The sequence below is a fragment of the Panthera pardus genome, unplaced genomic scaffold (genome assembly GCF_024362965.1).
Source record: "Panthera pardus isolate Hobbes unplaced genomic scaffold, ASM2436296v1 HiC_scaffold_18, whole genome shotgun sequence".
In the NCBI taxonomy this organism is placed as follows: Eukaryota; Metazoa; Chordata; class Mammalia; order Carnivora; family Felidae; genus Panthera; species Panthera pardus.
In genome coordinates this window covers 11,747,733-12,013,176 of record NW_026526743.1, presented here as the reverse complement: position 1 = coordinate 12,013,176, position 265,444 = coordinate 11,747,733, and the positions used below count along the sequence as shown (strand labels likewise).

The 265,444-nt window shown below is 43.7% G+C and overlaps 4 protein-coding genes, 3 long non-coding RNA genes and 2 pseudogenes across 20 annotated transcripts; 5 read left to right on the top strand and 4 right to left on the bottom strand.

The window, feature by feature from the left end:
* Positions 1 to 21,162: 21,162 nt before the first annotated feature.
* Positions 21,163 to 24,484, bottom strand: LOC109260455 (zinc finger protein 256-like; annotated as a pseudogene).
* Positions 24,485 to 31,614: 7,130 nt separating this feature from the next.
* On the top strand, positions 31,615 to 257,991 carry LOC109260430 (zinc finger protein 671). 10 transcript variants are annotated; one of them, XM_053906193.1, is made up of 4 exons: positions 31,615 to 31,941; positions 42,723 to 42,849; positions 43,339 to 43,461; positions 44,107 to 45,985. In XM_053906193.1, the coding sequence occupies exons 1-4, from the start codon at positions 31,630 to 31,632 to the stop codon at positions 45,264 to 45,266; spliced, it is 1,722 nt and encodes a 573-aa protein (XP_053762168.1). In that variant the 5' UTR covers positions 31,615 to 31,629; the 3' UTR covers positions 45,267 to 45,985. The 10 variants fall into 10 exon arrangements, with proteins under 10 accessions (XP_053762168.1, XP_019294194.2, XP_053762169.1 ...); XM_019438649.2 differs by having other exon boundaries at positions 44,059 to 45,985; XM_053906195.1 differs by having other exon boundaries at positions 31,800 to 31,954; positions 44,059 to 45,985.
* On the bottom strand, positions 34,080 to 53,298 carry LOC128778062 (uncharacterized). Its single transcript, XR_008423446.1, has 3 exons — positions 53,107 to 53,298; positions 39,681 to 39,800; positions 34,080 to 34,381 (listed from the first exon to the last, which is right to left on the bottom strand). It is a non-coding gene; the product is annotated as an uncharacterized LOC128778062 (long non-coding RNA).
* LOC128778049 (zinc finger protein 345-like) lies at positions 70,474 to 101,956 on the top strand. Of its 3 annotated transcripts, XM_053906200.1 has the most exons (4): positions 71,164 to 71,464; positions 71,761 to 73,071; positions 73,178 to 73,304; positions 77,292 to 80,979. In XM_053906200.1, exons 2-4 carry the CDS (start codon positions 73,042 to 73,044, stop codon positions 79,706 to 79,708), a joined length of 2,574 nt encoding a protein of 857 aa, XP_053762175.1. In that variant the 5' UTR covers positions 71,164 to 71,464; positions 71,761 to 73,041; the 3' UTR covers positions 79,709 to 80,979. The 3 variants fall into 3 exon arrangements, with proteins under 3 accessions (XP_053762176.1, XP_053762174.1, XP_053762175.1); XM_053906201.1 differs by lacking the exons at positions 71,164 to 71,464; positions 71,761 to 73,071; positions 77,292 to 80,979 and adding exons at positions 70,474 to 70,744; positions 101,464 to 101,956; XM_053906199.1 differs by lacking the exons at positions 71,164 to 71,464; positions 71,761 to 73,071 and adding an exon at positions 70,474 to 70,744.
* On the top strand, positions 102,940 to 113,644 carry LOC109260983 (zinc finger protein 814-like). Of its 2 annotated transcripts, XM_019439480.2 has the most exons (4): positions 103,630 to 103,928; positions 104,225 to 105,535; positions 105,642 to 105,768; positions 109,756 to 113,644. In XM_019439480.2, exons 2-4 carry the CDS (start codon positions 105,506 to 105,508, stop codon positions 112,329 to 112,331), a joined length of 2,733 nt encoding a protein of 910 aa, XP_019295025.2. In that variant the 5' UTR covers positions 103,630 to 103,928; positions 104,225 to 105,505; the 3' UTR covers positions 112,332 to 113,644. The 2 variants fall into 2 exon arrangements, with proteins under 2 accessions (XP_053762171.1, XP_019295025.2); XM_053906196.1 differs by lacking the exons at positions 103,630 to 103,928; positions 104,225 to 105,535 and adding an exon at positions 102,940 to 103,196.
* On the top strand, positions 135,946 to 147,095 carry LOC109260984 (zinc finger protein 345-like). Its single transcript, XM_053906204.1, has 3 exons — positions 135,946 to 136,171; positions 138,605 to 138,731; positions 141,748 to 147,095. The coding sequence occupies exons 1-3, from the start codon at positions 136,139 to 136,141 to the stop codon at positions 143,982 to 143,984; spliced, it is 2,397 nt and encodes a 798-aa protein (XP_053762179.1). The 5' UTR covers positions 135,946 to 136,138; the 3' UTR covers positions 143,985 to 147,095.
* LOC109260987 (uncharacterized) lies at positions 197,814 to 208,801 on the top strand. 2 transcript variants are annotated; one of them, XR_002077219.2, is made up of 3 exons: positions 197,814 to 198,196; positions 198,996 to 199,114; positions 207,813 to 208,801. It is a non-coding gene; the product is annotated as an uncharacterized LOC109260987 (long non-coding RNA). The 2 variants fall into 2 exon arrangements; XR_008423450.1 differs by lacking the exon at positions 197,814 to 198,196 and having other exon boundaries at positions 198,607 to 199,114.
* Positions 217,355 to 218,782, bottom strand: LOC109260979 (60S ribosomal protein L10a-like; annotated as a pseudogene).
* LOC128778066 (uncharacterized) lies at positions 232,275 to 264,775 on the bottom strand. The gene is made up of 2 exons (XR_008423453.1): positions 264,504 to 264,775; positions 232,275 to 232,494 (listed from the first exon to the last, which is right to left on the bottom strand). It is a non-coding gene; the product is annotated as an uncharacterized LOC128778066 (long non-coding RNA).
* Between the last annotated feature and the right edge of the window lie 669 nt (positions 264,776 to 265,444).

Genomic DNA, 265,444 nt, shown 5'->3' with positions numbered 1-265,444 from the left:
ATCTGATGCAGTTTAATTTGGTTACCCTTTCCCTAAATTTCTCATAAACTAGATATCAATGAGATGGATCAGAGAGCTGTAGTCCCAGATGAGTGTGTTGGTGATATTCCTGGAAGCTCATACGGTGTTTGCGAGGACATGTCCTCTCTGCCTGGAAACCCAAACATTTCAGATACCATATGCCCCAGTATATGACAAATATGCACCTGTTACACTGCAGCATAGTCTAGAGAAATATACATCCCAGCAGCTCTCTGTGACAGGTGTGTGGTACTGACAAACCTGTGGAGGCCCCACTTCCAGCCTGAGGACAGGTGTGGGATGCTGATGCTCCTCAAGACAGCCTGGACCCACACACACATATACCACCCTGTCCACAAAACAAGTTTGACAAGCATGAGACGGAACCTGCATTTGTAAAAGGCCATAGGCCCGTGGTGAAAAGGAAGGTGCTGACACACAACAGCAGGTGTGGCCATAGGAAAACACACATACTGGGGCGCCTGGGTGGCTCAGTCAGTTAAGTGTCCGACTTCGGCTCAGGTCACGATCTCGCGGTCCGTGAGTTCGAGCCCCGTGTTGGGCTCTGTGCTGACTGGTCAGAGCCTGGAGCCTGCTTCCGATTCTGTGTCTCCCTCTGTCTCTGACCCTCCCCCGTTCATGCTCTGTCTCTCTCTGTCTCAAAAATAAATAAACGTTAAAAAAAATTTAAAAAAAAAAGAAAACACACATACTACATAGAGACGTGTGAGATGGGCATGCGACAGGGTTATGCCAAAGCTGGTGTTTGAGACACACGTGCAGTCATGCAGTGTCCGTGGATCGGGTGTGACAAGGCAGACACAGCCTGGCTTGGAGACAACCACCTTCTCCATCATCCCTGCAAGTTTGTTGATTGTGGAAATGAGAACAAACACACACTGGTGCAACCATTTTCACGAACAAAATGATGAACTTATCCTTCCTTCCCAATATTACCTCCTGCCCCTTGACAATTTCTCTCTTGCTGTCTTCCATGGTTTTCCTTTCCCGACAACTGTTTACTTCAGTATAGATTAGTTTGCCTTTTCTAGAATTTTATATCAATTGAATCTTTATTTTTTGGTGTGTGGTCTGTTTCCTACTGCATAATTATTTTGAGATTCATCCTTGTGCATATGGTGTATAAGTAGCTTTGGGATTTTTTGCTTGGTTGTGTGTGTGTGTGTTTCCCTAAATATTCTATTGTACGTATAGAACACAATCTATTTATATATTCATCTGCTAATTGACATGTGGTTGTTTCTGGTGTTTTGGCTGTTAGAGAAAATGTTGCCACAGACATTTATATTTTATATTAAGTCTTTATGTGGGAATTTGTTTCATTTCCTTGAAGTTAAGACCTAAGAGTATAATCACTCATACAGATGATAGGTGAGTGTATCTATTGTTAAGGAACTGTCAGACTGTTTTTAAAGTGGTTAGACAATTTTACAGTCTCACCAGCACCAGTATTGTTTGAGAATTTTAGCTTATCCAGATCCTCACCAACAATTGGCTTAATCAGTCCTTTTAATTTTCGTCATTCTCCAAAGTGTTTCTTGAATCTTCTTGAAAGAAAAAAAAAGGAAGCGCAGTACCTGGTAACTTCCTTTAACTTTAAAAGACAACTTTTTGTCAACTAGAAATAGAGCTGATAAAACAGGGGACATGGAAGATGGTCAGCATTGAGGGGATCCTAGAGTAGGAAGGGACTCCAGAATGTCCTGGTTGTGGTGAGCAGTCCTGCCACTCAGGCCACATGACCTAACAGACCCCTTGGAACTGAAGGCATTGGTGGTGGGAAGATGTCCAGTGCTTGGTTTCGGGCAGTCCCTAGCCAGAGAATCACCATGCATGCTCCTGCCTCTCTGGAGGATGTCCATGCCACCTGAAGTCCAGATTTCTACATCATTTTGAAACAATTCCTGTTGTGTCACTGTCCTCACATAAGAACAGAATGGTTAAATATGAGGCATCAAATCACGCACCCAGAACAGCCTTGCTATATTCCATTATTATGGAAACGTATACGTTTATACACGTATAATGTACACCCCCTGGTTATAACCAAGATTTAGCTGGATCAGATCCAGAGAACACAAGTGGTCTGTGCAAGTAGGTGGTTGAGGAGCCCCCCACGGTAGTTGACAGTTCTGGCCAATGGCGATTCTTGGTGTTCTGCACAGCCAGATGGAGGGGAAGAAAGCCTGAACTTTGCTTCTGCATTTGTCATTACCACCGCCTGGATGATGTTCCTTCACCCTAAATTCATATGTTGAAGCCCTGTTCCTCAGTGTGATGGGATTTGAAGGTGGGGCCTTTGGGAAATAGAGTTGAAATGAGGTTGAGAGTATATGAAGCCCTCATGATGGGATTAATGTTGTTATAAGAGACCTCACAGAACTTACTCTCTGCTCTCTTCTTTCTTGTCTTCTCTCTCCCTTCTTCCCTCCTTCCCTTATTTTAACTAGGCCATACATGTACATTGCTTAGCATATTTGCTTCTCTGAATCACCTGGTGTATAACAGACTGAGAGCACTCTTTTTAATTCGTGTATTTCTCCAGAAATATTTTCTCTCCTATTCAAATGTGCTGGGAAATCTCCTTATACTCATTTGCTCATTTTCTTTTCTTTAAAAAACTTTTTTTTAAACAATTTATTTATTATTGAGAGACAGAGAGACCCAGAGTGTGAGCAGGAGAGGGGCAGAGAGATAGGGAGACACAGAATCCGAAGCAGGCTCCAGGCTCTGAGCTGTCAGCACAGAGCCCGACGCGGGGCTCGAACTCAAAAACTGCGAGATCATGACCTGAGCCAAAGTCAGTCACCCAACCAACTGAGCCACCCAGGTGCCTCATTTGCTCATTTTCTATGTAACTTAACTCCTGAATTCATTCTCCTCAAACCATCTTTAACTGAATCTGATTTATGATCATGAAATACGAATTGACCAATGCCATTAGGATGTTCCATACACCTGATTTTCTTTTCCATGGTTAAATTTTTGGTTTATTAAGACTTACTATTTTCTTCCCCTCCAAATTTAATGTGTTTTACTTTTAAAATTTTTAATTATTTATTTAATGTAATGTAAACAACCAAGAACTGTTTCAAAAAACTTCTCGTTTTAATGAATCTCATGAGAATAGTAATAATGATTTTTCTAGTTGGATTTAGAATTACACAATTTTAATTATTTGATCTTATATTTGCATTTTTTTCTCTTGGGATGAAAACTTTGGTTCTCAATAACATTCATACTTGAAATTAGCAATGCCATGGGTGCCTGGATGGCTCAGTCAGTTAAGCATCAAACTTCAGCTTAGGTCATGATCTTACAGGTCATGGATTAGGACCCCGCATTGGGCTCTGTGCTGACAGCTCAGAGCCTGGAAGCTGTTTCAGATTCTGTGCCTTTCTCTCTGTCCCTCCCCCACTTGCATTCTGTGTCTCTTTCTCTTTCAAAAATAAATAAACATTTTGTTTTAAAAAATGTCAATGCCATTAATTTACTAATAATATAATGGAAAACAGTTTGAATATTTTCAGGTATTTTTCTTTAAGATATAATCGACTAATGATGTAGAGTCTGTAGTTTATCTTTTTAAATCTAATAAACAAATCTCTCTTGATGTGAAAATGTCACTAATTTTCCAAGTATTCAGAATATTTTTAAAAAGATTGCTTTTGTTTTAATGTTTTTGATTACTGTTTTATAATTAGGTAAAATGTTTACATTTGTTGAAATGTCAAAATAATAACATAAAATTCAGGTAATTGTTGCTTCCTGATGATTGATGTCTCCTCCCTATATGAAGATATGTCAACAACTTTTTACTTATTTCCTGCCTTGTTTATAAAAAATAGATACATGTTTATTATTATTATTTTAAAATATTTATTTATTTTTGGGAGAGTGCAAGTGGGGGAGGGGCTGGAAGAGGGGGACCAAGGATCCCAAGCAGGCTCTTCACTGACAAGCTGACAGCAGCTAACCCGATATGAGGCCTGAACTCACAAACCACAAGATCATGACCTGAGCTGAAGTTGGAAGCTCAACCAACTGAGCCACCCAGGTGGCCCCAAAAGTAGATACATGTTTAAATTCCTCTGCATTTTAAGTTTACTTATTTGTGTGTGTGTGTGTGTGTGTGTGTGTGTGTGTGTGTGTGTGTGTGTGAGAGAGAGAGAGAGAGAGAGAGAGAGAGAGAAGGGCAGAGAGAGAGGGGGAGAGAGAGGATCCCAAGCAGGCTCCACACTGTCAGTGCAGAGCCCGATGTGGGGCTCAAACTCATGAAATGCGAGATCATTCACAACTTGAGCCAAAATCAAGAGTCTGATGCTCAACCGACTGAGCCACCCAGGCGCCCACAAAATCCCTCTGCATTTTAAAAATAGACTTTCTTTTTTGGAGCAGTTTAGGTTCACAGCAAAATTAAGCAGAAAGTACTGAGATTTTTCCCTATATCTCTTCACCTACACATGCATAGTCTCCTCCATTATCAATATCTACCATCAGAATGGTACATTGTTACAAGTAGCAAACGTACATCACACTCATCACCCGATCCTCAGCTTCAGTTTATTTTTTGATGATTCTGGCTGCTGTAAATGTCCTCTTTGGTTCTCCCTACATGCTGGTATTGTTCAACGTTCTCAAGAATGAAAAAGATTCGCATTTTGGAGAATGAAACATTAAGAACGACCATTTTATTCATGTGCTCAGCTTAACTCTTATCTGTTCTCAGACATCGCTGCAACTTCTCTGAGGTATTACCTTTTTTCACCATCTATGATATTACACCCATGCTTTTTAAAGTAGGCTTCACACTCAGTGCAGAGCCCAACACAGGGCTTGAACTCATGACCCTGAGATCAAGACCTGAGCTGATATCAAGAGTTGGACACTCAACCTACTGAGCCACCCAGGTGCCCTTTTGCCACCACTTTTGAATAACTACATAGATACTGTTATTAGCTGTTTGTAAGTTGCATTTTACAACTTTTTTTCTGAGATAATATCAATTCCCATGGATATCAGCCTCTGCAACCACAAAAGAAATGATGGTAATTTCCTAGCAAAGAGATGAAATCATGGATTTAAGATATTCCCAATATCTCAGTTTTCAGAACAACCTTTGCGTTTGTGCTCTGCCTTTGAACACTGCAGTCACTGATCTGTATCAAACAGCATGAGATTGGTATCGGATTCCTAAAGGAATATATGTCAGAATATAAAATGAGAGAGGGGCACCTGGCTGGGTCAGTAGTGCATGAGAGTCTTGATGTTGAGGTCCTGTCTTTGAGCCCCATGTTGGGGGAGTAGAGTTTATTTAAAAAGAATATAAAGAGAGAGAGATTCAACAGATATGTGTTGCTCAATAAATTGTATATGATTAAAGGCAGGAGAAATGTTTTCTGTGGGAACTATGAAGGTCCATTTTTATACTCCTGCTTCAGCATGGCCCAACATGCCCCTTCCCCCATCTTCCTTGCCATGTCATTATGAGGATTATTTTTTCTCTTATTGCTGACCAAATATACACAAAGATGACTGAAAAAAAAAATGATTTTAAAGCTTCAGAGTGATGCAATTGAGCTACAGTGGGTACTGTTCATTGGTATTAAAAACCAAAATTCAACTGAGTAAATTTTAAAGATCTTACTGCCTTTACTTGGCAATTCATGAATTGGGCAGCATCCAATCTAGCAGATAGGAAGTAGCTCTGAGATCTGTACCAATGAATGTATAGACAGAAGGGAGCAGGAACAGACAAATCATACAAGGCATTTTTGCTGATTGGTTAAGGCAGAGTTACATTCCTTAAATGGAGCAAAGAAAAGTCTTGGAGCCCAGTCAGGTGACATGTGGGTCAGGCAAGTACTAATTGGTTGACCTAAGCATTCCTTCTCTAGGAAAGCTGAACAAAGAAATTCAATTATATTTTGGTGTGCTGACATGGGGCTTACCATGTGTGACCATATTTTGAGTGTGGTTAGATTACTTTAGATTCAGCTTCCAGTGAATGTATTTTGTGTTTGAATGACTCTATGGGATAATATAAGCATTTGGATTTGTGCCTTTTTTTTTTTTTTTTTTAAATTTTAGAGCGCTAGCAGGAGACAGGGGTAGAGGACGAGACAGAATCGTAAGTAGGCTCCATGCTCAGCGCGGAGCCCCCCCTCCCTCCCCACCGCAGGGCTGGATCCCATGACCCTGGGATTATGACCTCATCTGAAATCAAGAGTCAGATCGGATGCTCAACCAACTGAGCCACCCCAGGGCGCCCCTGGATTTGTGAACTTGTAAAGCATCTAGAAATATTTTTAGTCACTAGGAACATGCTGAGCTTCTAGAATCCAAGATCCTGTCTCCAAACACTTGGTTGATTAGCTGCAGACAGTACTCCCTGGAAATCTCACCTAGCCCTTTTAGTAAGGTGCGAAGCCTCTCTGCTCTCGGACCGGTAGTCACCCTCTCCAAGTGCCTGAGGATTTCCTCCTTTCCACCAGAATTCAGTTAGGAACCAACCCAGCCCCTGCCTGTGGATCCAGGGCACTAGAACACCCTGAAAGCTCAGCGCAGAGCTGCAGTGTAGGTAACTAACGAAGTCCCAGAAAAATAGGCGTTTCCTGTGAGGCGCGAGGACTTCCGCGTTCTCCGCTTGGCGGTCGTTTGGCTCCTCTGGGAATGGGCCTTCCTGCTGAGGGCCCTCAGAGCCGGCCGGGGACCGAGGTGACGGGACCCAGAAGGGACGGGAGGAGGAAGCGCTGTCTCCGCCGAGCAGACAGGGATCCGTGGCTCAGCGACGCCGCCGCCCGGGACGGGACCGCCCGCCCGGGTGTCCGCCCCGCCCACAGAGTCCGATGGCGGCGGCCGCGCGCAGGGACCCGGCTGAGGTAAACGCGCGACCCCCGCACCCTCCCCGCCCCGCCCCGCCGACCCTCCAGGCGAGCAGCGCCCGGCACCTGCTCGCGTCCCTGCGGCCCAGGTCCCTGTGGCCCAGGTCCCTGCGGCCCAGGTCCCTGCGGCCCAGGTCCGGTGTCCCGGCTGGGCAGGCGCTCGCGGGTGGGGACCCCGTATCTGAGCGCCGGCGTGACGGGGTGCGGGAGTGGGCTGCTGGGGCGGGGCCGGCTGGTGCAGGGCTGCAGGGGGCGTTCAAGGGGGTCCAATCGGGGATGTGGGGTTCGCCTTCTGCCCTCGAGGGTCACAGGGGCACTGGCGGGTTGTCCCTTCATGTGAGGACTCTAGACGCCAAGGAGAATTCTGGCCAAAGGAGGGATACAATCTCCGTTTGGGATTTAAAAATTTCCCAAAGGTTGGGGTGCCTGGGTGGCTCAGTCGATTAAGTGCCCGACTTTGGCTCAGGTCATGATCTCGCGGTGAGTTCCAGTCCCGCGTCTGGCTCCGTGCTGACAGCTCGTAGCCTGGAACCTGCTTTGGATTCTGTGTCTCCGCCCCCTCCCCCTCCCCCGCCCTTCTGCCCCTACCCCACTCCTGCTGAGTCTCGTTCTGTCTCTCAAAAGTAAATGTTAAAAAAAAATTTTTTTTTAACTCCCCCAAGGAGTTCAAAGGAAGAGCAGATTGGAGGAGGGTGTGGAGTTCCTTGAGGTCACTCATGTGGAAATGTTGGGGTGGGTTCAGAGCCAATGTTCAGGAAAATTCCTGAGAAGGCTTTGGTGCAAATAGATGGTTTTACTAAAGTACAGCGACAGGACCTGTGGGCAGGAAGAGCTGCACTTGGGTTGTGGTGGGTGACTGATTATATACTTTCAAGTTGGGAGGGGGTCAGGGATAGCGGAAGTCTGTAAGGAATTTGGAAGCCAGGTTTCCAGGACCATTTATTGCTGCCTCATAAAACCGTAGTCGTGAGGGGCGCCTGGGTGGCTCAGTCGTTTAAGAGTAGAACTTCAGCTCAGGTCATGATCTCATGGCTCTTGCGTTCTAGCTCCGTTTTGGGCTTTGCACTGACAGCTCAGAGCCTGCTTCAGATTCTGTCTCCCTCTCTCTCTCCCTAGCTCTCTCTCTCAGAAAGAAGTAAACTTGAAAAACAAACAAACAAACACCTTAGTCATTAGGCCCTTCACGGATATATCAGAGGACCTCATGCTTGGAAAATGATTGCTAACATGTATCTTGGGAAGGTACAGACAAAGGAAGTTTCCAAAGGAATTTTTTATGTTAAAGGAGACTTACAGGATCATGGACGTTCAGGATGATGTTAAGCTAAGATTGCTTTTTACCTCTAGTAAAGTATTAACATCAAGGCAGTTGAGTTTGTAGAGGAAGGTTTCACTGCCTCTCTCAGGGACTTGTCAGTGGGCTCTGAGTTGTAAGGAAATTTAATTTTTTTCTTTTGCCTTTGTTCCCCATATCAGTCACTGCTGGTGAGAGGCAACATTGAGCATTGAGTGAGAAGTGAGACAGCCTAAAATCAGCTGGCTCTGGGGTTAGGGAAGGGAACAGAGAGACAGGAACTCCTCGAACCCTGCCATGGACCCATTTCTCAAAGTCTTGCCTCTTCACACATGTTCCCATGACTGAAGCAGCTCTTACGGAATTCACAGAGATCAGTGGAGGCTGTCCCAGGCCCTCGATATTGGTAGCTTCCCACCCCGGTATTTTCTGGGACTCTTAATGCTATTCCTCCAGTCCTCGAGTCTGGGGACACTGGAGAAGCCCCCAGCCCAGGGTTCTAAGTCCATTGCAGGCTGTACATAGTGGTATTCCCATGACTGGGGACCAATGTAAACCAGTGTAGAAAGTTAACCTAGGAGCTCTACCAGGATGTGTATATGCTTAGAGGTAAAACTGATCAGAATGAGGAAGTGATATGAAGATGTTATAACAGACTCCATCTGGGTGCAGAGCAGAGAACAGTCTGTGGACTTGAGAGAGGAGGAAGGAAGATCAGGGTTAAGGCTACTACCATTGTCCAGGTGCAAGTTAATGACAGAGTTGTGACTTAGGAGTTGTGGTTGGAATCTGGCTGCCTATTTTTTTTTTTTTTTACTGTTTATTTTTTTTTTAATTTTTTTTTCAACGTTTTTTATTTATTTTTGGGACAGAGAGAGACAGAACATGAACGGGGGAGGGGCAGAGAGAGAGGGAGACACAGAATCAGAAACAGGCTCCAGGCTCCGAGCCATCAGCCCAGAGCCTGACGCGGGGCTCGAACTCACGGACCACGAGATCGTGACCTGGCTGAAGTCGGACGCTTAACCGACTGTGCCACCCAGGCGCCCCTACTGTTTATTTATTTTTAAGAGACAGAGTGTAAGCAGGGGAGGGGCATGGGGGGGGGGGGACACAGGATCTGAAGCAGGCTCTGAGCTGACAGTAGAGAGCCTGACGTGGGGTTCTATCTCACAAATTGTGAGACCATGACCTGAGCCAAAGTCAGACACTCAATTGACTGAGCCACCCAGGCATCCCTCTGGCTCCCTATTTAAAATAAAAAAAAAAAGTTTTTAAAATGCTTATTTATTTTTCAGGGGGAGGGTAGAGAGAGGGGGAGACACAGAATCCAAAGCAGACCCCAGGCTCTGAGCTGTCAGGACAGAGCCCAATACGGGACTCGAACACACAAACCGCAAGATCATGACATGAGCCAAAGTTGGACACTCAACCGACTGAACCACCCAGGCACCCCACTGGTTGCCTACTTTAAAGGGCAAGTAGATTTTCTAATGTGGAGGGCAAGGGAATGAAACAGAGTAATCAATGATGACCCCAGGGTACACAAGGGTCTTAACAGCAGTTGGGATGAAAGTTGTATCATTTGAGACGAGCTACTTGGTAACTGGTTTAATATTTACCGGGGGTATAAGGAGGTCTGTGTTGACCTTGTTAAGAGTCTAAGCTATATCAGAGACCATGAAATGGAGCCCTAAAATGGGCAGATGGACACACAGGTTGAGAAATCTGGGGAGGAATTCAGATTGGATACATCTAAAATGTACGAGATACTGTGAAGACCAAGGTGAGTGTGCTATGGTCACATTTAAGAAAGGCAACTTCGGGTTATGGTGGCAACGCTATTAGGAGGTGAAGAAGGGAAGGGTGGGGGCCCAAGGACTGAGTCTTTTGCTTGCGTACCGGGGTGATGGTGTTGGGTTTCATATCCACAGATAAGGGAGACAAGTGACCATGAAGGCATCAGACAGGATAGTCTGGCAGATGGTCAAGGCTTCCAAGGGAAGAGTGGACATGAGATGGATGCGGAGGCAAGGGGTAACTGAGGCAAATAACACTCAGGCTGGAATGGGTGCTTATTCTCCACTTTACGGACTCACCAAGATTTTGTTTTGATTTTGATGGAACCTGGGATGTTTTCCTTCAGCCTGGTGTATGGTGAGGGGCAAATCTGGTCATCTGTGAGAATCACTAGGCCTGAGGTGGGTAGTCAGTGGGGCTGGCTCGGAATGAGGACTGGATGGACAGAGGAAAGTTGTAATTGCTGAGGGCACAGCAAGTGCGGCAAAAGCAGTGTAGGACCTTGAGTGTCTGAGACCCACACGTGGTTCTGAGTGGCTAAATCTGAGGCAAGGTATGTAGCTGGACCATCATAGAATGATTTGAGGCTACCATTGCTAATGGGAGCCACGGGAAGTCTGACTTATTATTGGATGCTGTTTGAATTTGTCCAGCATACTCTGGGTTAGAGGTCAGCCTATGGAGGGAACAGTTGTTAGGCCAACCTTTAGTGTTTTCAGAGCCACATGAAGTTCTTCTCTTGCTCACGAGGTATTGCATCTTGCTTAGTACTGGCGAGGGGAGCCTGTTCCCAAGTCCACAGTGGAACCACAGGCCCCGATGTCCTGAATTCCTCGGGCCAGTGTCACTGGTTGTAAGATTATAGGAGCAATCATACATGTTACACAAACACTGGATTTCTATGAAGCGGAGGAAGGAGACTGCAACAAATTGGTTGAAATGTACCTCTTTTAAAGGGTGTGCACAGTATTTAGTCTCTGTGGCTGTGAAGGATGAGCAGGTGCACAAATTCTCAGGACCTCCAGAACTGTGCATCTTGGGTGTCTGACGGCTTGTCAGAGAAAATAATCTAAAGGTTTTGTTGTTTCCTGTAGCCTATCTGGGCTTTTCACTTCAAGCCCACTGCTGTACAGGTAGATGATGAGCACGAGGAGGAGGGAGATCTTGTAGTTTAGCTCTGTGGCCTTTGTGACCAGCCTGCATTCCTATTGAATCAGGTGGAAATGGCCTTCACTGCTCACCAGTATTTGTCACCACTGAGGCAAGTCGTCCCTCCCAGGGCGTGCAGAGTCCAATGGTGGAGTCAGTATAGTGTTGTTAAGCTTGATTCTCCAAAAATGGAAGAAATTACAGATTTTTATTTTGAATCGTAGTTTAAAGCTTTGAGAAGGTACAAATGATGTGCAATAAAATACAATATTTAAATTGTAAAACTTAGTAAGATTTGATATTCGTTTCAACTCCTGAAGCCTTTATCACAATCATGATAATGAACCTATTCATCACCCCATAATTACCTCCTTACCTTTTATAATCTCCTTTCCTCTGCTCTCCAGTCAGCTGTTGATTTAGTGTCCTTTATAATAGAGAAGTTTATTTTTTTTCTAAAATTTTATATGACTGAAGTCATAAAGTGTTTACTCTTTTCCCCCTGGGAACCCTCGTTGCAGTGTATTCATTTTGAGGCTCATTAATGATGCTTGTATGAGTAGTTCATGCTTTTTATGTTGCTGAAAAAATATGTTCTGTGGATATGCCATTATTTTGTTAATTTGCTTATGAATATTTGTTTCCAGTTTTTGACTACTGCAAATAATACTGCTACACAGATTTTAATACAATTCTTCATATGCATGTTTCATTTAGCTGTGATAATATCTTGGGTTCCAATGCTGGAAAATATATAACTTTTTAGGAAGCATCAAACTGTGATCTAAAATGGTTATTCTTAGGGCACCTGGGTGGCTCAGTCAGTTAAACATCTGACCTTTGGTTTTGGTTTGGGTCATGATCTTACGATTTGTGAGATTGAGCCCTGTGTTGGGCTCCAGGCTGACACCACGGAGGCTGCTTTGTATTCTCTCTCTCACTCCCTCTCTTTCCCTAGTCCTGCTCACACTCTTCTTTTGCTCAAAATAAGTAAATAAACTTTTAAATAAAATTGTTGTTCTGTTTTATATTCCTATCAGCACTGTATGAGAATTTAAGTTTCTCCATATCGTTGCCAATAGTGGGGATGGTTAGTCTTTTGAAATTTTCACCCATTTAAATAAATGTGTAGCAGTATCTCACTGTGGTTTTAGTTGCATTTCTCTGATGTTCCATGATGTTGAGCATTTTTTCCCCATTTATTTGCAACCTGTATGTCTTCCTTGGTAAAATATCTATTCATTTCTTTTGCTTATTTTTTATTTTTTAAATTTTATTTTGTTTTAAGTATTCTCTTCCCCCAATGTGGGGCTTGAACTCACAACCCTGAGATCAAGAGTCGCATGCTCTACTGACTGAGCCAGCCAGCCACCCCAAATTTTGCTTATTTTTAAAAGTGAATTTTGGCTATTTCTCTTTTTGTTAACAGATAAGAGTGAAACAACAAAAACTTATGTTAAGAACCTCATTCATTTTTCATTGATGTGACTTGTTTGCTGTCAGCCATACTGTCTTTGAATACCAGGAGAATATTTTCAAAATGTTGTGCTGTACACAGTGCAGTGACCACATATAGCATATACTTTTAAGTTTTATCTCCTTATTAATATATTCTCCATCATATTTTTAGGTGTAGATATTCAGCAGTACAATAAATCAAGCCATGATTTGTAGTGTTCATTTTGTCAATTTTCCTGGTGTAAATACTGTCAGCATGACCAATTTAAAAACATCAGTGGAAAAGGCAGTTGGGAAAATGGAACTGGGAAGAATTGCCAGTAGCCTACTGTTGTATTCTATTTCTACCATACTGATAGAATGCTGCAATTAACCCAAGAACGTAAAAATAATAAAATGTAGTATAATGACTAGGAAATCAGTAGTTTTTATATTTGATTTTTAAAACAGCGGAGGTGTATTGACTTAAACTGTGCATAACTTTTTTTGTTTTGTTTTTGTTTTAGAGAGAGAAAGAGAATGAGAACGGGGGAGTAGGGCAGAGGGAGAGAGAGAGAAAGAGAAAGAATCCCAAGCAGGCTCCACACAGAGCGCGGACCCGCATGCAGGGCTTGATCCCACAACCCTGGGATCATGACCTGAGCTGAAATCACGAGTCAGACACCAACCGATTGAGCCACCCAGGTACCCAAACTACACATACTTAACATGTAGGTTTTGATGTTCTGATTCATGCTTACACCCTGAAACCAAAAATATCCTCCTTCCTTTTAAAATTCATCCTTCTCGCGGGGCCTGGGTGGCTCAGTCGGTTAAGTGTCTTCGGCTCGGGTCGTGATCTCTCAATCTGTGAGTTCCAGACCTGCGTGGCTCTGTGCTGACAGCTCAGAGCCTGGAGACTGCTTCAGATTCTCTCTCTGGCTCTCTCTACCCCTCCCCTGCTTGCGCTCTATCCTCTCTCAAATATAAACATAAAAAAAATAATAAAATAAAATAAAATTCATCCTTGTCAACACATAAAATTACTGATACAGCGACACCGTCTATCTTTGGTTATGGTTATTTTCAAATATTTACAAGGGGCTCCTGGCTGATTCAGTTGTTAGAGCATGTGACTCTTCATCTCAGGGTTGTGAGCCTCACATTGAGCATAGAGCTTACATTAAAAAAATATATAAGTGTACACACACTCACGAAGGAAATGACAATATTAGAAGCCAGGTGAACCCTTCTCCAATTTTCCACCATTATTTATCATTTCATGGCTGTTCTTGCTTTGTCTATCCCTGTGTATACAAGTGGGTTAGTTTACATATTTTTCCAGACATTGTTATCATTTAATGCATAATCTCTTCAGAATGCATTTTTAAAATGTAAGGTCTCCTTTATAAGCCAGTAGTTACCACAAAAATATGTTTTATCAATGTTCAGTCATCTCAAAATGTGTTCTTTTTTAATTTTTAATGTTTTTATTTTTGAGAGAGAGAGAGAGAGACAGAGCATGAGTGGGAAGGGGCAGAGAGAGAGGGAGACACAGAATCCGAAGCCGGCTCCAGGCTCTGAGCTGTCAGCACACAGCCTGATGTGGGGCTTGAACTCATGAACCACAAGATAATGACCTGAGCCAAAATCAGATGCTTAACTGACTGAGCCACCCGGGTGCCCCAAAATGTGTTTGTTTCTAAGTCAGATTAATTGCAATCAGAATCCAATATACATCCTTACAGTTTTCAGTAGCTGTGTCTCAGAAGTCTTTTAACATTCAGGGTCTGCTTACCTTTTTAAATTCTTATTTGTTGATGTTGCTGGGGCATTTTCATTAAAATTTGGTATGTTCTAGGTGTGGCTTATGGAGTCTCTGACACTGTCCAGCTGATCCCCCTCACCCATGATGTGTACACTAAATAGTGATGAGACAGACGATGAGGTTTGTTGCTGCAGACTTGTGTGATGGTAATTGTTGGGGACACAAAACAATCTTCTTCCACCCACAGATCCTCTCCACAGAGACAGTAGAGACAGAAAACACTGTTAGTCAATGGCGCAATGTGCCATGAATTGCCATCATTCACCATGAAACTGCAAAGACAGGGGAAATAAATCTCACTTCCTTCTAGAGCCAACAGATACAACCCAGTAGGTACATATATTTCAGATACACAATAACTAGTCCTCAAGTAAGACAGCTTGACAGCAGTATTTGTCATAGAGTTTGTTCTAACTTGGTCATTGAGGTGACTATCTGTGTTAGCTTATTGGAAAAGGAATTGAGGAAAGACAAACCTCATCCTAGTAACGGGAGGTAGCTTTGTGGGTTGGAGCAAGGTGTCCACGAAGAGGAGGCTCCCACCCTCCGGGGCAGGGGACTGTCAGGAACTAATAGAGGAGCTGTCTCCCTTGATGCTTTTGCATCTTGAAGGGACAGCTCCTGGGTTCTTGAGAAAGACATTTCTGGTTCCCAGAGCTAGGGAAGAGGGGGTAAAGGCCTATGTAGTCTTGAAAGGCATGTATTTTATCTTAAAGCTCAAACATATCACAAAGCACAAATAACTGTGGATAAAGGGGGCAAACATATTTAAATTCATTCAAGATTATCAAAATATCTGTAATAGATTTTTTGGATTCTTCTCTTGCCCTTCTAATTCTGTACCTACTCCCCATTGGTTGCTTCAAATATTATTGATTGGATTTTTGTTATGATTTCTGTATTTATGCTATAAATATTATTAAAAATGTAAAGAGAAAAACCACAAAGCACACATAGAGTGTTTGCACAACAATTGGATCCTCACTGAACAAATGATAATAATATACCCTATTGAAGGCTGCACTGTTGACACCTCCATGTAGACTCCTAAGTAACCTAAATTGGCCTAGAATGGAGGCACATGTTGGATCTAGGGCAAATGAGTAGCCACCTTGGCATTGAGGGACAAAATAATCAGCAATGTTTTCTGTTGAAAGAATATGATCAAAAGGGAGAAATGATGAGAGAAAAATTCTAAAAGCCCGATATATAAGGGAAGCCATTTTATTTTATTTATTTTTTAACTTTTTCAATGTTTATTTTTGAGAGAGAGAGAGAAAGGACGAGCAGAGACAGACAGAGACAGAGAATTCGAAGCAGGCTCCAGGCTCTGAGCTATCAGCACAGAGCCTGATGTGGGGCTCGAACTCAAGAGCCAGAGATCATGACCTGAGCTGGTCAGAAGCTTAACTGACTGAGCCACCCAGGCACCCCTAAGGGAAGCCATTTTAGATTTCTTTCTAAGTCAGTACGATTATACTTAAAGTTTGTTTGAACTGAAAGCCTGACTCATGGCCCATCAAGCATAAATTGTATGTCTGCTTTGTAAACGAATAGCCTTAAATGTACACCCTTACAATTTTTTTCCCCACCCTTACAGTATTGATCAGTGCTCCTACTCCTTGCATTCCTGGACATTGAAACTTGTTATTCCTGCCTACGTGTTAATCTATGATCTTTTTAAAAAAATTTTTTTTAACGTTTATTTTTGAGACAGAGAGAGACAGAGCATGAACAGGGGAGGGCCAGAGAGAGGGAGACACAGAATCTGAAACAGGCTCCAGGCTCTGAGCTGTCAGCACAGAGCCCGACGCGGGGCCAAACTCACGGACCGCAAGATCATGACCTGAGCTGAAGTCGGCTGCCCAACCGACTGAGCCACCCAGGCGCCCCGATCTATGATCTTTTTAAACTTTTACAAGAACATACCTCTGATACACTGATTTGTGGCTCTTTATGTAAAAAGTATATAATCCTATAAAAACTGTTCATTCTCTGGAGCACTTTTTTCCCCATGAAGATCACGTTTCCTAGGCAGCTATACTAATGTGGCTCAAATAAAACAATTCTTTTCCTGTATTAAAGTTCTTTCTGATCTGTTTCTGTTGACCCAGGCTAGACCTGGATCTAGGCTCTCCTAAAGCCTACATCTGTCACACAGGGTGCCCAGTCCACTTTGGTCTCCAGGCTGTGCTTTGGTATCATCACCACATACTCGTCACATTCGATATCTGAAATGTTTGATTCCAGGCTGTGGAACAATGTGCTAGGGAAACACAGTTACGCTTTTTGTGTTTCCAGGTGATGAAGTTTTAGAGTGATGGGGGGTTCATGAGGTCTGGAGAAAGAATTCTTGAAGATGTCTTTTGTACAAAAAGGTGATTTTATTAAAGCACGAGGACAGGACCGTGGGCAGGAAGAGCTGCACTGGGGTTGTGGGGGTGAGTGTTTTATGAGTCAGGGGAGATAAAGTCCAGAGGGTAGATAATCTCTCTCAACAAAAAAAACAAAACAACCGCTAACACACCAACACACGACCGACCTAGCTCTTGTCAAGCTGAGGTTGTTTTTCTCTCTAGCAAGGCATTAACATTAAGACAGTAGGAAGTTCCTGGACTTTAGGCTACGATGGGATTGCCTTTTTCTGGTAAAATGGTGGAGACTCTTATCAGTTTATCCATGTTTTTGTTTGTTTGTTTGGTTTGTTTGTTTTGTCCTTTCCTGTTTTGGGGCAGCTGGGAGTGTCCAAGGAATATCATTCATGTCCCACCTGGGGAGGGTGTGTGTGCTAACTTGTACTTTGCCCTCAGCTTGCTTCATGCTCCTTCACAGGTATGTCATGTAAAGACAAATATAAATTAAAAATAAGAGGCTTAATTCTCTTTTGAAAATGAGGTGTTTGGGGCACCTGATGGACTTAGTTAGTTAAGCATCTGACTTCAGCTCAGGTCATGATTTCACAGTTGATGAGTTTGAACCCCACATCGGGCTCTGTGCTGACAGCTCAGAGCCTGGAGCCTGCTTACTTCAGATTCTGTGTCTTCCTCTCTCTCTCTGCTCCTCCCTAACTCGTGCTCTGTCTCTCTCTTGCTCGCTCTCAAAAATAAACATTAAAAAAAAAGAAAGAAAGACAATGGGGTGTTTCTAATCCCCTCCCTTTCCTCATTTACCTTAGAAAACTTGTTAATTCTGCATCTCTTTAAGGTATATCCCTTTGAAAGATAGGTCTCTCCCTTTTATTCCACCTTTATGAACAGAAATGTCTTTCTCAAATATCTGTGGCCACCTCTTTAAAATAAAAACAGGGGGAAATGAGGGGTGGTAATAGGAAGCTTTTGGTTTAAGTTGTAACCAAGTACATGAACACATACGTTTGAAATATGTGCAGCTTATTTTATGCAATTGTACCAAAACGAAACTGCTTAAAAATATATAAAAACTTGTACCTTTCTAGTCACTCCACTACATTTATTTTCTGTGTTCTTGAGGTTATGTGTGGCCACTGGATTGCTATGGTGGAAAAAAAGATAGATTAGCATACTCCTGGCACCTTGGAACTCCAGCTACAGTGATATCACACTGGCGGTTTTCACTTGGCCACGGTGGGAATATTTACACTGGGGAAACTGCACACACTACAAATGATGGCTTGATTTATTTTATTGTTAGGTATTTAGTCTTATGTGATGGAGAACATGTTAATGCATGTTAAACTCTAAAGTATATGCTGTGTGTGGTCACTGTATTGTGTATAGCAGAAGATGATTTAGGAAATATTCTTCTGGTATTTAAAAGCAATTCTTTTTATTGCAAAAATGTCACATAACTAAAGAGTGAATAAAGTTCTGAATAAGTCTTTGTTGTTTCATTCTTTTATATATATCTTAAAAACTTGGCGAAAGTATAAAAAAGACATTTTGCCAAAAGGGACGTACAGCTGGCAAATCAACAAATGAAAAAATGCTCAACATCATAAAATATCTGAGAAATACAGTTTAAAACCACAGTAGGACACTGCTACACAATTATTAAAAGGGTTAAAGGTTTTAAAAAGATTAACCATACCCACTACTGCCAAGGATATGGAAGAATTAGAAGTTCCAAACACTCCTGTTAGGAATACGAAAGGAAACAACTATTTTAGATCACAGTATGGAGTTCGTTAAAAAGTTATATATCCACTAACCCTGTAACTCAGACATGTACTCCAAAGTATTAACAAAAGAAAAATGAAACCTATCCATATGAAAATTTGTATTCAAACCTCTGTAGTTTTACCTGCAACAGTCAAAAACTGAAGACAACTCGTATTCATACAGATGAATGCATAAACTAATAGTGGCAAATCCACAGAACAAACACTTAATGACTTTAATAATAAAGTTTCAGACAACGCAGATGAATATATTGTAATGGAAGGTAAATCAATATTTGACTACAGAGCACCGTGACATCATTAAAGATAAGTGTGGGGGTGAGGGATAGGTTAATTACAAACATGATGGTTTCATTTATTTATATATAAATGTCAAAATTTATCAAATTGCATTTTGAAGATATATTTTATCATTTATGCCTCATTAACATTTTAAAAATATAATTCGAAAGAAATTTGAATGTCCTATTTTAAGAATCCCTTACATTGACTTCATCATCTCTCTCCTCATGCCCTGGCAAGGGCTTCTTGCCTCAGTGGCCAAAAATTAAGTGAATAATGAAGACTTAGCACCAGATTCAGTAGGAATCCTGGCTGGGTCCCAAGGTTCCCATAACTTGAAGAAGAGCTATCCCTTCTCTCTGTACTCATATTTTTCTTTGCACGGAAATGGCCTGGAGGACATCCCAGAGAGGCTACAAGAATCCACAAAACTTTTAGATTATTTTATCCCACTGTGCCTTATGCTATAGAAGATTCACAGTTCAGGTCAGAGAAGTTCTGTATCTACCAATACTTCACAGCTATAGTGATTGGAACATTGTGGAAACCCCTTTAAAAAACACATTCTAAGCACTTTGTTAGTATCCTCCTCTTACTATTAATGTGTGTGTGTGTGTGTTTTAAGTTTCTTTTATGTTTTTTCTTTTGTTTTAGTAATCTCCACACCCATCGTGGGGCTGAAACTCAGAACCTGGAGATCAAGAGTCACACACTCTTGTGACTGAGCCAGCTAGGCGTCCTTAATCTAGTGTTTCTGTGACAATTGTAGTTACCCTTCTAGTCTTACAATGATGCTACCCTACAGAATTTTGAACATCAAAATTTGGCCCACGACTCCACTGCAAGACCTGGGAGGTTTTCCTCACCAGTGCTGAGCCCAAGGCAACATTCCCTGTGAATAATTTCATGGTGCTCTCAGAAGCAGCACAGGAGTCGTGAGAACTGCCCCCTCCTCAGGTACCTCTGAACCCAGAAAATATTATGGCATTTAGTCTACAAACTAGGCCCAGAGATCTTGAAGGTTTTCATTGGAGGCCTTGGGCAGCAATGCAAACAAGGGCAAACCTGGAGAACAACTCTCTGCCATCATACTGTCGCCTCTGAGGCACACGAAGCTTGGGATCCCAACAACAGGTTATTCTTTGTGTTTGTAAAACCCAGCTGTTTTTCAAATCATCCCATAGAGTGAACAGAACTCCAAGATTAAAGGTAGCTTAACCAATAAAGGCTCTATTATCATAACCAGAGCATTGGGAGTCAAGTTACTCCTGTATCGGTGACTTGATGGCTGGGAACCTCCATCACGGAAGTCACATGAAACCAATAATATCCCCAGAAAAGGCAGTCAGTCTATGTTGTCAAGTTAAGAACAGAGTCCACTAGGCCAAAAATGGGTCAGGTACAAGGCACAGCTTATCAAAGAGAGAAAAAAAGAGTGAGTGCTGAGACTTCTCAGTAATCCCTGCTGTGAATGGAAACACCAAGGTTCCCTTCCCTGAACACACTGGATTGGGCGAAAGATGCATACTATAGGCACCTGCCAGGTAGTAGAGGTGAAATGGCTTTTTCCGCAGAAACCACCCGTGGCATAAATCTGGAAAGGCCATGGGCAGGTTAAAAAGTGCAATGCAGCTCCAACATACCTGGGATTTTTGTGTTTGGATGAGGTTCGATTCAGGCGGCACCGTCATTAGGGATCACCCCAAGTTTTGATATATGGAACAAAAAATTGTACTTGCTTGCACATTAAAGGTGTTTTCACCCATGTGAAATTTGTGGTATGCAGAGAGTAAAGGCCTTGGGCTTCTGGCTTTCTCACATTCATTGCATTTGTAAGACCTTGATGTGGTGTGAACTCCCCTATGTTTCATGAGGCTGGAATTTTTATTTTTTGTGTATTTTATTTATTTATTTTTAATGTTTATTTATTTTTTTTTTTTAAATTTTTTTTTCAACGTTTTTTATTTATTTTTGGGACAGAGAGAGACAGAGCATGAACGGGGGAGGGGCAGAGAGAGAGGGAGGCACAGAATCGGAAACAGGCTCCAGGCTCCGAGCCATCAGCCCAGAGCCTGACGCGGGGCTCGAACTCACGGACCGCGAGATCGTGACCTGGCTGAAGTCGGACGCTTAACCGACTGCGCCACCCAGGCGCCCCATTAATGTTTATTTTTGAGAGAGAGAGAGAGAGAGAGAGAGAGAGACAGAGCACAAGTGGGGGAGGGGCAGAGAGCGAGGGAGACACAGAATCCAAAGCAGCTCCAGGCTCTGAGCTGTCAGCTCAGGCTCAAACCCACAAACTGGGAGATCATGAGGAGCCAAAGTCAGATGCTTAACCAACTGAGCCACCCAGGTGCCCCGAGGCTGGCGTTTTTAGTAGGGGATTTCCCACATACAATGCACTCATAAAGTCTTTCTCCAGTGTATGCATTTTGGTATTTTAGGAGCTTGAAACTGTAGGTATAGAATTGCACACAATCCTCAGACTATAAGGTTATTTTCCAGTGTGAATTTTCTGATGTGTGGTGAGGGTAGAGCTTTGACTAAAGGATTTCTCACATTCACTGCACTGATAAGGCTTTTCTCCAGTGTGAATCCTCTGATGTTGAAGGAGCACAAAATTTTGATGAAATGATTTCCCACATTCGCTGCATTCGTAAGGCCTTTTCCCAGTGTGAACTCTCAGATGGTAAAGGAAAAAGAGCTTTTCTCAAAAGATTTCCCACACTCGCTGCACTCATAGGGCCTTTCTCCAGTCAACTTTCTGATGTGTAATGAGGCTGGGTATATGTCTAAATGATTTCTCATATTCATTGCACCAGTAAGGTTTTTCTGTAGTGTGAACCCTCTGGTGTTGATGGAGCACAACGTTTTGGCAAAATGGTTTCCCACATTTGCTGCATTCTTAAGGCCTCTCTCCACTGTGAACTCTCTAATGTTGAAGGAGTGCAGAGCTTTTCTTAAAGGATTTCCCACTTTCACTGCACTCATAAGGCCTTTCTCCAGTGTGAACTCTCTGATGTGTAATGAGGCTGGACATATATCTAAAGGATTTCCCACATTCACTACATTCATAAGGCCTTTCGGCAGTATGAACTCTTCTGTGTTGAAGGAGTGCAGAGCCTTGGTGAAAAGATTTCCTGCATTCATAGCACTCATAATGTCTTACTTCAGTGTGAATTCTCTGATGTTGAATGAGATTAGAGTTTTGGCTAAAAGATCTCCCACATTCACTACACTCATAAGACCTTTCTCCAGTGTGAACTCTCTGATGTCTAATGAGATAGGAGACTTGGCTAAAGGATTTCACGCATTCATTGCAAATATAACATCTTTCTCCAGGGCGGCTGTCTGGCACTAAACAAATGTGCATTTGCAGCTTAAAGTTTTTGTGGTCTTCCCTGTTGTAATGAGTATTTTCCTTTGAGAGGCATCCTCACACTTGATTCCACTATTTGACTTCTCCCTGGTGTGTGTGGCCTGTTGATAAAATCCTGAGTCATCCAGGAAGTCCTTCCCAGCCTCCCTGAAGGTGAAGGGCTTCCCTGACACACAGAATTTGCAGTTGTTCACAAATAAGGCTCTCCTTACATTGCTTCTCAATAGTTTCTCTCCAATATCTGCTTTTCGTGCTGATAAAGGTTTGCTCTGAAATAAAATAGTTCCTCACATGCTGTATATATGCATAATGTCTGCCTGTGATGTGTTCCCTGGTACTCAGCCAAGTGAAAAATGTCATTCAAGATCAAGCCACATATCTCACAAGGGTTGGCCTTCTGAGGAGACAGACCTGCCTTGACAGGCCTGATCTGTGAACCCCCTTGATCTGAAACATGCTGCTCAGAAGGTCCTTCCTCATCCTCTGCTCCATGCCAACCACCTGAAAGCAGAGAAACGCTGGTGAAGTACATGTTGACCTTATGCAGGGAGATGGCATTATTACAAATGTATGTCTGACAAACCCAAGAATGAGTCCATAGGATTAACAGTAGGAGAAAGTGGTTGAGTTCAGGTTGAGGATGAGGCTGATTAGCAGTACTGGCCAACTGAAGATGACAGAATGCGGGAGGCCTTACAAAGTGAAGGACAAAATCACGGGGTGACACAAAGAGAACAGGCAATGTCTATAGCCTATTCCTCTACAAACAACTTTCAGCAGGACCTTGCCTGCTGGTGACACATGAGTGCTACATGGAATGTGGTGTCCAGGCCCGTGAAAATCCAACTGCAACAGAACTGCTATTGTTCAAAGACTGAGAATGTGCATAGCTTGTGACACAGAGGCCAATGTTGTACAAGACTGCAGATGGACCATGGTGAAAAAGCGTTGAGATGTGGAGTCCAGACAGGTGAGGATTATCCCCGAGAGGTGAGGAGTAAGAGCAGAAGTGACAAGTAGTAGAGTTGACAAGGTGGCCAAGTGTGAAGAATGGGTAAAGACAGGCCAAAATGAGGTATGGGTGCTTCTGCCCAAAGCAAGCAAACAGGTCTCTGGTATGCTTTGTACACAGCTCTGATGCCATGCTTTCCCCTCCCCCAGGTGCCCTTTCTTTGGACCAGGCTGTGTTCGAGTTCATCTTGCAGCAGTTAGATTCCTTTCCATCCTGTGAACCTTTTCCCCACACCTCCTTGATGAGCAACTACACAGAACCTAGATGATTCAAATACTCAAAGTCAGGCCAGATAAGCAGCCCTCACTGGCCAAAAATAATGCAGTACATTGTAGAGCACAAGTAGCAAAACTAAATATTACAAAAAGAACTTGCAAGAATAGCCCATGGTCCACATAAGTAATTACCAAGTCAGTGATGGCAATTTCTGGCACAAGAATGAAGAAATGTTAACTAGAGGAACGAAGTAGAACCTAGGGTGGCTTGGATCTGGAAAATTCACCTGGTGATGGGAGAGGCAAGCAAGATGGAATTGATGACTGCAAGTTTCCTGATTCTGGATCATCCCTGTGAGACTAGAAGGAAGAGGTGTTGGGTCTACTCAAGGAAGGAGAGGACAGTGTTCATATCCCAGCCCTACCAACCACAGCACCTATTCAGGGAACTAGGAAAGGAGGCAGTGCCCAGGGTCCTGATGTGAAAAGGGCTGACTTGCCAACGGATAAAGGGTAAGGGGTATGTTTAGGGACCTTACCAAGTGAGATCACAAGTGCCACGTTCTCCAGCATCACATCATGGTACAGGCGTCTCTGAGCCTTAGCAAGGAGACCCGATTCTTCCCAGGAGAAGTACACGGCCACATCCTGGAAGGTCACACTGACCTGTCATGATTGGGAAAACTGAAACCACAAATACCAACTTTCTTGAAGACCTGCAGTCCATTCTCCCGTATGTCTATCCTATGCCCACCCTCCTCCCAATTTCCCCAACTCAGAGAAGAAACTAGGCCCTTGGCACTGCTGGTGCTGTTGTCTACTTATGGGAAGACTGATTACTAGGCCCAGCCATCAGCAACAAGAAGCAGGTGGACAAATATACCTAAACCGTGAACCTGGCATAGAGGCATTCAACACCCCCTGCCAGGCGATTTTCGGGTAATGCACAAGCCGGCCCCTCACCTGCAGCACACTCCCGCACCCCGTCACGCCGGCGCTCAGACATGGGGTCCCCGCCGACGAGCGCCTCCCCGGCCCGGACCCATGGGATTGGGGACAGGGACGCGACCAGACGCCCCGCGCTCGGGCCTTCAGAGTCTGGCTGGGAGGAGGGCCCGAGGGCCGCGCGTTTACCTGAGCCGGGTACCTGGGCGGGCCGCCGCCATCGGACTCTGTGGGTGGACTGGACACCCGGGTGGAAGACCACTATCCCTCCCCGGCGCTGAGCGCCTCCTCCAGCGACTCCTCGGTTCCATCACCGTCTCGACCCTGCGTAGACGCAACTGGAACAGGAGCAACCAAAATAACCGCCACGCCCCTTTGTGATCAAAAGGAAACTCCTGTTACCTTCACAGGCTCAGCGACGCCATCGTCGACGCGTGGCTTTCTGGGAAATGTATTTTGCCCTGTCCATGGCTGAGATTAGGAATTCACCAGATTCCAGGAGAAAAGTCTTACATCCATGGCGAGAGGCACTGGGCAATGGCGGGCCCCTGTCCAAGGGACATTATGAAAATGGCTAGAGAAAGAGAAGATATCAGGCACTTTTCTCGCTTTGATATATAGACTGCACTTAAGGGTAAAAAAGTCGAAAATGAAGAAAATGTCTTTATAGATGATTCCTAGGTCATAAATGTATAAGTCCTGATAAAATTAGGTAGAATACAGACATGCCTTGACAGGTCATGAAATAATGGATTTAACCAAGATCATCAGGCAATTACTTTTGCCAAAAAACTTCTAACAACAACTGGCACAATAGATAACAGTCCAGTAAGCAAACCTGATAGTGGATGAAGAAACCTAGTAACAGTTGCACTCACCGTGCAAAGTTGACATCGCAAAACAGAGACACTCAGACTTCAGAGCATCCGTTCGTGATTAAAATCAGAAGTCCCAGCCCTGCCTATGGAGCCCTGCCTGTGGCCAAAGTTAATCTGGGTTTGATTTATGCCTGTGGTTCTAATTGTACATTAGTTGGAAGCAATGTGATGATGAGACAGGGAAACTGAAGGGACCCCATAAAGGACTGCTTTTTGCTCCTTTTCCTGCTTCTGTTCTTGCTAGGACTTGCACCCCCACCCTACACATGCCTTATAGTACTTATAATGTATGTCCTCCTCAGACAAGGACAAGAAGTTCATGATTGCTTTTGAGTTCCAAAGAAGTGACTAGGTCGGGTCATTATGTGTTTTCCAAGACCACTGACTCCAGATACCGTGACACGGAGATCCCAGGCTCCAGGGCATAAGTGATTTATGATCACTTCCTGGATGCTGTTTTGACGAATTCCTGGATGCCTGAGAGGACACATACACCAGGCCACTGTCCTCAAAAAAATCCTCATTCCCACAAAAAACAAGACTCCCTCTCCTCTTCTGAATCTCCCAGATGCTCTGTATCTGCATTCTATGTCTTTAATAAACTCTGCTCTCATTTCATCCTGGCTAGTGATTAATTTCTATTCTACAGGAAGCCAAGGAGTCTCTTGACTGCTCCTGTAGGATATCTTCTGGGTCCTTGGGCCCACCCAGCCTGCATCAAGGACATTAAAGAGATGCAGTTACATTAGAGAACGTGGGAACTTAATGCCAGACAAATGACCTAGTTATACCATCATACATATACCAAATATAACACAAGAATGTAGTACAAACTTTTGAAGTAAAAGAGAAGATTCTAATATAAACATAAAATGTGAGTATATTGTTTATGATTTTAAAAATATCAATTATAAAAAACAACTTTTTGAAAAAGTGGGAAAATTGAATCATGACTATAAGTTACTGGCATTTTTTTTTTTTTAGTGTGAAAATGCTACTGTAATTATAATGAAAGAGGACTTGTACTTTACAGACATTGGAAAGACTTATAAATGAAATGATCTATCTGGCATTTTTGATGGTATAAGATTAGGAACATATTAGGAATTATATTACAGTAATTGAGGAAGTACATATTCACACTGAAAGTTGACATATGAAAGCTGAGAATCCTTTTAAAATCACATGAAAAGTTATAATTAACAAGAAATTATAGGTATTCCTACATATAATGAAAGTTAAAAATCAATAGCAGTCCTGTCAGAAGCTTTCTCCTATTTAAAAATTTAAAACAAACATCTTACTGAAATACAAAAAGTTGAAGAACATCAACAACTCTCACCTGGATTAAAAACATTTTTTTTTAAGTAGTCTCCACACCCAACATGGGGCTTGAACTCACCACCCTGAGATAAAGAGTTTCATGCTCTACCAACTGAGCCAGCCATGGGCCCCTAAATTCCCCTTTTTGTTCTAATTTCACCATTAAAGAATGTGCCCATAAAACTCTAGGTCCCCATCTTCCAATTCAATAAAAACAGAACCCCAGGCCCATTCTCTCTGCTCCCCCTCTTTGCCTCCCCCTGCCCCCCCCCCCACCACCATTTCTCTCTCCCTACAGCAAACTTGCTCTGTGGCCCCAAGTGTGCCATGTGCTTTTCAGGGCCTGTAAGTAATCTTGTCTCTTTCAAAGTTTCCTGATGGTTATCACTGAGGGTGTTTTACAATCATAATAAGAATCACAAGGGTCATTCCAGACATTATATTGGTTATTGACAGGCTGAGACTGGCATAAAACACATGGCTACTATCACCATTTTTGCCATGTTTTCAGGTGTATGTAAACACATATCTGTCATTACGTATATTCAAAGACTTGTTTTTCACAAGTTGCAAAGTGTTAAGTATATTTCTTTATGCCAGATTCTTCTCCAAAATGATTTTACCATACCATTCACCCAATAGTAGTTTATAAGATTCACTCATTTCTACCATATTATGGCACTTGGCAATGTCAGCTTACTGGTTTTGCCATGCTAATAAGTTTCGTTTCAGTTTGCATTTAAAAAAAAATTTTTTTAACATTTATTCATTTTTGAGAGACAGAGAGTGAGCAGGGGAGGGACAGAGAGAGAGGGAGACACAGAATCCAAAGCAGCTCCAGGCTCTGAGCTGTCAGCAGAGCCCAACGCGGGGCTCCAACTCATGGACCGTGAGATCATGACCTGAGCCAAAGTTGGAAGCTTAACCGACTGAGCCACCCAGGCACCCCATCAGTTTGCATTTTCTTGATTACAGAGAAAGTTTTGTAGGACTAAAAAAGAAAAAAAAAATTTAATGTTTATTCACTTTTGAGAGGGAGACAGAGCATGAGCAGGGGAGGAGCAGAGAGAGGGAGACACAGAATCCAAAGCAGGCTCTAGACTCTGAGCTGTCAGCTCAGAGCCCGACGTGGGGCTCGAACTCAAACTGTGATATCATTACCTGAGCTGAAGTCGGGCATTCAACTAACTGAGCCACCCAGGGGCCTCTTGTAGGACTTTTAAGTTTATTATTACTTGCTAGAGACAGTGACAGAAGAGTGAGACAGGGAGGGACAGGGAGAGAGGGAGAGGCAGAGAGAGAAGGAAAGAGAGAGAGAATCCCAAGCAGGCTCTGCCCTGTCAGCAAGGAGCCAGACATGGGGCTTGAACACACAAACCATGAGATTATGACCTGAGCCAAAACAGAGTCGGATACTCAACCGCCTGAGCCAACTAGGCGCCCCTATTTTGTAGGACTTTCAAAACATTTTAAGTGAGTTTTTAAAAAATTTGAGATATTACTGACATTAAATCTTGATACTACATGATAAACAATTATAGAACTTTTAAATATCTTCTGAGTGGTGCATTTCATTTCCATTTTATAATATTTTATAATTAACAGAAGCCTTTCATTTTAATGTAGTTTATTTTGATGTATCTTTATGATGATGCTTTTTATATCTCCTTTGACAAAATCTGCTTTGTATGTTTCACAAAGGGAATTTCTTCCATGACCTTTTAAGAGCTGTGATTCTTCTTGTACTATAAAACCTTATCCACCTGAAATTAATATTGTACCCATTGCATATCCCATTGCACAGACAATATATTTATCAGCTACTATTAGGACTACTGTAGCCACAAGTGTAAATGCAAGTTGAACCTTTGGAAGTTTTACACAGTTTCAACTAATAGTGAATTTGATATCTGTGGTAGGTTGAATAAGGCTCCCATATATGGCAAAAGAAATTTTGCAGATGTGATTTTTTTTTTTCCAGATGTGACTAAGATAAGAGTTTTGGGATTGGGCGATTGTCTGGGATGGATTAATGTGGATGAGCGCTAAACATACTGACAAAGGTGGGGACAGAGGGAGATTTGACTACAGAAGAAGAGAAGGCAATGTGATGAGGAAGGTAGTTTACTCCACTGCAAGGAAGGTGGACAGCCAGCAGAAACTAGGAAAGGCAAAGAAAAGCATCTCCCCTGGAACCACTGTGCTCACACTTTGATTTAGGTTCAGAAGATTCATTTCAGACTCCTGGCTTCCAGAACTGTAAGATAATAAATTTCTGGTGTTTTAAACCACTAAATTTGCTACAGCAGCAATAAGAAATATCTTAATGCAAAAAAGGGTAAACTTCCTATTTGCTTGTAACAGGAAGCTGTATTTATTTTTTATTCTTATCTTTTTAAATGTTTTTATTTATTTTTGAGAGAGAGAGAGAGAGAGAGAATAAGTCAGTGGGGGGCAGAGACAGAGGGAGACACAGAATCTGAAACAGGCTCCAGGCTCTGAGCCGTCAGCACAGAGCCCAATGCAGGGCTCGAACCCACGGACTGTGAGATCATGACCTGAGCCAAAGTCAGACACTTAACTGACTGAGCCACCCAGGTGCCAGGAAGCTGTATTTATAAGGCACGGTCTCCACAAGAAAAGTTGGGGCTTTATAGTTTTATATAGGGTATTAGGACGTTTGGTATTTAGTACATGCTGGGCTTTCAGAAATGGGAGTGTTTAGGGTTGGACAGACTTTTGGCTCTGTTATCACAGGCACTGGAGTACCTCTACTGTTCAGAAGGTTATTGTCAGAAACATGGCCATTGGAGTAAGGTACTTGCTGATTGGCTGTTGGGTAGGGGCCTGGGACTGTCCCAGTGTTGGCTGTCTTTCCAGACTGGAATTTATCACTGATTGATTGATTTTCAGAAGTTTAATAATGATGCTGTCCAGCTTTTAGAAGTGTAGTACTGGAACAAGACTGACTCCAATGGGCTGATTTTCAGAACCACGTGTATTGAGGGACAGTTAACTCAAATGAACCGTGGTTAGTTGTTCAGGATTTTGTTAAAAGGACACTCTTTTTTTTTCTTGAATTTGAAAAATAAAATTCAAAACAATTTTTTTTTTTTTTTTTTTTTTATTTTTGGGACAGAGAGAGACAGAGCATGAACGGGGGAGGGGCAGAGAGAGAGGGAGACACAGAATCGGAAACAGGCTCCAGGCTCCGAGCCATCAGCCCAGAGCCTGACGCGGGGCTCGAACTCACGGGCCGCGAGATCGTGACCTGGCTGAAGTCGGACGCTCAACCGACTGCGCCACCCAGGCGCCCCTCAAAACAATTTTTAAAGTTTATTTATTTCTTTTGGGAAAGAGAGAGAGAAAGAGAGAGAGAGCGCGCACAAGTTGGGGAAGGGCAGAGAGAAGGAGAGACAGATTCCCAAGCAGGCTCCGCGCTATCAGAGCAGAGCCTAATGTGAGGCTCAAACTCACAAACTGTTAGTTCATGACCTGAGCTGAGATCAAGAGTCAGACGCTTAACCCACTCTGCCACCCAAGTGACCTGAAAAATAACATTTTAAATTCCAAATGCCATCTGTTGATCTTCCCGTAGCCTATCCTGCAGGACAAAAATAAAAAAATTGTCTCATTGTTTTCTGTTTTTTAAGTAAGCTCTACATCCAACATAGGGCTTGAATGCACAACCTGAAATCAAGAGTCACATGCTCTATGGACTGAGCCAGCCAGGAGCCCCAGGAATTGTCTTGATCTTTATTTTTAGAGATAAGATTTTCAACTAGTGTTGTCATTTAAATGAGTCAAGTGTCTATTACTGTGGTGGGAAAATAGCCCTAACTGCTGATTTTTGGTGGTGTATTGAAAACAGCTGACCATAAAACACTTTAGGCATCCTGACAGTGTCAATGAACAATGCAGGACAAAGATCTCTGGAGGTAGGATATTTCCTATATATACACAACTCCTTGAAACCCCACTAATTAAGACAGGGCAGTTGTTCATTGAGAATATACGCGAGAAGAATGAATTACCATGACAACATAGTTTTGCTATTGATTTTTACCATTCTAACGTCCTCTAAATATCCTCTTTCTCTCTCCCTCCAACTGTTCCATGTTTCCAGGAGAGAAAAAAAGAATCAAAACTTGTAGACAAAGCTTGGACTGTGGTCAGGATTTCAATACAGACATGTGCTCAGCTTCATTCCTTTGTTTCTCATACTTCAGTACTCAGAAATTTTTTCAGCCATAATCTCAACTCCCTGTTCAGAAACCTACCCCAAAATATCACGTGAAAGAGTGATTACTTCACAGGAGGCTATGTGAGACACCTCATGGTGTCTCAAACATTTGACAATGACAGACCCTGTCCAAGCAGGAAATGACCTTGAAATGGTTGCATTCCTTTTCGACAGGTCTCAGATCTTAAAAGCAATTCTATGTATCTTAGGATATAGAGTAAAAAATATTATCTGGAAAAAAATGTCCCTTGCTGGGCTGGTACAATCACCAATTGATTATACAAGCTGGAGAAAACTTTCCTGAGGAAATCTGTCCACTGGCTTCACAGCTGCTCAACATCCCTTTTTTCCCTTCCACTCAGTGGCCCTGTCTGGTCTTTTCTCTCTTGTCCCTGACCAGAACTGAAGTTCACAAAACTGATCCTAAAGCTTCGCTGTGTATGTATTTAAAAAGCAGCCGGGTGATACTTATTAGCTCCCACATATGAGTGGACAGAGAGACACGGTGTGGTGTTGTGTCCTTTTGGCTTTGTGGCTTTGGGGAACATCTGAAATAACGTCTACAAACATTTCTGTAATCGGTCCGGAGTACACTCCACGGAATCCGGGTCCCGCCCCTTCTTCGAAGAGAGCGGGTACCATTTACCACGCCCTTCGCTGTGGCCCTTTGCTTTTGCCAGGAACCTCAGCCCAGGACCATTTGTCTGGACCTAAGGCTCATGGGAAACTACATTACCCAGAAGCCTACTCGCCGCACGTCCAATGAAGGCCCAGGAGAGCTGCGTTTTCGTGCGTGAGAAAGGCGACTGGGCGGGCCTGGCATCCTCCTTGCAATCGGCATTTTCTCACTTTTTGTTAGGATCTACACAAGCCGGGGCCTTTGAATGCTTGGTTAGGCCGGAGGCGGAGGCGTTGTCCTCGTTTCGTGGAGACAAATCCGAGGCTCGGCGTTGGCGACGCCCACCGGGGCCCTGCCGCTGGGGTGAGACTTGGGACAGCTGTGGTTGCGTCCCCGACCTAGAGCCGGCGTCTCCCGCCCCGCCCACAGAGTCCGATGGCTGCGGCTGCGCCCAGGTACCCGCCTCAGGTAAACGCGCGACACCCGGGCCCTCCCCGCCCTCCCCCACCCAGACCCTCCAGGCCCGAGCGCGGGGCGCCTGGTCGCGTCCCTGCGGCCCGGGTCCCGGTGTCCGGGCCGGGGAGGCTCTCGCGGGCTGGGGCCCAGTGTCTGAGCGCCGGCGTGACGGGGTGCGGGAACTGGCAGTAGGGGAGGGGCCGTTTGGTGCAGGGCCTGGGCGGGACTGAGACCGAGTAAAACCGGAGTCTGGGGTCTTGCGTCTGCAGTATGCAGAGTGTGAGGGCTCACGCCTTGGGTGAGAAGTTGCACTCATTGTGAGGACTCTGGGAGCCATCAGATTTTGAGTAGAAGGACTTGGTGTGTGTGTGTTGGGGGGGGGGGGGGGCGGGCTTCAAAAGTAGCCACATTTTTTGCGCTCAGCAAAAATTAGATTAGATTAGGGCGGGCGGGGAATATGAATTCCTGGAGACCAGTAAGTACGTAGTGTACCGGGCTCCCAAAAGTGTTTTAACGATGGGTGAACCAGAGTAGTGCCAGAGGAAAGGGAAGAAGTGGTCGGATTCTGGATAGATTTTAAGGTTAGAACCAACACTATTTACTGCTGCAACATTAGTGGCAGTGATTGAGAGTAAGGAGTGAAAAACTAACTTTTTAATTTTTGCTGTTCTATTGTTTTTCACGGACGTCTTGAAAATGGAAATCAATAAGTCAAAGTAGGAAGGTTTCAAGGGGATCAGAAGTTGAATTTTGGACGTGGTTGATTGTGAGATGTCTCAGTTTGGAGGTGTCACATGGGGTTTGGGGATGGAAGCTTTGGGGTTGTGGGAGAATGGGCTGGGTTGGAGATGGCCACAGGGTGACGATGGTGATCTGGGCTAGGTCAAGGCCTGGAGATCAGAATTAGGGGTAGAATTCTTAAGTATGTTATTGTATTGTATTGTATTGTATTGTATTGTATTGTATTGTATTTTTTAAGATTTTAAAGTTATCTCTACACCCAACGTAGGTCTTGAATTTACAACCCCGAGATCAAAAGTTGTGCGCTTCACTGAAGGAGCCAGCCAGGCACCCCTTAAGTGTGTTTAGTTTCAAAAGTTTTGTTTTGTTTTGTTTTTTTCAGGTGCACCTGGGTGGCTCAGTCAGTTAAGCCTCCGACTTCGGCTCAGGTCATGATCTTGTGGTTCACAAGTTCAAGCCCCACATCATGCTCTCTGCTAACAGCTCAGATCCTGGAGCCTGTTTCAGATTTTGAGTCTCCCTTTCTCTCTGCCCCTTCCCCACTTGGCGCTGTCTCTCTCTCTCTCTCTCTCTCTCTCTCTCTCTCTCTCTGTCTGAAAAATAAATAAAAAACATTTTTTTAAAAAGTGTGTTGGGGCGCCTGGGTGGCGCAGTCGGTTAAGCGTCCGACTTCAGCCAGGTCACGATCTCGCGGTCCGTGAGTTCGAGCCCCGCGTCAGGCTCTGGGCTGATGGCTCGGAGCCTGGAGCCTGCTTCCGATTCTGTGTCTCCCTCTCTCTCTGCCCCTCCCCCGTTCATGCTCTGTCTCTCTCTGTCCCAAAAATAAATAAAAAACGTTGAAAAAAAAAATTAAAAAGTGTGTTTTTTCTTTAAGTTCATTTTATTTATTTTGAGACAGAGAGAGAAAGCACAAGTTGGGGAGGGGCAAAGAGAGAGAAAGAGAGAATCCCAAGCAGGCTCTATGCTGTCAGGGAGGAGCCTGATGCAGGCTCAAACTCACCAACCGTGAGATCATGACCTAAGCAGAAGTCAGACGCTCAACCAACTGAGCCACTCAGGTGCCTCATGTCAGACTGTATTAAATGCATGGGAAAACTCCATACAGTCTGTTATAAAAGATCCCTCATTACTGAAATAGAGATAAGCTAAAGGAATGGAGTGGAATAAGATATGAATACTAATAAGAAGGTTGGAGTGATTAATATAAGAAATGGTGAAGTTCAAAAAATATTAAAAATTTAAAAAAATGGTAAACTTCTGGGAAAGTAATATTACCAAAGATAACATAGGGATATTTTACAGTATCAAACAAGTAATTTAATCAAGAAAATACAAGAATGGTAACGTACATAAGAACAGACCTTCAAAAATTCTTTTAAAATATTTTTATTTATTTTATTTTTTAAAGTAATCTCTGCACCCAACATGAGGCTTGAACTCATGATCCCAAGATCAGGGGTCTACCAACTGAGCTAGACACGTCTTCCTCAAAATTATTTTAATAATTAATAGAATACACACAAAAACTGTAAGGATATGGAAAACACAACATCTCGGCTAACTTGATTCAATAAATATGTATAAAAGATTGCTCCAGGGGCACTTTGGTGGCCCAGTTAGGTGTCCAACTCTTGATTCGGCTCAGGTCATGATCTCATAGTTGTAGGATTGAGCCGCACATCGGGCTCTGTGCTGGAGCTAGAAAAAGAAGAACAAACAACCCCAAACCAGTAGAAGGAAAGAAATAATAAAGTTAGAGCAGAAATAAAATAGAAACTTAAAACATAATAGAACAGATCAATGAAACTAAAAGGTGGTTCTTTGGAAAGATCAACAATACTGATAAACCTTTAGCCACACTCATCAAAAATTAATAAAAATTAAAAATAGAGGGGTGCCTGGGTGGCTCAGAGTGCAAGCCGTGTGTCGATCTCTGTGCTGACAGCCCAGAGCCTAGAGCCTGCTTCAGATTCTGTGTCTCCCTCTCTGCTCCTGTCCTGCTCATGCTGTGACTCTCTCTGTGTCTCTCAAAAATAAATAAGCATTAAAAAATTTTTTTAATTAAAAATAGAAGACTCCAACAGAAGCAGAAATGAAAGAGGAGAAATAACCAACACCACAAATACAAAGGATTGTAGGAATATTATGAAACATTATATGCCAACAAATAGAACAACCTAGAGGAAATAGATAAATTACTACTAGGATCTTATAACCTCCTAAAACTAAATCAGGAAGAAGTAGAACATTTAAACAGACTTATTACTAGCAATGCAATTGAATGAGTAATCAAAAATCTCCCAACAAAGGAAAGGCCAGGACCAGATGGCTTCACAGGTGAATCCTACCAAACATTGAAAGAAGAGTTAATACTTATTCTTCTCAAACTATTCCAAAAAATAGAGGAAGGAAAACTTCCAAATTCATTTTACAAGGCTAGTATTATCCTGGCACCAAAACCAGATGAAGACACTACCAAAAAAAAAAAAAAAAAAGAGAGAGAGAGAGAGAGAGAGAGAACTACAGGCCAATATCTGATGAACATAGATGTAAAAATTTTCAACAAAATACTAGCAAATGGAATCAAACCAAACATTACAAAAATAATTCACTACAATCAAGTGGGATTTATTCCTGGAATACAAGGGTGAGTTCAGTATTCACAAATCAATCAATGTGGTACATTACCTCAACAAGAGAAAGAATAAAAACCACATGATCACTTGAGTAGATATAGAGAAAGCTTTTGTCAAAATACAACATCCATTCATTTTTTAAAAGTTTTTCTAATTTATTTAAGTGATCTCTACACCAAATGTGGGACTTGAACTCATGACCCCAAGATCAAGAGTCACATGTTCTTCCAACTGAGCCAGTCATGTGGCCCATACAACATCCATTTATGATAAAACTCTCAACAAAGTAGGTTTAGAGGAAATATACTTCACCTTGATAAAGGCCATATATGAAGAACCACAGCTACCCTCATGCTCAATGGTGAAAAACAGCTTTCTCCCTAAGATCAGGAGATAGACAAGGACATCACTGTCACCACTTTTATTCAACATAGTACTGGAAGTCCTAACCATAAAATCAGACAACAAAAGGAAATGAAAGGAATCCAAATTGGTAAGGAAGAAGAAGTAAAACTTTCACTATTTGCAGATGACATAATACTTTACATAGAAAACCTGAAATACTCCACCAGAAAATTCTAAAATTGATAAATGAATTCGGTAAGGTCACAGGATACAAATTAGTTGCATTTTGGTGAGTCTAGGTGGTACAGTTAGTTAGGCATCCAACTCTTGGTTTCTGCTCAGGTCATGATGTCTTGTTTTCATGGGTTTGAGCCCCACATTGGGGTCGTACGCACAGTGCGGAGCCTGCTTGGAATTCTCTGTCTCCCTTGCTCTCTGCCCCTCCCCCACTTGCACTGTCTCTGACTCTCTCAGAATAAATAAACATTTAAAAAAGTCAGTTACACTTTTATTTACTTTTTTTAAAGTTTATTTATTTATTTTGAGAGTGTGAGTGCAAGAGAGGAAGAAACAGAGAGAAGGAGAAACAGAATCCCACGTAGGTTCCACACTGTCAGTGCATAGCCTGACGGACTTGAACTCGCAAACCATGAGATCATGACCTGAGCAAAGATCAGGAATCTGGTGCTTAACCAACTGGGCCACCCAAGGGCCCCTCAGTTACATTTTTATTCACTAATAATGAATTAGCAGAAAGAGAAAGTAAGAAAACAATCCCATTTATAATTGCACCAAAAATAATAAAATGCCTAGGGATAAACTTAACCAAAGAGGTGAAAGACTGTACTATGAAAACTATAAAACATTGATGAAAGAAAGTGAAGATAACTGAAACAAATGGAAAGATATTCCATGCTCATGAATTGGGAGAGCAAATATTGTTAAAATGTCCATATTATCTAAGCAAACTACACATTTAATGCAATCCCTATTAAAATACCAACAGCATTTTTCACAGAACTAGAACAAATAATCCTAAAATATGTATGGAACTACAAAAGACTCCAAATAGCCAAAGCTATCCTGAGAAAGAACAAAACTGGAGGTATTACAATCCAATTTTCAAGATACACTACAAAGCTCTAGTAATCAAAACAATATAGTAATGGCAGAAAACAGACACATAGATCAGTGGAACAGAACAGAGAGCTCAGAAGTAAACCCACCATTATATGGTCAATTGATCTTCAACAAAAGAAGCAAAAATATCCAGTGAGAAAGATAGTCTCTTTAATAAGTGGTGTTGGGAAAACTGGGCAGCTACATGCAAAACCATGAAACTGGATCACTTTCTTACATCATACACAAAAATAAAATGGATGAAAAACCTTAATGGAAGACCTGAAACTATAAAAATCCTAGAAGAGAGCAGAGACAGTAATTTCTGTCTATGGCCATAGCAACATTTTTCTAGATATGTCTCCTAATCAAGGGAAACAAAAGCAAAAATAAAATATTGTGACTACATCCAAAGAAAAGTTTCTGCAGAGCAAATGAAATGATAAAACAAAAAGACCACCCCTACTGAATGGGAGAAAGTATTTGCAAATGATATATCTGATAAAGTGTTAGTATCTAAAATATATACAGAACTTCTACAACTCAACACCAAAAATACCCAAAGAATTTAGTTCAAAAATGGGCAGAAGACGTGAACAGATAATTCTCCAAAGGCGGCATCCCAATGGCCAACAGACCTGTCAAAAGATGCTCAATATCACTTATTATCAGGGAAATGAAAATCAAAACCACAATGAGGGGTGCCTTGGTGGCTCATCTGGTTGAGCGTCTGAGTCTTGATTTTGGCTCAGGTCATGATCTCACAGTTCGTTGAGTTCGAGCCCGACATGGCAGTGCAGAGCCTGCTTGGGATTCTCTCTTTCACTGTCTCTGCCCCTCCATTGCTTGCTCTCCTGCTTTCTTAAAAATAAGTAAATTAGACACACACACACACACACACACACACACACACAATGAACCTTACACCTGTTGGAATGGCTAAAATAAAAAACACAAGAAACAACAAGTATTGGTGAGGATATGGAAAAAAAGGATCCCTTGTGCACTTTTGGTAGGAATGCAAGCTGGCAAGATGGTATGTATATCCAAAGCAATATTTTTCAGCGATAAAAAAAGATGAAATCTTGCCACATGCAATAGTGTGGATGGACCTAGAGGGTGTAATGCTAAGTGAAAATTGGTCAGAGAAAGACAAATATCCTATGATTTCACTTGTATGTGAAATTTAAGAAAGAAAGTAGATGAACAAGGAAAAAAAATGAAACAAAACAAGATTTTTATTTACTTTATTATTATTATTTTTTTAATGTTTATTTTTTTGACAGAGAGAGAGACAGAGCATGAGCGGGGGAGTGGCAGAGAGAGAGGAAGACACAGAATCTGAAACAGGCTCTAGGCCCTGAGCTGTCAGCACAGAGCCTGACTCAGGGCTCGAACTCACACACTGCAAGATCACGACCTGAGCCGAAGTCGGACGCTCAACCGACTGAGCCACCCAGGCGCCCCAACAAGATTTTTAAATATAGAGAACAAACTGGTGGTTACCAGAGGGGAGGTGGGTCGGAGATGAGTGGAAAAGATGAAGGGGAATAAGAGTACACTTATCATGATGAGCACTGAATAACACGTAGAATTGTTGAATCAATATATTGTCCACCTGAAATTAATATAACACTGTATGTTAATTATACCGGAAACAAGAAAATCAAGAGAGGATATCTCCAATGTCTAAAATTGTGAAGGGATCAATGCATAGTCCATACAAAGAAATAGCATTAATCAGAGCAAGAAATAAGACTCCAGTCTAAATGCCCAAATTATGAGCGGTCAGAAGTGGGTACCCAAGTGGCTATCAGGCATGTGAAAAGTATACAAACACATTTTAGTTTAGAAATTAATACCAAATACAACTGTCTTCCAGAACACATATTAGAATATAAAGAGAATTCTAAGTCATCTGAAAAGTATACTAGAACTAACCTCATGAATATTGATACAAATAACATTAAGACTATATTAACAAAGTTCAGCAATGTATAAAATGTACTGTACACCATAACCAAGAGAGATGTATTCCAGTGATGCCAGGCTGCTTTAATATTAGCAAAACATTATGTTATCTAACATATTAAACAGGTTAAGGAAAAATTATCGTATCAATTGGTACAAAAAATTCACTGGCATAAGTAAATGTAAAGTGCTGTGTACAGGTTCTCTCCCTTTACATGTATGTATGAATACACATATGAAGCGTAGACAGACAGATGTAAGTGAACTATAGTCTATATGTCAACAATGCATGGAACACAAAAATTGAATGATGAAATTGTTACAGGTCAATTCTATAGCATCAAATAATAAAATTCTTAGGAATCAGAATAATATGTTTAAGTTACTTCATTACATTCATTAACAAAATTTTTTTTAATGTTTATTTATTTTGGGGAGAGGGAGAGACAGAGTGTGAGCAGGGGAGGGGCAGAGAGAGTGGGAGACACAGAATCCAAAGCAGGCTCCAGGCTCTGAACTGTCAGCACAGAGGCCGATGTGGGGCTGAACCCACAAATAGCGAGATCATGACCTGAGCCCATGTTGGATCCTTAACCCTGACTGAGCTATCCAGGCGCCCCACATTACATTCATTTTTAAATATTTTTTGAAAGCTACAAAGTTATTTGAATATTACTGAAAACTTGGTTGTTGAAACCTACACAACTCTTCTGCTGAGAGAAATTAAAGGTGTCCTAAATAAACGGTGTGACATTTTCCATAGAATTCATTGGCTTTACTTTTTCTCCCCAGAAGTGTACAGTACCCCGTTTGGTCTTCAGTATCAAGGGACGTTGTCCTGTTGGGACACTGAACCTGGTGGTGTGAGTCAGGAATTCAGTGTGAGCTTCCACTGACTACACAGATCCATGTGAGACCCAGTTTACCTGAGGGTGGCTGGGGACAGGAGATGAGCACCTGGAACCCTCTGAATCAAGGGTGCAGGTTAAGAAGATGTGGATGGTCAGGAGTCACTTTCTTTCCTCCGGTGGGAAGGGTCTGAAGTGCTGTTGGGAGAATGACCAGAGGATAGCATGTATTTCCCCAGGTAATAAATAGTTCCAATCACCATATGTTTTGGATACTAGTATTTCCCCACGTCAGAAATGAGGAAGTGGAGGCTTGGAGAGGTGAGGCCATGCTCAAGGAATCATAATCAGTAGTGGAGTTACTTACTGCAAACCCAGGTTAGCTTTCCTCTAGAGCTGAGGCCCTGAAGTTAGATGCCATCTGGCAGATTCCATTGCCAATTGGAACCTAAACACTGTGTGATTGGTTGTAATTCAAGTTCAAAGTTTGTGAATTTGAACAGAAGATACAGAAGAAATGTGCTACAAAATTTGAAATGATGTCCACCCTAAGCTACAATTCAGTCCTGAGGAAAAACATTTTTTTAATTTTTTTTTTTAATGTTTATTTGTTTTTGAGAGAGACAGAGACAGGCTGCGAGTGGGGGAGGGGCAGAGAGAGAGGGAGACACAGAATCTGAAGCAGCCTCCAGGCTTTGAGCCGTCAGCACAGAGCCCTATGTGGGGCACGAACTCATGAATTCACGAACCGTGAGATCATGACCTGAGCGAAGTCGGATGCTTAACCGACTGAGCCACCCAGGCGCCCCGAAAAATATTTTTTAAATTGTAAATCTTGAATCATCTTGCTTAGAAAAACATCACCTTAGTGCAACAGGCTACCCAAAACACGCAGAAACGTATAGCATTCTGTATGTTTGATTGTTTTTTCTTAGAATAGTTTTGAATGTCACAGGCTGTACACACTGTTCCATCCTTTAAAAATTTTAATCATTTCTATTAAGGCTACTTGTTGGTCTGGGGTATGTGTATTTGAATTTTGATAGATACGGTCTTTAAGTCTGCAAATGGGCAGCACGGACTCCTCTTCGGCCACATGGGTATATGAGAGCCCAGATTGGTGGTGATGAGGATTGTATCCAGCACTAAATGTGCACCTTGCACCATTTTAAGTGCTTTATACATAACTTCACCAATATATACAGACTGTTTTTTCCTGCCATTTTAATGAATGGAGCATTATGTGTGAGAAACATTTAAACAACTGCACAGAGGTCTACCAGGGAGGTTTTGTCTTCATTTTTCATTTCACACCCTGGAGGTGAAACTGTTCCCCTTGTGTCCCAAATTAGGAGGGGTGAGGCTGGGATTTACAAATCCTGAACCTCCAGAATAGCCAGGGCCAGTTCATTCATGCTTAGGACATGGGACACCTGCTGTGGCTTGGGAGCAACTGGCAGACTTAGCACACAGTAGGCTCTCAATAAATGATTTCTTTGCCTTCCACCTCTGACCACCCTGGCTTCCTGTCTGACCCCCGTGGGGTGGTAGTCACTACAATACCCAGAAGGCTCTGCATCATGAGGTGGCAGATCCCAGCCAATGATGGGCCAGGAGAGGAGGTCTTTTCCTGCCAGTGGTTCTGGTCACAGCAGAACTTCCAGAGTCATCCTCCTGGTGGCTAGTTTGTTTTTTTTTAAGGGAGGTCTGTGTGTGTGTGTGTGTGTGTGTGTGTGTGTGTGTGTGTTTCTTAATGTTTATTTTCAAGAGAGAGAGATTGACAGAGCAGGAGTGGGGGAGGGGCAGAGAGAGAGGGAGACGCAGAATCCGGAGTGGTCTCCAGGCTCCAAGCTGTCAGCACAGCACCCGACACGGGGCTCAAACTCACGAACCATGAGATCATGACCTGAGCTGAAGTCAGATGCTTAACTGACTGAGCCACCCAGGTGCCCCAGATTGTATTTTCTGTTTGTTACTTTACTAGGGCCTGTTTTGTTTGAAGTGGATTGTGAGAAGAAAGTTAGGGAGTTAGAGGTGACTCAAAATTGTGAACATGCTGCACTATGAACTGAACTGGGGAAGTCAGTCGTAAAACTAATGTTCAGAGGATTGGGTGGAGATAAGGAAGTTGTGGCTACTGAGGATAAAGCATGTGTATAATTGATGAAATAATGCCTCCCAAAGATGTCCATGTTCTAATCCCTTGAACTTCTGGATATGTTACCTCACGTATCACAAGGGACTTCGTGTATATGATTGAATTAAGTATATTAAAATGGAGAGATTATCCATTGGGCCCAGTGTAATCACGGAAGAATAGAGTCAAAGAAGATTTGAGGAAACAAACAGAGGTCAGAGTGATAACATATGTTGGCTTTGAAGACAGAGGATAGGGCAAGGAGTCAAGGATTACATGAGTTCTTGAGAAACTGGGAAAGTTAAGGAAACAGATTCTTCTGTAGAACTGCCCAAAGGAACACAGTCCTGATTTTATCCTAGTGAGTGTTATTTTGGATTTATAGTCTCTAGAGTGGTAAGGAGATGAATTTGTGTTAAGCCACAATGTGGTAATGGTTTGTTACAGCAGCTATAGGAAACTAATACAACGTGCAGCAGAGAATTGGAAGAAGGCTGCAGGTACCTGAAATACGCATGGAGTTCTGGGTGCCTGAAATTGAAGGAAAGGTCCAGACTGAGAGGCCTTCAAAGCAGGAATGGGGGCTTTCCTTTGGCAATTGGGGCCACTTGAGGTTTGTTGCAAGATGGGATCCCGAATGTACTGCCAAGCGTTCTCTCTGTGCTCGTTGCAGGGCAACATGTGAGGAGTCTGGTGTGGGCAAGAAGAGTGGTGCTAGGTGACTGAAGGTGTGTGTGGGGGTGTGGTCTGAGAAGTGACGTGCACGAGAGGGGAGAGTGTCCACTGATGGTCCTGCAGCCCTGCTACTGGGGGCTTCCGTGAGAGCAGTGAGTCTAGGTTTATGTCCAGGAGGCATGATTTAGGGCACCCCAGAGGAACTGGCAGGCACATGGGGATGTGGCTGAGCCTGACATTGTTGTGGGTAGAGTGGGGATACTCAGTCAAGAGACTTTTCCTGGACCCCGCTGGCCATGTCATTGCAGGGCTGTGTGATCTCTGAGGACGTGTTTGTGTACTTCTCGTGGGAAGAATGGATGCTCCTTGATGATTCTCAGAGACTTTTATATCAGGATGTGATGCTCGAGAACTTTGCACTTTTAGCCTCACTGGGTAAGGTCCGCACACCAATCCCATCTTCTTTCTCTTTTTCGCCACGGACCGCTGTGTCCTTCCCTGGTCAGATCACAGGCACTGCTTCCCTGCCAGGCTTCCTGGAGTAGGCGCTGTGGGTGCCAGGTCTGAGCCGTATGGAGTGTTCTCGCCTCTTAGTGACCCCATCCCGAAGCCACACAGCTAAGGCTTTGGGAGTCACAGCGCGTGGTTTGCCCCATGGATGCCTTTGTCTTGGGCATTTTCTGGGCTGGTGAATCTCTCCAGAACTATGGTACCTCTGTGCCTAAAGTTCCTCTCCCTTTTTCTAGGTGACATTTTCTGGGGCTTACTTATACCAGGAGTTTGCAGGACCTTTGTGCCTGCAAAACCTTCCTTCAAGGTTTTTGTTTTGGTGATAATTTTTTTTTTTTTTTGAACTTGTGGAGCATCGTGGGATGAGTTGCTCTGGCCGGTAGTGGCCACTCACCTGTCCTGTGTCTCCCTCAGGAATTGCACCCTCCACATCACGCTTAGTCGCACAACCAAAGCAAAGGGAAGATCCCTGGGTGCCTGACCGGGTGGATGTGACCCCAGCCACAGAAAGAGAGGCTCAGAAGGGACCTGGACCTGGTGAGTGCATGTGGGGGAGGGCCATGATATCAAGGCGGGGTTCAAAACCAGCAGAATTAACTTTGCACACCAGTGCTTGGTTTCAAGGCTGGTGGCCACAGAGTATTCCCATCCTTCCCCGTTCTTGACGTCGTGGCTTATTTCCCGTCTGACTTGCCGTCTCTCATTTGCCCTGCACCCGGTCTTCTCCACTGCTCAGTCCGCGTTGCTCTGCAGCTTTGACACTTCACGTGTCAGGAGATGGGCCCATACCCTTAAATAATCCTCGAGCACCGGCTATACACTTGTAAGTGGATCTTCCTGGGCCCGCGCGTGCCCTTCTGCCTAGCACTCCCCTGTCTCGGCAGCCAGATTCCTCCCGGAAGCCGTTTGCCGTACTCTGTGCACATATCCTTGTCTTCGGGGGGCTTCCGCCGTTCTGTGACCTTCAGAGACCCAGTTCTGTGTTTTCAGCCCATTTCTTAACCTGTCCCAACCTCCCTTGTCCCGTAAACGGTCCTGCCGATGTGTTCCTGTATGCGTCACACGCTCATTTGTGACGAGGTTGTGCGTCCGCAGAGTCCAGCATGCGTGTCAGCAACGCTTCTCTGGTTTCAGGTTGTTGGTGTGCAGTGGGGGATAATGATACATCCTCTGTCTCCTCAGAAGGAGTGTCCCGGGTCAGGACTCCTGAGGCAGGTGCGAAGACCCGCCCACGTGACAGCTCTGGCTCAGCGTTGAAAGAAATCTTATACCTGACTGAACGCCAGCAGGGAGAGGCCAGGCCGAAGCCGCCCGCACGGGGGGCGCGCTGGAAGCAATGGTGGCTCAGTGCCAGCCTCCGTCAGCACCAGAAGCAGCCCGCTGGAGAGAGGCCCTTCCGAAGAGGTGAGGGCAGGGCCTCCCTGAAAAGCTGCAGACCCTACGTGTCAGAGAAGACCTCCATGTGCACGGAGGGTAGGATGGACTTGCCAGCCCCCTCTGGCCTTCCTCAGCACCAAGTCCCCTGCATGCCTTTGAAGCCCTACAAGAGCACCGGGCTTGGCGGAGCCCTTCACACCGGACAGAGGCATCACAGGTGCACTGAATGTGGGAAAGCGTTCACCCGCAAAGACACGCTTACGCGGCACCAGAGAATCCATACTGGAGAAAGGCCTTATGAGTGCAGCCAGTGTGGGAAACTCTTTAGCCAAAGCTGTGACCTTTTCAAACACGAGACCATACACACTGGAGAAAGGCCGTATGAGTGCCGCGAATGTGGGAAATTTTTTAGACAAATCTCTGGCCTCGTTGAACATAGGCGAGTTCACACTGGCGAAAGACTCTATCAGTGCGGCAATTGTGGAAAATTCTTCAGTAGTAAGTCTAACCTCATTAGACACCAAGAAGTTCACACAGGAGCAAGGCCTTATGTATGCAGCACGTGCGGGAAAGAGTTCAGCCGCAAACACACGCTCCTTCTGCACCAGAGAACTCACACTGGAGAGAGACCTTACGAGTGCAGTGAGTGTGGGAAGGCCTTTAGCCAGAGCTCTCACCTTAACGTGCACTGGAGAATTCACGGCAGTGATTATGAGTGCAGCAGATGTGGGAAAGCCTTCAGCTGCATCTCTAAACTCGTTCAGCACCAGAAAGTTCACTCTGGAGAAAATCCTTACGAGTGCAGCAGGTGTGGGAAAGCCTTCACCCAGAGGCCGAATCTGATCCGGCACTGGAAAGTTCACAGTGGAGAGCGGCCTTATGTGTGCGGCAGATGTGGGAAAGAGTTTAACCGCAAACACACACTTGTTCTCCATCAGAAGATTCACACAGGAGAGAAGCCTTAATACTGCAGCAAATGTGGGAGATCCTTTAGTCAATGCCCCAACTTATAGTTCATTTGAGAATTCCCAGCAGGGATCGTGTGTGCATCGGACATAGGACAGCCTTCACCCAAAGACTAAACCGTTTTCAGCACGGGAAAGTCTACCCTGGACAAAGGCCTCAGCTGTACAGCGAATGTGCTGTCTCCTCATTCAGCCTGTTTCCCCAGAGTGAAGCTCTGAGAGTAGGCTTTGTGAGGGAGCCATCATTCACAAGTCGTAGCTCACACTTGTGCACGTGTACGCTGGGGAGATTCCTTGGGAGCGCCTGGTATGTGAGGTGCGTTCGGGAGCTGTGTTGCACGTTGTAAACTGCTGAGCCCCTTTGCCAGTGGCAAAGCCGCCCTACCGTTACCATCTGGCAAAGCTCCACCGTGTGTGTCTGTCGCTTCAGCATGCTCAGGCAGGCGGACCTCTGTGCTGTCTCCACAGTCCCTTGCAGTTGTGTTTGGCCTCCACGGACCATCAGGGGCCTCATTTCCTTCCTTTTGTCTGGGTTAGGTGTGGCAAGAGTTGGCTCACGAGATGGGTTTTCCAGGAAGCTTGCAAAGGTTTGTCTTCATGGACTTTTTGATCTCGTGTCATGCTCTCTGTGGATGCCTACGGTCTCACGTCATCCAGCCCCGGAACTGCATGCCTCTCGTTGCTCGTGTTTGTACAATAATAAAATGCTTATTCTTTCAGCCATTTTTAATCTTGAGGGTTCTGTTCATTGTGTGGGGGTGTGTTGAGGACATAGTTGTGTTCTACCAACATGAAAGGATCAAGTTTATGGGAGCCCCCAGTTTTCCATGTCTCAGAGAGGACAGTGTGATGGCAGAGAAAAGCTCTCATTCCAGGTTTGGCCTAATTTGTGCTGCTGCCCGAGGTCTTCTGGGAAAGACTTACGGGCTTTGTGGGACCTGTCATGTGGCCCGGGTCCATAAGTAACTGTGGAGAGGTAGTTGTGACAACCTCCAGTGCATCTGGAAGCAGAATGAGTTTGGTCCCTGGTTCCTATGGAATGTCTCATGTCCCCAGGCACTATGAAGAGGAAACTGGCCTCTGGTACCTGGCAAGGAGCCTGAGTCAGAATTTGGTAGGTAGATGTCACTGGCTGGAAGAGCTACAGGAGCCAGGCAGGAACTATAATGGATACAGGAACAAAGTGTAATTAATTTGGGGCTAGAGAGATTGCAGCACGCTAGAAGGGATGCCCCGCAAGAGGTACCTGCTTGGATATTCCCCGACTATGGCTGAACAGAATGAGAAGGTGCAGACATTTTCAGGACCTCCAGAGCTGCCTCCTGTGGCCAAGACCACTTGCAGGACAAATAATCTAAGTATTTTGTGGATTTTCTTAGACTCTGGGTGGCTCAAGTCAGAGCTCTTGCTGTGCAGGCAGGAAAACGGGTTGAGAGAAGGGAGATCTGGGATTCCAGGGATGTGGCTTTTGTGACTTACCCAGTGTTCTTGGTGACTTATATAGAAACAGTTTTCATTGGTTGCCAATTGACACTGCCCCTGTGGCAGGACTGCTCCCAAGGTGTGAGAAGAGAGACGATGAAGTAAACAGGGTTGCCTATAGGATTTAATTTGTCTTTCCTATTTTCTTAAGATGGACCATGTCATTTATTTGAGAACTTCCTTCTAATATAGTCATTTTGTAAGTTTCCTTATAATGACTATGTTAGCAGCATTCCCCGCATTTTGATATATTGTGCGTTTGTTTCATCTAATACAGAATCAGTTTAAAATTAGCTAAAAAAGTTCTAGCTTTATCTTTAGGGACTTCTGAGTATCTGGCTTTGACACTTGGCTAAGATGAGGGCCATGCATTTATTATGTGTTGCCTAATACCCCAAATTTCCTGACCACACCTAGTTCCAGTTTGGGTTGGCATAATCGTCAGATAGTCTAGCTTGACTGTGTTATCAAAAATGCATAAAAACTCCTACCGGTATCTTCTGACTCTCTGTAAGCCAGGGCTCATTACTCTGGGAATGAACCACAAGAGTGTGTAAATAAGAATCTGGGAAACTACCTGGATGTTTGACCCCCAATATGCTTCTAAGAGAACCTTACATACGAGTGTGCTCTGTGGAGTCACGCAAGTATTTTCAATTACAATGTGTGAAATGTTTGCAGTTGGTGATGAGGATGGGGTCTTTGATATGACCCTTGATTCCAGTTCAAATAATAATGACTAAGAGGGCAGTGCCTGGATGGATCAGTCGGTAGAACATGTGACTCTTGATCTCAGGGTCGTGAGTTCAGTCACCACATTGGATGTGGAGCATACTTTTAAAATATGACTAAGGGGTTATTACACAGGAAGAAAGATGACAGAGGCTGATGAGAGGATTTTTATTAACAGGTTGGTTACTAGGCCATCCCTGAGTATGCATAAGTGTTGTACTCAACCAGAAGAAAAGCAAGTGAGAACTGAACTCTGTAGGTCCAGTGTAAATGGATTGCAAATCAAATACAAACTAAGAGGATGTCAGCCAAGAATATGGTTCCTTTGCTGCCCCTCCCCCATTATTCTAGCAAAAGTAAATGGCATCAGAGAAACAGCTAGAGGCTCTTAAAGCTGTAGATTATAGCCTGTGGTTCAGTATACCATACCTTCTATCTCCATCCCTCTGAGCCAGCTGGTGATTGACATCATGATAAAAGGGGAGATAAGGGGCACCTAAGTGCTCAGCCGGTTAAGCGTTTAAGCGTCCGACTCTTGGTTTCAGCTCAGGTCACGATCTCATAGTTTGCAAGTTTAAGCCCTGTGCCCAGCTCTACTCTGACAGTGCAGAGACTGCTTGGGATTCTCTCTCTCCCTCTCTCTCTCTGCCCCTCCCCGTTTGCTCTCTCTGTCTCTCAAAAATGAATAAAATTTTTAAAAATTAAAAAAATAAGGTGTGGGAGACAATATGATGTGAGGCATGATATTATACATCTCTTTATTCAACTCTCTTGAATGGGGCTTAATGCTGGGAGAAAGAGAAGGATTATTCAGAAGAAAGGTAACAATTTAAATAAAAGAGTTGGAAGAAATCTGAGAATAACTGAATCAGATAAAGATGTTCAGGTAGTTGATTAAAAGTGACACTAGGTGCCTGGGTGGCTCAGTTGGTTAAGTGTGCAACTCTTAGTTTCGGCTCAGGTCATGATCTCATGGTTTGTGAGGTCGAGCCCCACCTTGGGGTCTATGCTGACAGCATGAACCTGATTCTCTGTCTCCTCTCTGTGCCCTTCCCCTACCCACATGTGCTGTCTCAAAATAAAAAAGATTATTTAAAAAATGCCATTAAAAAGGAGAGAGTAGATGGAATACTTACTAAAATTTTGATGGAGCACCATAAGAAATTGATACTCTGTTCAAAGAACTGGGACAAATTATTTCAATTGATCCCAGTCATGATAAACTTTAAAATATTAAGATTATAGGGGCGCCTGGGTGGCTCAGTTGGTTAAGCGTCCAACTTCAGCTCACGGTCATGATCGCACGGTTCACAAGTTTGAGTCCTGCATTGGGCTCTGTGCTGACGGCTCAGAGCCTGGAGCCTGCTTCAGATTCTGTGTCTCCCTCTCTCTCTCTGCCCCTCCCCCACTCACATTCTGTCTGTCTGTCTCTCTCTCTCTGTCAAAAGTAAGTAAAACATTTTTAAAAATTTAAATATTAATATTATAAAAAAAAAAAAGAGGCCTTTATAATCTTTTGAGAACCTGTTCTGATGCTAACCAGGCAAGGAAATGCAGAGGATTATGATTGAATGATGGGCAGGCCCGGGTGTCATGATCTTTTAGCAGGGACCCCAAGTCTACTTTCATTGGTATTGGTAACATGACCTGAAGACAGTACAAATTTACAATTGCTAGGCTTGTTGATATATGTATTGTTATAACTTAAAAGTCAAATGAAAACTGAGAGGGCAATATGTGATGATTGAATGTGATGATACTATAGAAGGCTTGCAGGTGAAAGCATAGTCCACAAAGGAATTTCTGGATAGAAACCATGTATGGTTGTTGCCTCCTCCTGGCCATAGTGCATTATTGGAATAGATGTGATGTCATATTAATCTACTTAGTCCTTTTTTTAAAAGTAAGCTCTATGCCCAACGTCGGGCTTGAACTGAGGACCCCAAGATCAAGAGTTGCATGCTCTACCAGCTGAGCCAGCCAGGTGCCCCAAGGATCTTTTATTTTATTTTTTTGTTTTGTTTATTTATTTTGAGAGGGGGGAAGAGAGAGAGAGAGAGAGAGAGAAAGAAAGCATGTGAGTGAGCGAGTGAGGGGCAGAAAGAGAGGGAGAGAGAGAGAGAATCCCAAGCAGGTATCGTATTGTCAGCACAGAGCTCAGTATGGTGCTCTGTTCCACGACCCTAGGATCATGACCTGAGCCAAAATCAAGAGTCAGATGCTTAACGGACTGAGCCACCCAGGTGCCCCCAAGGATCTTTTAGGTGCAGCTGTGTGAGCATTTGCAAATTCCCATTTAACGGTTTCATAGTGTGTGAGGAAAGCTGATGGATCTGAGAGGTTAACTATAGATTTTGGAGGGCTTGATAAGTTGTAACCCAAACCCTCACCCTAAATTGTCAGCTGTATTTGATATGGTATCAACAGTTAAAGCTCAGGGGCATCATTATTTCGTTTTGGATTTGGCTAATGCCTTCTTTTCCATTGGGAAGCCAAAGCATTCATTAGGGGTAGGCCCCAGTATTCAGATACTGTTCCCTCACAAGAACATTTTCAATAATCTGGCTGAAACTTGGCCCTTGATTTAAACTTCATTCTATGACAATATTTAGTATATGGGCAAAGGCCACTTTTGGAGGGTTAGGCCGAGAAAATACTATTTTAAATCCGACTTATTTTGTAATGATCTTGTCTAATTCATAATGTAATTGTTATTTGGTGTAATACCGGTATAACTGGTATGATCAATTTAATGGGTTCTAACAAAACCTGTGGTAATACTGACATAGGTTATAAAGTATATTGGGAAACTGAATTAAAACCTCTACAGGGTGCTCTCTCAATGCAATATGTTTGGCCAGAAGAGGGACTAGAATTAGTTAACAATAATATAATTTCAAATTTAATTAATCCACAGATACCTTTAATTGACTTACTAAAAGTTCCTTAAAATCAAATTCCAGTGTAATTAATGTACATTAATCAATATATTGGTTTTAGGCATTAATATAGTGAACAATTCTGTACATTACTCAGTGCTCATCATGGTAAGTGCACTCCTAATCGTCTTCACCTTTTTCATCCAACCCCCACCCACCTCCCCTCTGGTAACCTTCACTTTGTTCTCTGTATTTAAGGGTATGTTTTTTTGTTTGTCTCATTTTTCCCTTGTTTTGTTTCTTAAATTCCACATACAGCTGAAATCATATGGTATTTGTCTTTTTCTAACTGACTTATTTCACTTAGCTTAACACCCTCTAGTTCCATCCATGTTATTACAAATGGCAATATTTCATTCTTTTTTATGGCTGAGTAATATTTCAGTGTGTGTGTGTGTGTGTACACACGCACACATACATATATATCACATCTTCTTTATCCCTTCGTCTATCACTGGATAGATGTTGCTTCCCTAATTTGGCTACCATAATGCTGCAGTAAACATAGAGTGCATATATCTTTTTGAATTAGGGTTTTCCTACTCTCTTTGTAAATACCCAGTGGTAGAATTACTGGATCATATGGTAATTCTGTTTATATACCGATACCTTTTTAAAGTTCCAATCTTGGTGGTGGAGAATTATAACAGTTACCAATCTTGTACATGATTATACACACCTTTGTTGCTGGAGTATATTGTTTTTTGTATTTTCTTTAAACCAATAGCCACATCTCATAGGAGGCACACATACATATTATATTGGCAGCTGTCTTTTTCCAGTGATGCAGGCAAAGGATTGAGAATGTGATTTATAATTAAAAACATTTAACCAACAGAAGGATAACTATGGAGGATAGAGATAGTTTTGCACTTATCTCTGGGGATATCTGGATATCTGGTTTGACTCCTTGTTAAGATAAAGGCAGTGGGAATACAACGTACTCTTTAAACTCTCCCAAGGTTGGTTTCTTTCCTGATGGCTTTCACCTGGCATAAATGATGGCTCAGGTCATGGAACCAGAGGGGCATTAAAGTTCCTTCTGGAACTTCTGCCATCCATTCTCCTAAAGGCAAACTCTGTCATCACACAGATCTTAGTGGTTCAATCCAGAGATGAAGCATGTCCATTTGTAAATAAGCATCCTGAGGGTCTTCTGACCAGATGTGTCTTTAGGCCTCAAGGTTGGACTGCCTTGTCTTTGTCTAATTGTATCCTATACTTTGCACTTAAATAAAAGCCCTAAGGGAAAGTGGTCTTGGAGGCTCACAAGGCCAAAGATAGGTTTGATATCTCTATAGGTATAATTATAATTCAAAAAATCAATGTATGTAGAAAGCTATACATGTGTACATATCCTAGGCCCCCACTCTGAAATGACCTATGGCCCCCACAATCAATGACTTACCAGTAGAAGAGAACACAACTAGTGCTCAACTATTGATTTACAAATACCATTTTTTTTAATGTTTATTTTTGAGAGAGAGAGAGACAGAGACAGAGACAGAGCATGGGCAGGGAAAGGGCAGAGAGACAGAGAGAGACACAGAATCCAAAGCAGGCTCCAGGCTCTGAGCTGTCAGCACAGAGCCCAACGTGGGGCTCAAACTCATGGACCGCAAGATCATGACCTGAGCCGAAGTCAGATGCTTAACTGGCTGAGCCACCCAGGTGCCCCTATAAATACCATTTTCCTTTAAAAAAATTTTTTAATGTTTTTATTTATTTTTGAAAGAAAGAAACAGCATGAGTGGAAGAAGGGCAGAGAGAGAGAGGGAGACACAGAATCTGAGGCAGGCTCCAGACTACCAGCTGTCAGCACAGAGCCTGATGCAGGGCTCGAACCCATGAACTACGAGACCACAACCCAAGCAGAAGTCAGACACTCAATCTACTGAGCCACCCAGGTGCCCCTATGAATACCATTTTCTAGTGAAAGGAGCCAGAACTCCTTGGAGAAGCTGATTCCAAGCTGGGACAGAAAATATTCTTTTTTTAAGCAGTTTACTTATTTTTGAGAGTGGGGGAGAGGAAGAGGGAGAGAGAGAGAAAGAGAGAGACAGAGAGAGAGAGCGCACGAGCAGGGGAGGGGCAGAGAGAAGGAGATGGAGAATCCCAAGCAGGCTCCAAGCCATCAGCACAGAGCCCAATGCAGGGTTCTATCTCATGAACCCTGAGATCATGACCTGAGCCAAAATCAGGAGTTGGACGCTAAACCAACTGAGCCACCCAGGCACCCCTCATGCCTGAAAATATTCTTGCATTTGCAAACAAGAAAATTGTAAAGAGTAACACACACACACACAAACACACAGAGGCTGTAGCTTTAAGGTGTTCCCACTGTCCAAATCTGGGACAATTTTAGCATAAAAATAAATATTGACAGTAATTAATTATAAACCATTGAATATATTCATAATCAGAGCCCAATTTCTTTCTCAAGCAGTGATTCCCAAAACGTCCAAGTTTCCTTCCCACCCTCCATAACTAGAAAATCAAGCAAAATATATGACGTAGTTCAAGACGTCTCCAAAACTACACTGAGGCGCAATATTTCACTAGAAGAATGCACAGAACCCAGCAACGCTGTTATATTCATGGTTACACTGTATTACAGCAAAAGATTCAGATTAAAACCAGCAATAGAAGATCCCTAGGGCAGGGTTTAGGAAAGAGCAGGCACTGACCTTCCAGTTGTCCTCTCCAGGGGACTCATGTGGACAGCACTGATTTCCCTCAGCAACTGTGCTTGATAGTACACATGGAGTTTTGCCAAGCTCACTCAAGCTTTGGTGTCCAGAATTTTTACTGAAAGTTGGTAATGCAGACTTGTCTGATCCCCTTGTAGCTGACCTTAGTCTCTAGCTCCTCAGGAGTTAGAGCTGCTAACTGTGGGCCAAGGCACCACCCGTATGGTCATGGGATCATAGGATCCAGGAGCCTCCACATGTGTTTCCAAAATTGGCCCTAAGGGAAAAGAGGCTACCTGCTTGTGAATCCAAAGAATACCTCCTTGGATTCCCCTGGTAGCATATTCCTGCATAAATCATTTCTGTTTTATTAGGGAACACTTCTGGGCACTGCCTTCCTTACTAGAGTGTTTCTCTAACATCACCTGAATCATTATGGGTATTTCAGGTATCAGAATTACTTTATGTTTTTCAGTATTATGAGCAGTTTCAAATCCCAATAGCCAGGCAGTAACTGTATCTCAAATGGAAAATTTCTGGTGCCACATCCTAGCAGTTGCCCCTGGGTAGTGTTCAGAAGCTTTTGCCATAGGCCCCAATCTGGATTCCACATCAGCTATCACAGAATGGTAGAGCTACTATATGCTGTCAGAACTCCAGCTTCTAACATGTCGTTAAAGTGGTAATTGCTGGGGCGCCTGGGTGGCTCAGTCGGTTAAGCGTCCGACTTCAGCTCAGGTCACGATCTCGCGGTCCATGAGTTGGAGCCCTGCGTCGGACTCTGGGCTGATGGCTCAGAGCCTGGAGCCTGCTTCCCGTTCTGTGTCTCCCTCTCTCTCTGCCGCCGCCGCCCCCCCCCCCCCCCCCCCCCCCGTTCATGCTCTGTCTCTCTCTGTCTCAAAAATAAATAAATGTTAAAAAAGCTTTTTAAAAAAAGTGGTAATTGCTTTGTCCACCAGGTATCTATACTGTTTCATATAAACAACCTGTGTGGGCTCAGGCAATCTTACTGGTACTCATTTGGCATGTCCGGTCAGCATTATTTGAAGGGCAAATTTATATGCTTCCATTTTACAGTACCAGATAAGGGGAAGGCAGAAGTTGTTTGTTACACATAGATATTTCAGTGTAATCTTTTTTACAAATCAAATGACTATGTAGGGACATTATTCTATTTCCCTATTTGTGCCACAATCACACTGTTCCAATTTGTATAGTCTTTTTTTTAAGTTTATTTATTATTATGTTTATTTATTTATTTTGAGAGAGAGAGTGGGGGGAGAGAGAGAGAGGGAGAGAGAGAGTCCTAAGCAGGCTCCATAAGGTCAGCACAGAGCCTGATGCAAGGCTTGAACCCATGAACCATGAGATCATGACCTGAGCCAAACAAAATCGAGTCAGATGCTTCACAGACTGAGCCACCCAGGCTCCCCTGCAGTATTTTTATCTAACAGATTTGCCATTCTTTATGTTTAGATCTAGTACTTATTTATTTTTCTTTAAGATTAAAGCTAGAAATGTTTGCTGTTTTAAACTATATCTTCAATTTCAATATTTTATTTTTTTCAGTAATTTAAAATATAGTAATTTCTGTTAACTAAATTCCTTCTCTCCATGAATTCATCATTTACTTTTATCACATATAAGTGCCTATAAATTTATGCTAGGTATATAATAGTAAATAAGGATTCTTCTATTCTTTTTTGGTTTTACCAATAAAAATATGTGGTAGTAATATTTTATATATTGTAATGCAGTTATTTTCATCCAATGGATTACTTATTTAGTTACTTATTTAAAATTTTGTGTGCTTTTGTTAACAGCAGAGGACATCAGAAATGTTTATGCTTGTGTTGGACTTTTATTCAATAAGGTACTTATTATTGTGAATTTAATTATTGCAAAAGGAAATGTTTTCCTATAAGACAACAGTTTTATGTTATTATTTAAAATGGATATTAATTAAATGTAATTTTTAGTTTTTTTTCAACATTCCCTCATTTTTCTTATTTTTATTGTTGTATCGCACAGTTTTGGTTGTGTTTTATTCATATCTTTTTCCTTAGAGATTTAAGGAGAATGTTGCCTATATAAATGGAAAATTTTGACTCCCTGACATATGTGATGATTATGAACGACACAATTGATTCTAATAGTATTTCATAAGTTTCTGTAGTGTTTCTCAAGTATACACTGATAGTTCTCAATCATGGGAATTTAAATCTATCTTACAGCTATTATTTCTGCCCTATTGAAAGGATTCTGCCCGGAAGACTTGATAAGGGGATATCCAGCATGGTGGTGTTCTTCCTTCTCAATTTAGGAAAGCCCTCATATTTCACCATCTAATACTGATTTTTTTTTTTTTTTTAAGCAAGCTTCACACCCAGAGTGGAGCCCAATGCAGCTCTTGAACTCAGGACCCTGATATCAACACCTGGGCTGAGATCAAGAAATGTTTAACCAACTGAGCCATCCAGGTGCCCCCTCTAATACTTGAGTAATCAGTGAATTTTGGAAAGAAAAAATGTGTTCCTCATATGCAAATGGTCCCTAAAATGTTGATGACATTTTTTCTTTTTATTATTTTGTTTATATCTTTGCACCTTGAGCCATCATGAAACAGATCTCATCCAAAATTAACTTTGTATATTTGTTCAGAATTTTCTTAATGTGATCTCATTTTCTAGTTGTAACAATTGGGAGACTCCTAGAGCAATCTGGATTCCCTCCCTATTCTCACAAATGTGTAACTGGGTACCCTGTGTCATTCATTGACCAAAGTTTCTTGGCAGTTCCAGAGTAATCAGGTTATGTTTTCTGCTGTTCATATAGTACCCCAGAAGGCTGGCATTCATCGTTCACTTAGACAATATGAGGAATAACATTATTTGAGTATTGAAAAACAATTCAAAATACAGAAAGAAAATAAGACTTTTACATAATACCATTAAGTGAGATGCTAAATAAATACATAAATACATTTCTTAGAAACAATATTGTGGTAAAGAGAATTCTCAAAATTAGTGATAGAAGGATACATTTTTAAAGATTCTCGAAGAGAAATGTAAAAATATTTACCAAAATGGGAAGAATACATTAATGAGGACTGTGAATATGTCACATAAACTAAGCATTTACTTATGTGGATATTTTACAGAAACCTCAATTATAAAAGTTTATTCAAATACAATTAGGTATGTATTTTTAAAAGGTAAACAGTTTAGGAGCACCTGGGTGGTTCAGTTGGTTAAGCGGCCAACTTCTGCTCAGGTCATGATCTCACAGTTCTTGGGTTTGAGCCCTGTGTAGGGCTCTGTGCTAACAGTTCAGAGCCTGGAGCCTGCTTCAGATTCTGTGTTTCCCTCTCTCTCTGCCGCCTCCCGGCTCGCACTCTGTCTGCCTCTCTCTCTCTCAAAAAGAAATAAACATATAAAAAAATTTTAAAGGTAAATAATTTATTTCATTAAGAACTAAAATATTTTTATTGTACCAATAATAATAATATAAAATTATCATTAAGTGTTTATGTTATTTTTTCCCTTCACACAGGTATTACTCAATGTTTTCAAGAATGAAGAAAATCTCATTTTGGAAGCAAAATGTTTAGTGACCCTCATAGTCAAATGTTCAGATTAATTCTATATCTTCTCAGACTTCACATCTAAAATTTCTCTAAAGCCTTAATTTTTTTCATCATCAACTAGTGTTTTTACAGAGATGTGTATGCCACCACCTTTGAATCACTACATAGTCACTGTTTTTTTTTCAAGTTTTTATTTAAATTCCAATTAGTTTACATACAGTGTGGAATTTAGTGATTCATCATTTACATACAGCAGCCAGTGCCCATCACAGCAAATGCTCTCCTTAATACCATCACTCATTTAGCCCATCCTTCCCTCCTACCTCCCACCGTCCCTCCAGCAACCCTCAGTTTGTTCTCTATATTTAAGAGTATGTTTTCTGGTTTGTCTCTCTTTTTCCCCTCTATGTTCATCTGTTTTGTTTCTTAAATTCCATATATGAGTGAAATCATATGTACTTGCATTTCTCCGAGTTATCTCACTTAGCATAATACTCTATTTCCATCCACATCTTTACTAATGACAAGATTTCATTTTTTATGGCTGAATAATATTCCATTCTATATATACACCACATCTTCTTTTTCCTTTTTTTTTCTTTCAACGTTTTTTTTTTTTTTTTTTTTTTTTTTTTTGGACAGAGAGAGACAGAGCATGAACGGGGGAGGGGCAGAGAGAGAGGGAGACACAGAATCGGAAACAGGCTCCGAGCCATCATCCCAGAGCCTGACGCGGGGCTCGAACTCACGGACCGCGAGATCGTGACCTGGCTGAAGTCGGACGCTTAACCGACTGCGCCACCCAGGCGCTCCTATATACACCACATCTTCTTTATCCATTCATCAGTTGATGGACCTATGGGCTCTTTCCATAATTTGGCTATTGTTGATAATGCTGCTGTAAACATTGGGATGCATGTATCCCTTTGAAACAGCATCTTTGTATGCTTTAAGTAAATACTTAGAAGTGCAACTGCTGGATCCTAGGGTAGTTCTATTTTTAACTTTAAAAAATGTTTAATTATTTGGAGAGAGAGAGAGAGAGTGTGTGTGTGCACTAGTGGGGGAGAGGCAGTGAGGGAGAGTGAGAATCCAAACAGATCCACACTCACCACTGAGCCCAGCACGGAGATCAAACCCACAACTGTGAGATCACAACCTAAGCCTGTATCAGAAGTCAAATGGTCAACCAAATGGGCCAACACAGGTGCCCCTATTTTAAACTTTTTGAGGGACCTCCATACTGTTTTCCAGAATGCTGCAGCAGTTAGCATTCCCATCAACAGTATAAGAGAGTTCCCCTTTTTATGCATCCTCACCAACAACAGTTGTTACTTGTGTTGTTTATTTTAGCCATTCTGACTGGTATGAGGTGATTTCACTGTTGTTTTGATTTTTATTTCTCTGATTATGAATGATATTGAGCATTTTTTTATGTGTCCATGAGCCATCTGTATGTCTTCTTTGGAAACATGTCTATTAATGTCTTCTGCCCATTTTGTAAGTAGATTTTTTTTTTGAGTGTTGAGTTTTATAAGTTCTGTATATCTTTTGGATACTAACCCTTTATCAGGATTGCCACTTGCAAATATCTTTTCCCATTCTGCAGGTTGCCTTTTAGTTTTGTTGATTGTTTCCTTCGCTGTGCAGAGAAAAGTTTTCTATCTTGATGAAGTCCCAATAGGATACTTTACCTTTTGTTTCCCTTGCCTCAGGAGACATATCTAGGAAGGAGTTTTTAAGGCTGATGTCAAAGTGGTTACTACCTGTGTTCTCCTTGAGGATTTTGATGGTTTTCTGTCTCACATTTAGGTCTTCCATCCATGTTGAATTTATTTTTTTGTGTGAGAAAGTGGTCCAGTTTGATTCTTTTGCATGTTGCTATCACTATTTGTTGAAGAGACTGTGTTCTTTCTATTGGATATTCTTTCCTGCTTTGTGGGAGATTAGTTGACCATATAGTTGTGGGTTCATTTCTGGGTTTTCTATTCTGTTCCATTGATCTATGTGTCTGTTTTTGTGCCACCATACTGTGTTGATCACTAGAGCTTTGTAATATAACTTGAATTCTGGAATTGTGATGCCTCCAGCTTTGCATTTGTTTTTAAGATTACTTTGGTTCTTTGTGTAATTTTGTGGTTCCATATAAATTTTAGGATTGTTTGTTCTAGCTCTGTGAAAAATGCTGGTGGTATTTTGGTAGGGATTTCATTAAATGTGTAGATTGCTTTGGGTAGGATAGACATTTTAATAATATTCATTCTAGTCCATGAGCATGGAATGTTTTTCCATTTTTCTGTGTCATCTTCCATGTCTTTCACCCATGTTTTATAGTTTTCAGAGTAGAGATCTTTTACCTCCTTAGTTAGGTTTATTCCTAGGTATCTTATGGTTTTTGTTGCAATTGTAAATGGGATGGATACCTTGATTTCTCTTACTGCAGCTTCATTATTGATGTACAGAAATGCAACACATTTCTGAACATTGATTTTGTATCCTGCAACTTTACTGATTTTGTGCATCAGTTCTAGCAATTTTTTGGTGGAGTCTTTAAAGTATCATGTCATCTGCAAATAGTGAAAATTTGACTTCTTCCTTGCCAATTGGGATGTCTTTTATTTTGATTCATTGTCTGATTCCTGAGGCTAAGACTTCCAGTACTATGTTGAATGACAGTGGTAAGAGTGGACATCCCTGTCCTCTTCCTGACCTTAGAAGAAGAACTCTTAGTTTTCCCCCATTGACGATGATATTAGCTGTGGATTTTTCATATATGGGCTTTATTATTTTGAGATATTTTCCTTCTATATCTACTTTGTTGAAGGTTTTTATCATGAATGGATGTTTTCCTTTGTCACTTTTTCTGCATTTATTGAAAGGATCCTATGGTTCTTATTCTTTTATTAATTAATGTGGTGCATTACATTGATTGATTTACAAATATTGAACTACCTGTGCAGCCAGGAAGAAATCCCATTTGATCATGGTGAATAATTCTTTTAATATACTATTGGATTTGATTTGCTATTATTTTGTTGAGAATTTTTTAATCCATATGCATCAAGGATATTGGCCTGTAGTTCTCTTTTTAAGTGGAGTCTTTGTCTGGTTTCAGAATCAGGGTGATTCTGGCCTCATAGAATGAGTTTGGAAAGTTTCCTTCCATTTCTACTTTTTTTGGGAATACTTTGAGAAGAATAGGTATTAACTATTCTTTAAATGTTTGGTAGAATTCCCCTGGGAAGTCATGTGGCCCTAGAGTTTTGTTGTTGGGAGATTTCTGATTACTGATTCAATTTCTTTGCTGGTTGTCAGTTTGTTTAAGTTTTCTATTTTTTCCTGTTTCAGTTTTGGTATTTTATATGTTTCTAGGAATTGATCCATTTCTTCCAGATTGTCCAATTTTTGCCATATGGTTTCTCAAAACATTCCATTGTACTTGTTTGCATTTCTGTGGTATTGGTTGTTATTTTTCCTTTCTCATTTGTGATTTTATTTATTTTTATTCTTTCTCTTTTCTTTTTGGTAAGTCTGGCTAGGAGTTTATCAATTTTATTAATTTTTTCAAAGAACCAGTTCTTTGTTTCATTGATCTATTCTTTTAGTTTCTGTACCATTTATTTCTGCTCTAAGCTTCTTCTGCTGGCTTTAGGCTTGATTTATTGTTCTTTTTCTAGCTCCTTTAGGTGTAACATTAGTTTGTTCGTTGGAGGTTTTTATGGCTTTTGAGGTAGGCCTGTTTTGCTATATACATCCCTCTTAGGACCACTTTTGCTGCATCCGAGAGGTTTTAGACAGTCATGTTTTCATTTTCATTTGTTTCCATGTATTTTTAAAAATTTCATTGATTTCCTGGTTGACCCATTCATTTTTAGTAGCATGTTGCTTAACCTTCATTTATTTGTGGTCTTTCCAATTTTTTCTTGTGGATGACTTCAAGCTTCATAGTGTTGTGGTGGGAAATATGCATGGTATGATCTCAATCTTTTTGTACTTGTTGAGGCCTGATTTGTGATCTAGTATGTGATCTATGCTGGACAGTGTCCAATGTGTACTTGAAAATAATGTGTATTCTGCTGCTTTAGGATGGAATCTTGTGAATATATTTGTTAAGTCCATCTGATCCAGTGTGTCATTGAAAGCCATTGTTTCCCTGTTAATTTTCTGCTTAGATGATCTGTAAGGGGGGTGTCAAAGTTCCCTATTATTAATGTATTATTATCAATTAGTTCTGTTATGTTTGTTATTAATTGTTTTATATCTTTGTGTTCTTCCAAGTTGGAGGCAAATATATTTACAATTGTTAGATCTTCTTGTTGGATAGTTCCCTTTATTATAATATAGAGCCTTTCTTCATCCTTGTTACAGGCTTTGGTTTAAAATCTAGTTTTTCTAGAGCATTGGGTGACTCAGTCAGTTGAGTGTCCGATTCTTGATTTTGGCTCAGGTTATGATACCAAGGTTGTGGGATCGAGCCCCATGTTAAGCATGGAGCCTGCTTAAGATTTCTCTCTCTCTCTCTCTCTCTCTCTCTCTCTCTCTCTCTCTCTCTCTCTCTTTTTCTCTCTGTCTCCCTCCCTCCCTCTGTCCCTTTCTGCTTAAGATTTTATCCCCCCACCTCAAATTAAAAAAATAAAATATTTAGTTTGTCTAATTGTTTAATTATTGCTACTTTAGCTTTCTTTTGATGTCCATTAACAAGATAAATGGTGCTCCATCCCCTCATTTTCAATCTGCAGTTGTCTTTAGATCTAAAATGAGTCTCTTGTAGGCAGCATAGAGATGGATCTTATTTCCTCTTTTTTGTTTGTTTGTTTGTTTTGTTTTATTGGGGGGGTCTTGCTTTTTAGCCATTCTGATACCCTATGTTTTTTGATTGGAGCATTTAGTACATTTATAATCAGGGTGATTATTGATAGGTATCCATTTAGTGCCATTTTATTACTTGTTTTGTTTTTGTTTCTGGAGATTTTCTCTGTTCCTTTCCTGTCTTTGTTCCTTCTGGTCTTTCCTTCCCACTTAGAGAGTCCCCTTTAATATTTCTCGCAAGGCTCATGAACTCCTTTCATTTTTGTTTGTCTGGGAAACTTTATCTCTCCTTCCATTCTGAATGACAGCCTTGCTGGAAGAAGTATTCTTGGCTGCAGATTTTTATCATTTAGCACATTGAATACATCATGTCACACCATTCTGGCCTGCCAAGTTTCTATGGAGATATCTGCAGTTATTCTAATGGATCTTCCCTTGTAAGTTAGGGACTTCTTTTGTCTTGCTGCTTTTAGGATTTTTGCTTTAGCAGTATATTTTACAAATTTAATTATAATATGTATGGTGTTGGCCTTGCTTTTATTGATTTTGGTGGGAGTTCTTTTTCCCTCCTGGATTTGGAAGTCCATTTACTTTCCCCAAGGAAGTGAAGTTTTTAGTCATAATTGTCTGAAATCAACTTTCTATCCCTTTTTCCTTCCCTAATTCTTCTGGGACTCCTATGATATGAATGTTATTACGTTTGATGGAGTCACTGAGTTCCCTAAGTCTTCTCTTGTGCTCCATCATTCTTCTTTCTCTCTTGTGTTCAACTTCGTTATTTGCCCTAACTCTATCTTCTATATCGCTTGTTTGTTCCTCTGCTTCTTCCATCCTTGTGGTCACTGTATCCCATCTGTTTCAAATTTCAGTTATTACATTTTTCATTTCTGCCTGATTGTTTTTTAACTCTTATTTCTGCAGTAGGGACCTCCCTTAAGTCTTCCATTTTTTTCTTAAGCCCAGTGAGTGTCATCAGGCATATGAATTATGTCTGTTTCAATTAGATCTCTATCTGTGACCTTATCTTGTTCTTTCTTTTGGGAAGAATTGCTCCATGTTGGCATTTTGTTTACATCTCTGTCTTCTTCTGTGTGTTAGAAAAGCCTATTATGTGTCTTGATCCTGAGAGTAATGACTTTATGAAAAGAGGTCATATAGTGTCCAGGGTCTGGCACTTCAGGGAGTGTCTCTGGTGTGTGCTGCATGCATTCTGCTGCTGTGTTTTGGCTGCTCTATCCTCCAGGCCAGTTGTCTGCAGAGGCTCTACATGCCTGCAGTGGTCAGTGTTTGGACCTTGGCCAAAGTGTGGTGAGTTTCAAGTAGGTGTGCTCTGGTCTGCTTGTTAAGTGGGACCTGATGCTACTTCCACTAGATTTGAGGCCTTGTAAAGCTCTCTGGTCAGGAGACATGGTGTGGATGGAGCTTTGTGCTGGTCTTCCACCGAAGAGGCCCACTGCACTGAGACTTAAGCGCATTTGCCCCAAAAGGGCACTACTGGCACAGGGCTGGTGGATGGGACATTGTGTATGCAAGTTAGGCGGCCAGTGTCCACTGCTGTGATGTTTACTGAAACATTTTATGCTGATGGGAAGGGAAGAGAAATGGTGCTGTCAGCTCCTTTGTTGCCAGAGAGGGTGTCCTTGCTTGCTGCTCTCAGGGAAGCACTCCCAGAAGAGTGAATTATCCCTCGTGCATCACAGGCATTTTTCAAATCATTGTGTATGCTCTGTCTGTCTCCAGGTTGTTTGTCTGCCAGGAGCAGTATAGTGCAATTTGGGCTCTATCCCAGCCAAGCCTGCTGACTTTTAAAACTCAAAAATTTAAGTTTAAATTAAATCAAATAAAATTAAAATTTAAGTGCTGTGGGAGGGGTCTGAGCTGGTCTTCTGGGGGAGGGTCTCATTGTGCTGGGACTGATACAGGTTTGACTTAGAAAGGCAGTTGCACCAGAACAGGGGCTCGAGACTTGGAGCAAGCAGGCTTGCAGCCAGTGTCAGAATAAGCCACCCTTGGCACAAGGTTCAGCATCTGTGCTACGAGCAGGGGAGGAAAATGGCACCCGCTGGCATTTTTGTTCTCAGAAAGCCGTTTCTGCCACTTCTCACAAAGGGACTCCAAGAAGAGTGAATATTGTCTCCCTTGTGAGCCTTAGACATTCTTCAGATTATGCCTTCTACCCCCAGGTGGCTTGCCTGCCTTCTTTCCAGGAATAGGGCAGTACTCTCAGGCCTCTATCTGACTCAACTTTAAAACTGCCAAACTTTGGGGTGCCTGGGTGGCTCAGTCGGTTAAGTGGCCGACTTCGGCTCAGGTCATGATCTCATGGTCCGTGGGTTCGAGCCCCGCGTCGGGCTCTGTGCTGACAGCTCAGAGCCTGGAGCCTGTTTCGGATTCTGTGTCTCCTTCTCTCTGTGACCCTCCCCCGTTCATGCTCTGTCTCTCTCTGTCTCAAAAATAAATAAACGTTAAAATAAAAAAAAAATTTTAAATAAATAAATAAATAAATAAAACTGCCAAACTTTAAAAACGCCAAACTTTAAAACTACATTCTTTGAGCCCTGCTGGTTGCAAAAGCTCAGGAAATCAATCTACTTGTTTTCCCAGCCAATGGCTTTGGGGAAATTTCCTCCTCTTGTGATCTCCTGTACTCTCTCTCTTTCTCAGTGACCTGGGCTCTTTTCCCTCAGCAGCACCCAACATATGTTTCTCCCCAAACCACATCTCTACACTTCTTACATTCCTCAGTGTGGCCTCTTTTCTCTCTCTAGTTGTGAGATTTATTCTGTCAGACCTCATGTTGATTTTATGCATACTCAGAGTGATATGATAGTTATCCTGTTGTGTCTGAGGGAGGAGATGACCTAGGATCCTTCTACTATGCCACCATGTTAGCACTGCCCCCCATCCCCACCCCAGAGTGAAGGTTTTAATGGACACCTCCTGAGCATCTCTGCAATGAATCAAGCAGCCCATAGGCTTAGAGGGCTAGAGTCCCAGGGGCTCCTTACTGCCAAGGAATCCACACACTAAAGTCATCTAGCCACCTGCTTCTTTTGCTTGGAACTGTAAATCACGAAGGCCATTATAGGGGCACCTGGGTGGCTCAGTCAGTTTAGTGCCCGACTTCAGTTCAGGTCATGATCTTGCAGTTTGTGAGTTCGAGCCCTGCGTCGGGCTCTGTGCTGACAGCTCAGAGCCTGAAGCCTGTTTCAGATTCTGTGTCTCCCTCTCTCTGACCCTCCCCCGTTCATGCTCTGTCTCTCTCTGTCTCAAAAATAAATAAACGTTAAAAATAAATAAATAAATAAATAAATAAAGGTTAAAAATTAATTAATTAATTAATTTAAAAAAGGTGGCCATTATACTCAGGAGGCTCCAATGCTCTAGCTGCCTACATAAGCAAACAAAAACCTATTTTCAAGCAAATTCTTGTGAATGCCTCAAGGGTAAGAAAACAATCCTAAGAACACCCAATCTCAAGCAGCCAACTAACTAGGCTTTCCTAAGTAAGGCAATTCCTTAAGCTATAGCCAATCTTATAACTTATTTGCTTCGTTTTCCCTTTTTGTCTACAAAAGCCTTTCCCCTAGTTTGTTTTGGTGCTGCCTGATTGGATTTGCTGTATGCTGAAATATACTGTGAAATTTCAATATACCTCAGTTTATCTTTTAACAGAACTAATTTTAAAAAGCCCATAAGGCTCATCCTTGCTCAGTTCTGCTTTTATTTATTAATTTTAAAGATTTTATTTAAAAATTTTTAAGTTTATTTATTTATTTTGAGGGTGGGGGAAGGGGCAGAGAGGGAGAATTCCAAGCAGGCTCCACACTGTCAGCGCAGAGCCTGATGCAGGGTTTGAACTCATGAACCATGAGATCATGACCTGAGTCAAAATCAAGAGTTAGATGCTCAACCAAAAGAGCCACCCAGGCACCTCTTAAAGATTTTATTTTTAGGGGCACCTGGGTGGCTCAGTTAAGTGACCGACTTTGGCTCATGTCATGATCTCATGGTTCATGGGTTCGAGCCCTGCGTCAGACTCTGTACTGACAGCTCAGACCCTGAAGGCTGCTTAGGATTCTGTGTCTCCCTCTCTCTCTGCCCCTCCCCCAGTCGTGCTCTGTCTCTGTCTCTCAGAAATGAATAAATGTTTAAAAAAAAAATTTTATTTTTAAGTAATCTCTACAGCTAACATGGGACATGAACTTACCACCTCAAGATCAAGTTGCATGCTCTACCAACTGAGACAGCCAGGCACCCCTCAGTGGTGCTCTAATTAAGGAGGGCTTCCTTATTGCCCAGTGTAATATTACATCCAATCTGCTGTCCTCACAAAATTACCTATCTTTGTTTCCATAGCAGTTGCCACCTTCTAACATACAATATAACTTACTATTTCTGCTTCCCTGTTTCCTGTGTCTTCCTTGAACATAATAAAAGTAACATGAAGATGGGACTGCTTGTCTTGTGCCTGCATTTCTCTCATGCATCTCCCAAAAGTTCCTGAAAACCCAGTGTGTGCTCAGTGCACATTTCTTAGAACAGTGAATAAAATGACATTTCAATTTCCCTCTCATTTTAACTATTCTTGGTGTCCTAAATGTCCCCTTCATGTCTTTCTCCAAAGTAGTGTGAAAATTAGTAAAGGACGCCTCATTTAAAATGGACTCAGGAGGGGGACCTAGGTAGCTCAGTTGAATAAGAATCCAATTCTTGTTTTCAACTCATTTCAGGATCTTACAGATGGTGAGATTGAGCCCCATGTTGGGCTCTGCACTGACAGCATGGAGACTGCTTGGGATTCTCTCTCTTTCCCTCTATCTCTGCACCTTGCTGTGCTCTCTCTCTGTCTCTCAAGTAAATGAACATTAAAAAAAAATAGAATGGAGTCAGGAGGCCCTGAAGGCTGACCTCTCACATAGGTTGGACATGAAAAATCAGCAGGAAAAAGGAAAGGGAGGATGACAGGGAGGATGCTGCCCAGGTAGGACTTTAATCTTTAGCTTTAAATAAAAGAAGGATGATCTCTCCTTGTCCCAGCAAGGACACACTAACCATGGCATGCAGCCAATGAAAAACTACTGTAAACTCAAACTCTTGTTCTTTAATGTCATTTATTGAAATATTCCTCCCCAATTTCCTTCTAAAACCTAGTAAAAGACAACTTTTATTGTGTTTCCTCAGATTTGCTAGTGGTATGCAATAGTGTGCTTATATGCAGTTGAAATTCCTCTGCTTTTCCTGAATAAACTCAGTTTGCTAATAAAATAACTGGCTGTTTATTTTTAAGCTTGAAAGTAGTATTACTCAGTGTTTTCAAAAATGAAAAAGTCAGGGTGCCAGAGTGTCTCAGTCAGTTAAGCATCTGACTTCGGCCAGGTCATGATCTCATGGTTCTTGAGTTCGAGTCCCACATTGGGTGAGCTTGAGCCCCCCCACCCCTTAGGGTGAACACAAGCACCACTTTAGATGAGCCACACTTCTTTCTCTCTCCCTCTCTCTCTTTCTGCCCCTCATGGGATTCTTTCTCTCTCTGCCCCTTACTTGCTTATGCCCTCTCTCTCAAAAAAAAAAAAAAAAAAAAAAAATCACAATTTGGAGATAAAACCTTCACAATGACCAAGCACATTGGTGTAGCACAGTCACATGCTCCATTTGATTCTATCTTCTCAGACTACTTAGAGTCGGCTTCTAAAAGTCCTGTGAGTTTGTAACTTTTTTAGTCTTTACTGATGTGTAGATAGAATGTTGGTTTACCCATAGGTACTTCGGCCACTGCCTTTACACCACTAGATAAATGTTGTGAACTGCTTTCTGAAATGGCTTTTCACATCTGATTTTGTAGCATACTTTCAATTCCTACTGCCAGTGCCTGAAGAACTAAGAATCACTTCCCAGCAAGGTGATGAGATCATCGGGTTCAAATGACCCTTTAACTCAGGGTTCAGATTCTCCCTTTGCACACTTGCTCCAACTGAAAATGGCAACATGTGTTTGGGACCCAAAACAGCATCAGTTAAGTTGCTCTCTGTTTGAGATTAATGTCAGACTCCTAAAAAAAATGGAGTATGATGAAGTTTGGGGGTGAGGGAGGGGTGGTCCAGAGCCAACGACCAAGAAATAATTCTTTAAGACATCTTTGGTGCAAAAAAGTGATTTTATTAAAGTATGAGGGCAGGACCTGTGGGCAGGAAGAGCTGCCCCAGACCCTGTGGAGAGACTGGATATATATTTAGGAGTTGGGGGAGGTAGAGTCAAGGGGAAGTTTCCAGTGAGATTTTCATATGCTAAACAAGAGTCACAGGATAATGGAGACCCAACTATTGTCAAGCTAAGGTTGTTTTTTCCCTCTAGCAAATCATTAGCATTAAGAAAGTAGGGAGTTCCTGGAGAAACATTTTACTCTGCCTGCCTCAAGTATCTGCCAATGGGCTGCAGGTTATAAGGAAATTTTACCTGCCATTTCCTTCTTTCTGCCTTTGTTCCCTCATATCCCTATTGATGGGTGATGTTGGAGCTCGAAGAAACTGAGCCTATAGTTTTCTGGAGATTAGGCTATTGATTAAGATTGCCTTTTTCTTGTAATTTACTAAGATATTTGCAAACTGATGGAGACTCCTGTCCTGTATAACTGTGATCTCTACCAGCCATTTGTCTTCTGTCCTTTCCTTTGTCCTTGGGCAGCCAGGAGTGCCTGAGAAATGTCACACAAATCGCAAATGGGGTGGGGAGCATTTGTGGCCTGTCAGCTTGACTTATGCTCTTTCATCAAGTATATATGAAAATATGAAGTAAAAATATATGGATAAAAGTGTTTCTCAACAGATGGGACACAATCATGATACAGGCAAGTGTAGAAGTGATGAAGTTTTGGGGTGATGGGGGGGTTCATGGGGTCAAGAGCCGACGGCCAAGAAAGAATTCTTGAAGATATCTTTCCTGCAAAACGGTGATTTTATTAAAGCATGGGACAGGACTTGTGGGCAGGAAGAGCTGCACTGGGGTTGTGACAGGTAACTCATTATATACCCTCAGGTTGGTAGGGGGTCAGGGATAGAGTATCTCTCTAAGTAATTTTGGAAGCAAGGTTTCCAGGACCTTGAGAGGCTAGCTGTTGCTAGGGAAACATCATTTATCACCGTTTAATAAAGTCTCAGTGATGAGACCCTTTAGATTCATATCAGGGAACCATAAGCTTGGAGTATGATTGCCAGCATGTATCTTGGGACAGTTGAGAAGTTGACTTACAGGATCCTCGAGGTTGGGATAATGTGAAGCCAAGGTTCTCTTTTGCTCCCTGTAAAGTGTCATCCTTGAGGCAGCCGAAATCCTAAAAAGGTGGTCCTGAAATCCTAAAAGGGTGGTCACTCTGCCAGTCTCAAGGACTTGTCAATGGGCTATAGGCAGTAAGGAAATTTAATTTTTCATTTGCCTTAGTTTCCCACATTACCATGGCAAGCACTTAACCTCTTTCCTTTGTTGTTCAGTAGCCAGGAGTATCTAAGGAATATCACACATATTCCACTTGGTTGGGGAGGGGGGTGCAGCCTGTATTTTGCCCCTCAGCCTGCCTCATACTCCCTCATCAGAACCAGTGGCTAACCTCGTCATTGTTCACCTAACTCAGGGTGGCCTACCATCCCTCTTCCTTCTTCCCTGTCACTGACCTGTATAGGGTGTGACAAAGAAAACCACAGGCCTCAGATGGAGTCACTTCTGCTAGGCCATGTCACCAAACCTGGGCATAATACCTAAACTCATTGTACTCTCAACCAACCCCAGAAATTTAGTTTCCACTGGTCAGTCAGGAATATTGGGGTCAATACCAAAAAGGTTATTAGCCATATGGATGGACCCTTTCCATCACCAAAGATGAGGTATTCCCCTGATAAGACCTTTTTGTCCCATAACAAAGTGACCCCACCTGACATAATCCTTTTTTTTTCCGTTTATGAAGTTCTTACCTTAAGCTTTCTGTAGCCCTTTATTGCTTCCCTCTACTTGGTAGATGTGATGCCGCCCAATTCACAAATGAATGACTAATCCTAAAGACCTTTAAAATGCACTGGGCTGAATTTTTATGGTAACAGGGACTTTTCTATTGTTCTAAACAATTACAAACTGACTCTAACACTTCAGGCTGCAAGCATTTGAAGAGCAACAACATCTTTCCAGCTGTGCACAGACACATTTTGATGTCAGAACAAAGGCAGGAGGAAATGGCAGATAGAATTAAATTTCCTTATAACCCACAGCTCATTGACAACTACTTGAGGCTGCAGAGTAAAATGTTTCTCCAGGAAATCCTACTGTCTTAATGCTAATGCTTTGCTAGAGGGAAAAACAACCTTAGCTTGACAATAGCTAGGCCTCCAATATCCTGTGACTCTTCCTTAGCACAAGAAAATCTCATTGGAAACTTCACAGTGACTTACCTCCCCCAATTCCCAAATATATAACTAGTCTCTCCATATGGGTCCTGTCCCCGTGCTTTAAGAAAATCACCTTTTTGCACCAAAGATGTCTTCAAGAATTCTTTATTGGCCGTCAGCTACAGACCACCCCACCATCACCCCAAATCTTCATTAATTTGACTTCTGAAGTACTGTACACAACGGAATGAGGTGTAATTTCCGTTACGAAGAGGTCGTGGGAGCATCTAAAATAAGTTCTCCTTTGGAAGCTGATTGAACTTCATGGGGTGTGAAATTAGGGCTCTTCTCGGTTTTTAACAAGGTCCAAAGCAGTTCCCCGTGGGTAGGACCAGCACTTTCCAGTAACCTGCCAGGTGAGGCGTGTCCAGGCTCCGGGTGCAGAAGCTACTTCTGCTCCAAAGCTCCAGGGCACAGAACCCACTCTCAGCTACTGCGCTGGGAGCTAAGGTACCAGGAAGACACTGGGCAAAGACCACAGAGCGAGGAGCCAACAAGGGAACAGGAAAGGGATTTCTAGGCGTGCGCAGCCGCTGGGGGCGGGACTTCCTGCCTCACCCCTCCGACGACTTCTGGCCTTTCCTCAGGTCGGCTCAACCTCTAAGGTTCCGGAGCGGACTTTTGGGGACGAGGTGACAAACTAACAAAGCGCGAGGGGAGGCAACGTCCCCGCCGCATAGACTGGGGGTCACGACTCGCTGACGCCACTCGGGCTGCTCCCCGCCGGGGCCGGAACTGGGACCGCGGGCTCGAGTGTCAGTTCTCCCACAGTCCGATGGCGGCGGCCGCGCCTAGGAACCCGGCTGAGGTAAACGCGCGGCCCCCGGGCCCACCCGCCCCGCCCCTGACCCTCCAGGCCCGAGCGCGGGGCGCCTGCTCTCGTCCCTGCGGCCCAAGGCCCGGTGTCCGGGCCGGGGAGGCGCTCGCGGGCGGGGTCCCCGCGTCTGAGCGCCGGCGTGACGGGGTGCGGGAGCGGGCTGCAGGGGAGGGGCCGGCTGGTGCAGGGCTGCAGGGGGCCTGCGCCACCAGCGGGGCACGGCAGGTCTCGGTTCTTTCAGCGAACGCAAGGTGCAGCGGCGCCCGTGACGCCTGTCACCTGGCTGCCTGACCAGTCCATCCGTGCTGGCGGTGTGCCAGGCGGTGTAACCCGGGTGTAAATAGATGTGCCCAATCTGGCTGCGGAGAGGACAGATTGCAGGGGTGGGGGGCAGAGGGCGTAGGGAGCGCAGGAGGGGGTGCCTGCGCGAGTGTATGTCATCGTTGACGGGCCAGAAGGGTCACCGTGGATGTCAGAGAAGCGGTTGAATTTTGGCCCCGGGTTTGAGAAGGGCCAAGGCAAATTTGGGGTGTTGCAGGTGACAGGAGAAAGGGAGGGGTCCCGGAATGCCTGGGGGCTTTGGTCCTTTGAAGTATAGTCTGCCAGTTATTTGACGGGCAAAACTAGTTTCTTTGAGAACGAAAGAGCACCGCAGTCTGGAACAAGCAAGCTGAGGCTCAACAGTAGGCCAGTCCGGAGGACACGAGAGAGGTAGGCTTTTTGAAAGGGGAAGGGGCTAAGTTGGGAAGGCTGTTAACATCTACGAGTCCCTGAGAGTAAACTGGGAATTGAGAGTATAGTGGCTTCGCATTGGCTGAGCTGTGGGTGGGTGGTCCCGAAAGCCTGTCTTTTCCCCTCTGGGCTAGTAGAGGAGGTAGTTTCCCAGTCCAAGTTCGAGTGTGTGGTCCTGTCGGGTCTGCACTGATCATGGCGGTAGTGCGTGAGAGCTCCCCCAGCTGCGGCCTCCCGACTCCCTTTGAGTGAGGTTTCCCGTTATTAATTTTCAGCGGTCCTAGCAGCGGAAGGGCTGGACGCTCCCATCAGCTGGACGGAAGGCGGCAGTAGGTTGATTGTCCTTGGAGATCTCCCAAGTTGCTTGGACGTCGTTAAGTCTTAGATGTTCAGAGAGGCGTGAGTGACGTCATCCAGTGGGCGGCGGGACAGGAAACCCCGGGAAACCGGGGCAGGTTTCAGGATGGAAACTTTGAAAAGTGAGGGCAGTTGTGTGGCCCCGGCGGAGGTTTGGATCACATTGAGGAGGGGGTGCAGACTAGGGGGGCAGTGCTATTAGTAGGTCAGAGGGCCTTAGTGAGGTGTGCTGAAGAGTGGTTCCCTGGCTCAGCGCCTGGTTGGGGCTGCTGGGCAGCGCGGGCGCAGGCGAAGGAGAGAGAAAGATGTGGCAGATGGATGGGTGGGCAAGGCTCCCATGGCATGATGGGACAAGAGATGGCTGAGGACACCTAGGAGTAATTGCGGCAAGGTGACAGGGAGTCTGGGGCTGCCCTTTATTCAGTGGTGTAGGGCTTCACCAGAGCTTTGTGGTGCGCTTTTCTGGTGCCCGGGCCGTTTCACAGTCTTGCTGATGGATAAGGTGTGGGGCCAGTGTGGTCACTTGTGAGTCTCTGTGCCTGGCAGGGAGCCCTTTAGGGCTGGGCTTTTCACAAAGGTTCAGTGCAGAGTGGAGGGTTGTGACTGTTGGAGGGACAGCACGGGCAGCACAGAAGTATTAGAGGGACTGGGCGTGTCTGAAACGGCTACGTGGCTGTGGGTGTGTGTCCCTGAAGCCAGGATCCCCGGCAGGCGAGGGGGACTTCTCAGCCGCATTTGAGGCTTTCCCTCTGGTGGGATCCACGAGAGTGCTGGGGTCGTAGTGGACCCTGTTTGAATTTGTCACACATCGTTTGGGTGTCATGTGACAGGCACCAGTGTGCGTCAAGGGGGCATCCTTTGGTGTGGGGCAGGAAGCTGTGGGGGCGCAACCGTGGGGTCTGAAGGTGTGAGGGAGATGCAGACTACAGGGTCATGTTCACTTGGAGAGGGAGTGTGAGTGTGAGCTTAGGGTCTCAGGGCCCTGGGATTGGAGACTGAGTGGTCGAGGCGGGTCCATAATTGTCTGTGTTTGAGGGCACATTCGGGGAGACTCCACGGGAATTTCCAGGCAGAAAGGATGGCGCGTGGGGGGCCAAACCCAGATTGGCCCCCGCAGATTGCATCTATGCACCCCCTGCCTGTTATTGCTGAGGACCGAACACAGTGATTGGTGGGATGGTGAGGAGACGGTGGCGTTAATGACACCAGGACCTGGTCTTTATCCTGAGGTAGGAGCTGGGGTGGCTGGGGAGAATGGGGTGTATGTGTCAGGGTTTAGATTGTGGGTTCTCCGAGAGAGAATGTTCATGGTGCCATCTGTCCGTTTCATGACAGGGTGGTGTGACCTTTGAGGACATTGCCATCTACTTCTCCTGGAAGGAATGGAGACTTCTTGATGAGGCTCAGAGACGGCTGTACTATGACGTGATGCTGGAGAACTTTACACTTATATCCTCCCTGGGTAAGGCCCTCACCCTCCCCAGTGACCTGGACTGGGCTCTGTATTCCCGCTTTAGCCCCCAACTGCCCATTCCCTAGGGGATGCTTTGTCCCTCTTGGGTGTGGACTGTGGGCCCTGCTTGCTCCCCCAGCTTCCGTGGTGGTTGCATTTGTTGCTAAGGCTGGGATGTTGGTGTGCCCTTTTCTCTCCCCTGCCGTTCCAGTGCTCTCTGTGCCGAACCCTCCTAGGGTTAAAGAGTAGTCAGTCAGTGACGCTAATGGATTGTGCCTTGCTTACCCTCTGACCCACCGGGTCACTGTGTTGAGATCCATGCCTTTTCTATGGCCCCTGTTTTGATACCTTCTTTTGGCTGACATTTCCTTGCCTGCCTCTGCCGGAAATTGCAAGGATTGACTGGGTCGTACTTATGAGGACTATGGGCTACTTCTCAAGACTGTCTTGTATGGTTCTTTTGGTGGTGTTTACATCTCTTCTTCTACCTGCCCCCATCCCTTCCGTTTTGTTGAGGTATGAGCTGACCAGGAAGATTCCATTTTGAAAGTGTATTACATGAGGATTTGATCTGCTTATACATTAGGAAACTAGTTCTAAATAGAAGGTAGTCAACACACCCGATTAGTTGACATATTTGTGGTTAGTGAGAAGCTTAATATCTACTCCCTTAGCAAATTCCAAGCGTACAGTACAGTATTCACAAGTGTAGTCAACATGCTGTTAGGTCCTTAGAACTTAATTAGCTTTAAAAATTTTTTTTACTGTTTTTTATTTATTTTGAGAGACAGAGAACATGTGAGCAGGGGAGGGCCAGACTGAGGGAGGAAGACAAAATCTCAACTAGGCTTCATGCTTAGCATTGAGCCAAGGTGAGATCATGATCTGAGCCGAAATCAAGAGGTGGATGTTTACCAGACTGGACCACCCAGGCGCCCATAACTTACTCATCTTATAGAGGGAAATGTGTTCCCCTGACCAGGATCTCTCCATTTACCCCATTCCTTAGCTTTTAGCTTTCTACCTTCTGGGGGGTGTGATTTTTTTTTTTTTTAATTATTTATTTATTTATTTTGAGAGAGAGAGAGAACCAGCAGGGAATGGGCGAAGAAAGAGGGAGACAGGATCCCAAGTGGGCTCTGCTGACAGCAGGGAGCCTGATGCGGGGCTGTGCTCACGAACCCTGATATCTAGACTTGAGCCAAAGTCAGATGCTTAACCAACTGAGTCACCTAGGCGCCCCTGATTTTTCTTTTTTTAAAGAATATCTATAAGTGATATCATACAGGATTTGTTTTTTGCTGTATGGCTTATTTGATTAGCATAATGTATTCCAGGTTCATCCATGTTGTGGCAAGTGGCAGTGTTGCCTTCTTTTTTTTAATGACCTATTATTTACGTATGTGTGTGTACTAAATGTTCTTTGTCACTATTCGTTTATTTTTAAAATACAATTTATTTATGTAATTTAGTTTTTTAAAAGTATGCTCCGTGCCCAAAGTGGAGCTTGAACTCTGAACCCTGAGATTAAGAGTCCGGTACGCCACCACTGAGCCTGCCAGGTGCCCCTTCTTTGTCTCTTTAACACTCACCACACTTGGGGGCGCATGGGTGATTCCTTCAGTTAAGCCTCCAACTTCAGCTCACATCATGATCTCGCGGTCAGTGAGTTCAAGCCCCGCATCAGGTTCTGTGCTGACACCTTAGAGCCTGGATGGAGCCTGCTTCAGATTCTGTGTCTCCCTCCGTCTCTCTGCCCCTCCCCAACTCACACTCTCTCTGTCTCATGAATAAATAAACCTTAAAGAAAACAGCACTCACCACACGTCATGGTGTTTCCATATATTGGCTATTGTGAATAATACTGCGGGGGATGTGCAAGTGCAGGTCATTTGTGGAGTTTCTGATTTTGTTTCCTTGCGATACATACCTAGGAATGGCAACGGTGGCCCATATGGTAGTTCTATTTTTAATTTTCTTGTGGGTCTTCCCTAATATTTTCCATAACTTGCCTATTTATATTCCCAGCAACAATGTTCAAGGGTTTTTTTTTCCTCCACATCCTCACCAACATGCTACCTCTTGACTTTTTTTTTCTTTTACTGTTTATTTATTTCTGAGAGACACAGAGACAGAATGCAAGTGGGTTGGGGCAGAGAGAGAGGGAGGCACAGAATTTGAAGCAGGCTTGAGGCTCTGAGCTGTCAGCACAGAGCCTGACGCGGGGCTCGAACTCACGAGCTGTGAGATCATGACCTGAGCCGAAGTCAGACGCCCAACCTACTGAGCCACCCAGGTGCCCCTCTTGTGTATTTCTTTGGCTCTGCTGCAACTTGTGAATTTTGTACAGTGGTACTTGTTTTTGCTTTTTGTCTATGCTTTTGATGTCACATTCAAAAACTCACTGACAGGAATTAGGTTAGGATTTTCCATACGTTTTTCCTAGGAGTTTTAGGTTTTGATGTCCCGTGTTTAAGTCTTTATTCAATTTAGAGTTCATTTCCACAAGTGCTGGAAGATGGGGGTCCGGTTTCATTGTTTTGTCATTTGGATATTCAGATTCCCGAGAGGAGAGTATTCTTTCCCCAGTGTATTCTTGGCATAGTTGTCAAGGATTAATGGATTGTAGATGTGTGGGTTTCCTTCCGGGCTCTTTATTCCGTTGCACTGGTCTGTTTTTATGCTTTAGTGCTGTTTTATGTTTTAGTAGCATATTGTTTTGATTACTACAGCTTCGTAATAGAGTTTGAAATCACAAATGTCTGCCTTCAGCTTGGAACTTCTTTCTCAAGAGTGCTTTGGCCTTGAGGATTTGGTTAACTCGGTGCGAGTGTCCCCTGGAGCAGGCAGCTGGCGTCTCCTGCGCAGGGACTGCAGTAGCATCTGCCCTGTGGCTGATAGAGATGCCCCAGCTCGTTTCCTACCCATCTCCTCGTGTCTCTGGTAATAGTCTCCAGCCATCCTTTCTTCGTGCTTCTGCTCTCTTTTATGCTGCACAGTATAGTAGTCCGTCTTAATTGGGCCCTTGAGCCCTGTGAGTCTAAAGTCATTCATAGACAGCTGTTGAATTGATTTTTGTTGGTGTGAAAGACGGCATCTCCTGTTCTACAGTCCTGCCAACATCAGTCACATAGGATACTTTTCTGAGTCTGTTGTGTGCAGGGCAGCTCTGGAATATCCCTGGCCATCTACTTTTTTTCCTACATTATTTCTACCCTCCCTGTGCCCTGTAGTTGCTCACTTAGCGCTTACAGGAAAAGAGTGTTCTGTGTAGCATAGGACGGACATGATGCAGACATGACCATGTGGCTTCACAGGGGGACCATTTCCGGTGAATGGCAGGCGGGGAAGGTGTGCTATCAGGACTGTGTTCAGCTCACACTAGGCAGCTTTGTTTGTTCAACCAGACTTTGGTGCCGTTGTCAAAGGCCACACCTCGTTCCTGTCTTTCCTTCTTCACTATTGAGAGTTTGTGTACTTGTGTGTTCTACTCCTTTGGTAGTCCTGTGACTTCCAGCGCAGGGGTAATTGCTGTTTCTCGGGCCTCCGCATCCCACCCATTTCTCTCGCTGGACTTTCTGTTTACCGTAATATTCACCCCTGAACATTTTGCCATGAGATGTTCAGTGTCCTTAAACTGACCGTGAATAGCAGCAAATGTCTTGTGAGTGGATTTTCTCACACTCTTCTGTTCAGCGAAACATCAGCAGCCAGAAAGGTCCTACACAAAGCTGTGGGAAGAGATGTAAGGTTTAGATTCCGGCTCTGTTCCTTGTGTCACATCCTAAATTTGTATCCTTCTAGTGAGCGGTCCACAATGCTTTGACTTTAGGGGCCCAGTAACGCAGAGCAGGCGCTCCTTCACCTGAATTCCAACTCCACTGTCTGGAACAGCATCTACTCAACTCGCGCCTACACGAGACAGGTGCATATGTGTGACGGGCTTACCCCTCCCTGTAGTCACCACGTATTTCATGAGAGTTTCTTTGCGTTCAGGTTGCTGCTGTGGAGCAGAAGATGCGGAGGCGCCCCTTGAACAGAGCGTTTCTGTAGGTGTGTCACAGGCCAGCACGCCCAAGGCAGCTCTGTCTTCCCGGAAGACCCACCCTTGTGACATGTGCGGTCCGGTCTTGAGAGATGTTTTCCGCCTGGGTGAGCACCAGGGAAAACCAAGCAGCCAGAAACTGTTGAGGTGTGGGGCATGTGGAAAACGATTTTACTTCAGCGTAAACTTTCGGCAGCAGCCGGACCAGCATATGGGAGAGAAACCATTCAGAAATAGTGTGGACACGCTCTCTTTTATGAAGGGATATGGATTCCATGATTCAGGAAAGCCCTTTACCTGTACAGAGGTTCAGAAGGACTTCCTGCCTGGCTTGGTTCGTCTGCAGCAGTACGCCATTCATACTGGAGAGAAGCCAAACACAATCAGCCAGTGCAGGGAAACTTTGCAGAGTAGTAAAGGTCATTACACTTGGGGAAAATGCAAGGAAGCCTTTGGTCCCAAGCATACACCCGTTCAGGATCAGAGTGTGCAGCCTGGAAGACCGTGTTTTGTGTGCAGTGAATGTGGGAAAACATTCAGGTACAAATCTTTATTGACTATCCACCAGAGATTCCATACTGCAGAAGGACATCGTGAGTTTGGCAAAGGTGAAAAATCCAATAGGAAAAGGTCTGTCCTTAGTCAAAATGGAAAGGCTCACACTGGGTCCAGGCAGTACACGTGCAGCAAATGTGGTAAATCCGTAAGCCACAAATCTGTGCTCATTCATCCCCAGAGAGGGCACAGTGGAGAAAATGTTTATGTTTGCAGTGGATGTTCAAAATCTTTTAGCCATAGTTCAGTTTTAATTACTCAGAAGGTTCAATCTAGAGAAAGGCGTTATAAGTGTGGTGACTGTACAAAATGTTTTACCTCTATCTCTGCTCTCAGATATCATCAGAGATCTCACACAGGGGAAAGACCTTATCAGTGTAGGGAATGTGGGAAGACTTATATCTCCAGTACTGGCCTCCGTTATCATCGCAGGGTTCACACTGGAGAAAGGCCTTATGAGTGCAGTGAATGTGGGAAAACTTTTACTGCTAGTTCTGTCCTCCATTATCATAAGAGAATTCACACTGTAGAAAGGCCTTATAAGTGCCATGAATGTGGCAAATCTTTTTTCTCTGCGTCTGACCTCCATTATCATCACAGAGTTCACAGTGCAGAAAAGCCGTATCAGTGCAATGAATGTGGCAAGTCCTTTCTCCGAAGAAACAGCCTCAATGTACATGTAAAGGTTCACTCAAGTGAAAGGCCTTATAAGTGTAATGAATGTGGCAAATCTTTGAAGTGGAAGGCAACATTCATTAAACACCAGAGAATTCACACAGGAGAAAGACCTTACAGATGCAGTGAATGTGGCAAGTCTTTTACCGCTAGTTCTGCTCTCCAGTATCATCGGAGAGTTCACACGGGAGAAAGGCCTTATGAGTGCAGTGAATGTGGGAAATCTTTTATCACTAGTTCTGTCCTCCATGAACACCGGAGAGTTCACACTGGTGAAAGGCCTTATGAGTGCAGGAAATGTGGGACATCTTTCTCCTCAACTTCTTCCCTCCGTCATCACCAGAGAGTTCACATTACAGAGAGGCCTTATGAGTGTGGTGAATGTGGCAAATCTTTCCTCTCTGGGTCTGACCTCCAGTATCACCAGAGAGTTCACACTGGAGAAAAGCCTTATAAATGCAGTGAATGTGACAAGTCCTTTCTCCGAAGAAATAGCTTCACTGAACACATAAAAGTCCATTCAGGTGAAAGGCCTTATAAATGTAATGAATGTGGGAAATCTTTGAACTATAAGTCGACATTCATTCAACACCAGAGAATTCACACAGGAGAAAAGCCTTATCTATGCAATGAATGTGGAATGTCTTTTAGTCATAGTCGTGCCCTGCGGTTTCATCGCCATTGTCACCTTGGAAGAAGTCCTTATGAGTGTAGTCAGTGTGGGAAATCTTTTACTTCTAATTCTTCCTTCATGTCACACCAGAGAATTCACACTGGAGAAAAGCCTTATGAGTGCAGTGAATGTGGGAAGGCTTTCACTGCTCGTTCTCTCCTCTATTCTCACCGGATTGTTCACACAGAAGAAAGGCCTTATGAATGCAGTGAATGTGGCAAGTCCTTTCCCCGAAGAACTACCCTCAATGTACACATAAAGGTTCACTCAGCTGAACGGCCTTATAAGTGTAATGAATGTGGGAAATCGTTGAAGTATAGATCGACATTCATAAAACACCAGAGAATTCACACAGGAGAAAGGCCTTATGAGTGCAGTGAATGTGGGAAGGCTTTTATCAGTCATCCAGCTCTTAGTTATCATCGCAAGAGTGCACACAAGAGAAAGGCCTTAGGGGTGCTGTGAATCTAGGAAGTCTTTCAGCTAACTCTAAAAACGTACTCAACATGAGAAACTACAGTAGAAAATGTCTTTATTCTTAACATGATGACCTGAATGCCCATGTTCACTAAAATTTCTATGTTGAATACCCATTCTGAAGGAATAGTATTTTTTTTGTTAACTTGTATTTTTTATTTTTTTTAATTTACATCCAAATTAGCATATTGTGCAACAATGATTTCAGGAGTAGGCTGATGGAATAGTATTAACAGGTGATATCTTTGGGAGGTATTTCAGTTGAGAATGGTCAGGAGTGTGGAACACTCATGAGTGGGGTTAATATCATAATATCTCTAAAGCAAGTTTCCTTCCCCTATCAGTCATGTGCGGACCCTTGAGAAGATGATCTATAAATCAGGAAGCTGGTGCACCAGTCACAGAACCAGGCCATATGCGGAATGGTAGGTCAGATATACAGCCTCCACAACTGGGAAACTTCTTGTTTGTTTACAAGCCCCCTCCTTTGTGATATTTTGTTAGAGCAGCCTGAGCTGAGACAAATGTGAAGAATATGGGTAATCTTTTGACCAAAGATACAGTTTTGAAATCCAAATTCACCTTGGAGCAGGGCCTCATGGGTGAGGTACATGACCATTCCTTTAGTCCAGTGATCTGTCTTCATTCCACGCTCAGAGGTCACACTGCAGAAAGACTTTACAGTAGCAGAGAAGGTGATGTTTCCTTGCTTCGTGTAATCACAGTGGGGGAGAACCGTTTGCGAGGCAGACACCTACCTGAGTTGAACTTTGTTCACCTGAATGTCCAGAGGGGAGTGACTTCCCATAATTTGAAGCTATTTCAGAAAAATACAGAAGCTGCGTTGTGCTTTTGCTGTGTTTGGAGTCATTGCTCAATTGAAATCACTGCCAGTTTCTGTAGCAAAAGTCACTTCACCCCTGCCACTTGCCAGGTTCCCATCATGTGTATCAGCCACCACGCACAGTGCTCAAGCATGCTGACCTCTGCGCTTTGTCATTGGGGACGGACATTGTGGGTAATTGGAACTCCTTGTTCCCTTCTAAGTCAGGACGTGGATGTGACCCGGTGTTGACCCTCCTACCTGAACTGAGTTTGGGGTGGTGTCTTGCAGAGGCTGAGTCTCTTAGGACATTGTTGGTTTCCTGATGTTTGTGATCAATGTGTGCAGCACCCAAGTCACCAGCACAGGAATGTGGTGCCACGTTTTGCTCTGGTTTATGCATTAATAAATGCCTTTTTTGTTTAGTTACCTTTAACCTTATGTGTTGTATTCACTCAAAGGGGTTGTTTGAGAGCAGAATTGGCGTCTGCCAGCATGAAGAAGTGAACAGATTTCATTGCATCCCAAACTTACTGTGTCTTGGGTAATTGTAAATAAAATAACTACGACAGCAGCCTGGATGTGAATTCGCATTGTGACCCAACACCTTTGTTGTGGGCTGAATCGTGTACCCCAAATTCCTATGTTTAAGTTGTGACCCCCAGTATGTCAGAATGTGACTGTAGTTAGACATAGCATGTTTCATGAGAATGAAGTTGAAGTTTAATGAGAGGTTATTAGGATGGAGTCTTAGTACTCTTAGTATGACTGGTGTCCTTAGAAAAAAAGGAGCTGAGAATAGTGGTACCGAAGGATGACCATTTGAAGACCGAGAAATCCCCATCTCCAAGCCAAGGAGAGAGGCCTCAGAAGAAACTGACCCTGCTGATACCTTATGTCCAACTTCTAGACTCCAGATTTGTGTGGAAGTAAATTTCTGTTGTCTAATCACCTCGTGTGTCGGACACCGTTATGGCAGTTCTGGATAATACAGCCCCCTGTGTTGTGTATCTGGCTTCTGTGGTGGATGCCGGCAATTTTCCTGTGCTCAGAGGTCACCCTGAAGAGGAAGCATCTCCAGTGGTTATGAAACCATCTCCAGTGGTTGTGGAGACAACATGAATATTTTGCTTGTCCACAGCTGATACCACATACTGCCAGGCACTGTTGAGTGGAATATCTACCCCAAATGCTTCAAAGGAGCCATGTGGCCTGATGCACACTATTCGTGTGTTAACACCACAGGGGCAAGGGAACTGTAATTGGTAATCTAGAAGATAGGGTAATGAGGGAATAGAGGAGACATTAGCCACTTAGTGGAGTGTATCTCTTACAAATATGTATCCATGGGTGTTCTAGTGACCGGGCAGGATCAGTGTGTACAGAAATTCTTCACTATCAGACACATGTGTCCTGTGTCCAAGAGGTCACTGTCATAAAATAATCCAAAGGTGTCTGAACTCTCATATCCTCTCTGGTGTTTATGTCTCAAGGCCATCGTGCGAGAGAGGAAGACAAGGGTGGTTTCAGGTCCAGGGAGGTAGCCTTTTTGACACGCCTAGCCAGCATTGTTGTTGGTACCAGCTGTGCCTGTGGCAGATGCTTGTTCTGAAACATTCACCTCCCAAGTAGTCTTCCAGGTACTCCCCAGCCTCCTTGGCTATAAAACCCTGTCTTCCTGAATTGGTGGTGCAGGGACCGACTCCTCTTATGGGTGCCAAAGTCACGCTTCTGTCCCTGAGTCCGTAAATAAACCATTTCTCCTCAAGCTGGACTTCTCAACCTTTTCCCTTGCTTAAGGTTTGGAGGTCACTTTGCGTATACGTCCCTTCCAGGCAATGCTACTATTTTCTTCTCTGGAAGTATACCACTATTTACCCATTCATCTGTTTGGACCGTTTGGGTTACTTAGAGTGTTGGCGTTTGTAAACAAAGTGCTCTCTAAAAATTTTCATTACCGTTCTCTATGTGGATAGAGGTTTCCTTTCTCTTGTGGTGTGACTCAAAGCGCGATGCCCGTCACAGGTAGGTTAGTGCTAATATTTTTAAGAAACTGCCAAAATGTGATCTAAACTTCAGTTCTGCATTCCCACCAGCATGTATGAGAGTTCCAGTGCCTCCAGTCCCTGCCACTACTTGATAGTGCCAGTCTGTAATGTCAGCCCATTTCATAAGTGTGTAGTGCTGTTGCCATTGCATTTCCTAGGGGTGTTGATTTTGAGTATTTTTTCGTGTGTTTATTTACCACCTGTCTATCTCCTTTGGTACAATTTCTGTTCATATCGTTTGCCCATTATCTTTCCGATGAGTTATGGCTATTTCCATTTTCATTTACGAATAAGAAACGCATACAACAATGGTATGTATTCGAATTTTCCTCATTCTTAAATGGTGTGACATTTTGCTGTATGGAGTCATAGTAACAGTGTTAGGCTATTTCTTCACTATTTTCACTCAGCTGCTTTTGTGTCCTGCACACGTGACGGCCCCAAACACCATACATGTGTAAGTTTAGTGTGCATTCTTACCATTATGTCTTCACTTTCTTACATCCAGGCATTCAGAAATACAGAACTGCAGCCCTGCTTTGTAGGGCTTGCCAATTTCCAAAGTGTAAATTCTCCCATCATGAGAGCGGGATATGCTGGGAGAAGGCGCCGAAAAATCTCACTTGGGTGTTTGGTGGAAGACTAAACTTTGGCGTGTGCAGGAGACTTTACAATCCCAGGTGGACAGGAGCTGGTGTGGGGGTGGAGGTGGGGGTGCTGTGAGCCAGCTGCAGGTCTGCACAAGCCTCAGGAGAAGATGTTAATCCTGATTGGCCAGAGGGGAGGGACCTCCCTGAACACCCTGATGGGTGAGTGAAAATATGGCTGGCCTCACCTTAGTGGTGACCAGGTTGTGGGGCAAACCCGCTGGGTTCAGATTGCTTCCTCGGATCCCACCCAGTACCTTGGAAGGATTTCTCACCCTCTAGTGATCACCTCCATGTGATTTAACTCTTTCTTTCTGCAATAGTTGAGTGCATTCCCCAAAGATGAATGCCTTTGGTGCATCTCACCCTGAATCTAGGTTGCCTTACCAGCCCTCCCACTCAGGGGAAGACTGCCGGCGGGGGCACTGCGGCCATTTCTGGCTTCCCCCTCTCCAGGAAGGGCTGGGAGCCAGTGGGGCAGGTAGAGGGTGACTCCCAGGAGAGGTCAGCAGCCTTAGTGTAGGAACCCGCTGAGACCTTTTTTCCTTGGACCCACGCGTGATGGTGGTGTCATCTCAGAGCATCAGCCAGGAAGGGGCCTGCAGGGAGAAAAAGGTGCTGGGTCCCAGGTCAGGAGTGGCACAGGGACAGGGGAGGAAAATGGCACCCCACGGAGGTGAGTTTGGAAGGACCTGCTGGGTTGAGTCCCCGTATGTCCTGTGGAGCTCAAGGTCCCACTGTCGATCCTTAATGCAATGCATTGCCCCGAGCGCTGGCCATTCTTGACCCGGGAGGCGCCTGAGGGACACAGCCCAGTCCACAGGTGAGTTCTTGATTCCCTTCCACGTGCACAATTGTGACCACTCTGGCAGCTCCTCAGGGTGACGGGGTGTGACATCTGGGCTAAACTCATTGGATTAGGTTGTCCAAGATTATGTAAAGGAAAAAACTTCAGGCACAGGTTGGTCAACAAATTATGAGTTTGTTGTACTATAGGGTACAGGGATGTAAGAGCATCAAGCCTGGGGGTCCCAAGTGGACTAGGTTTGGCTGCTCAGCGGTGACAAAATCCCAAGGCAGAGGAACCAGTGGGGGTGAATCTCTTTCAGGGAGGCTAACATAGGGAACACAGTGGACTAAATTCTTAAAGACTGATTCCAAAGTGGTGAAAACACTTCTAGGTTTATATAAGAAAAATGTCAGCAAAGGTGGGTGGGTACATGCAGGGAGTCAGTGAGTCAAGTAGATCATTGTCATGGAGTCACTCACGGGTGGGGTCTTGCTGTTCAGGGCACTCTTTATTGCTTGAAGGGGTCGTTTTGGTTCTCATCTGGGAACGCTTGCCATCAGGGTCTTCCTTAGCCAAGAGACAAGCTGGAAGGAACCCAACGAGAAAGTTTGAAGTCAAAATAGAGGCAACTGAGGTCCTCTTTCAGTACTAACAAAAATAGTATGTAGGGGTGCAGCCACCTCAAACCCTATGGCCAATCCAGTCATCTTGAAGGTTTCCCAAGCATCCTTCGTCCCCATGATTTCTCTGCGGATGTTTCTCTGTAGATCAGGCATTCTCTCCTAGAAGAGCAGAGCAGTTCCGCATGCCACAACACAAAGCAGACCCTCTTGCACAACCCCTAGGCACTGGGGAACCAGAACCTGTTGTAAAACCTTTGAGCACTGTGATAACATCCATAGCTAGCACCAGAAGAGTCTGCATGTAGTCAAGAGATGCTCCAGACCGCTATGCTCCCTTTTCTGGTTAACTGCCCTAAACTGCTTTAAAAACCCTTGGGGGGGGGGGGGCAGAGACCTGGGAGTTGGCCTGTGTACAAAAGTCCGCCTTCTCCCCGGGTGGCCAGCCGCCTGAATGAGCTCATGTTCCTTTCCATTGAACTCTTGTCTCTTGAGTATTGGGTTTTCGAGCAATGGGCACCAGAACTTGAGTTTTGGTAATGTAGGAATGTATTTGAACATAGATACACAGATGTGCATCCAAGTGCCAAAGTAGTTGGATACCAGTATGGTAATAGGATACCAGTACGGTATGCAAATACCGTTTTTCTGTATGAGGGAGAGTGATTGAAGGCTTTTCACTTTGTATGTTCATAAAGGAGTAGTAATCCATTAATAAACAATAGAAAATCAGCTATTGTAGACCTTACTTTTTAGTGAAGGAAACATTTGTGTGCTGATAAATTTTGCAGGCTTGGTTCTCAAATCCTGCAGCCTTAGAGAAGATTCATGTTAAACACAAGCATATTGGGTTTACTGTCTTCAGGAACAAGTAAGTGGAGGGAATACTTAACTCTGTGTCTATTTCACCCGGAGTCTTCTTAAAACACCGCTCTTTAGTGGCGCCTGCATGGCTCAGTTGGTTGAGCATCTGACTTAGGCTCAAGTCATGATCTCATGGTTTGTAAGTTTGAGGCCTGCATTGGGCTCTCCGCTCTCAGCGCAGAGCCCACTTTGGACCTTCTGCTTCTCCCCCACTCACACTCTCTTTCTCAATAATAAATGAACCACAAAACAAAACAAAACAAAACAAAAGCACTGCTTCTTGGAATCACCCGGAAAGTGTCTGAGTCGGTCAGTCTAGGGTATAGGCTGAGAATGAGCATTTCTAGTGAGTTGGTAGGTGATGCTAATGGAGAAGGTCAGTGCAGAGATGAAACTGTGAGAACAAGCATTTAGGGAGGGCCAGGCTCCCTCCCTCCAGGCTGCAGTACCTGCGGACTGTAGCTCTGTAGACTCAGAGGACAGCGGAATACTTTTTCCCCCAAGTATTTATTTAAATTCCAGCTAGTTAAAATACAGTGCAGTATTAGTTTCAGGTGTAGAAATTAGTGATTCATTACTTACAACAACTGGTGCTCATCACGACAAGTGCACCCCTTGATAGCCATCACCTGTTAACACATCCCCCACCCACCCACCTATCCTCAAGTAACCCTGCGTTTGTTCTCTACAGTTAAGAATCTGTTTCTCGGGGAGCCTGGGTGGCTTAGTTGGTTAAGCATCCAGAACTTGATTTCAGCTCATGTTGTGATCTCACAGTTCGTGGGTCGATCCCCGGATCAGACTCTTCACTCATACACAGAGTCTGCCTGGGATTCTGTCGCCCCCTCTCTGTGCTCCTCCTCCCCCCTCAAAAAAAAACCCAAAAAAAAACAAAAAGCAAAAAGCACCTAACAAGAGTCTATTTCTTGCTTGCCTGTCTCCTCACCGCCCCCCCCCCCCCGCCCCATGTTCATTTGTGTTGTTTCTTAAGTTTCACATATGAGTGAAGTCCTATGGGATTTGTGTTTCTCTGACTAATTGCACTTAGCATCATACTCTCTGGCTCCATCCATGTCGTTGCAAAGGCAAGATTGCATTCTTTTTGGTGGCTGAGTAGTATTCCATTTTATATATGTATGTGTATACACACATACATACATATATACATATATGTATATGCATAAACACATATATGTACATATACATATATACACACACACATATACACATATATATGTATATACACACATACATACACACACATACATACATATATACACTCATACACCTACCACATCTTTATCCATTCATCAGTCGATGGAAATCTGGGCTCTTTCCCTAATTTGGCTATTGTTGATAGTGCTGCTATGAACATCGGGGGTGCATGTATTCCTTTGCATCAATATTTTTGTATCCTTTGGGTCAGTACCTAGTAGTGCAATTACTGGATTGTAGGATAGTAGCATTTTTCACTTTTTGAGGAACCTCCATACTGTTTTCCGGAGTGGCTGCAGCAGTTTCCATTCCCACCAACATAAGAGGGTTACCCTCTTTCTGCAACCTCACCAGTATCTGTTGTTTCCTGTGATGTTAACTGTAGCCATTGTGAGTTGTGTGACATGGTATCTCATTGTAGTTTTGATTTGCATTTCCCTGATGATGAGTGATGTTGAGTATCTTTTCATGTGTGTGTTAGCCATGTGTATATCTTCTTTGGAAACATGTCTGTTTGTGTCTTCTGCCCATTTCTTAAGTAAATTATTTGGTTTTTTTTGGGTGTTGAATGTTATAAGTTGTTTATAAATTGTGGATATTAACCCTTTCTCAGATATGTCATTTGAAAATATCTTCTCCCGTTCTGTAGGTTGCTTTTTAGTTTTGTTCGTTGTTTTCTTTGCCATACAGAAGTTTTTTTTTTATCTTGATGAAATTCCAATAGTTTACTTTAGCTTTTATTTCCCTTGCCTCGGGAGACGTATCTAGTAAGAACTCGTTAAGGCCAATTTCAAAGAGGTTTCTGCCTGTGTTCTCTAGGCTTTCATGGTTTCTTCTCTCACATTTAGGGCTTTCGTCCACTAAAAAATTTTTTTTATTTTTATTTACTTAGAGAAGGAGAGTATGCATGTGCATGCCTGCACGAGAGGGGGAGGGGATCACAGGGAGGGAGAGAGAGAATCCCAAGTGGGCTCCATGCTGGCATTACAGAGCCGGACGTGGGGCTTGAACTCACAAACCGTGAGATCGTGATCTGCGCCAAAATCAAGAGTTGGACGCTTAACCGACTGAGTCATCCAGGCACTCTTCTTTCATCCATTTTGAATTTACTTTTTGTGTATGGTGTGAGAAAGTGGTCCAGTTTGATTCTTTTGCATGTTGCCATCCAGTTTTCCCAGCACCGTTTGTTGAAGAGACTGTCTTTTTTCTATTAGATATTCTTTCCTGCTTTGTCGGGCATTAATTGACCATATAGGTGTGGGTTCATTTCCGGGTTTTCTACTCTGTTCCATTGATCTATGTTTCCTGTTTTTGTGCAAGTACCATACTGTGTTGATCACTACAGCTTTGTAATATAACTTGAATTCTGGAATCGTGATGCCTCCAGCTTTGATTTTCTTTTTTAGGATTGCTTTGGACATTTGGGATCTTTTGTGTTTTCATACAAATTTTTGCATAGTTTGTTCTAGCTCTGTGAAAATCCTGGTCGTATTTTGATAGGGATTGCGTTAAATGTGTAGATTGCTTTGGGTAATATAGACATTCTAACAATATTTGTTCTTCCAACCCATGAACACATAATGTGTTTCCATTTGTTTGTGTCATCTTCAATTTCTACCATAAATGCTCTATGGTTTTCAGAGTACAGATTTTTTTACCTCTTTGTTTAGGTTTACTCCTAGGTATCTTATGGTTTTTGTCGGCAATTGTAAAAGAGATCGATTCCTTGATTTCTCTTTCAGCTGTTTTTTTATTGGCATATAGAAATGGAACAGAGTTCTGTACATTGCTTTTGTATCCTGGAACTTTACTGAATTCAGGTATCAGTTCTAGCAATTCTTTGGTGGACTCATTCAGGTTTTCCACATGGAGCATCGTGTCATCTGCAAATAGTATAAATCTGAATTCTTCCTTGCCAATTTGGGTGCCTTTTATTTCTTTTTGTTGTCTGATAGCTGAAGTAAGGACTTCTGGTACAATGTTAAATAACAATGGTGGGAGTGGCCATCCCTATCTTGTTCCTGACTGTAGAGGAAGAGCTCTTTTTTCCCCATTGAAGATTATATTAGCCTTGGCTCTTTTATATTTGGCCTTTTGATGTTGAGATATGTTCCCTCTATTCGTACTTAAGAGGGTTTTTCTCAAGCATGGATGCTGTACTTTGTCGAGTGTTTTTTGCATCTATTGAGAGGATCCTATTGTTCTTATCCTTTGTTGTTATTGTTGTTGCTGTTGTTGTTGTTGTTGTTGTTGTTGTTGTTGTTAATGTGGTGTATCACATCGATTGATTTGTGAATATTGAATCACCTTTGCAACCCTGGAATAAATCCTACTCTGTTCATGGTGAATGATTCTTTTAACATGCTGTTTGATTTGATTTGCTACAGTTTTGTTGAGAAATTTCTCATCCATGTTAATCGGGGATATTGCCTGTAATTATTTTTTCTAGTGTGGTCTTTGGTTCTCCGATCAAGGTAATTCTGGTGTCATAGAATTGGTTTGGAAGTTTTCCTTCCATTTCCATTTTTTGGAATAGTTTGAAAAGAATAGGTATTAACTCTTCTTTAAAATTTGGGAAGCCATGTGGCCCTAGAGATTTACTGTTGGGAGGTTTTTGACTACTGGTGCAATTTCTTTGCTGGTTATCAGTCTGTTCAAATTTTCTATTTTTTCCTGTTTCAGTTTTGGTAGTTCATATGTTTCTAGGTTTTTTTTCATTTCTTCAAGATTACCTGGTGTGATGGTATATTATTTTTCATAATATTCTCTTATATTTGTATTTCTGGGCTGTTGCTTGTGATCTCTCCTCTCCCATTTGTGATTTAATTTATTTGAGTGCTTTCTCTATTCTTTTTCATAAGTCTCACTAGGTGTTCATCCCTTTTATTGTGTCTTTCAAAGAAGAAGTTCCTGGTTTCATTGATCTGTTCTTCTATTTTTGTTTTCATTTTTGTTTTTGTTTACTTGTTTGTCTCTATGTCACTTATTTCGAGTCTAATCTTTAGTATTTCCCTTCTGCTGGCTTTAGGCTTCATTTGTTCTTTTTCTATCTTCTTTAGGTATAAGGTTAGGTTTGCCTTTCTTCTTTTTGAGGTGGGCCTGTATTGCCATATACTTACCTCTTAGGACCACTTTTGCTGCATCCCAAAGTTTAAAAAACTTTTTTTCTTAATGTTTATTTATTTTTGAGAGGGGGGATGGGAAGGGCAGAGAGAGAAGGAGACACAGAATCCAAAGCAGCCTTCAAGCTCTGAGCTGTCAGCACAGATCCTGATGCAGGGCTCGAACTCACAAGCCATGAGATGATGACTGAGCCCAAGTCAGACGCCTAACCGACTGAGCTACCCAGGCACCCCGCATCCCAAAGGTTTTGTACCATCGTATTTTCATTTTCGTTTTCATTTTCATTTGTTTCCATGAATTTTTTATCTTTCATTTCCTGGTTGACTCATTCCTACTTTAGTAGGATGTACTTTAGTCTCCACGTATTTGTGGTGCTTCCCAATTGTTTCTTGTGGCTGACCTGAAGTTTCATAGTGTCATGGTGGGAAATATGCATCACGTAATCTCAATCTTTTTGTACTTGTTGAAGCCTGGATTGTGACCCACTGTGTAATAATATTCTAGAGAATGTCCCATGCGCCCTTGATAAGAATGTGTATCTGCTTCTTTAGGGTGAAATGTTGTGACTATGTCGGTTACATGCATCTGGTCCAGTGTGTCATTCAAAGCCATCGTTTCCTTGTTGATTTTCTGCTTGGATGATCTGTGGATTGCTGTCAATGGGGTGTTAAAGCCATCTACTTTTATTGTATTATTATCAATGAATTTCATTATGTTTGTTATTAATTGATTTATATCTTTGGGAATGCCAAGATGGGGGCATAAATATTTACAATTGTTAGTTCTTGGCGAATAGACCCCTTTATTATGATATAGTGCCATTCTTAACTCTTGTTACAGTCGTTGGTTTAAATCTAGTCTGTCTGATATAAGCATGGCTACTCTGGCTTTCCCTTGACATCTATTAAGAAGATAAATGTTTCTCCATCCCCACACTTTCAGTCTGTAGGTGTTTTAGGTCTAAAGTGAGTCTCCTGAGGGGCCTGGGCAGCTCAGTTGGTTAGGCGACCAATTTCAGCTCAGGTCACGATCTTACAGTTTGTGGGTTCGAGCCCTGTCTTGGACTGTGTGCTGACACCTCAGAGTCTGGAGCCTGCTTCGGATTTTGTCTCTCCCTCTCTGTCTGTCCCTTTCACAAGCTCTCCCTCTCTGTCTCTCTCTGAAAAATATTTAAAAATTTTTAAAAATAAAAAAATATAAAGTGAGTCTCTTGTAGACAGGATGTAGATGGATCTTGTTTTCTTCATCCATTCTGACACCCTAAGTCTTTTGATTGGAATATTTAGTTCATTTACATTAGAGTGATTATTGACAGTTATGAATTTAGTGCCATTGTATCACTTGTGGTTTTAAAAATTTTTTTAATGTTTATTTCTTTTAGGGAGAGAGAGAGAGAGAGAGAGAGAGAACAAGCAGGGGAGGGGGAGAGAGAGAGGGAGACAGAATCCGTTGCAGACTCCAGGCTCTGAGCTGTCAGCACAGAGTCCGATACGGGGTTCAAACCCATGTACCATGAGATCGTGACCTGAGCCGAAGTCGGACGCTTAACCAACTGAGCCAGCTAGGCGCCCCTGTATCACTTGTTAAGTCATTGTTTCTGAAGATTTTTTTCTGTTCCTGTGTAATCTTTGTCACTTTCTGTCTTTCTTTCCCACTCGAAGAGTTCTCTTTAATATTTTTTGCAGATCTCATCTGGTGGTCACAAACTCCATAAGTTTTGTTTGTCTGGGAAGCTCTTTAGGTTTCCTTCTCTTCAGAATGACAGTCTTGCTGGATAGAGTATTCTTGGCTGCAGATTTTTCCCATTCAGCACAGTGATTCATGCCACTCCCTTCAGGTCTGCCAGGTCTTTGTGGAAAGATCTAACCTTATTTGTCTTGCCTTGTAGGTTATGGATTTCTTTTCCCTTTTCCCTTTTAGGATTTTTTCCTTATCTCTATATTTTGCAAATTTTACTATGATATGTCCTGGTGTTGGCCTGCTTTTGTTGATTTTTTTTTTCTTTTCTTTTTCTAAATTTACATCCAAGTTAGTTAGCATATAGTGCAACAGTGATTTCAGGGGTAGATTCCTTAACATCCCTACCCATGTAGACCACTCCGCATCCCACAACCCCTCCAGTAACCCTCTGTTTGTTCTCCATATCTAAGAGTCTCGTATGATTTGTCCCCCTCCCTGTTTTTATATTATTTTTGATTCCCTTCCCTTGTGTTCATCTGTTCTGTGTCTTAAAGTCCTCATAGGAGTGACGTCATATGATATTTGTCTTTATCTGGCTAATTTCGCTTAGCATAATACCCTCCAGTTCCATCCATGTAGTTGCAAGATGGCAAGATTTCATTCTTTTTGATTGCCGAGTAATACTCCAGTGTGTGTGTGTTTGTTTGTGTGTGTGTGTGTGTGTGTGTGTACACATACACACCCCACATCTTCTTTATCCATTCATCCATCGATGGACATTTGGACTCTTTCCATACTTTGGCTATTGTTGATAGTGCTGCTATAAACATTGGGGTGCATGTGCCCCTTCGAAACAGCATACCTGCATCCCTTGGATAAATACCTAGTACTGCAATTGCTGGGTCGTAGGGTAGTTTTATTTTCAAATTTTTTAGGACCTTCTATACTGTTTTCCAGAGTGGCTGCACCAGTTTGCATTCCCACCAGCAGTGCAAAAGAGATCCTTTTTCTCAGCATCCTCGCCAACATCTGTTGTGCCTGAGTTTGTTAATGTTAGCCCTTCTGTCAGGTGTGAGGTGGTGTCTCATTGTGGTTTTGATTTGTATTTCCCCAATAATGAGTGATGTTGAGCATTTTTTTCATGTGTCTTCTTTGGAGAAATGTCTATTCATATCTTTTGTCCATTTCTTTACTGGACTATTTGTTTTTTGGGTGTTGAGTTTGATAAGTTCTTTTTAGATTTTGGATACTAACCCTTTATCTGATATGTCGTTTGCAAATATCTTCCGCCATTCCACTGGTTGCCTTTTAGTTTTGCTGATTGTTTCCTTCGCTGTGCAGAAGCTTTTTATTTTGATGAGGTCTCAATAGTTCATTTTTGCTTTAGTTTCCCTTGCCTCTGGAGACTTGTTGAGTAAGAAGTTGCTGTGGCCAAGGTCAAAGAGGTTTTTGCCTGCTTTGTCCTCAAGGATTTTCATGGCTTCCTGTCTTACATTTATGTCTTTCATCCATTTTGAGTTGATTTTTGTGTATGGTGTAAGAAAGTGGTCCAGAATCGTTTTTTCTGCATGTCATTGTCCGGTTTTCCCAGCACCACTTGCTGAAGGGACTGTCTTTATTCCATTGGATATGCTTTCCTGCTTTGCCAAAGATTAGTTGGCCATACGTTTCTGTGTCCATTTCTGGGTTCTCTGTTCTGTCCCACTGATCTGAGTGTGTGTTCTTACGCCAGTGCCATACTGTCTTGATGATTACAGGTTTGTTATACAGCTTGAAGTCCACTGCTTTTGTTGATTTTGATGGGAGTTCTCTCTGCTTCTTGGATTTGGACGTTTGTTTCCTTCCCTGAATTAGGGAAGTTTTCAGCTATAATTTCCTCAAATAAGCGTGCCCCCTTTTCCTCTCTCTTCTTTCTCTGGGACTCCTATGATATGAGTATTACTACATTTTGTGGAGTCGCTAAGTTCCCTAGTTCTACGTTCATGATCCAATATTTTTATTTCCCTCTTCTTTTCAGCTTTATTTTTTTCCATAATTTTATCTTCTATATCACTTATTCATTCCACGGCTTCTTCCATCCTTGTTGTCATTACAATCCATCAGTTTCACTTCTCGGTTTTGGCATTCTTTATTTCAGGCCGACTAGTGTTTCGTTCTTTTATTTCTGTGGTAAGGAAGTCCCTGCTGTCTTCTGCGGTTTCTCAAGCCCAGGTAGCATCCTTATGATTGTTTCTTTAAGTTCTATATCAGGCATATTACCTATACCTCTTTTGATTAGATCCCTATCTGTGACCTTTTCTTGCTCTTTCTTTTGGGATGAATTCCTCCCTCTTGTATTTTGTCTAGGTCTCTGTCTTCTTCTCTGTGTTAGGAAAGCCTGCTATGTTCTCTGATTCTGAGAGTAATGGCTTTGTTAAAAACAGGTCATAATACTGACCAGAGCCTTGGTGCTTCAGGTGCCAGGTATATGCTGTGTGTATGCTGTGTGCAGTCTGCTGCTGTGTTTTTGCTGCTGTTTCCCTCAGGTCACTCTTCAGCAAAGTTTCTCCATTTCACCACTGGGGAGTGTTTGCACCTTGTCTAGAGTGTGGTAAGTTTTAACTAGCTGTGCTCTCATCTACTTGATGAAAGAGCCCTGATGCTATTTCCAGTTAACTGAAGCTTTGTAGCACTCTGTGGTCCGTAGTCTTGTATGCGCGGGGTGTTTGTGCTGGTCTTCAGTGGGAAGGGCATGCTGCTCTGGTTCTCAGGCACGCTTGCCCTAGTAAAGAGGCACTGGCAGAGTGCAGATTGGTGGGGCTTGGTGAAAGCAGTTCTGGACTCCACTGTTTGCGCTGTGCTGCTCACTGAAGTCAGTCCATACTGATGAGTGGGCGATGAAAATGGCACCAGCCCTCTTTCTCATTCCCGAGAGGGAAGTTCATGCCGGCTGGTGTCTGGGAAGCCCTCAGAGATGAGATGAGTGAATCATCTCCCTGCATGTGTCCGAGGTGTCCCACAGATCCCTGCCTTCACCGCATCTGTGTCTGGGCTGTCTGCCCATCTGGCAGTGCAGTGCACCTGTGTTGTATCCCAGGCAGGCTGGCTGAGTTTTAAAACTCCAAAGTTTAGGGGCCTGTCGTGGTGCAGACCCACACCGGTACTCTGGATTGGGGGAGGGGTGTTTTGCCATGCTGGTGCTGATGCAGGTCTGTCCTAGAAAGGCAGTTGCACCAGTGCACAGGAGCTTGGCGTTTGGGGTAAAGTGCAACAAAAACCGGTGTCTAGGTTGGCTGCCCTCAGCAGGTGTCTCTGCCCTTGTGCTAAGAGGTGGGTGTGCACAATGGCACCTGCCAAATGTTTGGACCAGTGAGAGACAATGTCTCCTCTGCCAGGTGCACTCCAAGAAGGGGGAAACATCTCTTCCAGTGCACCCCAGGGGATCCTCAGATCATGCTGTGTGCTCCAGGGCGCTGCCCTCTCTTTCCACATGAGCACTACACAGCCACCAGGATCCATACCAGCCAAAATGAGGATCTCTGAGCTCCATTCATTCTTAAAATTCACGATAATCAGCCCTTCTTGTTTTCCCTGTGAATGGCTTTAGAAAGTGTTTTCCTTGTGCAATCCCCTGGGTTCTGTGTGCTTTCATCTTCTCTCCTCTCTCTCTCTCCCTCTCCCTCTCCCTACTCCTCCCCCTCTCGCTTCTCTTCCCCTTCCCCTTCACTTTCCCCTTTCCCCTTTCCCTTTCCGTTTCTCTTTGTGTGTCATCTCTCTGTGATCATGGCTCCCTCTGTTCTGCAGCACACGCAGCCCTTTCCTCCCCCAAGTCATATCTCCACCTCTCTTAACTTTCACGGTGTGGCCTCTTGTCTCTTTCTTTAGTGGTGCAGTTTGTCATGTCTGTCTTCAGATCGTTTTCCTGGGTGTTCAGAATGATTTGATATTTATCTAGCTGTGTTGAAGGGATGAGGACTGTATAGGGAAGGCCCTTCTGTTACTCCACCATCATAGCTCCCTTTATGTTTGTTATTTATTGTTTTATATATCTGGGTACTCTCATATTCAGGGCATAAGTATTTACAATTGTTAGATCTTATTGTTGGATTGTTCTTTTTCTTATGATATAGTGTCCTCTTCAACTCTTGTTATATAGTCTTTGGTTTAAAATCTTGTTTGAGGGGTGCCTGGGTGGCTCAGTCGGTTAAGCGTCTGACTTCGGCTCAGGTCATGATCTCACGTTCCGTGAGTTCAAGCCCCGCGTTGGGCTCTGTGCTGACAGCTCAGAGCCTGGAGCCTGTTTCGGATTCTGTGTGTCCCTCTCTCTCTGACCCTCCCCTGTTCATGCTCTGTCTCTCTCTGTCTCAAAAATCAATAAACGTTAAAAAAATAAATAAATAAAATAAAATCTTGTTTGATATGAGTCTTGCTATTCCAGCTTTCTTTGATGTTCATTTGCATGATAGATGATTCTCCATCCCCTCACTTTCAATCTGCAGGTGTCTTAGGTCTTAAACGAGTCTTTTTGAGGCAGCATACAGAAGGGTCTTGTTTTCTTGCTGGTTTATTGGGTGGGGGGGGTAGTCTTGGTTTTTTTAGAGATTGTAACACCCTATGTATTTTGATGGAAAGTTTACTCCATTTACATTCAGAATAGTTTTTTTTAAGTTTATCTATTTATTTTGAGAGATGGTGAGAGACAGAGAATGCAGGAGGAGCAGAAAGATAAGGGGAGAGAGAGAGACAGAGAGAGAGAAGAAGTGTGAGAGAGAGAGTGAGAGAGGGAGAGAGAGTTACAGTGAGAGAGAGAGAGAGAGACAGAGACAGAGACAGAGACAGAGACAGGGTCCACACTGTCAGTACAGAGCCTGATACAGGGCTTGAACTCATGAACCGTAAGATCATGACCTGAGCCTAAACCAAGAGTTGGTCACTCATCTACCTGAGCCACTCAGGCACTCCCAGAGTAATTTTTTTTTAAGTAAGCTACACACCCAGCACAGAGCCCAAGCAAGAGCTCAAACTCAAATGCAGAGATCAAGACCTGAACTGATAAGAGTAAGTATTGATGAAAATGAATTTAGTTCCATTTTATGACTTGTTTTATCATTGTTTATGGAGATTTTCTCTGTTCCTTTCCAGTCTCTATCACTTTTGGTCTTTCCTTCTCACTCTAGGAGTCCCCTTTAATATTTCTTGGAGGGCTGGTTTAGTGGTCGTGAGCTCCTTTCATTTTTGTTTTTTGGGAAACTCTTTATCTCTCCGTCCATTCTGAACGACACTCTTGCTGCATAGAGTATTCTAGGCTGCATACTTTTCCCATTCTGCACGTTGAATATATCATGCCACTCCCTTCTGGCCTGCCAAGTTTCTATGGAGAGATCTGCAGCTATTCTGATGGGTCTTCCCTTGTTAGTTAGAGGCTTCTATTGTCTTGGTGCTTTTAGGATTTTTGATTTAGCAGTATATTTTGCAAATTTAATTATAATATGTATGGTGCTGGCGGTGCTTTTGTTGAGTTTGTTGGGAGTTCTTTTTCCCTCCTGGATTTGGATGTCTATTTACTTTCTCAGATAAGGGAAGTTTTCAGCTATAATGGCCTGAAATCAACTTTCTATCTCCTTTTCCCTCTCCAGTTCTTCTGAGACTCCTATGATACGAATGCTATTATGTTTGATGGAATCACCGAGTTCCCTAAGTCTATCCCCATGATCCTCTGTCTTCTTTCTCTCCTTTGTTCATCTTCATTATTTTCCCTATTTCTATCCTCTATATGACTTATTTGTTCCTCTCCTTCTTCCACCCTTGTCATTACATCCAATGTGTTTCAAGTCTCAGTCATTGCACTTTTCATTCCTGCCTGATTGTTTTTTAACTGTTTTGTTTCTCTGGTAAAGACCTCCCAGATGTCTTCCCTTCTTTTCTCAAGCCCAGCAAGTATCCTCAGATTATTGTTTTAAGTTCTCCATGAATATATTAATTAGATCTGTGTTAATTAGATCTCTGGCTGTGATTTTACTGTTGTTGTTGTTGTTGTTTTTTGAATTGTATTTATTTATTTTTAGAGAATGAGAGAGTGAGACAGGGGATGGCTGGAGAGAGAGGGAGAGTGAAAATCCCAAGCAGGCTTCTCGCCTAGTCACAGAACCCGATATGGGCCTCAATCTCATGATCCGTGAGATCATGAACTAAGCCAAAAATCAAGAATTGGATGCTCAACCGTCTAAGGCGCTCTGGCTGTAATTTTATCTTGTTCTTCCTTTAGGGAAGAATTCCTCCATGTGGGCATTTTGTTTAGGTCTCTGTCTTCTTCTGTATATTAGAGAAGCCCATCAAATTTTCTTTTCCTGAGAGTAATGGCTTTATTAAGGAGAAGTCATATAGTGTCCATGGCCTGGTGCTTCAGGGAGTGTCTGTTGTGTGTACTGTGTGTACTCTACTGCTGTGATTTGCTGCTCTATCCTTCAGGCCTGTTGCTTGCAGAGGTTCTCCTTGCCCACAGTGGGCACTGTTTGGTCCTTGGCCTGAATGTGGCAAATTTTAACTAGGTGTCTCAGGCCTGCTTGTTAAATGAGACCTGATGCTACTTCCACTAGAACTGAATCCTTGCAGAACTCTCTGGTCAGGAGATGTGGTGTGTGTGTGGGTTTCTGCTGGTCATCTTTCGATTGGGCCCACAGCCGTGGGACTTAAGCCCACGTGGCCCAGAAGGGCAGTGCTGGCAGAGTGCAGGTGGGTGGGACTTGGTGTATGCAGGTTAGGAAACCAGTGTTCGCCCTGTGCTGTTTACTGGAGCTGGATTTTGCTGAGGGGCAGTGGAGGAAAATGGCACCAGCCAAACCCTTTGATCCTGGAGAGGGGTCTCCATGCTTACTGCTCTCAGGGAAGCACTCCCAGAAGGGTGAATAATCCCCCATGCATCCAAGGCAGGTTACAGAGAGCCGTTTTCACTCTGTCTGTCTCTGGGATGTTTGCTTGCCAGGAGCAGTGCTTTGGGCTCTATCCCAGCCCAGTATGCTGACTTTTACAACTCAAAAATTTAGGGACATGCTGTGGCAGGGGCCTGTGCTGATTACCTGGGATAGGGTCTCTCCATCCTGAGGCTGATGCATGTTTGACCGAGAGGGGTGGTTGCCCCAGAGCACGGGCCTTGGGACTTGGAGCAAGCAGGCTAGGCAGCCAGTGTCAGCCTGAGCCACCCTCAGCAGCTCTTCTGCATCTATGCCAAGGGGCATGGGAGGGAAATGGTGCAGCTGGTTCTTTTGTTCCCAGGGAGGCATCTCTGCTAACCCACTTCTCACAGATACACTCCAAGAAGAGTGAACAGTGTCTCCCCTGTGGTCCCTAGGTGTTCTTCAGATCGTGCCTTTTGACTCCAGGTTGCTTGCCTGCCTTCTCTAGAGGAGTAGGGCAGACGCTCAGGGCTGCATCCCAGTGAAACCCACCAACATTTAAAATCTAGTCTCTGAGCTCTGTTGGTTGCAAAAGCTGCCAAATGTCAGGTCCTCTCATTTTTCCAGTGAATGGCTTTGGGGAAGTGTTCTCCTAGTGCAATCCCCTGTGCTCTCCTCCCTCCCTCCCTCCTTCCCTCCCTCTCTCTGTCTCTCTCTCTCTCTCTGTCTCTCTCTGTCTCTCTCTGTCTCTCATCTCTCAGGGATCCCAGCCCTCTGCAGCCCCCCAATCTGTTTCTTGCCCAAACCCCATCTCTGCACTTCCTGCTTCCCTTGATGTGACATCTTCTCTGCCTCTAGTTGTGCAGTTTGTTCTGTTGAACCCAGGTTGATTTTATGGGTATTCAGAATGATTGGATAGTTATTTAGTCGTGTTTAAGGGAAGAAATGAGCCTAGGATCCTCCTACTCTGCCAGTATCTTAGCTCCTCCCCTCCCCCAGTCCAAAGATGTCTAATGGACACCTCCTGAGTTTCTCTGCAGTGAGCCAAGCAATCTAAAGGCTTAAATGAATGGAGTTCCAGGGGCTCCGATGCCAAGGAGTCCACACACTGAAGCCACCTACCAACGTGTTTCTTTTGCTGGAAACTGTACATCAACAAGAAGGCCATTAGACTCAGGTGGCTCCAATGCCTTAGCCACCTACACCTCACTTCAGGCAAATTCTTGTAAATGCCTCAAGGGTCAGAATTCAAAACCCAAGGGCACCCTGTCTCTAACAGGCAACTAGGCTTTCCCATATAAGATAGTTTCTGAAGGTATAGCCAGTCATGTAACGTGTTTCCTTTTCTTCTCATTTTGGTCTACAAAAGCCTTTCCCCTAGTTGGGTTTGGGGCTGCCTGATTGGATTTGGTGTTTGCTCAAACAGGCACTTCTAAATTTTAATGTACCTTGCTTTATTTAAACAAAACTAATAAAAGTAATAACCCACAGGACTCACATTTACTCATGGTGCACGTAATAATGAGGGCTGCCACACAGCCCTGTGTAATATTACATAAAATGTCCTCCTCTTTTTTTTTTTAATTTTAAAAATTATTTATTTATTTCAAGAGAGACAGAGTGTGAGAATGAGAGGTGCAGAGAGAGGGAGACACAGAATCTGAAGCAAGCTCCAGTCTCTGAGTTGTCAGCACAGAGCCCGATACAGGGATCGAACTCATGAACTGTGAGATTATGACCTGTGTCGAAGTAGGACACTTAACCCATTGAGGCACCCAGGCGCCACTCCAACGTCCTTTTCTCACAAAATCACCTCTTGTTGTTTCCATCACACCTCCCACATTCTAACGTACAATAGAACTTAGTATTCCTGCTTCATGTTTCCTGTGTTTTTCTTGAACACGATAAAAGGCACATGAAGACAGGACTGCTTCTCTTGTAACTGAATTTTCGCATGCATCTACCAAAAGTTCTTGAAAACACATTATGTGCTCAATGCACATATTTTAGAACAGTGAGTAAAAATGACATTAGAATTTACCTCTCATCTACCTCTCATAAGTCTCCAAATTAGTGTGAAGATTAGTAAATGAAATCTTACTAGAATGGATTCAGGAGGCCCTGGAAGGAGACCTCTCACGCAGACATGACATGCATAAAGAGCGGGAGGAGGGGAGATAACTTTTGTCTTGACAAGGGAGGACACACTCCCAGTAGGAAATTAATCTCCTGCCTTTCACAAAAAGAAGGATGATCTCTCCTTGCCCCATTAAGGAAACACTAACCATGGCATGCAGCCAGTGAAAACCCACCACAACCTCAAACTTTTGTTCTTCAGTGAACTTTTGTTGAAAGCAACTGTCCCCAATCTCCACCTTAAACCTAATAAACCCAGACTTTTGTGATGCCTAAGTGGCTCACTTTGTTGAGTTTCCAACTTCAGCTCAGGCCATTTTTTTATGGTTCATGAGTTCAAGCCCCACATTGGGCTATCTGGTGTCAGCCCGGATCCTGCTCTGGATCCAATGTGCCCACCCCTGCCCCCCGCCCCTCTCACTTGCTCTCCCTCTCTAAAAAATGAATAAACATTTGTGAAAGTAGCTCTGGACCTTTATTTTTTTTTTTAATGCTGACTTTCCCTCTGTCTCTTGAACCTTGCCTGTGGATTGCCATGGTGTGGTTATCCTCAGTTGAAATTCCTTTGTCATTCCTGAATAAATTCAGTTTGCTAGTAAAGTAACTGGCTATTTATTTTTAAGCTGGACAGTAGTATTGTTCAATGCTTGTAGGAATGAAAACGTCACATTCTTGAGATAAAACCCTCACAAAAAACAAGTATTGGTTTAGCACAGTCACATGCTCCATTTGGTTCTATCTATTTCTCAGACTTACAGCCTGCTTCTAAAAGTTCTGTTAGTTTGTAACTGTTTTTTACTCTTTACTGATGTGTAGGGAGGTGGAATGTTGGTTTGCTCATAGGTATTTCTGGCACTGTCTTAAACCACTAGATAAACGTTGTGAACTGCTTTCTGAAATGGGCATTTCACATCTGATTTTCTAGGATACTTTCAATTCCTACTGCCAGTGCCTGAAGAAATGAGAATCACTTCCCAGCAAGAGGATGAGGTCATTGGGGTCAGATAATCCTTTACTTCAGGGTTCAGATTCTCCCTTTGCACACACGCTCCAACTAAATGGCAACGTGTTTGGTACCAAATATAGCATCAGTTAAGTTGCTCTCTGTTTGGGATCGATGTCAATCTCCTGACAGGAACTGAGTATATCTGGGAATGTGGAGTAAGTAACATATGGATAAAAATGTTCCTCAAAAGATGGGAAGACACGGGGCGCCTGTGTGGCTCAGTCGGTTGGGGGTCCAACTTTGGCTCAGGTCATGATCTCGCGGTTCGTGGGTTCGAGCCCCACGTCAGGATCTGTGCTGACAGCTCAGAGCCTGGAGCCTGCTTTGGATTCTGTGTCTCCATCTCTCTGCCCCTTCTCCACTCATACTCTGGCTCTCTCTCAAACATAAATAAACATTAAATTAAATTAAATTTAAAAAAAGATGGGACAACAATCACGATATGGGCATATGAAGTTTTGTGTGGAACCAGAGGCTGACGTTGTCAATTTACCTAATTCAGTGTGGCCTACCATCCCTGTCACGGACTTGTATAGGCTGTGACAAAGGGAACCACAGGCCCCAAATGGAGTCACTTCTGCTGGGTCATGCCACCAAAGCAGGGCACAATACTTAAACTCATACAACTTCAGCACTACCCAGAAATATAGTTTCCACTGGTCAGTGAGGAATGTTGTGGTCAGCACCAAAAGGGTAATCGGCCCCACGAATGGGTCCTCTGCGTCGCCCAAAGATGAGGTATTCCGCTGATAAGACCTTTTTGTCCCATAACAAAGTGACCTCGCCTGACATAATCCTTTTTTCTGCTTATGAACTTCTTGTTCCAGCTTTAAAAACCTTACCCTTTCTGTAGCTCTTTGTTGCTTCCCTTAACTTGCTAGATGTGATGCTGCCCAATTCACAAATGAGTGACTGATCCTGAAGACCTTCAAAATGCACTGGGCTGAATTTTTATGATAACGGGGACTTTTGTATTGTTCCCGACCAATTCCAAAACTGACTCTAACGCTTCAGGCTGCAAGCATTTGAAGAGCAACATCTTTCCAGCAGTGCACGGCCTCCTTTGGTTTCTTAAGTGCTGGACACATTTGAATGATGTGTCATTTACCTCAGGAAGAGGAAGTGGGAGCAACTAAACTACTAGTTTTAGGCTTTGGACTTTAAAAACCAACAAAGCCGCTCCCTCTGGTAGGAGCAGCACTTTGCAGGAACTCTCGGGGACAGCTGGCCGAACTCTGGAAGTCCCTGGGGCAGAACCCCCTTCGGTGGCCGCTGTAACTCTGAGATCTATGGTACCCGGAAAAGCGTGGGGATACAGGACGCAGGCAGCAGCCAATGACGGAGCAGGACGAGGCATTTGTGGGCATGCGTGGCGCGTGGGGGTGGGATTTCCGGCCTCTTCACGGTGGACGACTTTTGGCGTCAGGCTTGTTTACCCTCGGAGGTTAGAGAGTGCAGAATCCGGGTCGAGGTGACAAACGGACAAAGCAGGAGAGGAGGCGACGTCCCTGTCGCGGACACTGCGGTCCATGGCTCCACGACGACGCGCCCGGTCTGCCCCGCGCCGGGGCCGGGACAGGGACTGCAGGCCTCATACCCCGATCCGCCCACAGAGTCCGTTGGCGACGGCCGCGCCCAGGGACCCGGCTGAGGTAAACGCGCGGCTTCCGGACCCTCCCCGCCCCCCCCCCCCCCCACCCCAGACCCTCCAGGCCCGAGCGCGGGGCGCCTGCTCTTGTCCCTGCGGCCCAGGGCCCGGTGTCCGGGCCGGGGAGGCGCTCGCGGGCGGGGTCCCCGCGTCTGAGCGCCGGCGTGACGGGGTGCGGGAGCGGGCTGCAGGGGAGGGGCCGGCTGGTGCAGGGCTGCAGGGGGCCTGCGCCACCAGCGGGGCACGGCAGGTCTCGGTTCTTTCAGCGAACGCAAGGTGCAGCGGCGCCCGTGACGCCTGTCACCTGGCTGCCTGACCAGTCCATCCGTGCTGGCGGTGTGCCAGGCGGTGTAACCCGGGTGTAAATAGATGTGCCCAATCTGGCTGCGGAGAGGACAGATTGCAGGGGTGGGGGGCAGAGGGCGTAGGGAGCGCAGGAGGGGGTGCCTGCGCGAGTGTATGTCATCGTTGACGGGCCAGAAGGGTCACCGTGGATGTCAGAGAAGCGGTTGAATTTTGGCCCCGGGTTTGAGAAGGGCCAAGGCAAATTTGGGGTGTTGCAGGTGACAGGAGAAAGGGAGGGGTCCCGGAATGCCTGGGGGCTTTGGTCCTTTGAAGTATAGTCTGCCAGTTATTTGACGGGCAAAACTAGTTTCTTTGAGAACGAAAGAGCACCGCAGTCTGGAACAAGCAAGCTGAGGCTCAACAGTAGGCCAGTCCGGAGGACACGAGAGAGGTAGGCTTTTTGAAAGGGGAAGGGGCTAAGTTGGGAAGGCTGTTAACATCTACGAGTCCCTGAGAGTAAACTGGGAATTGAGAGTATAGTGGCTTCGCATTGGCTGAGCTGTGGGTGGGTGGTCCCGAAAGCCTGTCTTTTCCCCTCTGGGCTAGTAGAGGAGGTAGTTTCCCAGTCCAAGTTCGAGTGTGTGGTCCTGTCGGGTCTGCACTGATCATGGCGGTAGTGCGTGAGAGCTCCCCCAGCTGCGGCCTCCCGACTCCCTTTGAGTGAGGTTTCCCGTTATTAATTTTCAGCGGTCCTAGCAGCGGAAGGGCTGGACGCTCCCATCAGCTGGACGGAAGGCGGCAGTAGGTTGATTGTCCTTGGAGATCTCCCAAGTTGCTTGGACGTCGTTAAGTCTTAGATGTTCAGAGAGGCGTGAGTGACGTCATCCAGTGGGCGGCGGGACAGGAAACCCCGGGAAACCGGGGCAGGTTTCAGGATGGAAACTTTGAAAAGTGAGGGCAGTTGTGTGGCCCCGGCGGAGGTTTGGATCACATTGAGGAGGGGGTGCAGACTAGGGGGGCAGTGCTATTAGTAGGTCAGAGGGCCTTAGTGAGGTGTGCTGAAGAGTGGTTCCCTGGCTCAGCGCCTGGTTGGGGCTGCTGGGCAGCGCGGGCGCAGGCGAAGGAGAGAGAAAGATGTGGCAGATGGATGGGTGGGCAAGGCTCCCATGGCATGATGGGACAAGAGATGGCTGAGGACACCTAGGAGTAATTGCGGCAAGGTGACAGGGAGTCTGGGGCTGCCCTTTATTCAGTGGTGTAGGGCTTCACCAGAGCTTTGTGGTGCGCTTTTCTGGTGCCCGGGCCGTTTCACAGTCTTGCTGATGGATAAGGTGTGGGGCCAGTGTGGTCACTTGTGAGTCTCTGTGCCTGGCAGGGAGCCCTTTAGGGCTGGGCTTTTCACAAAGGTTCAGTGCAGAGTGGAGGGTTGTGACTGTTGGAGGGACAGCACGGGCAGCACAGAAGTATTAGAGGGACTGGGCGTGTCTGAAACGGCTACGTGGCTGTGGGTGTGTGTCCCTGAAGCCAGGATCCCCGGCAGGCGAGGGGGACTTCTCAGCCGCATTTGAGGCTTTCCCTCTGGTGGGATCCACGAGAGTGCTGGGGTCGTAGTGGACCCTGTTTGAATTTGTCACACATCGTTTGGGTGTCATGTGACAGGCACCAGTGTGCGTCAAGGGGGCATCCTTTGGTGTGGGGCAGGAAGCTGTGGGGGCGCAACCGTGGGGTCTGAAGGTGTGAGGGAGATGCAGACTACAGGGTCATGTTCACTTGGAGAGGGAGTGTGAGTGTGAGCTTAGGGTCTCAGGGCCCTGGGATTGGAGACTGAGTGGTCGAGGCGGGTCCATAATTGTCTGTGTTTGAGGGCACATTCGGGGAGACTCCACGGGAATTTCCAGGCAGAAAGGATGGCGCGTGGGGGGCCAAACCCAGATTGGCCCCCGCAGATTGCATCTATGCACCCCCTGCCTGTTATTGCTGAGGACCGAACACAGTGATTGGTGGGATGGTGAGGAGACGGTGGCGTTAATGACACCAGGACCTGGTCTTTATCCTGAGGTAGGAGCTGGGGTGGCTGGGGAGAATGGGGTGTATGTGTCAGGGTTTAGATTGTGGGTTCTCCGAGAGAGAATGTTCATGGTGCCATCTGTCCGTTTCATGACAGGGTGGTGTGACCTTTGAGGACATTGCCATCTACTTCTCCTGGAAGGAATGGAGACTTCTTGATGAGGCTCAGAGACGGCTGTACTATGACGTGATGCTGGAGAACTTTACACTTATATCCTCCCTGGGTAAGGCCCTCACCCTCCCCAGTGACCTGGACTGGGCTCTGTATTCCCGCTTTAGCCCCCAACTGCCCATTCCCTAGGGGATGCTTTGTCCCTCTTGGGTGTGGACTGTGGGCCCTGCTTGCTCCCCCAGCTTCCGTGGTGGTTGCATTTGTTGCTAAGGCTGGGATGTTGGTGTGCCCTTTTCTCTCCCCTGCCGTTCCAGTGCTCTCTGTGCCGAACCCTCCTAGGGTTAAAGAGTAGTCAGTCAGTGACGCTAATGGATTGTGCCTTGCTTACCCTCTGACCCACCGGGTCACTGTGTTGAGATCCATGCCTTTTCTATGGCCCCTGTTTTGATACCTTCTTTTGGCTGACATTTCCTTGCCTGCCTCTGCCGGAAATTGCAAGGATTGACTGGGTCGTACTTATGAGGACTATGGGCTACTTCTCAAGACTGTCTTGTATGGTTCTTTTGGTGGTGTTTACATCTCTTCTTCTACCTGCCCCCATCCCTTCCGTTTTGTTGAGGTATGAGCTGACCAGGAAGATTCCATTTTGAAAGTGTATTACATGAGGATTTGATCTGCTTATACATTAGGAAACTAGTTCTAAATAGAAGGTAGTCAACACACCCGATTAGTTGACATATTTGTGGTTAGTGAGAAGCTTAATATCTACTCCCTTAGCAAATTCCAAGCGTACAGTACAGTATTCACAAGTGTAGTCAACATGCTGTTAGGTCCTTAGAACTTAATTAGCTTTAAAAATTTTTTTTACTGTTTTTTATTTATTTTGAGAGACAGAGAACATGTGAGCAGGGGAGGGCCAGACTGAGGGAGGAAGACAAAATCTCAACTAGGCTTCATGCTTAGCATTGAGCCAAGGTGAGATCATGATCTGAGCCGAAATCAAGAGGTGGATGTTTACCAGACTGGACCACCCAGGCGCCCATAACTTACTCATCTTATAGAGGGAAATGTGTTCCCCTGACCAGGATCTCTCCATTTACCCCATTCCTTAGCTTTTAGCTTTCTACCTTCTGGGGGGTGTGATTTTTTTTTTTTTTAATTATTTATTTATTTATTTTGAGAGAGAGAGAGAACCAGCAGGGAATGGGCGAAGAAAGAGGGAGACAGGATCCCAAGTGGGCTCTGCTGACAGCAGGGAGCCTGATGCGGGGCTGTGCTCACGAACCCTGATATCTAGACTTGAGCCAAAGTCAGATGCTTAACCAACTGAGTCACCTAGGCGCCCCTGATTTTTCTTTTTTTAAAGAATATCTATAAGTGATATCATACAGGATTTGTTTTTTGCTGTATGGCTTATTTGATTAGCATAATGTATTCCAGGTTCATCCATGTTGTGGCAAGTGGCAGTGTTGCCTTCTTTTTTTTAATGACCTATTATTTACGTATGTGTGTGTACTAAATGTTCTTTGTCACTATTCGTTTATTTTTAAAATACAATTTATTTATGTAATTTAGTTTTTTAAAAGTATGCTCCGTGCCCAAAGTGGAGCTTGAACTCTGAACCCTGAGATTAAGAGTCCGGTACGCCACCACTGAGCCTGCCAGGTGCCCCTTCTTTGTCTCTTTAACACTCACCACACTTGGGGGCGCATGGGTGATTCCTTCAGTTAAGCCTCCAACTTCAGCTCACATCATGATCTCGCGGTCAGTGAGTTCAAGCCCCGCATCAGGTTCTGTGCTGACACCTTAGAGCCTGGATGGAGCCTGCTTCAGATTCTGTGTCTCCCTCCGTCTCTCTGCCCCTCCCCAACTCACACTCTCTCTGTCTCATGAATAAATAAACCTTAAAGAAAACAGCACTCACCACACGTCATGGTGTTTCCATATATTGGCTATTGTGAATAATACTGCGGGGGATGTGCAAGTGCAGGTCATTTGTGGAGTTTCTGATTTTGTTTCCTTGCGATACATACCTAGGAATGGCAACGGTGGCCCATATGGTAGTTCTATTTTTAATTTTCTTGTGGGTCTTCCCTAATATTTTCCATAACTTGCCTATTTATATTCCCAGCAACAATGTTCAAGGGTTTTTTTTTCCTCCACATCCTCACCAACATGCTACCTCTTGACTTTTTTTTTCTTTTACTGTTTATTTATTTCTGAGAGACACAGAGACAGAATGCAAGTGGGTTGGGGCAGAGAGAGAGGGAGGCACAGAATTTGAAGCAGGCTTGAGGCTCTGAGCTGTCAGCACAGAGCCTGACGCGGGGCTCGAACTCACGAGCTGTGAGATCATGACCTGAGCCGAAGTCAGACGCCCAACCTACTGAGCCACCCAGGTGCCCCTCTTGTGTATTTCTTTGGCTCTGCTGCAACTTGTGAATTTTGTACAGTGGTACTTGTTTTTGCTTTTTGTCTATGCTTTTGATGTCACATTCAAAAACTCACTGACAGGAATTAGGTTAGGATTTTCCATACGTTTTTCCTAGGAGTTTTAGGTTTTGATGTCCCGTGTTTAAGTCTTTATTCAATTTAGAGTTCATTTCCACAAGTGCTGGAAGATGGGGGTCCGGTTTCATTGTTTTGTCATTTGGATATTCAGATTCCCGAGAGGAGAGTATTCTTTCCCCAGTGTATTCTTGGCATAGTTGTCAAGGATTAATGGATTGTAGATGTGTGGGTTTCCTTCCGGGCTCTTTATTCCGTTGCACTGGTCTGTTTTTATGCTTTAGTGCTGTTTTATGTTTTAGTAGCATATTGTTTTGATTACTACAGCTTCGTAATAGAGTTTGAAATCACAAATGTCTGCCTTCAGCTTGGAACTTCTTTCTCAAGAGTGCTTTGGCCTTGAGGATTTGGTTAACTCGGTGCGAGTGTCCCCTGGAGCAGGCAGCTGGCGTCTCCTGCGCAGGGACTGCAGTAGCATCTGCCCTGTGGCTGATAGAGATGCCCCAGCTCGTTTCCTACCCATCTCCTCGTGTCTCTGGTAATAGTCTCCAGCCATCCTTTCTTCGTGCTTCTGCTCTCTTTTATGCTGCACAGTATAGTAGTCCGTCTTAATTGGGCCCTTGAGCCCTGTGAGTCTAAAGTCATTCATAGACAGCTGTTGAATTGATTTTTGTTGGTGTGAAAGACGGCATCTCCTGTTCTACAGTCCTGCCAACATCAGTCACATAGGATACTTTTCTGAGTCTGTTGTGTGCAGGGCAGCTCTGGAATATCCCTGGCCATCTACTTTTTTTCCTACATTATTTCTACCCTCCCTGTGCCCTGTAGTTGCTCACTTAGCGCTTACAGGAAAAGAGTGTTCTGTGTAGCATAGGACGGACATGATGCAGACATGACCATGTGGCTTCACAGGGGGACCATTTCCGGTGAATGGCAGGCGGGGAAGGTGTGCTATCAGGACTGTGTTCAGCTCACACTAGGCAGCTTTGTTTGTTCAACCAGACTTTGGTGCCGTTGTCAAAGGCCACACCTCGTTCCTGTCTTTCCTTCTTCACTATTGAGAGTTTGTGTACTTGTGTGTTCTACTCCTTTGGTAGTCCTGTGACTTCCAGCGCAGGGGTAATTGCTGTTTCTCGGGCCTCCGCATCCCACCCATTTCTCTCGCTGGACTTTCTGTTTACCGTAATATTCACCCCTGAACATTTTGCCATGAGATGTTCAGTGTCCTTAAACTGACCGTGAATAGCAGCAAATGTCTTGTGAGTGGATTTTCTCACACTCTTCTGTTCAGCGAAACATCAGCAGCCAGAAAGGTCCTACACAAAGCTGTGGGAAGAGATGTAAGGTTTAGATTCCGGCTCTGTTCCTTGTGTCACATCCTAAATTTGTATCCTTCTAGTGAGCGGTCCACAATGCTTTGACTTTAGGGGCCCAGTAACGCAGAGCAGGCGCTCCTTCACCTGAATTCCAACTCCACTGTCTGGAACAGCATCTACTCAACTCGCGCCTACACGAGACAGGTGCATATGTGTGACGGGCTTACCCCTCCCTGTAGTCACCACGTATTTCATGAGAGTTTCTTTGCGTTCAGGTTGCTGCTGTGGAGCAGAAGATGCGGAGGCGCCCCTTGAACAGAGCGTTTCTGTAGGTGTGTCACAGGCCAGCACGCCCAAGGCAGCTCTGTCTTCCCGGAAGACCCACCCTTGTGACATGTGCGGTCCGGTCTTGAGAGATGTTTTCCGCCTGGGTGAGCACCAGGGAAAACCAAGCAGCAAGAAACTGTTGAGGTGTGGGGCATGTGGAAAACGATTTTACTTCAGCGTAAACTTTCGGCAGCAGCCGGACCAGCATACGGGAGAGAAACCATTCAGAAGTAGTGTGGACACGGCCTCTTTTGTGAAGGAATATGGATTCCGTGATTTAGAAAAGCGCTTTACATGTATAGAGGTTCAGAAGGATTTCATGCCTGGCTCAGGGCATCTGCAGCAAGAGGCCACTCATACTGGAGAAAAGCCAAACACAATCAGCCAGTGCAGGGAAACTTTACAGAGTCATTACACTTGGGGAGAATGCAAGGAACCCTTTGGTCCCGAGCATACACCTGTTCAGGATCAGGGTATGCAGCCCGGACGACCGTGTTTTGTGTGCAGTGAATGTGGGAAAACATTCAGGTACAAATCTTTATTGACTATCCACCAGAGACTTCATACTGCAGAAGGACATCAGGAGTTTGGCAAAGGTAGAAAATCCATTAGGCAAAGGTCTGTCCTTAGTCAAAATGGAAGGGCTCACACTGGGTCCAGGCAGTACACGTGCAGCAAATGTGGTAAATCCGTAAGCCACAAATCTGTGCTCATTCATCCCCAGAGAGGGCACAGTGGAGAAAATGTTTATGTTTGCAGTGGATGTTCAAAATCTTTTAGCCATAGTTCAGTTTTAATTAGTCACAGGGTTCAACCTAGAAAAAGGCCTTATAAGTGTGGTGACTGTGGAAAATGTTTTACCTCTATGTCTATTCTCAGTTATCATCAGAGAACTCACAGAGGGGAAAAACCTTATCAGTGCATGGAATGTGGGAAGTCTTATATCTCCAGTACTGGCCTCCGTTATCATCGCAGGGTTCACACTAGAGAAAGGCCTTATAAGTGCCATGAATGTGGCAAATCTTTTTTCTCTACTTCTGACCTCCATTATCATCACAGAGGTCACAGTACAGAAAAGCCTTATCAGTGCAATGTATGTGGCAAGTCCTTTCTCCGAAGAAACGTCCTCAATGCACACATAAAGATTCACTCAAGTGAAAGGCCTTATAAGTGTAATGAATGTGGGAAATCTTTTAAGTGTAAGGCGACATTCATTAAACACCAGAGAGTTCACACAGGAGAAAGACCTTATGAATGCAGTGATTGTGGAAAATCATTTAGTACAAGTTCTGTCCTTCGTTCTCACCAGAGAATTCACACTGGGGAAAGGCCTTATGAATGTAGGGAATGTGGGAAATCTTTTACCACTAGTTTTGTCCTCCATAATCACCAGAGAGTTCACACTGGAGAGAGGCCTTATGAATGCAGTGAATGCGGCAAATCTTTTACTGCTAGTTCTGCCCTCCACTATCACCAGAGAGTTCACACTGGAGAGAAGCCTTACGAGTGTAGTGAATGTGGCAAATCTTTTACCACTAGTTCTGCCCTTCAGTGTCATCAGAGAGTTCACACTGGAGAAAGGCCTTATGAGTGCAGTGAATGTGGGAAATCTTTTACCACTAGTTCTGTCCTCCATGAACACCGGAGAGTTCACACTGGAGAAAGGCCTTATGAGTGCAGTAAATGTGGGAAATCATTTACTGCTACTTCTGCCCTCCGTTATCACCAGAGAGTTCACACTACAGAGAGGCCTTACGAGTGCAGTGAATGTGGCAAATCTTTTTTCTCTGGGTCTGATCTCCAGTGTCACCAGAGACTTCACACTGGAGAAAGGCCTTATAAATGCAGCGAATGTGGCAAATCCTTTCTCCGAAGAAATAGCCTCAATGTACACATAAAACTTCACTCAGGTGAAAGGCCTTATAAATGTAATGAATGCGGGAAATCTCTGAACTATAAGTCGACATTCATTCAACACCAGAGAATTCACACAGGAGAAAAGCCTTACCTATGCAATGAATGTGGAATGTCTTTTAGTCATAGTCGTGCCCTACGGATTCATCGTCACTGTCACCTTGAAAGAAGTCCTTATGAGTGTAGTCAGTGTGGGAAATCTTTTACTTCTAATTCTTCCTTCATGTCACACCAGAGAATTCACACTGGAGAAAAGCCTTATGAGTGCAGTGAATGTGGGAAGGCTTTCACTGCTCGTTCTCTCCTCCGTTCTCACCAGATTGTTCATACTGAAGAAAAGCCTTATGAATGCAGTGAATGTGGCAAGTCCTTTCCCCGAAAAACTACGCTCAATGCACACATAAAGGTTCACTCAGCTGAACGGCCTTATAAATGTAATGAATGTGGGAAATCATTGAAGTATAGATCCACATTCATAAAACACCAGAGAATTCACACAGGAGAAAGGCCTTATGAGTGCAGTGAATGTGGGAAGGCTTTTATCAGTCATCCAGCTCTTATTTATCACCGCAAGAGTGCACACAGGAGAAAGGCCTTAGGAGTGCTCTGAATCTGGAAAATCTTTCAGCTAAATCTCCAGACTTACTCAACATGAGAAACTACACAGTAGAAAATGTCTTTATTGGTGACATGATGACCTGAATGCTCATGTTCACTAAAATTTCTATGTTGAATACCCATTCTGATGGAATAGTATTAACAGGTGATATCTTTGGGAGGTATTTCAGTTGAGAATGGTCAGGAGTGTGGAACACTCATGAGTGGGGTTAATATCATAATATCTCTAAAGCAAGTTTCCTTCCCCTATCAGTCATGTGCGGACCCTTGAGAAGATGATCTATAAATCAGGAAGCTGGTGCACCAGTCACAGAACCAGGCCATATGCGGAATGGTAGGTCAGATATACAGCCTCCACAACTGGGAAACTTCTTGTTTGTTTACAAGCCCCCTCCTTTGTGATATTTTGTTAGAGCAGCCTGAGCTGAGACAAATGTGAAGAATATGGGTAATCTTTTGACCAAAGATACAGTTTTGAAATCCAAATTCACCTTGGAGCAGGACCTCATGGGTGAGGTACATGACCATTCCTTTAGTCCAGTGATCTGTCTTCATTCCACGCTCAGAGGTCACACTGCAGAAAGAATTTAAAGTAGCAGAGAAGGTGATGTTTCCTTGCTTCGTGTAATCACAGTGGAGGAGAACCGTTTGCGAGGCAGACACCTACCTGAGTTGAACTTTGTTCACCGGAATGTCCAGAGGGGAGTGACTTCCCATAATTTGAAGCTATTTCAGAAAAATACAGAAGCTGCGTTGTGCTTTTGCTGTGTTTGGAGTCATTGCTCAATTGAAATCACTGCCAGTTTCTGTAGCAAAAGTCACTTCACCCCTGCCACTTGCCAGGTTCCCATCATGTGTATCAGCCACCACGCACCGTGCTCAAGCATGCAGACCTCTGCGCTTTGTCATTGGGGACGGACATTGTGGGTAATTGGAACTCCTTGTTCCCTTCTAAGTCAGGACGTGGATGTGACCCGGTGTTGACCCTCCTACCTGAACTGAGTTTGGGGTGTTGTCTTGCAGAGAGGCTGAGTCTCTTAGGACGTTGTTGGTCTCCTGATGTTTGTGATCAATGTGTGCAGCACCCAAGTCACCACAGGAATTTGGTGCCACGTTTTGCTCTGGTTTATGCATTAATAAATGCCTTTTTTTGTTTAGTTACCTTTAACCTTATGTGTTGTATTCACTCAAAGGGGTTGTTTGAGAGCAGAATTGGCGTCTGCCAGCATGAAGAAGTGAACAGATTTCATTGCATCCCAAACTTACTGTGTCTTGGATAATTGTAAATAAAAAAATAACTACGACCCATACTGTGCAGCTTGGATGTGAATTCACATTGTGACCCAGCACCTTTGTTGTGGGCTGAATTGTGTACCCCAAATTCCTGTGTTTAAGTTGTGACCCCCAGTATGTCAGAATGTGACTGTAGTTAGACATAGCATGTTTCGTGAGAATGAAGTTGAAGTTTAATGAGAATGAGGTTATTAGGATGGAGTCTTAGTACTCTTAGTATGACTGGTGTCCTTAGAAAAAAAGGAGCTGAGAATAGTGGTACGGAAGGATGACCATTTGAAGACCGAGAAATCCCCAACTCCAAGCCAAGGAGAGAGGCCTCAGAAGAAACTGACCCTGCTGATACCTTATGTCCAACTTCTAGACTCCAGATTTGTGTGGAAGTAAATTTCTGTTGTCTAATCACCTCGTGTGTCAGACACCGTTATGGCAGTTCTGGATAATACAGCCCCCTGTGTTGTATATCTGGCTTCTGTGGTGGATGCCGACAATTTTCCTGTGCTCAGAGGTCACCCTGAAGAGGAAGCATCTCCAGTGGTTATGAAACCATCTCCAGTGGTTGTGGAGACAACATGAATATTTTGCTTGTCCACAGCTGATACCACATACTGCCAGGCACTGTTGAGTGGAATATCTACCCCACATGCTTCAAAGGAGCCATGTGGCCTGATGCACACTATTCGTGTGTTACACCACAGGGGCAAGGGAACTGTAATTGGTAATCTAGAAGATAGGGTAATGAGGGAATAGAGGAGACATCAGCCACTTAGTGGAGTGTATCACTTATAAATATGTATCCACGGGTGTTCTAGTGACCGGGCAGGATCAGTGTGTACAGAAATTCTTCACTATCAGACACATGTGTCCTGTGTCCAAGAGGTCACTGTCATAAAATAATCCAAAGGTGTCTGAACTCTCATATCCTCTCTGGTGTTTATGTCTCAAGGCCATCGTGCGAGAGAGGAAGACAAGGGTGGTTTCAGGTCCAGGGAGGTAGCCTTTTTGACATGCCTAGCCAGCATTGTTGTTGGTACCAGCTGTGCCTGTGGCAGATGCTTGTTCTGAAACATTCACCTCCCAAGTAGTCTTCCAGGTACTCCCCAGCCTCCTTGGCTATAAAACCCTGTCTTCCTGAATTGGTGGTGCAGGGACCGACTCCTCTTATGGGTGCCAAAGTCACGCTTCTGTCCCTGAGTCCGTAAATAAACCATTTCTCCTCAAGCTGGACTTCTCAACCTTTTCCCTTGCTTAAGGTTTGGAGGTCACTTTGCGTATACGTCCCTTCCAGGCAATGCTACTATTTTCTTCTCTGGAAGTATACCACTATTTACCCATTCATCTGTTTGGACCGTTTGGGTTACTTAGAGTGTTGGCGTTTGTAAACAAAGTGCTCTCTAAAAATTTTCATTACCGTTCTCTATGTGGATAGAGGTTTCCTTTCTCTTGTGGTGTGACTCAAAGCGCGATGCCCGTCACAGGTAGGTTAGTGCTAATATTTTTAAGAAACTGCCAAAATGTGATCTAAACTTCAGTTCTGCATTCCCACCAGCATGTATGAGAGTTCCAGTGCCTCCAGTCCCTGCCACTACTTGATAGTGCCAGTCTGTAATGTCAGCCCATTTCATAAGTGTGTAGTGCTGTTGCCATTGCATTTCCTAGGGGTGTTGATTTTGAGTATTTTTTCGTGTGTTTATTTACCACCTGTCTATCTCCTTTGGTACAATTTCTGTTCATATCGTTTGCCCATTATCTTTCCGATGAGTTATGGCTATTTCCATTTTCATTTACGAATAAGAAACGCATACAACAATGGTATGTATTCGAATTTTCCTCATTCTTAAATGGTGTGACATTTTGCTGTATGGAGTCATAGTAACAGTGTTAGGCTATTTCTTCACTATTTTCACTCAGCTGCTTTTGTGTCCTGCACACGTGACGGCCCCAAACACCATACATGTGTAAGTTTAGTGTGCATTCTTACCATTATGTCTTCACTTTCTTACATCCAGGCATTCAGAAATACAGAACTGCAGCCCTGCTTTGTAGTGCTTGCCAATTTCCAAAGTGTAAATTCTCCCATCATGAGAGCAGGATATGCTGGGAGAAGGCGCCGAAAAATCTCACTTGGGTGTTTGGTGGAAGACTAAACTTTGGCGTGTGCAGGAGACTTTACAATCCCAGGTGGACAGGAGCTGGTGTGGGGGTGGAGGTGGGGGTGCTGTGAGCCAGCTGCAGGTCTGCACAAGCCTCAGGAGAAGATGTTAATCCTGATTGGCCAGAGGGGAGGGACCTCCCTGAACACCCTGATGGGTGAGTGAAAATATGGCTGGCCTCACCTTAGTGGTGACCAGGTTGTGGGGCAAACCCGCTGGGTTCAGATTGCTTCCTCGGATCCCACCCAGTACCTTGGAAGGATTTCTCACCCTCTAGTGATCACCTCCATGTGATTTAACTCTTTCTTTCTGTAATAGTTGAGTGCATTCCCCAAAGATGAATGCCTTTGGTGCATCTCACCCTGAATCTAGGTTGCCTTACCAGCCCTCCCACTCAGGGGAAGACTGCCGGCGGGGGCACTGCGGCCATTTCTGGCTTCCCCCTCTCCAGGAAGGACTGGGAGCCAGTGGGGCAGGCAGAGGAAGACGACTCCCAGAAGGAGAGGTCAGCGGCCTTAGTGTAGGAACCCGCTGAGACCTTTTTTCCTCGGACCCACACGTGATGGTGGTGTCATCTCAGAGCATCAGCCAGGAAGGGGCCTGCAGAGAGAAAACGGTGCTGGGTTGCAGGTCAGGAGTGGCACAGGGACAGGGGAGGAAAATGGCACCCCCCGGAGGTGACTTTGGAAGGACCTGCTGGGTTGAGTCCCCTTATGTCCTGTGGAGCTCAAGGTCCCACTGTCGATCCTTAATGCAATGCATTGCCCCGAGCGCTGGCCATTCTTGACCCGGGAGGCGCCTGAGGGACACAGCCCAGTCCACAGGTGAGTTCTTGATTCCTTTCCACATGCACAATTGTGACCACTCTGGCAGCTCCTCAGGGTGACGGGGTGTGACATCTGGGCTAAACTCATTGGATTAGGTTGTCCAAGATTATGTAAAGGAAAAAACTTCAGGCATAGATTGGTCAACAAATTATGAGTTTGTTGTACTATAAGGTACAGGGATGTAAGAGCACCAAGCCTGGGGGTCCCAAGTGGACTAGGTTTGGCTGCTCAGCGGTGACAAAATCCCAAGGCAGAGGAACCAGTGGGGGTGAATCTCTTTCAGGGAGGCTAACATAGGGAACACAGTGGACTAAATTCTTAAAGACTGATTCCAAAGTGGTGAAAACACTTCTAGGTTTATATAAGAAAAATGTCAGCAAAGGTGGGTGGGTACATGCAGGGAGTCAGTGAGTCAAGTAGATCATTGTCATGGAGTCACTCACGGGTGGGGTCTTGCTGTTCAGGGCACTCTTTATTGCTTGAAGGGGTCGTTTTGGTTCTCATCTGGGAACGCTTGCCATCAGGGTCTTCCTTAGCCAAGAGACAAGCTGGAAGGAACCCAACGAGAAAGTTTGAAGTCAAAATAGAGGCAACTGAGGTCCTCTTTCAGTACTAACAAAAATAGTATGTAGGGGTGCAGCCACCTCAAACCCTATGGCCAATCCAGTCATCTTGAAGGTTTCCCAAGCATCCTTCGTCCCCATGATTTCTCTGCGGATGTTTCTCTGTAGATCAGGCATTCTCTCCTAGAAGAGCAGAGCAGTTCCGCATGCCACAACACAAAGCAGACCCTCTTGCACAACCCCTAGGCACTGGGGAACCAGAACCTGTTGTAAAACCTTTGAGCACTGTGATAACATCCATAGCTAGCACCAGAAGAGTCTGCATGTAGTCAAGAGATGCTCCAGACCGCTATGCTCCCTTTTCTGGTTAACTGCCCTAAACTGCTTTAAAAACCCTTGGGGGGGGGGGGGGGGCAGAGACCTGGGAGTTGGCCTGTGTACAAAAGTCCGCCTTCTCCCCGGGTGGCCAGCCGCCTGAATGAGCTCATGTTCCTTTCCATTGAACTCTTGTCTCTTGAGTATTGGGTTTTCGAGCAATGGGCACCAGAACTTGAGTTTTGGTAATGTAGGAATGTATTTGAACATAGATACACAGATGTGCATCCAAGTGCCAAAGTAGTTGGATACCAGTATGGTAATAGGATACCAGTACGGTATGCAAATACCGTTTTTCTGTATGAGGGAGAGTGATTGAAGGCTTTTCACTTTGTATGTTCATAAAGGAGTAGTAATCCATTAATAAACAATAGAAAATCAGCTATTGTAGACCTTACTTTTTAGTGAAGGAAACATTTGTGTGCTGATAAATTTTGCAGGCTTGGTTCTCAAATCCTGCAGCCTTAGAGAAGATTCATGTTAAACACAAGCATATTGGGTTTACTGTCTTCAGGAACAAGTAAGTGGAGGGAATACTTAACTCTGTGTCTATTTCACCCGGAGTCTTCTTAAAACACCGCTCTTTAGTGGCGCCTGCATGGCTCAGTTGGTTGAGCATCTGACTTAGGCTCAAGTCATGATCTCATGGTTTGTAAGTTTGAGGCCTGCATTGGGCTCTCCGCTCTCAGCGCAGAGCCCACTTTGGACCTTCTGCTTCTCCCCCACTCACACTCTCTTTCTCAATAATAAATGAACCACAAAACAAAACAAAACAAAACAAAAGCACTGCTTCTTGGAATCACCCGGAAAGTGTCTGAGTCAGTCAGTCTAGGGTATAGGCTGAGAATGAGCATTTCTAGTGAGTTGGTAGGTGATGCTAATGGAGAAGGTCAGTGCAGAGATGAAACTGTGAGAACAAGCATTTAGGGAGGGCCAGGCTCCCTCCCTCCAGGCTGCAGTACCTGTGGACTGTAGCTCTGTAGACTCAGAGGACAGCGGAATACTTTTTCCCCCAAGTATTTATTTAAATTCCAGCTAGTTAAAATACAGTGCAGTATTAGTTTCAGGTGTAGAAATTAGTGATTCATTACTTACAACAACTGGTGCTCATCACAAGTGCACCCCCTGATAGCCATCACCTGTTAACACATCCCCCACCCACCCACCTATCCTCAAGTAACCCTGCGTTTGTTCCCTATAGTTAAGAATCTGTTTCTTGGGGAGCCTGGGTGGCTTAGTTGGTTAAGCATCCAGAACTTGATTTCAGCTCATGTTGTGATCTCACAGTTCGTGGGTCGATCCCCGGATCAGACTCTTCACTGATACACAGAGCCTGCCTGGGATTCTGTCGCCCCCTCTCTGTGCTCCTCCTCCCCCCTCAAAAAAAAAACCAAAAAAAAACAAAAAGCAAAAAGCACCTAACAAGAGTCTATTTCTTGCTTGCCTGTCTCCTCACCGCCCCCCCCCCCCCGCCCCATGTTCATTTGTGTTGTTTCTTAAGTTTCACATATGAGTGAAGTCCTATGGGATTTGTGTTTCTCTGACTAATTGCACTTAGCATCATACTCTCTGGCTCCATCCATGTCGTTGCAAAGGCAAGATTGCATTCTTTTTGGTGGCTGAGTAGTATTCCATTTTATATATGTATGTGTATACACACATACATACATATATACATATATGTATATGCATAAACACATATATGTACATATACATATACACACACATATACACATATATATGTATATACACACATACATACACACACATACATACATATATACACTCATACACCTACCACATCTTTATCCATTCATCAGTCGATGGAAATCTGGGCTCTTTCCCTAATTTGGCTATTGTTGATAGTGCTGCTATGAACATCGGGGGTGCATGTATTCCTTTGCATCAATATTTTTGTATCCTTTGGGTCAGTACCTAGTAGTGCAATTACTGGATTGTAGGATAGTAGCATTTTTCACTTTTTGAGGAACCTCCATACTGTTTTCCGGAGTGGCTGCAGCAGTTTCCATTCCCACCAACATAAGAGGGTTACCCTCTTTCTGCAACCTCACCAGTATCTGTTGTTTCCTGTGATGTTAACTGTAGCCATTGTGAGTTGTGTGACATGGTATCTCATTGTAGTTTTGATTTGCATTTCCCTGATGATGAGTGATGTTGAGTATCTTTTCATGTGTGTGTTAGCCATGTGTATATCTTCTTTGGAAACATGTCTGTTTGTGTCTTCTGCCCATTTCTTAAGTAAATTATTTGGTTTTTTTTGGGTGTTGAATGTTATAAATTGTTTATAAATTGTGGATATTAACCCTTTCTCAGATATGTCATTTGAAAATATCTTCTCCCGTTCTGTAGGTTGCTTTTTAGTTTTGTTCGTTGTTTTCTTTGCCATACAGAAGTTTTTTTTTTATCTTGATGAAATTCCAATAGTTTACTTTAGCTTTTATTTCCCTTGCCTCGGGAGACGTATCTAGTAAGAACTCGTTAAGGCCAATTTCAAAGAGGTTTCTGCCTGTGTTCTCTAGGCTTTCATGGTTTCTTCTCTCACATTTAGGGCTTTCGTCCACTAAAAAATTTTTTTTATTTTTATTTACTTAGAGAAGGAGAGTATGCATGTGCATGCCTGCACGAGAGGGGGAGGGGATCACAGGGAGGGAGAGAGAGAATCCCAAGTGGGCTCCATGCTGGCATTACAGAGCCGGACGTGGGGCTTGAACTCACAAACCGTGAGATCGTGATCTGCGCCAAAATCAAGAGTTGGACGCTTAACCGACTGAGTCATCCAGGCACTCTTCTTTCATCCATTTTGAATTTACTTTTTGTGTATGGTGTGAGAAAGTGGTCCAGTTTGATTCTTTTGCATGTTGCCATCCAGTTTTCCCAGCACCGTTTGTTGAAGAGACTGTCTTTTTTCTATTAGATATTCTTTCCTGCTTTGTCGGGCATTAATTGACCATATAGGTGTGGGTTCATTTCCGGGTTTTCTACTCTGTTCCATTGATCTATGTTTCCTGTTTTTGTGCAAGTACCATACTGTGTTGATCACTACAGCTTTGTAATATAACTTGAATTCTGGAATTGTGATGCCTCCAGCTTTGATTTTCTTTTTTAGGATTGCTTTGGACATTTGGGATCTTTTATGTTTTCATACAAATTTTTGCATTGTTTGTTCTAGCTCTGTGAAAACTGCTGGTCGTATTTTGATAGGGATCGCATTAAATGTGTAGATTGCTTTGGGTAATATAGACATTCTAACAATATTTGTTCTTCCAACCCATGAACACATAATGTGCTTCCATTTGTTTGTGTCATCTTCAATTTCTTTCATAAGTGCTCTATGGTTTTCAGAGTACAGATTTTTTTACCTCTTTGTTTAGGTTTACTCCTAGGTATCTTATGGTTTTTGTCAGCAATTGTAAAAGAGATCGATTCCTTGATTTCTCTTTCAGCTGTTTTTTTATTGGCATATAGAAATGGAACAGAGTTCTGTACATTGCTTTGTATCCTGGAACTTTACTGAATTCAGGTATCAGTTCTAGCAATTCTTTGGTGGACTCATTCAGGTTTTCCACATGGAGCATCGTGTCATCTGCAAATAGTATAAATTTGACTTCTTCCTTGCCAATTTGGGTGCCTTTTATTTCTTTTTGTTGTCTGATTGCTGAAGCAAGGACTTCTGGTACAATGTTAAATAACAATGGTGGGAGTGGCCATCCCTGTCTTGTTCCTGACTGTAGAGGAAGAGCTCATTTTTCCCCATTGAAGATTATATTAGCCTTGGCTCTTTTATATTTGGCCTTTTGATGTTGAGATATGTTCCCTCTATTCGTACTTTAGAGGGGTTTTCTAAAGCATGGATGCTGTACTTTGTCGAGTGTTTTCTTCTGCATCTATTCAGAGGATCCTATTGTTCTTATCCTTTCTTGTTATTGTTGTTGCTGTTGCTGTTGTTGTTGTTGTTGTTGTTGTTAATGTGGTGTATCACATCGATTGATTTGTGAATATTGAATCACCTTTGCAACCCTGGAATAAATCCTACTCTGTTCATGGTGAATGATTCTTTTAACATGCTGTTTGATTTGATTTGCTACAGTTTTGTTGAGAAATTTCTCATCCATGTTAATCGGGGATATTGCCTGTAATTATTTTTTCTAGTGTGGTCTTTGTCTGGTTCTCCGATCAAGGTAATTCTGGTGTCATAGAATTGGTTTGGAAGTTTTCCTTCCATTTCCATTTTTTGGAATAGTTTGAAAAGAATAGGTATTAACTCTTCTTTAAAATTTGGGAAGCCATGTGGCCCTAGAGATTTACTGTTGGGAGATTTTTGACTACTGGTGCAATTTCTTTGCTGGTTATCAGTCTGTTCAAATTTTCTATTTTTTCCTGTTTCAGTTTTGGTAGTTCATATGTTTCTAGGTTTTTTTTCATTTCTTCAAGATTACCTGGTGTGATGGTATATTATTTTTCATAATATTCTCTTATATTTGTATTTCTGGGCTGTTGCTTATGATCTCTCCTCTCCCATTTGTGATTTAATTTATTTGAGTGCTTTCTCTTTTCTTTTTCATAAGTCTCACTAGGTGTTCATCCCTTTTATTGTGTCTTTCAAAGAAGAAGTTCCTGGTTTCATTGATCTGTTCTTCTATTTTTGTTTTCATTTTTGTTTTTGTTTGCTTATTTGTCTCTATGTCACTTATTTCGGGTCTAATCTTTATTATTTCCCTTCTGCTGGCTTTAGGCTTCATTTGTTCTTCTTTTTCTAGCTTCTTTAGGTATAAGGTTAGGTTTGCCTTTCTTCTTTTTGAGGTGGGCCGGTATTGCCATATACTTATCTCTTAGGACCACTTTTGCTGCATCCCAAAGTTTAAAAAACTTCTTTTCTTAATGTTTATTTATTTTTGAGAGGGGGGATGGGAAGGGCAGAGAGAGAAGGAGACACAGAATTCAAAGCAGGCTTCAAGCTCTGAGCTGTCAGCACAGATCCTGACGCAGGGCTCGAACTCACAAGCCATGAGATGATGACTGAGCCCAAGTCAGACGCCTAACCGACTGAGCTACCCAGGCACCCCGCATCCCAAAGGTTTTGTACCATCGTATTTTCATTTTCGTTTTCATTTTCATTTGTTTCCATGAATTTTTTATCTTTCATTTCCTGGTTGACTCATTCCTACTTTAGTAGGATGTACTTTAGTCTCCACGTATTTGTGGTGCTTCCCAATTGTTTCTTGTGGCTGACCTGAAGTTTCATAGTGTCATGGTGGGAAATATGCATCACGTAATCTCAATCTTTTTGTACTTGTTGAAGCCTGGATTGTGACCCACTGTGTAATAATATTCTAGAGAATGTCCCATGCGCCCTTGATAAGAATGTGTATCTGCTTCTTTAGGGTGAAATGTTGTGACTATGTCGGTTACATGCATCTGGTCCAGTGTGTCATTCAAAGCCATCGTTTCCTTGTTGACTTTCTACTGGATGATCTGTGGATTGCTGTCAATGGGGTGTTAAAGCCATCTACTTTTATTGTATTATTATCAATGAGTTTCATTATTTTTTTTATTAATTGATTTATATCTTTGGGAATGCCAAGATGGGGGCATAAATATTTACCATTGTTAGTTCTTGGCGAATAGACCCCTTTATTATGATATAGTGCCATTCTTAACTCTTGTTACAGTCGTTGGTTTAAATCTAGTCTGTCTGATATAAGCATGGCTACTCTGGCTTTCCCTTGACATCTATTAAGAAGATAAATGTTTCTCCATCCCCACACTTTCAGTCTGTAGGTGTTTTAGGTCTAAAGTGAGTCTCCTGAGGGGCCTGGGCGGCTCAGTTGGTTAGGCGACCAATTTCAGCTCAGGTTACGATCTTGCAGTTTGTGGGTTCGAGCCCTGTGTTGGACTGTGTGCTGACACCTCAGAGTCTGGAGCCTGCTTCGGATTTTGTGTCTCCCTCTCTGTCTGTCCCTTCCACAAGCTCTCCCTCTCTGTCTCTCTCTGAAAAATAAATATTTAAAATTTTTTTTAAATAAAAAAATATAAAGTGAGTCTCTTGTAGACAGGATGTAGATGGATCTTATTTTCTTCATCCATTCTGACACCCTAAGTCTTTTGATTGGAATATTTAGTCCATTTACATTAGAGTGATTATTGACAGTTATGAATTTAGTGCCATTGTATCACTTGTTGTTTTAAAATTTTTTTAAATGTTTATTTGTTTTAGAGAGAGAGAGAGAGAGAACAAGCAGGGGAGGGGGAGAGAGAGAGGGAGACAGAATCCATAGCAGGCTCCAGGCTCTGAGCTGTCAGCACAGAGTACGACACGGGGTTCAAACCTATGAACCATGAGATCATGACCTGAGCCAAAGTCGGACGCTTAACCAACTGAGCCAGCTAGGCGCCCCTGTATCACTTGTTAAGTCATTGTTTCTGAAGATTTTTTTCTGTTCCTATTTAACCTTTGTCACTTTCAGTCTTTCTTTCCCACTCAAAGAGTTCTCTTTCACATTTTTTGCAGATCTCATCTGGTGGTCACAAACTCCATAAGTTTTGTTTTTCTGGGAAGCTCTTTATGTTTCCTTCTCTTCTGAATGACAGTCTTGCTGGATAGAGTATTCTTGGCTGCAGATTTTTCCCATTCAGCACAGTGATTCATGCCACTGCCTTCAGGTCTGCCAGATCTTTGTGGAAAGATCTAACCTTATTTGTCTTGCCTTGTAGGTTATGGATTTCTTTTCCCTTTTCCCTTTTCCCTTTTAGGATTTTTTCCTTATCTCTATATTTTGCAAATTTTACTATGATATGTCCCGGTGTTGGCCTGCTTTTGTTGATTTTTTTTTCTTTTCTTTTTCTAAATTTACATCCAAATTAGTTACCATTTAGTGCAACAGTGATTTCAGGGGTAGGTTCCTTAACGTCCCTACCCATGTAGACCACTCCGCATCCCACAACCCCTCCAGTAACCCTCTGTTTGTTCTCCATATCTAAGAGTCTCGTATGATTTGTCCCCTTCCATGTTTTTATATTATTTTTGATTCCCTTCCCTTGTGTTCATCTGTTCTGTGTCTTAAAGTCCTCATAGAAGTGACGTCATATGATATTTGTCTTTCTCTGGCTAATTTCGCTTAGCATAATACCCTCCAGTTCCATCCATGTAGTTGCAAGATGGCAAGATTTCATTCTTTTTGATTGCCAAGTAATACTCCAGTGTGTGTGTGTGTGTGTGTGTGTGTGTGTGTGTGTGTACACATACACATCCCACATTTTCTTTATCCATTCATCCATCGATGGACATTTGGACTCTTTCCATACTTTGGCTATTGTTGATAGTGCTGCTATAAACATTGGGGTGCATGTGCCCCTTCGAAACAGCATACCTGCATCCCTTGGATAAATACCTAGTACTGCAATTGCTGGGTCGTAGGGTAGTTTTATTTTCAATTTTTTTAGGAACTTCCATACTGTTTTCCAGAGTGGCTGCACCAGTTTGCATTCCCACCAGCAGTGCAAAAGAGATCCTCTTTCTCAGCATCCTCGCCAGCATCTGTTGTGCCTGAGTTTGTTAATGTTAGCCCTTCTGTCAGGTGTGAGGTGGTGTCTCATTGTGGTTTTGATTTGCATTTCCCCAATAATGAGTGATGTTGAGCATTTTTTCATGTGTCTTCTTTGTAGAAATGTCTATTCATATCTTTTGTCCATTTCTTTACTGGACTATTTGTTTTTTGGGTGTTGAGTTTGATAAGTTCTTTTTAGATTTTGGATACTAACCCTTTATCTGATATGTCGTTTGCAAATATCTTCCGCCATTCCACTGGTTGCCTTTTAGTTTTGCTGATTGTTTCCTTCGCTGTGCAGAAGCTTTTTATTTTGATGAGGTCTCAATAGTTCATTTTTGCTTTAGTTTCCCTTGCCTCTGGAGACTTGTTGAGTAAGAAGTTGCTGTGGCCAAGGTCAAAGAGGTTTTTGCCTGCTTTGTCCTCAAGGATTTTCATGGCTTCCTGTCTTACATTTATGTCTTTCATCCATTTTGAGTTGATTTTTGTGTATGGTGTAAGAAAGTGGTCCAGAATCGTTTTTTCTGCATGTCATTGTCCGGTTTTCCCAGCACCACTTGCTGAAGGGACTGTCTTTATTCCATTGGATATGCTTTCCTGCTTTGCCAAAGATTAGTTGGCCATACGTTTCTGTGTCCATTTCTGGGTTCTCTGTTCTGTCCCACTGATCTGAGTGTGTGTTCTTACGCCAGTGCCATACTGTCTTGTTGATTACAGGTTTGTTATACAGCTTGAAGTCCACTGCTTTTGTTGATTTTGATGGGAGTTCTCTCTGCTTCTTGGATTTGGACGTTTGTTTCCTTCCCTGAATTAGGGAAGTTTTCAGCTATAATTTCCTCAAATAAGCATGCCCCCTTTTCCTCTCTCTTCTTTCTCTGGGACTCCTATGATATGAGTATTACTACATTTTGTGGAGTCGCTAAGTTCCCTAATTCTACGTTCATGATCCAATATTTTTATTTCCCTCTTCTTTTCAGCTTTATTATTTTCCATAATTTTATCTTCTATATCACTTATTCATTCCACGGCTTCTTCCATCCTTGTTGTCATTACAATCCATCAGTTTCACTTCTCGGTTTTGGCATTCTTTATTTCAGGCCGACTAGTGTTTCGTTCTTTTATTTCTGTGGTAAGGAAGTCCCTGCTGTCTTCTGCGGTTTCTCAAGCCCAGGTAGCATCCTTATGATTGTTGCTTTAAGTTCTATATCAGGCATATTACCTATACCTCTTTTGATTAGATCCCTATCTGTGACCTTTTCTTGCTCTTTCTTTTGGGATGAATTCCTCCCTCTTGTATTTTGTCTAGGTCTCTGTCTTCTTCTCTGTGTTAGGAAAGCCTGCTATGTTCTCTGATTCTGAGAGTAATGGCTTTGTTAAAAACAGGTCATAATACTGACCAGAGCCTTGGTGCTTCAGGTGCCAGGTATATGCTGTGTGTATGCTGTGTGCAGTCTGCTGCTGTGTTTTTGCTGCTGTTTCCCTCAGGTCACTCTTCAGCAAAGTTTCTCCATTTCACCACTGGGGAGTGTTTGCACCTTGTCTAGAGTGTGGTAAGTTTTAACTAGCTGTGCTCTCATCTACTTGATGAAAGAGCCCTGATGCTATTTCCAGTTAACTGAAGCTTTGTAGCACTCTGTGGTCCATAGTCTTGTATGCGCGGGGTGTTTGTGCTGGTCTTCAGTGGGAAGGGCATGCTGCTCTGGTTCTCAGGCACGCTTGCCCTAGTAAAGAGGCACTGGCAGAGTGCAGATTGGTGGGGCTTGGTGAAAGCAGTTCTGGACTCCACTGTTTGCGCTGTGCTGCTCACTGAAGTCAGTCCATACTGATGAGTGGGCGATGAAAATGGCACCAGCCCTCTTTCTCATTCCCGAGAGGGAAGTTCATGCCGGCTGGTGTCTGGGAAGCCCTCAGAGATGAGATGAGTGAATCATCTCCCTGCATGTGTCCCAGGTGTCCCACAGATCCCTGCCTTCACCGCATCTGTGTCTGGGCTGTCTGCCGATCTGGCAGCGCAGGCACCTGTGTTGTATCCCAGGCAGGCTGGGTGAGTCTTAAAACTCCAAAGTTCAGGGTCCTGTCGTGGTGCAGACCCACACCGGTACTCTGGATTGGGGGAGGGGTGTGTTGCCATGCTGGTGCTTATGCAGGTCTGTCCTAGAAAGGCAGTTGCACCAGTGCACAGGAGCTTGGAGTTTGGGGTAAAGTGCAGCAAAAACCGGTGTCTAGGTTGGCTGCCCTCAGCAGGTGTCTCTGCCCTTGTGCTAAGAGGTGGGTGTGCACAATGGCACCTGCCAAATGCTTGGACCAGTGAGAGACAATGTCTCCTCTGCCAGGTGCACTCCAAGAAGGGGGAAACATCTCTTCCAGTGCACCCCAGGGGATCCTCAGATCATGCTGTGTGCTCCAGGGCCCTGCCCTCTGTTTCCATATGAGCACTACACAGCCACCAGGATCCATACCAGCCAAAATGAGGATCTCTGAGCTCCACTCATTCTAAAAATTCACGATAATCAGCCCTTCTTGTTTTCCCTGTGAATGGCTTTAGAAAGTGTTTTCCTTGTGCAATCCCCTGGGTTCTGTGTGCTTTCATCCTCTCTCCTCTCTCTCTCTCCCTCTCCCTCTCCCTACTCCTCCCCCTCTCGTTTCTCTTCCCCTTCCCCTTCACTTTCCCCTTTCCGTTTCTCTTTGTGTGTCATCTCTCTGTGATCATGGCTCCCTCTGTTCTGCAGCACACGCGGCCCTTTCCTCCCCCAAGTCATATCTCCACCTCTCTTAACTTTCACGGTGTGGCCTCTTGTCTCTTTCTTTAGTGGTGCAGTTTGTCATGTGTGTCTTCAGATCGTTTTCCTGGGTGTTCAGAATGATTTGATATTTAGCTGTGTTCAAGAGATGACTGTATAGGGAAGGCCCTTCTGTTACTCCACCATCATAGCTCCCTTTATGTTTGTTATTTATTGTTTTATATATCTGGGTACTCTCATATTCAGGGCATAAGTATTTACAATTGTTAGATCTTATTGTTGAATTGTTCTTTTTATTATGATATAGTGTCCTCTTCAACTCTTGTTATATAGTCTTTGGTTTAAAATCTTGTTTGAGGGGCGCCTGGGTGGCTCAGTCAGTTAAGCGTCCGACTTCGGCTCAGGTCATGATCTCAGGGTCCGTGAGTTTGAGCCCCGCGTCGGGCTCTGTGCTGACAGCTCAGAGCCTGGAGCCTGTTTCGGATTCTGTGTGTCCCTCTCTCTCTGACCCTCCCCTGTTCATGCTCTGTCTCTCTCTGTCTCAAAAATCAATAAACGTTAAAAAAATAAATAAATAAAATAAAATCTTGTTTGATATGAGTCTTGCTATTCCAGCTTTCTTTGATGTTCATTTGCATGATAGATGATTCTCCATTCCCTCACTTTCAATCTGCAGGTGTCTTAGGTCTTAAACGAGTCTTTTTGAGGCAGCATACAGAAGGGTCTTGTTTTCTTGCTGGTTTATTGGGTGGGGGGGGTAGTCTTGGTTTTTTTAGAGATTGTAACACCCTATGTATTTTGATGGAAAGTTTAGTCCATTTACATTCAGAATAGTTTTTTTAAGTTTATCTATTTATTTTGAGAGATGGTGAGAGACAGAGAATGCAGGAGGAGCAGAAAGATAAGGGGAGAGAGAGAGACAGAGAGAGAGAAGAAGTGTGAGAGAGTGAGAGAGGGAAAGAGAGTTACAGAGAGAGAGAGACAGAGACAGAGACAGAGACAGAGACAGGGTCCACACTGTCAGTACAGAGCCTGATACAGGGCTTGAACTCATGAACCATAAGATCATGACCTGAGCCTAAACCAAGAGTTGGTCACTCATCTACCTGAGCCACTCAGGCACTCCCAGAGTAATTTTTTTTTTTAAGTAAGCTACACACCCAGCACAGAGCCCAATGCAGAGCTCAAACTCAAATGCAGAGATCAAGACCTGAACTGATAAGAGTAAGTATTGATGAAAATGAATTTAGTTCCATTTTATGACTTGTTTTATCATTGTTTATGGAGATTTTCTCTGTTCCTTTCCAGTCTCTATCACTTTTGGTCTTTCCTTCTCACTCTAGGAGTCCCCTTTAATATTTCTTGGGGGGCTGGTTTAGTGGTTGTGAGCTCCTTTCATTTTTGTTTTTTGGGAAACTCTTTATCTCTTCCATTCTGAACGACACTCTTGCTGCATAGAGTATTCTAGGCTGCATACTTTTCCCATTCTGCACGTTGAATATATCATGCCACTCCCTTCTGGCCTGCCAAGTTTCTATGGAGAGATCTGCAGCTATTCTAATGGGTCTTCCCTTGTTAGTTAGAGGCTTCTATTGTCTTGGTGCTTTTAGGATTTTTGATTTAGCAGTATATTTTGCAAATTTAATTATAATATGTATGGTGCTGGCCTTGCTTTTGTTGATTTTGTTGCGAATTCTTTTTCCGTCCTGGATTTGGATGTCTATATACTTTCTCAGATAAGGGAAGTTTTCAGCTATAATGGCCTGAAATCAACTTTCTATCCCCTTTTCCCTCTCCAATTCTTCTGGGACTCCTATGATACGAATGTTATTATGTTTGATGGAATCACCAAGTTCCCTAAGTCTATCCCCATGATCCTCTGTCTTCTTTCTCTCTTTTGTTCATCTTCATTATTTTCCCTAATTCTATCCTCTCTATGACTTATTTGTTCCTCCGCTTCTTCCACCCTTGTCATTACATCCAATGTGTTTCAAATCTCAGTCATTGCACTTTTCATTCCTGCCTGATTGTTTTTTAACTGTTTTGTTTCTCTGGTAAAGACCTCCCAGATGTCTTCCCTTCTTTTCTCAAGCCCAGCAAGTATCCTCAGATTATTGCTTTAAGTTCTCCATGAGTATATTAATTAGATCTGTGTTAATTAGATCTCTGGCTGTGATTTTACTGTTGTTGTTGTTGTTGTTGTTTTTTGAATTGTATTTATTTATTTTTAGAGAATGAGAGAGTGAGACAGGGGATGGCTGGAGAGAGAGGGAGAGTGAAAATCCCAAGCAGGCTTCTCGCCTAGTCACAGAACCCGATATGGGCCTCAATCTCATGATCCGTGAGATCATGAACTAAGCCAAAAATCAAGAATTGGATGCTCGGGGCGCCTGGGTGGCGCAGTCCGTTAAGCGTCCGACTTCAGCCAGGTCACGATCTCGCGGTCCGTGAGTTCGAGCCCCGCGTCAGGCTCTGGGCTGACAGCTCGGAACCTGGAGCCTCTTTCCGATTCTGTGTCTCCTTCACTCTCTGCCCCTCCCCCGTTCATGCTCTGTCTCTCTCTGTCCCAAAAATAAATTAAAAAAAAAAAACGTTGAAAAAAAAAAAAAAAAAAGAATTGGATGCTCAACCGTCTAAGGCGCTCTGGCTGTAATTTTATCTTGTTCTTCCTTTAGGGAAGAATTCCTCCATGTGGGCATTTTGTTTAGGTCTCTGTCTTCTTCTGTATATTAGAGAAGCCCATCAAATTTTCTTTTCCTGAGAGTAATGGCTTTATTAAGGAGAAGTCATATAGTGTCCATGGCCTGGTGCTTCAGGGAGTGTCTGTTGTGTGTACTGTGTGTACTCTACTGCTGTGATTTGCTGCTCTATCCTTCAGGCCTGTTGCTTGCAGAGGTTCTCCTTGCCCACAGTGGGCACTGTTTGGTCCTTGGCCTGAATGTGGCAAATTTTAACTAGGTGTCTCAGGCCTGCTTGTTAAATGAGACCTGATGCTACTTCCACTAGAACTGAATCCTTGCAGAACACTCTGGTCAGGAGATGTGGTGTGTGTGTGGGTTTCTGCTGGTCATCTTTCGAATGGGCCCACAGCCGTGGGACTTAAGCCCACGTGGCCCAGAAGGGCAGTGCTGGCAGAGTGCAGGTGGGTGGGACTTGGTGTATGCAGGTTAGGAAGCCAATGTTCGCCCTGTGCTGTTTACTGGATTTTGCTGAGGGGCAGTGGAGGAAAATGGCACCAGCCAACCCCTTTGATCCTGGAGAGGGGTCTCCATGCTTACTGCTCTCAGGGAAGCACTCCCAGAAGGGTAAATAATCCCCCATGCATCCAAGGCAGTTTACAGAGAGCCGTTTTCACTCTGTCTGTCTCTGGGATGTTTGCTTGCCAGGAGCAGTGCTTTGGGCTCTATCCCAGCCCAGTATGCTGACTTTTACAACTCAAAAATTTAGGGACATGCTGTGGCAGGGGCCTGTGCTGATTACCTGGGATAGGGTCCCTCCATCCTGAGGCTGATGCATGTTTGACCAAGAGGGGTGGTTGCCCCAGAGCACGGGCCTTGGGACTTGGAGCAAGCAGGCTAGGCAGCCAGTGTCAGCCTGAGCCACCCTCAGCAGCTCTTCTGCAACTTTGCCAAGGGGCATGGGAGGGAAATGGTGCAGCTGGTTCTTTTGTTCCCAGGGAGGCATCTCTGCTAACCCACTTCCCACAGATGCACTCCAAGAAGAGTGAACAGTGTCTGCCCTGTGGTCCCTAGGTGTTCTTCAGATCGTGCCTTCTGACTCCAGGTTGCTTGCCTGCCTACTCTAGAGGAGTAGGGCAGACGCTCAGGGCTACATCCCAGTGAAACCCACCAACATTTAAAATCTAGTCTCTGAGCCCTGTTGGTTGCAAAAGCTGCCAAATGTCAGGTCCTCTCATTTTTCCAGTGAATGGCTTTGGGGAAGTGTTTCCCTTGTGCAATCCCCTGTGCTCTCCTCCCTCCCTCCCTCCCTCCTTCCCTCCCTCTCTCTGTCTCTCTCTCTCTCTCTGTCTCTCTCTGTCTCTCTCTGTCTCTCATCTCCCAGGGATCCAAGCCCTCTGCAGCCCCCCAATCTGTTTCTTGCCCAAGCCCCATCTCTGCACTTCCTGCTTCCCTTGATGTGACATCTTCTCTGCCTCGAGTTGTGCAGTTTGTTCTGTTGAACCCAGGTTGATTTTATGGGTATTCAGAGTGATTGGATAGTTATTTAGTCGTGTTTAAGGGAAGAAATGAGACTAGGATCCTCCTACTCTGCCAGTATCTTAGCTCCTCCCCTCCCCCAGTCCAAAGATGTCTAATGGATACCTCCTGAGTTTCTCTGCAGTGAGCCAAGCAATCTAAAGGCTTAAATGAGGGGCACCTGGGTGGCTCAGTCAGTTGAGCGACCAACTTCGGCTCAGGTCATGATCTCCTGCTCTGTGAGTTCCAGCCCCGCGTCGGGCTCTGTGCTGACAGCTCAGAGCTTGGAGCCTGCTTCAGATCCTGTGTCTCCCTCTCTCTGGCCCTCCCCCGTTCATGCTCTGTCTCTCTGTCTCAAAAATAAATAAACGTTAAAAATTTTTTTTTTTTTAAAAGAGAGAAAGAAAAAAAATAAAGGCTTAAATGAATGGAGTTCCAGGGGCTCCGATGCCAAGGAGTCCACACACTGAAGCCACCTACCAACGTGTTTCTTTTGCTGGAAACTGTACATCAACAAGAAGGCCATTAGACTCAGGTGGCTCCAATGCCTTAGCCACCTACACCTCACTTCAAGCAAATTCTTGTAAATGCCTCAAGGGTCAGAATTCAAAACCCAAGGGTACCCTGTCTCTAACAGGCAACTAGGCTTTCCCATATAAGATAGTTTCTGAAGCTATAGCCAGTCATGTAACGTGTTTCCTTTTCTTCTCATTTTGGTCTATACAAGCCTTTCCCTTTGCTGGGTTTCGGGCTACCTGATTGGATTTGGTGTTTGCTCAAATAGGCACTTCTAAATTTTAATGTACCTTGCTTTATTTAAACAAAACTAATAAAAGTAATAACCCACAGGACTCACATTTACTCATGGTGCACGTAATAAGGAGGGCTGCCACACAGCCCTGTGTAATATTACATAAAATGTCCTCTTCTTTTTTTTTTTAATTTTAAAATTTATTTATTTCAAGAGAGACAGAGTGTGAGAATGAGAGGGGCAGAGAGAGGGAGACACAGAATCTGAAGCAAGCTCCAGTCTCTGAGTTGTCAGCACAGAGCCCGATACAGGGCTCGAACTCATGAACTGTGAGATTATGACCTGTGCCAAAGTAGGACACTTAACCCATTGAGGCACCCAGGCGCCCCTCCAACGTCCTTTTCTCACAAAATCACCTCTTGTTGTTTCCATCACACCTCCCACATTCTAACGTACAATAGAACTTAGTATTCCTGCTTCATGTTTCCTGTGTTTTTCTTGAACACAATAAAAGGCACATGAAGACGGGACTGCTTCTCTTGTAACTGAATTTTCGCATGCATCTACCAAAAGTTCTTGAAAACACATTATGTGCTAAATGCACATATTTTAGAACAGTGAGTAAACATGACATTTGAATTTACCTCTCATCTACCTCTCATAAGTCTCCAAATTAGTGTGAAGATTAGTAAATGGAATCTTACTAGAATGGATTCAGGAGGCCCTGGAAGGAGACCTCTCACGCAGACATGACATGCATAAAGAGCAGGAGGAGGGGAGATAACTTTTGTCTTGACAAGGGAGGACACATTCCCAGTAGGAAATTAATCTCCTGCCTTTCACAAAAAGAAGGATGATCTCTACTTGCCCCATTAAGGAAACACTAACCATGGCATGCAGCCAGTGAAAACCCGCCACAACCTCAAACTTTTGTTCTTCAGTGAACTTTTGTTGAAAGCAACTGTCCCCAATCTCCACCTTAAACCTAATAAACCCAGACTTTTGTGATGCCTAAGTGGCTCACTTGGTTGAGTTTCCAACTTCAGCTCAGGCCATTTTTTTATGGTTCATGAGTTCAAGCCCCACATTGGGCTATCTGGTGTCAGCCCCGGAGCCTGTTCTGGATCCAGTGTGCCTGCCCACCCCCGCCCCCCGCCCCTCTCCCACTTGCTCTCCCTCTCTAAAAAATAAATAAACATTTGTGAAAGTAGCTCTGGACCTTTATTTTTTTTCTAATGCTGACTTTCCCTCTGTCTCTTGAACCTTGCCTGTGGATTGCCATGGTGTGGTTATCCTCAGTTGAAATTCCTTTGTCATTCCTGAATAAATTCAGTTTGCTAGTAAAATAACTGGCTATTTATTTTTAAGCTGGACAGTAGTATTGTTCAATGCTTGTAGGAATGAAAACGTCACATTCTTGAGATAAAACCCTCACAAAAACCAAGTATTGGTTTAGCACAGTCACATGCTCCATTTGGTTCTATCTATTTCTCAGACTTACAGCCTGCTTCTAAAAGTTCTGTTAGTTTGTAACTGTTTTTTACTCTTTACTGATGTGTAGGGAGGTGGAATGTTGGTTTGCCCATAGGTATTTCTGGCACTGTCTTAAACCACTAGATAAACGTTGTGAACTGCTTTCTGAAATGGGCATTTCACATCTGATTTTCTAGGATACTTTCAATTCCTACTGCCAGTGCCTGAAGAAATGAGAATCACTTCCCAGCAAGAGGATGAGGTCATTGGGGTCAGATAATCCTTTACTTCAGGGTTCAGATTCTCCCTTTGCACACTGGCTCCAACTAAATGGCAACGTGTTTGGTACCAAATATAGCATCAGTTAAGTTGCTCTCTGTTTGGGATCGATGTCAATCTCCTGACAGGAACTGAGTATATCTGGGAATGTGGAGTAAGTAACATATGGATAAAAATGTTCCTCAAAAGATGGGAAGACACGGGGCGCCTGTGTGGCTCAGTCGGTTGGGGGTCCAACTTTGGCTCAGGTCATGATCTCGCGGTTCGTGGGTTCCAGCCCCACGTCAGGCTCTGTGCTGACAGCTCAGAGCCTGGAGCCTGCTTTGGATTCTGTGTCTCCATCTCTCTGCCCCTTCTCCACTCATACTCTGGCTCTCTCTCAAACATAAATAAACATTAAATTAAATTAAAAAAAAAAAAAAAAGATGGGACAACAATCACGATATGGGCATATGAAGTTTTGTGTGGAACTAGAGGCTGACATTGTCAGTTTACCTAATTCAGGGTGGCCTACCATCCCTGTCATGGACTTGTATAGGGTGTGACAAAGGGAACCACAGGCCCCAAATGGAGTCACTTCTGCTGGGTCATGCCACCAAAGCAGGGCACAATACCTAAACTCATACAACTTCAGCACTACCCAGAAATATAGTTTCCACTGGTCAGTGAGGAATGTTGTGGTCAGCACCAAAAGGGTAATCGGCCCCACGAATGGGTCCTCTGCGTCGCCCAAAGATGAGGTATTCCGCTGATAAGACCTTTTTGTCCCATAACAAAGGGACCTCGCCTGACATAATCCTTTTTTCTGTTTATGAACTTCTTGTTCCAGCTTTAAAAACCTTACCCTTTCTGTAGCTCTTTGTTGCTTCCCTTAACTTGCTAGATGTGATGCTGCCCAATTCACAAATGAGAGACTGATCCTGAAGACCTTCAAAATGCACTGGGCTGAATTTTTATGATAACGGGGACTTTTGTATTGTTCCCGACCAATTCCAAAACTGACTCTAACGCTTCAGGCTGCAAGCATTTGAAGAGCAACATCTTTCCAGCAGTGCACGACCTCCTTTGGTTTCTTAAGTGCTGGACACATTTGAATGATGTGTCATTTACCTCAGGAAGAGGAAGTGGGAGCAACTAAACTACTAGTTTTAGGCTTTGGACTTTAAAAACCAACAAAGCCGCTCCCTCTGGTAGGAGCAGCACTTTGCAGGAACTCTCGGGGACAGCTGGCCGAACTCTGGAAGTCCCTGGGGCAGAACCCCCTTCGGTGGCCGCTGTAACTCTGAGATCTATGGTACCCGGAAAAGCGTGGGGATACAGGACGCAGGCAGCAGCCAATGACGGAGCAGGACGAGGCATTTGTGGGCATGCGTGGCGCGTGGGGGTGGGATTTCCGGCCTCTTCACGGTGGACGATTTTGGCCTCAGGTTTGTTTACCCTCAGAGGTTGGAGAGCCCACCTTTGGATCTTGGTGACAAAGTGACACCGAGCGAAGGAAGGCGCTGTCCATTCGCACAGACTGGGACCCTCGAGTGCCCGACGCCGTCCGGGCAGCTCCGCGCTCGCTGGACCTACAGAGTCCCATGGCGGCGGCCGCGCCTAGGAACCCGGCTGAGGTAAACGCGCGGCCCCCAGGCCCACCCGCCCCGCCCCTGACCCTCCAGGCCCGAGCGCGGGGCGCCTGCTCGCGTCCCTGCGGCCCAGGTCCCGGTGTCCGGGCCGGGGAGGCGCTCGCGGGCGGGGTCCCCGCGTCTGAGCGCCGGCGTGACGGGGTGCGGGAGCGGGCTGCAGGGGACGGACCGGCTGGTGCAGGGCTGCAGGGGGCCTGCGCCACCAGCGGGGCACGGCAGGTCTCGGTTCTTTCAGCGAACGCAAGGTGCAGCGGCGCCCGTGACGCCTGTCACCTGGCTGCCTGACCAGTCCATCCGTGCTGGCGGTGTGCCAGGCGGTGTAACCCGGGTGTAAATAGATGTGCCCAATCTGGCTGCGGAGAGGACAGATTGCAGGGGTGGGGGGCAGAGGGGGCAGGGAGCGCAGGAGGGGGTGCCTGCGCGAGTGTATGTCATCGTTGACGGGCCAGAAGGGTCACCGTGGATGTCAGAGAAGCGGTTGAATTTTGGCCCCGGGTTTGAGAAGGGCCAAGGCAAATTTGGGGTGTTGCAGGTGACAGGAGAAAGGGAGGGGTCCCGGAATGCCTGGGGGCTTTGGTCCTTTGAAGTATAGTCTGCCAGTTATTTGACGGGCAAAACTAGTTTCTTTGAGAACGAAAGAGCACCGCAGTCTGGAACAAGCAAGCTGAGGCTCAACAGTAGGCCAGTCCGGAGGACACGAGAGAGGTAGGCTTTTTGAAAGGGGAAGGGGCTAAGTTGGGAAGGCTGTTAACATCTACGAGTCCCTGAGAGTAAACTGGGAATTGAGAGTATAGTGGCTTCGCATTGGCTGAGCTGTGGGTGGGTGGTCCCGAAAGCCTGTCTTTTCCCCTCTGGGCTAGTAGAGGAGGTAGTTTCCCAGTCCAAGTTCGAGTGTGTGGTCCTGTCGGGTCTGCACTGATCATGGCGGTAGTGCGTGAGAGCTCCCCCAGCTGCGGCCTCCCGACTCCCTTTGAGTGAGGTTTCCCGTTATTAATTTTCAGCGGTCCTAGCAGCGGAAGGGCTGGACGCTCCCATCAGCTGGACGGAAGGCGGCAGTAGGTTGATTGTCCTTGGAGATCTCCCAAGTTGCTTGGACGTCGTTAAGTCTTAGATGTTCAGAGAGGCGTGAGTGACGTCATCCAGTGGGCGGCGGGACAGGAAACCCCGGGAAACCGGGGCAGGTTTCAGGATGGAAACTTTGAAAAGTGAGGGCAGTTGTGTGGCCCCGGCGGAGGTTTGGATCACATTGAGGAGGGGGTGCAGACTAGGGGGGCAGTGCTATTAGTAGGTCAGAGGGCCTTAGTGAGGTGTGCTGAAGAGTGGTTCCCTGGCTCAGCGCCTGGTTGGGGCTGCTGGGCAGCGCGGGCGCAGGCGAAGGAGAGAGAAAGATGTGGCAGATGGATGGGTGGGCAAGGCTCCCATGGCATGATGGGACAAGAGATGGCTGAGGACACCTAGGAGTAATTGCGGCAAGGTGACAGGGAGTCTGGGGCTGCCCTTTATTCAGTGGTGTAGGGCTTCACCAGAGCTTTGTGGTGCGCTTTTCTGGTGCCCGGGCCGTTTCACAGTCTTGCTGATGGATAAGGTGTGGGGCCAGTGTGGTCACTTGTGAGTCTCTGTGCCTGGCAGGGAGCCCTTTAGGGCTGGGCTTTTCACAAAGGTTCAGTGCAGAGTGGAGGGTTGTGACTGTTGGAGGGACAGCACGGGCAGCACAGAAGTATTAGAGGGACTGGGCGTGTCTGAAACGGCTACGTGGCTGTGGGTGTGTGTCCCTGAAGCCAGGATCCCCGGCAGGCGAGGGGGACTTCTCAGCCGCATTTGAGGCTTTCCCTCTGGTGGGATCCACGAGAGTGCTGGGGTCGTAGTGGACCCTGTTTGAATTTGTCACACATCGTTTGGGTGTCATGTGACAGGCACCAGTGTGCGTCAAGGGGGCATCCTTTGGTGTGGGGCAGGAAGCTGTGGGGGCGCAACCGTGGGGTCTGAAGGTGTGAGGGAGATGCAGACTACAGGGTCATGTTCACTTGGAGAGGGAGTGTGAGTGTGAGCTTAGGGTCTCAGGGCCCTGGGATTGGAGACTGAGTGGTCGAGGCGGGTCCATAATTGTCTGTGTTTGAGGGCACATTCGGGGAGACTCCACGGGAATTTCCAGGCAGAAAGGATGGCGCGTGGGGGGCCAAACCCAGATTGGCCCCCGCAGATTGCATCTATGCACCCCCTGCCTGTTATTGCTGAGGACCGAACACAGTGATTGGTGGGATGGTGAGGAGACGGTGGCGTTAATGACACCAGGACCTGGTCTTTATCCTGAGGTAGGAGCTGGGGTGGCTGGGGAGAATGGGGTGTATGTGTCAGGGTTTAGATTGTGGGTTCTCCGAGAGAGAATGTTCATGGTGCCATCTGTCCGTTTCATGACAGGGTGGTGTGACCTTTGAGGACATTGCCATCTACTTCTCCTGGAAGGAATGGAGACTTCTTGATGAGGCTCAGAGACGGCTGTACTATGACGTGATGCTGGAGAACTTTACACTTATATCCTCCCTGGGTAAGGCCCTCACCCTCCCCAGTGACCTGGACTGGGCTCTGTATTCCCGCTTTAGCCCCCAACTGCCCATTCCCTAGGGGATGCTTTGTCCCTCTTGGGTGTGGACTGTGGGCCCTGCTTGCTCCCCCAGCTTCCGTGGTGGTTGCATTTGTTGCTAAGGCTGGGATGTTGGTGTGCCCTTTTCTCTCCCCTGCCGTTCCAGTGCTCTCTTTTCGGAACCTTCATAGAGTAAGATTCGAGGTCAGTTGTCATGCCTTGAGGATAATGGATTGCACCCTGCTTGCTCTGTCCCTGGCTGGGTCTGTTTGTTTAGATCACTGCCATTTCTGTGGCCCGGGTTTTGATCTCTTCCTCTTGAAGCCAGTACTTGTGCCTGCCTTTGCCAGAAATTGCACACATTGGCTTGGTCATACTTAAGTGGACTCTGGCCACTTCTCAAGACTATCCAGTGTGGTGCTTTTATAGTATTTACATCTTTATTCCTACCTCCCCCTACTCCCTTCACCTTTGTTAAGGTATAACTGACAAATAAAATTATGTTACTGAAAGTGTATTATTACATTACAGTTTGATACACTTACACTTTATGAAGTTTTTACCAAGATGAAGGTAATCAACATAACAATTACTTGACATAATTACCTTTTCTATGGTTAGTGATGAGAAAGCTTAATATCTACTCTCTCAGCAAATTTTAAGTGTACAGTACAGTATTCACACGTGTAGTCAACATGCTGTCTCTTAGATCCTCACATTCATCTTATAAATGAAATTGTGTATCCCTTCCCAGCATTTCCATTTTTCCCAGTCCTTAGCCGCCGGCATTCTAGTTTCTATCTTTATTAGTTTGAATAAGAAATACCATGCAGCACTTTTCTTTTGCTTTGTGGCTTATTTCACTTAGGGTAATGTCTTCCATTTCATCCATGTGGTGGCAAATGTCCATTTTCCTTTCTTTTTTATCACCAATTATTACTACATATGTGTGTACTAAATGTTTCTCACTTTATCTTCTCACACACACCTATTCATGTTTCCGTATATGGATTTTTCTGAATGATACTGTAGTGGATGTATATGCACAGACACTGTGTGGATACTGATTTTGTTTCCTTGGGATACACACATAGAAATGGCAATGGTGGGCTATATGGTAGTTGCGTTTAAAGTTTTGGGGAGGCCTCCGTAATATTTTCCATAATGACTTCCCTGATTTACAGTCCCAGCAACAGTGTTCAAGGGTTCTATATTCTGCACATCCTCACCAACGTGTTACTTCTTGTCTTTTTGGTCATAGCCATTTTAACAGTTAGGAGGTGATATTTGTGATTTTTTATTTGCATTTACTGATGATCAGTGCCTTGATTACCTGTTGCTTATGTGTGTCTATCTTCACTTTCTTCTCTGTCTACGGTTCTGCTACAACTTTTCAATTAGATATAGTCCTGTGTGTATTTTTTTCCTTTTGGAGTACATACTTTTGACGTTTTAGGGTTTGAGGTCTTATGTTGAAGTTTTGAATCAATTTCAAGTTCATTTCCATGAGCGCTGTGAGATGTGGGTCAAGTTTCCTTGTTTTTTCTTTTGGATATTCAGATTTCAAAACAGCATTGAGAGATTGTTCATTCCCTAGTGTATATTCTTGGGGAAATTTTCAAATACTAGTTGCTTGTATATATTTATTTCTGGTCTCTTTATTCCATTTATGTCAGTGTCCTATTGTTTTGATTATATAGCTTTGTAATGTTGTTTGAAATCAGAAATGTGCTGCCTTCAGTTTTGATTTTTGTTTCCAAGATTTCTTTGCTTCCTGTTTTAGGACACCCGGTGGCAGGGGTGCCAGTGTCCTCTGTGGAGCAGGCAGTAGGAGTCCCTGCTGAGCAGAGACCTCAGTAGCACCCACCTGGTGGCTGACAGAGATTCCCCAGCCCCTGTTTTCTACCCATCCCCCCATGTCTCTGCTAATATTGTCTCCAGCCATCCCTCTGTGTGCTTGTGCTCTCTTTTATGCTTCACTGTGTATTAGTCAGTCTTGATTGGACTCTGGAGCCCTCTGAGGCTACTCTGATTCATGAATAGCTGTTGAGTTGATTTTTTTTGGTGAAGGCTGGGATCCCGTATTCTACCATCCTGCCAACATCAGTCACATAGGATGCTTTTCTGAGTCAGTTGTGTGCTGAGTAGCTCTGGGACAGTCGTGGCCATCCAGCGTGACCAATTTTCTTCAGTATTTCTAGCCTCCCTGTGCCCTGTAGTTGCTCACCTGGAGCTTACAGGGAAGAGTCCATACGTGGACTGTATCATACAATGGACCTGATCCAGACATGACCAGGTGGGCTCACAGGGGCCTTTTTCTGGTGAATGGCAGCTGGGGAAGGTGTGATATCAGGACTTTGTTCAGATCACACTAGGTACCTTTGTTCAACTAGAGTTTGGTGCCATGCCAATGGCCACACCTCGTTCATGCCTTTCCTTCGTCACTGTTGACAGTTTGTGTACTTGTGGGTTCTACTCCTTTGGTAGTCCTGTGACTTCCAGCGCAGGGGTAATTGCTGTTTCTCAGGCCTCCACATCTTAACCATTTCTCTCACTGCTCTTCCTGGGTAGTCCAACATTCACCTTCGCCCATTTGCCAGAAATGTTCGTGTATCCTTCATGTGACCTTGAACAGCCACAGATTTCTTTTGATTGGATTTTTCAGCAGCCTCCTACTCAGCCAGATGTCAGTAGCAGAAAAGAACCTTGCCAATGCTGTGGGCAGAGAAACAAGTTGTAGACCCTGGCTCTCTTCCTTCCATCAGACCCTGGTTTTCTGTCCTTCCAATGAGCTGTCCACAGTGCATTGACCTTAGGGGCCCAGTAACGCAGAGCAGGCACTCCTTCACCTGAATTCCAACTCCACTGTCTGGAACAGCATCTACTCAACTCGCGCCTACACGAGACAGGTGCATATGTGTGACGGGCTTACCCCTCCCTGTAGTCACCACGTATTTCATGAGAGTTTCTTTGCGTTCAGGTTGCTGCTGTGGAGCAGAGGATGCGGAGGCGCCCCTTGAACAGAGCGTTTCTGTAGGTGTGTCACAGGCCAGCACGCCCAAGGCAGCTCTGTCTTCCCGGAAGACCCACCCCTGTGAGATGTGTGGTCTGGTCTTGAGAGACGTTTTCCGCTTGGCTGAACACCAGGGAAAACCAAGCAGCCAGAAACTGTTGAGGTGTGGGGCATGCGCACAGCGATTTTACTTCAGCGTAAACTTTCAGCAGCAGCCGGAGCAGCACACGGGAGAGAAACCATTCGGAAGTAGTGTGGACACGGCCTCTTTTATGAAGGGATATGGATTCCATGATTCAGGAAAGCCCTTTACCTGTACAGAGGTTCAGAAGGATTTTGTGCCTGGCTCGGGGCATCTGCAGCAAGAGGCCACTGAAACTGGAGAGAAGCCAAACACAATCAGCCAGTGCAGGGCAACTTTGCAGAGCAGTAAAAGTCATTACAGTCGGGGAGAATGCAAGGAAGCTTTTGGTCCCAAATATACACATGTTCAGGATCAGGGTGTCCAACCTGGAAGTCCATGTTTTGTGTGCAGTGAATGTGGGAAAACATTCAGGCAAAAATCTTTATACACTATCCACCAGACATTCCATACTGCACAAGGACATCATGAGTTTGGCGAAGGTGAAAACTCCCTTAGACGAAGGTCAGCTCACAGTCTGTACGGAAAGACTCACACTGGGTCTAGGCAATACACGTGCAACAAATGTGGGAAATCCTTAAGCCACAAATCAGTACTTATTCATCCCCAGAGATGGCATAGTGGAGAAAGTAATCATGTTTGCAGTGGATGTGCAAAATCTTTTAGCCATCGCCAGATGTTAATTACACGTTCTGTTCAAACCTTAGAAAGGCCTTATAATTGTGGTGACTGTGCAAAACGTTTTACCTCTATCTCTGCTCTCAGTTATCATCAGAGATCTCACACAGGGGAAAGACCTTATGAGTGCAGTGAATGTGGGAAGTCTTTTATCTCCAGTACTGGCTTCCGTTCTCACCAGAGTGTTCACACTGGAGAAAAGCCTTATGAGTGCAGTGAATGCGGGAAATCATTTTTCTCTAGGTCTGACCTCCATTATCATCACAGAGTTCACACTGGGGAGAGGCCTTATGAGTGCAGTGAATGTGGCAAGTCCTTTCACCGAAGAAATAACCTCAATGTACACATAAAGGTTCACTCAAGTGAGAGGCCATACGAATGTAATGAATGTGGAAAATCTTTGAAGTGTAAGTCTTCATTCATTCAACACCAAAGAATTCACACAGGAGAAAGGCCTTATGAGTGCAGTGAATGTGGGAAATCTTTTACCACTAGTTTTGTCCTTCGTTCTCACCAGAGAGTTCACACCGGAGAAAGGCCTTATGAGTGTAGTGAATGTGGGAAATCCTTTACTGCTAGCTCTGTCCTCCATAATCACCAGAGGGTTCACACAGGAGAAAGGCCTTATGAATGCAGTGAATGTGGGAAAACTTTTACCACTAGTTCTGTCCTCCGTTACCACCAGAGAGTTCATACTGGAGAAAAGCCTTATGAATGCAGGGAATGTGGCAAGTCCTTTCCCCGAAGAACTAACCTGAATGTACACATAAAGGTTCACTCAGGTGAAAGGCCTTATGAGTGTAATGAATGTGGGAAATCTTTTAAGTGTAAGTCCAAACTCATTGAACACCAGAGAATTCACACAGGAGAAAAGCCTTATTTGTGTAGTAAATGTGGGAAATCTTTTAGTCGTAGCCACGCCCTCCAGTATCATCGACAAAGTCACCTTGGAATAAGGCCTTATGAGTGTAATGAGTGTGGGAAATCTTTTGCTTGTAGTTCTTCCCTCCGATCTCACCAAAGAGTTCACACTGGAGCAAGACCTTATGAGTGCAATGAATGTGGGAAATCTTTTACAGCTAGTTCTGTCCTTCGTGCTCACCAGAGAGTTCATACTGGAGAAAGACCGTATGAGTGCAGTGAATGTGGAAAGTCCTTTCTCCGAAGAAATAGCCTCAATGTACACATAAAGGTTCACTCGGGTGAAAGGCCTTATAAGTGTAATGAATGTGGGAAATCTTTTAAGTGGAAGGCAACATTCATTCAACACCAGAGAATTCACACAGGAGAAAGGCCTTATGAGTGCACTGTATGTGGGAAATCTTTTATCAGTCATCCTGCTCTTAGTTATCATCAAAGAGTTCACACTGGAGAAAGGCCTTAGGAGTGCTGTGAATGTGGGCAGTCTTTCAGCCAAAGCTCCAGTCTCACTCAACAACAGAAGGTATAGTAGATGAAGCCCTTCTGAGTGATCAATTATGAATTGTTTATGTTCACTAGAAGTTGTATTTCTCTTCCTGTCCTCTATTCAGGATTAGCAGATGATGTCTTTGGGAGGTAATTTGAATCAGAATGGGTCATGAGTGTGGATGGAGCCCTCATGAATGGGTTTATTGTCTTCATACCAGTTCTAAGAGAGCTTGCTTCCTCTGTGTACCATGTGAGGACCCTTTTGAGAAGGTCATCTACAAATCAGGAAGTTGCTCCTCACCAGACATGGAACCGGACCCTATAGGGAATGTTAGGTTGGCTATCCAGCCTCCAGAAAGAAGTTTCTGTTGTTTGCAAGTCACCTAGTTTATGGTACTTTGTTAGAGCAACCTGAGCTAAGACATGTGAAGAATGTGGGCAATCTTTTGGCAAAGGATACAGTTTCATAAAAATCAGAAAGTACCCTGGGTAAGGCCTCATGAGTGAGGGGAATGACACAATTCCTTTTGCCAGTCCTCTGTCTTCATTGCACACTTAGAGTTCACACTGCCAAAGGGCACTAAGGTAGCAGAGCAGGTGATATTTCCTTGAGTAGTGTAATCACAGTGGAGGAGTGCCTTTGTGAAGCAGCCACTTAGCTGAAACAAACCTTGTTCACTTGAATGCCCCCAGTGGAGTGACTTACCCTAAGTTCCAGCTATTTGGGAAAACTTGAGGAGCTGTGTTGTGCTTCTGATGTGTCCGGAGTCATTGCTAGATTGAAGTCACTGCCAGTTTCTATAACAAATGACTCCACTTTCATACCTGATGGGTCCCCTAATGTGTATCAATCACCGCCTACATGCTTTTAAGCATGTTACCCCTGCGCATTGTCATTGGTGATGGGCATTATAGGTAATTGGAACTTCACATTCCCTTCTAAGTTAGGACATGGATGTGATGCAGTGTTTATCCACAGTACCTGATCTGAGATTTGGATAGTGTCTTGCAGATAAAGAGTAAATGTCTTAGGATATTGTTGGTCTTGTGATGCTTGTGATAAATCTGTGCAGCATCCAAGTCCCAACACAGGTATTTGCTGCCACATGTTGCTCTGGTTTATGGATTAATAAATGCCTTTTTTGTTTAATTACTTTAGTCTTAGGTGTTGTATTCTAATGGGTTATTTGAAAGCAGAATTAGGCTCTTGCAACAGTAAGGAGTGAACAGATTTCATTGCATCCCAAGCTTAGTGTGTCCTGGAGAGGATAATTGCAAATAAATAATTTGTATGTGTGCACTCTCCAGCTTGGGTGTGAATTTGCATTATGACCCACTACCTTTCTTATGGGCTGAATTGTGAATCCAAAATACCTACGTTGAAGTTGTGGCCCCCAGTATGTAAGAATGGGACTATAGTGAAACACAGGATGTTTAAAGATATAATGAAGTTGAAATGAGGTTATTAGGATGGACTTTCAGTATGACTGGTGGCCTTATAAGAAGAGGAGCTGAGGATAGAGGACCAGAAGAATGACTTTGAAGACAGGGAAATCCCCATCTCCAAGCCATCCCCGTCTCTCTCCAAGGACAGAGGCCTGAGAAGAAACTAACCCTGCTGATTTATGTCCAGTTTCTAGATTCCAGATTTGTGGGCAAGTAAATTACCAATGTCAAGTCACCCATGTGGTACATTATTATGGCAGTTCTAGCTAATACAGTCCCCTGTGTTCTATATCTGGATTCTGTGGTCTGGATGCCAGGATTTTTCCTGTGCTCAGAGGTCACCCTGAAGAGGGAGCATCTCCAGTGGTTATGAAACCATCTCCAGTGGTTGTGGAGACAACATGAATATTTTGCTTGTCCACAGCTGATACCACATACTGCCAGGCACTGTTGAGTGGAATATCTACCCCACATGCTTCAAAGGAGCCATGTGGCCTGATGCACACTATTCGTGTGTTACACCACAGGGGCAAGGGAACTGTAATTGGTAATCTAGAAGATAGGGTAATGAGGGAGTAGAGGAGACATCAGCCACTTAGTGGAGTGTATCACTTATAAATATGTATCCACGGGTGTTCTAGTGACTGGCTGGGCAGGATCGGTGTGCACAGAAATTCTTCACTATCAGACATATGTGTCCTGTGCAACAGAGCTCATTGTATCTGAAGTCTCATATCCTCTCTGGTGTTTACATCTCAAGGCCATTGTGTGCAAGAGGAAAAGGATAGAGGACAAGGGTGGTTTCAAGTCCAGGGTGGTAGCTTTTTTGACACACTTAGCCAGCATTGTTGTTGGTACCAGCTGTGCCTGTGGCAGATGCTTGTTCTGAAACATTCACCTCCCAAGTAGTCTCCCAGGTATTCCCCAGCCTCCTTGGCTATAAAACCCTGTCTTCCTGAATTGGTGGTGCAGGGACCGACTCCTCTTATGGGTGCCAAAGTCACGCTTCTGTCCCTGAGTCCGTAAATAAACCATTTCTCCTCAAGCTGGACTTCTCAACCTTTTCCCTTGCTTAAGGTTTGGAGGTCACTTTGCGTATACGTCCCTTCCAGGCAATGCTACTATTTTCTTCTCTGGAAGTATACCACTATTTACCCATTCATCTGTTTGGACCGTTTGGGTTACTTAGAGTGTTGGCGTTTGTAAACAAAGTGCTCTCTAAAAATTTTCATTACCGTTCTCTATGTGGATAGAGGTTTCCTTTCTCTTGTGGTGTGACTCAAAGCGCGATGCCCGTCACAGGTAGGTTAGTGCTAATATTTTTAAGAAACTGCCAAAATGTGATCTAAACTTCAGTTCTGCATTCCCACCAGCATGTATGAGAGTTCCAGTGCCTCCAGTCCCTGCCACTACTTGATAGTGCCAGTCTGTAATGTCAGCCCATTTCATAAGTGTGTAGTGCTGTTGCCATTGCATTTCCTAGGGGTGTTGATTTTGAGTATTTTTTCGTGTGTTTATTTACCACCTGTCTATCTCCTTTGGTACAATTTCTGTTCATATCGTTTGCCCATTATCTTTCCGATGAGTTATGGCTATTTCCATTTTCATTTACGAATAAGAAACGCATACAACAATGGTATGTATTCGAATTTTCCTCATTCTTAAATGGTGTGACATTTTGCTGTATGGAGTCATAGTAACAGTGTTAGGCTATTTCTTCACTATTTTCACTCAGCTGCTTTTGTGTCCTGCACACGTGACGGCCCCAAACACCATACATGTGTAAGTTTAGTGTGCATTCTTACCATTATGTCTTCACTTTCTTACATCCAGGCATTCAGAAATACAGAACTGCAGCCCTGCTTTGTAGGGCTTGCCAATTTCCAAAGTGTAAATTCTCCCATCATGAGAGCGGGATATGCTGGGAGAAGGCGCCGAAAAATCTCACTTGGGTGTTTGGTGGAAGACTAAACTTTGGCGTGTGCAGGAGACTTTACAATCCCAGGTGGACAGGAGCTGGTGTGGGGGTGGAGGTGGGGGTGCTGTGAGCCAGCTGCAGGTCTTCACAAGCCTCAGGAGAAGATGTTAATCCTGATTGGCCAGAGGGGAGGGACCTCCCTGAACACCCTGATGGGTGAGTGAAAATATGGCTGGCCTCACCTTAGTGGTGACCAGGTTGTGGGGCAAACCCGCTGGGTTCAGATTGCTTCCTCGGATCCCACCCAGTACCTTGGAAGGATTTCTCACCCTCTAGTGATCACCTCCATGTGATTTAACTCTTTCTTTCTGCAATAGTTGAGTGCATTCCCCAAAGATGAATGCCTTTGGTGCATCTCACCCTGAATCTAGGTTGCCTTACCAGCCCTCCCACTCAGGGGAAGACTGCCGGCGGGGGCACTGCGGCCATTTCTGGCTTCCCCCTCTCCAGGGAGGGCTGGGAGCCAGTGGGGCAGGTAGAGGTGACTCCCAGGAGAGGTCAGCGGCCTTAGTGTAGGAACCTGCTGAGACCTTTTTTCCTTGGACCCACGCATGATGGTGGTGTCATCTCAGAGCATCAGCCAGGAAGGGGCCTGCAGAGAGAAAAAGGTGCTGGGTTGCAGGTCAGGAGTGGCACAGGGACAGAGGAGACAAGGGACAGGGGAGGAAAATGGCACCCCCCGGAGGTGACTTTGGAAGGACCTGCTGGGTTGAGTCCCCGTTTGTCCTGTGGAGTTCAAGGTCCCACTGTGGATCCTTAATGCAATGCATTGCCCTGAACCCTGGCCATTCTTGACCCGGGAGGTGCCTGAGGGACACAGCCCAGTCCACAGGTGAGTTCTTGATTCCTTTCCACGTGCACAATTGTGACCACTCTGGCAGCTCCTCAGGGTGACGGGGTGTGACATCTGGGCTAAACTCATTGGATTAGGTTGTCCAAGATTATGTTAAGGGAAAACACATCAGGCGCAGGTTGGTCAACAAATTATGAGTTTGTTGTACTGTGGGGTACAGGGATGTAAGAGCATCAAGCCTGGGGGTCCCAAGTGGACTAGGTTTGGCTGCTCAGCGGTGACAAAATCCCAAGGCAGAGAAACGAGTGTGGGTGAAACTGGAAAGGAATCTCTTTCAGGGAGGCTAACATAGGTAACACAGTGGACTAAACTCTCAAAGACTGATTCCAAAGTGGTGAAAACACTTTTAGGTTTATATAAGAAAAATGTCAGCAAAGGTGGGTGGGTACATGCAGGGAGGCAGTGAGTCAAGTAGATCATTGTCATGGAGTCACTCATGAGTGGGGTCTTGCTGTTCAGGGTACTCTTTATTGCTTGAAGGGGTCGTTTTGGTTCTCATCTGGGAATGCTTGCCATCAAGGTCTTCCTTAGCCAAGAGACAAGCTCAAAGAACCCAATGAGAAAGTTTGGGGTCAAAACGGGGGCAGCTGAGTTCCTCTTTCAGTAGTAAAAAAACAGGATGTATGGGAAATCTACCTTGAGCCCTCCAGCCAACCTAGTAATTGTGAAAATTTAACAAACACCTTTAGCCCACATGATTGATTAAGCTTTTTCTGTGTATCCAAAGATCCGGCATTGTCTCATGGAAAGAACTTAGCACTTCTGCATGTCACAAAACAAACCTGACCCCTAGCATTAAGTCATCAGACCCCCTTCACAACCTTCCAGCACTGTGAAAACATCTATAGCTGCGACTATTGAGTCTGCATGCAGTCAAGAAACTTATGGACCACTGTACTCCCTTTACCGGTTAACGTCTCTAAACTCCATTAAAAACCCCTGGGCTACACACAGACCTTGGATTTGGCCTTTGTACAACAGCCCCACCTTCCTCAGGTGATCACCCTCTTGAATAAAGCTCATATTCCTTTCCATGGAACACTTGTCTCTTGCATATTGGCTTTTGGAGCAATGGGCAGCTGAACTTTGTCTTTGGTAATGTACGAACAGGAATTAACAGACACATAGACACATTATGGGGTTTTGGAGTGATGGGGGTCCAGAGGTGATGGCCAAGAAATAATTCTTGAGATGACTTTGATGCAAAAATTGATTTTATTATAGCATGGGGACAGGACCCAGGGGCAGAAAGAGCCGTACTGGGATTGTGAAGAGAGTTAACTGGTTATATACAGGGACCTGGGGGAGATAAAGTCCTGAGGATGTTTCTGATAGGATCTTCATCTGCTAAAGAAAACTCAGATTGCTGGACGCCCAGCCATTGTCAAGCTAAGGTGGTTTTTCCCTTCAGCACATTAACATTAAGAGGATAGGGAGTTCCTGGAGAAATGTTATGATCTGTGTTTGACTCAAGTATTTGACAATGGACTGTTGGTTAAAGGAAATTTAATTTTATCTGCCATTTCCTTCTTGCCATTGTTCCCCACATCACTATGGAGGGAAGGGTGAATTTGGAGCTAGAGATTTCTGGAGATTAGGCTATTGAGAAGGTTGCCTTTTTCTTGTAATTTACTAAGATATTTGTAAACTGATGGAGACTCATATCTTGCATGACTGCGATATCTATCACTTAACCATTTGTTTTTCCCTTTCCTTTGTTCTTGGACAGCCAGGAGTGCTTGAGGAATGTCACACATAACCCACTGGGGGGAGGGGGAGGTTTGCTGTTAGCCTGTACTTTGCCCTCAGCTTGCCCCACCCTCCCTCATCATATCCCCTGAACAGTTTTGATCCTGAAGTCATTAAGGTTGTTAAAAGTGGAAGGTCTCATCTTCTGTAGCTTCTTCCTGCTGAGTAGGGGTGTAGAGATGTCCCTACCTATGGGTCAATATTGATCAGGTGGGAAATGTATGGGGGAGTTGCAAATGGTGGAGGCAACTGGATCCAACGTGGACAACGGTATGAACCTCCTTGAGGAGAAAAGATCATCTGTTGTTTTGAAGTTATTGCAGGGGTGGACTCTGGGCACCAGGCAGAGATTGGAGAAAACCTAATTAGAATGACAAGAGATTAGCCCAAATAAAAGTCCTTTGGTAGTTGACAAAAATCCTCTAGTCCAGGAGGTTAACCAATCACTAAAGGAAAGAGAGGGATTGTTTAAAGCACCAGTTTGAGTATTCATGTCAGTTAGAAATCCAGAAATATTTTTGTGGTAATCTGGAATGCACATACAGCATTGTTTGTGTGAGAGCACGAGTTCCACTTTAAGTCGCAGCTAAAACATTTAATCCCATTTTATTTTGTAGAACTGTTTTATGCATTTGGGCTATTTTAGCATTGAATAATATAATGTTATTTTAAGAGTCATTTAAGAACTTAACTGTGTGGGGCGCCTGGGTGGCTCAGTCGGTTAGGTGTCCGACTTCAGCTCAGGTCATGATCTTATACTCTGAGTTCAAGCCCCACGTCGGGCTCTGTGCTGACAGCTCGGAGCCTGCTTCAGATTCTGTGACTTCTTCTCTCTCTACCCCTCTGCCTCTCACTCTGTCTCTCTTTCAAAAATAAATAAACATCAAAAAAATTTTTATTTTATTTTTTTAATTTTTTTTTAACGTTTATTTATTTTTGAGACAGGGAGAGACACAGCATGAATGGGGGAGGGGCAGAGAGAGAAGGAGACACAGAATCGGAAGCAAGCTCCAGGCTCTGAGCCATCAGCCCAGAGCCCGACGCGGGGCTCGAACTCGCGGACCGCAAGATCATGACCTGAGCTGAAGTCGGACGCTTAACCGACTGAGCCACCCAGGCGCCCCTCAAAAAAAAAATTTAAATACCTTAACTGTGTAACAGGTGGTGTTTAGCCAACAGGTGCTTTCCTGTTTAGTAAGCAATCAGGTAATTTTAAAAAAGACATTTTTATAACAAAAATAAAGGTTAATGGATAGAGAAAATTACAAACCCAGTGCTGCCAGTGAGATTTTTAGATGTCAGGCTTGACGCATCCTCAGATGGAGTGGAAACAGGCAGCAGGAATCAGATTGGTCTTTCTGGTTTGTAACTCAAATGTCTGTGGTGATACTTTTGAATGGCCCATTGTAAGAAGGAATTGTTAGTATAAATTGGGGAAAGGATAGTGAAAAAGAAAGGTACAACCACCATAAGAGAAGTTTGAGGCTCACAGGAATGAGAAGGCACATTAGTTTGCTCATTGATTAAAGGGGGTACAGGTTTTATTTGAGATATAGGAGCCTATGAAGAGTGTCCCTCTAATTTACTGCAGTGGGAGTACTCAATATGACCCATAGGGGCCCTTCCATTCTGGAGTTAGATCTGCTGCTGTATTAGACTTTCAATCTTTTTAATAAACCAGGTCTTTGGGTTTAAATGGTATGGGTTTCTATTAGCTGTCAGATCAGGTTTAGGGAGGATATGGTTTGCATATTCACTGAGAGATTTATGAATTAACCCGGCCTCAAGTGAATAATTTAATGAAGTACTATAGTCCTTATCTATTGATAGGCTTACAGTGATAAAAGTCTTTGCATACAATTGTTGGGGGAATCCATCCCACTTTCCAGTTGTTTAAATAATCATATGCCCATGGGGTCTTATTATTACCCCCACAGAACAAGAAGCAAAAAATTGTCCACACCTATGCCATTGTGACAATTTTTCTGAAGTTTACCTCAAGTTGTCTAGTTTAGGCAAATAACATTTAAAGACAATGAAAACTAAAGTTTAACATCCATAAAGTTGCATTATTGAAACATAGTTTTTCTAAGAACCCTCATTTCCAGGCATAGCCAAATCAAGATTAATTCATTTGTAGACCAAGTCAAGTTTTAACAAACTTGGCCTAATTATTTACATAAGCTCAGCAAGAATAGCAATTTATCATGTAGATCTTTTAAAGTTTGCTTTGCTGGAAACTTTTGTAAGGAATCTCCAGATTGAACTTTTAGTAGGCTCTCAAGACCAGAAGCCAAGACAAGTACTTGCCATCAGACAGTCCTGCAATACCTGTAGAATTATGCAAATTCCTCCTCACAGGGTCCCCAAGATATCCTGAGGTTCCTGCACCTGCCAGGAAGTGACATTCTTTACTCACCTGGTAAGGCTGCTGGGAACTCTGTAAGCTAGGTATCAGGCTAACATTTCCAAGGGGATTTATGCCTCCATATTTCTTAAAGTGAACCTGTTATGCCCAGAATTCGTGATCCCCAAAGACAACCAGGGAGCCGAGTCCAATGCAAAAGCAAAGAGCCTTTATTCGAGCTAGCTCGAGTTCAATCCCCTACCTGCACTGACGCAGTGGTGAGATGCCAGAGAGAGAGTGCGAGTTTCAAAAGCATAAAGGTTTTATAGGGATCTAGGGGTGGTTGGTGGGGTAATGGTCGCGGCCTTAGCCGATTGGCTGGGGAAGGATCAGAGTCCTGTTGCGCAGGTCACCAGACGTGGTTTGAACGGGAAGCTTGAATGGGTGAAAGGGAAGTTACTCAAGGGGAGGAGGCGTGGTCTCAGGTTTGAGCAGGAATTTCTTTCTGCGGTTTTCCGGGAAAGAGGGCCATGTCGGGGACATAGTCACTCAAGATGGAGGACACAGAACAAGATGGAGGACACAGAACAAAATGGAGGATACAGAACAAGATGGAGGACACAGAACAAGATGGAGGACACAGAACAAAATGGAGTCAGCGGGCCTAGGTCTGCTCTTTCAAACCTTAGTTCCTTAGAGCTGTGTGGTCATATCTGAGTCTATGCATGTCTCTCAAATATGACATTCCAGTCAAAGCCTTGGTAAAATAACCAGTATTTCCAATGGCATCCTGTTACAAGGTGAACATATTCTTATTGAACTTATGCAAGTAAGTATGATTGCCATGGAGAAAGAACACTCACTGAGTTTGTGAATTTCAGAGGGTTTAGGTAGAGAGAAAAGTTCAATACTATAGTTTGTTGACAAGTGAATACTTTATCACATTCCTGTATATCATAGATATCTTAAGAGAAAGTTTCCTTAATCTGGGTGAGCAAATATCAGAGATCCAACAATATTTCCAACAAGAATCACAAAACTATAATCTTCCTCTCAGTTCATTTAGTCCCATGTTCCTAATTCTTGTTCAGTTTGAATGCAGCTTTTTCAATCTGGAAATTCTTACCCATTTTAGTTTTAGGATTTTTAAAGATGTCAAATACCTGTGTTTGTCCTAAAAGTCCTTTTTATGAATCTTCTTGAAGATGAAATATGTTTTGAGAATGAGAACAATTATAAATGACACAATCTCAGAAATGGACATTGCTAAAGATCTTATGAGAGTTCCTTATATGCAATTGACGGGGAAATTCAGTGATTTCTGTGACACATAACATTTTATGATCAGAATATCAGGTGATTACCTTATTACCGAAACATATTAAAATTTTAGGAATTGCATATGTATTTGAGCATTTATAGCATTTACTTATGCAGTACAACCTAAGGTTTACCATTATTTGGGAGAGCTTTTCCAAGTAACTTAACATACCAAATAAGTCTGAATGGTCAAAAGGACTTCATTTACAATTTAAATCCTGGGAAGTTTGTTAAAACCTTACAAAGTTATAAAACATATCCTAAATAGGATTACAGATCATTACGAATCTTATTTGTTTAACCAAGGTGGCAATAAGAGATTCCAAAGGCAAATATGTAGGGTTATATAGTTGTTAGCAAAACTTTGCTTGTTTAACATTGAGAAGTTTTAACTTTAAGTAATCAAAGACCTGATAAAGACAAAACATACAGCTTTGGTTTTCCTGGCGGACAAAAGAGAAAAAGCTATTGTTTACATTATTCTTAACAGCAGATCAACAGTCCAAGAAAACTTTGTCTTTTGAACCGAGAAAAGGCAGAATTTTAATCTAATACCAGTGTACTTTTAAAATCCATCCATTGCAAACTTAGTCCATTCTGACCCCATAAAATTCCTTTCCAAAGATTTCCCTTCACAGACCTACAACTTTCCTTCGCCTTCAGATTTTGTCCCAAGCCGTTTCTCTGCAAACAACCAATCTCATTTAGGACAAAATTACTTTCTTTTACCTTCAACAAAATTGTATTTCCATTTTACATACAGAGTTGCTTTTCTTATATCTGTTAGTCTTAACTACATTCTGCAGAATTTTAACTCAGAAACCTTAGTCTCCAGTGAAAACAGTAACCAACTGTAACCTGTTACACCAGAATTCTTTAGATGACAAATTTATAAACCAGTTAAGCACAAAGCATGTTTACCAACAGATCCAATAGCCTTAGTTTTTCTGCAGTAAGTCGAAGCACAAACCTAAGTTTAGTAATCAATGCCTTAGTATTTTATCTCATTAGATATCCAATGATTTCAATCACATTTAATGTGTGTGAGAGAAACTTTAAAGTTTCAGATTACCAAAGGCTTTGAAAGCTATCTTAACAATTACCCATGAAAACTTTGGGGCAGACAAAATTAACCAATATTTTAAGTCATACTTTGCTAACAAATTCCAACAGAGATAATATGAGTTTACTTGACCTTCAGCAAGCCTAGATAGATAAGTTCCATATTCAATGCTGATAACTATAAATACAGGTCTATCTTAATTAAACCAAAGAATTTAAATTAGTTTACCAAATATGTTTCACTTGGGTCCAGTTAAGACAAATTTTTCCCCATTGTCCATTTTTTAATGTGGAACACTGGTGGGAAAATCTGAAGTGGGCATTCCATGGGTGGGGGATGCTCTTCTCTGACTTTGAGGGTGGGAGGAGGAGTTGATGGTGCCTGAGGCACTGAGGATGGTATAGGAACCAGTTCTGCAGGCCTCACCCAAGATGGTGCAGAAAGAGGAAGAGGGGGAGGGGAAGGAAGAAGCGAGTTGCCAGCAGAAGGTAGACAAAGGGAATTCCCAGTCCTGAACCTTGTCACCTTGGACAGAGCAACAGATGCCATTTCTGTCTGTCTCTCTCTCTCCCTCTCTCTCCTCTGCCCTCCACCAACTATTGGAATTAGGCAGTCCATATCAGGCCAGAGAAGACAGAGAATTTCCCTGAAACAAATGGAGTTTCAGCAGCTGCTTGGGAATATTCCTTAAAGTCCCTGTCCCAAGGTAGACTAACCACAGTTAGTTTCAGTTATAGCCATTAACCTGGGAAATGATTGAGGGAGAGGCCTTCACATCTATTTCGAGGAGGAACAGAGAAAGTCAGTGACCCTTTCATTAGGGATGGCCTGTGTTTCCTCCAGCAACTGAGTTCTAGCAGGAGGAGGCCTGTTTAGACATCCAATTTGTCAAAGGGGAGTTTAGTAGCCAAACACATTTGGTAAAACACATTCTGCAAGAGGCCTTTTGGTCTGGGTCCTGATTTAGAGCCATGAAGACCTGGACCTAGGGTACCTCTGTCGATTTTCCCTATTGCCTGCAGAAGAGATCTGTTAGATTCTACTAAGGCCTTGCAGTGTTACAGGACATCAGTCCTTTCCTAAATCTTGCAATCCAAATTGTTTTCAATGAATTAAAAAGGCATCCCAAGGGAGAGTCCTTGGGGATGGAAGAGAAGCTCCCAGGCTCCTAGAGAGAGAAAAGTAGAGAAGGTCCATTACCACGAAGATCCCCCCTGACGCCCAGGTGGTGTTTCATGCACCGGATATGTCAGAGGTTCCTGGTGTCAAAACGAACTGAGACATCCCTCAAATGAAGTCACTATGATGACCAACTAGCCAAACAAGACCCCTGAAAAAGGGATGGTAGCATCCCCCCCGCTTCCCCATTGCACCCTGGCTACAAATGGGTGCCGGTATATGGACCAGGTTTGCCTTGCTGAGAAGGCCAAGAAACCACTGTTTGTTTGTTTGTTTTTTAATTTTTTAATGGTTATATTTTTGAGACAGAGAGAGACCGAGCATGAGCAGGGGAGGGGCAGAGAGAGAGAGAGAGAGAGAGGGAGACACAGAATCAGAAGCAGGCTCCAGGCTCTGACCTGTCAGCACAGATCCAACGCGGGGCTCAAACTATCAACCGCGAGATCATGACCTGAGCCGAAGTTGGACGCTCAACCAACTGAGCCACCCAGGCACCTCCAAGAAACCACTGTTTTTAACCCGTGGAAAATATTGGGAAAATGTTACATGGAGAAATTACTCAATTTTGTAATTTAAGTAGTAGTTAGTAGAGGCCATTGACCAAAAACAGTAAAGACAGAAATCCATCATGATCTAAGCGACATTCCAACACATATAGTTTTTACAGCCAACTTCCTAGGAAATGGTCCATGGTTGGGTTTTAATTCAATTGGGTACTGGCTTTGGCCGGGTCCCGGTGCAGGTCCCCCTGCCAGAAGTGGCTAGACCAGGGATGTGGAGGGGATCATGTTAGACCAATGAGGAGGAAACCTTATACTGGAGTCTTAAGATTGGCAGCCATCTTGGTGACTTGGGTGGCTGTCCTGTGCCCAAGACATACAACTTTTTATAAAGACAGGAATAAAGAGAGGGCGTCAAGTTTCTGGGTCTTATTACTATTCTGGCCAAGGTACTAACTTCTAGCCAAAAGTCAGGCTTTCTCCTCCATGTAGAGTAGCCACGGGCTAGAGGAGTGCAGCCTGAACAATTGACCAGAAAATGTTCCAATAAGACCATACTCCTTGAAAGGCCCTCGAAATGAGAGTAAAGGAAGAAAAGAGAAAGTACTCACCAAGTTTGCACCGAAGCTCAGAGTCCAGTTGAAAAGACTCATAGCCCCACACATTGAACGCCATATGATGAGGTTTTGGGGTGATGGTGGGGTTCGTGGGGTCCAGAGCTGACGGCCAAGAAAGAATTCTTGAAGACGTCTTTGGTGCAAAAATGTGATTTTATAAAGCATGGGGACAGGACCCATGGTCAGGAAGAGCTGCGCTGGGGTTGTGTAAATGACTGGTTATGTACTTTGCAGTTTTTTTGGGGGGGAGGTAAAATCAAAAGGGAAGTTTCCAAAGAGACTTTCATATGCTAAAGACTCACAGATTACTGGAGGCCTAGTTATTGTCAAGCTAAGATTGTTTTTCCCTCTAGCAAAGCATTAAGACAATAAGGAGTTCCTGGAGAAACATTTTATTCTGCAAGCCTCAAGTATTTGTCAATAGGCTGTAGGTTATAAGGAAATTTGCTTTTATACACCATTTCCTTTTTGCCTTTGTTCCCCACAATACTAAGATATTTGTAAACTGATGGAGACTCGATCAGTTTAACCATTTGCCTTCTTTCCTTTCCTTTGTCCCTGGGTAGGCAGGAGTGCCTGAGGAATGTCATACATATCCTACCTGGTGGGGGGGGCAAGGGGGGCTGCTAGGATAAGAAATTGAAACCTAAGAACACCCAATCGAAACACCCAAGCACAAACAGCTAACTAGGCTTTCCCAAATAAGGCAATTCCTTAAGCTATAGCGAATCATGTAACTTCTTTGCTTTGCTTTCCACCTTTTTTTTTTAACGTTTATTTATTTTTGAGACAGAGAGAGACAGAGCTTGAACGGGGGAGGGTCAGAGAGAGAGACACAGAATCCTAAACAGGCTCCAGTCTATGCAGTCAGCACAGAGCCCGACGCGGGGCTCGAACTCATGGACAGCGAGATCATGACCTGAGCCAAAGTCGGCCGCCCAACCAACTGAGCCACCCAGGTGCCCCTTTGCTTTCCACTTTTGTCTAAAAAAGCCTTTCCCCTGAGTTTGGTTTGATGCTGCCCAAATGTATTTGGTGTTTGCTCAAATATGGTCTTCAAAATTTTGATGGTCATTGTTATGCCCAGAATTCGTGATCCCCAAATACCGCCAGGGAGCCGAGTCCGATGTAAAAGCAAAAGAGGCTTTATTCGAGCTAGCTCGAGCTCAATCCCCTACCTGCACCGACGCAGCGGTGAGATACCAGGGAGAGAGAGTGAGTTTCAAAAGGACAAAGGTTTTATTGGGGCCTAGGGGCAGTTGGTGAGGTAATGGCTATGGCCTCAGCCGATTGGCTGGGGAAGGGTCCGAGTCCTGTTAGGCAGGTGAGGGGGGGTTACTCAAGGGGAGGAGGTGTGGTCAAGGTGAAGGACACAGAACAAGATGGAGTCGGCCGGCATAGGCCCGCCCTTTCAGTCATCAATTTGGTGAGGGAGCCAAAGGCAAGTAGAGGGTGAACCACAAGCCAGCAACCTGCCAACCAGCCAACCTCATTGGGATATATGTGACATTCCTCAGGCATTCCTGACTGTCATAAGCTAAGAGAAGGAGAGAACAAATGGCTAACTGACAGAGATGATAGTTATGCAGGATGCAAGTCTTCATCAGTTTACAAATGTCTTAGTCAATTACAAGAAAAAGGCAATCTTATCAATAGTCCAGCCTCCAGAAACCCATATACTCAGTTTCCTGGAGCCCCAACATCACCCTCCCTTTCATAGTGATGTGGGGAACAAAAACAAGGAAGGAAGGAAATGGCAAATAAAATTAAATTTCTTTATAACCTGCACCCATTGACAAAGACTTGAGACAGGCAGAGTAAAACATTCCTACAGGAACTCCCTACTGTCTTAATGTTAATGCCTTAGTGAGGAAAAAACAACCTTAGCTTGACAATAGCTAGGCCTCTCATAACTTATGCGTCTTCTTTAGAATATGAAAGTCCTTCTGGAAACCTCCCTTTTGCCTTTACCTCCCCCAGCTCCATAGTACATAACCAGTCACTCCTCACAACCCCAGTGCAGCTCTTTCTGCCCAAAGGCCCTGTCCCTATGCTTTCATAAAATCACCTTTTTGCAACAAAGAGGTCTCAAGAATTCTTTCTTGGCCATTCATTCTGGACCCTCACCACCACTCCAAAACCACCTCAACTTTATCTTTTAAAAGAACCAAAAAAAAAAAAAATAAATAAAACCCACATGACTCATCCTTGCTCAGTAGTGCTCTTATTAAAAAGAGCTTCCTTGCATAGGGTGCCCAGGTGGCTCAGTCCAGTGGGCATCTAGCTGTTGATTTCGGCTCAGGTCATGATCTCACGGTTCGTGGGTTTGAGACCCAAGTCTGTCAGTGCAGAGCCTGCTTGGGATTCTCTCTCCCTCTCTCTCTCTGCCCCTCCTCAACTCTCTCTCTCAAAATAAATAAACTTAAAAAAAGGGCTTCCTCACTACACAATGTAATATTACATCCAATCCCCTTTTCTCACAAAATCACCTCTCCTTTTTTTCATTGCGCCTGCCACATTCTAACGTACAATATAACAGTATTTCTGCTTTCATGTTTCCTGTGTTTTCCTTGAACATAAGAAAAGCCACATGAATATGGGACTGCTTGTCTTCTCTCTCCATTTCTCTCGTGAATCTACCAAAATTCCTGAAAAGGCAGTATGTGCACAATGCAAATTTGTTAAGACAGTGAATAAACATGACAATTTTTAAAGTTGATTTATTTTGAGAGACACAGAGCAAGCAGGGCAGAGATAGAGGGAGAAAGAGAATCCCAAGCAGCCTTTGCACTGTCAGTGCAGAATCCAACGTGGGGCTCAATCTCATGAACCCTCAGATCATGACCTGAGCTGAAATCAGAAGTCTGAAGCTTAACTGACTGACCCACCCAGGTGACCCTAAACATGACATTTCAAGTTCTTTCCCATGTAAACTATTCCAGGTACCCTAAATGTCCTCCTTAAGTCTCTCTTCAAAGTAGTGTGAAAATTAGTAAAGGAAATCTCCTTTAAAAATGGAGTCAGGGGGTGCCTGGGTGGCTCAGTCGGTTAAGCGGCCGACTTCGGCTCAGGTCATGATCTCACGGTCCGTGAGTTCGAGCCCCGCATCGGGCTCTGTGCTGACCGCTCAGAGCCTGGTGCCTGTTTCTGATTCTGTGTCTCCCTCTCTCTCTGCCCCTCCCCTGTTCATGCTCTGTCTCTCTCTGTCTCAAAAATAAATAAGCGTTAAAAAAAAATTTAAAAAAAAATGGAGTCAGGAGGCTGAAATGAGGGAGCTCTTAGGCTGGTAGGACATAATCTGCAGGAGGAAGGAATATAATTTATTTTATTTTATTTTTTAAATTTACATCCAAATTAGTTAACATATAGTTCAACAATGATTTCAGGAGTAGATTCCTTAGTGCCCCTTACCCATTTAGCCCACTCCCCCTCCAGTAACCCTCTGTTTGTTCTCCATATTTATGAGTGTCTTATGTTTTGTCCCCCTCCCTGTTTTTATATTATTTTTGATTCCCTTCCCTTATGTTCATCTGTTTTGTCTCTTAAAGTCCTCATATGAGTGAAGTCATATACTATTTGTCTTTCTCTGACTAATTTCACTTAGCATAAAACCCTCCAGTTCCCACGTAGTTGCAAATGGCAAGATTCCATTCCTTTCTGATTGCTGAGTAATACTCCATTGTATTTATATACCACATTTTCTTTATCCATTCATCCATCAATGGACATTTGGGCTCCTTCCATACTTTGGCTATTGTTGATAGTGCTGCTATAAACATTGAGGTGCATGTGTTCCTTCGAAACAGCATACCCGTGTCCCTTGGATAAATACCTAATAGTGCAATTCCTGATTTGTAGGGTAGTTCTATTTTTAGTTTTTTGAGGAACCTCCATACTGTTTTCCAGAGTGGCTGCACCAGCTTGCATTCCCAAGGAATATAATTTTTATATTGACAAAGGAGGATGCATTCTGGGTAGGAATTTAGTCTCCTGCCTTTAATAAAAAGAAGGATGGTCTTTCCTTGCCCCACCAAGGACACACTAATGAAGGCATGCAGCCACTGAATATCTGCCACAGCCTCACACTGTTGTTCCTCAGTGAACTTTCATTGAAATCAGCACTCCCCAATCTCCTCCTAAAACCTCATAAAAACTGACTTTACCTGTGTCTCTTGACACTTGCCTGTGGACACTTGCCAGTTAAAATTCCTCTGTTATTCCTAAATAAACTCAGTTTGCTAGTAAAATAACTGGCTGTTTATTTTTAAGCTGGAAAGTATTGCTCAATGTTTGCAGAAATGAAAATTTCACATTTTGCAGATAAAAGTCTCACAAAGACCAAGCACATTGGTCTGGCACAGCCACATGCTCTGTTTCATTGTATCCTTTCTCAGACTACTTAGAGCCTTCTTCTAATATTTATGTGAGTTCCAAGGCTCACTTGTTAGAGTGTCCAACTTCAGCTCAGGTCATGGTTTTGCGATCCCTGAGTTCCACCACCACATTGCACTCACTGCTGTCAGGACAGAGCCTGCTTTAGATCCCCTGACCACAGCCTCCCCCCCCCCCCCCCCCCCCCCCCCCCCGCACCCTGGTTCTCTATCCCTCACCTGGCTGTATTCTCAAAAATAAATAAACATTTAAAAAAGAAAAGTTCTGTGAATTCTACTGTTTTTTGGTCTTTACTGATATGTAGGAATATGGGATGAGGGTTTGCCCTTAGGTATTTCTGTTACTGTCTTTAAACTACTAGATAAACGTTATGAACTGCTTTTTGAAATGGGCATTTCACATCTGATTTTCTACGATAATTTCAGTTCCTACTGCCAGTACCTGCAGAAATGAGAATCATTTCCCAGCAAGGAGATGAGATCATTGGGTTGAGATTCTCCCTTTGCACACATGCTCCAAATGGAAATGGCAACACGAATTTGGTACCAAATATAGCATCAGTTAAGTTGCTCTCTGAGATTGATGTCAAACTCCTATAAGGAATTGGGTATATCTGAGAATATGGAGTAAGAAATATATGGATAAAGGTGTTCCTCAATAGATGTGACACAATCACTATACAGGCAAGTGAAGGTTTGTGTGGAACCAGAGGCTGACCTCCTCATTGTCCACCTAACTCAGGGTGGCTTGCCATTCATCTTCCTTTTTCCCTGTCACAGACATGTATGGAGTGTGACAAAGTAAACCACAGGCCCCAGATGGAGTCCCTTCTGCTAGGTCATGTCACCAAACCTGGGCATAATACCTAAACTCATTGTACTTTCAACCACCCCCAGAAATTTAGTTTCCACTGGCCACTGAGGAATTTTGTGGTCAGCACTAAAAAGGTAATCAGCTACATGGATGGGTCCTCTCCATCACCCAAAGGAAGATGAGGTATTTCTCTAATAAGACCCATTTGTCCTCCAATTAAGATGACCTCAACTGACATAATCCTTTTTTTCTGTTTATGATGTTTTTGTCCTACCTTTAAAAAGCTTTTCCTAAAAACAAAAAACAAAACAACACAAATCAACACCAAAAAAACTTTCCCTTTCTGTAGCCCTTTGGAGCTTCCACTACTTGCTAGATGTGATGCTGCCCAATTCACGAATCAACGAATAAAGGCAAAAGACCTTGAAAATGTACTGGGCTGAATTTTTGTTGTTTAAAGAAACTTTTCTATTGTTCCTAACCAATTACAAAACTTACTCTAACGCTTCAGGGTGCAAGTGTTTGAAGAGCAACATCTTTCCAGCTGTGTACACTCCTTTGATTTCTGAAGCGCTGGACATATTTGAATGATGTGTCCTTTACCTCAGGAAGAGGTCGTGGGAGCATATAAAATAATAATTTTCTCCTTTGGAAGCTGATTGAGCTTCATGGAGTGTGAAGTTAGGGCTCTTCTCTGTCTTTAACAATGTGCAAAGCAGTTCTCCGTGGGTAGGAGCAGCACTTTCCACTAACCCTCGGGGTGCGGCGTGTCCAAAGCTCCAGGGTGCAAAACATACTTCTGGTGGCAACTACTGCGCTGGGAGCTAAGGTACCCGGAAGGCACTGGACACAGAAGACAGAGCGAGGAGCCAACAAGGGAACAGGAAAGGGATTTCTAGGCGTGCGCAGCCGCTGGGGGCGGGACTTCCGGCCTCACCCCTCGGACGACTTCTGGCCTTTCCTCAGGTCGGCTCAACCTCTAAGGTTCCGGAGCGGACTTTCGGGGACCAGGTGACAAACTGACAAAGCGCGAGGGGAGGCGACGTCCCCACCGCATAGACTGGCGATAACGACTCGCTGACGCCACTCGGGCTGCTCCCCGCCGGGGCCGGAACTGGGACCGCGGGCTCGAGTGTCAGTTCTCCCACAGTCCGATGGCGGCGGCCGCGCCTAGGAACCCGGCTGAGGTAAACGCGCGGCCCCCGGGCCCACCCGCCCCGCCCCTGACCCTCCAGGCCCGAGCGCGGGGCGTCTGCTCGCGTCCCTGCGGCCCAGGGCCCGGTGTCCGGGCCGGGGAGGCGCTCGCGGGCGGGGTCCCCGCGTCTGAGCGCCGGCGTGACGGGGTGCGGGAGCGGGCTGCAGGGGAGGGGCCGGCTGGTGCAGGGCTGCAGGGGGCCTGCGCCACCAGCGGGGCACGGCAGGTCTCGGTTCTTTCAGCGAACGCAAGGTGCAGCGGCGCCCGTGAGGCCTGTCACCTGGCTGCCTGACCAGTCCATCCGTGCTGGCGGTGTGCCAGGCGGTGTAACCCGGGTGTAAATAGATAGGCCCAATCTGGCTGCGGAGAGGACAGATTGCAGGGGTGGGGGGCAGAGGGGGCAGGGAGCGCAGGAGGGGGTGCCTGCGCGAGTGTATGTCATCGTTGACGGGCCAGAAGGGTCACCGTGGATGTCAGAGAAGCGGTTGAATTTTGGCCCCGGGTTTGAGAAGGGCCAAGGCAAATTTGGGGTGTTGCAGGTGACAGGAGGAAGGGAGGGGTCGCGGAATGCCTGGGGGCTTTGGTCCTTTGAAGTACAATCTGCCAGTTATTTGACGGGCAAAACTAGTTTCTTTGAGAACGAAAGAGCACCGCAGTCTGGAACAAGCAAGCTGAGGCTCAACAGTAGGCCAGTCCGGAGGACACGAGAGAGGTAGGCTTTTTGAAAGGGGAAGGGGCTAAGTTGGGAAGGCTGTTAACATCTACGAGTCCCTGAGAGTAAACTGGGAATTGAGAGTATAGTGGCTTCGCATTGGCTGAGCTGTGGGTGGGTGGTCCCGAAAGCCTGTCTTTTCCCCTCTGGGCTAGTAGAGGAGGTAGTTTCCCAGTCCAAGTTCGAGTGTGTGGTCCTGTCGGGTCTGCACTGATCATGGCGGTAGTGCGTGAGAGCTCCCCCAGCTGCGGCCTCCCGACTCCCTTTGAGTGAGGTTTCCCGTTATTAATTTTCAGCGGTCCTGGCAGCGGAAGGGCTGGACGCTCCCATCAGCTGGACGGAAGGCGGCAGTAGGTTGATTGTCCTTGGAGATCTCCCAAGTTGCTTGGACGTCGTTAAGTCTTAGATGTTCAGAGAGGCGTGAGTGACGTCATCCAGTGGGCGGCGGGACAGGAAACCCCGGGAAACCGGGGCAGGTTTCAGGATGGAAACTTTGAAAAGTGAGGGCAGTTGTGTGGCCCCGGCGGAGGTTTGGATCACATTGAGGAGGGGGTGCAGACTAGGGGGGCAGTGCTATTAGTAGGTCAGAGGGCCTTAGTGAGGTGTGCTGAAGAGTGGTTCCCTGGCTCAGCGCCTGGTTGGGGCTGCTGGGCAGCGCGGGCGCAGGCGAAGGAGAGAGAAAGATGTGGCAGATGGATGGGTGGGCAAGGCTCCCATGGCATGATGGGACAAGAGATGGCTGAGGACACCTAGGAGTAATTGCGGCAAGGTGACAGGGAGTCTGGGGCTGCCCTTTATTCAGTGGTGTAGGGCTTCACCAGAGCTTTGTGGTGCGCTTTTCTGGTGCCCGGGCCGTTTCACAGTCTTGCTGATGGATAAGGTGTGGGGCCAGTGTGGTCACTTGTGAGTCTCTGTGCCTGGCAGGGAGCCCTTTAGGGCTGGGCTTTTCACAAAGGTTCAGTGCAGAGTGGAGGGTTGTGACTGTTGGAGGGACAGCACGGGCAGCACAGAAGTATTAGAGGGACTGGGCGTGTCTGAAACGGCTACGTGGCTGTGGGTGTGTGTCCCTGAAGCCAGGATCCCCGGCAGGCGAGGGGGACTTCTCAGCCGCATTTGAGGCTTTCCCTCTGGTGGGATCCACGAGAGTGCTGGGGTCGTAGTGGACCCTGTTTGAATTTGTCACACATCGTTTGGGTGTCATGTGACAGGCACCAGTGTGCGTCAAGGGGGCATCCTTTGGTGTGGGGCAGGAAGCTGTGGGGGCGCAACCGTGGGGTCTGAAGGTGTGAGGGAGATGCAGACTACAGGGTCATGTTCACTTGGAGAGGGAGTGTGAGTGTGAGCTTAGGGTCTCAGGGCCCTGGGATTGGAGACTGAGTGGTCGAGGCGGGTCCATAATTGTCTGTGTTTGAGGGCACATTCGGGGAGACTCCACGGGAATTTCCAGGCAGAAAGGATGGCGCTTGGGGGGCCAAACCCAGATTGGCCCCCGCAGATTGCATCTATGCACCCCCTGCCTGTTATTGCTGAGGACCGAACACAGTGATTGGTGGGATGGTGAGGAGACGGTGGCGTTAATGACACCAGGACCTGGTCTTTATCCTGAGGTAGGAGCTGGGGTGGCTGGGGAGAATGGGGTGTATGTGTCAGGGTTTAGATTGTGGGTTCTCCGAGAGAGAATGTTCATGGTGCCATCTGTCCGTTTCATGACAGGGTGGTGTGACCTTTGAGGACATTGCCATCTACTTCTCCTGGAAGGAATGGAGACTTCTTGATGAGGCTCAGAGACGGCTGTACTATGACGTGATGCTGGAGAACTTTACACTTATATCCTCCCTGGGTAAGGCTCTCACCCTCCCCAGTGACCTGGACTGGGCTCTGTATTCTCATTTACCTCCCCTCCGCCTACCCCCCCTTCCTCCTTCCATTCCCCCGGCGATGCTTTTTCCTTCTCAGGTGTGGATGTGGGACTTGTCTGCTTTCCCCACTTTTTTGGTGGTTGCATTTGTTGCTGGGTCTGGGTTGTCCATATGCCCTTTTCTCTCTCCTTGCAGCCCAGTGCCCTCTGTGCTGAACCCTCATACGGTAAGATTTGGGCGGTAGTCATTAATAAAGCTGACAGATTGCACCTTGCTGGCCCTCTCCTTGGCTGGGTCAGTGTATCCAGATCTATGCCATTTCTGTGGCCCAGGTTTTGATCTCTTCCCTTCGGTGATGTGTACTTGTGCCTGCCTGTGCCAAAAATTGCAGGCATTGGCTTGGTCACACTCAAGTGGATTATGGGCTACTTCTCAAGACTATCTTATGTGGTTCTTCTTGTAGTGTTTACATTTTTCATATACCTGCCCTTCTCCATTCAGCTCTGTTAAGGTTTGATTGACCAAATTGTAATATTGAAAGTATATTACAAGATGAATTAATATACTTAAACATTATGAAATTATTACCAAAATGAAGGTGATCGGCACACTGATTACTTGACATAATTACCTTTTTCAGGCTCGTGGTGAGAAAGCTTAATATCTACTCTCAGCAAATTTTAAGTTACAGTACAGTCAGTATTAACACGTGTAGTTAACATGCTGTCCTTTAGATCCTCAAACTTACTCATCTTATAAATGAAAGTGTGTACTCCTAACCATCATCTCCCCATTTCCCCCAGTCCAGAGCTTCTGGCATTCTACTTTCTGTCTCTATGAGTTCGAATATTTTGTAAGAATACCCAAATAAAGTACCATGCAGTATTTGTCTTGTCCTGTGTGGTTTATTTCACTTAGAGTAAGTTTTTCCGTGTTCATCCGTATTGTGGTAAGTGCCCGTTTTACGTTCTTTTTTATGGCTGAATATACCTACACTTGTGTGTGTACTAAGTGTTGTCACTTATCAGCTCATGCACACTTAATCATGTTTCCCTATGTTGACTGTTGTGAATAATACTACAGTGGATGTGGATGTGCAGACACTTTGTGTAGATTCTGATTTTGTTTCCTTGGGATACATACCTAGAAATGGCAATGGTGGGCCATGTGGCGGTTTGATTTAAAAATTTTTTTGTGACTCCTCCCTATTATTTCCTATAATGACTTCCCTGATTTACATTCCCAGCAACAGTGTTCAGCCATTCTTTTTTCTCCACATCCTCACCAACATGTTACCTCTTGTTTTTTGGTCATAGCCATTTTAACAGGTATAAGGTGATATCTTGTGGGGTTTTTTTTGTTTTTTGTTTTTGTTTTGTTTTGTTTTTTTGAATGAGAGACTGATAGAGATAGCACATGCAAGCAAGGGAGAGAGAGAATCTTAAGCAGGTTCCCAATCGAGTGTTGTGCAGAAATCAAGAGATGCCTAAAACGACTGAGCCCCCCAACACCCCACATAGCTTATGATTTTGATTTGCGTTTCCTGATGATTAGTGCTCCAAGCCCTTGTTGTTCAATTGTGTCTCCTTTTCACTGTCTTCTGTGTGTCTGGTTCTGCTGCTACTTTGCAATTTGCTATAATCCTACTTGTTTCTTTTTGATTTTGTTGTGTGTGTTTTTAATGTCAAATTAAAAAAAAATTGACAATAGTAAGGTTAAGGAGACTTTTCCCTAGTTTTTTTCTAAGAGTTTTAGGGTTTGATGTCGTGTGCTGAAATTTTTAATTAATTTCAAGTTTATTTCCATGAGAGCTGTAAAATGGAGATCCTGTACATTATTTTTTTCATTTGGAATATCAGATTCGACAACAGTCTTAAAGAGATTATTTTTTCAGGGCGCCTGGGTGGCTCAGTGGGCTGAGCATCTGACTTCAGCTCAGGTCATGATCTCGCGGTCCGCGAGTTTGAGCCCCGCATCGGGCTCTGTGCTGGCCACTCAGAGCCTGGGGCCTGTTTCGGATTCTGTGTCTCCCTCTCTCTCTGACCCTCCCCCGTTCATGCTCTGTCTCTGTCTCAAAAATAAATAAATGTTAAAAAAAAATTTTTTTAAGAGATTATTTTTTCAACAGAGTATTCTTGGCATAATTGCCAAAAATCAGTTAATTATGTATGTGTAGTTAGAATTTGGGCTCTTTATTCAATTGCACTGGTCTATTTTTTATGCCAGTGCCTTATTGTTTTGATTATATAGCTTTGTAATGTTGTTTGAAATCAGAAATGTGCTGCCTTCAGTTTTGATTTTTGTTTCCAAGATTTCTTTGCTTCCTGTTTTAGGAGATTCGGTGGCAGGGGTGCCAGTGTCCTCTGTGGAGCAGGCAGTAGGAGTCCCTGCTGAGCAGGGACCTCAGTAGCACCCACCTGGTGGCTGACAGAGATTCCCCAGCCCCTGTTTTCTACCCATCCCCCCATGTCTCTGCTAATATTGTCTCCAGCCATCCCTCTGTGTGCTTGTGCTCTCTTTTATGCTTCACTGTGTATTAGTCAGTCTTGATTGGACTCTGGAGCCCTCTGAGGCTACTCTGATTCATGAATAGCTGTTGAGTTGATTTTTTTTGGTGAAGGCTGGGATCCCGTATTCTACCATCCTGCCAACATCAGTCACATAGGATGCTTTTCTGAGTCAGTTGTGTGCTGAGTAGCTCTGGGACAGTCGTGGCCATCCAGCGTGACCAATTTTCTTCAGTATTTCTAGCCTCCCTGTGCCCTGTAGTTGCTCACCTGGAGCTTACAGGGAAGAGTCCATACGTGGACTGTATCATACAATGGACCTGATCCAGACATGACCAGGTGGGCTCACAGGGGCCTTTTTCTGGTGAATGGCAGCTGGGGAAGGTGTGATATCAGGACTTTGTTCAGATCACACTAGGTACCTTTGTTCAACTAGAGTTTGGTGCCATGCCAATGGCCACACCTCGTTCATGCCTTTCCTTCGTCACTGTTGACAGTTTGTGTACTTGTGGGTTCTACTCCTTTGGTAGTCCTGTGACTTCCAGCGCAGGGGTAATTGCTGTTTCTCAGGCCTCCACATCTTAACCATTTCTCTCACTGCTCTTCCTGGGTAGTCCAACATTCACCTTCGCCCATTTGCCAGAAATGTTCGTGTATCCTTCATGTGACCTTGAACAGCCACAGATTTCTTTTGATTGGATTTTTCAGCAGCCTCCTACTCAGCCAGATGTCAGTAGCAGAAAAGAACCTTGCCAATGCTGTGGGCAGAGAAACAAGTTGTAGACCCTGGCTCTCTTCCTTCCATCAGACCCTGGTTTTCTGTCCTTCCAATGAGCTGTCCACAGTGCATTGACTTTAGGGGCCCAGTAACGCAGAGCAGGCACTCCTTCACCTGAATTCCAACTCCACTGTCTGGAACAGCATCTACTCAACTCGTGCCTACACGAGACAGGTGCATATGTGTGACGGGCTTACCCCTCCCTGTAGTCACCACGTATTTCATGAGAGTTTCTTTGCGTTCAGGTTGCTGCTGTGGAGCAGAAGATGCGGAGGCGCCCCTTGAACAGAGCGTTTCTGTAGGTGTGTCACAGGCCAGCACGCCCAAGGCAGCTCTGTCTTCCCGGAAGACCCACCCCTGTGAGATGTGTGGTCTGGTCTTGAGAGACGTTTTCCACTTGGCTGAACACCAGGGAAAACCAAGCAGCCAGAAACTGTTGAGGTGTGGGGCATGCGCACAGCGATTTTACTTCAGCGTAAACTTTCAGCAGCAGCCGGAGCAGCACACGGGAGAGAAACCATTCGGAAGTAGTGTGGACACGGCCTCTTTTATGAAGGGATATGGATTCCATGATTCAGGAAAGCCCTTTACCTGTACAGAGGTTCAGAAGGATTTTGTGCCTGGCTCGGGGCATCTGCAGCAAGAAGCCACTGAAACTGGAGAGAAGCCAAACACAATCAGCCAGTGCAGGGCAACTTTGCAGAGCAGTAAAGGTCATTACTCTCGGGGAGAACGCAAGGAAGCCTTCTGTTCCGAACATACACATGTTCGGGATCAGAGTGTCCAACCTGGAAGTCCATGTTTTGTGTGCAGTGAATGTGGGAAAGCATTCAGGCACAAATCTTTATTTGCCATACACCAGAGATTCCATACTGCGGAAAGACATCATGAGCTTAACAAATGTGGAAAATTGCTAAGGCAGATGTCAACTCACACTGCACATGGAAAGACTCTCACTGCATCTAGGCAATACACGTGCAACAAATGTGGGAAATCCTTAAGCCACAAATCTGTGCTCATTCATCCCCAGAGAGGGCATAGTGGAGAAAATGATTATGTTTGCAGTGGATGTTCAACATCTTTTAGCCATAGTTCAGTTTCGATTATACATTCTGTTCAAACCTCAGAAAGGCCCTATAAGTGTAGTGTCTGTGCAAAATGTTTTACCTCTATCTCTGCCCTCACTTATCATCAGAGATCTCACACAGGGGAAAGACCTTATGGGTGCAGTGAGTGTGGGAAATCTTTTACCTCCAGGACTGGCCTCCATTACCATTACATAGTTCACTCTGGAGAGAGGCCTTATGAGTGCAGTAAGTGTGGGAAGGTTTTTATCTCCAGAACTGGCCTCCGTTACCATTACAGAGTTCACACTGGAGAAAGGCCTTATGAATGCAGAGAATGTGGGAAATCTTTTACTGATACTTCTGCCCTCCGATATCATCAGAGAGTTCACACTGGAGAAAAGCCTTATGAGTGCAGTGAATGTGGGAAATCTTTTACTACGCCGTCTGCCCTCCGTTGTCATCAGAGAGTTCACACTGGAGAAAGGCCTTATGAGTGCAGTGAATGTGGGAAATCTTTTACTACTCCTTCTGCCCTCCGTTCTCACCAGAGAGTTCACACTGGAGAAAGGCCTTATGAGTGCAGTGAATGTGGGAAATCTTTTACTCATACTTCTGCCCTTCGTTATCACCAGAGAGTTCACACTGGGGAAAAGCCTTATGGCTGTAGGGAATGTGGGAAATCTTTTACTACTCCTTTTGCTCTCCGTTCTCACCAGAGAGTTCACACAGGAGAAAGGCCTTATGAGTGCAGTGAATGTGGGAAATCTTTTTTCTCTAAGTCTGACCTCCATTGTCATCATAGAGTTCACACTGGAGAAAGGCCTTTTGAGTGCAGTGAATGTGGCAAGTCCTTTCTCCGAAGAAATAATCTCAATGTACATGCAAAGGTCCACTCAGATGAAAGGCCTTACAAGTGTAATGAATGTGGGAAATCTTTTAAGTGTAAGTCAGCATGCATTCAACACCAGAGAGTTCACACTGGAGAAAGGCCTTATGAGTGCAGTGAATGTGGGAAATCTTTTACCACTAGTTCAGGCCTTCGTTATCACCAGAGATTTCACACTGGAGAAAGACCTTATGAGTGCACTGAATGTGGGAAATCTTTTGCTGACACTTCTGCCCTCCATTATCACCAGAGAGTTCACACAGGAGAAAGGCCTTATGAGTGCAGTGAATGTGGGAAATCTTTTTTCTCTAGGTCTGACCTCCATTATCATCACAGAGTCCACACTGGGGAGAGGCCTTATGAGTGCAGTGAGTGTGGCAAGTCTTTTTCCCGAAGAAATAACCTCAATGTACACCTAAAGGTGCACTCAGATGAAAAGCCTTACAAGTGTAATGATTGTGGGAAATCTTTCAAGTGTAAGTCATCATTCATTGAACACCAGAGAGTTCACACCGGAGAAAGACCTTATGAGTGCAGTGAGTGTGGGAAACCTTTTTCCACTAGTTCTGTCCTTCGTTCTCACCAGAGAGTTCACACTGGAGAAAGGCCTTATGAGTGCAGTGAATGTGGGAAAACTTTTACTGCTAGCTCTATCCTCCGTAATCACAAGAGAGTTCACACTGGAGAAAGACCTTATGAGTGCAGTGAATGTGGGAAAACTTTTACCACTAGGTCTGTCCTCCTTTATCATCAGAGAGTTCATAGTGGAGAAAGGCCTTATGAATGCAGTGAATGTGGCAAGTCCTTTATCCAAAGAAATAGTCTCAAAGTACACAGAAAGGTTCATTCTGGTGAAATGCCTTATAAGTGCAATGAATGTGCGAAATCTTTCACCTGCAAGTCAAAACTCCTTGAACACCAGAGAATTCACACAGGAGAAAAACCTTATCTGTGCAATAAATGTGGGAAATCTTTTAGTCGTAGCCATGCCCTTCAGTATCATCATCAAAGTCACCTTGGAATAAGGCCTTATAAGTGTAGTGAATGTGGGAAATCTTTTGCTTGTAGTTATTCCCTCCGATCTCACCAGAGAGTTCACACTGGAGAAAGGCCTTATGAGTGCAATGAATGTGGGAAATCTTTTACAGCTAGTTCTGTCCTACATGCTCACCAGAGAGTTCACACTGGAGAAAGACCGTATGAGTGCAGTGAATGTGGCAAGTCCTTTCTCCGAAGAAATAGCCTCAATGTACACATAAAGGTTCACTCGGGTGAAAGGCCTTACAATTGTAATAAATGTGGGAAATCTTTTAAGTGGAAGGCAACATTCATTCAACACCAGAGACTTCACACAGGAGAAAGGCCTTATGAGTGCACTGTATGTGGGAAATCTTTTATCAGTCATCCTGCTCTTAGTTATCATCAAAGAGTTCACACTGGAGAAAGGCCTTAGGAGTGCTGTGAATGTGGGCAGTCTTTCAGCCAAAGCTCCAGTCTCACTCAACAACAGAAAGTATAGTAGATGAAGCCCTTCTGAGTGATCAATTATGAATTGTTTATGTTCACTAGAAGTTGTATTTCTCTTCCTATCCTCTATTCAGGATTAGCAGATGATGTCTTTGGGAGGTAATTTGAATCAGAATGGGTCATGAGTGTGGATGGAGCCCTCATGAATGGGTTTATTGTCTTCATACCAGTTCTAAGAGAGCTTGCTTCCTCTGTGTACCATGTGAGGACCCTTTTGAGAAGGTCATCTACAAATCAGGAAGTTGCTCCTCACCAGACATGGAACCGGACCCTATAGGGAATGTTAGGTTGGCTATCCAGCCTCCAGAAAGAAGTTTCTGTTGTTTGCAAGTCACCTAGTTTATGGTACTTTGTTAGAGCAGCCTGAGCTAAGACCTGTGAAGAATGTGGGCAATCTTTTGACAAAGGATACAGTTTCATAAAAATCAGAAAGTACCCTGGGTAAGGCCTCATGAGTGAGGGGAATGACACAATTCCTTTTGCCAGTACTCTGTCTTCATTGCACACTCAGTTCACACTGCCAAAGGGTGTTAAGGTAGCAGAGCAGGTGGTATTTCCTTGAGTAGTGTAATCACAGTGGAGGAGTGCCTTTGTGAAGCAGCCACTTAGCTGGAACAAACCTTGTTCACTTGAATGTCCCCAGTGGAGTGACTTACCCTAAGTTCCAGCTATTTGGGAAAACTTGAGCTGTGTTGTGCTTCTGATGTGTCCGGAGTCATTGCTAGATTGAAGTCACTGCCAGTTTCTGTAGCAGAAGTCATTTCACCAATGCCACCTGGCAGGTTCCCACAGTATATATCAGTCACCACCCCAATATGCTATGGCAAGCTGGTCTCTGTTGTTTGTCATTGCCGATAGGAATTATGAATTGTTGGAACTTCTCATTCTCTTCTCAGAATGTGGATGTGACACATTGTTTATCCACAGCACCTGATCTGAGTTCTTGGTGGTATCTTGCAGAGAAAGACTCATCTTAGGGATGTTACCATCTTGTGATGCCCAACTGGTCATGTGGGGCAAGGCCTCGTCCAGAAGGAAGAGGCAAGAGGTAGCGTTCTGTGCAGCAACATGGTGAAGTCTTTTCCTTTGCAGACCCTGGTGTGAGTGTGGTAACATCTCAGAGACGATTTTGAGGAAGTGGTTGAGCCTTGTGGACATCAGTGTGGGACATGCCAGGGGACCACTGTGCCAGGTTGGAGGGCTGGGTTGACGTGCAAGGAGTGGGTGAGACACCTGAAGGGGGTGGCACACCCAGCAATGCTATTTAGGTAGGACTCTATGGGCTGAGTCTCCCTTTTTCACCCTGGACATGGATTTCCCACTGTGGGTCCCTAAAACAGTAACCTGCCTATTGCTCTAGCCACTCTTTTCCCAGTAGTTCCCTGAGGGACACTGCACAGTCTATGTGGCCCAGAGGTCCTTGACCCAACTCATACGTACATGCTGTGCAATGGCATGTGCAAGTCTGTGGTGCCAGTGAGGGACTCAATCTTCATAGTGATTATATTTTTTGAAATAAATTGTTAAGGACAAATTAATATCAGGCAATGAACCACATATCCAGAAAGCTTAGAGTACACTAAACAGGATAAATGCAAGAAGAAGAAAAAAAGACCCACATGTAGGTGTTTTATTTTCAACTTACTTGAAATCATAGATAAAGTTTTTAAAGAAGACTGAGGGAAGAAAATACCTTAGCTCCAGAAGAACAAAGACTTACATCCATTTTCTCAGAAATCATGCAAGCAAGACAGGAGAGGAATGAAATATTTAGTGTTGAGAGAAAAACTCATCAGGCTAGAGTTGTCTACCTGGCAAAATTATCCTTCAACAGTGCAGGGCAAACAGCATTTCTGAAAGAAAAACTAGGGAACGTTTTGCCAGCAAACCTGCCATCTTATTCCATTTTGGGTGATATGACAAAATACTACAGACTGGGTAATTTATAGAAAAATAAACATTCATTTCTCACAGTTCCGGAGGCTGGCAAGTCCAAGGTCAAGGCGCCAGCATGGGTGAGTTCTCTGGTCAAGATCCTCCTCCTGGTTCCTAGTTGGCTTTTCTTGCTACATTCTTCCATGATTAAAGAAATTAGGGATTTTTTTTTCAGTAGGCTGCAGGTCCAGGATGGAGCCAAATATGGGGCTTTAACTCATGATCCTGAGATCAAGAGTTGGATGCTTAACTAATTGAGCCATCCAGGCACCCCAGAAATAAGGGATCTTCGTGGAGCTCCTTTTATAAAGGCAATTCATTTGCCTTTATAAGCCCATTCATGAGGGCTCTAACCTTATAACCTAAGCACCTCCCAAAAGTGTCATATTTAGGGGTTAGGATTTTTTCACATGAATTTGGGGAAGGGGGGTGACCATAGGATCTTGCTTGCAAGAATTGTGAGAAGAACTTTAGAGACAAGGAATGTGATACGGGTCAGAAACTTAGATCTACATAAAGAAAGAGTATTGCAGGAAGAATAACAATGTAAAAAAAGTATTTTTCTGGGGCACCTGGGTGGATCAGTCAGTTAAGCATCTGACTTGGGCTCAGGTCATGATCTCACAGTTTGTGAGTTTGAGCCCCACGTTGGGCTGTGTGCTGACAGCTCAGAACCTGGAGTCTGCTTTGGATTCTGTGTCTCCCTCTCTCTCTGTCCCTCCCCTGCTCGGTCTCTGTCTCTCTGTCAAAATAAATATTAAAAAAATTTTTAATATATTTTTCTTTTTTAATATTATTATTTAACAATTTTTAAGTATACTCCACACCCGACACGGGGCTTAAACTCATGGCCCTAAAATTAAGAGTTGCATGCTCTGCCAACTGAGCCAAACAGTTGTTACATCAACAATATATTCTGTTATTTATGATTATCTTAATGTGTGTGTGCAGATATTAGGCTTTGATATTCGTAGAATGAATGATGTCAATGATAAAAGGGACTGGAAGGAGGAATTGAGATTATTTTGTTATGATAAGGTATAGTATCCTTGAAGTGGTGTAGTATTTGAAAGTAGATTTGGAAGGGCTCCTGGGTGGTTCAGTCAGTTAAGCGTCTGACTTAGGCTTAGATCACAATCTCACGTTTCATGAGATTGAGTCCCATAGTTAGTGCAGAGCCTGCTTTACATCCTCTGTCTCTCTCTGGCCCTACTCTCCTTGAGCATGTGTGCACACTGTCTCTCTCTATCTCTCTTTCAAAAATAAAATGAGCATTAAAAAGAAGTAGATTTGGATTAGTTGTCAATGTTTATTGCAAATTCGAGGGCAACAAAAAGTATAACTGATATGCTAAGGAACAAAAGAAGATGGAGTACCATAAAATACTCAGTTAAAACCATAAAAAGCAGGAAAAGAGTGGAAGACAAATTGAGACAAAGAACAAGGGTGATGAATAGAAATCAGTAACAAATATGGTATATGTTAATCTAACTATATCAATAATCACTTTGAATGGTAGAAAACTAATTAAAAGATTTTCACAATGGGCCCCAAAGCAAGATCCTAGTATATATTGTCTACAGAAACTGTGCGATAATACATATGCAGTGTTTTAACCTCTGAGTTTGTAGTAATCTATTACAGGAACAGTAGAAAATGGATAGAGGAACAGACATCCGGAGAAATGAATGATTGAGAAAGACATAGAGCAAGTTAGTGAGGGCTCACTTTATGAAGCTTCTCCCTCTGTGTGACATGGTAGGATCAGTGTTGGTAAGTAAACTGCTTTATTTACTGTGGCTTCATTGCTTAACAGTATCCATTAACTGTCATCAGGCAAAGGTATAACTTTATATTGATGTTTTATCACAAAATTATGCAGGTATGACTGGGTCAGAAATGACCTTAGGATTATAGAGTGCAAAAGTCAGTTGGTGACCTGTTTAGCTAGTTAGAAAGCATTTAAGTCATTGTGCTTTAAGGAAACACCCTTTATCTGATTGTGAAGTTCTGAGAATGGGGAGGTATTGGAAGGATACAGCCTCATCACAGAATATTGTATGAAATTAACCTGATAAACACACAATGTGTAGAATTTTATAAATATGAAATCATACTCCAGGAATATAAGAGTTTGAAATTAAGCAAGCCTTCATAACTCATTATTGACATAGAAACACACAAATATCAATGGAACAGAATAGGGAGCCCAGAAATAAACCCATGCATGTATGGGTTTGTCTGTTTATAAATACAAAGCCAAGAATATATAATTCAGAAAGGATAGTCGCCAATAAATTATGTTGGCAAAACTGGGCAATCACATGCAAAAGAATGAATCTGGACACCAGTCTTATACCACAAATGAAAATAAGTTCTAAATGGATGAAAGATTTGAATGTAAGACCTGAAACAATAAATCTAGAAAAAACATAGGGGTAATCTTGAAATTGATCTTGGTAATGTTTTGTTTTTGGTTTTTTTTCGATTTGATACCAAATATATGGTGGTGACGAAACAGGTACAAACATTTGTCAAAACTCAATGAAGTGTATATTTTATTACTTTTTTCAGTTTATTATTTTGAGAGAAAGGGAGAGAGAGAGAATCCCAAGCAGGTGATGTGCTGTCAGTGTAGAACCTGAGACAGGGCTTGAACTCATGAACAGTGAGATCATGACCTGAGCTGAAATCAAGAGTCAGGCACTTAACCATCTGAGCCACCCAGGCACCCCAATTGTATATTTTAAATGGGTACACTTTTAACAGTTTAAATTGTGCTTCAATGAAGTGTGAAAACACTAGCTTCTTTAAATGGTCACTAGGATCAACAGCCTAGCCATCTTGTACAAAATGGGACACAGAGGTATACCTTTCTCTGGGAGAATGGGGAAAGGATCTTCCCCAACGTAATAAAAATTATGTCAGACCTGAGGCCAGAATGCAGGTCGCCTGAAACACAAGAAGGGTTTCTTTTACACCCCTGTCTTCCACATAAAGGCTCTGAGGCGCCTGTGTGGCTCAGTTGGTTAAGCATCTGACTTCAGCTCAGGTCATGAGCTCACAGTTTGAGTTTGAGCCCTGCTTTGGGCTCTGTGCTGACAGCTCGGAGCCTGGAACCTGCTTCAGATTCTGTGTCTCCTCTCTCCCCCCCTCTCTCTCTCAAAAATAAATAAACATTAAAAAATTTTTTTTTAAGAAGGCTACATCCGACTTCTTTGAATGAACATGGGCACATCGTCAAAAGACAGGTTCTGGGTCAGAGACCACAGGGCAGCTCTTCACATTCACCTCCACGTCACCATGATATCTGAACTGCTGGTTGACTTGTCCAGTTTTGTCTTGAGGATAAGCTCCACCTGCCAGGGTGGGGAGGAAAGGACAGTCATCCCCCACGATTCTTTTACCTGGCCCCAGGGCTGGTCTCCAATCACTCAGAGAGAGAGAGAGAGAGAGAGAGAGAGAGAGAGAGAGAGAGAGAGAGAGTCTTGAATATATTCAAAGATGTTGAGGTCTAAGGGGGCACTGAAAAGAGGAGAGTTCAAACATCCTCATTTATCCAAGTTAGAATTTTTCTTTCTTCTTGATTTATTAAGGAAAGAACCTCACCTTTTAGATAAGTTCTTCATTTTTTGTGAGTTCTTTGGACCATGACAGATCCCAAGAGGGAAGAATGAGTATGTGAAAGAACTTATAAATAGAGGGTGAGGCTTCTACTTGTCCTTGGAGGAAGCTAATAATTAGGAGGGTGAAAAGAATGAAATACTTTTGCAGGTGTCTTTTGTTGTGTAAAAACATGACCCCAAACTTAAGTGATTTAAAATAGCAAATAATGGGGACACCTGGGTGGCTCAGTTGGTTAGAAATCCAACTCTTGATTTTGGCTCAGGTCATGGTCTCAGGGTTCATGAGATCGAGCTCCATACAGGGTTTAGTCTGACTTCACAGAGCCTGCTTAGGATTCTCTCTCTGTCCCTCCTCTGCTCGCATACACATTCTCTCTCAAAATAAATAAACAAAAAAATAGTGCATTAATTCAGTTTTGGGGGTCAGAAAACTGAACAAGTTTCAGTTGGGTAATTCTCTTCACTGTATCAACAGAAATTATACTTAGAGACATTCAGGTAGTGGGTGGGTTGGTTTAGGGAGCCTGGGATGATTCACCCACGTTCCTGTGCTGCCTTAATAGATGGCTGGAAAGGTGGGCTCAGCAGGAACTTTGAACTAGAGCATTCACATACACATGGTCAAACTTCTTACATGGAAGTCCAGGTGTATCTAGAAGCTCACAGAGAAGCTGCAAACTCTTTGCGTCTTGTTCTCAGAGATGAAAAAAAAATGCATCCACCAGTTCTTTCAGTCAAAGAAGTCATCCAGTTTCGAGGTAAGTCGAAATAGAGTCACTTTTCAGTGGGAGGAATAGCAAGGAATTTGCTGTCTTCCTTAATATACCACGAACACTTGGGGCACCTGGGTGGTTCAATCGGTTAAGCGTCCAACTTTGGCTCAGGTCATGATCTCATGGTTCATGGGTTCGAGCCCTGCATCGGGCTCTATGCTGACAGCCTGGAGCCTGCTTCAGATTCTGTGTCTCCCTCTCTCTCTGCCCCTCCCCTGCTCATGCTGGGAGTTGTGTGGCAATGGGGACACTGATGTATTAGCCAAAGCCCTGCAGGTAGGAAAGCCAAAGTAATCCTTCTACGATGCCACACTAAATGATGAAGATTGGAATGTTATGAGAACATCGAGGACAAACGAGGGTTAGTGAAGGTGTTGGGTATTAGGAAAGGGTCCTTAGTGGTAGCCTTGAAGGATAGGTGAGATGCCTCAGTGAAGAATTGAGGGCAGGCATCAGTTTTGTGATACTTGCCTCTTCCTCTAGCAGCCAAGGTCCATTTGAGCAAAGGCTCTGTGTCTGTTCCACCCATGCCGCATCCATAGAGCTTCACACCTGCCATTTGTTCACTAAGTGTTCATGAGAAAAGAAAAGCAGTTAGGAAGATGCACAGAAGTACAAGTGTATAGGATATTCCAGGAAGGCGAGTAGATTAATGAGGCTGAAAGTTTCTGTGCAGGGAGAGGGTTAATGAGGGCTGAAGCTGCAGACAGAAGCTTAACACAATGCCTTACCATTTACAAAATAATAGAATCACATATTGATAATACTTTGAATTATAAGATAAGATGTTCATAATACAATATTACGTTTAAATGGGACACTGTACAATTCCTGTGGTTTAAATCAGGAGTAAAACATGTATCCAAATTGGGTAGTATTTTTCACTATGTTGTGTGATTTTTCACAGAAATGTGACCTGCTCTGGCCAGCCTTCCTGACCTCAGATGATGCCAACTTCATCTTCCCTGTTGCAGAGCCCACAAATCCAGGGACCATCTTGGGTTCGTTTTATTTTCACTCCCCATATCCATTCCTACTGGATATCCTACTTGCTCTGTCTCAGAATTTGTCAACAATGTGAACACTTTCCATTGTTTTCTCTGCAACTAGCCTGGACAGAGCCAGCATCTTTTACCTGGGTTTCCTCATTGGGTGTGTAACTGTTCCTCCTCTTCCTAACTTTATTTTCAGTGTAGTCTCCACCCACCAGTCAACATGAACCTTTCGGTGTACAAAGCACATAGTGTCTGTGTTTTGGCCAAACCCTGTAATGGCTCCCATTTTATTTAGAGAAAATTCAAAATTCTTACAGAAACCTAGACAGCCTTGCAGTTCTTCCATGTTTTTCTCTGACCGCCTCCCTAAACTCTGCCCCACATCTAGTTCCGTGTGCACTGGCACTTGGCTTTGCCTGGGACAGGACACTGGTGGCTTCCTGTGTTTAGATAGTATATACAACATATCTGCATAGCTTAGTCGTTCATCTTTTTTCAAATACTGCCTGTAATGATCTTGTCAATGAGGTTCTCCATTACTACCCAGTTTATATTGCATCTTTCTTTGTTCCCTGGTCATCCCTCAAACCGTCTTTTTTTTTCATGCAAGGAACTGTCATCTAGATTCAATATTTTGTTATTGTCCATCTTTCTTAACTGTAATGCTGGCTCGATAGAGACAGATTCTTCACAAGTTTTTTTTTCCTGGTACCTCTTATACATCAAGAAAATTAATAATAATAACAATGTGATGCTTCACCTGTGCCTATTGAAGCAGTGAGTAAAAGTTTATCCACTTTTTCCAGTTCATTTTTGACATTCAGGCAATTTGTTCCTAATCAATCCTTTTCTTCTCCCTTTCAGGCTTCTATGGTGCAAAGTTATCAGAATTGAAAAAATAATCACATTTGGAAAGCAAAATGCCTCAGGTTGGCAAGAAACAAAGCCCAGCCTTGTTCTCAGCTTCCTTCTCTCACTTTCTAGACCCCAGTGTCCTTCTCTCACCTGTCCCTTGTACCTGGTCTTTTCCAGGCTTCTGAGATGTGTTTTCTCTGGCCTCTCTCTCTCTCTCTCTCTCTTTCTCTGACCATATAATTGGCTAATCATTGCAAATTGCTCCTACTAGCCTTTAGTAATTTTCACATTTCACAGTTGTCTTTCTGAGAAAACTGCCACTACCCAGACAGACACTGTCACTAAACTTACAAGTGAAATGATAATCACTTGCGAGCAAGAGAGGAGATCATATTGTCCCCAGCCTTTATTGTGGGGATAAGATGCTCCCTTTGCACTTGGGCTCAGACTGTGGTCATGGTAGCTACTGTCTCAGCAAGAAAAGGTATTTGGTAAGTGGAGCTTCTTTCTAGATAGATACTTAGAAAAGTAGAATATTTCTTTAGAAAGCTCATAAGAAATATGGACATACCATCTTTTCTTCTTCCCCTCCCCCCGTGGTTGAAACTGAACCAAGAAAAATATATGAAGTGGTGATATTTTCTGAGGGTTCCTGAGGCACAGAGCCACCCCAGCCTTCCTAGCTCAAAGTTGCCTGACATCTCTTGTCCATCTTCTTTGTCACAGCCCCATCTGCAGTCCTCTCCCTGAGTGAACACGTACACCCTCACAGCCCTCACTCCCCTACTTACATGGTTGGTATGAGTGTGTTTAGCTCTTGGCTTCTGCTTAGACACCTGGTTTCTGATGGCACCTGCGACATCCTTTTACACATCTGTGTATATTGTGCTCTGATTGGCTGTGACAGTATGTCTGTGAAAACTTTCTGTGACCAGTGCGATCCTCCATATCCTTTATTATGGGTTCTGGAGAGCAGGATGCACTTTACTGAACCAGTATTTCATTGCTACAGAAAATTTCTGGGATCAGTGTCAAGAAGGTAGACTATATCTCCCATTTAGTGAAATACAAATCAATCGCTCTCTTTCTCTCTCTCAGAGAGATTGCCAGGTTTAATCAGCAGGATTAATCAGAGATTAAAATGTGTTAATGTCTTTTTAAAACAATTTTTAATTTTTTTCTTTTGAGAGAGAGGGAGAGTGGGCGGGGGAGGGGCAGAGAGAGAGGGAGACACAGAATCCGAAGCAGGCTCCAGGCTCTGAGCTGTCAGCACAAAGATGTGGGGCTTGAACCCATGAACTGTAAGACCATGACCTGAGCCACCCAGGCACCATGAAAATGTGTTAATGTCTTAATGCCACTCTGACATTTAAAGATTTAAAAATGCTTTGATAGTCCTCAGACCTCTGCATCTGCACCAGATCCGTTGAGATTTCGGAAGTTGTCACCCCACTCAGTCATCAAGTAGTGAAAACTTTACCTGTTCCAAGCCAGAACACCTGTGGAGCGGGTATTTTCCTGTCACTGTGCCAGGAAGTAAATGTGCCCAATTTAATCCCTAACTCTTCCTCCATAGAAAATACTTTGATAAAATAAGGGAGAAAGGTTTTTGCTTTTCCATGAATGACTACCATTCTTGAACGCACCCAGATCCATAGCCACAGCTGGCCCAGGATTCAAATATTTTCTTGTTTGAAAATATTTACCAAAATTTTATTGTTCTCCCTCTTACTCACTTGCATGGTTTCTGAGAAGATGAATGTAATTCTTAATCTGTGTTCCTCCGTAGGTAAGGTATTTTTTTTCTTTCAGGATTGTTTTCTTATTTATCTTTCAAGTTTCTATAAATTGAAATATACCTACATGTAACTTTCTTTGACATTTATCTTGCTTATTGTTCTCTGAGTTTTCTTCTATTCCTCCTGTTCTTCCTCCTTCCTTTTCCAGTGCAGGATATGTGATTGTGTTCCACTTAGTTACCACTTATGTTGTTTATACACACTTATATTTAGTTGATCAAATTATTTAAAATATTGAGGCATTTCATGCAAGGTAGTTATTTGTGCATTCCTTTAGATCTTATTTTAAGTTATTTTCTTGAAATATTTATTCTGTATTTAATTCTGTGGTTTTGTACCTTTACACACATTTTATCAAAGCACTTTTTTCCCATCATATTTTCAAATACAATCTATATCTACACAGAACCACCTACAAATTATTCATTTTACCGTAGCACTTGTACATTTTCTAAACTCATAAATATTCATAATAATTCATTTTTTCCACTTACTAATTACCTATTTATTTAGCAAGTATTCAACTGTATCATCTCCACCAGTTAAAAGGTAAACTTGTGGGGTGCCTGGGTGGCTCAGTCGGTTAAGCGGCCGACTTCGGCTCAGGTCATGATCTCGCGGTCTGTGAGTTCGAGCCCCACGTCGGGCTCTGTGCTGACAGCTCAGAGCCTGGAGCCTGTTTCAGATTCTGTGTCTCCCTGTCTCTGACCCTCCCCTGTTCATGCTCTGTCTCTCTCTGTCTCAAAAAAATAAACGTTAAAAAAAAAAAAGGTAAACTTGTGATGCCAAGAAATTCAGTATCATTATACTTTTGCCTTATCTTTGCTAGAGATATGGATTTCAGCCTTATCATATTTCTGAAATTTTTTCATATGTTGCTGGTTACAACCGCTCTAATAATAATAAAGGATGCTCTTTAATATGGAAAAAATTAAAATCATACAAGAGGCAGTGCTCTATTAATAAACCACTGGTCCACACATTCCTGAGGTCTACAAGTAGGGGTCAGGAAGTCTCACCCAAAAAATGTACATATTTGTTTGAGTGCTTTGATTTTTAAAAAGATTTTATTATTTATTTTTTTAAGTTTATTTATTTTGAGAGAAAGAGAGAGAGAGAGTGCAAGTGGGGGAGGGGGAAAGAGAGAGAGGGTGAGAGAGAGAATCCCAAGCAGGATTCGCGCTGCCAGTGCAGAGTCTGCCGTGGGGCTTGAGCTCACAAAACCGTGAGATCATGACCTGAGCCAAAACCAAGAGTCGGGACACTTAACTGATTGGGCCACCCAGGTGACCCTAAGATTTTATTTTTAAGTCATTTGTACAAAAGACATGGGGCTTGAACTCAGAACCCCGAGATCAAGAGTAACATGCACCACTGACTGAGCCAAGTGTTTTGGCTTTTAATTGAAATTTTGTTTTCTGATAAAAATTAAGGATGCATTTTTAAAAACAGGTGATATTTGATGACACCAGAACACAACATCAAAAGAAAGTTAGAACTGGGACATGGCAACCTATTCCCTTGGGCATCATATTCTCCATTTTCCACTTCTGTCCACATAGCTGGCCTCTTTCCTTTGATGTGACTCTGAACAGTAAAGGCATTAGAGTTTTTAAATGAGACTTCAGAAAAATAATAGAAAAATAATAGAAATAGAGTAAGATAAAGAGACTTCAACATAATACTCTCTGAAAATTGCAGGCCAGTTGATACAAAGTGAAAAAATTACAGTGCCCAGGAGAAAAAATAAATGTCCCAAATAGAAAACAAATTCTAATATTTGTTATTCAAATAAGAATTTTAAAACATTAATATATGAATTTGCGACATCTACAAAAGATGAGGAGGCAGTATAATAAACCACGTGAATCTATTACACATCTATTCCGGGATCAATCCATGGCTAAACTCATGTCATGTATAACTGCACCCATATTCTCCAGGAACTACTTAAAAGCAAATCCTAGAAGCCATATAATTGCATCTATAAATACATCACTTTGAAAGACAAAGACACTTGGAGTACTTGGCTGGCTCAGTCAGCAGAGCATCTGACTCTTGATCTTGGGGTCATGACATGAGTTCAAGCCCCACATTGGGCGTGGAGCCTCCTTATGAAAAAAATTTTTAGGGGCTCCTGAGTGGCTCAGTCGGTTAAGTGTCCGACTTCAGCTCAGGTCACGATCTTGCGGTCTGTGAGTTCGAGCCCCGTGTCGGGCTCTGGGCTGATGGCTCAGAGCCTGGAGCCTGCTTCCGATTCTGTGTCTCCCTCTCTCTCTGCCCCTCCCCCGTTAATTCTCTGTCTCTCTCTGTCTCAAAAATAAATAAACGTTAAAAAATTTTTTTAAATTTTTTTAAAAAGACAAAAACCCTTTTCCTCTTATTTACAATATCTTTCCATCTATAAATATATTAATTCTTCAATACCGTGAAGTATCAAATCATTATTCAGAAAGAGGTCATTTATCATGTGGAATTCACCTTATTCTAAGTTGGCTTCTGATGTGACTCTCTGCCCCGTAATTCCTTTTACAGATAATTATTCTATCTAATTTGACATTCAGTAGACTCATTCACAGGTGTTCATGTCTACTTCTGTCTACTTCTTTTTGCATAACATGAAAATATTCTATATTTCTGGGGCACCTGGGTCGCTCAGTTGGTTGAGCATCCAACTTTGGCTCAGGTCATGATCTCACAGTTTGTGAGTTCAAGCCCCACATCGGGCTCTCTGCTGTCAGTGCAGAACCGGCTTTGGATCCTGTCTCTCTCTTTCTCTCTCTCTCTCTGTCCCTCTCCCTGTTGTGCACACACATGTGCACACACACTCTCTCAAAAATAAACATTAAAAAATGCATTAGAAAAAAAAATATTCTGGGGCACCTGGGTGGCTCAATTGGTTAAGTGTCCAACTTCAGCTCAGGTCATGATCTCACAGTTTGTCAGTTCAAGCCCCACGTCAGGCTCTGTGTTGACAGCTCAGAGCCTAGAGTCTGCTTCAGATTCTGTATCTCCCTCTCTCTCTGCCCCTCCCCTGCTCGTGCCCTGTCTCTCTCTCTCTCTCTCTCTCTCTCTCTCTCATAAATAAACATTAAAAAAAGGAAGAAAGAAAATATTCTATATTCTTGTCTACTTTTGTGACATTGTTGTTATTTTGTTAGATCGATTGAATAAGAAAAATAAGAGTTTTGGGGCACCTGGGTGGCTCAGCCAGTTGAGCGACTAACTTCAGCTCAGGTCATGATCTCACGGTCCATGAGTTTGAGTCCTTCGTGGGACACTGTGCTCACAGCTCAGAGCCTGGAGCCTGCTTCGGATTCTGTGTCTCCCTCTCTCTGTCCCTCCCCCACTCATGCTCTGTCTCTCTCTGTCTCAGAAATAAATACACATTAAAAAAAATTTTTTTTAAGAAAATAAGACTTAATTTTACTTTCACTTATTCCTTTGATGCTCTTCACTTCTTTGTTGATCTGAGTTTCTGAACTTGCTTTCCTTTTCTTTAAAGAATATCTTGTGACATTGCTTGGCAAGGTAGGTCTAATAGCAAGAAATTCCCTCAGTTTTTGTTTGTCTGAGAAAGTCTTTATTTCTCTTTCACTTTTGAAGGATAATTTCACAGGGTACAAAATTATAGTTTGGTGAGGGTTTTCTCTCAACATTTTCAATGTTTCACTCCTCTCTTGATTACATGGTTTCTGAAGAAAAGTTGTAATTCTTATTTGTTGCTCTGCTATTGGTGAGGTGTTTTTCACTCCAGCATTATTCATGGTTTGTTTTTACTTATCTTTGGTTTTACATAATTTGAAAATTATATGCCTACTAGTAGTATTTCTTTTGTTGTGGGTGGTGGTAGTGGTGGTTTGTTTTGTTTTGTTTTTGTCCTGTTTGGTGTTCTCTGAGCTCCCTGGATCTGTGGTTTGCTGTCTGACATTAATTCGGGGGAAATTCTTAGTCATTATTGTTTCAAAAATTTCTTCTATTCCTCTCTCTCTTGTCCGTCTGGTCTTTCCATTGTGTATATGTTACACTTTTTGTGGCTGCCCCTCAGTCCTTGGATATTCTTTCCCTTTTTTTCAATCATTGTTCTCCTTGCATTTTAGTTTCTGAAGTTTCTGTTGATATCTTTCTGTAATGTTTTATTTATTTATTTATTTATTTATTTATTTATTTATTTATTTATTTATATTTGAGAGAGAGCACAAACAGGGGAGGGGCAGAGAGAGGGGGACAGAGGATCTGAAGCAGGCTCTGCACTGACAGCAGTGAACCTGATGTGGGACTTAAACTCAGGAACCTTGAGATCATGACCTGAGCCAAAGTCAGACACTCAACCAACTGATCTACCCACGTGCCCCACTATCAATATATTTTTAAGCCCAAAGAATCTTTCCTCAGCTGTGTCCAGTCTACTAATAAGTCCATTAAAGGCATTCTTTGTTTACGTTACAATATTTTTGATCTCCCGAATTTATTTTTGGTTCTTCCCTAGGGCTTCCATCTCTCTGCTTACATTGCTCATGTGTCCTTGCATGCTGTCTACTTTATGCATGAGAGCCTTTAGCATATTAACCATAGTTGCTTTATATTCTGGGTCTGATAATTCCAGCATCCTTTCTATGTCTGGATCTGATGCCTGCTCTGTCTCTTCAAATTGTGGGTTTTTTGCCTTTTGTACCTTGTAATTTTTTTCTTGATAGCCAGGCATGATGTATGGGTAAAAGGAACTACTATATTTAGTCCTTTCATTGTGTGGTAGTGAGGTGTGGAGGAGGGGAATTCTAAGATTAGGTCTCAGTGTTCTAGTGAACCTGTGCTTCTGGACTATTTACTTCACAGGTGTTTCTATATTTTTCTCCTCCCTTAGATGGGACGGATGAATGGCTAGAATGGGCTGGAGTTGGGTATTTGCCTTCCCTGGGGTTAGTTAGGCTCTGATAAAACCCAGCCAGTCAGGTTCAGGTTAAGTAGTTTGTCCTGAGTGCAGGCCTTGTTGAGAAGAATGAACTGTTCTGGCTTATTTCAGAAGGGTTCCTTTTCCCCTCCTCCTGCAGGAATCTTGAGATTGATGGTTTTTTGTTTGTTGGGTGTTGTTGTTTTTTCAGTATTTACTGTGTGAATCTGGCCAAGTTCCTGGAGATAATTTCACAATTTTATGGGGTCCTGCTGTGACTGGGTCCCCCTGGAGTTTTCAGCTCGGAATTGTCCACACTGTGCATCCAGCAATTCATCAATTACGGTGTGGGTTTTTCTACCCAGACACTGGTTCTCGTGGCGGTTTCTGCTCATGAGTGTCTCTGCTGCAGCAAGGGGTGACTTTCTATATTCACCTGTCTGTCTCTCTGATCTAGGGCACCAGTTTACCCTGTGCCCCTCCCCTTATGGATGCAAAAAGAGTTATTAGTTTTTCAGCCTGTTCAGCTTTTTATTTGTGGTGAGGTTGTAGTGGTGACTTCCAATTTCCTTATGAGTTTAACCAGAAACTAGAAGTCATCCATCATGTTCATATTCTCTTGGAATAATGGTGGGGTTTTTTTGTTTTGTTTTTGTTTGTTTGTTTGTTCGTTTTTGAGGAAAGACACTTTCTTGATGTAATGAGAGTAACCAAATTTTCTTTCAGTCTCCATATTCCTCTGATTCAAATGAAATTAAACTGTAACATCTCTTCTGAATGGATGAATTGATTTCTATTAACTTAAACTGGGGTCTTACCTTCCTAACTCAGATTGTTGCTGGGATCCTTGGAAATTCTTCACTTCTTTGTCTTTATAATGTTATGTTGCTCAGTGCACAGGTCTTGAGACCCATAGACTTGATTCTTAACCAACTGGTCTTAGCTAACATCTTGGTTCTTTTCTCTAAAGGGGTCCCTCAGACACTGACAGCTTTTGTATTAAAATCTTTCCTGGATGATGCTGGATGTAAATTCGACTTCTATTTATACAGAGTGGCCAGAGGGGCTTCCCTCAACACCACCTGCCTCCTCGGTTGTTTCCAGTGCATTAAGCTTTGCCCCAGTTTCTCTGGGTAGATGCATTCAGAATTAGATCCACAATGTGCATTGGCTTCTGTTCTTTCATTTACTGGATTCTGCACCTGTCGTTAAATATGCTGATTATTATGAATGTAACTGGGCCAAAGAATAACAAAAACATGGGTGTGGAAAACATTTATAGATACTGTTCCTCCACCCATTCCTGAGAGATTGGTATTCTCTGTAACTGCAGTTGTTCACAGCTTCACTGATATTGTGTTTCAGCCTCATAATGTGGACTAACTGCTCCATGGTCCTTGTTCTGTTCAGGCACAATCAGAGTCCAACACATTCACAGCAACAGCCTTTCCCCCCAGTCCTTCCCCCGAAACCAGAGCGACATGCACCATCTTGATCCTGGTGAGCATGTTTGTCTCTATCTTCTATTTTATCATTCTGGATAACCCAGACTGTGAACCCAAGCCACTGGCTGAGGAACGCCTCTGCACTAAAGATTAGTGTCTTTAGGCTTCCCAACATTCAGCCCCTTTGTGTTCATTTTCAGTGATGTCCGAATCTCAAAGTTTTGCTTTGTTGGCTGGACCAGGAAAACAAATGCTCTAAGGATGGTCTCTGGGCCATAAGTTTCTTCCAGAACATCCCACCATTAATTTGATTACTTTATGCAACATTTGTGGGCTTCTATGCAAAAACTCTGAGATTGTGTTGAATAAAAATTTTGATTTTACATTGTTTAATGGACTTCCAAGAAATGAACATGGTATAAATAATAACTCAAATGTATGGCAATTCCTTTAAAAAAATAGCATTACCTCCTTAAAAATGTAGCATTACCATATTGTTTAACAATTCCACTATACCCAAAAGAATTGAAAGCAAGGACTCCAACAGATATTTGTACATCAGTGTTTAGGAACATTATTCATGATGGTGAAAAGGTGGCAACAACTCAAATGTCCATGGATGGATGATGAATAGATACAATATGGTATATACATACAATACGATATCATTCAGCCTCAACAATGAATTAGATTCTGAAACATGCTACAACATGTATAAATCTTGAAAATATGCTTAGTGAAATAAACAAGACAACAAAAGACAAATACTGAATGATTCCATTTATATGAGGTATTTAGAATAGCCAAACTCAGACAGAAAGTAGAGTATTCGTTACCAGGGGCTGGGGGAAGTAGGGAATGGAGATTTTTGTTTCTTCAGTATGGAGTTTCCATTTGGGATGATGTAACGAACGTGGACGATGTGATGATGTGGACTTAATGCTGCTGGTGGTTGCACAACAATGTGAATGTACTTAATTCGACTGAATTGTACACTTAAAGTGGCTAAGATAGCTAAGGGCACCTGGCTGGCTCCGTCAGTAGAGCATGTGACTCTTGATCTCAGGTTCTTGAGTTTGAGTACCACTTTGGGTGTAGAGATTATTTTAAAAATATAACGGGGTGCCTGGGTGGCTCAGTCGGTTAAGCGTCCAACTTTGACTCAGGTCATGATGTCACGGTTTGTGGGTTCAAGCCCTGCATCAGGCTCTGTGCTGACAGCCTAGAGCCTGGAGCCTTTTTCAGATTCTGTGTCTCCCTCTCTCTCTGCCCCTCCCCCATTTGTGCTCCATCTCTCTCTGTCTCTCAAAAATAAATAAATGTTAAAAAAAATTAATATATAAAATGGTTAAGTGGCACGTGGGTGGCTCAGTCAGTTGGGCATCTGAGTCTTGATTTTGGTTCAGGGCATGATCCCAGAGTTGTGGGATTGAGCCCCACGCTCAGCTGGGAGGCTGCTAAGATTCTCTCTCTGTCTCTCTCCCTTGCTCATGCACTCTCCCTCTTTTTCTTAAAAAAAAAAAAGTAAAAAAATAAAATGGTTAAGATGGTCAATTTTATGTCTATTTTACTACAATAAAAATGTAAAAATACTCAAAGGTGACTTTCTCAAATGGTAGTATCACTCACTACTGAAATTTGAGGGTTTCATGATAATGCTGTGGATGGAATTTTCATTGTTTTGGAGTTCTGAGATGGAAACTGTTGGGGAAATATAATTATCAACAAAATCTGCTGCTGACCCAGAAAACTTCTCCCCACTAGCAGACAACAGTCTTATTCTTGAACAGGATGTAATGTGCATCAGGGACTACCCACTAAAAAGACAATAAAATCAATAAGAACTCTCTGCCTTTTATAGGTCAGAGAAATACAACCTAAGACATCCATGTTCTTAAGATAAAGAATAACTAGACGTCAAGTAAGATGACTTCATAGCACCATTTGTTGCACAAAATCCATCTTAAACGCACTTCACAATTAGAATGGCTGTTGGTGTTTGCTGACTGCCTTATCCTAAGGAAAAATAAATTTCTTGTATCTTTATGGCAGGAAGGAATTTTGTAACTTGGACCCTGGCTCCTGCAGAAGTTAGGCTCCTATCTTCCCTTGGAATCTAGGAGATAGTATCTTAGTTTTCTCCATATCATTTCAAAGAGATGCCCTTCAGATCTTCAAGAAAAAAAATCCTGGGTTTTAAAACTGGCATGGGGCTTATCTAACTTTTATAAATATTTACATACATTTCAAAGAGCAAAGGAAGAATTCACAATTATAAGTTTTCTAAAGCAAATACTCTAGGAAAAGTGATGGATAGATGGAGTCTCTTTCTCTTCTTACCGCAGGTTTTTTTTTTCTTTTTAGATTTATATTTACTCTTACAAAACTCACTGCTAATCTGAACTTTAATGACTAAAAGATTTATTTGCATTTTTTAAGCATATAGGGTGAAGGTCCTTTCAAATGGAGAGAAAAGTCATGGGAATATCCAGATTATGGAGGCTTATAATAAAGACTTCAGAAAAACTGAAGGGAATTTAAGAAGTATGTGAGTGCAGATAAGACAAAGCAGAGGAAGTATTGATCATTTCTTCTGTTAGGTCTTGATGGATATGCCAAAGATGAGAGTCTTTACAGAGGGGACATGATGGGTCAATAAGCATTTATTCGCATAGGTGAAATGATCATATTTCTTTAAAAATTTAATTAAACAAATTTACTTTATTGACTGTTACATTTAACCACCAACGAACCAGGAAAAATACTAAAGGAATAGTTTGGAATTTTTTATGAAACGAAAACAACTTTTAGAAATATTTGGTGGTCACTGGCGCATAATGGCAACTTTCAAAGACCTGGATTTTCATTTCCTCATTATCTATATTTCATAACCATTTGTCTTTTATTTATTTAAAAAAATTTAGTATTTATGTATTTATTTACTTTTTTGAGTGAGTGAGAGAGAGAGAGAGACAGAGAGAGAGAGAGAGAGAGAGAAAGCACAAGCAGGGGAGGGGCAGAGAGAGAGGGAGAATCCGAAGCAGGTTCCAGGCTTCAAGCTGTCAACACAGAGCCAATTCAGGGATTGAACTCAGGGACCAATGAGATCATGACCTGAGCAAAGTCAGATGATTAGCTGACTAAACTACCCAGGCGCCCCCCCCCCCCCTGCCATTTGTCTTTTATGATGACTAACATAAAAATAATTCTTGGTCATTGAAAAATAGTCTTATCTGTGGCTAAATGTAGTTCTGTGATATCTGCTTTAAAAAAAATCGATTTGAAAATTGTTTGAATTTTAGTATTTAATTATTGTTTAAGTAAATATGAAGCACATGTTTGCCTAAATAGCACTTTAATCCAATATATTTAAGTAACATGGGTGTTATAAATGATAAATCATGGTGATTTAAGTTATATTTAGTATTCTAATAAACTCAATAACAACATAAATTTCCATAGGAAGAGTTGTTTCTTTTCAACATTAGTCTATATTCTAATAGAAAATAAGAAACTGCATGATTTCCTTGAAGCTTTTTTCTTTTGAAGTTTTTACTTTGATGTTTTAATAGTTTTCACAGTCTAAGAGTTTTTAGTAAATGCTCATTGGCTTACCTAGATGTCATCTGAATGAGATGCAATTATTTTGAAATGTTGAATCTTTCCATTGTTTTCACAAATACTGACTTTGAAATCTGGCCTAATGCAAGACACTCAAATTACATGTTCATGTATTGCATTTTTCAAAAGTGCATATATTATATGAGGGTTTTTGTGCCTATGCACCTTGTCTGTTATATTCCAAAACTTGGGGCATCTGGTTGGCTCAGTCGGTAGAACATGCAATTCTTGATCTCATGAGTTCAAGCTCCACGTTGGATGTAGAGATTACTTAAATAAATCTTAGGGAAAAAAAGAATCCAAAACTTAACTCCAATTTGTCTCAGTGTAAACAAAGCTCCACTTGAAAAATTGGTTTATGAAACTCTCAGAATCACTTTTCTTTTCTATAAATGTGTTGTAGGTTCTAGTAATGATGGAGTTACACGATCTGAATCACACCCTGCACAGTGGAGAGCAGATTATGTATGAGGTTAAGAGAGGAGGGAGGGAGGCCAGAAGGAGGCTACTGCAATAGTCCTGGTGAGTGTTGGTGAACCAGAGTAGTGGCTGTAGAGGTGGGAGAAGTGGTTGGTTTCTGGGTCCATTTTATGATTTATTGTTTATTTATTTATTTCACACAATTGGAAAGGAAGAAGGAGAGAGAATGGGTCTATTTTTAAAGAAAGGCCAAGTAGACATTTTGATGATGTAGGTGAGGGAGAAAAGGGAGGAGTCAGAAAAGACCTTAGGGTTTTTGGTCCTAGCAGCTGAAACAATGGAAGCTCCATCAACTAGGATGAAGTTGGTGGAAGATTAATTTTTATTGGGACTATCAGGGGTTTTGTTTGGCTCTGTTAAGAGTCTATGATATTTCATAGAATGGTAAGTGAGGTCACCAAGTGGGCAGTTGGACACACAGGACTAAAAATATGGGGAGCAGTTCAAGAGGGAGACATCCAAAAGTGGTGAACCTGAGTGGAGCTTTGGATCACATGTAGGAGGGGGAAATTCATGTTATGGTGGTGATGCTCTTTTTTTTATGGTGTTGATGCTCTTAATAGGTTAGGAAGATGGTACCCAGGATTGGGCACCATGGTTGAGTGTGGAGGGCACAAAGGTGAGGAGAGGATGATCTGGCAGGTGACCAAGGCTTCCCTGGGATGAGTAGATATGAGATGGATGTGAGGACAGAATAGTAATTGAGTCAAGATGATACTGAAGGCAAGGCTCCTGCTTATTCTTACTACTGTACCGAATCAGCATAATTTTGTGATGAGCTCTGGTGAGGTCTGGGATTTTTCAGTCTTGCTAGTGGATAAGATCTGGAGCAAAGGTTGTCATCTGTGAGAGATACTATGCCTGGCATGGGGGACCAGTAGTGCTGGGATTTTAATGAAAGTTTTGTAGAGAATGGTGGGTAATGGCTGCTGAGGGGATACCAGTGCAGCACAGAAGTGCAAGAAAGCCATGCGTGTCTCAAACTCACTTGTAGTTCTGGGTGGTTAATATTGAAGAAAGATTCAGAGGCAGGCTGTGAGGCCTTCAAAGCAGCATTTGGGACTTTTCCTGACTGTGGGATCCATCAGAGGTCTGGGGTTGTGCTGGATCATGTTTGAACTGGTCAAGCACTCTTTGGATGCCATGTGCCCGGTACCTGGGTGAGTCCAGGGAGATACCTGTGAAGGGGGGCAGGGAGGTGGTGGTGACTATGGTGTCTGGAGATGTGAGAGTATGGTCCACAGAATGATGTGCATTTAGGGGGGAAGTGTGATCTGATGGCTCCAGGGCCTTGCTATGGGGACTGAAGGTAGAGTTGTGAAGACAGGTTTGGTTGTATCTGGGAGTCATGATCTTGGGGGGCCCAGGGTTATTGCCTGGCAGGAGGGTTTGCACCCTGCAGGCCAGGCTCACTGCTTAGATGGGGTCTATCTCCCCACCTGCCTGTTGTTAGTGAGGTCTGAACAGTATTAATGTGACCAAGAGGAGAGCATAGTCATCAGTGGGACCAAGGACTGGTATCTAATCTGAGATGTGGATCTCTGGAGGAAGATGAGTTTGTATTGTGGGACCTCAGAGAGGCTACTCCTGAATTCAGCTGTCCCTATAATGACAGGCACTATGACATTTGGGGACATGCTTTTGTATTTGTGGGAGGAGTGGGGGTTCCTGGATGAGTTCCAGAGATTCCTGTACCACAATGTGAATCTGAAGAACTTTGCATTTATATGCTCATATCCTCACTGGGCAAGGCATTCATGCCCTCCCCAGTGCTCTGGTCTAAGCTTTGTATCCCCACTTTCCAACCCTGCTTTCCCCAGATGGTGCTCTGTCCTTCTCACATCAGGACCATGGACACTGTTTCTGTCCCCAGTTCCTGAGCAGGTGCTGTGGTTGATAGGGCTGGACTGTTTGCACTGACGTCTTCCCTCCTCATGCCCCAACATCTGCCTTATAGGGAAAGATTCAGGGTCAGTACTCTTATAGTGAGCCCAAGGATCTCACTTGCTTGCCCTCTCCCTGGCCAGTGACTGTGTTTAGGTCCATGGAACCTCTGTACTTTAGGTTTTACTCCCTTACTTTAACTGACATTTCCTTGTGCAGGCTCGTGCCACGAATTCCTTGCATTCTCATGGCCTCTACTTACCTAGACCATGAGCTGTTTTTCAAGCCTCCTGCTCAGTTCTCTTTGTAGTGTGGAGATCTCTTTTGTGGTCTGTTGTGTGCTGAATTTCCCTGGCCCGGTAGTGACCACTCACCTGACAGTTTTTTCCTTCAGTGCTTGTATCCTCCATGTCCCATGTAGTTGCTCAAGTAGGGCTTCAGAAGAGTCCTTTCTGCATCACAGGATGGACATGACCTTAGCCGTGACAGGGTGGGCTCAGAGGGGGCCTGCCCCTGGTGGATGGCAGCTGGGGAGTGTGTGATATCTGGGCTATGTTCAGATCACACCAGCAACCTGTCCTTTCCAACCAGGGTTTTGGTGCCATTGCCAGTGGCCACACCCCATTTCTATCTTTCTGTTGTTGGTACTGTGCTGACTTGTTGAAGTCCAGGGGAATCTCGAATATCTCTGTATTCCACATCTTACCCATCCCTCTCAACAATCTTTCTTAAGTGCTCTGCCACACTGACCTGCCTATGTTGTACCCCAAGGTGTACAGTATCCTGACATTGGTCTTGAACTCCCACTCATTTGTTGCAATTGGATTTTCCTGGGCTCTCACATGCCTCTGCATGGCCTTCAATGTCACCAGCAGACAAGTTCCTGCTGAAAGCCTTTGGTGGAAGAAGAAGATGTACATCTGCTTTGCTTCCCTGTGCCACACGCTGTCCCATGTCCTCCTGGTGAAGCCTCTACTATTCTGTGACCTTATGGTTTCAGTAATGCTCAGCAGCCACATCTGCAACCAGAACCCCACTCCCATTTCTCAAAAGCATCCCCTGAATTATTCCTGGTTGCAATTCAGTTGAGTAATTCAACTGGATGTGATTCAGTGAGTCAGTGTACACATATTACTCCAATAATGTCAACACATATTTCACTGTTACTTCTTTGCTTTAAGGTTATTGGTGCAGATCAGAGAACAAAGAGATACCTTATGAACAGAGTGTTTCTGTAGGAGTAGCACAGATCAGGATTTTCAAGGCAGGTCCCTTCATCCAGAAGATCCACCCCTGTGATATGTGTATCCCTATCTTGAAACACATTTTACAGTTGTCTAAGCACCAGGGAAAGCATCATGGACAGAAACTGTTTACAAGAGAACAGCATGTACCAAACAATTTTATTTTAGTGCAAACCCTTAGTGTCACCAGGAGCAGCATTTTGGTGAAAAATTTCAGAAGAAACATGGAAAGGGCCTCATGTGTGAAGAGATGCAAGTTCCATGTGTTAAGGAAGCCCTTTACCCGTGGGGAGGTTAGGAAGGACTTCCTGGCCACCTTGGACTATTTTTACAAGTAGGGCACTTATACTAGGGAGAGAGCAAACAAAACCATCAAGTGTGGGTTGATAGAAAAAGTCATTAAAACTGGGAAGAACGCAAGACAGCCTTCAGCTACACCGACACACTTGCTCAGAATCAGGGTGTCTACACTAAAGAAAATCCTTACAGTATAGTGAATATAGGACATCTTCTGGCGATAGCCTCACCTTCAATTATCAATGGAGAGTTCACACTAGAGAAAGACCATAGTTTGGAGGAAATGTGAAATTTCCTTGTTCAGTATAACAAAAATGGATCAAAGCCTCTGTGACTATCCATCTGCTTTGAATCTCATACATCTGAACCTCCATAAAGGGAAGATGCCCCATAAATTTCATTTATGTGGGAAGCATACGTGGCTATGTTGCACTTTCTAACCAGCCCAGGGCTCTTTCCAGATTCATGTCACTGCCGGTTTCTGTGGCCAAAGCCACTTCATCTCAACTACCTGGCAGGTTCCCCTCCGGGAAGCTGGCACCATGTATTGGAGAAAAGTAGTAGTAGCCTGAGCCCTTAAAAGGTCCATATCCCCTTCTCTCTGACTAGTTGGCATGGACCTCACCTAGTGTCCCAGAGGAAAGCAAATGAATTCTACTGGCAGCTTGCCAAGAGCTACCTTTTTCAGGTACGTTTGTCTCACGCGATACTTGCAATTAATTTTTCCCACTCCCAAGTCTCCAACTTGGGGACTGCCTATCACATATTGCTTTGGTTTGTACCATAAGAAAGACCTTATTTTTAAAATACTCTCTAAATTTGGGGTTTCTAGCTACTATGCAGTGGTTTATAATAGATTTGGGCTTTGCAAGCATTACAATTTTTGTCGATTCCCGAACTCTGTGTGCCTCTAAGGGAACAGTATGGGAGGAAATGGCACCTCAGTGTTGGGCAAATTTGCATCGCAGCCCATAGCCTCTTGGTAAAGATTTGTTATTCTAATTCATGGCTTGGACACCTGGGTGATTAGTCTCCAGATATCCGCACATGGCCTTCTTAAAGAAGGACCGCCGAACCTCTACCCTTGAACAAGGGCCTTCCATTTCCCAGAAGCCCTCTCAGTAAATCTCGGCCTTTTCTCCTGGAGTCAGGTGGAGAACCCTCTTTCCTAGGCCTTGGGAATCTGTGGGAACTAAATTTCCCAGAACGCCCAGCGTTAAAGACGGCATCGCTGAGCCAATGAAGGCTTAGAAAAGAGGTGTTTCCGTTTGAGCACAAAGGGTTGGGGCGGGGCTTCCTGTGTCCAGTCTGTGGCCATCGTTTTGGCTGTCGGCAGGTGTCTTCGCCTTGTGAGACGTTCCGGAGGGCCGGGCCGCGGCGAGAAAGGAGGCTTTGTCCCGCCGTACGGAGGCGAGTCTGGGGGCGGAGACCTCGTCGCCAGCGAGACCGGCCTGGAGACTTCTGTGCCCCTGACCGTCGTGTTCACTCAGCTGTCATCACTTCACTCCGCCCACAGTCCGATGGCGGTGGCCGCGCCCAGAGACCCGGCTGAGGTAAACGCGCGGCCCCCGGGCCCCCCGCCTCCGCCCCTCCAGGCCAGAGCGCGGGGCACCTGCTCGGGTCTCTGCAGCCCAGGCCCCAGTGTCCGGCCCCGGGGAGGTGCTCGTGGGCGGGGGCCCAGTGTCTGAGCGCTGGCGTGACGGGGTGTGGGAGTGGGCTGCAAGGAAGGGGCCGGCTGGTGCAGGGCTGCAGGGGGACCTGAGGGGGAGGATTCGGGAGTGTGGGGTCCTCCTTCTGCCCTCGGGGAACATAAGTGCCGCGGAGTCACGGGGGGACTGGCGGGCTGGAGGGTTGTCCTTTCACGTGAGGACTCTAGACGCCAAGGACTCTAGACACTAGACGCCAAGTTTTGGCCAAAGGAGGGGCACGATCTCCGTAAGGGGTGAGGGGTGAGGGGTGAGGGGTGAGGGGTGGTGAAGACCTTGTGGCCCTGGGAGGTTGAGTCTTTGTTCAAGGTCACACCTGGTAAAAGGCAAAACTGAGCACTCAGGCACAAAAAATAGAAGCCAGCCTGAGGTCAGCTGGCTGAGGTCCTAAGTCCATGTCAGGGGTTATATGTGGATGTTCCCTTTAATGGCGACCGTTTTAAGCAGGTGTGGAAGGTTAACCCAGGACTGGGTACCAAGATGTGCAAGTGCCTAGAGGTAAAACTAAAGTCAGGAATGTTCAAAACCACAGGTCTCCGTTTCTTTCAAGTAGGAATAAATAGCAAGTGGATAGGTGTCATGACAAGAGTGACTGCCTGAGCTTCTGGGTGTGTGTTCTAGAAGTAACGAGGGGTTTCGATCACAGGAAGGAGGTGATGTTACCAAGGTCTTAGAAGACGTCATCTGGCTTCAGAGTGGAAAACAGACTATGAGCTTGAGGGAGCAAGAAGGACAATCATTGTGGTGGCTACTGCTATAGTCCAGGTGAGGGGTAATGGACCAGGGTTGTTGCTTAGGAGATGGTTGTATTCTGGCTGTGTGTTAAAAAAATTTTTTTATTAATGTTTTATTTTTGAAAGAGAGAGAGAGGCAGAGCATGAGCAGGAGAGGGGCAGAGAGAGAGGGAGACACAGAATCTGAAGCAGGTTCCAGACTCTGAGCTGTCAGCACAGAGCCCAACACAGGGCTTGAATTCATGAACCATGAGATCATGGTTGGTGAGTCAAAGTTGGTCGCTTAACAGACTGAGCCACCCAAGTGCCCTGTGTGTCTTTATTTATTTTTTATTTTGTATTTATTTATTAAAAAAAATTTTTTTTGTATTTATTTTTGAGAGACAGAGAGAGACAGAGCCTAGGCAGGGGAGGGGCGGAGAGAGAGACACACACACAGAATCTGAAGTAGGCTCCAGTCTCTGAGCTGTCAGCACAGAGCCTGACTTGGGGCTCGAACCCACAAGCCGCGAGATCATGACCTGAGCTGAAGTCAGACACTTAACCGACTGGACCACCCAGGTGCCCCTGTGTGTTTTTAAAAGGGGCAACTAGACTTTCTGATGTGGACAGTGAGAAAATGAAAGAGCTAATCAGTGATGACCTCAACGATTTTGGTCTTAGCAGCTGTAGGAATGGAAGCTGCATCAATGTGTTACCGAACTCCAGTCCTTGGACCCAGTGAGAGTAGAAATGAACCTGGACCCATGATTTAAAAATACAGACAAAACTTTATTGGAGCAACAGCTGTAACTGAATGGAAACACAGTCACAACAAAGGTGTTAGACTGGCTCTCCGAAAAATAGGGAATTTTAAAGGACCTAGGGCGGAAAAGGAGTGACGTGTAAGCATGTAGGGGTGGGGAAATACAAGGAATTGGGCACGCAGGTGCATTTGACAGAACATGCTTCTTCATACATTGGGTGTTTTGTTTGCAGTTAAGCCTCCACCTCTGGGCGTGATTTTCAACATTGTAGTGAGTTAAAGGTAACTCTTGGTCACTCCATGATCCATCTGTGCTGGCGTGAGTTAGGGGTTAAGCTCCAACTGGTCTGGGCCGCAAGAGCTCTTCCTCCAGGCAGTCGTGATAGCTTGAGGGGTAGTTTTGGTTTCCATCATGGGATGCTCTGCCTCTTGGGTCTTTGGCCTGAGTTAGGAGATGAGCTGGAAAGAAGAGCCTAAGAAAAATGTGGGACAAAGGTCGGTGGATACAAGCAGGTGAGAAGTAAAGGTCAGGTCTTGGGATCTAGCTGGTGGCACATTCAGATGAGCAAGTTGGTATTCACCGAGGATATCAGGAGCTTTGTTTTGGCCATGTGAAGAGTCTGAGGTGTTTCAAAAATCAGTGACTGGAGGCATCAAAGGAACAGCTCACAGGTCGGGAAATCTGGGGAGGGATTCAGGTTAGAAACATCCAAAATGTGGAAACTACAGTGGGGACGAAGAGGACTGAGCGGTGGGTCGTATTTAGGCAAACTTGAGGTTGTGGTGGCAAAACTATTTGGGGGCCAGGTGTAGAGGGTGAGGGCCAGGACTGGGTCTCTTGCTTGGATACCTGGGTGATGGTTTCGGGCTGCACAGATGCAGGTAAGTAGACATGAGGTTTGGTGTATCAGACAGAATAGTCTGTAGATGGCCAGAGCTTCCAAGGGAAGAGTGGATTTGCAGTGGATGCAGAGACAAGAGGTAGGGGACAAAAGATGACGCCCAGGCCAGAACTGGTATTTATCAGCCACTTTTTAGACTTAGCAAGATTTTGTGAGGACTTTGGTGGGGCCTGATGTGTTTCATTCAGCCTGGTCAGGGAAAATAGGGTCACCTGTGAGAATCACTAGGCCTGGGGTGGGCAATCAATGGAGTTGGTCTTGAAGGTTAGGGGGACAGAGAAAATTTTTATTTGCTGAGGTGATAGCAAGTGCATCAAGGAAATAGGATGGGCCTATGGATATGTGAGATCTGCCCATGGTTCTGTGTGTCTAAGTCAGGCAAGGATCAGAGCCACAGGATGATCAGAGCCATAAAATGATTTGGAATAACACTGCTGTTGGGACCGTATGAGGTTAGTGGTCTTACAGGATCCTGTTTGAATTTGCCACTTGAATTGTGGGTGCTGTGTGCCAAATTGTGGCATAAGGCCTAAACCCTGTATGATATGCTTCCTTGACGTGGGGAGGTACCTAGTGCTTTCAGATGGCCTGAGTGCAAATTCTCCTTCCCACATTGCTTCATGGGATAATATCTCCTAGACTAACAACCCTTTTCATAAAGGGAACAGGGCACGGTTCCTGCTCATCTCTTTGTAGCAGGTTTCAGTCCCCTCCCGGCCCACAGACTTATTCACACAAGCCAGTCACAGCCTATGGGATTCAGAGGGCTCCCAACCTTTTCATCCTACAAGGATAGCATCTCACAGCCCCTATTTTCTCACTTTTTTCCAGAATGCAGCCCCCATGTGGGCCTTTATGGTGAGTACTATCCTGTTCTCAGAGGGGTGAATTTGTGATAAACCGCTGTCAGTCACATCTGTCCAGTCTTAGGTGTTATGTGTTCAGCCATCACCATAATCTGAGGGTGGGGTGAGGAGGAAGCAGTTTAAATATAGGTAACTTCTGGGCAGGTCAGGGAGCTGTCTTTGGAGTGGGACAGTGAGGCGGTGGCAGCCTCAGTAATTTGACTGTGGGTTACGGGCACTAAGGGATGTGCAGCCTAAAGAAAGATGTGGGTTTGGAGAGGGAACATGTCAGATGATCCCAGGGCCCTGCATTGCTAATTACATGACAATGACCATACCAGGGGAATTGCTTGTCAGGAGGTTGTGGATCCCTGTGTGCCAGGCCCACAACTCAGATATATATTTTTCTGCCTGTCTTTTATTGCTGGTGGTTGAACCCAGTGGCCAATGGGACCATGAGGAGACAATAACACCAGTGGTACCAGGGCCTGATTTCTCCTCTAAGTTGGGAAGCTTGGGAGATGGATGGTCATAGGGAGATGTGCGGGGGAAAGGATTGTGGCTTCTCAGAAGTAGAATGTAGTTTTATCTGTCATCATGCAGGGCAGTGTGACCTTTGAAGATGTAGCTTATAGTTGTCTACACTATAAGCAAGATGAAGCAGACTTACTATCACTGTTACTGAATTTTGAATAAAAATATCCTGGAAGACTAAATGACATGAAATGTGAGCTTACAAATATATAAAGTTGATTAGATAAATAATGAGATGTTCTAGAGGGAACTTAAAGCCTAGAGACTATACTTGGAACATTTGTTTTTCTTGCCCAGCAAGTAAAGCAGGACTGAGACACCCACATGTCACTGTCAGAAAGCATGAAGGGATGAATGTTGGGGAGGCTGAGGAGACCAGTGTAGAGGTGTTCATCAGACTATGTTGTAGGTTCATAATCACGGTTATTCAAAAAGATGAAGTAGAAGAAAGTAAAAGGCGACTGACATATTCATTAGGATGAGACATGGCTCTTGTCTCACTGAGATGAGAATAGAGTTTGGGGCTTTGGTTTCACAGGAAGGTCTGGGGGAAAAGCCGTGGCTGTGAACATGGTGGGCTTGTTGCTTGTACCCGATCAGGACAAGGACATGGAGCCACTTGGTAGATGAGGCCAGAGCACACAATGTCAGTGGATGGCAACATGCATACATGCAGTGAGGTGATATTTCTAGAATTTCCAATGAATACTACTATATATTTTTTTAGTAGTTTTTATTTATTTTGGGGCCATTTACTTTCATAGCAGTAAAGTTACTTAATGCAGATGCAGGCTGCAGGAGAAGAAACCAGTGACACTTTGGAGACATCGTTCTAAGCTCCATCCACTGCAAAGTATTATGGCAAAGCTTAAGGTTCTGAAAGCCACTCAGAAAGCAGGCAATGCTGAGAAAAACCTGCCCCTTGTGTGAAAATAAAGACAAGGTAATATCCAACATCATTCCAGAAAACATTTCCTTCCAAAAGCTGTCATTGGCAGAGAAATCTCATTAGAGGGAAGCTTTATTGAGTTTAAAGATAAGTTGGTTGAAATTCAAGTCTGTCAATAACACCTGTGCTGTGAGAAAAGTAAAATTATAAAGATAATATAAGGATCCCACATTCAGTATGGTTGAGGAAGATAATATCCAAATTTTAGTAGAAACCATTTTATCAATTTAGAGGACTTGGGCGGTTTGATTTTCCTTGAATCAGAGAAATATGTAAACTTTAAAATAAAATTGGATTGGGGCATCTGGAAGTTGGTGGAGCATGTGACTCTTGATCTCAGCGTTGTGAGTTTGATAAATAAATAAGGCTTATTATCTTTACACTCAGAAGTCATTTTTCACGTAACCGACTTTTCCAACTCAATATAACATAAACATTAACATCAGGTCTTTCACACATACAAATTTAATTTTTGGAGGGTTTTTTAATACTACCAAAGATTGAAACTAATTTGATGTCTGTCGATGGAAGATTGAATAAATCATGAGAGATACCAAGATGGAGCATTAGCTTTGGAGGAAGTTCTCCCAACTGCTACAGCTCTGGAACATACTGTTAGGTGAAAAAGAAGAGGAAGAAGGTGTCATAATATTTTGTGCAGGTAGCTGTATTTTTCTAAGAATGGAAGAAAAATTTTGTTTGTTTGTTTCTCTTGAGTGTCATTAGGAGCTGATTGGCTCCTAAGTAAGAACTTACTGAATATATTGATACTGACTTGATGAAAATAGAGATAAGGAGATAGTATGTTTTTTGGAATGTCATATAGAGAAAAGTAGCAATGGCAATGGCCCCATATGAATAATTCTACCCAAGTACCAAATCTAATTTTGATCCCACCCATTGATTTTAAGTGACTGTTTAAAGGAACAATGGGGCATCGAAGATTATATTAAAATACATTATGAGTAAGCAGTAAGCCAAATTAATATATGTGAAATTCTATAAGATATATGAACGCTTTCATAAAATGTAATATGTTAAGATAAAAGGGATAGGATATCTGTAGAATATAACAAAATCTAGAGAACATATAAATATGATAGAATGGTCAGAAAAATATTTGAGTGCTGATTCCAACAAACAACTCTAAATATTTAATCAACACATCACAATTGAATACTGACTTGGTAATTGATGATTTTAAGCAACTATTATTTAATTTACATGTAATAAAAATACTTTATGTTAAATGAAATATTCTTTTATAAAAAACATTCCTTTATAAATATTCACGTAAGTGTTTAGAGGCACAATTATATGGCTTCTTAAATTATCCTTAACATGAATTGGCTTTGGAGGGAAGTTGGGTGGGTTTATAAGTGAAATGAGTTTGGCAGTGGGTAGGTTCCGTGAAACTATTATGGGTTCACATGGTTCATTTTATTAACCTTTCTCTTTTGTAGATGTCTGAAATTTTTTTTTTAACGTTTTATTTATTTTTGAGACAGAGAGAGACAGAGCATGAACGGGGGAGGGGCAGAGAGAGAGGGAGACACAGAATCGGAAGCAGGCTCCAGGCTCTGAGCCATCAGCCCAGAGCCCGACGCGGGGCTTGAACTCACGGACCGCGAGATCGTGACCTGAGCTGAAGTCGGCCGCTTAACCGACTGAGCCACCCAGGCGCCCCGATGTCTGAAAATTTAAAGTTATTGTTAAAATGTCATTATTTCAATAATTAAATACAGATAAAAATATTTTTCCTCTATTTGCTAAAATCATTATTTTCTAGGGCACCATTCATCCTTATATTGCATTATTTAGCCTTCAATTTTGAGAGTATTACATTGAAATCTCTTTCTGTTACTCTGTTTCTCATCATTTTTCCTAAGCAAGAATCAATAACTTATATGCTTTCTACGTTGGGAGGAGAGGTCAGTGAAAGGAGTAAGGTCAGCCATGTGGGTAGAGCTTGCATACTGGAGAAGAGAAGACCCCACTACGTTAGCTGTTATTTTGTATTTATGATCAGTTTTTTACTTGTTAAGCAGGTCATCAAATCCAGATTATTATTTAAAAAAAATTTTTTTTAACGTTTTATTTATTTTTGAGACAGAGAGAGACAGAGCATGAACAGGGGAGGGGCAGAGAGAGAGGGAGACACAGAATCTGAAGCAGGCTCCAGGCTCTGAGCCATCAGCCCAGAGCCCAACACGGAGCTCGAACTCCCGGACTGTGAGATCGTGACCTGAGCTGAAGTCGGACGCTTAACCGACTGAGCCACCCAGGCGCCCCAGATTATTATTTTTTAAATTAGACTTTATGATTTTAGGGCAGTTTTAAGTTCACAGCAAAATTAGTGGAAGCTACAGAGGTATCCCGTATACGCCTTCCCACACAAAAGCACACACTTCCTGCTATCAACATCCTACGTCAGAGTGATATGTTTGTTCACAATCTATGAATCTGCGCTGACACTCAAAGTCCACAGTTAACATTAGGGTTCACACTTAGTGTTGTGCATTCTGTGGATTTTTACTGTCTCCATAGTTCGACCTTTTCCAGAATGTCATATACTTGCAATCCTACAGTATGTACCCTTTTCAGATTGGTTTCTTCCACTTAGTAATATGCCTTTTCATGACTTGATAACTTCTTTTTTTAAATAATTTAAAAAATATATTTATTTTGAGAGAGAGTGCAAGAGAGCACATGTGCATGAGCAAGGGAGGGGCAGAGAGAGATGGAGGTTCGAGAATCCCAAGTAGACTCCGCACTGTCAGCGCAGAGCCCAGTGTGGGGCCCAATCTCACGAACCATGAGATCATGACCTGAGCCGAAGTCAAAAATCTGATGTTATCCAACTGAGCCATCCAGGTGCCCCTTGATAACTTCTTTTTAGTGCTGAATAATATCCCATTGTCTGGATAGGACATAATTTATCCATTCACCTATTGAAGGACACCTTGGTTGCTTCCTAGTTTGGGCAGTTATGGATAAAACAGCTAAAAATGTCTATCTTCAGGTTTTTATGTGGACATACATTTTCAACTGCTTTGGGTAAATACCAAGGGGCACAATGCCAGATTGTATGATAAGAGTGTGATTAGTTCTGTAAGAAACCACCAAACCATCTTCCAAAGTGGCTGTACCAGTTTTCATCCCTACCAGTAATGAATGAGAGTTTCTATTGCTCTGTATTCTTGTGAGCATTTGTTGTCATCAGTGTTCTGGATTTTGGCCATTTCTATTAGATATTTAGTTATATCTCATTGTTTTATTTTGCAATTTCTAATAATAAAATGATGTTGAGCATCTTTTCATATGCTCGCTTGCCATCCATCTGTCTTCTTTGGTGAAGTATCTGTTCACGTTTATGTTAAAAAAAAACAGTTTTATTAGCTACATTAAGTTAATGACACCTAAACCATCCAAATTGGAGATTCTCCCAGAGAATTCAAATTAGGATTCATCACAGCATCACTTACTTCAAATCCATAATAATATTTTACTTGTTTACATTAATAGTCCATAAGTTATTAAATAACAGTAAATTATTAATTGGAATTAGACTTCAGGGACCATCAGATGTTTGGTAAACTACAGGTTAGTTACCGCGAATATATGCTAACAAATAAGTATTTCTGGAGGGATGCACAACAATTGATGACAGAACTTAACTCTTGCATTATAGGAGATAGGGCGTCAAGTAGGAGAAAGAGGAAATACTAGGTATTGTATGTGTATGCACATAAATCTCAAAATTTTCTAAACAAAAAGGTTTTATACATATTGAAAAAATAGTAAGGAAAACAGTAATAAACTAGAACAAAGTGTGTGTGCGCGCACGTGCGCGTGAAATTAATCAATAAATACAAATAATAGAAAATTATAGAGGAATTGTAATAAAGAAAAAGTATGAAATGAATTTAAATAATAATCAGATGTAACATGTAAGTGGGAGTCAGAACCACAAGATTTGGGTACATAAAGAGATCACAAAAGATCTTTGAGTCCTGGACCAGTTGTGGTTACCTGTCTCACTCCTACTAAGAACTATAGTCATTTGTGAAAAAAATCAAGCCTGTGTCCTGTCTTTTATCACATAGTTTCTGTAGAAGGACACTTAGGGACTAAATTGGCACATCTTATTTTTAGGAGAAGTAACAGGAGACTCCCCACCTCACAGCTCTGTGGCTTAAATTCTAGAGGTCAGATCAGACCAAGTTGTCACTGCTCAGAGGATGAGTGGGGCAGTAGAAATCCTTGCAGATCTGGAGCAGGTGCTGATATCCAGGGGCCATATAAGTGCCAGAGAAACACTTGGGCCTTGACACCGTCATACACCTTTGTGATTCCTGGCCTCTGCACTCGGTGATCTTTCACTTGTTCTTTCTCTTATCCAATGAGGTGTTTATTCTAAGTGAGAACACACTTGTGACAGCACTCTGGCTGGTTTTAAAGGTTAACTTGCTTCTAGTTGACACGCTCCTTACTTGCTGACCTGAGGTCCTTGATCTATAACAGCTCATTTATACTCTCTTTGAGATTTGCAGGCCACCTGTCTTGAGGTGTGAGGAACTAGAACTTTCCCAGGCCACAGAGGCCAGCAGATCTGTTTGAAGCCACCTCGGCTTTCTGATTAGCCTAGCAATTTTCTTTTCTTTTCTTTTCTCTTTTTTTTGTAGAAAAACTTTTTTTTTTTTTTTTTTAGGCCACAGAAATGTTTTTCCTCACCTCCCTTTTTGTATCTGTAGACCTTGCCCTCCTTTGCAGAAAGAACAGAGTCCTCCTGCACAGCACATAACCAGAACCCTGCCGCACAACTACCAAGCACCGAGACAACATCTATAACTGGCACCATCGAGTTTGCCCGTGACCAAGAAATGTTGCAGGTCACGGCACTCCCTTTGCTGAGTAGCTGTCCTAAACCCCTTTACCAACCCCTGGGCCAGGTAGAAACCTCAGAGTTGGCGTTTGAACAAGACTCCTCTTCTCCCCAGGTTGCCAGCCTTGTATATAAAGCTCAAATTCCTTTCCAATTAAAACTGGTCTCTTGAGTAATGATCTTTCAGGCGACTGCCAGCCAAACTTGGGTTCAGTAACACTTTCTTTGTGCTGATCCCAGAAATTTGCTATAGACATAAAATACAGATGAAATAATGTGCACCCAGCTCCCCAGGACCAGTAATAAAGTACACGGGGTGTGCAGTTTTGTAACTGATCACAGAAAGTTTTCAAAGACTATTCATTCATCAGGCTCTCCAGAGCAACAGAACCGAGAGAGAGAGAGAGAGAGAGAGAAACGTCATATTCGTTTTTTCCTCGGTAATATTGGCTTAATGGAGACACGAGAGAGAAAGGAGAGAGATTTTAAAGAAACTGGTTCACAAAAATGTGGAGGCTGGAAAGTCTAAGATCTTAGATCTTAGATCTAAACTGGAGATCCAGGGAATAGTGGATGTTCAGCGCTAGTCTGAAGCCAGTCTAGAGACAGAATTTCCTCTGTCTGTGGAATCCCTGACTGTGCCCTTCTCATCTGAAAATATATTGCATATTTTAGCTATTTGTTTTGTTTGAAGTTTATCTTTCCTGATGGTAACATTGGCTTAATAGAGGCAGGTTCTTTGCCAGACATTTTCTTCCTCTTACTTCTCATATACAAGAATAAGGTGTGACACACATTGCATGCTTAACATGTACCTATTGAGGCAGTGAATAAAAGTATACCTACCTTGTCCCTGTTCATTTTTAAGAATGTGAAATCTTTCCTACTTCTTTATTTTCATCTTCTAGCAGGCTGCAATGATGCACAAATAACAGAAATTTAAAGTAATATATTTTTAGGTGAAACACTTGGGTTGACCAAAAACACATCCCAGTAAACACATCTTCCATCTTAGCTGTCTTCTCTCAATGATTAGACCTTGTCTTGCCTGTCGTTTTTACCTGGTGTTTTCCAGGCATTTTAGATATGTTATAGGCTGGCTGTTTCTCTCAAATAGTTTTTTTAAATTTTTTTAACTTTTTAATTCTTTTATTTATTTTTGAGAGACAGAGAGAGACAGAGCATGAGCAGGAGAGAGGCAGAGAGAGAGGGGGAGACACAGAATCTGAAGCAGGCTTCAGGCTCTGAGCTGTCAGCACACAGCCCGACCTCGGGCTCCAACTCATGAGCTGTGAGATCATGACCTGAGCCAAAGTCTGATGCTTAACCGACTGAGCCACCCAGGTGCCCCAAAAAACACTCTTAAAAAGTTGAGTTGTAAAGGGTGTGAGTGAGAAATGGTAGAAGCAGGAAATGTACTGGATGGAAGAGTGAAGTATAATTGTTTTAAGGTGTCCAACAAAGTTATTTTAAGTTTTTATTTAAGTAATCTCTACACCGAACATGGAACTCAAATTCACAACCCAAAGATCAAGAGTTACATGATCTTCTAACTGAGTCAGCCAGGCACCCCCAACATAGTTATTTTAAGAGATTTAAACAACTTGTCTTTGCCAACTCCTTACAGCTTCTCTCTAAAGAGTACCTTCAGACAGTGGTGGCTTTGGAAGGAAATATTTTCTAGGTGACGTTGGACATAAACTTGTCCTTTATTTTCACAGAGGGGCAGAAGGATCTGTCTCAGCACTACATTCTCTCAAGTGACTTCTAGGCCAATACACTTTGCCCCAGGATTCTGAGGTGGGTGGAGCTAAGAATGATGTCTCCAAAGTGCCTTGGACTCTGCTCTTTCCTCTGGTGGGCCCTGTAACTCCTGCTAAATTCCTTTCTTGTTGCCATGAATAGACGGGAGCAATAAAAAGGAAAAACAACTCCAGAAAAAAAAATAATTCATGGAAACTGTTATGCAGGCATTCCAGAAAGATATATAGTCCCAGTACATGAATTCATGTTGTTCGTCATTCACATTGTATGTTCTCACCTCATGGTCTACCAAGTGGGTCCAAGGGACTTTGGCGCAGACACAAGTGGAGAATCCAATACAGTCACAGGAACCGCCTTTCCCCTAGACTTTCTCGTAAGCAGCATTCTTATCCTGGTGAGACAAAAGCCACATTCACCATTCTCATCCTGGTGAATACGTTTGTCACCTTTTGTTCTCTTTTATCTTTCGGAATATGAACCTCCACCATGGTCTGATGAATAGCTCTACACTGATTTCTTCAGGCTCCCTGACATTCATCCCTTTGTGCTCATTGGTAGTGACACCCAGGTCTCTCAGTTATACTTTGCCGGCTCGGCAAGAAAAACATATGTTCCAAGTGTAGTTTCTGGGCTCTAAGTTCTCTCTAGGACATCTCACCATTTCTTTAAATAAACTTTACATGTTTGTAGGCTCAGATTTTATGTCATTTAATCTGAGAAACTTTGACTCAAAGGTGAATAACAAAGATCATAACTCTGTTCTATATTGCTTATATTGTGGAAAACATGAATGCCACTCATTCAAAAGTAATTTTCTAAAATTGTATGATGTTGTTCACTAGAGACTCAGGTAATTTTATGATCTAACAGTGGGAATGTTCAGAATATAGGAGTTGAGAGTATAAAACCACTTCTGATTAGAAATTTATGCTGACATTTAAAAGATTCTAATTAACAAAGCATAGTGGCAGGGGAGGGGGTGTTTCAATTGGAGAAAAAAAGACCTGGGAATACTCTGAGATGGAAAGGCACATGGAATTCAAAAGACTGAAGGAAGATCAATGGGTGTTTAGTACAATGTATGATGGGGACTGTGGTGAGAAAAGCAGCATAGAAAGTGGGTGAGGCTTTTTCTACGAGGTATCAGAGGATACCTGAACTGTAAGAATGATTAGAACTTTGGGTAAGGGAAATAATGGGTTTGTGAGGGATTAATCAGATGGGATCAATAGTATTGTTAATGATAACATTTTAAGTATCCAAATAAATGTATTAAACTTTACATTTTAGCACCTTTTAATATTTGTTTTAATTGAAAGGTTTTTGTTTTAAATAGTTCTTATAAGTGCATTTACAGTATGAAGCTTTTGGAAATTGTTTTTATAAAAGTCAATTTTAGTAATTATTGTGAGCCATTGGCACCTGGATGATACTTTCAAAAAGTTGCTCTTTTTCTCTTTATTACATATCGTTAGTAAGCCATTTACCTTTCATTACCACTAAAACGTTTATTAATGTAATATTAATATTTGAAATCCTAAGCCAGAATGTGTATTTGGAGAAAGAGCATTCATAGAGGCAATTAAGGTAAAATGACATCATAAGGATGGGGCACTACTTCATTAGGACTGATTTCTTTATAAGAATAGACACCAGGAGTATGGTCACAGAGAGGAAAAGGCCCTGTGAGGGCACAGCAAGATGGCCATCCACAAGCCAAGGAGAGAGGCCTTAGGAGAAACCTTCATCTTCAACTTCCAGCATCCAGAGCGGTGAGAAAATAAATTTCTGTTCAAGCTGCTTCAGTCCATACTCTTTTGTTATGACAGTCCTAGTAGGCTACCACAATTGTCATTTAATGTGTTCTTCTCACCAAAAAAATAAATAAGCTGGACATCCAAAAAGATACAGTTAGGGGACACAATTGTCACAATTCTAAAAAGGCTACACCTGCCCTGGCTGGCTCAGTCAGTGGAGCATGTGACTCTTGATCTCATGAGGCTGTGGTTCCAGCCCCACCTTGGGTGTACAGATTACTTAAATTTTTTTTTTTAAAAGTAAGGCTACACAATTATAAATTAGCTTTTACAAAATATAGAGGGTTTAGTATAGAGCTTTTACAATTTTACTTCCACTTCTGTTGATTTTTGCTTCCACTTCTCAAAATCACTTATGATACAGGTAAGGGAGAAGTTTTCTGTGGGAGCCAGAAACAATTCCTCTTTGTCCACCTGTGTCAGGGTGGTGTAATATGCCTTTTCTTGCTTTTCTGTGATGGCCCTGTGTGGAGTCTTTTTTCTTCTTCCTGACAAACACACACACAAAACGGAGTAATGCTTCAGGCCATATACATTTGAGGAAAAATACCGTAATGTTTCCAGCTATGTGTGAACTCTTTTATGTTTTAATGATGTATGGAATCAGATGCCATTTTAAAAATTTGCTTCTTTAATGAGAGCAAGTGAGCACATGTGAACGAGCCAGGGAGGGGCAGAGGGAGAATCTCAAGTAGGCTCCATACATACTGCGGACCCAGGAGTGGGGCTCGATTTCACCACCCTGAGACCATGACCTGAGCTGAAATCAAGAGTGGGCCGCTTAACCCACTGAGCCAGCCAGAAGCTCAGCCGGGCGCTCCTAAAATTAATATTATTTGAGATGCGCCCAAATCCTCAATCCAAATGGCATCTCTGGCACCTGGATGGCTCATTTGGTAGAGCATCCCACTCTCGATCCCAGGGTCGTGAGTTCAAGCCCCACGTTGGGCATGGAGCCCGTTTAAAATAATATTTTTATCCTCAGGGAACAGGCTGAGCTTTATGGAGTCGAAATAATGTCTCTAAGCCACGTTTAACAATGAGCAAAAACCCCTTCTCCCCACTGACTCTGAAGCGTCACTAGCCTTGCCTGCGTGCCGCGTGGCCCACCTGCTGGTAGACACTGCGGACCCTGTGCTACTACTACATTTCCCAGAAGATCCTGCGCTGGGCGGCCGCAGTCAGGAGCCAATGAGGGGCCATTTCCGTGCGTTCGCGTCGTCTCGGGGCGGGACTTCCGGGCCCGTCATCCTGGTCCTTTTGGCACGTTCTTTCACACGGATTCCGGAGCTCCGGGTTGGGACTGTGGATGACTGACCGAGAAAGGGCCGGAGGAGGCGCCGTACGCGGCGCGCCGACCGGGGTTCACGGCTCGGCGACGCCGCCCGTGCTGCCCCGCACCGGGGCCGGGACAGGCACCGCCCGCCCGGGTGTCCGCTCCGCCCACAGAGTCCGATGGCGGCGGCCGCGCGCAGGGACACGGCTGAGGTAAACGCGCGGCACCCGGACCCTCCTCTCCCCGCCCCCACCCCCGACCCTCAGGCCCGAGCGCGGGGCGCTTGCTTGCGTCCCTGCGGCCCCGGTCCCGGTGTCCGGGCCCGGGAGGCGCTCGTGGGCGGGGGCCCAGTGTCTGAGCGCCGGCCTGAGGGGTTGCGGGAGCGGGGAGGGGTCGGCTGGTGCCGGGCTGCAGGGGGCGCCGAGGGGGAGGAATCGGGGGGGTGTGGGGTCCGCCCTCTGCCCTCGGGGAACAGAGGGTGTGCGGCGGGGGCACTGGCGGGCTGGAGGGGTTGCCCCTTCATGTGAGGACTCTAGCGCCAGGGAGAGTTCTGGGCTAGCAGAGGGGGGAGGGTTTGGTCCTAGCAGCTGAAGCTACGGAAGCTCCATCAACTGGGATGGGGACGTTGGCGGTGGGCTCATTTTCACTGTGAATGTCTTAAGTTTTTCGGCCCTGTTAAGAGTGTGAGGAGTTTCAGAGAACTGAGTGAAAGCGTCAAATGGGCCACTGGACACTCAGGTCTGGAATCTGGGAGAGATCCAGGATGGAGACATCCAAGAGTTCTGGCTATTGTGTGGACCAGGTGGAGCTTTGGATCGCATATAGGAGGGGTGAGAGGCAGGTGGTGGTAGCGTGGTGGCAGTGCTGTTGGTGGGCTGGAAAGAAGAGGGTGCCTGCTGAAGGAGAAGTGTGATAGCGGGAACAGTGTGGGAGAGAAGACGATCTGGCAGGTGGCCAAGACTTCCCTGGGAGGAGTGGACGGGAGACGGCTGCAGAGGCAGAACTAGTCGTTGAGTCAGGATGACAGTGAGGCCTGTTTATTCGCTACCGTGAAGATTCACCAGAATTGTGGTGAGGTTTTATGGCATCTGTGGTGTTTTAGTCTTCCTGGTGGATAAGGTCTGGGGCAAATCTGTTCATTTGTGAGGGTCACTGTGCCTGGCATGGAGACCAGTGGGGTTTTGATGCACTTCCCCCCCCCCCCCCCCCCGGTTTATTTATTTTGGGAGAGAGCACAAGCAGGGCAGGGGCAGAGAGAGAGAATGGCAAGCAGGCTCTGAAATGTCAGCGCAGAGCCCGATATGGGGGTCAATCTCATGACTGTGAGATATGAGCTGAAATCAAAAGTCGGACGCTTAAGAGACTGAGCCACTCAGGGGCGCCTGGGTGGCTCAGTCGGTTGAGCGGCTGACTTCGGCTCAGGTCATGATCTCGCGGTCCGTGAGTTCGAGCCCCGCATCGGGCTCTGTGCTGACAGCTCAGAGCCTGGAGCCTGTTTCAGATTCTGTGTCTCCCTCTCTCTGACCCTCCCCCGTTCATGCTCTGTCTCAAAAATAAATAAACGTTTAAAAAAATTAAAAAAAAAAAAAAAAAAAAAGAGACTGAGCCACTCAGGTGCCCCTTGATGCACTTCTAATGAAAGTTAAGTGGAGAAAGGAGGGTTGCTGCTGCTATGGGGACAGCAAGGGCAGCACAGAAGTAGAAGAGGGTCATGAGATTCACTTGTGGTTCTGGGTGACTAATACTGAAGCAGAGATCCCAGGCAGAGAGATGGGCAGGCCTTCAAAGCAGCACTTGGGGTTTCTTTGTCATTGGGATCCCATCAAAGGACAGGGGTTATACCAGATCATGTTTGAAACTTTCAAGCACACTGGATGCGGTGTGCCCAGTACGTGGGTGAGTCCAGGGAGATGCCTGTGGTGCGGGGCAGGGAGATGGTAGAGCTTGGGAGTGCATTTGAGGGATCCGTAGATGTGAGAGGGGTCTACTGAATGATGTACACATTAAGAGTAAGTATGAGCTGAGAGCCCTCCGGCCCTGGGATTGGGGACCCTGGGGTGAAGCATGAGCCCAAGTGGCCGTATCTTGTATGTATGATCTGTGAGATGTAGGAGAAATGCTTGGTAAGAGGGATGGGGCCCTGAGGGCCAGTCCCAGAGCTTCCTTGACATCATGTGCACTGCTGCGTGTTGTTGCTGAGAACTGCTGTCAGTGGCGCTGGGGCCCGGGACCTCCTCTAGGGTGGGGAGTTCTGGAGGAGGATGGATGTGGAGTAGATGTGTAGGAGGTGGATTGTGGGTTCTCAGAGAAAGAGTGTTCATGGTTTCATCTGTCCTGTTCTTGACAGGGTGGTGTGACCTTTGAGGATGTCGCCGTGTACTTCTCCCAGGAGGAGTGGAAGCTCCTTGATGAGGCTCAGAAACGCTTGTACCACGATGTGATGCTGGAGACCTTTGCACTTATATCCTCACTGGGTAAGACCCTCCCCAGTGATGTGGACTAGGTTTTGCACTTCACCATCCATAACCCTCTTTTCCTTTTTTTTTTTTTTTTTCCTTGTCCCTCTTGCCCCCGGGGTCTTCTCTGTCCTTTTCAACATATAGATCATAGGTACAGCTGGCTATCCCCGTTTCCTGGATAGTTGCTGTCCTAGGTAGGGCTGTGTTTTTGCGCTGCCCTCTTCTCTCCCCACAGTCCCAGCACTGTCCCTACTGAACTTTTACAAGAAGGATTTGATTTCAGTAGTTGTGCAGTAAGGCTAATGGATGGCATCTTGTTTGTCCTCTCCCTGGCCAGTTCATCTCTCTAGGTCCATGGCTCTTCTGTGTCCTTGGTTTTGTTTGCTTATTTAATCTGAGATTTCATTGTGCTTGCCTGTGCTGGAATTGCAGGCATTATCATGACCATTATTTACATGGACCATGGACTGTCTTTCAAGACCATCCCGGTTCTATTTATAGTGTTCAGACTTCTTTTTTCTTTTTCTTGTTTGCCAGCTTTATTGAAGTATCATTGACCAATAATTTTGTATATATCTATATTTATAATGTATAGTGTTATGACCTTGATATTCATGTATATTATGAAATGGTTACTACAATTGATTTCATATCATCACTTTACATATTTTTTGTGAGTATAAGAACCCTTAAGATCTATTCTCTTAGCAAATTCAAGTGTACAACACAGCATTATTAGTGATAATCACCACGGTGCATATTAGATTCACAGAATTTGATGAGTTTGTAACAGACCAACATCTCCCTGTTTCCCATAGCCTCCAGCCCCTGGCATTCTACTCTTTGTTTCCTTCCTTCCTTCCTTCCTTCCTCCCTCCCTTCCTTCCTTCCTTCCTTCCTTCCTTTCTTTTTTTGATTCCACATAGAAGTGATACCATATAGTATTTGTCTTTCTCTGTCTGACTTATTTCACTTTGCATTATGCTCTCCAAGTTTATTCATGTTGTCATAAATGCATGATTTCCTTTTTTATGGCTGAACAATACTCCATTGTATATATATACACCAGGGTTTATTTATCCATTCATCCATAGATACTTACCTTGTTCTCATACCTTGGCTGTTGTGAACAGTGCTGCAATAAATACAGGAGTACAAATACCTCTTTGAGATGCTCAGTTTTTTTAAGGTTTTATTTTTTAAAGTAATCTCTATACCCAAAGTGAGGCTTGAACTCACAACCCTGAGATCAAGAATCTCATGCTCTTCTGACTGAAACAGGCACTGCTATTTTTTTTGTAATTTTTTTTTAACGTTTTTATTTATTTTTGAGAGAGAGTGTGCTAGCAAGGGAGGGGCAAAGAGAGAGGGAGACACAGAATCTGAAGCAGGCTCCAGGCTCTGTGCCCGGATGCAGAGCTCGTACCCATGAACCTTGAGATCATGACCTAGCCAAAGTTGGACACTTAACGGACTGAGCCACCCAGGCGCCCCTGGTGCTGCTATTTTTAATTTTTGAAAGCTCTTCCATTCTGTACCGATGTGTGTACCAATTTATCTTACCAACTGTGATGATTTCCTTTTTTTCACATTCCTTACCAACACTTGTTCTCTCTTGCATTTTGATAAAAGCTATCCTAATAGGTGTGAGGTGATTTTTCATTGTAACTAAGATTTGCATTTTTCTGATGTTAGTGATGTTGAGCACCTTTTCATGTACCTGTGGGCCATTTATATGTCTTTGGATAGATGTTTATTCAGGTCCTTTGCTCCTTTTTAATTGGGTTATTTGGGTTTTGTTGTTGAGTTTTATGAGTTCTTTATATATTCTGGATATTAATCTCTTGGCAGATATTTTCTCTTATTTCTTAGGTTGTCTTTTCATTTTGTTGATTATTTCCATTGCTATGAAGAAGTTTTTGGTTTGATACAGTTCCACTTATTTATTTTTGCTTTTGTTGCCTTTGCTGTTGGTGTCCTATCCAAAAAATCATTGGCAACACAAATGTCAAGGAGCTTTTTCTGTATGTTTTCTTCTAAAACTTCTATAATTTTAGGTCTTATGTTTTAAGTTTTTAAAAAAACCCAATTCAAGTTAATTTTTGTGAGTGGTGTAAAATACAGGTCCAGTGTTTTTGTTGTTGTTGTTGTATTTGGTAGCCTTAGGGTTTATTAAGCTGTGCCTTAGTATAGATAGGCACTGGGGCTTGCCCATGGTGCTCTTAACATGGAAAACCCAGGTGTTCTGCCAATTCTTCTTGAGCACTGACAACAGGAAATTGACAGCTAAATAGATGTTGTCCACAAGGTCCTCATCTGTCATCTTCACATGGCCAGTGGCCACTGTCCGACACAGCATTTTCTTCATCTGGAATTTGATTGTGAACTTCATCCACGTAGGCCACGTGTTCTCATTATGGGTCAGCAAGGAAGGGAACTTATCAGCCTTACTCAGGCCTGGGCCCAGGATTTGTGGAATCTGCTTGATCAGAGATTCTGAAAGCAAAAAGGCATCATAGTTCTTGGCCAGCTTCTTGACTGATTTTTTTATTCTTGTTGAGTTTCTTCAGTGCCTCAATATCCATGTAGGGAATATCCACAGCCTTGGCCTCATCACAGTGCTGCTGGCACCCAAATTACATATGGAGAACTTGGGTTGGGGAGTGGACAAAAGCCCGCAATGTCCACATTCACCGACAGCTAGTCTGGCTTCTCAAACCAGCTAGCAGGCTTGGCCAAAGTCTCCCCATGCCTCCCATCTTATTTTAAGACCCAAGGTGGAGGTCTTTTTTCTTTTTCCATGTGGATATCTATTTATTGAAGAGACTGTCCTTTCCTCATTATGCATACTTGGTGTCTTTATCAAAGATTAGTTGACCCATGTGTGCAAAGGTTTATCTCTGGGCTCTCTATTCTGTTTCATTGGTCTGTTTTTATGCTAGTACCATACTGTTATAATTACTATAGCTTTGGAATATTTTGAAATCAAGAAGTGTGATGTCTCCAGCTTTGCTCTTTTTTCTCAAGATTGCTTTGGCTATTTGGAGTTTTCTGTGGTTCCATATGAATTTTACAATTGTTTTTTCTATTTCTGTGAAAAATGTTATTGGATTTTGTTATGGATTGCATTAAATCTGTAGATTGCTTTGGGTAGATTGCTGTGGTAAAATGGACATTTTAACTATTAATTCTTCCAGTCTGAGAACACAGGATGTTTTTCCATTTGTGTCTTCAATTTTTTTCATCAATTTCTTATAATTTTCAAGATACAGATCTTTCACCTTCTATGTTAAATTTATTTTGAATATTGTTTTCTTTTTGATGCTATTCTAAGTGGGATTGTTTTCTCCGTTTTTTTCCCCAGGTAGTTTATTATTGGTGTATATAAATACAATTTAGTTTTGTATGTTGATTTTTTTTTTAGTTCTACAACCTTACTGAATTCATTAATTGCTTCTAACAGTGCTTTGATGTATTCTTTGATTTTCTGTATGTTAGGTTGTATCACCTGCAAACAGACCATTTTACTTTCATTCCGATTTGGATGCCTTTTATTTTTTTTCTTTAATTACTTGGGGCTAGAACTTCTAGTTCTAGGTTGAATAAAAGTGAAGGTGGGGCACCTGGGTGGCTCAGTCAGTTGAATGTCCATCTCTTGGTTTCTGCTCAGGTCGTGATCTCATGGTTTGTGGGATTGGACCTTGCATCAGGCTCTGCACAGACAGTGCAGAGCCTGCTTGGGATTCATTCTCCTTCTCCCTCTCTCCCTCTCTCCCTCTCTCCCTCTCTCCCTCCCTCCCTCCCTCCCTCCCTCCTTCTCCCCCACTCACACTCTCTCAAAATAAATAAACATACTACATCTATTGATGTGATTATATGATTTTTACCTTTTAAACTCGTATTCCATTAAGGTGGTGTATTGCATTTATTGATATGCACATATTGAACTATCCTTGGATCCCAGGGATAAATCCTGATTGATTGTAGTGTATGATCCTTGTAATGTGCTTTTGGATTTGGATTTGGTTTGCAAGTATTTTTTTTTTCTTTTTTTGAAGAGTTTTGCATTCGTGTTCATTGGGGATATTGGCCTGTACTTTTATTCTCTTGTACTACCTTTGAGGTAATACTGGCCTCATAAAATGATTTTAGAAATGTTCCTTCAGTTTTTTGGAAGACTTTAAGAAGGATGGCGTTGATTCTTTACATATGTAGTGGAATTTCCAGTGATTCTGTCTGGTTCTGGGCTTTTCTTTGTTAGGAGATTTTTTTTTTTTTTAAGTTTATTTATTTATTTTGAGACACACAGAAAGAGAGCATGAGCAGGGGAGGGGCAGAGAAAGGGGGAGAGAGAGAATCCCAAGCAGGCTGTGTGCTGCCAGTGCAGAACCCAGTGTGGGGCTTGAACTCATGAAGTGTGAGATCATGACCTAATCCAAAATCAAGAGTCAGAAGCTTAACTGACTGATCACCCAGGCACCCCTGGGAGATTTTTTTTTTAATGTTTATTTATTTTTGAGAGAGAGCAAGCGGGAGAGTGGCAGAGAGGGAGACCGAGAATCCTAAACAGGCTCTGTGCTGTCAACACAGAGTCCGATGCAGGGCTTGAGCCCACGAACCGTGAGATCATGACCTGAGCCAAAATTAAGAGTCAGAAGATTAACTGACTGAGCCACCCATGTCCCCTGTTGGAAGATTTTTTATTACTGATTGACTCTCCTTACCAGTTATGAGTCTGTTCAGATTTTCTATTTCTTCAGTATTTAGTATTGTCAGGTTGTATGTTTCTGTGAATTTATCTGTTTCTTCTAGGTTAGCCAATTTGTTGTCATGTAATTGTTCACAGTAGTCTCTTTTGTTTGATTATATTCCTGCAGTATCACTTGTGATGTTTCCACTTTCATTTCTGGTTTTGTGTCTTCTCACATTTTTCTTAGTCTAACTAATGGTTTGTCAAATTGTTTATCATCTCAAAAACCCAACTGTTAGTTTCATTGGTCTTTCTATTTTTCTAGTTTCTGTTTCAATTATTTCTACTATAATTTTTATTCCTTCTTATAACTGATTTTCTTACATTCCATAAGTTTTAATGTATTGTGTTTCTATTTTCATTTGTTTGAATATAGTTCTTGATTTCTTCTTTGACCCATTGTTCAGGATAATGTTGTTTAAGTTCCACATATTTGTGATATTTTCCAGCTTTCCTTCTATTAATGATTTCTAGTTTCATACCACATAGTTGAAAAAGATCCCTGGTATGTTTTCAGTCTTCTTAAGTGTTAAGAATTTTTTTGTGATCTACATGTGAGAGAGTCCTAGACATGTTCCATGTGTACTTAACAAGATTGTACAGTTGGGGCGCCCGGGTGGCTCAGTCGGTTGAGTGTCCAACTTCGGCTCAGGTCATGATCTCACGGTTCGTGAGTTCAAGCCCCACATCAGGCTCTGTGCTGACAGCTCAGAGCCTGGAGCCTGCTTCTGATTCTGTGTCTCCCTCTCTCTGTGCCCCATCCCCACTCATGCTGTGTCTGTCTCTGTCTTAAAAATAAATAAAAAAAAAAAAAAACATTTAAAATTAAAAAAAAAGAAGAATGTACAGTTTATTGCTGCAGTTGGATGGCATCTTCTGTGTACGTCTGTTAGGTCTCTTTGGTATCAAGTGCAGTTCAAATCCAACATTTCCTTACTGATTTTCTGTCTGCATAGTCTGTTGATTGTTGATAATAGGATATTGAAGTCCCCTACTATTATAGCATTGCTGTCTATTTCTGCCTTCTGATCTGTATTTGCTTAATATATTTAAGTGCTTGGATATTGGGCACCTATATACTTGTAATTAATTGTTCTATCCTCTTGATAAATTAACTACTTTATCATTATACCAGACCTTGTGCTTTTTTGGTTTTTATTTGCATATTTGTAATTGGGTTGCCCTCTTCTAATAAAGTCAGCGTGTATTTCACTAGTGTTTCTTTGCGTTCAGGTTGCTGCTGTGGGGCAGAAGATGCGGAGGCACCCCTTGAACAGAGCATTTCTGTAGGTGTGTCACAGGCCAGCGTGCCCAAGGCAGCTCTGTCTTCCCGGAAGACCCATCCCTGTGAGATGTGTGGTCCGGTCTTGAGAGACGTTTTCCACTTGGCTGAGCACCAGGAGAAGCCAAGTAGCCAGAAACTATTCAAGTATGGGGCATGTGTGAAACAAATCTATTGCAGTGCAAACCTTCAAGAGCATGAGAAGCAGCACATGAGAGAAAAATCCTTCAGAAGCAGTGTGGACAGGGCCCCATTTGTGAAGAGCAGCAATTTCCATGATTCAGAAAAGCCCTTTACCTATAAGGAGGTTGAGAAGGACTTCCTGACCACCTCAGAACATCTCCAACAACAGGCAGCTCATACTGGAGAGAATAGAATCACCAAGTGTGGGATGACTTTTCAAAGCAAAGAAAGTCATTACACTTGGGAAGAATGCAGTAAAGCCTTTGGTCCCAAACACACACTTGTTCAAGACCAGGGTATCCACACTGGAAGACAGTGTTTTGTGTGCCCTGAATGTGGGAAAACATTCAGGTACAGATCTTCACTTGCTATTCACCAGAGAATCCACACTGGTGACAAGCTTCATGTGTGTAGTGACTGTGGTAAATCATTTGCGGGAAGCTCAACCCTCAGTCAACATCGAAGAATTCATACTGGACCAAGGCAGTACAAGTGCAGCAAATGTGGGAAATCTTTTAGCCAAAAATTTGTCCTCCCTTATCCTCAGAGAAGTCACACTGGAGAAAATTGTTACGTGTGTCGTGGCTGTGCTCAATCTGTTAGTCAGAGCTCCATCATTATTCGACAACGTACAATTCACACTGGAGAAATGAGTTATGAGTGCACTGAATGTGAGAAATCGTTTCGACGAAAATCAGATCTCATTGAACACTGGAGAGTACACACAGGAGAAAGGCCTTATGAATGTAGTGAATGTGGGAAATCTTTTACTTCTAGCTCTGCCCTCCGTTATCATCAGAGAATTCATACTGGAGAAAAACCTTATAAATGTAGTGAATGTGGAAAGTCTTTTACCTCTAGCTCTGGCCTCCGTTACCATCAGAGAATTCACACAGGAGAAAGGCCATATGAGTGTAATGATTGTGGGAAATCTTTTACCCAAATAAATCACCTCATTATACACCGAAGAGTTCACACAGGAGAAAGGCCTTACGAATGCAGTGAATGTGGGAAATCATTTAGCCACAAATCTTACCTCTCTCAACACCAGAGAGTTCACACAGGAGAAAGGCCTTATGAATGTAGTGAATGTGGAAAATCCTTTACCTCTGGCTCTGCCCTCTGTTATCATCAGAGAGTTCACACTGGAGAAAAACCTTATGAGTGTAGTGAATGTGGGAAATCTTTTACCAATGGACCGATACTTATTCGACACCGTAGAGTTCACACGGGAGAAAGGCCTTACGAGTGCAATGAATGTGGGAAATCCTTTACCCAAAGAAATCACCTCAATATACACCAGAGAGTTCACACAGGAGAAAGGCCTTACGAGTGCAAGGAATGTGGAAAATCCTTTACCTCTGGCTCTGCCCTCCGTTATCATCAAAAAGTTCACATTGGAGAAAGGCCTTACGAGTGCAAAGAATGTGAGAAGTCTTTTACCTCTGCCTCTGCTCTCCGTTGTCATCAAAGAGTTCACACAGGAGAAAGGCCTTTTGACTGCAGCGAATGTGGGAAATCTTTTAGGGATAGTTCCCAATTGAATCAACACCAGAGAGTTCACACTGGAGAAAAGCCTTACGAATGTAGTGACTGTGGGAGATCCTTTAGTCAGAACTCCTATCTCTCTAAACATCGGAGAGTCCACACTGGAGAAAGGCCTTACGAGTGCAGTGAATGTGGGAAATCTTTTACTTCCGTCTCTGCCCTTGGTTATCATCAGAGAGTTCACACTGGAGAAAGGCCTTATGAGTGTAGTGAATGTGGGAAATCTTTTACCAATAGCTCCATACTGATTCGACATCGCAGGGTTCACACAGGAGAAAGGCCTCATGAGTGCAGTGAATGTGGAAAATCCTTTACCCAAAGAATTCACCTCATTATTCACCGGAGAGTTCACACAGGAGAAAGGCCTTTTGAGTGCAGTGAATGTGGGAAATCTTTTACCTCTCGTTCTACCCTCCATTATCATCAGAGAGTTCACACAGGAGAGAGGCCTTATGACTGCAATGAATGTGGGAAATCTTTTAGCCGAAAATCAAACCTTTCTCAGCACCAGAGGGTTCACACCGGAGAAAGGCCTTAGATGGGTAAGAAGCATACAGTTCCTTGTTCGGTGTAATGATGCCAGAGGCAACTCTTTGTAAGGCACCATTTGCCTGAATTCAATCTACTGCATCTAAATGCCAGTAGTAGAGAGGTTTCTCATAAGTTTCAGCTATGTGGCTGAAGCGTGTGTGGCTATGTTGCAGTTTCTAAACTGCTGAGGGCTTTCTCCAGATACATTTCACTGCCAGTCTGTGGCCAAAGCTATTTACTCCTCCCCTGGCAAGTCTCTACATCATGCATCAGTCATCACCCCACTGTGCTCAGGGAAGCTGACCTCTGTTCTCATTGCTGGAGGAAATTAGGAGTAACCTGAGTCTCTGGGGGACCCACATTTCCTTCTTTTGACTAATTGGCATAGACCTGGCCAATGTTGTCCTAGAGAACATCAAATCAGTTCAGCTGGCAGCTTGCAGAGAAGGATGAGCATTTGCAGGGACATGGTCTCCAGAGACATTTGTGATTAATTTTTCCAGCTTCCAAAACACTCAAGAACTGCTAGCCCCTGTTGCTTTGGTTTGTGCAGTAACAAAGTCCATGTTTAAGTCCTTTTCAATCTTGTGTGTTTTATCTACCATGTGTGGTGGTTTATAAACATTTTGCGATCTACAAACATGAAGGGGTGAACAGCTTTCATTGGGGAGGGTCTCAAATTTCTGTGCCTCAAGGGGACAGTATGGTGGCAGAAATGAGCTTACCAGTTTTTGCCAAATTTGCACTGCCCGTGACCTAGGAAACACTGCATAGAGATCACCCTGAGGAGGGGCAGGTGTGAGAACCTCAGGTGCTTCTGCGAGCAGCATGATATTTTTTTTTTTCCATCGTTCACAGGGGATAGCACAGGGGATGTCAGCACTGTTGAGGGACACCTCTTTCCCAGGTCCTGCAAAGAGCCATGTGTCCTGATATCCTGTGTTTTGTCATTGACTGTAAGGCCATAAGGTTCAGGGGAAACCAGAACTGCTATAGAAACGCTGACTTAACAGGGAGTGGAGGAGACTGCAGCCAACTAGACAGAATGTGCCTCTTCTAAAAGTGTGCCCACATATACTCCTGCAGCAGAGGCTGTGCAGAGCTGGGGTGTGCGCAAGTCCATGGACCTCCGGGTGGATGGATCTGGTGTAGCTTACATCGTTGCCATTGGAAATAATTGAAAGGTTTTGTGGATTCCTGTAGCCTCTTAGTGATGTTCATCTCAAGACCACTGCTGCACAGGCAGGAAAACAGATCGAGAAAAGGGGGATCTGTAGTCCGGGGATGCGGCTCTTGTGACCCAGCCAGCAGTCCTCTTGACTCGTGGAGAGTCCTTCGTTGATCACTATATTTGCTTTCACAGCAAAACTAGCCTCTGCGGGGTGAGAATGTGTGTTGAATGTAGGGTTGCAAAACCTATTTTCCAAAAAGAGTTGGACAAACAGATTTTTTATCTTGAATTATTTAAGAAAGGTTTATTAAGGTATAATTACATGTAATAAACTGTACATATTGGAAATGTAGTCTTTAGTAAGTTTTGACCTACTTACAAACCTCAGAAAACATCGTGGTCTTATAGTGATCATATCGTTCATTGTATATTTACCTCATGTCCTTTATCTGCCTTCACAGCACTCCAAGTAACCATTGATTTACTTTCCATTAAAAAAAAAAAAAAACCTCTATTTTCTATGATTTATATAGTGGGAATCAAAGTTTTTTTTTTTTTTTTTTAAGTTTTTAAAATTTTATTTATTTTGAAAGAGAGCAAGGGAGGGAGAGAAACTCACGCAGGCGCTGCCCTGGCAGCACAGAGCATGATGTAGGGCTTGAACTCACGAACCATGAGGTCATGACCTGAGCCAAAATCAAGTTATATGCTTAACCAGCTGAGCCACCCAGGTGCCCCCCCCCCTTTTTTCCTACTTTTGTGTTGCATAAATAATTGTAGATGCATCAATGATATATAAGTAGGTGATCTTTTTTTTTTTAATTTGGCTGAGAAATATTCTTTTGAGTTATACCACTCTTAGTTTACCCATTAATTTGTTTACAGGCATTTGGGTATTTCTAATTTTTGCATATGGAAAATAAAGTTGGTATAAACATTCATGTGTAATTATTTATATGGATATGTGTTTCACTTATTTTTTGTCTGTAACTCAGAGTGGAAAGTCTGAATCGTAGGGTAAATGTTTAACGTAAAGAATTTAGCATATTGTGATGTAAATGGTATACCTTTTTGTACTCTTACCAGCAGTGTATGAGAGTTCCATTTCCTCCACATCCTAGTGAATTGTTTGGTTTGGTCATTCTTAATTTTAATCCTTTTTATAAGTTTATAGTGCAGTCTCAGTGTTTTAACTGCATTTTCCTGAGGAGTCATGATGAGCATTTTTTTCTGATGTGTATTTGCTATCTATATTTTTGCTAAACTGTTCATATCTTCTGCCTATTCTATGAACTTTGGTTATTTTCCTTTTACAAAAGGATGTGAAACAACAGATGTATGTTGGAATTTCATTTTGTGACTTTTACTTTGTGGGATAATTATTTTTAATACTGAAAGTATATGTTCTCATTGTTTTCAGTTTTTTAACGCTATGCATAATGGACACACATAAACACTTTTAATCTACACTAATATATTCTCCTTCACTTTCTAAAGTCCAGACATTTAATAATACAATAAAGCCTTGCTTTGTAGTGTCCACCCATTTTCCTGGTCTGTCATTATGGAGGTTGGTAGGTTGGAGCAGGACTCTCGGAGCACCAGGTGGACTCAGGATGGAGAAGATGTTTTTTGAGTCCTAAAGCCCAACAGAGAGGATATAAGGCACTGATCAGGATCCCTAAGCCCTGGGTTTGAATCCCAGATCCCCAGGACACATTCCCATCTTCTGTGGGCCTCAGGTTCCTCTTGTGTAAAAGGCGTGTAAGGTGTAGGCTGCTCCTGAGCGTTTGGAGGTCATTTGCTGTGCAATGGCACCTGTGGCCTATCTAGGCCTGAGCAACTCCAACTTCTGCCTGCAGTGGCACCCCTGGGCCGGGCAATGTTTCCCCAGTGCCCCAACAGCCCTCTATCCTTTGGTGTGTTTGAGAAAGAAATGGGGCCTTCCAGTACCTGCTAACCTGCCTGCAGGGGAAGCGGGGCTTCACCTGGGAATCTGGGCAACTCGTTATTGCTCCCGGAGTCTCAGCTCCCTGACTGACAGGGAGGCAGTGGTGGTGCTTACCTTGGCCCCTGTGAGAATTACTAAGACTCGCACCCTGAGCATTTATCAGTGTCAGGACTCGCGGGCTTGCATTGTGAGCATCTCTAATTATGGCAACCTGAGGAGGTGAGAATGATTTTTGTATGTCCAGAGAAGTCCAGGGTTGGAAAGATGGAGTTGGTTCCTCAAGGTCATATAACAGACAAGTGTCGGATTTGAGAGACTGGATTCAAACCTGAACAACTAGCTCCAGCCCTGGGTGTGTGTAACCCCCGTACCACAGTTCATGAAGCCCTCAGCCCAGGGCAGGTGCATAGCAAGGACCAAGGAGGTGCTGTTGCTGCTGCTGTTCTCCTTGGAATGGTCATGACTGTTTTCCCACTTGTCCTCTGCCCCCACTGTCCTCATGGGGAGGCCATTTTCATCTCCAGTGGCCTTCCCCAGGGAGGGCTTTTCTCTCAGTCACAGTAGCATTATGTACACGACTGCATTAGCCTCCTCCTTGAGCCCAGCACAGAGCTCAAACCTTAAGACACCTTGGTGATTCACGGTTGGGTCTCTCTATCTTTATCAGCAATGGAGTGATAAGCTCTGATCCCACTCACCAACCCAAAGGTCAATATGATGCCTTAGTTTGACTTTCAGGTGTTTATGACCTTCACTCTGGTGGGCTGGGCACAGCCCAGAGAATCTAGTACCTGGAGGTGATGCTGGAGACCTTTGGACTCCTGGTCTTGCTAGGTAAGGGCTCACCTCCCCAAGCATCATCTCTCTCCCTTGCTGCATCTCTGCTTTTCCCATAGGAGGAAACACTGAGCTCTGGAAAGAGCCAGGTCCCAATGCAGCCTCTGTCTCCCTAGCTGTGTGACCTTGACACACACACCTGGCGCAATGAAGGCCTGCCGGCAGCTGCTTCTGAGGGTCCGCCATCGGTTATCCTCTTGCTTCTCGGAGCCTGTAACACCGACATGGGACATGGAGAACAAAGTTGTACCAGCAGGCGAACACCAGGCCACTACGGCAGCAGGATGACAGCCAGGGGGTAAAGTTGGAGGTTATAAAATCGACAAATATTGGCCATCGCTTGCCTTAGAGAGGGTTTGGGAAATCAGAAGAGCACAAGGGAGACTGCAAGGGGTAGTGGAACAGGGATAGAATCAGGTGGCAGAAGCCCCAGGCCCTCCCTGCCCTGCTGCTTCCTGCTGTGTGATAGCCTCTCATCTGCCCGGTGGAGGTTATAACCTATGCCCCGCCTACCTTACGTGGCCATTATGAGAAAGAGGAGATAATGGCTGCCAAAGTACCAAACCGGTATTAGCTTTCATTTTTGCTACAATTTTTAAGATCTGGTGACTGACCAAAAGGAGTTCACAAGAAGGGGAGGAAGGGGGGAGGGGAGAGGGGGAATGGCCAAACTGCTTTCCATCTTGGTTACAGGGTTCTACATCTCCACCACTAGTATTACTGAGAATTTGATGGAAAAGGAAAGAAGCCTCAGTTCTCTCTGCCACAGGAAAAAATTACAGGACAGCAAAATGAACGTAAAGCTGAGCAAAGTGTTACTAAAGTACACTCCAAGGGAGACAAAGCTCCCCCTCCCCCCAGGTGGCCTTCGGTTGGGGCTCTCCATCAGGACATCTAAGGTCCGTCCTCGTGTTGCGCATGCCTAGCTTCCTGCCAAACAGTAGCCTATGAATTTCAGTTTCTTTAGATGCTCACCAACCCTTGGCTGTAATCGATCTTTTTAGTGTTAGCCATTCTTTGTCTCTTGGATCTCCTTACAAAAATGTGGAGCACGGCACCTGGTAGGCTTCTTTGTCTTTAAGAAGCAACATTTCCTCAACTAGAAACACTTGTCCTATGCCAGAGGATATGGAGGCCATGGACAGGGTCCTGTGGGAAAGAGCTGTGCAGCAGATCTGGGCTGTGGTGGGAGCAGTCCTGTCCACTGGGCCACAAAATTGAGCAGACCACCTGGTAGGAAACATGCAGTGTGGAGTTTGAGTAAGAGTCCAAGCCAGAGAATCACAAGACAGTCCCCCAGGGCTCTGGAGGAAGCCTATGTGTCTGTAGTACAGACTTCTACATCATTTTGACACCATTCCTGTTGAGTCATTGTCTCCAAATAAGAACTCAACAGTGAATAGGGTGTATTAAATATCTGTGCATCCAGAACAACCCACTATGAGGAGAGTTCTCTCGGACCAACCAAATTATAAAGTCAAAGGACTCTGGTGTATTTAATTAGAAGGTAGAAATGTGCAGTCAGGATTGAGCCAAATCAGATCTAGAGAACACAACTGGGCTTCATGAGAACCCACCAACGTGGCAATAGCTCACTATAATGGCTGTACTGGGTGTTAAGGGCTTGAGCTTGGGTTCTGCTCGGCTCATTTTGGTTTATGGTTGCAAGTAAAATCAATGGTACCTGCATCACAGCCATATTCAAGGTGTCCCTGAAAGATAATGAAGAAGCAACATTTTACCTATGCTTTGGTCTGGCCATCCACTTTGTGTGGAACAATTATTATCCCAAGCCGGTAATATATGTAGATTCCAGGTAGTAGCCAGTGATCTGCCCTGGTGAAGAAGGAAGAGTGAAGAAGATTGGAAACCAGGGGGTCTGTAGTAGAGATATGTAGATGTACTTACGGAAATGTGCACACAGTAGGGAGATTTCTGTCTGGCTTACTAAAATTTACCAACCAATTCAAACAACAATCACATCAATTGTCTTATACTCCAGGCAAGCTCCTGGTCCTGGGACATTGTACTGGCTATTTCTTCTCCATGGAACATCTTCCCCAAGTATCCAAACCTCTCCTTTCCCTCCTTTAATTGTGTGGTCAAATATCTCCCTATGAGAACAACCCTGACCCCTCTATTTCCTATCGAAATCCTCCTGAATCCACATCCTTGCCATTACTTGGTAATGCTCTTATTTCATATTTCCACAGCACCTGCCACCTTATAATTTAGTATAATATAGAATAGTCTCTTCACTACTTATTGGTCACTCCCCTCAATAATTTTGAATGCAGGCTACGGTAGGACACATTTTTTTCTTTACTGATGTGTAACATATCTAGACCAGTCTCTGAACCAGATAAGATGTTGAGTGAACGTTTTTGAAACAATGAAACAGCACAAGGCTATATAGCTTTCCTTCCACTTTTCCATGTATTTCTATTCTCACTTGATTATTTCCTTCCCTCTAAGTGTAATTTTCCTCAGAGTTCTCAAGAGTGAGAAAAAAAAATAAACAACACGCTTTTTAGAAAGAAGAATTTCCTGGTAGCCAAGTTTCCAGTGTAGCCGTGGGTTCAACTTAATTCTTTTACACCTTAGAACTCAATGTTCTGTGCTTACTGCCTGAAGGTTCTGCACTCTTGTCCAGTGTCAGTGGTACTGGGGGGTATGCGTGGGGGGTGCACACCAAGCAAGTCTCTGACACCATCTGGGTGTCCTACAATTGAAATTGGTTCTGGCGCTATCTACCTGGAGATGGCGGGGATCCCACAGGTTGAGGGCTCAGTCCTACAAGACTGCTGCCCCTCCCCCACTTCAGATACCAGTCGCAAGCCCATGTTGTCACATGTCCTTCTCACCTACCTGTGTTCCATCTCGCTGTGAGCCCCTTTCGAGGCATTAATGTAATTTTGGATTTCCCTCATTACATAACTCATTTGTTCAATCCTTTGAAAATTACAAAGATGCAGAAGTAGAGGGCTTTACACTAGGTGATACATCTGCATTCACTGTTAAGCCTCAGTTTTGCCAGAGAGGTGAAAAGGTGACTATCACCAGAAAATTATAATGGTTTAGAAGGTTTGCATCAGGAACCAGGGACAGATATATATTATTTCAGATGTGAATGAGAAATGGTAGTATTAGAGGAAGTCATCAAGAAGTCACCATTGGTTGAGTGAAGAGATGGGCCTGGGCAGTCAGAGGCTCCAAACCCCTCCCCTATCCTGGGAATGTCCACTCTGCTTGCCTTCCCTGCACTAGAAGCTGCCTGAGGACACAGCCTTGCGATACTAAGTGTTGTTGATACCATCCGGATGGTATATGCAGCTGAACCCAGTGAAGTCTTCTATATACATTTTAAGATTCCGGCGGGCAGATGCAGAGATCTGTTTATCTTGCAGTCACCCAAGGTAAGCCTCACACATAAGTTTCCTTGCTTAATTCTGCCACCTAGCAATCTGGAGCGGTCTGCCTCTGTCTTCTGTGTACAAGGGTATCAGATGATACCCAGGAAGCTTCCCAAATTATGAACTAACAGGTAGAAACAAGAAATGTACTGGATGGGAGAGTGAAACTATAATTGTTTTAACGTGTACAACATTTAAAGAGATATTTTAAAAAGAGACTCAAAGAGACTGAATAGTACTGATGGGGAGAATATCTGTTAAGAGATATGGTTAAACAACTTGTCTTTGCCAACTCCTTGGGGCTTCTCTCTAAAGAGTTCCTTCAGACAAGGGCAGCGTTGGAAGGAAATATTTTCTAGGTGACATTGGACATAAACTTGTCCTTTATTTTCACAGAGGGGCAGAAGGATCTGTCTCAGCACTACATCCTTTCAAGTGGCTTCCAGGTCAGTAAGCTTTGCCCCAGTGTTCTGAGATGGGTGGAGCTAAGGAATGATGTCTCCAAAGTGCCTTGGACTCTGCTCTTTCCTCTGGTGGGCCCTGTAACTCCTGCTAAATTCCTCTCCTGCTATAAGTAGACTGGACCAAGAAAGAGGAAAAACAACTGCAGAAAAATATTCATAGATACTGTCTTTCAGACATTCCAGAAAGATGGACCATCCCAGTACACACATTCATGTTGTTCTTCGTTAATGTTATGTGTCCTAACCTCATGGTTGGCCATGTGGCTCCATGATCTTTGACCTACACAGGCACAGGAAGCAAGGCCGTCGAATTCACAGCAACAGCCTTTCCCCCAGACCTTCCCACGAGGCTAGAGCCCTCAGCACAATTCTTGTTCTGGTGAATGTTTCCTTTTACTCCGCCTTCTATTTTATATTTTCACATACCCGATTATGGGATTATGAAGCCACACCTCTGATGAATGCCTCTGCATGGGTGTCTTCAGGGTCCCTGACAGTCATCCCTTCAGGCTCTTTGGCAGTGAAACCCAGGTCTCTGTTTTGTTTTGCCCACTGGGAAAAACCCCAAATGTTTCAAATGCAGTTTCTGGGCTAGAAGTCCTCTCTAAAACATCCGATCATTTATTTAGTCAACTTTATGTATTTGTAGGCTCTCATTGTATACCATTTAATCTTCCAGGACATTTTGATTCAAATTGAGTAACAATGATAACTCTGCTTTGGATTGCTTATAGTGTATGGAAAACAGGAACGCTATTGATTATTTTTAAAGAATTTTCTAAAATTGAATACTGTTAATCACTAGAGATATTCAGGAAATTTTATGATAGTATAATATAGGGAATTGTCACCTTAAATAGGGAGGTAAACTGGAACAAGCTTGAATTACCAGAAATTTATTTTATTTAGGAATGACAGAGAAATTGCAATTCAGCACATATAATGTAGAAAGATACAGGCAAGTCCAATGGGGGTTTCAAGCAGGCTGTATTTAGGGCTTGCAGTGCAAAGATAGAGGAGTCAAGCCCAAGTCCAAGCAGGAAGTTCATTGTCTTGAGGATGGAGAGATTCTTGGGGGATGTTCATTGGTCAGGTGACAAGTCTTCTGTAAATCAAATGTTTACAGCAAATCAGTCTCTCAGTTTTTTGTTTTTTTAATAATTTTTTTGAATGTTTATTTGTTTTTGAGAGAGAGAAAGAGAGAGACAGAGCATGAGCATGAGCAGGGGAAGGGCAGAGAGAGGAGATACAGAATCCAAAGCAGGCTCCAGGCTCTGAGCTGTCAGCACGGAGCCTGATGTGGGGCTTGAACTTGCGAACCGTGAGATCATGACCTGAGCCCAAGTCAGATGCTTAACTGACTGAGTTACCCAGGAGCCCTGGGTTTGTTTGTTTGTTTAATATTTTAATGTTTATTTATTTATTTTGAGGGAGAGAGAGAGAGAAAGCACAAGTGGTGTACAGGCAGAGAGAAGGAAACACAGAATCCCAAGCAGGCTCCTCACCATCAGTGCAGAGCCTGATGTGGGGATCGAACTCATGAATCATGAGATCACAACCTGAGATGAGATCAAGTGTCAGATACTTAACTGACTGCACCCCCCCAGGAGCCCCAGTCTCTCAGTTCTTAAGTTCCACTCTTCTGAGAGTCTGTGTGCGAGAGTCTCCATTTCATATTTTCTGGTTCCATTTTAAATTGAGATCCTTTCACAGAAAGTTCAGGATTTAGGAGTTTAGGGTAGAAAAACACTTCTGATTTGAAATTTATGCAGACACCTATATATAGATATATTTAAATTTACAAAGCATAGTGGGGGCAAATGTTTTAATCAGAGAGAAGGAAAGCCAGAAGTACTCTAAGTTGGAGAGATGCATGTGGAATTTAAAAAACTGAAGAAAGATCATTGCCTCTGTGGAAAAATGTATGATGGAGACAGGGGCAAGAAAAGAAGCCCAGAAAGTAGGTGAAGGGTTTTCATGCCAGGTATCTGAGGACACCGCAAAGACCAAAATGTTCAGAACTTTTCTTAGGCCAGATGATGTGTTTGTGAGGGTTTAATCAGGCTGCATAAATAATCAGCGTTGCTTATGATACAAAATGCTGAAATTTGAAGTGGGGTTCATGAGAAACCCATCCTTCAGAGAGCAAAATTAATTTATGCATTCAGACTTGAGGTGCTCTTCCAGCTGTTGAGCCGCTTCAGAGAGGCTTGACAGGGCTTGTGAATGTCTGCCAGCATGGGCTGGACAAATTTGAGGCCAGCATAAAGGAATATAAGGATCAACAAGCAAGCAGAAATGAATCCACATTCTAGTCTCTTATGCACTGTTGTTGCTTGAGTTGTTAATGTTAGCCATTCTGACAGGTGGGAGGTGGTATCTCATTGTGGTTTTGATTTGTATTCCCCTGATGATGAGTGATGTTGAGCATTTTTTAATGTACCTGTCAGTCACCTGGATGTCTTCTTTGGAGAAGTGTCTATTCATGTCTTTTGCCCATTTCTTCACTGGGTTATTTGTTTTTTGGGTGTTGAGTTTGGTAAGTTCTTTATAGATTTTGGATACTAACCCTTTATCTGATATGTCGTTTGCACATATTTTCTTCCATTCTGTCGGTTGCCTTTTAGTTTTGCTGATTGTTTCCTTTGCTGTGCAGAAGCTGTTTATATTGATGAGGTCTCAGTAGTTCATTTTTGCTTTTGTTTTCCTTGCTTCTGGAGACATGTTGAGTAAAAAGTTGCTGCAGCCAAGGTCAAAGAGGTTTTTGCCTGCTTTCTCCTCAAGGGTTTTGATGGCTTCCTGTCTTACATTTAGGTTTTTATCCATTTTGAGTTTATCGTTGTATATGGTGTAAGAAAGTGGTCCAGGTTCATTTTTCTGCATGTCACTGTCCAGTTTTCTCAGCACCACTTGCTGAAGAGACTGTCTTTATTCCATTGGATATTCTTTCCTGCTTTGTGAAAGATGAGTTAGCCATACGTTTGTGGGTCCATTTCTGGGTTCTCTATTCTGTTCCATTGATCTGAGTGTCTGTTCTTGTGCCAGTACCATACTGTCTTGATTATTACAGCTTTGTAATACATCTTGAAGTCTGGGATTATGATGCCTCCAGCTTTGGTTTTCTTTTTCAAGATTGCTTTGGCTATTCGGGGTGTTTTCTGGTTCCATACCAATTTTAGGATTGCTTGTTATAGCTCTGTGAAGAATGCTGGTATTATTTTGATAGGGATTGCTACCTACCTGTGTTCTTTGAAGAATGTAAATTGCATGAGTATTTGTCTTTCCAGTGTTCTAATGTTTCTTTTTTTTAACCTTTTAAAAAATGTTTATTTTTGAGACAGAGAGAGAGCAAGCAACTGGGGGAAGGGCAGAGAGAGAGTGGGGGACAGAAGATCTGAAGCGGGCTCTGCACTAACAGCAGAGAGCCCAATGTGAGGCTTGAACTTGCAAATGGTGAGATCATGACCTAAGCCAAAATCAAGAGTCTGATGCTTAACCAACTGAGCCACCCATGCATCCCCTAATGTTTCCATTCACATTACAAAAGTGCCTAAGTGCCTGCAACTGAGTATTTGCTCAGTGCACAGCAGTAGAGCTGTGAATAAACAGGACACCTCAGTTTCTTGTCCATTTTTAGTAATTTGGCTACTATAAATGTTCACTTCCACTCTTCCCTCCAAGGTGGTATTGGTTAATATTTTCAAGAAAAATAGCTCTGCTAAAAATTCTCTAACATCTTAACTTTCTTCAACATCCCCTGGTATTTTCCCAGAGCTATTTCTAACACTATCTCTAAACTGCAAAAACATTATTACTGGGGCACCTGGCTGGCTCAGTCAGAAGAGCATGTGACTCTTGATCTCAGGGCTGTGAGTTTGAGCCCCAAGTTGTATATGGAGATTACTTAAAAGAGAACCTTAAAAAAAAAAAAAAAAAAGAACAAAAACATTATTACTAATTTTCTGAATTTGCATTTCCAAACTGCTCTTCTGAAATAATCTCAGTTCCCCATGCACAACTGTACCTGCAAGCACTGGAAAATCATAGTCACTTACCAGTCAGGACATGACATCATGGGGGTCAATTACACCCTTTATCTGGAGGTTCAGATACTCTGCATCAGACATTCTGCAACTGTTAAAGTTGTAGCCACTGACCCAAACTAAAATAGCACTAAGGTTGGTCTCTGTTTGAGGTAGATGTCACTTTGCGAAATAGAATTGAGTGTATCTTAGAACACTGAGTAAGAATACTAGATAGTTAAAAATGGGCAGGACACAATCACTGACCCTACAGGCAAGGAACAAATATTCTGTGGAAACCAGAGGCAGAGATCCTGTTTGTTCTGGCCTAACATCTCTCTTTATTCCCAGTCATAATAGAACTCACAAAGCGATGACAAAAACATCAGCTACATTCATTTGAAGAGGAGTAACATACTGCCTTCAGCTACGCGTGGATTATTTTATGTCTGAATGTTTGTATGGAATGATAGGACCATTTAGATCACTGGATTTGGGAACATCTCATTTCTGGGAAGAGGCTGGCAATCACGGAGTATGAAATTATGCCTGTTCATCGCAGTTCACAAGGAGCAAACTCCTTCTCCCTCTAGGTTTCCAGCATCCCTTGGAGAGCAGCCTGGCCAATGCTCAGATCAGAATGGAGAAAACCCTCGCTGCTGCCTCTAGGGATCCGCCAACTACATTATCCAGAAGACCGTGCGCGGAATTGAGCCAATGGAAGCGTTTCCGCGGGAATTCATCCCGTAGGGGCGGGACTTCCGGCCTCCTCCTTGTGGCGGCCATTTTCCTGCTCTCGGGCGTGCCGGGGCGGGACCGAAGTGACGGAACTGTCAAGGCTCAGGAGTCGTTGTCCCCACGGCGGAGAGGCGGGTCCGCGGCTCGGCGACGCCGCCGCCCGAGCTGTCCCGCGGTGGGTGTCTGCTCCTCTTTCGCCGCTCTGGGCCCCGCTCCTCCCACAGAGTCTGATGGCGGCGGCCGCGCGCAGGGACCGGGCTCAGGTAAACGCGAGGCCCCCGGACCCTCCCCCACCCAGACTCCCGAGGCCCGAGCGCGGGGCACCTGCTCGCGTCCCTGCGGCCCAGGTCCGGTGTCCGGGCCGGGGAGGCGCTCGTGGGCGGGGCCCCGTGTTTTAGCGCCGGCGTGTTGGGGTGCGGGAGCGGGCTGCAGGGGGCGCCGAGGGGGAGGATTCGGGGGTGTGGGGTCTGCCCTCAGGGACACAGGGTGTGCGGCGGGATCACGGGGGGACTGGCGAGCTGGGGTGTGGTACCTCCGTTCTGAGGGCGCTGGAGGGTCGTGAACCGAAGAGGGACACGGTCCGTGTTTGGGTGTGAAAAGCTTTCCGAAAGCTTCTCAAGAGAGAGGTGAAAGGGGGTGATGAAGACAAGGAGGCCCCGGGAGTGCAGTTCTTGTCGAAGGTCACAGAGCTGGTAGGAGGACTGAGGCACCGAGGTTGGTCATCCCGAGGTCCATGGGTTCCAGGGCCGGGCGGGATGCAGGGGAGGCCTGACCTGGTAGAGCCCAGCCCTGGTTGCCTTCACTCAACCACAAGTTCTGAAGGTTGTGAAAGCTCATATGGCACCTGCGCAAGTCCCTCACTGATCTTGACATCGCCAGTACGGTGTCCAGGATTGTGGTGTCTTGAGCCCCTTCCCTTGCTATTTTTCCAACGGCTGGGTGTGGGGTCCCTGAGGATACCCCAAGCCGAGGCTCCTGAGTGCAGGCCAAGGGTTACCTATAAACAGGTGTGAGAAGCTATCCCAGAAATAGATATCAGAGTGTGCAAGTGCTTGGACAGGTACGACCTGCGTCCATTCTCCCTGTCGGGAACAAAGCAGACGGTCAAGGATCAGGCCTGTAATGTGGCTGTTGAGAATTTGGGCACCTCTTTTGGAGGCAGTGAGAGGCTTGGATAAGAGGGGGAGGGGCTGGTCTTACCGAAGTCTTAATGGGCTCTTTCCGGTTGTAGAAAAGATAACAGACCTTGGGGGTAGGGGAGGAGGCAGGGAGCCCGGGAGGAGGCAGCTGCTGCAATCCAAATGAGTGCTGATGAACCAAAGCAATGGCCATAGGGGTAGGTGAAAAGTTGGACTCTTCCATTTTTAAAAGAAGGGTAAAGTAGATTTTTTGATGTTGTAGGTGAGGGAGAGAAAAAAGTCAGGGATGACCCCAGGGATTTTGGTCCTAGCAGCTGAAGGGATGGAAGTTTCATCACCTGGGGTGGGGAGGTTGACGGTAGGTTAATTTTCTTTGGGACTGCCAGGAGTTTCGTTTGGTCCTGTTAGGAGTCCTGTTAGGAGATATTTCAGGGCACAGCTCGTGAGACAGCAAGTGAGTAGCTGGATTTGCCGGTCTGGAGATTTGGGGAGGAGGTGCAGGATGAAGACATCCAGAAGTGGTGGCTGTTGTGTAGACCAGAGAGGAGCTGTGGACTATGTTTAGGTTGGGGAATGCAGGTCATTGTGACAGTGCCTTAGCTGGCCAAATAGAGGGAGGTGCATGATGAGGAGTGATTTTCTTGCTGTGCACCTGATCAGGGTTGCTGGGCACACAAACACGGGTGAAGCAGAGACGTGATGGTGGGGAACACATGGGAGAGAGGATGATCTGGCAGGTGATGAAGGCTCCTGTGGAGTGGAGGCCGTGGAGGCACGGGAGTAATTGAGACAAGAGGACACTGAGGCCAGGCTCCTGCTTACTCACTCTTGCAGTTTCACGGGAATTTTGTGGTGAGCTTCGGTGGGGTTTGTGGTGTTCAGTCTTGATGGTGCATAGGTCTGGGGCAGACTTTCAAAAGCGGTGGCTATCGGACCAGGATGGGACTGTGGGTCACACTTTAGGAAGTGTGTAATGTAGGTTATAGTGGTAATGCTGTTAGCTGGTCAGAAAGACTAGGGTGCATGCTGAGAGGTGCTTCTCTTGCTTAGCTCCTGGTTGACATCCTAAGTATGAGAAACACAGGCGACAGGGAGAAATGATGGTGTGAATGGTGTGGGAGAGAGGATGATCAGGGAGGCTGAAGCTTCCATGGCACAAGTGGCTGCAAGATGGCTTCGGAGGAGTAATTGAGGCAAGATGACACTGAAGGCAGGGCTTCTGCTAATTCACCACTGTATGGATTCACCAGAATTTTGGGGGGGCTTTGATGGGGTCTGGGGTGTTCGGGTCTTGCTGGTGGATAAGATCCGGTAAATGTAGTCCTTTGTGAGAGTCATCATGCCTGGCTGGGGTTTTAAGGAAGGTTGAGTGGAGAGGTGGGGAGTTGTGACCACTGAGACGACAGCAAGTCCAGCACAGAAGTGGAAGTGGGCCATAGCCATCTAGTGCATATGTGCTTCTGGGCGGCTGACACTGAAGTAAAGATCAGAGGCCAGAGGAGGACTTCAAAGCAGAATTCAGGGCTTTGCCCAAAGTAGAGTTTGTGGGAGTGCAGCTGTAGGGACTGGAGATGTGAGAGAGGAGAGTCTGCAGAGCAGTGTGCACATCAAGAGGAAGTGTGTGCTCAGGGCCACAGGGCCCTGGTATTGGACGCTGAAGGGTACAGCATGAGCCCACATTTCAGTGTGTCTTGGGAGTCTCAAAATGGAGGCCGTAGGGAATTGTATGGTTGGGACCCTACAGGCCAGGATGAATTTGGATGACATCTCTGTCTCCCTGCCTGATGTTGCTGAGGGCTGAACTCAGTGAATAAAGAGACCCTGAGGATGGGGGGGGGGGGGGGAGGGAGGGGCGGTGCTAGTGTCACATAGGCCTGGAATTCTTGGAGCGGGGAGCTCTGGAGGAGGAGGAGTGTGGGGTAGATGTATGGTGAGATGGATTGTGGGATCTCAGAATGTTCATGGTTTCATCTGTCCCCATCGTAACAGGATAGTGTGTCCTTTGAGGATGTCGCTGTGTACTTCTCCTGGGAGGAGTGGAGGCTCCTTGATGAGGCTCAGAGATGCCTGTACCACGATGTGATGCTGGAGAACTTTGCACTTATATCCTCACTGGGTAAGGCCCTCCCCCTCCCCAGCGGCCTGAACTAGGTCCTGTTCTCCCCCAACCCATCCCTTCTCAGTCTCTCTTACGTGTGGACCATGGGCACTGTGGGTTCTCAGCTTTCTGGGTAGTTGCCATGTCCATAGGGCTGGTTTGTTTGCACTGCCCTCTTCTCCCCGCCCCTGCAGCCTCAGTACCTGCTATACTAAAACCCTCATAGGGAAGGATTCAAAGTTAGTCGATTTTTAGTGACCGTAATGGATTCCACCATGCTTGCTGTCTTCGTTTGGGTCAGTGAGTACAGATCCATGTCACTTCTGTATCCTAGGGGTTTTGTTTGTTTAAAGTAAGCTCTACAGCCTTGGGTCTTGAACTTAGAATTCTGAGATCAAGAATTGCATGCTCTACTAAAGTGAGCCAGCCAGGCTCCCCTGTTTCCCAGGTTTTGATCCCTTCTTTTAGCTGACATGTCTTCCTGTCTCCTTGTGCTGGGTTTGCAGACATTGTCAGACTACTTAGCTGAATCACAGGCTACTTTTCAACAGACTCCTGCAAGGTTTGTACTTTAGGTGTATTTTCTTTTTCCCCCCAGCCTTCTGGAGATACAAAATTATATATATTCAAGTGTACACTGTAGTGATTTGATATATGTATACACTGTGATATAATTTCCACAATTGAAGTTAATTAAATATCCATTCTTACAAAATTATTACATTATGTTTCTGTATGAATGCCTAAGATCTACTTTTAGTACTTTCAGTAAATTTCAAGTATACAGCATCATTATTAACTGCAGTCACCATGCTGTATGTTACATTTTCAGAACTTTTCATCTTATTACTGAACGTTTGTACCATTTGACCAACATCTCCCCGTTTCCTCCACACCCTGGCTTCTGGCATTCTATAGGCATACCTTGGAGGTATTGTTGGTTTGGCTCCAGACCACTGCAGTGTAGAAACATCACAATAAAGCAAGTCAGATGAATTTTTTGTTTTCCTGGTGCACGTAAGTTATGTTTGCATTATTGTAGTCTATTAAGTCTCTCATAGCATGGTGTCTCAAAAACAATGTAGCTGATTTAAAGTAGTTCGCTGCTGGGGCGCCTGGGTGGCGCAGTCGGTTAAGCGTCCGACTTCAGCCAGGTCACGATCTCGCGGTTCGTGAGTTCGAGCCCCGCGTCAGGCTCTGGGCTGATGGCTCGGAGCCTGGAGCCTGTTTCCGATTCTGTGTCTCCCTCTCTCTCTGCCCCTCCCCCGTTCATGCTCTGTCTCTCTCTGTCCCAAAAATAAATAAAAAATGTTGAAAAAAAAAATTAAAAAAAAAAAATAAATAAAAAAAATAAAGTAGTTCGCTGCTGTCATCTGAAATTGCAGCCAGTCATCTTTTTGTTGGTGAAGGGTCTTGTCTTGATGTTCATGGCTGCTGACTGCCCAGGGTGGTTTGTAAGGTGAGTGGCTGTGGCAGTTTCATAAAATAAGACAACAACAAAGCTTGCTGCATTGGTTCACTCTTCAGAGTTCATGAGTGATTTCTCTATAGCATGCGATACTGTTTAATAGCATTTTACCCACAGTGGAACTTCTTTCAGAACTGGAGTCAGTCCTCTCAAACCCTTTTGCTGCTTTATCAGCTAAGCGTATGTAATATTCTAAATTCTTTGTTGTCATTTCCACAGTCTTAACATCTTCACCAGGAGTAGATTTCATCTCTTTGATTTTTTTTTTTTAATTTTTAATGTTTATTTATCCTTGAGAGACAGAGAGACAGAGCATGAGCGGGAGAGGGGCAGAGAGAGAGAGGGAGACACAGAATCAGAAGCAAGCTTCAGGCTCTGAGCTGTCAGCACAGAGCATGACATGGGGCTCAAACCCACGAACCGTGAGATCATGACCTGAGCTGTAGTCAGATGCTAAACCGACTGAGCCACCCAGGTGCCCCTGTTTGAATTTATTTTATTTTATTTTATTTTGAGAGAGAATGAATGCATGTGTGGGGGAAGGCAGAGAGAGAGAGAGAGGGAGAGAAAGAATCCCAGGCAGGCTCTGCTCTATCAGTGCAGAGTCCATGAACTGTGAGATCATGACATGAGCTGAAATCAAGAGTCGGATGCTCACCTGAGCCACCCAGGTGGCCATGTTTTGAATTTTTAAAAATTTTAATTCCAGGATAGTTAAATACAGTGTTTTTATATTTTCTAAATTTTGGATTCCATCTCAGTAAACTACTTTCTTTGTTCATCCATATAAAGCAACTCCTCATCCATTCCATTCAAGTTTTATCATGAGCTTGTAGCAATTCAGTCATATCTTCTAGCCCCACCTCCAGTTCTCTTGTCATTCCCACCACATCTGCAGTTACTTTCTCCAAGGAAGTCTTGAACCCTTCAAAGTCATGGTGAATCCTTTCCAGAAGGTTTCTATTTACTTTGCCCAGATCCATCAGAAAAATCACTGTGGCAGCTCTGTCTGGTTTTACAGGATGGTATTTCTTAAAAATAATGCTTGAATATCAAAATTATTCCTTGATCCATAGGCTACAGAATGGATGTTGTGTTAGCAGGCATGAGACATTAGCTCATTGTACATCTCCATCAGAGCTCACGGGTGCTTTGTCACTAAGCAGTGATATTTTAAAAGAAAGCACTATGTATCAACAGTGGGCTTAAAATATTCAGTAAGCCATATTATAAACAGATGTGCTGACATCCAGACTTTGCTGTTCTATTTATAGCACGGGCAGGGTAGAATTCCTAAGGGCCCTGGGCTTTTCAGAATGATACGTGACCCTTGGCCCTACAAAGCTTGACTTTTCCAGCTATGAAAGTGCTAGATGGCCATCTTGCAGTCGAAGGCTGCTCGGTCTGCATTTGGAAAATCCGTGGTTCAGTGTCGCCACCTTCACGAACGATCTCCGATCTCCGCTAGGGCTACCGGAGCACTTGCTGCAGCTTCTGCGTCAGCACCTGCTGCCCCACCTGGTCCTTTGCGGTTAGGAGACAGCTTCTTTCCTTCAATGTCACGAGCCAACCTCTGCTAACTTCAAACTTGTGTTCAGCAGCTTCCTCACCTCCCCTGGCCTTCATAGAAGGGAGAGAGTTAGGGCCTTGCTCTGGATTAGGCTTTGTCTTAAGGGAATGTTGTGACTGCTTTGAGCTTCTGTCCAGAGCACTAAAACTTTCTCTGTATCCGTAGTAAGGCTGTCCTGTGTTCTTATCATTTGTGTGTTCGCTGGAGTAGCATTTTTTTTTTAAATAATTTATCCTAATTAAAAATGTAACGTTTATTTATTTTTGAGACAGAGAGAGACAGAGCATGAACGGGGGAGGGTCAGAGAGAGAGGGAGACAGAGAATCTGAAATAGGCTCCAGGCTCTGAGCTGTCAGCACAGAGCCCAACGCTGGGCTTGAACTTATGGACCGTGAGATCATGACCTGAGCCGAGGTTGGACGCTTAACCAACTGAGCCACCCAGGCGCCCTATCCTAATTAAAAAATATATATATATTTATTTATTTATTTTTGAGAGAGAGAGAGAGACAGAGATAATGTGAGTGGGGGAGGGGCAGAGAGAGAGGGAGACACAGACTCTGAAGGAGGCTTCAGGCTCTGAGCTGTCAGCATAGAGCTGGATGTGGGGCTCGAGCTCACGAACCTCGAGATCGTGACCTGAACCGAAGTAGGATGCTTAACCGACTGAGCCACCCAGGTACCCCTGGAGTAGCACTTTTATAAATGCTTGTTTATTTTATTTTGAGAGAGAGAGAAAGAGCAAGCATGTGGAGGAGAGGCAGAGAGAAGGAGAGAGAATCCCAAGCAGGTTCTGCACTGTCAGCACAGAGCCCGACTCGGGGCTCGATCTTATGAACCATGAGATCATGACCTGAGCTAAAATCAAGAGTAAGATGCTTAACCAATTGAGCCACCCAGGGGCCCCTGCATGTTTTGTTTTGTTTTGTTTAATTCCAGTACCATAATATTTTGATTACTATTGTTTTCTGGTATAGTTTGAAATTACAAATGTGATTCCTCTAACTTTGATCTTTGTGATCAAGATTTCTCTATTTGACGTCATTTGTGGTTCGAATTTTAGGATTTTGGTTCTGTTTCTGGTAAAAAATGCCACTGGAATTTTGGTAGAGTGTAGTGAATTTTAGGTTGCTTTATGTAGTAGAAATATTTTAATAGTGATTCTTTCAGTCCACAAACATGGGATATCTTTCCATTTATTTGTGTCTTCAATTTCTCTCATTAATGTCTTACAGTTTTCATTGTACATATCTTTCATCTGCTTGGCTAAATGTATTCCTAAGTATTTTATTTCTTAAATGCTATTGTAAATGGAATTGGTTTCTTAATTTCTTTTGAGATATTTCATTGTTAGTAATGGGCATATCTGATTTTTGTATGTAGATTTCTTATCCTGTAAATTTACTGAGTTTATTTATTCATTTTGACAGTTTTTTGGTGGATTTTTTGTGGTTTGCTTTATACAAGATCTATGTCATCTACAAACAGTTTTACTTCTTTTCTGATTTGGATGCCTTTCTTTTTCATCTCTGATTGTTCCAGGTAGGACTTCAGTACAATTTTGAATAGCAGTTATGAGAGTGGACATCCTTGTCTCATTCCTGACCATAGAGTAAAAGTTTTTACCTTTTCACTGTAGAATGTGCTTTTAGCTGTGGGCTTATATGTGGCCTTTGTGTATTGTGGTGTATGTCTTCTTTACCTAATTTTGGGGAGTTTTATCATAAAAGGATTCTGAATTTTGTGAAATGCTTTTTTTTTTTTTTTTTTTTTTTTTTTTTAATATCTGTTCATGTGATCATATGAGTTTTGGCCTTCACTCTTTTGTAAGATAGAACACATTTACCAATTTACTTATGAGGAACCACCCTTGTATCCCAGGGATAAATATCACTTGGTCACAGTTTATGATTCTTTTCATATACTGTTGAATTTGGTTTGCTAGGATTTTGTTGAGCTTTTTTACATCTATGTTCATTAGAGATGTTGGCCTGTAATTTTGTTTTCTTGTAAGGTGCTTTGGTGTCCTAATTCTAGTCTTCTAAAATGAATTTGAAAATGATCCCTTCCTCTTCAAATTTTTGGAAGAACTTGAGAGTTTAATCCTTCACTCAGGTACCACCTCATGCCAGTCAGAGTGGCTACAATGAACAAATCAGGAGACTATAGATGGTGACGAGGATGTGGAGAAACGGGAACCCTCTTGCACTGTTGGTGGGAATGCAAACTGGTACAGCCACTCTGGAAAACAGTGTGGAGGTTCCTCAAAAAATTAAAAATAGATCTACCCAATGACCCAGCAATAGCACTGCTAGGAATTGACCCAAGGGATACAGGAGTGCTGATGCATAGGGGCACTTGTACCCCAATGTTTATAGCAGCACTTTCAACAATAGCCAAATTATGGAAAAAGCCTAAATGTCCATCAACTGATGAATGGATAAAGAAATTGTGGTCTATATACACAATGGAACTACATGGCAATGAGAAAGAATGAAATATGGCCTTTTGTAGCAACGTGAATGGAACTGGAGTGTTATGCTAAGTGAAATAAGTCATACAGAGAAAGACAGATGCCTTATGTTTTCACTCTTATGTGGATCCTGAGAAACTTAACAGAAGACCATGTGGGAGGGGAAGGAAAAAAAAAAGGTTAGAGAGGGAGGGAGCCAAAACATAAGAGACTCTTAAATAAAAACTGAGAACTAACTGAGGGTTGATGGGGGGGTGGGAGGGAGGGGAGGGTGGGTGATGGGTATTGAGGAGGGCACCTGTTGGGATGAGCACTGGGTGTTGTATGGAAACCAATTTGACAATAAATTTCATATTAAAAAAAAAGATGTTGATAGAAATCTTGTGGTCATGACCTTTTCTTTGTTGGGAGATATTTGATTTCTGAATCAATTTCCTTGTCATTTGGATTTTCTGTCTTACAATTCAGTGTTGGTAGGTTGTATGTTTGTAGGACTTTATTCTATGTTATCTAATATGTTGGTGTATATAGTTCATAGTAGTGCTTTATGATCCTTTGTGTTTCTGTGCTCTCGCTTGCAATTTCTCCTCTTATATTTCTGCATTAATTTATTTGAGTCTTGCCTTTGTTCTAAGTCCAGCTAAAGGTTTTTCAAGTTTCTGCTCAGAAAACCAGCTTTTAGTATTGTTTATCTTTTTATTTTTCTAGTTTCTATTTTATTTTTGGTCTGATCTTTGTGTTTTCCTTTGTTTCTCTAACTTTGGTCTTAGTTTGTTATTTTTCTAGTTTCTTAAGGTGTAAAGTTAGGTTGTTTCTTGGAGATCTTTTCTTTTCTTTTCTTTTCTTTTTTTAAGAGCCAGCATTTATTGCTCTAAACTTTTTTCTTAGAACTGACTTTTCACATTCTATATAGATATTTTTATGTATGTATGTATGTATGTATGTATTAATGTTTGTTTATTTTTAAGAGAGAGAGTGTGAGTGGGGCAGTAGCAGAGGGGGACAGAGCACCTGAAGCAGGCTCTATGCTGACAGCAGAGAGCCCAATGTGGGGCTTGAACTCACAAGCTGCGAGATCATGACCCGAGATCATGACCTGCGCCGAAGGAAGACACTTCAACTGAGCCACCCAGGTGCCCTCCATATAGATACTTTTAAATGTTTATTTATTTATTTATTTATTTATTTTATTTATTTTTGGGACAGAGAGAGACAGAGCATGAACGGGGGAGGGGCAGAGAGAGAGGGAGACACAGAATCGGAAACAGGCTCCAGGCTCCGAGCCATCAGCCCAGAGCCTGACGCGGGGCTCGAACTCACGGACCGCGAGATCGTGACCTGGCTGAAGTCGGACGCTTAACCGACTGCGCCACCCAGGCGCCCCAATGTTTATTTTTATCTTAGCGTGAGCGGGGGTAGGGGCAGAGACAGAGGGGGACAGACGTTCAGAAGCAGGCTCTGTGCTAACAGCATCAGGCCCAATGCGGAGTTTGAACTCATGAACTGTGAGATCGTGACCTGAACCGAAGTTGGACACTCAACTGACTGAGCCACCCAGGCACCCCTCACATTCCATAGATTTTGTTTCCACTTTTGTTTTTCTCAAGATACTTTTTAATTTTGCTTTTGATTTATCCTTTGGCCAATTGATTGGATAGGCATGTGTTGTTTAATGTCCACATATTTGAATTGTTAAGTTTCCTCATGTTACTGATTTCTAGTTTCATCCATTGTTAGGAAAAGGTACTTGACAGAATTTCAGTCTTCTGAAATTTGTTAAGACTTGTTTGACATGTGATTTATCTTAGAGAATATTCTGTGTCACTTGAGAGTGTGTATGCTGCTATAGTGAAATGGAATGTTCTATATATGTCTTTTCCATCCATTTGGACGAGAATGTTCAATTCAGATATATCCTTATTAGTATTTTTTGTCTGGATATCTGCCTATTGTTGAAAGGGGGATATTGATAATTAAAATCTGATTGCTGTCTTTTCTGTCTTCAGATCTAGTCGAATTTGCTTAATACTTAATTTAGATGCTTTGATGTGTGATGCATATATACATAAAATTCGTGCATTCTCTTTAGGATTTCATTCCTTTATCATTATGTAAAACCTTCTTTGTCTCTTGACAGTTGTTAACTTAAAGTCTGTTGTATCTCCTATAAGTATAGCTACCCCTATTCTGTTTTGGTTTCTATTTGTGTGGACTATCTTTCTCAATTCCTTCACTTTCAGCTTCTGTGTGTCCTTAAGGCTGAAGTTACTCTAGTGTTGGCAGCATATAGTTGGGTCATGTTTTGTTTTGAGTTCAGCCACTCTGTCTTTTGATTGAGAATTCTATTAGGACCTACTGTTGCCATGTTAATTATCGTCTCAGAGTCTTGTAGTATCTTTCTTCTTCATCTTTTGCTGTCTTCCTTGGTGATCTGATGATTTCCCGTGGTCTTATGCTTCCATTCCTTTCTCTTTTGTGTCTCCTATAGGTTTTTGCTTTGTGGTTACCATGAGGCTTACATAAATAATCTCGGGGCAGCTGGGTGGCTCAAGTCTGAGCGTCTGACTCTTGATTCACGTTGTGATCTCATGGTTTGTGGGTTTGTGCCCCACATTGAGATCCACACTGACAGCACAGAACCTGATTGGGATTCTCTTTCTGTCCCTCCCCCCACTCACATGTGTGCGTGCTCTCTCTCTCTCTCTCTCTCTCTCTCTCTCTCAATAAATAAACTTAACGAAAAAAAGAATGCCTCATCAAGAATGATGAGATAAAGTGAGGTGAATGATATAGGCATTGTGACATAGCATTAGGCTACTAGAGACCCTCTGAACTGTTATAATGAAGGAGGATCATTTACTTTTGCAACTTTTTTTTTAAGTTTATTTATTTTGAGAGATAGAGAGCATAAATGGGGAGGGGCAGATAGAGGGAGAGACAGAATCCCAAGCAGGCTCCGTACTGTCAGCACAGAATCCAATGCAGGGCTTAAACTCACAAACTGTGAGATCATGACCTGAGCCGAGATGAAGAGACGCTTAACTGACTGCACTACCTAGGTGCCCCCATTTGCTTTTGGACCATGGTTGACCATGGGTAAGTGAAACCATGGAAAGTGAAATGGATGAGGGACTCCTGTATTTTGACTATGACTATATAATTGCATTTGCCAGTGTATTCTCTATTTTCATGTTACTAATTAGCATACTTTCATTTCAGCTTGAAGAACTGTTGTAGCATCTTCTGTAGGGTACATCAAGTGGTGATGAACTCCCTTAGCTTCTGTTTGTCTGGGAAAGCAGTTCTTCTTTATTTCTGAATGACAACTTTGCTAGTAAAGTATTTTTGGTTTGCAGTTTCTTTGTTTCAGCATTTATAGAACACACCATGCCACTCTCCTAGTATTCAGTGTTACAGCTAAGAACACTACTCATACCCTAATGGAGGTTGGGGGGGTTCCCTTGTGTAAGTTCTCTTCCCACAGCTTTCAAATTCTCTGTCATTATATTTCGATATTATATAGTTGACTTTTTTTTTTTTTTTTTTTTTTTTTAAGAGTGAGAAGGCACAAGTGAGCAAGGGGCAGAGAGAAAGAGAGAATCCTACGAGGGGCATAGAGAGAGAGAGGGAGAGAGAATTGGGGCTCACCTGGGGTTCATGCTCACCTGAAGCAGGGCTCCAGCTCACCTGATACGGGACTTGAACTCACAAACTGTGAGATCATGACCTGAGCCTTCTTAACCGAAGCCACCCAGGTGCCCCATATATTTGACCTTTGAACAACACAGGGGTTAGGGGCGCTAACCCCCATGCAGCCAAAAATCCATGTATAACTTTTGACTTCTCCCAGAACTTGGTTACTGTTAGCCTACTCTTCACCAAAGCCTTACTAATAACATAAATTAACCTATATTTTGTACATTATACATCTACTGTATTCTTACAATAAAGTAAGCTAGAGAAAAGAATGTGCTAAAATCATAAGGAAGAGTAAATACATTTATAGTATTTTACTGTATTTACTGGAAAAAGTCTGCTTGTAAATTAATCCGCACAGTTTGAACCCATGTTGTTCTTAAGGGTCACTGTAATGTGTCGTCTTTTTTTCTTTTTTCTTTTTTTTTTTTTAAAGATTTTATTTTTAAGTAATCTCTGTATCCAACATGTGTCTTGAACTCATGACCCCAAGATCAAGAGTCTCATGCTTTTCTGACTGAGCCAACCAGGTGCCCCTGTAATGTGTCTTGGTAAAGTCCTCTTTGGTTTGAATCTTTTTGGGGACTTATGAGCATCATATACCTGTATGTTCATGTCTGTCCCCAGATCTGGGAAGTTTTCATCCATTATTTTATAATCTGTGACTGTTTAAATCAGATTTCTGTCCCTTTCTGTCTGTCTGTCTGTCTTCTCCTTCAGGACCACCATAATGCAAATATTGTTTTATGACGTATAATCCACACAGACTTTCCTTATTCATTTTTTTTGTTGTCTTTTTTCTAATTTGAATAATTTCAAAAGTATCTTCAGTTTCAGATTTTTTTTTTCTTTTCAGATTCATTCTTTTGATTGAACAGGTTGGCTGCTGATTCTCTTTTGTGTTTTTTTGTTTGTTTCATTCATTGTGTTCTTCACCATAACTTTTTTTATTATTAAATTTAAATTCCAGTATAGTTAACATACAGTGTTATATTTGTTTCAGGTGTACAATATAGTATGCCGTAATTTGGTTCTTTTTTATATTTTTGTATCTGTCTGTTGAAAATCTTTTGTAATTGTTTTCCTTATTTCATTAAATTGTATTTTCTTGTAGCTCAGTGAACTCCCTTAAGACAATTATTTTGAATTCTTTGACAGTTCATAGATCTGCATTTTGTTAGGGTGATGGATAAATTACTGTGTTCCTTTGGGGGTGTTCTGTTTCCTTGATTTTTTTGTGTTTCTTGTAGCCTTGCATTGATGTCTGTACATTTCATGGAGTAGTCACTTCTAGACTTTACAGAAAGGTTTTAGTGGGGAAGATCTTTACCTGTGTGTGGCAGTTCCCACTACAAGATGGCCAAGAGGCTTAGTGTCTGCAGCTCTGTCATCTGAGATCAATGTTAGCAAAGACTGCAGGAGTCCTCAATAGCTAAGGCTCTGTGTGTCCACAGTAGTAGAGAAACACTTTCTCCCACAGGAAGTATTTTGGCCATGGGGTTACCATCTTGATGCCCAGTCCAGCTCTTGGGTGTCTTCGTGGTGGTGGTAGCATTGGTGTCTGATGTGCAGGCACCTGCGGAGCAGGTACAGGTCTGGTTTCTAGGGTGTGAACTGACACAGAGCATTAGCAGTTCTAGGGTCCCAGATGCCAAATAGTCTGCAGCAGTGTTGAGTGTGCTATGTGAGATGCGGCTGGACACTGAGCATTGATGGAACCTGTGACAGGAGCATCGTACATTTAGACAGTGTCTCTGGGTTTTGAGGAGCTGGCTAGCCCACAGTGGCCATGGCTTTGGTACTTGAGGCTTGGGCACTCAGGTGACAGCCATGGAGTCAGGTTATGGAATATGGGCAACCACGGAGCAGTTGCATCTCTTGGGTCCAGGGTGTGTGTGGGTTTGATGTGAGTGCCAGCTCTGCTCCCCGGGGTGGAGCAGTAGCTCCTTTTTTGGCAGAGGGGGCAGCTCAGTTATTATTCCCTGGCAGGTCCCCATGGTCGGTCATGTTAGTGCAGAAGCTGCCAGGGTCTTCTGTACAGCAGACATCTGGGGTCCATGTCTACAAACACCTGGACACTTCTGCTGTGTAACCTGTGATAGTCCACAGCTGTAGTGGGACTTGTTGAGGTTCGCAGCAGTGGCTGCTGGGGTCCCCTGTAGAGTAGGCCACTGCAGAATGCAGTGGCATCACCCCTTTGGCTGACACATATAGTGCCCACCCTTATTTTCTGTCTCTCCAGGTGTCTTCACTAAGCCAGTGTCCCCATCGATCCTTTTAGTGTGCTCCCTTGTGTTGCTGTTGTGTCTTAATTGGACTCTTTTTTAATATTTTTTTAATGTGTTAGAGAAAGCAAGAAGGGGAAGGGCAGAGAGAGAGGTAGAGAGAGAATCCCCTGCAGGCTCCACGCTGTCAGTGCAGAGCCCAACGTGGGGCTCAGTCCCATGAACTGTGAGATCATGACCTGAGCTGAAATCAGGAGTCGGATGCTTAACCAACTGAGCCACCCAGGTGCCCCTCTTGTTAAAAATGTTTTAAAAATTTCATTTAAGTCCAAGGTTGTTAACATGTAGTGTAATAATGGTTTCAAGGGTAGAATTTAGTGATTTATCACTTACATATAACACTCAGTGCTCATCCCAGCAAGCATCCTCCTTAATGCCCATCACCCATTTAGTCCACCCTTCGCCCACCTCTCCTCCAGCAACCCTCAGTTTGTTCTTTGTATTTAAGAGTCTCTTATGGTTGTCTCCCTCTCTGTTTTTATCTTATTTATTTTTCCTTCCCTTCCCCTATGTTCATCTGTTTTGTTTCTTAAATTCCACATATGAATGAAATCACAGAATATTTGTCTTTCTCTGACTTATTTCACTTAGCATAATATACTCTAGTTCCAACCACATTATTGCAAATGGCAAGATTGCATTCCTTTTGATCACTGAGTAATATTCCTCTCTGTGTGTGTGTGTACACACGTATGTACATACGTACACATGCCACATCATCTTTCATTAGTCGAAGGACATTGGGTTCTTTCCATAATTTGGATATTGTTGATAGCCAGCCGCCCCTCTTAATTGGACTCCTAAGCCTGCTAAGGTCAAAGGCTGGTTTCCTCTGCTGTCATGCTGACATCATCTACCTTGCTCTTTTTTCTAGGCCTCTTGTGTGGACAGCCCTGGGACAGGGCTGGCTATTCATTTGTCCTGTTTTTCCCTTAGGACTTGTATCATCCATGTCCCATGTAGTTGCTCAGGGCTTACAGAGAAGATGGACTTACAGGGCTTACAGGATGGACATGACTCCAGATGTGGCAAGGTGGACTCAGCGGGAGAAGGGATGGGCTGGTCCTGGTGAATGGCTGGAGAGAATGTGCCATCAGGGATGTGCTCAGATTACACCAGAAACCTGTCTTTATTCACCCCCACTTTTCATGTCATTTCCACTGGCCGCACTTCATTACTACCTTTTTCTTCTCTGGTTTGACACTTTGCCAATTTCTTGGTTCTTCTCATCGTTTCTACTATGACTTTAGTGCAGTGATGATCATCACCTCTCTGACTCCTCATCTCACCCACTTCTCTCAGTGTTCTTTCTGTGTGCTCTAGCATTAGCCATGAGATATTCACGTGTCCTTACAATGACATGGAACAGCAGCTAATCTGTTGCAGCTGGATTTTAGTGGGCTTGGATGCATGCTTCTACTCAGCATCTCATCAGCAGTGGCAAAGGTCCTGCCAAAAACCGTTGGCACAGAAACGAGTTGTAGTCCTCATCTCTCTTCCTTGTCTCATATGCTGTCTTTGTTTCCTTCCCTGGTGGGTTATCCACCAGTCTGTGACCTTAGGATCCCAGTAATGCACAACTGAATTCCAACTCCTGTGTCTGGAAAAGCATCCCATAAACTTGTGCCTACACGAGACAGGTGCATATGAGTGACGGGCTTACCCCTCACTGTAGTCACCATGTATTTCATGAGAGTTTCTTTGCGTTCAGGTTGCTGCTGTGGAGCAGAGGATGCGGAGGCACCCCTTGAACAGAGCGTTTCTGTAGGTGTGTCACAGGCCAGCACGCCCAAGGCAGCTCTGTCTTCCCGGAAGACCCACCCTTGTGACATGTGCGGTCCGGTCTTGAGAGATGTTTTCCGCCTGGGTGAGCACCAGGGAAAGCCAAGCAGCCAGAAACTGTTGAGGTGTGGGGCATGCGCAAAACGATTTTATTTCGGCGTAAACTTTCAGCAGCAGCCAGAGCAGCACACGGGAGAGAAACCATTCAGAAGCAGTGTGGACAGGACCTCTTTTGTGAAGAGCTGTGGATTCCATGATTCAGGAAAGCCCTTTACCTGTGGAGAGATTGAGAAAGACTTCCTGCCTGGCTCGGGGCATCTGCAACAAGGGGCCATTCATACTGGAGAAAAGCCAAACACAATCAGCCAGTGCAGGGCAACTATACAGAGCAGGAAAAGTCATTACACCTGGGGAGAATGCAAGAAAGCCTTCGGTCCGAAACACACGCTTTCTCAGGACCAGTGTTTTGTGTGCAGTGAATGTGGGAAAACATTCAGGTACAAATCTTCATTTGTTATCCACCAGAGATTGCATACTGGAAAAAGGCATCACGAGTTTGATGAATGTGGAAAATCCCTTCGGCAAAGCTCAACCCTCAGTCAACATGGAAAGACTCACTCCGGATCCAGGCAATACAAGTGCAGCAAATGTGGGAAATCCTTAAGCCACAAATCCGTTCTCATTCATCCCCAGCGATGGCACGGTGGAGAAAACAGTTATATGTGTGGTGAATGTGCAAAATCTTTTAGTCAGAGCTCAGTGTTGATTCCATGTAGAGTTCAAACTGGAGAAAGGCCTTATAAGTGTGGTGACTGTGCAAAATCTTTTACCTCTATCTCTGCCCTAAGTTATCATCAGAGATCTCACACAGGGGAAAGGCCCTATGAGTGCAGTGAATGTGGGAAGTCTTTTATCTCTAGGTCTGACCTCCGTTATCATCAGAGAGTTCATTCTGGAGAAAGGCCTTATGAATGCAGTGAATGTGGGAAATCCTTTATCACTCGTACTGCTCTCCGTTATCATCACAGGGTTCACACTGGGGAGAGGCCTTATGAGTGCAGTGAATGTGGCAAGTCCTTTACCCGAAGAAATAACCTCATTATACACCTAAGAGTTCACTCAGGTGAAAGACCTTATGAGTGTAGTGAATGTGGGAAATCTTTTACCTTTAGTTCCAGCCTGCGTTATCACCACAGAGTTCACACTGGAGAAAGACCTTATGAGTGTAGTGAATGTGGGAAATCTTTTAACAATAGGTGGACGCTCATTCGACACCGGAGAATTCACACAGGAGAAAAGCCGTATGTGTGCAATAAATGTGGGAAATCTTTTACCTGTAGCTCCACCCTCCAGTATCATCATCGAGGTCACCTTGGAGAGAGGCCTTATGAGTGCAGTGAATGTGGGAGATCTTTTACTACTAGCTCTGCCCTCCGTTATCACCAGAGAGTTCACACTGGAGAAAGGCCTTATGAGTGTAACGAATGTGGGAAATCTTTTATTTCTAGATCTGACCTCCATTATCATCATAGAGTTCATTCTGGAGAAAGGCCTTACGAGTGTAGTGAGTGTGGGAAATCCTTTATCCGAAGAAATAACCTTATTTTACATCAGAGAGTTCACACAGGAGAAAGGCCTTACAAGTGTAGTGAATGTGGGAAATCTTTTAATAATAGGTGGACCCTGATTCAACACCAGAGAGTTCACACAGGAGAAAAACCGTATGTGTGCAATGAATGTGGGAAATCTTTTACCTGTAGCTCCACACTTTGTTACCATCAAAGAGTTCATGAAGGTAAAAGGCCATATGAGTGCAGTGAATGTGGGAAATCTTTTACCTCCAGTTCTACCCTCCGTTACCATCAGAGAGTTCACACGGGAGAGAGGCCTTACAAGTGCAGTGAATGTGGGAAATCTTTTACCTTTAGTGCCAGCCTTCGTTATCATCACAGAGTGCACAGTGGAGAAAGACCTTATGAGTGCAGCGAATGTGGGAAATCCTTTAAGGATAGATCACAATTCAATAAACACCGGAGAACTCACACGGGAGAAAGGCCTTATGAGTGCAGTGAATGTGGGAAGACTTTTAGCCAAAAATCTTCCCTGTCAATACACCAGAGAATTCATAATAGTGAACGGTCTTATGAGTGTAGTGCTTGTGGGAAATCCTTTACATCTATCTCTGGCCTTGGTTATCATCATAGAGTTCATAGAGGAGAAAAGCCTTATCAGTGCAGTGAATGTGGGAAATCTTTTACCAACAGCTCCATACTGATTCGACACCAGAGAGTTCACACAGGAGAAAGACCTTATGTGTGCAGTGAGTGTGGGAAGTCTTTTACCAGTAGCGCTACCCTCTCTTACCATCAGAGAGTTCATGCAGGGAAAAGGCCTTACGAATGCAGTGAATGTGGGAAGTCTTTTACTTCCAGTTCCACTCTTCGTTATCATCAGAGAGTTCATGCAGGAGACAGGCCTTATGGGTGTAGTGAATGTGGGAAATCTTTTATCTCTAGCTCCAAGCTACGTTATCATCAGAGAGTTCACACTGGAGAAAGGCCTTATGAGTGCAGCGAATGTGGAAAATCCTTCAGGGACAGTTCCCAATTCAGTCAACACCGGAGAGGTCACACTGGAGAAAGGCCTTATGAGTGCAGTGAATGTGGGAAATTTTTTACACGAAAATCTACACTCTCTCAACATCAGAGAGTTCACACTAGAGAAAGGCCTTAGGTGTGCGGAGAATGTTCAATTTCCTATCCACTGTAATAACTCTGGAGGGAGCTTTGAGGAGTCCTCTATCTGGACTGAATCTCAGACATCTAAACATGCTCAGTGGGAGATCCCTTGTAAGTTTCAGTGACACCCTAAGCTTGTGTAAATATGTTGCACTTTCCATACTGTTCAGGGCTCTTTCCAGATTTAGGTCACAGCTAGATCTTGTGCCCAAAGCCTGTTCTCCTCTACCGCCTGGCAGGTCCCCAAGGTGTGCATTAGTTCACCACCAGTGTGTTCAGGGAGGCTGACCTTTGTTCTCATGAATTGGAGCAAATTAAGAGTAACCTGAGCCCTTAGGGGTCAGCTTCCCCATCTCCTTGACTACCTTCGGCCTGAACCTGAATCATTGATGACCCAGAGAATATGAGTTTGGCTGGCAGCTTACAGAGAATAACTACCTTTTTCAGGGACATGATGGTCTCCTGTGATACTTGTGAGATGTTTTTCCAGTTTCCAAGTCACAAACTTGAGAGTGGTCTGCTGCACATTGCTTTGGCTTAAACAATAATCAAGGCCCTTTTTTTTTAATGTTTATTTTTCAGAGAGAGCACACACGAGTGGGAGAGGGCCAAGAGAGAGAGAATCTGGAGCAGGTTCCAGGCTCTGAGCTGTCAGCACAGAGCCCTATGTGGGGCTCAAATCCACAAACCATAAGATCATGAGCTGAGCCAAAGTCAGACGCTGAACCAACTGAGCCACCCACGTGCCCCTCAGGGCCTTACTTTTTAAATCCTTTTTAATCTTGAATGTTCTGCTTACTCTGTGGGGTAGTTTATAAACAGATTTGGGCTCAACAGCCATCAGAGGGTGAACTTTTTAGGAGTCTCAAATTGTCCATGCCTGAGGAGGGAGAGGATGATGGCAGAAAGTAGCTTGCCAGCCTTGACCAAATCTGTATCACTGCCCCACAACCTCTGAAAAACTGCAGGGCTTTTTCGTTTTCATTTGAGGTCTGGATGCTTTGTGTTTTAGGAGTCTCAGTGATGACCCCAAGCAGGGGACAAGTGTGAGACCCTCAGAGGCTTTTGAAAGCAGCATGAATTTTTCACTTACTCAGAGGAGCTATCACAGGGGATGTCAGTACTGATGAGGTGTTTTCTTCCACAGCTCTGCAAACAGCCATGTGCCCTGATGTCCACAATCCATTGGGCCAGGGTCACTGGTTGTAAGACCACAGGCATCTGGGGAAACCATAATTCATAAAAAACACTGGCTTAATAGGGAGTGGAGGAAACTGCAGCCAACTTGATGGAACGTGCCTCTTCTAAAAATGTGTCCAGGAAAGTTTCTGTGACCATGACTTTGCAGGATCAGTGTGTACACAAATCTCAGGACCTCCGGGCACATTTATCTTATGTAGCTAAAGTAATTGTCAGAGAAAAAAATAAAAATTAAAATCAAAAGGTTTTGTGGATTCTGTGATGTTTGCCTCAAAGCCGTTATCACACAGACAGGAAAAGAAAAAAAAGATAAAGGAGGATCTATATTCCTGGGATGTGGAGCATTCCTGTTGACTTGTATGGAAATATTCTTCACTGTTCTCCACATTTGCTGCCACTGAGGTGATACCCCCATAGGCGTGGGGAAGATTGGTGGAGTCAGTGTGCCAAACAGGTTGCCAAACCTGTTTTCCAAAAAGAGTGGGACAATCTATCTTGAGCTTTATTCAAGATACAGCCTACATGTACTAACCTGCATATATTTAAAGTATAATTTTATAAGTTTTGACATAGTTCTGAACGTCTAAAGCCATCATCATAGTCTTGATAATAACCATATCTGTCACAGTATGTTTACTTAGGTCGTTTTATAATCCTTGCATCTCCCACCTCTGTAGGTAACCATTTGTTTCTCCTACAATAGACAGATTGAGTTTATGTTTGGAATTTATGTGTCACAATTACTTTGAGACTCCTCAATGATGCTATGTGAGTAGTGGGTTTTATTCGTTTTTGCCGAGTAATATTTTTGGATATACCAGTTTATCCATTTATCAGTGTACGAGGATTTTCTTTTTTTCTAGATTTTGACTACTGAAGATAAGGCTAGTATAAACATTAGTGCTCTCTATGTGAATGTATGTTTCCTTGATCTTCTGTCAGTAACTTAGAGTGTAATGTCTGGGTCACAGGGTAGGTAAATGTTTTACTTTTGATTCTACATTGTGCATCTTCCCAGCAGTGTCTCAGAGTTCCATTTCCTCTGTTTGGACAATCATTTTAATTTTAGTCCTTTTAATAAGTTTTTAGTGTTCTCTCACTTTCTGCTTAAATTGCATTTCTGTAAGGATTCACAATGGGCATTTTTTCCAACGTTCATTTGCTATCTACATCTTTGGTAACATGTCTGCACATATCTTTTTCCTATTCTTTGAGCTTTGACTATTTCCTTTAAGAAACAGGACAGTGAAACAAGTGTGTGTGTGCACAATTCACAATGGGATGGACACTTATGCTGTACCCTTTTAAATTTTTTCTGCATTAACATATTCTCCATCACATTCTTAAGTCCAGTCATTGAGGAATACAATAAAGCCTTTCTTTGTAGTGGTTTACCCATTTTCCTGCTTTATCACCATCGGTGACCATTGGTTGGTGGGCTGGAGCAGGTGGGCGATAACATTACATCAGGATGGGCTGGGTTAGACTTTACTTTGAGTCCCAAAACCTGGCGGGGTGGAGGGTGGAGTGGTGGTGATGTAGAGGTCATTGATCACACTCCCCAGGTCCTGGTCCAAGCTGCCTATGTTTAATTCTTGGATTCCTGGCCATAATAAAGACCCACAGGCAAATGTGCCCATTGGGGGCCTCAGTTTTCTTTTATGTATAATGGGGATTAGGAGCTGCCCCACCCCTGGTCCTTTGGAAGATGTGAAGAGCTGTGTCCATTCCTGTATAGCTCCATCTGTAGGGGGCATCCTAGAGCCAGGCACCTGTAGCTGTCCCAGTTACCACCAGATGCCTATGCTCCCACGTGTGTGCTGGAAAGAAATGGGGTGTCTCAGAAGCCCAGAAGCCCCTGATCCAAATCAGTCCCCAAAACCCACCTGTAGGGAGGAGGGTCTGCACAATACCAAGGTCTTGGTGTGGATTCCCCAGCTAGGAATATCTGAGCAACTAGCTAGGGCCCCCTGAGCCTGTTTGCTGACTATGACATAGAAGCGATGATGGGGTTTACTTGAGCTCCTGGGAGCATCAATAAACGTAACAAAACCCTGAGCACTTAATCATGCTGGAATCCCATAGGACTTTGAGCTTGTATATGATGTTTTATATCAAGTTTTTAATATGAATATTTCCATAACTTTCCTTTTCACAGTTCTCTCACTGTGCTTAACTCTGATTTATTGGCATTTATATTGCATTAGTAATACCCTAGTTTTGTTTGTTCTATAGAGTGCCCCATAAATCAATGTTTACTGTAGAACTTTGACTAATCCATCTATATATGACCTAGTTTATTTTCTCTTCTGAATCACTTTATAACTGAAGCCAAGAGCATGCTTGTCAATTGGTGGATTATCACAGAAATATTTTGATTCATTTTCATATATACTGGGAGAGCTCTTCTTCTGGACCTCTACTTGCCCTAACTGCTGAATTAATTCTCCTCACACCCTCTTAAAACAAATTCATGATGCTTAAATGCAAAATGATGAGTACTATTATAAAGGTGTGTTATTCCACACCAGAGATTCTTTTCATAGTTACCTTCTGGGTTCGTTAAGGATCACTTTTTTTCTTTCCTAAAAATTCAATGCAGGTTTTATTTAAAATTTATATTGTTTAATATGATGTAAACAACAGATGATAGTTGGAAAAACAAAAAGCATTCTTATTTTAATGAATATTCATTTGAGTGCACTGAAAAGCTTCCAAATACATTTTTTAAAAATTCAGTGAAATGTGGCTGGTAAAAGTGTAAGTGATAAAGTATTAAGTATTCTATAAGTTTTCTACAATTAGGATGTTTTTGAAACATTTAAAATTTTCAGTCTACTTTAGCTCTGAATGGGTTAAAGGGAAGTTTTTAAATCAAAATGAAATCAAAATGAAATTTTTGTGTAGGTGTGTGTGTGTGTGTGTGTGTGTGTGTGTGTGTGTATCTCCATATATTGGATAGTTTCCACAAAAAATTGTTTTAAATTTTTGCCTAATATTTTATGGCTTGTGTGAATACTGAAAATATCAGTTCTGTTTTACATTCTGTGTTATTTTTGTGATTAATTTTTTAGTTGTATTTTTGTATTTTGCATATATTTTTATTTTTAAAAAGTGAAAAGCATATTTTGTGGCTTTAAATTGAGATCTTGTTTTGTAACGACTTGGACATTTAAAACAATTTTTTAAATGTTTATTTATTTTAGAGAGAGAGACAGAGTGTGAGCAGGGGAGGGGCCGAGACAGAGGGAGATACAGAATCCAAAGCAGGCTCCAGCCTCTGAGCTGTCAGCACAGGGCCTGACGTGGGACTTGAACTCACCAATGGTGAGACCATGAACTGAGCTTAAGTCAGACACTTAACCGACTGGCCACCCAGGCATCCCATGACTTGAACATTTCAAGTGCAGTTTTGTTTAAAAATTTTTTAAATAATCTTAGGCTTTTTGTTTTCATGTTAGGATTGGCGGTTAGGTTAGGTTAGGTTAGGTTAATTTTCTATTTGAACTGAGATATAAACTGATATTTTTTCCTTCTCATTTGCAAAATCCATCTTAATATTTATTTCATTATTTTCTCTACAAATTGATAATCAAATTTAATACGTGTATGTCTCTAAACGTTTACCAGTATGTAGAGGTCAGAGGTGTTCCCAGGCTGTATACTGTGTACCACTAACCCATTCTGGTTTTCCTTCTAGAATAAGTTTCTAGATATAAATGTAAGGTTTCTCAATAAAGTTACATTTACTATTTATGTATTTTGAGAGAGAGAGAAAGCAGGGGAAGGGCACCCCAAGCAGGTTCTGTGCTGTCAGCCCGAAGCCTGACATAGGGCTTGAAGCTACCAACCATGAGGTGAGATCATGACCTGAGCTGAAATCAAGAGTCAGACGCTTAGCCAACTGAGCCACCCAGGTATCCCCATTTACTACCCATTAAAATACATTAAAAAAAATTTTTTTTTTTAATTTTTTTTTTTTTTCAACATTTATTTATTTTTGGGACAGAGAGAGACAGAGCATGAACGGGGGAGGGGCAGAGAGAGAGGGAGACACAGAATCGGAAACAGGCTCCAGGCTCTGAGCCATCAGCCCAGAGCCTGACGCGGGGCTCGAACTCACGGACTGCGAGATCGTGACCTGGCTGAAGTCGGACGCCCAACCGACTGCGCCACCCAGGCGCCCCAAAAAAAATTTTTTTTAATTGAGGTATAGTTGACATGTAATATATTAGAGGTACAACATAGTGATTTGACACATACATCATGAAACGCTCACCATAAGTGTAGTTATCATCTGTCACCATTCGAAGTCATTACAATATTATTGACTGTATTCCCCATGCTGTATTTTCATGTCTCTGACTTCCTTATTTTACAATGAGAAGTTTGTACTAATCAATCCCCCTCAACTATTTTGCAAATCCCTCTTCTCCTTCCTCCCTGGCAACCACTAGTTTTCCATGATTCAGTTTCTCTCCTTTGTTGTATTGTTTTTTAGATCCCACACATAAGTGAAATCATATGGTAGTTGTCCTTCTTTGACTTATTTCACTTGGCATAATGCCCTCTACATCCATACACACTGTCGTGAATGGCAAGATTCCATTTTTTTTTTATGGCTGAGTAATAGTCCATTGTGTATATATACCACATCTTTATCCATTCATCTATCAATGGACACTTTAGTTACTTCCATATCTTGTCTATTGTAAATGATGCTGCAGTAAATGCAGGGATGCACAGATCTTTTTGAATTAGTGCTTTTGTTTTCTTCAGGTAAATATCCAGAAGTGGAACTATTGGATTGTATCGTTCTATTTTCAGTTTTCCAAGGAACCTCCATATTGCTTTCCAGAGTAGCTTCACCGACTTACATTCCCATTAACTGCAGGAGCGTTCCCTTTTCTCCATATCTTCACCAACACTTGCTTCTTGTCTTTTTGATACTAGCCATTCTGACTGGTGTGAGGTGATGTCTCATTGTGGTTTTGATTTGCATTTCCCCGATGATGAGTGATATTGAACATCTTTTCATGTGTCTGTTTGTCATCTGTATGTCTACTTTTTAAATTTTTTAATGTTTATTTATTTTTGAGAGAGAGAGTGTGAGCAAGGGAGGGAAGGCAGAAAGAGAGGAGACACAGAATCCAAAACAGGCTCTAGGCTCTGCACTGTCAGCACAGAGCCCAACGCGAGGCTCGAATACACGAACTGTGAGATCATGACCCGAGCCGTAGTCAGATGCCTAACCAACTGAGCCATCCAGGTGCCCCATGCCATCTGTATGTCTTCTTGGAAAACTTTCCATTCAGGTCTTCTGGAAATTTTTAATTGATTTGGAGCTTTTTGGTGTTGAGCTATGTGAGTTCTTTACAAATTTTGGATATTAACTCCTTATTGGATATATCATTAGCAAATGTCTTTTCTGATTCAGTAGCTTGACTTTGCATTTTTGTTGATGGTTTCCTTTGCTATGCAAAAGGTTTTTAGTTTTAGTCCTATTTATTTTTGCTTTTGTTTTCCTCATCTACAGAGACATATTCAGAAAAGTATTGCTGAGGTCAATGTACACGAGATTACTGCCTGTTTTCCTTTAGTAGTTTCATGATTTCAGGTCTTCTGTTTAGGTCTTTTTTTTTTTTTTTTTTTTTTCAATATATGAAGTTTATTGTCAAATTGGTTTCCATACAACACCCAGTGTTCATCCCAAAAGGTGCCCTCCTCAATACCCATCACCCACCCTTTCCTCCCTCCCACCCCCCATCAACCCTCAGTTTGTTCTCAGTTTTTAACAGTCTCTTACGCTTTGGCTGTCTCCCACTCTAACCTCTTTTTTTTTTTTTTCCTTCCCCTCCCCCATGGGATTCTGTTAAGTTTCTCAGGATCCACATAAGAGTGAAACCATATGGTATCTGTCTTTCTCTGTATGGCTGATTTCACTTAGCATCACACTCTCCAGTTCCATCCACGTTGCTACAAAAGGCCATATTTCATTCTTTCTCATTGCCACATAGTATTCCATTGTGTATATAAACCACAATTTCTTTATCCATTCATCAGTTGATGGACATTTAGGCTCTTTCCATAATTTGGCTATTGTTGAGAGTGCTGCTATAAACATTGGGGTACAAGTGCCCCTATGCATCAGTACTTCTGTATCCCTTGGGTAAATTCCTAGCAGTGCTATTGCTGGGTCATAGGGTAGGTCTATTTTTAATTTTCTGAGGAACCTCCACATTGCTTTCCAGAGCGGCTGCACCAATTTGCATTCCCACCAACAGTGCAAGAGGGTTCCCATTTCTCCACATCCTCTCCAGCATCTATAGTCTCCTGATTTGTTCTCTGTTTAGGTCTTTAATCCATTTTGAGTTTATGTTTCTGTATGGTGAAAGAACGTGGTTCAGGTTCATTCTTTTGCATGTAGGTGTCCATTTTCAATACCATTGATTGAAGAGACTGTCTTTTCCCCATACTACGTTCTTGCCTCCTTTGTCATAGATTAATCAGATAAGTGTGGGTTTATTTCTGGGCTCCCAATTTTACTTAATAATCTCAGGAATATTAGCATTTTTGTTTGAATTGTCTTTTAGTAATTTTATTTATAATATCTAATCTTCCTATATCAAAAATGGCTTATATCTATTTTTATTTAGGTCTGCTTTTCACAATTCCCATAAGTTTTTAGGTTTCTTTCAATTTTTTTAAAAAAAGCTTTTAGTGTTTATTTTTGGGAGAGAGTGATAGAGCGTGAGGCAGGGAGGGGCAGAGAGAGAGGGAGACACTGAATCCAAAGCAGGCTCCAGGCTCTGAGCTGTCAACACAGAGCCCAATGAGGGGGCTCTAAGTCATGAACCATGAGATGACCTGAGCCGTTGTAGGATGCTCAACCGACTGAGCCACCCAGACGCCCCAATTTCTTTCAATTCTTTTGTCACATTTCTTAGTATTTATTTTTCAATTTTTTATTTATATTTCATTAAGATATTTTCTCTAAATGTTTAGATGGGAGAAAGCTTCCTACAGGATTACCATTGATTTTTTACTTTATTGAATTTCCATGTTAATATTTCATATGATTTTAAAAGGATTCTCGGCTATAGAAATGTCATTTGTTCTAAGTATAATTCATAAATATGCCCTCAGCCTTAGAGCATTAAATATTCCAAACATATCTTACCACCCATCCTCTGATCCATATCTCTTACCACTTCCAGAGTAGACAGACACACAGCTTCTCAGGTAGCCATACCAGTTGTGACTTCTGCACTCCTGCTCTTTGTTCGCACACAAAAGAAAGGCTAGTGGTTTCCTGACCATCCCCAGCTCAGTTTTACCTGAGAACTTACACATCTTGGTACATCTCCCATAGTACGCTCCACACCTGTTTGCACTGGTTGCAAGAAATGGTAATATATATATAAAACCTGACATGGATTTCAGTCCCTGGGCTTTGGGTTTCTCCATGATCTCCAAACTCAAGGACTGGGGAAATGGAATTTAGACTAACAGGGAACCACAACCCTGAGAACATGCCAGTGGGGTCTCTGAGCGGCTTTGGAAGGCTGGACTTGTGTCTTCCTGTTCACGATCTTTCACTGGTCTCAGCGCCCTCAGGACGTAGGTACCACACCTCAGCCCGCCACTACAGCAGTGACTGCGCTGCACACCCTCTGTTCCCCAAGGGCAGAGGGTGGGTCCTACACCCCCGATTCCTCACGCGACGGCCCCCCTGTAACCCGCTCCCGCACTCCGTCACGCCGGCGCTCATACACGGAGCCCCCGCCCAAGAGCGCCTCCCCGGCCCGGACACCGGAACCTGGGCCGCAAGGACGCGAGCAGGCGCCCCGCGCTCGGGCCTGGAGGGTCTGGGGGGAGGGGGAGGGCCCGGGGGCCACGCGTTTACCTCAGCCGGGTCCCTGCGCGCGGCTGCCTCCATCGGACTCTGTGAGCGGAGCAGACACCCGGGCCAGCAGTCCCTGTCCCGGCCCCGGAGTGAGCAGCCCGGGCGGCGTCGCCGAGTTGCGAACCCGCCTCTCTGCCACGCGCCCATTTCTCTTCCATCACCTTGGTCCCATCCTGGCGCAGGAGAATCGGAACACACCCTAGAGCAGCAAAGCAGCCACCACTGGGAGGAGACCGGAAGTCCCGACATAAGCGATGAATTTCGGCGGAAATGCTTCCGTTGGCTCAACTCCGCGCGCGGTCTTCTGGGTAATGTAGTTGGGGGCCCGTGGAGACCGCTGCAGAGATTTTCTCCATGCTGACCAATCAGAGAATGCAATGCGGCTCCCTAAGGGATCCCGGAAACCTAGAGAGAAGAAGAGTTGCTTCTTGTTAACTGCGGTGAGGGCATAATTTTGAGAGACTACAACATATCAGGGAGATTATTATACGCAGGATAATACCCATTGTTTGGAGTGCACTTTGGAGCCACTGTCCCTAACACCAAGCCAACCAAAATAAGTCAGAGGAAGTCCTTGTGGAAGGAATCACCTTTTAAGCCACCAAGTGGCTTGTTCTTTGAAGTTAACTAATTGAGTTCAACTTCTGCAGGTGTTAACCCAGTTATAGTAGGTGGTGTTAGCCACAGCACAGACAACTCCTTGCTCAGGTAGAAGATAATCAAGAGCTCTTCTATTAAAAAAAAAAGTTAATGTTTATTTTTGAGAAAGAGTGAGGGAGGGGACAGAGAGAGAGAGGAGGGGGAGACACAGAATCCGAAGCAGGCTCCAGGCTCTGTGTCAGCACAGAGCCTGATGTGGGGCTCAAACTCATGAGCTGCAAGATCATGACCTGAGCCGAAGTTGGACATTTAACTGACTGAGCCCCCCAGGCGCCCAGAGC

Bases quoted from the DNA above. Each gene is read 5' to 3' on its own strand.
- LOC109260430 (XM_053906189.1), top strand. From the start codon at position 163,422: ATGGCGGCGGCCGCGCCTAGGAACCCGGCTGAG. The intron at 163,455-165,887 runs GTAAACGCGCGG...GTTTCATGACAG, and splicing joins CGCCTAGGAACCCGGCTGAG to GGTGGTGTGACCTTTGAGGA. The intron at 166,015-169,563 runs GTAAGGCTCTCA...CTTTGCGTTCAG, and splicing joins TACACTTATATCCTCCCTGG to GTTGCTGCTGTGGAGCAGAA.
- LOC109260984 (XM_053906204.1), top strand. From the start codon at position 136,139: ATGGCGGCGGCCGCGCCTAGGAACCCGGCTGAG. The intron at 136,172-138,604 runs GTAAACGCGCGG...GTTTCATGACAG, and splicing joins CGCCTAGGAACCCGGCTGAG to GGTGGTGTGACCTTTGAGGA. The intron at 138,732-141,747 runs GTAAGGCCCTCA...CTTTGCGTTCAG, and splicing joins TACACTTATATCCTCCCTGG to GTTGCTGCTGTGGAGCAGAG.
- LOC109260983 (XM_053906196.1), top strand. From the start codon at position 103,074: ATGGCTCCACGACGACGCGCCCGGTCTGCCCCGCGCCGGGGCCGGGAC. The intron at 103,197-105,641 runs GTAAACGCGCGG...GTTTCATGACAG, and splicing joins CGCCCAGGGACCCGGCTGAG to GGTGGTGTGACCTTTGAGGA. The intron at 105,769-109,755 runs GTAAGGCCCTCA...CTTTGCGTTCAG, and splicing joins TACACTTATATCCTCCCTGG to GTTGCTGCTGTGGAGCAGAA.
- LOC128778049 (XM_053906199.1), top strand. From the start codon at position 70,712: ATGGCGGCGGCCGCGCCTAGGAACCCGGCTGAG. The intron at 70,745-73,177 runs GTAAACGCGCGG...GTTTCATGACAG, and splicing joins CGCCTAGGAACCCGGCTGAG to GGTGGTGTGACCTTTGAGGA. The intron at 73,305-77,291 runs GTAAGGCCCTCA...CTTTGCGTTCAG, and splicing joins TACACTTATATCCTCCCTGG to GTTGCTGCTGTGGAGCAGAA.